Source organism: Notechis scutatus, chromosome 6 (assembly GCF_049901735.1).
Source record: "Notechis scutatus isolate UNSWTSFEM ecotype Mainland chromosome 6, rNotScu1.2, whole genome shotgun sequence".
Lineage (NCBI taxonomy): Eukaryota > Metazoa > Chordata > Lepidosauria > Squamata > Elapidae > Notechis > Notechis scutatus.
Genome location: NC_142014.1, coordinates 24,849,205 through 25,137,562, shown reverse-complemented (window position 1 = coordinate 25,137,562; position 288,358 = coordinate 24,849,205). Strand labels below are relative to the sequence as shown.

Here is a 288,358-nt window from a genome sequence, read left to right as displayed (position 1 = left end):
GCAACTCAACCCAGATATCTTGTGTGAGAGAAAGAGGGTGAAGACAGCTCCTTCTTAACAGTTCTCAGATATATGTGGTAGATGCAGATAGTAGACCAAATAAATACCAGATAACAGTCATGCTCAGTGTTCTCAAGACCAGAAAAATGTACACATATACTTCAAATAGGTTGGCCTTCCCCCCATGTTTTAAGATCTGTCTCAGCTGCTGCCTCATTTCAGGTGGTTTTAATTTTTATACCCTAAAATACTTAGCAACTGCCTACCTCAAAATCAGTTTGTCCCAAGCATTAAGCCACGGGTGTCAAACTCGCTCTGTCATGTGATCTACCACAACATTTTTCCCTTCTCAGAGCTGGGGTGGACGTGGCCTGCGAGTGACGCATCCGACCCACGGGCCCCAAGTTTGACACCCCTGCATTAAGCCATCCAAAGCAGAGGTCCCCAACCACCGGTCCACGGACCGGTACCGGTCCGTGGAACAAGTCCTACCGGGCCGCTGGCTTGCTGGCGCCGCCATCTTTTGATGAAAGCCCGTGAGCTTTTCAGATGGAAGCACGCCATCAAAAAGATGGCGGCGCGCGCTTCAGTGAGCTTTTCCGGTAGAAAGCTCACCGGAAGCACGTTTCATCAAAAAGATGGCGGCGCCCAGCTGATGCCGGTGCCGGGCCGCGGCGCCCAGCTGATGCCGGTACTGGGCCGCGGCGTAAAAAAGGTTGGGGATCACTGATCCAAAGCATTGGTGAAATGCTACTGGTTCAGCCCGGTTCACCCGATCCGGTAGCAAAAATTGCTCAGCTGAGGGGAAAAAGAAGATAAAAGTGCAGGATCGGCCCTCCCATCCACCCCTGCGCTTTTCTGTTCTTTATCCTCTCAGCTGATTGGTACGGCAGAGTGTTTGGTGGTGTTTGGAAACTTGCGCATGCGTGTTAGGTGCAAATGCGCAAAGTGTACAATCACCGAACCAGTAGGGAAACTGGTAGAATCCCACCACTGATCCAAAAGAATGTTAAAACATGCTCCTGATTTCCCAGATTTGTGGACAAGGTTTTCAGCTGCAACTTATTTTCCTGGGAATTTTTGATGGAATGTAGTAAGGAGGTGGGATTCCATGAGGGAGGAGTTGCATTCCCGAAGAATAAGAGGCAACTCAGTTCAAATACCATGTGTGAGAGAAAGAGGATTAAGGCAGCTCTTTCCTAATCATCCACAGAGCATATTGTAGATGCAGATAGCAGAGTCCTCAGTCTGGCAAGATTCTGTCTACAGGTATTACAGCTTGGAAGAAACATCACCTATCATTTTTGATTTTGGGCCTGAGGGAATTACTATCTGGCCCCCATCTGCTCCATCCTTATAATAAAGACTCAAGATCTGGCTTCAGCCTGGCCTTCTCCATATTACAGAATAACAGAAGGGAGCTTGGAGGTCTTCTAGTCAAACCGCCTTCTCAAGCAGGAAACTCTGTACCATTTCAGACAAATGGCGATTCTCTATCGGCGATCTCTGTTCCTAATGTGATTAGACAAACTGAATTTTCAATTTATCCTCTTATTTTGAATTTTAAGTTCCCCTGGGAGCCCTGACAGACAACGTGGCATGGTGAGGGGGAAGAATGTGGAAAGATTAAGCATAACTTGAATAAATACTTCGGTGTAACTTCGATATTTGAATGAAATAGTTCATTTGCAGATGTGAACATGGCAGCATTCCAACAGGATGTTTTCCAGATGTTTATATTTATCGTCATACTGGATGATTAGTTCTCTTAGCTGCTGTCTAATGTTTATTAACAAGCTACTATACTTAAACTAGGGATGCGGTGGCTAAGATGGTGAGCTTGTCGATCAGAAAGGTCGGCAGTTCGGTGGTTTGAATCCCTAGCGCTGCATAACGGGGTGAGCTCCCGTTACTTGTCCCAGCTTCTGCCAACCTAGCAGTTTGAAAGCAGGTAAAAATGCAAGTAGAAAAATAGGCATCACTTTGGTGGGAAGGTAACAGTGTTCCGTGCACCTTCGGCATTTAGTCATGCCGGCCACATGACCACGGAAACATCTTCGGACAGCGCTGGCTCTTTGGGTTTGTAACGGAGATGAGCACCGTCCCCTAGAGCCGGAAAAAAATGAGCATGTATGTACAAGGGGAACCTTTATCTTACTCTATACTTATCCTGCTCATAACTTTGTTTCATGGTAAGGCAAAAGAGCTGGGCTGCTGCTAAGTGAATCTAATCTTAATTAATCAGTGGAACAGCTTGCCTTCAAAAGTTGTGGGTGTTCCAACACTGGAGGTTTTTAAAAAGAGACGGGACAGCCACTTATCTGAAATGGTATAGGGTTTCCTGCATGAGTAGGGACCCTCCAAGGTCCTTTCCAACTCAGTTATTCTATTAATCTCAGTGCTATCATGCTTGCTCAGCGACCTTCAGTTCATAATGTATTTCCTTAAGTAATTCATAGGCAGAGATTCACAACTTCTGCTTTCCTATTTGAAATCTATTGTTGTGAGCCGTTGTTCTTTCTGGAACTTCCGTTGCTGCTTTCCCACGTTCCCTGATTCCGCAAACAATATTTTCTGTTCCCAGAAATTCTGAATCCATTTCTGAAAGTGGATGTTGTTTTTCCCTTTCAGCAGGCCTCTTGTCAAAGAAGCAACAGAAAAATTGTGGGTTGCGGGCTCTCCTTCCTTCCTGATTCTGTACATCAACACACATGCGAAACAGCTTTCCTCATGACTCCACCACTCCTACCAGATTTTGACACGTTGTCAGGTTTGCTGTCTTCGGCTTGGGGACTTGCTGGCATTCTGCCCTCAAAGGGGGACATGGGGGGACATGGGGGGGGGGAAATGAACAAATGGGCAATCAACCTGCATGTGTACGTGATTGGAAATTGGGGAGGGGGGAATGACAGCTTGACGAAGAGCAACCAGTGTGTGCCCACACCCAAGAAAGAATGAGAACTACCCTAAACATCTCAGCATTCTCAAAACACCTAGGTGGATTCTTACTGACTAAAGACAGAGTGATAATGGAGGGAGGTGTGATGACCCAGAGCATGGCACAAAAGCAACAAAGTCACAAAAGTAGGTATAAAGTCCCTTTAATTCCTCCAACTTGGCCCCCAATGTCCAGTTATCATCAGCTGGAGAGAAAACTCTCCCAAGAACGATTTTTAAAGGGAAGAAATTCAGTCCAACCCCAAAGTACATATAAATTATAAATAAAAACCAACACAAACCACATTGCAGCAATTAATGAGACAGGGCAGGATTAGGAATTGCAGAATTCAAAAGATAATGAAACACACACAGTTGGGAGGATGCCAGAACCCAGATAAGACTTGACAAGATAATGCATGCTTTGCTTCCAGCAAGGTGCTGTGCGCAAACACCCATTACATCCTGTTTTCCCTGCTGCAGATAATGAAGGGAATCAGGGCCCTTTTCTCCCCCGTAACCTACGTTGCTCCCTTATCCGTTCCTCCCTGCGTGCCCTAGGATGAAGAGGGGGTGGGCCTGAGTCTTCCTCTGAATGCCCAGCGGACTATGCCCTTCCCCAGTTTCCTCCACAGCCACCGGAGCCACACTCCCACTCCCTGCCAGCTTGTCAATCTCCCCCTTGGAATCAGATTCCAACAGGGGCATGACAGGAGGGCTAGGATATGGGGAAACTTTCTGTATCTTCTGAGTGTGGGAAATTTAGTTCTTGCCTGACTCTACTACAACCAACATCTTTTAGTGAAAGAACCTATCACTTCAACCAAATGGAGTCAAAGGGTCTTTCTTTCCTAAGAGATCAGACTGGAGCAGGTCTGACACACATGTTCCATGTTTACTACTGGATGAAAGCCACACTTAACCTTTGCATGAGACTAGGACACAAATGAAATGTGTTTTGATTTAAATTAAGCATACCTATAGCTTCCTTCAATACTCTTAAAATGAGGATCTCCAGATATTTAATAGTTTTGCTTCTTGCCTTAAACCTTACAATGAGCTGTAACTTTGGGAAGGATTTGTGGGTGGGAACAGGGGGGAGTGGAAGCATGATTGTGCACCTCTGAACTAACTTTTGTGGGAAGAGAGGATGGAGACCTATTCTGTGGGGTCCTTGGTACTCTCTGAGCTGGTTGTTTTCTTGCAGACATTTCATTACCGAGCTAGGTAACATCATCAGTGCCAACCCTGAGCTACAAATATTCTCTTCTATCAGAGACCCATTCCCTGGTACCCACATTTTTTTTTCCCACCACCACTTTCTCTTCCAATAAAGATGTTCTTACCTGGACTGTCTCAATGAAGACAGAAAAGGAGTTCCCTGCACAATCTCCAGCAAACAAGTAATGGCAGACTCCACTGAAGGTGAAATGTTTGTTGTCAAAGCTTTTGAAATGGGATTGGCCAGTAACAGAACATTCTCCTGGAAAAGGAAATGCAAAGGCTTACTTGCAAACAGCAATAACACTTAGACTTACATACCACTTCACAATGTTTACAGCCCCCTCTAACCAGTTTACAGAGTCAGCTGTCTTTTAGTGCTTAAGCAGGAGATCCTAGACTTATGTCTAAGGAGATTCTACAGGTCATGGTTGTCCCAAAGGTGCTTTTTTCAAGAGGCAACTAGACTTTGTTGTTTTTCTTTGAAGACATTTTGCTTCTCATCCAAGAAGCTTCTTCAGCTCCGACAGGATGGTGGGAGAATGGAAGGATTTACACTCCTTGCAGACTGCTGGTCATTTGCATCCTTTTAGAGAGGCGTTGAGGCCACTTGGAGATTCATCTGTGTCCTCAGGGTCACCTGAGTAGTGCAAATGGATGTGGAGCCTTCTTGGAACTGCTGAAAGGACTGTTGTATGGCAAATCCATTTGCACCATTCAGGTGACCCTGAGGACACAGATGAAGAATGCAAATGACCAGCAGTCTGCAAGGAGTGTAAATCCTTCCATTGCCCACCATCCAGTCAGAGCTTTTGGGCTGGAAGAAACGCCTTCAAAAAACAATGAAGTCCAGTTGTCTCTTGAAAAAAACTTTGTTCAACCATGACCTGGACAATCTCCATAGACATAAGTCCTGCTTGAGCAGAGGATTGACTAAAAGATGTCTGATGTGTTCCATGATTAAAGTCCACCTCTCTCCAGGCATATTTGGGTGGATAAATAAACAGAAAGAATTTTCAGGAACTTTGTAAACTCTTGCAAAGGGGTCACAAATGACTTAGTGATCATAGTTTCTTTCACCTTCATTTCCAATTCAGTAGAGCTTTTGGCTGCCTTCCAAGTAGGTTTGATTATTTGGGCTTGTTTTTAATTAGTGTACTTTCTTTGTTCAGCGGCCCTTCCCACTTAGAACCTCACTGCTATTGATAGATATGTTCAGCAAGGAATTAGAAAAACTAGCTAATGTTTAAATACTCACGGTGGGACTGTTCGTTCCAGTCATTATTTGGATTGTTTTAATTGTTGTAAATCTGTGGGCTGCCCAGAATCCACAGAGAGAGATAGTCGATAAATTGAACAAATAAATAAATATCACCTTTGCTTCATTTTTTAGCTTAAAGTTCCTCAAATTTTCACAGAAAGAAAGAGAGAAAGAAAGAAAGAAAGAAAGAAAGAAAGAAAGAAAGAAAGAAAGAAAGAAAGAAAGAAAGAAAGAAAGAAAAACAGTTAGATGAGAGACTTTGAAGATCTTCTAATCCAACCCCCTATACCATTCCAGTCAAGTGGCTGTGCAGCCTCTTCTTAAAAACTTCCAGTAAAATAAATAAATTAAGAAAGGAAGGAAGGAAGAGGGAGGAGGAGAGGGGAGGGGAAGGGAAGGGAAGGGAAGGGAAGGAAGGAAGGAAGGAAAGAAGGAAAGAAGGAAGGAAGGAAGGAAAGAAAGAAAGAAAGAAAGAAAGAAAGAAAGAAAGAAAGAAAGAAAGAAAGAAAGAAAGAAAGAAAGAAAGAAAGAAAGACACTATGCAGTTCATATGAATTGCTGATGAGTTAGATCCAACCCATTTGCTTCATGAATAAAATCACCCAAAGGCTGCCCCCCAAACACCCTGGTGATGCTAAACTGTTATCTCTTGAAGAGTTTTAACAGAACAACAGAAAAACAGAGTTGGAAGGGACCTTGGAGGTCATCTAGTCCAACCCCCTGCTGGAGCAGGAGAGTCTATTCCAAATATTAGCCTCTGCCTAGGATCTAACTCACAGCCTCCCGATTGTGAGGTGAGAGCTCCACCAATCCTTTCTGCTGTTGGCGTGTGTGTGTGTGTGTGTGTGTGTGTGTGTGTGCCTGTGGGTGTCTGTGGGTGTGTCTTTGCTTGTGCTCACTCTGCCACAATTCCTCTGGGATAGCAATTGCGTATCTCCTGCCAGATGGGTGTTGGAAGTTATGCGACTTCTGCAGCTGGGCCCCCTGAACCCCCAACAAAAATAGTTGAGAAATGAACTGGGACCAGTGCTGGACTGGAATTTGAAATAAACGCAGAGAGAAGAAAAAACTTAAGTGAAACCCAAAGAATTGAATAGCTAAGCTACCTTGGCTGTGAAAACAGGAAAAAAACAAATTCTGAATGCATAGTTCGAGAAAGAAGAAAGTCAGAATATAACCAAAACCTATAATGGAAATAAACATCAAATCACTCATGGAATATTCCAGAACCAACATACCTGGACACGGCTCATTGTTGCAGACCCACGCTCCATGCCTGCAAATGCTAGGAAATAAAACATTTCTCCATTAAGGACACAGTGAATCATGTTCCTTATTATAAACATTCATTGCGTTAACAGTTCTCCATTACAGGTGGTCCTCAACTTACAGGAGTTCATTTGAAGTTACAAGGGCACTGAAAAAAGTGTCTTATGACTGTTTTTCACATTTATGACCGTTTCAGCACACACACACACACACACACACACGGTCACGGGATTTACATTCAGATGTTTGGAGACTGGTTCATATTTATGATGGTCGCAATGTCCCAGGGGTCAGGTGATACACTTTTGAGATCTTCTGACCAGGAAAGTCAAGCGGGGAGCCAGATTCACTTAATGACCATGTTACTGATTTAACAACTGCATTGATTCAGTTTTTGGTGAGGCATGGAGTTAGAGAGTCGTTGGAATGTACTAACTCTTGCCATCCTAACTGCAGGGGTTTCTTCCCCAAAATTCAATAGGTAAATGAATATATAAATATATACCTATGTCTACAATGTGTGGCTGTGAAAGCTGGACCACAAGGAAGGATGAGCGCCAAAGAATGGAGGCCTTTGAATTCTGGTGCTGGAGGAGACGACTCCTGCGAGTCCCTTGGACTGCAAGACGATCCAACTGGTCAGTCCTAGAGGAGACCAACCCTGACTGCTCTTTAGAAGGCCAGATCCTGAAGATGAAACTCCAATACTTTGGCTACCTCATGAGAAGGAAGGACTCCCTGGAGAAGAACCTGTTCTGACCAAGCCTTCCTCAGACCATTATTAAGCACACGCTTAATCCAAACAACTCTTGTTTTATTTCAACGCTGGGAATTATTTTCATTCCCAGCCAGTAATGAGTCCCAAACAATCCCTTGAGATAAGCACCCACCTTTCTCTCCTTTGAATTGCTACCAACAACTAAAGTGCCAAATTAAAAAACCAACTGAAGTACAAAGTCCACACAGAGCTTCAAGGTTTAATTCGAACAGAGCGAACAAAGTTGCTTCCTGCAAAGGTTTCTCTATCTTTGCCTGTCCTTTATACCTTAGGGGAGGGGCAATCCAAGCCTTACTCTCGAGTTGCCCCTTTTGTCTTAGCTGCTGTTCCCTTCTAGCAGCTCTGTGCACACGCGTACTGGGAATAGGCTCCCCTTGGTCCTCTGCCTCGCTGCTGCCAGACTCCGAAGGCTCCGGAGTCAGCACACAACTCCCAGATGGTCCTGGCCCCATCTTCCCAGACTCCCGGACTGGTCCCTGTTCTTTCCCCCTGTCTGATTCCGCTGCCGTTTGCACAGGCTGAGGGTGAACTACAACAGAACCTAATGCTGGGAACGATTGAGGGCAAAAGAAAAACGGGATGACAGAGAAGGAGGTGGCTGGATGGAGTCACTGAAGCAGTCAGTGTGGGCTTAAATAGACTCCGGAGGATGGTAGAGGACAGGAAGGCCTGGAGGAATGTTGTCCATGGGGTCGCGATGGGTCGGACACAACTTTGCAACTAACAACATCTGCAAGAAAACTTATTAAGCTCAGAGAGCTCTAAGGACCCTGCAGGATTAGTCCCTTCTCCCCTCGCTCCGGCACAGATCTGGTTTGCTCTATTTTGTTTCTATGGGTGAAAAAAAAAACATTGAGAAGCCCAATCACTAAACCCCCACAAGATGTGGGAAAGTCCATTGTGACCCGCGGGTGTCAGAATATCATTATAAAATTAAAATATTGTTGGAAGAAATATCCATATGGTTCAGTTCCTAGCTGGGAGAAATGCCCTGGAGACAAAATGGAGGCTGGAGGCTGATTAGAAAGATGGTTTAATGATGAAGCAGAACCACTAAGCACGTGTGATTCTGGGTAGCTGACCACATGGAGTTTAGAGTGGGAGGGATATTTATACCTTTTCTTGGGCTTTGCACTTGAGCTTCCTGTTCCTGTGCAAGAACATGTCTTCTATTGTCTGTTGTCAGACTCCCATGGGGCCATGTAGAAATCTTAAGAGTTTGTCTGAGCTAAGTTTGGTTGAAGTTTCTGAGGGTGATGCAATGAAGGGGCATTGGGCAATTCCTATTATGGCTGAGGGCTAATCCTACCTTTGTTGGATCTTGGGTGAGGGTATTTGCTTATGAATACAGCTATCTATCTCTTTATCTTTTTAGTGCTGACGTCTGCTGAGTGCTATTAAGGAAGGTGGGGGCTGCTTTCTCCCTCCAGAGAAATATAATATTTTGCCTTTTTAATATTTCCTAAAATTTTTCATTCTTCTAGGAGATGGGTGGATGGTGCTAACTTTCTACAATACAATAAGTCTACTGTTGGTCTTTACATTTCAGTGCTTTAAGTTTCACAGATCAAAGGATGGTTTGGTTTTGGCCTTGTTCTCTTGCTCGAGAATATTGACATGCTTATGAAAGAGGCCCCTTTCTTGACCCCTGTAAACTGCTCGAAGTTTAGCACTGGCCCCAGTATCTGCTCCAGGGCTTGTACAAAATGGAGCAGCTGGGGAAGGTCCTCTCAAAAACCAGCAACCGAAATGAAATTAAAAGTTGAACATGTTTAATTAATAACTTCTACCTGTTGTTTATTTGCACTGTATTGCATTTCATTCAGCTGCATTGCATTCAATTACATTGTATTGCATTCATTAGATTAGATTAGAGTAGATTAGATTGGATTAGATTAGATTAGATTAACAGAGTTGGAAGGGACCTTATAGGTCATCTAATCCAACACCCACCCACCCTGCCAATCGCACTGTGTTGCATTGCATTGCATTCAGCTGCATTTCATTTCATTGTGTTGCATTGCATTTAATTGCATTGTGTTGCATTGCATTTAATTGCATTGTGTTGCATTTCATTTAATTGCTTGTGTTGCGTTGCATTGAATTGCATTGTGTTGCATTGCATTTAATTGCATTGCGTTTAATTGCATTGTGTTGCATTGCCTTAACCCTTGTATGTTTGGATCACCCTGATTTCAATTATCTGCATTTCATTACAGTACCAGTTAAACAATGGGGGGGATACCCCAGTATTTTAATCAGGAACTATTTAAAGAAGAAACCCCACCTCCCAACCAAGGCATTGAGACTATCAGAGCAAGCTACGGTGGATAAACAGGCCCCTCCTTTGCACGAATGGTGCCACCTAAACTGGTCATGAAACCCTGGCAAGAAAAACAACCAGGCTCAGAGAATGCCAAGATGCCAACAGACAAGAAATCCTGTCTTCCTAAATCATGGGCACTTCACATCACCAACTCAATGCCCTCCCCCTTATTCTCAATCCCTTGGCAACCCACAATCGTTGTGATTTCTGCCAACCTGAAAATGCAAGCGGACAAAGAGATATTCATATCGCCCCTCCTTTCCCTCCAGCTGACCAATCCACTAGCCCACCTCCTTTTCTCACATCTTCTCAGCTCTGCAATAGGAAGCAATTTCCCTCCCCTGCAGCTCACATCAAAGGGAAGTGGACTAGAAACAATGGTGTCAACAAGAGTCACGCAACGTGACATCGTAGGTGGCTCAGTCTCACTTGCTAAGGGGTATGAATGATGCAAATTGCATGATGACACCAGGGCACGGTGATGTCATTCCTGTTTGTGCAAGGCAGCTATGCGTGCTCTTGTTCTAGAAAGAAAAAAACGGTGAATGTCACTCATGTAGTTTGGAAACAGGGGGTGAAATAGATCCGTAAGTGACAGATAGTCCTTCTCTCTTTACTTCTGACATTGTGGCATTCTGGCTCCAAAGTGAGATACCTGAAGTTCCAGGTGGTTAAGAGCAAGTCGAGAATGTTGTCACTCTCCTGCCCCTGCAGGTGAGCTTTCTGGGTGCATTTTGGGGCACCATCTTGCCCAGAACACTGTCCCTGACTTGGTCTCGCCTTATGGTTTATATAGGATCCTCTTCGTATTCCATCCAAGGATCATGCTTACCACGAGTTGCAGTCCTGATAAACTGAAGAGCCAGGAGGGAATTTCTTGCCAGAATTTATGCAGGAGCAATTTTGGGCATCTACGCAAACATCACCATCTAGGAGCTTTCCCTCTGGAAAGGAAAGGGAAGGAAAGGGAAAGAGAAGGGGAGAGGGAAGGGGAAGGGGGGGAGGGGAGAGGAGAGGAGAGGAGAGGAGGAAGGAAGGAAGGGAAGGGAAGAGAAGAGAAGAGAAGAGAAGAGAAGAGAAGAGAAGAGAAGAGAAGAGAAGAGAAGAGAAGGGAAGGGAAGGGAAGGGAAGGGAAGGGAAGGGAAAGGAAGGAAGAGAAGAGAAAAGAAGAAAGAGAAGAGAAGAGAAGAGAAGAGAAGAGAAGAGAAGAGAAGAGAAGAGAAGAGAAGAGAAGAGAAGGAAAAGGAAAGAGGGCAGGAAAAGGAAGGAAGAAAATGAAAAGAGGGAGGGAGGGAAGAAATAAGGAAGGAAGGAAGGAAGGAAGGAAGGAAGGAAGGAAGGAAAGAGGGAAGGAAGGAAGAAAATGAAAAGAGGGAGGGAGGGAAGGAAGGAAGGAAAAGGAAAGAAGGCAGGAATGAAGAAAATGAAAAGAGGGAGGGAGGAAAGAAGGAAGGAAGAAAAGAAAGAAGGAAGGAAGGAAAGAGGGCAGGAAGGAAGAAAATGAAAAGAGGGAGGGAGGGGAAGGGAGGGAGGGAGGGAGGGAGACAAGAATGAAAAGAGGGAAGGAAGGAAAGAAGATTGGTTTCAATTTTAATTCTGCAGACAAACTATTTTGCAAAACCAACCCAAGACTATCTAAAAGACAAGCCCAGGAAAGCCACTAACTCCATTGGACACGCCTGGATCCTTCAAGGCACAAAAACTCACCACCCATCACCCCCATTTCCTCACTGTAGTTTAGGACATAAAGCCACAACATAGAAAACGATGGAAAGTCCTTTTTAGATTTTTGGTTTGTGTGGGTGTGAATTTTGTGAATTCAGTTCATCCAAGGTCGCGGGAAGCTTGGATGGTGCCAAAGTGCCTCAGGGCAAATACCTCGGTGCCCTGCTCTCATTGCCTGTAGCCACCAGGCCGCGATTTTTTTTTCTAATTCAGCAGAGGCGTCCATGTGGCACAGCATTCCCCCCCCATCAAACAATTGAAAGCCATCTCCCCCGCCAACCTCAGTTTCAACCCTCTCTAGAAAAAAAAAGGCGCTTTTTTTCAGGAGGCAACTGGACTTTCTTGCTTTTTCCTCCTTTGAAGACGTTTCGCTTCTCATCCAAGAAGCTTCTTCACCTCTGACTGGATGGTGGGGAAATGGAAGGATTTATTATTCCTTGCAGACAGCTGGTCATTTGCATCCTTTTAGAGGGTCGTTGAGGCCACTTGGAGGTTTATCTGTGTCCTCAGGGTCTCACCTGAGTGGTGTAAATGGTTCCTGTAGTCTGCAATTTTTTTTCCTCTGGAAATCCATTCCTACTCCCACACCATTCCAAGGGTGTCCATCCCAAATTGCATAGCTAAAAGTCTATAGAGCTTCTCAGTCATCCGGGTCATGGTTGTCTCAAAGGTGCTTTTTTCAGGAGACCACTGGATTTTCTGGGTTTTTTTTTCTTTTGAAGATGTTTCGCTTCTCCTCCAAGAAGCTTCTTCAACGTCTTCAAAGGGGAAAAAAACCAAGAAAGTCCAGTGGCCTCCTGAAAAAAAAAAAAAAAAAGCACCTTTGGGATAACCTTGACCTGGATGATTGAGAATCTTTACAGACATTTTAGAAAAAAACGCCTGCAGAACATCAGCCAGAGAAAAGGGCGACCAGACATTCCTTCTCCTGGCTCTTTATAGAGTGGCGTATTTTTCTCCATTCCTCCATTTGCAGTGAGATCCCTCAGAAATAATCCCGAATCCTATGCACAACCAGTTAATGCTGGAATGCGACTAATCCCTCCATCTACTTTAAAAAAAAAAAAAGTTAAAGAGTGGTCCTTCGAGAGAGACCGTGCATGCAGGGGGATAAATAAATACTTGTAAACATTCAAAAGGGACAGTGGTTTCCTTCTCTTAAATGAGGAAAATGGGAAACACTGAGGCCCAGAAGATTTCTGCTGTACACAGACGCTTGTAAAATAGATTTACCGGGGCAGCTGCAACCGTCAACGCACTGCTCCGGACACACTTCGTTGATATTCAGGCTCTGGCAGGTCTTGGCACAAGGGGACGTGCATTCGTGGTACTCCAAGCCACTTGGACATCTTGGTCCTGAAAAGGTGGAAGACGGAGAAATGAACCTCACATCCACCTGGAATTGAGGAGAAACTTCCTCACCGTAAGGACAATTAATCAACGGAACAGCTATGCCCCCAGAAGTTGTGGATGGCTTCATCCCTGGAGGTCTTTAAGAAGAGAATGGACAATCCCTGGTATGAAATGGGATAGGGCCATGATGGCGAACCTGTGGCACACTGCCAGAGGTGGCACATAGAGCCCTCTATACAGGCATGCAAGCCGTTGCCCCAGCTCAGCTCCGTTGTGCATGTGCATGAGCCTCCCGCCAGCCACCTGGTCTTCGGGGTCTCTGCCGTGCGTGCACAGGGGGCAGGGCGTATGCGGGGGAGTGCATGCACTGGGGTACGCAAGCACGGGAGAAATGCATGAATGTGCGAGGGGTGGGGCACATGCATGGGGGGGGGGCGCACGCATTGCATTTTGGGTGTTTGCACACGTGCGCTTTGGGGACTTGGCACCAAAAAAGTTAACCATCACTGGTATGAGGTCTCCTGCTTGAGAAAGGGGGCTGGACTAGAAGACCTCCAAGGTTCCTTCTAGTTCTATTCTGATTAAGAACTTACAATTAAGACATCTCGAATGAAATAGGAGGAGGAGAACCTATCACACCCAAATCCTCTGTCCTGTTTTGTTTTTTTTAATTTGCACATTGATGGCTTCTCAGAAGGGAAATTGAGTCCATGTGAATCAACCAGTTAGGAGTTGACAGATAACAGATAATCAGAGTTGGAAGGGACCTTGTAGGTCATCTAGTCCAACCTCCCACCCAAGCTGGAGACCCTACACCATTTCTGACAGATGGCATCCAATCTCTTCTTGAAAGTCTCAAGTGATGGCGCTCCCACAACTTCCAAGGGCAACTTCTGTTCCATGGGTTGATTGTTCTCATCGTCAGAAAGTTTCTCTTTATTTCTAGGTTGAATCTCTCCTTGTTCATTTTTCATCCATTATTCCTTGTCTGGCTTTTGTGTGCTTTAGAAAATAGCTTGACCCCTTCTTCCTCTCTGTGGCAGCCCCTCAAATATTGGAAGACTGCTATCATGTCTCCCTTGGTCCTTCTCTTTCCTAGACTAGCCAGGCCCAGTTCCTGCAACTGTTCTTCATTATGTTTTAGCATCCAGTCCCCTAATCATCCTGGTTGCTCTTCTCTGCACTTTTTCTAGAGTCTCAACACCTTTTTTTATAGTGTGGTGACCAGAATGCAGTACTCTAGCTGTGGTCTTACTAAGGCTTTATAGAGTGGTATTACTACCTGATCTTGATTGTATCCCTCTGTTAATGCAACTTAGGATTTCATTAGCTTTTTTGGCTGCTGCTGCACACTGCTGGCTCTTATTTAGCTGGTTATCCGCTAAGATTTAAGCAACTAAATCATGAGAAAAGGCCCAAAGTGAATTTGATGCAGGAGTTGACTGAGCCCTGAGCTGACGTACCAATTTGTGTGTCTTTTTTTTTTTTTTAAGATGGATTACCTCAACTTATGACCACCATTGGAGCCCAACATTTCTATGAGACCTTTCCTAAGTGAGCTTTTTCTTGCCACCATTGTGAAGTGAAGTGTTGCAAGTTATTAAATGAGTAACAAGGTTGGTTCAAGTGAATCTGGCTTCCCCACTGGCCTTTGCCTGTCGGAAGGTCACAAAAGGGATCACAGGAGGCTCTGAGACACTGCCATCATCGTAAATGTGAGTCAGTTGCCAAGCAGCTGAGTTTTGATCATGTGACCCTGGGGAATGCCTCATTGTCCATAAGGGTGAAAAACGGTCATAAGTCACTTTGGCTCAGTGCCATTCAGAGGTGGTCTTCAGCTGGTTCTGACCAGTTCTGGAGAACCGGTAGTGGAAATTTTGAGTAGTTCAGAGAACTGGCCAATATCACCTCTGACTGGCCCCGCCCCCATCTCTTCTCTGCCTCCCATTGAGTCCCAGCTGATTGGCTGGGTCTTCTTTGGTTGTCCTGCACAGGAGAATGGAGCTTGAAAGCAGGTTAGTGGGGTGGGGTGTTCTGACCCAACCAGGTTCCCAAAAAGCAAACAGACAAAGGCAGCAGCCCCCACATTTTAAGGGTTAATAACGAATTCTGTTCTGAAGGCTGCTTTCCACTAATTAGCTCCACAAGAAAGAGCCTTGCCAAGTTGTTTGTCAATGCTGCCCAAAACTCAGAGATAAGAACTAATTTACAAGATTCTCCAACACAACTAAGATGTCCACCAGTTGAGCTTAAGAGCTTCTTTGCTGTCTGCAAAGAACGCTTTTCCAAACCTGGCTTTTATCCTCTTGAGGGAGGGGCCGTTGCCTTGCAGCCTTACTCCTGAGTTGCCTTTGCTGCTGTAATTGTTCTTTCCTCTGAGTAATCCTTCATGCACATGCACTGGGCACAGGCTCCTCGGGAACCTCCTCATCACTGCTGCCAGCTCCCACAATCTCTGAAGGCAGCAGTCCACTCCCTAGTGGTCCTGGCCTTTCATCAGAGTCCTCGCTTTCCTCAGCCATCTGCACCTGCTGCTGGCTAACCACAACATGGGAAGGTGGGCGTGGCTTGGTGGGCATGGCAGGGGAAGGATACTGCAAAATCTCCATTCCCTCCCCATCCCACTAACCTGCTGTCCAGCTCCGGTCTCCTGTGCAGGGCAACCAAAGGAGACCTAGCTGATCAGCTGGGACTCAATGGGAGGCAGAGAATAGATAGAGACAGGGCCAGTCAGAGGTGGCATTTGCCGGTTCTCCGAACTGCTCAAAATTTCCGCTACCAGTTCTCCAGAACTGGTCAGAACCTGCTGAATCCCACCTCCGTCCTTCCCCCAAAAAAGCATAGCGAGAACTTTGCAATGTTGAATCTAGAACTAGGAAGCCCATCACACCAAGAACATTAATCCTGAAAACTTACTGCAGGCGCTGCTGGCTGGCCAACCTTTCAAGATCACACCTTGCTGGGCACAGTTTCGAGCATACTCCAGAAAAACTGGACAGTGGCAATTTCTATCCTGAGCACACCGGCACATGTCTTCTTCACAGAGGCCAATGAACTTTTCGGGATCCACCAGATGATGGCATTTAGAAAAGACCGAGGAAGTTCTTAGCAGCTGGCAGTTTTCGATGAAGTCCTGCAGAAAGAGAAGAACTGGAATGACCATACAATCCGTGATGTATTGAAACAAGGAGAGGAAGCGAGATGATCTATGGGTTTTTTTCTAGACTCAGAGTTATTAGATTTTTGTTCTTTCTGGTGTCTTTCTTAAAGACATCTACTTACAGTAGAGGCAAAACAAGAACCAGATTACGTGATTGTTTACTTTGATGTTTTATTATGCTGGCAGCAGCAAAAATACTTCACACACAGAAAGGGTACTTTGATTCCCACAATGGACGAATGGCTGCAAAAGTTGGTGGAGATTAAATGTACTGCTTTGATTAAAGAAAAAAAAATACAATTAATTTTGCTTCTATTTGGAAACCGCTTTTGGAGTTTGTGTTTGAGCAAGAAAAAAAAGAAACTTTGATTTTTGGGTTTGCCTGATTAGATAGGTTTGGGTTAGGGTTAGGATTAGAAATAGCCAGTACGTATTTATTTATTTTTTTTAAAAGTGGAGGTTGTATGTTATCATCTTATTGTACTGCACCAAAAGGAGTTAGTGTTTTTCTTCTCCTTTCCCCTACACTTTTTCCTCTGCCCCCTTTCCACCTCTATTTTCCCGTTATTTTCATTTTTCTTTGTATTTCTGTAATATATATATATATATATATATATATATATATATATATATTCATATTATGTATATATATATATATTCCTCACGTTTATAGTTGTGGTTTTAAAGTTGCAGAGCTTGGCAGAATCTCATCTGCCATCATCAGGCTTCTGTATTGTGTTCGTCTGTGAGTCAGACAGAAATGGCTGTGAAAGTCTGACTCACAGACGAACACAATACAGAAGCCTGATGATGGCAGATGAGATTCTGCTGAAATGTTGCTACAACTTTAAAACCACAACTATAATGACGTGAAAATACTCCAACAACGCTGAATACCATACATGTAAGTACCACGAAAACTTAAGAAAACAAATATATATAAAACTTAAAAAAAAAATTATATATATGTATATATATGTTAAAAAACTTTATTTTAAACAAACATTGGCAAACAAAACATAAAACCATCTTCCAGTTACATCCATCTAGCATATGTATGTATGTATGTATGTATGTATGTATGTATGTATGTATGTATGTATGTATATATATATGTATGTATGTATTACTATCATTGTTAATCATTTATTTGACTATAACTATTATTCCATCATTTTATGCGAGACATTCAACATTTTGGATTAATTTATATTATAACATTCAATACCCCATCATAAATCTATCCAATAATAATACATCCTTATGTTATATCCTCTATAATTCTATTATCCTAGTATTATAATCTAAGATATATCATTTCCATATTTTTTAATCTAACCATTCATAAAATGAATCCCATATCTTGTAATATTGTTTATCTTCTTGTTCTCTAATTTCAAATGTTAATTTACTCATTTCAGCATATTCCATTATTTTCTTAATAACTTCCTTCTGCTTTGGTATTTTCTCATTTTTCCAATGTTGATAAACAAATTAAAACATACTTGAATTACCAGAATCTGACTAGGTGATCCTTTAAAAACAATAACAAAATAATAAATAAGCAACAACAACAAAAAAGGCAATTGTTACTCCCAAAGAGTTAACTTGCCTCTATAAATACAAACCACAATTCATCTTACAAATACACAAGAGAAAAATGACAAGCTTGTTCTGGGAAAAGAGTAGTTCTTGTATTGTTGCTCTGAACTATTAAGACCAATGTTGTTTTATGCTTTTCTGTTGTTTTCCATTATTTTTTTAACCCTTAGTTTTTGCTATATGCCTCTCAAATGCAGATAGGCAAAATAAATGAATAATAAAGTCTATTGTTCTAAAAAGCTATGTCTGTCTCCAGTAACAGGGAGGAAGCAAATTTATATAGCTCATAATCCCTCCTTAAATAAATACTTGTTTAAACAGAAATAAAGAAACACAGTTCCTGCAGAATAAAATATCAAAGAATAAAAGGCTGGAATGAGATATATCTTTGATCCAAAACTAACAGTATATTTCATTTTGGAAATACTTCAGTTCTAACTATTTACAAAAAGCTCATTTTACCAGGTCAACAGTTGAAGTCCTGAAGACTAAAATGAGAAAGGGTGTTATAAAAAGATTTGCTATAGCTGCAAGCTTGAACATGATCAACCTTTTGGTTTCATTTGTATATTCAAAAAGAATGTAAATATTTGCGATTTATTTCTAAAAAATTAATCTTCTACATAGCAGGCTCTACTATAGAACAATGGAGAGTTACTGTACGGAAGATTGGTGCTATTGGCTTTGAGACAATAAGCATTATGGGGTGGTGATTTTTTTCTATGAATGTTCTCAAAGGATTAAACTAATATTGTCCTTGTTTTTAAAGAAATGCCTACCTCCAAGCTGTATGTATAGGTGAAAAGATTGTTGTAAAGGTAAAGGTTCCCCTCGCGCATACATGCTAACCATTTCCGGCTCTAGGGGGCAGCACTCATCTCCGTTACAAAGCCGAAGAGCCAGCGCTGTCCGAAGACGTCTCTGTGGTCATCTGGCCGGCATGACTAAACGCCGAAGGCACACAGAACACTGTTACCTTCTCACCAAAGGTGGTCCCTATTTTTCTACTTGCATTTTTACATGCTTTCGAACTGCTAGGTTGGCAGAAGCTGGGACAAGTAACGGGAGCTCACTCCGTTACGTGGCACTAGGATTCGAACCGCCGAACTGCCAACCTTTCTGATCGACAAGCTCAGCCCCTGAGCTACTGCTTCCCTTAACAAAGGTTATTATATCAAATGACAAAAATCCAATGAGCCAATGGAAAGGCAAATCTAAACAGCTATTTCCTTAACCCCACAATGTGGTTAAAAAAGGCATTCCAGTTACTTTGAAGGGCAGTTCATAAATGTTATAAATAAATAAATTACTGATGCAAGATCATAATCAGAAGTATTTCAGGCCTGCAACCATGGATCAAAATTGTCTCTTTGATAAAGACGTAGGCCAACCCACAAAATGTCCTGTGGCTGAATTCCTATCATCATTTCAGGAATCCTAATAAAAGGAGGCATTTAAAGAGACTAGCTTATCAAGGAAGAAGGTCTCACAAACCAACCCATCCACACAAACCAATTAAAGTTCTCCAAAACATCTTAGGTAAACTAAAAGACCCAGTACTCCAGGAAGTAAATCTGGAATTGTCTACAACTATGGCGTAACAGCCAGTAAGTAGGACAGACACGTAGAAGAGTAGCAGAGTGCACCCAATCAGAAAGCATGATGAAAACTCTGTAATCTCACAGCACATGGACAGATTCAATCCTCGTTTCAACTGGTCAACTATGAGCAGACTAAGCTCAATCCAAAAATGATAAGGAATTTGTGGAAACTTGGCCCTTCGACAATCAGCCATCAACAGGCATGCAGAGATAAACAACATGTACACAGCATTCAGAAGAGACAATAAAAAAGCTAGACAGAAAGACCAGAACATTTCCTCACGAGAAATCAACAATGAGATAAGCAGGGATTAAGACCAGACAAACCATCAAGCAGTAAACAATTCCCTAATCAAGAAACTACCAACTCAGAAAAACAATCGAGGAGTAAACAACAGTCTAATCAAGGAACTACCAAGGAGAAAACTACATCCCTACCAATACTGACAGGTCAAATTATTATATATAAACAAAGAACAAACCCCACTCCCTTTTAGTACTGAAGAAGTGTAAACAAGCCAACAACCAAACTCAGACAGCACCAAGGACTCCACAGTTTAACCCTGACTTAGATATTCTCTTCTATTGAAAGGACTCAGCTCCATTCTGTTCTTCAAGACCAGGTTTGAAACCATAGAATCTATAGGCTTAAGCCCATCACTGCTATAGAAAATTCATTCATTAAATTAAAATGGACCTTAATTAACATTTAACAAAATTCAAAATTAACACCTTAGCCTAGTTGAGTTGGTCATCTCCCTGTCTGGCAATTACTCTTTGGCTTGTTCAAGTCTCCAATCAGGGCATTTCTGACTTCCAAAGGGAGGCAAGCCATCCCTTGAAGGTATAGTATAGGACATGGGTCAGCAACCCATGGCTCTGTAGCCACAAGTGGCTCTTTCACCCCTCTGCTGTGGCTCCCTGTTGCCAGTCCGCACCATAATTTTGAGAGGAGCTTCCAGTTGAGGGGGAGCACAGAGTTCCAGGAGGAGACTCTATGAAGGGGTCTCCAAACTTGGCAACTTTAAGACTTGTGGACTTCAACTCCCAGAATTCTTCAGCCAGCACAGCCAGCACAGCTGGCTGAGGAATTCTGGGAGTTGAAGTCCACAAGTCATAAAGTTGCCAAGTTTGGAGACCCCTGCACTATGGCAAGGGGCGGGTTTCCGGTCAGTTCCACAATTGATAGGGCTTTCAGTTAGGACAGGTAGAGGAAAAAGGATGCTGTGCTAGGAGGAGACTCTATGGTGGGGGAACCGGACTTCCAGTTGGTTCCAGAATTGAACTGGAAGTTTCCAGTTAGGACCTTTGTGGCTCTTTGAGTGTTTAAGGTTGCTGACCCCTGGTATAGGTGGTACCTGGCTCAATAGTGGTAACTGTGAGAGAGAGCTTGCAGTCCTAGTGGACAATCACTTAAATATGAGCCAGCCGTGTGCTGCAGCTGCCAAAAAAGCCAACACAGTTCTAGGCTGCATAAATGGAGGGATAGAATCAGGATCACATGAAGTGTTAATACCACTTTATAATGCCTCGGTAAGGCCACACTTGGAATACTGCATCCAGTTTTGGTCACCACAATGTAAAAAAGATATTGAGACTCTAGAAAGAGTGCAGAGAAGAGCAACAAAGAGGATTAGGGGTCTGGAGGCTAAAACATGTAAAGAATGGTTGCTGGAACTGGATCTATCTAGTTTAATGAAAATAAGGACTAGGGGTGACATGATAGCAGTCTTCCAATATCTCAGGGGCTGCCCCAAAGAAGAGGGAGTCAAGCTATTCTCCAAAACACCTGAGGGCAGGACAAGAAGCAATGGGTGGAAACTGGTCAAGGAGAGAAACAATTTAGAACTAAGGATAAATTTCCTATCAGTGAGAACAATTCACCAGTGGAACAACTTGCCTCCAGAAGTTGTGAATGCTCCAACTCTTTGAAGAAGAGATTGGACAACTGTTTGTCTGAAATGGTGTAGAGTTTCCTGTGTGAGCAGGGGGTTGGACTAGAAGACCTCCAAGGTCCCTTCCAACTCTGTTGTTCTATCTTCTAAGTCACCGCAAGAGCACAGAAGGTCTTATGAAAGCCACCTTCTCTGCCTTGGGGCCTGCAGAGGCTGAGAAGAGAAATTCCTTGGCCTGAACCGGGGCTATTGTGCCCTGATCTCAGCAGCTGACTGTGGCACCCTGAAACAAGCAGAGGTAGGAGCAGCCCTGCATTGCAAGGCCGAAATTAGCCAACAAAGGAAACTTGTTTTCTCAGTGGAAAGCAAAATTCTTCAACAGGGTCTGGCATTGCCAGGGCACTATTAATAGAAGAACAATGTTCTGCTTTGACAGCCAATATATATTTCGGACAATGCCGTAATGTCTTCTGAATGTGCAGAATTAGAGATAGCTTCTCTTTTTCAGCTTCTTTTTTTCTTGCTAGGCTTTACTTTTGGAGGGATTCTTTAACATTTATGCTGCTTTTTCTGTGGGGGGGGGGAAAGGCAAGTTTTGAACTGAGAGCACCTCCCGCTGTTCTTTTAAGGTGGGTCTCTCGCATCCAGGCCGTCCTTGACATACGACCACCATGGAGGAGCCCAAGATTTCTGTTGCTAAGTGAGGCTTTCGTTAAATAAGTTTTGCCCCCCATTTTACCACCTCCCTTGCCACGGTTGTTAAACTGAATCGCTGCGGTTGTTCACTGAACCTGGCTTCCCCATCGAGTTTGTTCGACAGAAGGCAACCCTGAGATATGGCAACTGTCATAAAGTGGAGTCAGTTGCCAAGTGGCTGGATTTTGATCACGTGACCATGGAGGTGGTTGCAACGGTCGTAAGTGTGAAAAAAAGGTCACGAATCCCTTTTTCAGTACTGTTGTAATTTCAAACGGTCACTAAACGAAATGTTGTAAATCAAGGACTACCAGTACTTAGCAGAATGGAAGCCAGATAGATTTCCCAAGGATAGGGAGGTTCTTCAGTGCAACCCTCACTTGAGCCCAAGCAGACAAGGAAACTACAGTGACCTGTAGAGGAGAAGGAGAAATGTTTCTAGCTTTCCTAATGGTTATCTTTTTGACAGCCGAATGCAATGAAATTTCATTTTAATGTATGTTGATGAGTGTACATTTAAATCGACAATAAAGTTTTATTCTGTTCTGTTCTGTCCTACTCTAGCCTAATCCAGTCCAGTCCAGTCCAAATTTTCTATTTTATTCTGTTCTAATTCTATTTCTATTTCTATTTCTATTCTATTCTATTCTATGCTATGCTATGCTATGCTATGCTATGCTATGCTATGCTATGCTAGGCTAGGCTATGCTATGCTATGCTGTTCCTGTTCCTGTTCCTGTTCCTGTTCCTATTCTAGTCCAGTCCAGTCTGTATTTTCTATTCTATTCTAGTCCAGTGCAGTGCAGTGCCGTCCATCCATTCTATTCTATTCTATTCTATTCTATTCTATTCTATTCTATTCTATTCTATTCTATTCTATTCTATTCTGTGCAGTGCAGTGCAGTGCAGTCCAATCCATTCCATATTTTCTATTCTATTTTACTCCAGTCCACTCCAGTCCATATTTTCTATTCTATTCTAGTCTAGTCTAGTTCAGTTCATTCCATATTTTCTATTCTCAAGATAACAGAATAACAGAGTTGGAAGGATTCTATTCTATTCCAGTGCACTTCAGTGCAGTGCAGCCAATCCATTCCATTCCATATTTTCCAACCTATTCTATTCTATTCTATTCTATTCTATTCTATTCTATTCTATCATTATGCTTTTTCTTCAAAATAGGGAAAAAGTGGGGCCCCCTCCCGTATTACCTAGTTCAACCTAGCACCATATTTAACCACTACGTGGGCTTTTGGTATAAAACATAGTAGATGCATAGGCCTAGCCATCCAAATATTTGTATGCCACTCTGAAGCTTAACACAACTACTTGAAAGAACAGCCAACTGAGATCAGAAGCACAAATTGTTCTATTTCTTCCTGTATCTAATCTATAGATCGTGAGCGGAACTGCTAAGTTGATAGTGAAGGCCATGGAATTAAGATCTTGTTATGTCAAACAGACTGGGGCATCCTGTATTTATTTGTATGTTGATTCTTCACATTGACTGCATTTCTTTTTTATTACTGTATTTCCTTTTATCCGTTTTACCCTAGAATTAGATCCTGTATTTCATTCCTGTTTTATATTTTGGCTATGGTCATACTGACTGATCCAGGGGGTCTTCCAAACTTGACAGCTTGAAGACTTGTGGACTTCAACTCCCAGAATTCCTCCTCCAGTCATGTTAGCTCAGGAATTCTGGGAGTTGAAGTCCCCACAAGTCTCAAACTTGCCAAGCTTGAAGACCCTTGGTCTAGAAAGAGTGCAGAAAGAGCAACAAAGATGATTAGGAGACTGGAGGCTAACCATGAACAGGGGCAGAAATTATTGTGGGTATGTCTAGCCCAGGGGTCTTCACACTTGACAGCTTTAAGACTTGTGGACTTCAACTCCCAGAATTCCTCCTTCAGTCATGTTAGCTCAGGAATTCTGGGAGTTGAAGTCCCCACAAGTCTTAAACTTGCCAAGTTTGAAGATCCTTGGACTAATCAGTTATAGTTGGTCCTGGACTTGCAATCATTTGTTTGGCGTTCACTCAAAGTTACAACAACATTGAAAAAAAATGGCATGACTGGCTGATCGGTAACTGGCATGTATGTATTTTTGACAGCTGTGGTGTCCCGGGGGCATGTGATCAGTTTTTGTGACCTTCTGACAAGCAAAGTCAATATGCCAGGCTGAAGAATTCTGGGAGTTGAAGTCCACAAGTCTTAAAGTTGCCAAGTTTGGAGACCTCTGGTCTATATCAACTATATCTGTCTGTCTGTCTGTCTGTCTGTCTGTCTGTCTGTCTGTCTCTTTATCTAGCTCTAGCTCTATTTCTCCCTTCCCCCTCTCTCCGTATCTCTCTCTCCGTATCTATCTATCTATCTATCTATCTATCTATCTATCTATCTATCTATCTATCTATCTATCTATCTCTATATTTCTATCATCTATATTTATCTGTATGTCTGTCTCTTTGTCTATCTCTATTTCTCTCTCGCTGTCTGTCTATCATCTGTCTCTCTGTCTTTGTCTATCTATTTCTATTTCTATCTATCTATCCTCTTTATCTATCTGTCTGCCTATGTCTCTTTGTCTATCTCTATCTATCTCTATTTCTCTGTGTGTGTGTGTTTCATCAAAGAAATGTCTCTTTCTAGACATCATCTGTCTCTCTGTCTTTGTCTATCTATCTCTATTTCTATCTATCTATTTCTATCATCTATATCTGTCTCTGTCTCTTTGTCTATCTATCTCTCGTTCTCTCTCTCTATCATCTGTCTGTCCTTGTCTATCTCTATTTCTATCTACTGTCTGTCTATCTATCTATCTATCTATCTATCTATCTATCTATCTATCTATCTATCTATCTATCTATCTATCTATCTATCTCTATCATCTATTAAGTGCTTATCACAGCCTGAGAAAAAACATGGAACTAAGGTCAGGTGCAGAGATACTGAGGAGAAGGCATTTTATAGGCTAATTACTCATACATTTTTAATTGTTTGCTTGACACCCACAATTAATCAATGCTCAGTGTGTTGGGTATTAAAGCTTTAAATCCTGCCCGCTGGCACCAACATGCCATGGCAGAACATGGCATACTTACCCAGTGTCTATTCCCAGGAGCACTGCAGGTTTATTCCCATAAGTATTTACATTTAATAAAGTTTGTAACGATCACACGACTGCCTTTCAGCTCCTCTTTCTTGCAAATCTCTCCTGGTTATTGATCCCTGGAGCATGTTTACTTTGCATTTTCAAGTGGGGAAACACCCCACCCCCCAAAATATAGAATTGTCAATCTGACCTCAGAAAACTCAGAAGTACAGCCAGTCAAAATGGCCCTCAATCAAGGCACTAGCAATAGCAATAGCACTTAGACTTATATACTGCTTCATGGTGATTTACAGCCCTAGTTGGTTTACATCTTGCCCCCAAAAACCTGGGTCCTCATTTTACCCACCTCGGAAGGATGGAAGGCTGAGTCAACCTTGAACAGGTCAAGATCGAACTTGCAGTGGGCAGAGTTTGCCTGCAATACTGCATTTTAACCACTGTGCCACCAGGGCTCTTCCTCCTTTTTTTCTCTTCCTTCCTTTCTTCTTCCCTCCCTCCCTCTTTGTTTCCTTCCTTCTCCCTCCCTCCTCTCAGCCCCTCTTCCTATGTCTTCCTCCTTTTTTCCCTCCCTCTTTCTCCATTCCCTATCTTCCTTCTTTCCTTCCCTCCCTCCATCCCATTTCTCCTTCCCTCCTCTTTCTTCTCCTCTCTCCCTCCCTTCCTCCCCTTTCTTCTCATTCCTTCCTTCCTTCTTTCTTTCTTTCCTTCCTCTTTCTCCCTTCCTTTCTTAGCACTTAGCAATAGCACTTAGATTTATATGCCGCTTTACAGTGCTTTTCACCCACCTTGGAAGGATGGAAGGCAAGGCTGAGTCAACCTTGTGCCTGGTGAGATTCAAACTGCCAAATTGCAGGCAGCCAGCAGTCAGCAGAAGTGGCCTGCAGTACTACACTCTAACCACTGCGCCACCGAGGCTCTTCTATTTAGCAGAAGTCTTTTTTTTCAGTGCCACTGAAACTTTGACAGTCACTGAACAAACTGCTGTAAGTTGAGGACTACCTGTTTTGAAATCTTCTGGAGATTCTCCCACCACCACCACCACCAACACCCTGGTTGTTATTTCAAATAAGGGAGGACTCTGAGTCTTACACTGCTACACAAACCTTCTCTGCAGCCTTTGAGGAAATATTGCATGTGTAGCTTGGAGGCATGACTCTCTGGCACTTCTTCTGCTGGTTACTCATCCCCCAGGAGTTTGCAAAACTGTAGATGTTCTCTTCCAATATCCCTGAAACAGACAGGAGAGAAAATGCAACAGTAGGTGATAACCTGATTAGAATTTCCTTGTTAATACACACTTTTAATGGGTTACAGAGAGATCTGCATTGTAACCCAGCACCCAAAGCCTAATCAATCTCTTTAAAATATTAAATCCCAAAACTTCAAAGTTACAGAAACTATAAAGATCCATCCACTCGTTCAGCCAGTTATTCGGCTGACCCAGAACTGCACGCTCCCAGCCAATCAGCTGGGACTCAATGGGAGGCAGAGAATAGATGGGGTTGGCGGGGCCAGTCAGAGGTGGTATTTGCTGGTTCTCCAAACTACTCAAAGTTTCCACTATTGGTTCTCCAGAACTGGTCAGAACCTGGCTGAACACCACCTCTGGAAGGAAGGTCATACAATGGGCAAAATTCACCTAACAAATGTTTCTCTTAGCGACAGAAATGTCAGGCTCCATTGTGGTCGTACTACCTGGAGTGACCACCTCAGAAACATGAACCATTTCTTAGAAAAAAAGAAGAACTTATTTAAAAAAGAAGCAGCAACAAATTGTGAATTTAGTTCCTATCTTTCTGAAGCGGGGAAACCTATTGCTATCTGATCACAAATATGGAAAAATACTGCAATTACTTAAATTATCTTTTTTTTTTTAAAAAAAAAAAGAACAATTAAGCTTTAAATATGTTTTACACGGGCTACATTTTTTTCCCATGAGAAAGCAAGCTGGAAATTTCCTTTCTAAAAATAATACGAGTGTGTTTATTGCCGTTCATTCACTGACCTTCCTTTCAAGAAGAAAAACCAGAAAAGTGACTCAATTCTTGAAGGGGAGAAACATATGGAGTCACCACCTTTTAGCACCTGGGGGCAAATTCGGAGTTTTTAGAGCATTCACACAAACAGAGCTGCCGCCACTCTGATTATTCACACAATGGTTCTCACAATGAGTAGCAACCCTTTCCTAGAAGACTAAAGGGTGAGGGTTACTTTTGCAATCCTCTCCAGACCCAGACCCTGCCAACAAAAGTGCATAGAGTCAAGGCTATGGTTTTTCCCAGTTGCAATGTACGGCTGTGAAAGTTGGATCATAAGAAAAGTTGAATGCCAAAGAATGGAGGCCTTTGAACTCTGGTGCTGGAGAAGACTCCTGCGAGTCCCTTGGACTGCAAGGAGATCCAACCGGTCAGTCCTAGAGGAGACCAACCCTGACTGCTCTTTAGAAGGCCAGATCCTGAAGATGAAACTCAAAGACTTTGGCCACCTCATGAGAAGGAAGGACTACTACTGGGAATGATTGAGTGAAAAAGAAGAGGACAGCAGAGAATGAGGTGGCTGAATGGAGTCACTGAAGCAGTCGGCGTGAGATTAAATGGACTCCAGAGGAAGGTAGAGGACAGGAAGGCCTGGAGGAACGTTGTCCATGAGGTAGTGATGGGTCGGACACGACTTTGCAACTAACAACAACAACCAGACCCAGAATGTCCCTCTATTTTTGCTGAAACACTGGCAAACCTTTCAGACAAAACCCTGATCTGCCAACATCCTTTATTATTTGCCAAAGGTGCCTCCCAAAGCCTGTCGATTTGAATCCAGAAGCATGCTCAGAATCAAAGGTAATTCAGATGCTTTGGTGGCCACCGTTTGCATGTCCTCTTTTTAAAATCAAAAGAATAAAGACTAAAATTGAAGCCCCCAATGGAAGAGAATATTTGCAGATCAGGGCTGAGTTGCAGGATCCTTGGTGCTCTCTCAGATGGTCTGTTTCCTTGCAGATGTTTCATCACCCAAACCTATTTCAACCTGACTTCAGTTTTGGAATCCTTGGTGCTGTCTGAGCTTGTTGTTTTCTGGTAGATGCAGAGCAACCTAGTCGGGTGATGAAACGTCTGCAAGAAATCAACAAGCTCAGAGAGCACCAAGGATTCCAAAATTTATGTCAGATGGGATGGACCTTTTAAGGGCATTGAGGAAGGTCCCAAGAGACATCCAATGAGGGCTCCGTGTTTTCTTTGGAAACTGAGTCTCTGGAGTTCAGGACTCACGGGGGAGGGAAAAGTCAAATAGTTCCCGCCTTGCAAACATTGCTGGAGAATCCTGTCTTTGCATCTTTGACCATTGAAGCAAATGACAAGAAGTACCCTGTTTTCCCGAAAATACGACCTACCCTGAAAGTAAGTCCTAGCTTGATTTTTACACGTGCACCCAATATAAGCCCTACCTCCAAAAATAAGCCCTAATTAAGATCCCAGCCACTCCAGAGTGGATGGGTAAAAATTAAGCTAGGGTGGGGTTGGAGGGGGAGTGGAGCTGCCCTACTACTTACCTTTGGACAGTTGTAGCCAGCCCTCGCACATCCCGACACCTGCTTTGCTGGCCCATTTCTTCTGCAGCCAGCAAGGCTGGCAAGGCTGCCCTGAAGGCCTCTGTAGCTTGATAACAAAGCTCAGGATCGATCCAGAGCTCTGTTATCGGCTGCAGAAGCCTTCAAGGAAGCCTAGCTGGCAGCAGAAGAAGAAATTCCTGAAGGCCTCTGACAGCGAAAAGGAGGCCAGGGGTGATGCATGCAAGTGAGGTTAGTCAGTGGATGACATCCCCCCAAAATAAGACCTGGTGCTTTTTTGGGTGGCAAAAAAAAATATAAGAAAGGATCTTATTTTCAAGGAAACACAGTAGATGAGGGGAAGGGTCTCAACCAGCTTGCCCTGATTGTCACCTTTTGTGGCTTTCCAGGAGGGAGGGGCCGCATTCCAGAGGACCAAGAGACCGTCATAAATATGAACCAATTGCCAAGTCCCCAAATTTTTGATCACGTGACCAAGGGGATGCTGCAATGGTCATTAGGGTGAAAAGGAGTCCTAAGTCACTTTTTTTTTCAGTGCCGCTGTAACTTTGAACAGTCGTTAAATGAACTCTTGTAAGTTGAGGTCTACCTGTACTTTTGTCCTTCCTTCCTTGCTTTTCTTTTCTTTTGAGCTTGTTAGAAAAGTTCCTAATCCCGAATGCAGCACTCTTCAACTGAGTCAACATTCCATTTAAAAAAATAAATAAATAGAAATACACATTTCCCAGGTGTAATGAATCATCTGTGCTGAAATAAAATCAGTCAAAACAACCAGAAGTGCCGTTCCACATTTGGCTGTTAACGTACCGACCCTTTCCAAAAGTTTTCAAATTGCACAATGTTTTATTCCAGTACGTGTTTTTTTTTTTCTTTCTTTCTGTGCAGCTGCCCTGGAGCTTAAATCAGATATATTAAAATTCTTCAACTTTGTCCAGCCCTACCTCAAGTAGAGGTTACGAGATGTTTAAAGGCACATTTCAGTGGTGGGCTCAAACCCAACTCCTGCCCTGGCTGCACCCAGGACAAAAGCTTCCCTAAGAGGTGTTTCCCTCATCGCCTGCCATTTGCTTTCCAGCAGGCCGTTTGCAGTAAACACTCTTTTTGGCTTTTGCATTGCAGATTGCAATTTTTTCCCAGTTGGAAGAACAAAGCTGTGAACACGCAGCTCCAGATCTGCATCAGAGAGCCCTGTGTAGTTTCTCCCAAAAAGAAAGCGACTAGAAAAATAAAAACCCATCAACTTGGAGGGAAATGGGCTTGGGAGATTGCACACCCTATAAGAAAGTGTATTCAGAGAAAGGCAACGAACGAGCTGATCTGAAAACATCTCTACAGCCACATAGTGTTCAGCAGAAACCAGGCTAAGAAATCCATCCTGATCAAGCAATATCTTTAACAGATTAACAGTGTTGGAAGAGGATCTTGTAGGTCATCTAGACCAACCCCTCACCCAAGCAGGAAATCTCATATCACTTCTGACAGATGGCAGTTCAATCTCTTCTTGAAAGCCTCCAGTGATGAAGCTCCCACAACTTTCAAAGGCAACTTCTGTTCCATTAGTTGATTGTTCTCACTGTCAGAAAATTCCTCCTTATTTCCAGGTGGGATGTCTTCCTTGATCAGTTTCCATTCATTGTTCCTTGTCTGGCCTTCAGGTGCCTTGGAGAATAGCTTGACCCCTTCCTCTCTGTGGCAGCCCCTCAAATATTGGAAGACTGCTATCATGTCTCCCCTGGTCCTTCTCTTCACTAGACTAGCCAAGCCCAGTTCCTGTAAACGTTCATCATATGTATATCCAGTCCCTTAATCATCTTGGTTGCTCTTCTCTGCGGTCTTTCTAGAGTTTCAACATCTTTTTTGTAGTGTGGTGACCAAAACTGGATGCACTACTCTAGATAAGGTTTTAAAGAGTGGTATTAGTACCTCCCTTAATCTTGATTGTATCCTTCTGTTAATGCAACTTTAGATTGCATTGGCTTTTTTGGCTGCCGCTGCACACTGTTGGCTCATGTTTAATTAGTTGTCCACTAAGACTCCAAGATCCCTCTCACAGTTACTGCTATTAAGTCTACTTTCACCCAGTCTATATGTGTATTTTTGGTTTTTCTTGCCTAAGTGTAAGACTTTACTTTTCTCCACATTGAATTTCATTTTGTTAGAGTGGGCCCAGTGTTCAAGTCTGTCAAGATGCATCTGGATCTTGAGCCTATCATTTGTCATCTTTTTTATTCATGAGAGCTCACAACTGCCATTAAAGTTTAATAGTCATGAGGCGTACCCCAAGATTCTGTTTTAGGCCTGGTTCTCTTCAACGTCTTCATAAAAGATTTAAATGAATCTTAATGAAAGATTTAAATCTAAAAAAAGATTTAGAAGGGCAATTCATCAAATTTTCAGACAGCACTAAGCTAGGAGGAATAGCCAACACTTTAGAACAGGGGTCTCCAACCTTGGCAACTTTAAGACTTGTGGACTTCAACTCCCAGAATTCCTCAGCCAGCTTTGCTTTGCTGGCTGAGGAATTCTGGGAGTTGAAGTCCACAAGTCTTAAAGTTGCCAAGGTTGGAGACCCCTGCTTTAGAAGATAGAAGGATCTTGACAGACTTCAACACTCAGCCCTATCCAACAAAATGCAATTCAGTGGCAAGAAAAGTAAGTGGCCATACACTTCGGCAAGGAAAATCAAATACACAGGCATAGAATAGATGGCACTTGGCTCAACAGTAGTAGCTGTGACAAGGATTTAGGAGTCCTAGTGTACAACCACTTATATATGAGCCTCCTGTGTGATGCAGTTGCCAAAAAAGCCAATTTTATCCTAGGCTACATCAACAGAAGAATAGTATCAAGATCACATGAAGTATTAGTACTGCTATGTACAGCCTTGCTAAAACCACACTTGGGATAATGTGTCCAGTTTTCGTCACCGCGATACAAAAAATATGTTGAAGCTCTGGAAAGAGTGCAGAGAAGAGCAACAAAAATGATTAGGGGACTGGAAACTGAAACATATTTAGTTTAGTTTAGTTTATTGTCATTGCACCTCGTACAACTAAATCAAACACCATCTTCAGTGCACATTATGACCATGAAAATAAACACAAACACATATCCTTCACCCTCCACACATTGAAACAAAAACCTGCAACACTGCACCAATATTGCACTATACAGTAGAATTCAATAGAGTTATTGCCCTGGGATAGAAGCTGTTTTTCAGCCTATTTGTGCTTGTTTTTATTATCCTGTATCATCTGCCAGAGGGTAATAGTTCAAAAAAAGGGTGCCCAGGATGAGATGGATCTTTGAGAATGTTTGGAACTTTCTTAAGGCAGTGGGAGCTCTAAAGCTCTTCCAAAGTGGGGAGAGGGCACCAATGATCTTCTGGGCAATGACGTTAACCCTCTGGAGTGTTGTCCTATCTGCCACTGTGCAATTGGCAAACCATACAGAGGTGCAGTGAGTTAAGATACTCTCTATGGTGCAGCGGTAGAAGGTCACCAGCAGTTTTCCATTCAGTTGTTGTTTCCTGAGAAGTCTCATGTAGTATAATCTCTGCTGGGCTCTTTTGACCAGGGCTGCAATGTGAGCACCCCAGGTCAGGTCCTCTTTTAGGGTAACACCCAGAAACTTAAAACTGGCCACTTGTTCCACTCGGTCTCCATGAATAAGCAAGGGCTGGAGATCGGGTGAAAAGTGGCAGCCAAGGGAACCATCAGACAACAGACAGCCTAACCCAAAGCTGCAGAACAGGTGAGGAAGAGGCTCAAAGGAGACCCTCCCTAGTTTCTTAGGCTGTAAAGAAGACCTGGGGAGGGGTGAGTGTACTTCCTTACTTGCAAGATTATGCAAATGTAGCTTCGCAGTAAAGTGGAATGAGCTCATCTAGTTGTGTTTCTTATCTAGCTTACCCCACAAGGCTGACACAGATGTCCTGCAAAGTGATGAGCTCCAGACACAATGAAGAACCGAGTGAGGAATATTAGAAGCTTTCAAGTAAACATTACAGGAAAGAAGGCTGTGATGACTCGTGGCATGGCACAAAGGCAACACAGTCAGATACTCAATAAGAATCCCTTTATCATCTCAAACTTTGCCCCCAATGTCCAGGTTAGCTTCTGGCTGGAGAAAAACTCTCCCAGGAACAGCCTTTTACTGTAGATAATTAAGTCCAAAATATGGTAAACACAAACTAACTTAAAGTCCAAACAAGCCAAACTGAAGTAATTAGTTTGGCAGGGCAGGAGCAAGAATTTCAGACTTGAAGGCACGGCAAAACGCACACAGTTGGGAAGATGCCAGGATCACAGATAAGCCACAACGATACAAGATAAATTCACGTTCACTCCCAACAACCTGCTGCATGCAGCTTGCCTTTTTTTTTATACACTGTGTTCCCAGCTGCAGCTAATGAAGGGAATCAGGGCCCTTTCCTACCCCCGTAAGCCAGGTAATCCACGTTGCTCTCTTCTCCCTGCGTGCCCTAGGATAAAGAGGGGGTGGGCCTGGATCTTCCTCTGAATTCCCTCTCCCTTGTTCTAACTCTCCACTGCTCTACCCAGCTGGACTTTGCCCTTCCCCAGTTTCCTCCACAGCCAACGGAACCACATTCCCGCTCCCTGTCAGCTATTCGGCTTCCTCCTTGGAGTCAGACTCCAATAGCAGCATGACAAAGGCAATACCAAAATATATTATTCAGTACATACTGAATATTTACCTTCCTGGGTCATGAAGTCATCCTCGGCAAATCGGTTGAAATTCCCACAGAGTCCACATGTCCTATTATAGTGTTTTTCTGGCAGGCTTAGAAGGATATTCCCATTGGTGTCAATCTTCACCACGAAGCCGTGTTCCTCGCCGGACATCTTATAATACCCAGCTTCCCTTTCCAGAAAGACTCCGTTTGAGGCATAGGGTACCAAAATCCTTTTTTACAAGAGGAAGGAGAGATTCCCTTAGTATTCGGCTCAGAATAGAACACGGTACTTTTGATTCTGGAATACAGGTAGTCTTCGACTTAGGACCGCAACTGAGCCCAAAATTTCTGTTGCTAAATGAGACAGTTGTCAAGTAAATTTGGCCCTGTTTTATGACCTGTCTTGCCCCCATTGTTCTTCATGTATGACTTTTATTGGTTTTTTCAAAATATAAAATACAAAGTAAAATTAAAAAAAAAATAGTAGTGGAAACCTAAGAAGTGGGGGAAGGGAAGAGAAATAAAAGAAATATAGTGTAAAGGGAGATAAAGAAATGTCATGCCCCTGTTGGAATCTGATTCTGAGGGGGAGGTTGAGCAGCTGACAGGGAGGGGGAGTGTGGCTCCAGTGGCTGTGGAAGAAACTGGGGAAGGGCACAGTCTGGCTGGGCATTCAGAGGAAGACCCAGGCACACCCACTCTTCATCCTAGGGCACACAGGGAGGAACAGAGAAGGGAGCAATGTGAGTTACAAGGGTTATGGGTGAGAAAAGGGCCCTGGTTCCCTTCATTAGCTGCAGCTGGGAAAACAGGATTTAAAAAAGGTGTTTGCACACAGCACCTTGCTGGAAGCAAAGCATGAATTGTCTTTGTTTGTCAAGTCTTATCTAGGTTCTGGCATTCTCCCAACTGTGTGTGTTTCGTTATCTTTTGTTGTCTTTAATTCCTTATCCTGCCTTGTCTCATTAATTGCTGCAGCGTGGTTTGTGTTGGTTTTTCTTTATAATTTATATGTACTTTGGGTTCTGACTGAATTTCTTCCCTTTAAAGACTCTTGTTGGGAGAGTTTTTTCTCCAGCCGATGATAACTGGACATTGGGGGCCAAGTTGGAGGTATTAAAGGGACTTTACCTACTTTTGTGACTTTGCTGCTTTTGTGCCACACCCCGGGTCATCACAAGAAAGAAAAAGGCACCAATGTCTGACTCTCTTTAGCACAGTAGAAGATAACAACATTACAACCACAGCTTTTTGCTTTTACACAACAGTAAGTCCAAATCATTCCTATAACAATAAGCCTATCTAGCTAACAAAAAACAAAATCAAAGTTTCATGTATTTTTTTTCATTGCAAGCACAAAATCCAGAAGCAATTTCAGACTAGAAATAAGGTTAGGTATATTTTCTTCTTTGGATAAAAGAATCCATTGGACCATCTCTTTGCTTCTCTTTGCTGTGGGGAGTAATATAAGCTTCTGTTAACTCAATAGTCTTTATCATAATTTATATTGCCACAGTTGCTAAGTGAATTGTTGCAGTTGTTAAGTTAGGAACAGAGTTTTGAAATGGATTCTGATTGTCCGAAGGTTGCAAAAGGGGATTATATGACCCTGGGACACAGCAACGGTCATAAGTATGAAACAGTTGCCAAGCATCTGAATTTTGATCACTTGATCATGAGGCTGCTGTGCAAAGGTCATAAGTGTGAAAAATGTTCAAGTTCCTTTTTTCAGTGTCATTGTAACTTCAAATGGTCACTAAATTAATGTTCTAAGTTGAGGACTACCTGCATTGATGTCAACGTGACCAAAATGTTTACCTTTTTTCCCCTTGAGTCACAGTGCCATTTAAGAACACATGAATATCAAAATATTCTCCAAGGTACAGAGAAAGGCTGGTTCTTTTTCCATTGTGATAATCACCTGAAACGAAACAAACAAACAAAAAAAGGTTAGTGGCATTTTTGCTAATAATCATTGGCTTGCTCTCCTTTCTAACAATTATGGGTAAATTATGAGAAGCAATTGTTCTTATTGCTCATATTTAGTATAATGACAGCTCTTCAGGGTGCTAAGTTCCAAAAATCGTGCAAAATCTTCAAGGCCGTACTTTTTTCACATGGATAGCTGGAACAAATGAAAAATGCTTGCAGAAAAGTTCAAATTAAAAAAAAATATGCATCATTTTTAACAGAAGTACAAAATGGCTTTTTTTGTAATTTCGTGGAATCATGGGAAAAATCTGCAAAAGTCACATCCCCTGGTGCGCCGATAATACAAAAAAGAAATCTAGTGGCACACCATTCATGATAGACAGATGTCAAAAATCTGTCTGAAATCTCTAGTAAAGGAGGATCCAGTTGGACAGTATGATTTTTTTAAAAAAGATGTTGAGACAGATTTATGTTTCCATTTAGGATGGGAGGAAGGTAAGAAGACATGGGAAGGGTAGAACCCAGGATTGAGAGAGATGGTTGGCTATCTATGACAGGATTGGTGCAAGCCATTTATTGGGAGGTTTTGAGTTGGGTAGGATCAACGTAACACTAGTGGGACCCCAGAAAGAATACAGAGAAGAGCAACAATGGTAATAAGGGGTCTGGAGGCTAAAGCATACAATGAATGATTGAGGGAACTAGGTACTAATATCACTCTACAAAGCTTTAGTAAGACCACACCTAGAGTAGTGCATCCAGTTTTGGTCACCACATTATTAAAAAAAGATGTTGAGACTCTAGAAAAAATGCAGAGAAGAGCAACCAGGATGATTAGGGGACTGAAGGCTAAAACATATGAAGAATGGTTGCTGGAACTGGGCATGGCTAGTCTAGTGAAGAGAAGGACCAGGGGAAACATGATAGCAGTCTTTCAATATTTGAAGGGCTGCCCCAGAGAGGAAGGGATCAATCTATTTTCCAAGGCACCTGAGATCCAGACAAGGAATAATAGATGGAAACTGAACAAGGGGAGATTCAACCTGGAAATAAGGATAAATTTTCTGACAGTGAGAGCAATCAACCAATGGAACAGAAGTTGCCTTCGGGAGTAGTGGGAGCTTCATCATTTGAGACTTTCAAGAAGAGATTGGACTGCCATTTGTCAGAAATGGTGTAGGGTCTCCTGCTTGGGTGGGGGGTTGGACTAGATGACCTACAAGATCCCTTCCAATTCTGTTAATCTAAAAAGGTATGTCTAGTCTAATAAAGAGAAGGACTAGGGTGATCTGATAACAGCATTCCAGTATCTGAGGGACTATCAAAGAGAAGACAGGGTCACCCTATTCTCCAAAACACCTGAGGACAAGATAAGAAGAAAAGACTGAAAGATCTCAAGGAAAAATCCAACTTAGAACTAAAGATCAATTTCCTATCAGTGAGAACAATGAATCAGTGAGAACAGCTTACCTCCAGAAGCTGTGGAGGCTCCATCATTGGATGTTTTCAAGAAGAAACTTGACAGTCATTTGTCTGGGATAGTATAGGGCAACAACGGTCTTCAAACTTGGCAAGTTTACGATGTGTGCATTTCAACCCCCAGAATGCCTGAGCTAACATGACTGGAGGAGGAATTCTGGGAGTTGAAGTCCAGAAGCCCTAAAGCTCTCAAGTTCGAAGACCCCCTGGTATAGGGTCTTCTGCTTGAGCAGGGGTTGGACTAGAAGTCCTCCAAGGTCCCTTCCAACCCTATTATTCTACATTCCATATTTTGTTGAACGGCTTCCATTTCTAAGCAAGCTCCCTTACATTTAGCTGAAATGCTTGTTCTTCTAATTTCCAAAAACGTGGAGAACTTCAGACAATGTCCAAGAGGCATTCCACAGCATAATCAAAACGTAGTTTAAACTCACCAAGCAAGAGGAAAGATCTCTTTTCACAGTCTCCAGCCAGCAGGTAGCTGCAGTCGCCGGCGAAATCATACATCAGTTCATCAAAGGTTTGGATGTGATCGTCTCCAAAAAGGCTACAGCGTGCATATGGCGCAGAGAAGTCTTTTTGCCCTGTAAGATCATGATTAGTTAAAGTCAGTGGTGGGATTCAAAACTTTTTACTACCAGTTCTGTGAGTTTGGCTTGGTGGGCATGATGTGGCATGGTGGGCATGGCTTGGTGAGAATGGCAGGGTAAGGATACTGTAAAATCTCCATTCCCTCCCCACTCCTGGGGAAGGATACTGCAAAATCTCCATTCTCATCCCCACCTCACTAACCTGCTTTCCAGCTCCGTTCTCCTGTGCAGGGCAACCAAAGAAGACCCAGCCGATCAGCTGGGACTCAATGGGAGGCAGAGAAGAGATGGGGCTGGGGCCGGTCAGAGGTGGGATTTGCTGGTTCTCTGAACTACTCAAAATTTCCGCTAGCGGTTCTCCAGAACTGGTCAGAAGCTGCTGAATACCAACCTCTGGTTAACGTAGAACAGGGGTCTCCAAACATGGCAACTTTAAGACTTGTGGATTGCAATTCCAAGAATTCCTCAGCCATCAAATCTGGGAGTTGCAGTCCACAAGTCTTAAAGTTGCCAAGGTTGGAGACCCCTGTAGGATGTCCATGTGCATAAAACATTCGATGAACTTCTACCGTTTTCAAAAGCGGTGACACTCGGCATTCAAACTAGAAAATCGAAACTCAACACAGCCAGTCGTTTTTTTCCCTCTAAATGGCCTGCCCCACCTGCTCAACCCCTCAGTGAAATGAAGTCAAAATAAGAGATGGGCAGAGTTTTCTCACTGAACGCGACAACTATTTGCAGCAGAGAAAAAGGAGAAAAACCAAGGAGCAAGGTAGCTCTCCTTTCTGCCCCCAAATTTTCTTTTGGCAAAACCTAGAGAATTTGGGAATGAGACCAAGAAGGAAAAACAGCAGTGATCCTTTCCTCCTGTGGCTTGACAGTGGATCAAGTTAGGAAATCACCAATTTCATTCATATACTCTAAACTGGTACATGGTTTGCTAGGATTTGCCTGAAGAATCCCGAATTTGGTTAGGAAAGTCAATAGCCCAGGCTTGGATTCAAATTACTTGCAATCCTTTGTACCAGGTTACTGCAAGGGATAAACCTTAACTTTAGATCTCTGGTGGGGGGGGGGTATAAATTGTTAATACATGCTAATGACTTGACAGTCACCAACAGACAGCAATATTTTGCAATGTGACTACACACTGAGCAGAAAGCATGTGCTGTTCGTGCTGGTTGTTTGAACAAGAATGCCACGATAATAGCAAATGGTGGACTTCTTACCCAGCGTTGATACAGGCAGAGCTAAGAGCAGCAGGAGTAAAAATCTGGATCCAACCATCTATGGAAGAATTGTTAAAAATGAAAAAAAGAAGAAGAATTAGGAGAAAAATCCCAAGTTTTCAGCACAATCCTGTGGTTGTTGGATTACACTGGATTTGCTCCAAGGAAGGGTAGATGGAATGTTAGCCCAGCAAAATCCTATTCCATTGCTTTTTTTTTCTCCTCTTCTCATTCATACACATTTACATCTTGTCAGCTCAACTTCCCGTACAAAATCATATCCATTGTTTTTTTTTTCTCTTTCATTGATGTGCATTTACATCTAGTCAATTCAACTCCCCCTATGAGTTTGAGACAGTTTGAAACCTGTATAGAAATATTGCTGGTAGTCATCCCAACAGTTTCTAAATACAGCAGTCAAAAGAGTCCTAGAAATTAAGGCAAAGTCTCAGGGAGCATTTTTTTTTTTTTTTGAAATCACAAATCCGAACAAGTTCTAAACTACTTTTGAGATCAATGCAACCTCACAAAGATCCCATTGGAGGGCCAAGGAGGAGACTATCTGGTTGAACTTGACTGCCAAGTAGGAATCGAACACCCAATGCAAGACTAACAATTGGCTAGGCTTTAGAGGTTCATCCAAAATCCAAAATTCTAGTGATTCTGTTCCTATCCAAAACTCTACTGATTCTCCTCCTATCCAAAACTCAGGAATGATCCCTCCACCCAACACATTGTTCACTGAGATTGTATTTCATTAAAAGTACATAGCTGTTACCCAATCCTTATTCCAGGAAGAATTGTTTGCCTCGAATAAAACCAGAATGATAATGTTAAGCCAGTATTCATCTTGAAGATCTTCCCTCCTCACATAGATCCTGGAGTTAGACTTGACCTACTGGACAACACTCAATGCAAGGAGCGTTGGCCATGTGGTCTCTTTGAAGAACGGCGGCTTAGATACCTCTGCTTTATGCCAGAATCCGTTGTCCATCATCCATGAGCCTCTCTGTGGTCGGAGCTGACTCGGCTGCAGGAGGCTACATTGGACTGGCCTTGCCGACTATTTATTCCCAACTGTACAAGCCAGGCAGGAACTCTTGTTCGTTCAAAGGGAAGATAAAGGCAGGCTGTTGCTTCCGTCCAGTCCTTAACACAATGCTGTGATCAGGAAAATCAGCCTCTTTAATGGTGTGCAAGAAACAATGGAAGGAAGTCGTATTAAATACTTTTGTAGGACAGATCAACCTTTGAAATTAATAAAAAAAAATTATGCTTGGGTATGGCAAGTAAGATGTGAAAGTCAGTCAAGAGAAGTGGGAAATGCTGGATCAGCTCGTACCAGAGGGCAGGTTGAGAAGGCATGGTTGGAATCTTGTTAAACAGGGAGCCAACCTAGAAGTAGGGAGAAATTTCCTGACATTGAGAACAATTGACCAGTTGGAAAGGTTTATCTCCAGAAATTGTGGGTGCTCCATCACTGGAGGTTTTCAAGACATTTGTCGGGGGTAATATATAATCTCAGCTTGAGCAAGAAGTTGGACTAGAAGACCTCCGAAGTCTCATCCAGATGTATGATTCTATGTTCTAAAATCCTGACTTTGCATATATATATATATATATATATATAAACTTGAAATTTGGCACGTATGTTCCTCTTGGCCTCTGGGTGCTCATTAAGAAAGGATTTTTCAAGATGACCATCAGAGCAGTAGTATTTTGTATATTATTATTAACATTCTACTCCCCCTCCCCACCTGAAAAGAAATCTGTTCCAACTGCAGTTGAGCTAAGCCACATCCGGGTTCCTTGCTGTCTCCTTCTTGCTCACACAGCAAATACTGTTTCACTTTCCAAACAGCCCTCCACTCTCTCACACACTAGCCAGATGAATACCGATGGATGCTGGTAGGCAGAGGCAGAATTTTTTCCTCCTTATTTTCCTCCCCCAAAACTAAGTCCGATCACGTAGTTTTGTAGTGAAGCACGGGTATTGAGCTAGTGGATCATAAATTCAACATTTCTCGGTTTTTGTTCTATGCATTCATCTAGTTTAGGTAAATCAGAAAAATCTATGCACTAGGAGCAAAGTGCAAAGGATCTACTTGGTATGAATTTCTTCTCTAGATGAATTAGTAAACGAGACTCAAATAAATGTTATGGAATCTGAGAAATGAGTAATTAAGCAAATACATTTTAATATTTTCACAATCAATGCTTTCCACATAGCGAAAGTATAAGCCCTATTTCTGCAGACTGCTATCCGTCCTAGAGGATGAAAATTGAATGAACTAATACCACTTAATTCCTCCAGCTTGCTATACTCTTAATATTGACATAGGCAGATTGTTTGACAGTCTTTTACACATTCCACCCCCCCTCATTAAAGAGATATGGAAACAGGACTTAATGAAATATGTTAAAATTAATCCTTCTACTAATATTATTAATATTAATCCTTCTATTAAATTAATTTCTATCTATCTTTAAATGTATTAAAATTAAGCCTTCGGAAGATGTGGGTTCAACTGGGTTTCTAAGAAGGACAGCCATTTGTCAGGAATGGTATATAGCCGTGATGGGGGACTTATGGCACGCATGCCAGAGGTGGCTCGCAGAGCACAGCTGTGCTTCTGGTTTCTAGTCTTTGGGGTGCTGGAGCACTAGAAAACAGCCTGAAAAACAGCCATTTTGGGGCCATTTTCAGCCCCTTTTCAGGCCATTTTTGGGGCCAAAAATGCCCCCAAAATGCCCTGAAATGGCCTGGAAAACGGCCTGAAATGGCCCAGAAAACAGCCCAGAAAAAGCCTGAAAATGGCCCCCAAAATGGCCTGAAAACAGCTCTGTTATTCTGTCATTCCTGACATATTCCCTGTTTCCATGGAAGCTTTCAATGTTGTATAACTGTTTTTCCTACAGCAATATCGTTTTTTTAAAAACATTGGGCATGGACTGAGAACCTAACCACCACTGATAATGATACCTAGTAATGAATTATCTGCTAGAAAACAACCAAGCTCAGAGAGCACCAAGGTCCCCTCATGAAAATATAACTTATGGAGTTCTACCTTAGCTCTAAAAGTAATACTTGAGAGAGAAGTATTTTTGGACCCTGAAGTCCATCCCATTTCCCTCCATTCTAGCCACTTGTCACCCATTCACTTTTCCAGAGTATCTTTAACAGAACACCAAATTAACGCAGTTGGAAGGGACCTTGTTGCTGTTGTTGTAAGTTGCAAAGTCGTGTCCGACCCATCGTGACTCCATGGACAATGTTCCTCCAGACCTTCCTGTCCTCTACCATCTTCTGGAGTCCATTTAAGCTCACGCCGACTGCTTCAGTGACTCCATCCAGCCACCTCCTTCTCTGCTATCCTATCACTGGTACCCTATCACCTTAGTCCTTCTTTTCATTAAGCTAGATACACTCAATTCCCTGCAACTTTTCTCCATATGGTTTAGCCTTCAGTCCCATCATCATCTTTGTTGCTCTTCTCTGCACTCTTTCAAGAGACCCAAATATTTTCTATATCATGGGGACCAAAAACGTTTTATTGGTGAATGTGGACCTCTTGGTGAATGTGAGCCTCTCCAATGTATTGGTAATCCCTTTCCAATAAATACAGTATCTTCAATCTTGACAGCAGGAGGCACCAATTCCCTTGTCCCGGTGTCAACTCTCCTGCTTCCAAATCTGATTCTATTTAGGCAACTTGGCAGCACAATCCTACATTACTTTGTTCTATCGAGACAGATCTTAATGGCACTTTTCCCCAGAAAGCTTTGCAGTCTCGGAAATGGAAGTTGGCTCAGACTCTTCCTATATTTATTAATGCTACCAGTCTGAGCATGTCTGTTCTTTATTTTTATTACCTCAGTTTATAGGCTCATCTCAAATTCATGATTTTGACTGCTTACAACAATGAAAAAGCTATATAGTTTGTCCTTTATACTTGGTTTATAGAAAGGACAAAACAATACAAAATATATACCGTATATAAAAACCATACAAACTATATGGCAATGGACCACATATAACTCCTAGTTCAAGGGTCCCCAACCACTGGGCCATGGCCCACTATTGGACCGTGGCCTATTCAGAACTGGACTGTATGACCAGTGGGCTGGCAGGCATGCACATGTGCATCAACAGGTTCTGAATCCACTTCTGGAGGAGCGGTAGAAGAAATTTTGAGTAGTTCGGAGAACCGGCAAATACCACCTCTGACTGGCCCTGCCAACCCCATCTCTTCTCAGCCTCCCATTGAGTCCCAGCTGATGGGCTGGGTCTTCTTTGGTTGCCCTGCACAGGAGAATGGAGCTGGAAAGCAGGTGAGTGGGGTGGGGAGGGAATGGAGATTTTGCAGTATCCTTCCCCTGCCATGCCCACCAAGCCACACCACGCCCACCAAGCCAAGCCCACAGAATCGGTAGTAAAAAAAATTGAATCCCACCACTGTGCCAGTTCCCTATTCATCTTAGTTGCTCTTCTTTGCACTCTTTATAGTATAAATTGAACATCTTTTTTCTCTCATGGGGACCAAAACTGGACACAATATTCCAAGTGTGGTCTTACCAGTATAAAGTGATGCTAACACTTCATGGGATCTTGATACTATCCTTCAGTTGATGCAGCCTAGGATTGCATTGGCTTTTTTTTTTTGACAGCTGCAGCACACATCTGGCTCATATTTAAATGGTTGCCCACTAGGACGTCTCACAGTTACTACTGTTGAGTCAGACACCATCTTTTCCACACAGGTAGTCCTCGACTTACAATGGTTCATTTAGTGACCGTTCAAAATTATACCGGCACTGAGAAAACTTATACCATTTTTCACACTTACGACCATTGAAGCATCCCTGTGGTTGACAATTGAATCCCATTTATGATGGTTGCCATGTCATGTGATTCCCTTTTGCATCCTTCTGACAAGCAAAGTCAGTGTCAAGCCCGAAATTGACATAAGTGTAGCCATTTTAGTTAGGCTTAGTATATATTCTTTTTCTTACTCTCTCTGTGGCAGTCATGGGGGGAAGGGGTTCGGGTTTGCCACATCCCTAAGGGGGGAGGAGTGGAGATAAGGACAGTTGTTTAGGCTAGGTGATTCTTCTTCCTGTGGGAAAATGAGCTGTCCGTGCTTAGACCCCTTGAGGTGGAGGTTTATGACATCAAGCAACATTGAATTACTTCTATTGGAGAATGTGACTTTTGGGGGGTTGCTTCTAACTTTTAATATTGTGGGTTAATTCCGGATTGTGTCAGATCAGGAATTACCATGGATTTTTGCCAATTTGATGCTTTCCTAAATAAAAGAAGTCTTTTTTGAATATAGACTTTGGCTTTTTTTTTAATGGATTTCATCACTTGGAAACCTGACAGTCAGTGGAGAAACCAGATTCGCTGAACAACTGTGTTACTAATTTAAGAACTGAAGAGATTCACTTAACAACCGTGGCAAGAAAAGTCATAAAATGGGCCAAAGCTCACTTAACAAATGTCTCACTTAGCATCATAAATTTGGGGCTCAACTCTTGGTTGTAAGCTGAGGTCTCCCTGTGCTTGGGCATGTGGTTTTTCTTGCCTGCGTGTAAGACCTTACTTTTCTCACGGTTGAATTTCATTTTGCTGGATAGGCACCGATGCTCAGCTCTGCTGAGATCCTATTTTCTAAAGATCCTTGAGCCTATCTTCTAAAGAGATTCCTTTTGTCCTGTTGTTGCAGTGAGCTTCTCACTTCCTCAAAGACTCCAGCTTACTCACTGGAATCCTTTGAGCAACTCCACCGCTGAATCATTTATGCATGTTGTTGTCTTGGCGTCACTTTAAAAAAAAATCTTTTTCTTGCTACCTGTTCGGACAGAAACCATGCCTCATTACATGGTTACACTGCCCACCAGTGAGTAAGCGATGGTGCCTGTTGCAATGCTGCTTTCCATCACAAATAGAGCTGACACTTCCCTCTTACACAACCCTCCTGGGTCTCAGTTGCAGCAGAAGTATCAACCCAGTTTATTTCTCTCATTGTGACGGTGGCAGAAAAGATTATTGGCAGTTCACTCCTTTCTGTCTAGGCGCAGGGGCCTTCAAACTTGACAGTTTTAAGACTTGTGGACTTCAACTCCCAGAATTCCTCCTCCAGTCATGTTAGCTCAGGAATTCTGGGAGTTGAAGTCCACAAGTCTTAAAACTGTCAAGTTTGAAGACCCTTGGACTCTGGGACATAGCATATAAGTGTTGCTTGACCAGGGTTCAAAGAATGGTCTGGGATGCTACACATCCTCTTCGCAAACAGTTTTCCTTGCTACCTTCTGGAACAGGGCTTCGTGGTATCCAAAGCGGAACATCCAGATTCAGCCACAGTTTTGTTGCATACAGCATCCACCTACTATCCTCTTTCTGTTCTGTATTCAAAGTTTACTTGTGTTAGGGGATAGGTATGTGCATATGTATGTATATAGCATATCTGTAGTGGCCTGACAGCCACCAGCCCCTCCAGCAGCCGAATCAGATGAGGAGGTGTGGGAGTCAGGTCAGCATCAGGGCAACCTAAGAGTTCCAAGGGGGAAGAAGGAATGGAACTGGAAGAGAGAGAGACAGAGAGAGAGAGACAGAAGCAGAGCCTGGGCTGTCCATCAGCCCTCAGATGGAGAATCAACAGCCCCCAGGTCTGGAGGTGGCAGATGAGGAAGAGGAGGAACAGCTGGGTCCAGTGCCTGATGTGTGGATGTGCAGAAGGCAGAGGAGAGGAGAGAGCAGTGGAAATCTATGGGCCGGTCCTTGGGATGGAAGAGCCACCACTGCTAGCAAAGCCCCACTCTAGCTCTGAGGATAAAAGGCAGGGGTCGGAGATGAATAGATGTGGCAGACAACTATTCATCTCCCTGCCGGACAGACTGGTTAGCCAGTTAGTGAGAGAGAAACTTTTTGCTGGGGGCTATTGGTGCTCCTAATAAAGGAATCATTGCTTCAACTACAGAGGATTTGTCTTGTTTGGGGAGCTGGGTCGGAACAATATCTATATGTGTGTTATGCAGGGGTGGGCTGCTGGGAATTCTCAGGGGTTCGGGAAAGCCCCTAAGTAAGATTCTGTGCAGTTCAGAGAATCCCCAAATCCCACTCCTGGCTGGCCCCGCCCACCCTGCTCCCGCCCCTCCCAGGAGTCCCCACATGGCCCGTTTTGGATGCAGGTAAGTGCAGGGCGTGCACGGAGGCTCAGGGAGGGCAAAAAACAGGCCTCCCGGAAGTTCGGAAAGGCCAGAAATGGGCCCGTTTCTGGCTTCCAGAGAGACTCCGGAGCCCAGAGAGGCCATTTTCGCCCTCCCGAAGGCTTGAGGAAAGTCTCCGGAGTCCGGGGAGGGCAAAAACAACCCCCCCCTTGCCATGGTGCAGGAGGCCGACTAGGTCACGCCCACCATGGTCACGCCCACCCAGCAAGCAGGCAGAGGACCCATTGTTAAAATTTTTGTTGCCCACCGCTGGTGTCATGTATGTGTACCTTTTTGAGAGCAGGCAGCAGGATTTCGTTTTTAATGCGTGCCAGAGTCCCACGGGTGGAAAAAAATAACAAGAAAAGTTATCTGTCTATTATTTTCATTTTTGGCAGTCTCCCAGCCAGAGAGAACAGAGTCGCCAACCTGTTGTCATGGTATCTTCTTTCCAGGATGCTAAGGGGACGCTGAAACTCTTCACCGGTGGATTTTGGGAGTGACAAAAGCCATTTGCAAAGAGAGAAGACGCTCAGGAACCAAGTCCAGTAACATTGAGGCAGAAGAGGAAACAAATCAGCAGTCGGTTAGGAAATGGCGAAGATTAGGGAACCCCATTTGCTAAGCTGCTGCATTTTGGGGTGTTCCATTCCAGCAAATCTTGAATGGTGAATGGAAAAACAAATTAATTCTACTCCCTAACACCATTAGATCCAAGAGACAGAATCTGAATCAGAGGTGGTATCCAGCAGGTTCTGACCAGTTCTGGAGAACCGGTAGTGGAAATTTTGAGTAGCTTGGAGAACCGGCAAACACCACCTCTGACTGGAGATATTACAGTATCCTTCCCCTGCCACACCCACCAAGCCACACCCACAGAACTGGTAGTAAAAATTTTTGAATCCCACCACTGATCTGAATATTCAGCCAGTTTAGAGTATCACCTCGGATCTGATTAAGTGCAGTTCGCCCTGGACTTACAACCTTTCATTTAATAACCATTCATTGTAATTTTGAATGGTCACTAAACAGAACTGTTGTAAGTCAAAGACACCCTGCATCTTGCGTTTTATTCTGCACTGCACCATTTGGTGATCTAGATCTTAGATGGTAATATTTTATGTTGCAAGGCAGAATGACTGCAACCGACTAATCTATTTAAAGCTGCAGGAGAAGAGGTATTTAAAATGCTAACAGCGCTATGTCATCAGATATGAAAATGACTGTTTACCCTAGAGATCGGAAAAGGGAACTTAGAGATATACCAATGAAGATGTGATGAACTGCTAATTACTGGAGTATTGGATTAATTCCTCGTGCAAGCAAGCAAAGTTTTATTTAGCACATTACTGAGAAGAATATTCCATCATGAACAGGCAGGTCTTAAAAAGAGATCAGGTAGTTAACATAAGGTTGGTAACAGGGGTGGGATTCAATTTTTTTAACAACCGATTCTGTGGCCGTGGCTTAGTTGGTGGGTGTGGCTTGGTAGTCATGTTATTGGCTGGGCATGGCCAACTCAATATCACTCACATCGAGGCACGCATCTCCTCGCCTGGCCTCTCATTATTGTGGGGATGCTGCAACAGTCATAAGTGTGAAAAAGGGTCATAAGTCACTTTTTTCAGTGCCATTATAACTTTGAATGGTCACTCCACACAAGCAAAGTACCAGCAAAGGAGGGGGGGAAAACTCCAGAGACATTCCTGAGACAGGAGGTCTAGTCCTGCCAAGAATGTAATAAGGGTTAACGGAGAGGCAGTTTCTGTAAGCAACCCCAGAATGTTTCCTTCCTGCCTTCCTTACAGGATTAGGCCAGTAATTTCTTCTAACAACCAGTTCTCCGAACTGCTTAGAATGTTAACAACCGGTTCTAGCGAATAGGTGCAAACTGGTAGAATTCCACCCCTGGTTGGTAATAAAGAGACCAAGATAATGTAAGGAAGAAGCATATTTTTGCTTTATTGATGAGAGCAAGGTCAATCGTGCCAGAACATGGAGCATATTATGGTTAATGGGTTTTCAGAATATCTGTTTATTCCCCTGAGAAATGTTTGCAATATACAAGCAACCATTCTTGAGGGGAAAAAATTAGAATGATTCAGAGGAATGAAGGAAGGGTAAGAAAACCTATTCTCTAATTTTTAAAACAAAGTTAGAGTAGCAGCATCAGGAAAAAAAAAAGATAGCTGGGATCAAAACTAGAAAGCAAACCCTGAAATGTTTGAGACAAGCAAGCTATATCATTGGCTTAGCTAAAAATATTAGATTATGTTATTAGTTAGTTAGTTGACTTTATTGTCATTGCACCTTTTATAATGAAATTAAATGCCATCTTCAGTGTACATTGAAAGTATAAAAATAAAACACAAACACACCTCCTTCACATTTGATACAATTGAATTGAAAACCCCTGGTATTGCATTTGTATTGTACTATACAGTAGAATTCAATATAGTTACTGCTCTGGGATAGAAGCTGCTTTTCAGCCTATTTGTCCTTGTTTTTATTATCCTGTACTGGCTGCCAGATGATAACAGTTCAAAAAATGGTGCCTAGAATAATTTTATGAATATACTGTATTATATCATATTTGGAAGAACCCAACAGGGAAAAGGAAAATCTTAGTTAATTTTCAATATTGCAAAGGCGAATGTAATGTCAATCAGCATGCTTAACAAATGTACAATTGATGGCAAAGAAATGAAGACAGTAATTTAGGTTTTTTTTTCAGAATTTAAGGACAAGATAAAAACAGATAAAAGTAAAAGGAAATTAACCCTATGATAGAAAGCAGCGTCAGACCTGACAAAATCATGACGAATCAAGATACCTCTGTGGTAACAAAGAATAGGCTAGCTAAATCAATAGTTTTTCCAACAGTAATATATGACTGTGAAAGCTGGACACTGAGAAAGAGTGCTGTCATGACCCCGTTGGAGTCTGAATCTGAGGAGGAAGGCGAACAGCTGACAGGGAGTAGGAGTGTGGCTCCATTGGCTGTGGAGGAAACGGGGTGGAGCAAAGTCTGGCTGGGCAGAGGAGAGAAGAGGTAGAACAAGGGAGAGGGAGTTCAGAGGAAGACCCAGGCCCTCTTCATCCTAGGGCACGCAGGGAGGAATGGAGAAGAGAGCAATGTGGGTTGCATGGCTTACGGGGGAGGAAAGGGCCCTGATTCCCTTCATTAGCCACACCTGGGAATGAGAGTCTAAAAGAGATGCAAGCTGAGTGTGGCGTCTACTGGGAACAAACGTGAGTTTATCTTGGGTTGACTTTGTTATCTGGCATGCTCCCAACCGGGTTGAATTACTGCCATTCCTTCATGTCTGGAATTCCTTCTCCTGCCCTGTCAGACTAATTGCATCATTTTGCCTTGTTTGGACTTATAGTTACAGTTTTTGTTGACCATGTTTTGGATTTGATTCTCTGCAGCCAAAGGCTGTTCCTGGGAGAGTTTTTCTCCAGCCCAGAAGGTAACCAGGACATTGGGGGCAAAGTTGGTGCTAATAAAGGGACTCCTACTGATTATCTCACTGTGTTGCCTTTGTGCCACGCCCCGAGTCATCATAAGTGCAGAGAAAGAAGCTTTCATTTCCTTTAAGTTATGGATTTGAAGACCGTTAATAAAAGCACAGCGGTCTGCAAGAATATCCAATCAATCAGTCCTGAAGGAAATAAAGATTGGCAGCTTCCCCAAGTTAATGATGAGCAAGCAGGAACTGAAATACTGTTGTGATATATGTAGATGATGGATAAGAAAAGAAAATGTATGACTACGTTTGGCAAGGTCGAGAGAACAGGTGGATAGACGGGATTGAGAAGATTGCTAGAAGGTCCTTGGAAGAGCCAGATGTGATGACTGGTAGTCCTCGACTTACAACCACAATTGTGACCAAAATTTCTGTTATTGGGTGAAACATTTGTTAAGTGAATATTGCCCTATTTTACAACTTTTCATGCCACACTTGTTAAGTGAATCACTGTGGTTGTTAAGTTAGTAACACAGTTATGCGGGTCTGGCTTCCCCATTGACTTAGTGTCATGCCCCTGTTGGAATCTGATTCCGAGGTAGAGGTGAAACAGCTGACAGGGAGTGGGAGTGTGGCTCCCATGGCTGTGGAGGAAACTGGGGAAGGGGATAGGCCGGCTGGGCATTCAGAGGAAGACCCAGGCCCACTCCCTCTTCATCCTAAGGCATGCAGGGAGGAATGGATAAGGGAGCAATGTAAATTGCATGGCTTACGGGGGAGGAAAGGGCCCTGATCCCCTTCATGGGCTGCAGCTGGGAAGACTGTTTAAAAGGGAAAACTGCGCAGGCAAAGTTCCTGGAAGCAAAGCGTGAAATTATTCTGGTCTGTCAAGTCATATCTGAGTTCTGGCATCCTCCCAAGTGTGTGTATTTCATTATCCTTTGACGTCTTCAATCCCTTATCCTGCCCTGTCTTGCTAATTGCTGCAGTGTGGTTTGTGTTGGTTTTTCTTTATAATTTATATGTACTTTGAGTTTGGATGGAATTTCTTCCCTTTAAAAACTGTTCTTGGGAGAGTTTTTTCTCCAGCTGAAGGTAACTGGACATTGGAGGCCAAGTTGGAGGAATTAAAGGGACTTATTTTTGTGACTTTGTTGCTTTTGTGCATCACACTTGGTTTGTCAAAGGGTCACAAAAGGGAGTCATGTGAACTTTAGGACACAGCAAGAGTCACAAATATGAACCAGTGGCCAAACATTTGAAATTTGATTATGTGTCCGTGGGGATGCTGAAAAGGTCATAACTGTGAAAAATGGTCCTAAGTTAACTCACCTTTTTTAATGCAGTAGTCACTAAACAAACTGTTGTAAGTCAAGGACTACCTGTATTAGAGGCAGATCACGAGGGTGATCATTTGTCTAGGCAGCCATGAATAATGGAGAGGTCTCACTGAATGGCACCTAGTTCCTCAAACCCCTTGACTTTCTCTTAGGGGAAACAGTATCATATCCAAAACCTTGTTGACAAAGATCCATATTGTTGTGGTTTGCCAGCAGCAGGTGCAGACAGCTGAGGTCTCTGAGAGTGAGGACTCAGATGAGGGGCCTGCATGTAATGCAGGAATGGGGCCAGGACTATCGGAGAGTGGGGTGCTGCCTTCGGAGGTCGTGGAGTCTGGCAGCAGTGACGAAGAGGACCCAATCGGGGTGCCTGTGCCCAGAGTGTGTGGGCGCAGGGCTGCTCGAAGGAAAGAGCAGCTGAAGCAGCACAGGCGACTCAGGAGTAAGGCTGCAAGGTGATGGCTCTTCCCATAAGGGATAAAAACCAGCCTTCGGGGTTGGCTTCTCTGCAGGAAGCAAAGAAGTTCTTTCAACTCCAAGTTCTTGTGGAAGTCCTGTCTGTTCTGGTTCGTGTTTGGAGACTTGTGGTTTGGAATATTTCCCTGCAATTAATCTTGTAATCTTGGCAGCCTTTCATAACCTTGTAAGGGCTTGGTCTTATCTGGGACAATTTGTTTTAATGACTCTTGGCTGTGAATGAACGGAATTCACAGAGACACATTAAAAAGGTTTGCTTTTATATATACTTTGTGTTTCTTTGATTTGAACGAGGCTTGGGTCAGAACACATATCGTCAAAGCTATGGCTTCCCCAGTAGTGAGAGTTGGACCATAAGGAAGGTTGAGCACTGAAGAGTTGATGCTTTTGAGTTGTGGGGTTGGAGAAGGCTCTTGAGGGTCCCTTGGGCTGCCAGGAGATCCAATCAGTCGATCCTCAAGGAAATCAATTTCGACTGTTCTCTGGAAGGACAGATCCTGAAGCTGAAGCTCATAGACTTTGGCCATCTAATGAGAAGACTCCTTGGAGAAGATCCTAATTTGAGGAAAGATGGAGGGCAAAAGAAGAAGGGGAAGTCAGAGGACGAGGTGGTTAGCTGGTGTCCTCAAAGCGAAGAACATGAATTTGGGCAGACTCTGGGAGATAGTGGAGGACAGAGGTGTGTGGTGTGTCCATTGGGTCATGAAAAGTCTGACCCAACTTAGCAACTGAATAACAAGTCATATCCAAGAGATGGGAGCATATAAGAGTTGAGATTCAACATTCACAAGAAATTATATAGTTTGTGACAACTTGTAGAGAATTTTGGGCAGATATTCTAAAAATTCTTGCTTCTCAATCTTAGTGTTGCAGCAATTTAACAAAAAAAACAAACAAAACAAAACCAAGAGATTCCTTGTAATCTCCTGAAAAATAGGCACCGTTTCCAATTGCAGCCTGCCTTTGAAACGGAAAATGATGCAAACAGAAAGGCATAGGTATATTACTCAAGCAGTGTTGTAACGTGAATAAAAAGTTGGTCAATCTTCTGGGAAGCCTTTTGTGTAAATCTACCTGTCGACTTCCTGATTATACCGAGCTCGTCCAAGGTGAAAAACATCAATTCCTCAAGAGCCTGTCAGATGTCACAACTCTATTTATTCCATCGGTAACTGGCGAAACCTGCCTTCAGGCGAAACAGAATAATGAGTAGTATCTTCCTTTGCTCTTCGGCATGGATGAGATCAGCAAAGAGAACTTTCCTTGGTTCCTCCAGCCAAGTGGAAGCTATTAAAATCCACTCTGGGACACTTTCGTCAATATCTGTGGAAGAAAGGCAGCATTAGCGTCATTATTCTCATCTTCGCCTTGCCTTCTTATGACTATAACTTTGTGGTTTGCATCTTACAATTTATATTGTTTACTTAGCATCCTAGTATGATTTATGTGGATTACTGATTTAGTATCCATGACTACCACTAATGTATTTTTTACCATGACTACGATAATGATCTATCACTACTGTTGTATGTACACTGAGAGCTTATGCACTGGAGACAAATTCCTTGTGTGTCCAATCACACTTGGCCAATAAAGAATTCTATTCTATTCTATTCTATTCTATTCTATTCTATTCTATTCTATTCTATTCTATTCTCTCATTCTAATCTATTCTATTCTCCATTCCATATTTTCTATTCTATTCTATTCTATTCTATTCTATTCTATTCTATTATTCTATTCTATTCTATTCTATTCTATTCTATTCTATTCTATTATATTCTACATCTATATTCCATCCCATCTCATCCATTCCATTCTATTCTATTCCATTCTACTTCTATATTCTATTCCTCCCCTTCCCTTCCCTTCCCTTCCCTTCCATTCTATTCTACTTCTATATTCTATCTCATCCCTTCCCTTCCCATTCTATTCTATTCCATTCCATTCTACTTCTATATTATATCCTATCCTATCCCATCTCATCTCATCCTATCCCATTCCATTCTATTCTATTCCATTCTACTTCTATATTCTATCCCATCCCTTCCCATTCTATTCTATTCTATTCTATTCTATTCTATTCTATTCTATTCTATTCTGTTCTGTTCTGTTCTGTTCTGTTCTATTCTATTCTATTCTATTCTATTCTATTCTATTCTATTCTATTCCATTCCATTCCATTCCATTCTATTCTACTTCTATATTCTATCCTATCCCATCCCATTCTATTCTATATTCTATTCTGTTCTGTTCTGTTCTGTTCCGCTCTGTTCTGTTCCATTCTACTCCACTCCACTCCACTCCACTCCACTCCATTCCATTCCATTCCATTCCATTCCATTTCATTCCATTACATTACATTACATTACATTACAATACATATTTTCTATTCCATTCCATTCCATATATTCTATTCTATTCTGTTTGGTTCTGTTCTGTTCTGTTCAGTTCTGTTCTGTTCGGTTCGGTTCGGTTCTACTCTACTCTACTCTACTCTACTCTACTCTACTCTACTCTACTCTACTCTATTCAGACATCCACAATGGAAGTTCTTCCTCCTTCTCTGTTTTTTCTGGAAAGACATCGACTGGTGGGTCAAAATGTTCTCCCTTTTTTGGCACCATGACAGGTGCTGAAAAGAAGGATGGCACCCATTTCTAGGAGCGACTAGACATTTTTAAAAAATTTCAGGAGAATTCCATCATCTGCTTCAGGGAGTCCTCAACTTACAACAGCTTGGTTAGTGACCATTCAAAGTTACAAGGGCACTGAAAAATGTGACTTATGACCATTTTTCCACAGTTACGACTTTTGCATCATTCCTGTGGTCCTGTGACCAAAATTCATCCTCTTGGCAACTGACTCATATTTATGACAGTTGCTGCAGAGGTGGTATTCAGCAGGTTCTGACCAGTTCTGGAGAACCAGTAGTGGAAATTTTGAGTAGTTCGGAGAACCGGCCAATACCACCTCTGACTGGCCCCGCCCCCATCTCTTCTCTGCCTCCTATTGAGTCCCAGCTGATTGGCTGGGTCTTCTTTGGTTGACCTGCACAGGAGAACGGAGCTGGAAAGCAGGTTAGTGGGGTGGGGAGGGAATGTGGATTTTGCAGTACCCTTCCCCTGCCACGCCCACCAAGCCATGCCACACCCACCAAGCCATGCCACACCCACCAAGCCACGCCCACAGAACCGGTAGTAAAAAAAAATTGAATCCCACTACTGAGCAACGTACATTCTTATAGAAATGAGAAGTAAGAGTACGGTACATTTTTAAAGGAACTGCATTACAGCACTACAACCACCTTCAAACCATGAGGCCAAACTCATTTGGGAAACAGATTTTGGAATATCTGCTTAGTAGCAGCCCTGGTAATAACACTTAATACTCCAAGAAGGAACATGGAGATGGCAAATATTTGCCTAGCACCAGTTTCTGCTTTTATGTGGCATTCTGTTGACCTCCTGTTGGTATTCCATATAATTTATCTTTCAAAGGATAGTGACTGGCCTTTTCATGACCCAAGATAAGGAGGAAGCTGGCTGAGACTCCATAAGAGGCTGGCTTGGACTTCATGGCATCCTTCCAGCTGGGAGATTAGTCTTTTGCCAAAATAAAGTTTAAAAGGGTAAGGAGGAAATATCGGACCATTAGCCAAGGGCTGACTATTGACTTTCAGACAGTAACTTTCATTCTCACCTCAATCTGGAAGAACAGCTGTCGAAAATGGATTGTTGGTTTCATAGGTCAGATTAATAGTAAAGAGGAATAGCTTCCTAGCAGTGGTGGGGTTCAATTTTTTTTTACTACTGGTTCTGTGGGCGTGGCTTGGTGGGCGTGGCGTGGCTTGGTGGGCGTGGCTTGGCTTGGTGGGCGTGGCTTGGTGGGCATGGCAGGGGAAGGATACTGCAAAATCCCCATTCCTTCCCCACTCCTGGGGGAAGGTTACTGTAAAATCCCCATTCTCTCCCCACCCCACTAACCTGCTTTCCAGCTCCGTTCTCCTGTGCAGGGCAACTAAAGAAGACCCAACCAATCAGCTGGGATTCAGGAGGCAGAGAATAGATGGAGGCGGGGCCAGTCAGAGGTGGGATTTGCCGATTCTCTGAACTACTCAAAATTTCCGCTACCGGTTCTCCAGAACTGGTCAGAACCTGCTGAATACCACCTCTGAATGAAAGGGCTTTGGGATTCCTATTTATGGCTCTGCCTCAAGGAGGTAGATCTTTGTTACGTAGAATAGACTGGCCCAGGCCTTAATGGCCCATTAACAAAGGTGGAACTGAGTTTCTGCCTCTCTAAGTTTCTACTTCTCTTTTAGGGGAGATATTCTGCCTTTTTAATATATCCTAAAATATTTCACCTGCTGAATACCACCTCTGCTTTCTAGTATGTAACAGCCTGTTTTATCCTGGTTTAATTTCGGCTTGATCTCCTTCCCCAGGAACATCCATGGGTGTCACTTCCAAAGTGTAGGTGGCTTTCTTACAGCAGATCATCCTAATTTTCCTGCTGGGTCCCTTTCATCTGGCTTCAGTCAGTGTGCCTCAGGATTATGCAGTCACAATGCTCTATCGAAACATGTCCTCAGCAAACCATTGAGGGGGGTTGGTCGTAGGGCTTGGGCAAGGAGGTTGTATGGATGAGGCCTCAGTAACACACAATAACCCCGACTGCTCACAGAAATGATGGGTCTTCTTCTCAGCACACCATGACCAAAGGTCCAGGGACAGCATCTTATTAATTCTATGCAGGCACAATTGTCCTAATTCCACTGAGAATAAAGGGGACGCGAGCAGCCTTGGAGGGTGGCAAATTTATTTATTTATTTATTTATTTATTTATTTATTTATTTATTTATTTATTTGATTTGATTTGATTTGATTTGTCAATCATTTACAAAATAATAGGTATAAGTATAAACATGAGTAAGATTACAGAAAATAGGTACGAATAAATGGGGACAATAGGACAGGGACAGTAGGAATGATGGTGCGCTTATGCACGCCCCTTACAGACCTCTTAGGAATGGGGTGAGGTCAATAGAGGTTAGTTTGAGGTTAAAGGAGTGGGGGATTAGTTAGAGAATGTAACCATGGAGTCAGGTAGTGCATTGCAGGCATTGACCACTCTGTTGCTGAAATCGTAACTTCCTGCAATCAAGTTTGAAGTTTGTACATTGAGTTTGTATCTGTTGTGTGCTCTTGTATTGTTGCGGTTGAAGCTGAAGTAGTCATTGACTGGTAGGACACTGTAGCAGATAATTTTGTGTACTATGGTTAAGTCCAACCGTAGGCGGCGTAGTTCAAGATTGTCCAAGCCCAAAATTTCAAATCTGGTGATATAGGGTATTTTGTTGCGAGCAGAGGAGTGTAGTACTCTTCTCGTGAAATACTTCTGGACTCGCTCAATTGTATTAATGTCTGATATACAGTGCGGATTCCAGACAGATGAGCTGTACTCGAGTATAGGTCTAGCAAAGGTTTTGTATGCCCTAGTTAGCAATTCAATATTACCAGAGGAGAAACTTCGTAAGATTAGATTTACAACTTTTAATGGCCTTTTTTGGCTATGCCACGGGGAAAATGGGGAGAACTGGGCTTCACAAATTTTAGCAACGGGTTCTCTGCCTGGTTGCTTGGTGGGCGTGGCCATGGTGGGCGTGGCCTAGTCGGCCTCCTGCACTATGGTGGGATGGTGTTTTTGCCCTCCCTGGGCTCCAGAGACTTTCCTCAAGCCTCCAGGAGGACGAAAATGGCCTCCCCAGACTCCGGAGGCTCTCTGGAACCTAGAAATGGGCCCCTTTCCGGCCTTCCTGACTTCCGGCAGGCCTGTTTTTTGCCCTCCCCAAGCCTCCATGTGCGCCCTGCACTTACCTGCGTCCAAAATTGGCCACCTGGGGACTCCTGGGAGGGGAAGGGTGGGCTGGGCAGGGCCAGACAGGAGTGGGGGCTCTTAGTTAGGGGGTCTCCCGACCCCTGAGAACCCCCAGCTGCCCATCTCAGGATCCAGGCCTCCAGGAGTATCTCCAAGTGGCAGAAAGACTGGTCATGCCCAGATAAGAATGAGACATTTATGGGAAGACTCTAAAGCTCTCTGAATATTGTGGGTACCAGCCCTGATTCTTCAAGTTATGCTTATTTCAATTATTACGTTTTAAACTGTCAGTAACCTGTGTTCTCGCTCTCCTCATTTATTTATTTTTTTTAATAAAGGAGTGAATTTTGCAGGAAGAAGGAACCTGTTACGGGGAGTGTCTGAGGTCAATTTCAGACAGGCAGTTCAAAACCATTCTATGCAAAGAGGAGAGAGTAAGCCATAAAACCATCCACGTGAACTCCCTGACCTTCTCTATATTAAAAAAACAACAACCAGTCATTAACTCTGTCAGCTAATTAACAGAGCGGACAGAACATCAATCAATGTACTGCTGGAAGAAACATCCTTCTGGGTTCAGTTCCAAGTGGGGGAAAAGACACTGGAAACATGGTGGTTGTTTGGAAAGATGGTTTAATGGTGGACAGAACCACATGGCTTGGAGCTCCAAAGTGAAAAGGATGATCACGTGCTTCAAGATGTTGGGTGAAGGAAAAGAAGGGTGGGCCAAGATGCTGAGAGACCCTTATTTATTTATCCTCTGTTGGGTTCCACCTTAGTGTTTCCTGTTCCTGTGTAAGAAGTGTATCCCATTGGCTGTCAGACTCCCAGGGTCGGGGGTCTAAGCTAACTTAGCTAGCTTTGTCTGGAGTCTGGACCACATGGCTTCACCTGAGTGCTGGCTGATGCAATCTTCCCAGGCCAGGTGGTGAGATGGGTAGAGGGCTTTGTTATGTAGAATATTCTCGCCCGGGCCTTAATGGCCCTCCCATTAACAAAGGTGAGGGGCTGAGTTTCTGGTCCTGAAGCAAGTTTCTGTTTCTGAGTTTCTACTTCTCTTTTTAGGGAAGATATTCTGCCTTTTTAATATATCCTAAAGTATTTCATTTTTCTAGGAGCGGGGTGGGTGCTAACTTCCTACAATACTAAAGATCTTTGATGGGAAATAATAAGGAGAACAGACTGGAGCATGTAAATCTACATCTCCCTGTCATCCCAGGTCCTCCCTCTCTCAAACATGTGTCCTGAACTGATTTCTGGAGGTAGGGATGGATCAGCCATTCCTGAAAGAAGATTTCCCTCCTCTCTCCCACCGGGCATTTAATAAGTCAAAATAAATTTGGTTTCCTCCAAAATTCTTGTTTTTAGTCCTGGGCAAGTTAGCAAATCAAAGAGGCTTCTGAATTGAATGGAGTGAGCAGGGGCTACCCCTGGCCAGGACTTCCTCGAAGCACAACCATTATCAATGGATTCAAGAGGTGATAGTGGTTAGTTTGTAATATGGAAGATGACCCACATCTAGTCATTGAATCATCCAGGAGCCTCCCCTTGAAATAATTACTTCCTCCCAAGTCAACAAACTCCTGACTTTATGATTCTCCCTCTCCTTCTGCCTTCCTTCCATGGTTTCTGAAAACCATCTCTCTCTCTCTCTCTCTCTCTCTCTCTCTCTCTCTCTCTCTCTTGATGAAGATCCTCAGTCATCCAGATAGAATCATCTGGAAGTTGAGTCATGGCAACTGGATTTCCTATTGATATGAAACATTTTGCTCCTTAGCCAAGTGGCTTCTTCAGTCTGGGCAGGACATTTAAGTCCCCAGGAAGATCAAGAACACAGATTCAGCCATTTCAATTCAGAATAGAGCTGGAAGGGACTTTGGTCAAGCTGGAAACCCTATACCATTTCAGACAAGTGGCTGGCCAGCCTCTTCTTAAAAACCTCCAATGATGAAGCATCCAGAACTTCTGTAGGGCAAACTGTTCCACCGGTTGATTGTTCTCACTGATAGGAAATTTCTCCTTAGTTCTAGGTTGCTTCTCTCCATGATTAGTTTCCTTTCTTGCCTTCTGGTGCTTTGGAAAACAAGTTGACCCTCTCTTCTTTGGGGCAGCCCATCAAATACTGGAATACTGCTATCATGTCACCCCTTCTTTTCTCTAGACTAGCTAAACCCAAATCCTGCAACCATTCTTCGTATTGTTGGGAGTTAGCACCTACCCCTCTCCTAGAAATTTGAAATATCCTAGGAAATATTAAAAAGGCAGAATATTTCCTCTAAAAAGAGAAGTAGAAACTCAGAAGCAGAAACTCAGCCCTTCCCCACCTCTGCTAATGGGCCATTACTCTGGCCTAGGCCAGCCTATTTTACGTAACAAAGATCTTCAGGTAGAGCTCTAGGAATTGGGCGAAGCCCTTTTATTACATCATCATCCAGCAAGGCTCAACCAAGCCTGGAACTCAGGACAGCCTACAGAGTTGCCCCTGCATGGCCCCATTGGAGTCTGACAACCAATCAAAATACAAGCTCAAATTCAAATCCCAACTGAGGGCATAAAACCCAGGGACTCTCAGCATCTCCTTCCTTCTTTCTTCACCCAAGGCATGTGAACCTGTCCACCATTAAACCATCTTTCCAAGCAGTCACCGTGTTTCCAGTGTCTTTCTTCCCCACTTGGAACTGAACCCAGAAGGGTATTTCTTCCAACAGTATGTTTTAATCTCTAGGCCTTTAATCATCTGAGTTGCTCTTCTCTGCACTTTTTCCAAAGTCTCAACATATTTTTTGTATTGTGGTCACCAAAACTGGATGCAAAAACCAAAGAAAAAAACAAGAAAGTTCAGTTGCCTCTTGAAAATGCATCTTTGGGACCAGCTCAGGAAGGGCTGTTTTTCACAACCTAGACATGATGACATGATGGAGGATGTTTCACCACTTGTCACAAGAGGCTTCCGTCATGGAAGGGAAGACTCAGTAATCCCACGCAGCATCTAGAGGAAATTTCCTGGTAACCAAGAATGCATCACTCAGCTTCTTGCAGAGGAGGGTGAGATTTTTTTTCCCATTAGGCATCCAGAAATGTTGGAAATCAAGAAGTTGCTTGTTTGGGTTGTTCCTACTGCTATTTTGACAGCAGCACTCACCTTCTTAAAGTGGGTTTTCAAAACCTAATCATAAGGCAAGTGAACCCCTCTGCCCCCCACACCCTCCAAAAAAAAAAAAAATCTGGTTAGAAAGTTGCAACTCACATTTGTCAAATTCAGAATTCACACAGTACAGGTGAAACTCGAAAAATTAGAGTATCGTGCAAAAGTTCATTTATTTCAGTAATGCAACTTAAAAGGTGAAACTAATATATGAGATAGACTCATTACATGCAAAGCAAGATAGTTCAAGCCGTGAGTCTATCTCATATATTAGTTTATATATAGTCTATCTCAGGGGTGGGATTCAAATTTTTTAACAACCGGTTCTGTGGGCGGGGCTTATGTGGTGGGCATGGCTTGGTGGTCATGTGACTGGGTGGACATGGCTTCGTGGTCATGTTATTGGCTGGGCGTGGCCAACTCAATATCACTCACATCGAGGCACGCATCTCCTCGCCTGGCCTCTCATGACTGTGGGGATGCTGCAGCAGTCATAAGTGTGAAAAATGGTCATAAGTCACTTTTTTCAGTGCCATTGTAACTTTGAATGGTCACTCCACACAAACAAAGTACCAGCAAAGGAGGGGGAAAAAACTCCAGAGACGTTCCTGAGACAGGAAGTCTAGTCCTGCCAAGAATGTAATAAGGGTTAACGGAGAGGCAGTTTCTGTAAGCAACCCCAGAATATTTCCTTCCTGCCTTCCTTGCAGGATTAGGCCAGTAATTTCTTCTAACAACCGGTTCTCCGAACTGCTTAGAATGTTAACAACCGGTTCTAGTGAATAGGTGCGAACTGGTAGAATCCCACCCCTGGTCTATCTCATATGTTAGTTTTACCTTTTAAGTTGCATTACTGAAATAAATGAACTTTTGCACTATATTCTATTTTTTTGAGTTTCACCTGTAAAGTTCTTAGGGAACTGGAAGCTAAAACATATAAAGAACAGTTGCTGGAATTGGGCATGTCTAGTCTTATGAAAAGAAGGACATGATAGCAGTGTTCCAACATCTCAGGGACTGCCACAAAGAACATGGGGTCAAGCCCAGGGGTGAGCTGTTGGGTGCTTGCAGGGGCTCGGGAGAGCCCCCAGCTAAAACTGGCCAAGAGCATTTCACACCTCGTCAAAGTATTGCAAGCTAGATGAACAATCCACTCAGCGCTTGCGAGGGAGAGCCATTGAGAAAAATCAGATAACATAGCCCAGTGGTGGCTAACCTTTTTGGGCTCCCATGCTGAAAATTGCACGCGCTCTCGCTCTCATGCCAGCACCCAGAAGGCAATGAGTGTGCCCCCCACATTCCCTGCACATGCATACACGACCCCCCCCCCATACGCTCCGTGCACCTCTGTGCATGCACGCACGTCTCCCTCCTCTCCCGCTCCCTGTGTATGCAATCAACTGTTGGGCAGGTGTCGCATGTGCATGCGCAGTGGGGCTCTTCCGGGCAATCTCTCTGCATGCCACTTCTGGCACATGTGCCATAGGTTCACCATCACAGATCTATCATCTATCTCTGTTGGCGCAGTGGTTAGAAAGCGGTATTGCAGGCTAGTTCTGCTGACTGCCAGCAGTTCAATCCTGACCGGCTCAAGGTTGGCTCAGCCTTCCATCCTTCCAAGGTGGGTAAAATGAGGACCCAGATTGTTTGAAGGCAATATGGTGACTCTGTAAATGGCTTAGAGAGGGCTTTAAAGCACTGTGAAGCGGTATATAAGTCTTTTTTTAATAAACTTTATTAATCTTTTATAACTTTAAAAACAAACAAAAAGTGTACATATCTTGACATTAACAGTTTGTGGCATTCATCTTATACTACTATTTTGTGCATTATTTATTTACAATTTATGTGAATGTCAGAATTTAACATTAATTTATATATTGCTTATCGTTCATCTTCCCATCTTCCGTCTATCTTAGCTCAATCCAGTCATAGGATTTTTCCCAAATCCTATAATACTCAGACTCCTCATTCTCTTGTAACATCTGTGTATACAAGCTGTATGTAAGTCTAAGGACTATTGCTGTTACTACAGACAGTTACTAAACAAACTGTTGTAAATTGAGGACTACCTGCATTTACAAGTGTAGCAAATGTCCTGCAGAGAAACTCCCTGTATTTTTCTTCCCCCAATGGCTAAGTGTAGGGGAAAGAAACCTTCGTAGAGCCCAGGCTGACTCTCAGCACACCCTAGTCCCCAAGCTGGAAAATGACGTAGCTCTTTCGGGGTGGGGATTTTCCCCTTGTGCAAGACAGTGCATGTCACTCATTGTGAAGAACCAGCCTTGCGACAGCCACTTGTCACACAAACACACACACACACACACACACACAAATCCAAACAATCGTGGCCTTTTCCCAGGGTAATTTTAAACCAGCAATTAGATAACCTCCTTGGCTAAATTTAGACTCTTCCTCGGTCTTCCTTTGCCCATCTGTTCGACTTTTTATTTGCTCTTCCCTTTGCTGCTCTTCCTGAAAATTACGAGAGAGCTAATTTCAGGTAGTCCTTGACTCACAGACACAACTGAGCCCAGAATTTCGGTGGCTGAGGGAAACATTGGAGAAGTGAACTTTTAACAACTTCCCTTACCACACGTGTTAGGCAGGTGGCTGCAGCTGTTAAGCTTAATAACATGGCTAAGTGAATCTGGCTTCCCCATTGACTTTGCTTGCACCCGACATGACCGTGGGATACTGCCAAGGTTGCAAGAGAGAGGGAGGAAAGCAAGAAAGCAAGAAAGGAAGGAAGGAAGGAAGGAAGGAAGGAAAGGAAGGAAGGGAGGGAGGGAGGGAGGGAGGGAGGGAGGGAGGGAGGGAGGGAGGGAGGGAGGGAGGAAGGAAGGAAGGAAAGAGAGAGAGAGAGAGGAGGGAGGGAGGGAGGGAGGGAGGGAGGAAGGAAGGAAGGAAGGAAGGAAGGAAGGAAGGAAGGAAGGAAGGAAAGAAAGAAAGAAAGAAAGAAAGAAAGAAAGAAAGAAAGAAAGAAAGAAAGAAAGAAAGAAAGAAAGAAAGAGGGAGGGGGAAAGGAAGGAAGGAAGGAAGGAAGGAAGGAAGGAAGGAAGGAAGGAAGGAAGAAGGAAGGAAAGAAAGAAAGAAAGAAAGAAAGAAAGAAAGAAAGAAAGAAAGAAAGAAAGAAAGAAAGAAAGAAAGAAAGAAAGAAAAAGAAAAAAGAAAGGGAGGGATGAGGAAGGAAGGGAAAAAGAAGGAAAGAGGGAGGGAGGAGGGAGGAAGAATGGAAAGGAAGGAAGGAAGGAAGGGAGGAAGGAAGGAAGGAAGGAAGGAAGGAAGGAAGGAAGGAAGGAAAGAAAGAAAGAAAGAAAGAAAGAAAGAAAGAAAGAAAGAAAGAAAGAAAGAAAGAAAGAAAGAAAGAAAGAAAGAGGGAGGGTGGAGAAAGAAAGTGGGAAGGAGGGAGAAGGAAAGAAAGAAAGGGAGGGAGGGAGGAAAGTAGGAGAGGGAGGGAGGAAGAAAGAAAGGAAGGGGAAAGGAAGGAAAGAAAGAAGGGAGGGAGGGAGGGAGGAGGTTAATTGTTCCCACTGTCCAATGTAACATTGTTGATGCTACCTAGTTTGGATAACAAAACATCTGCAAGAAAACACCCACCTCAGAGAGCACCAAGGACCCCTCATGTCAACCCTGAGCTACAAATATTCTCCTTGATTAGAATAGTTGTAAATCGAGGACTACCGGTAATCTACTTGGAATCCAGCAGTCGTTCTGGATCTTATTGTTTCAGTTCAACACTGCATCATATTTTCATACCATAATTTGAGAAGCATCCTGGTTGGGAGTTCGTGGTTTGCAAATTAAACACAACAAACAAACCATAGGAACTTCTGGATGTTGAAGGCCAAGCAGGAGAAGCTATCAGGATACCTTATGGCAGGGGTCCCCAACCACCGGTCCGCGGACCGGTACCGGTCCGCAGAACAAGTCCTACCGGGCCGCTGGTTTGCTGAGTGCCGCCATCTTTTTTGATGAAAAAGTGCTTCCGGTGAGCTTTTCCGGTAGAAAGCTCACAGGAAGCACTTTTTATCAAAAAGATGGCGCCAGCGTTCGGTGAGCTTTTCCGGTAGAAAGCCATTTCTACCGGAAAAGCTCACCGAGCGCTAGCCGCTATCTTTTTGATGAAAAAGTGATTCCGGTGAGGTCATCGAAGCACTTTTTCATCAAAAAGATGGCGGCGCCCAGCTAATGCCGGTACCGGGCCGCGCCATAAAAAAGGTTGGGGATACCGGGCCGCGGCATAAGAAAGGTTGGGGATCACTGCCTTATGGACTCCCTGCCAACCTGGAATTTCATGAAGTCTAGCTCAAGAAAATGGTGTATAAAATACAGCTCGTCCTCGACTTATGACCACAATTGAGCCTCCCAATTTCTGTTGTTAAGTGAGACATTTATCAAGTGAGTTTTGCCCCCATCTTATGACCTTCCTTGCCTCGGCTGGTAAGCGAATTCGCTGCAGCCATTAAGTTAGTCACATAGTCATTAAGCAGATCTGGCTGAAGGAATCATGTGACCTTGGGTCATACGTATGAGTCAGTTGCCAAGCATCTGAATTTTCATCGTGTGATCGTGGGGAACGCTGTAAAGGTCTGTGAAAAACGGTCATAAGTCACATTTTTTGGTGCCGTTGTAACATCGAACGGTCACTAAATGAACTGTTGTAAGTTGAGGACTGGCTGTGACTCCTCCTTTCCACTGTTTGCTGGTGTAGATACTCCTAAGTGCCTTTCCCTTTGATTAAACACCAATAACTAGAATAATAGGATTCTTTTTTTTTTTAACAAATTTTTATTAATTTTTAAAAACATACAAAACATACAAAAATACAAGACATAAAAACATAAAAGATCTCTTTTCTGAAAGTTGCTTAATCCCGGGTCAAAACTCTTGGTACAGACACACATTCAAATTCATATTCATTTTACATACCATTCCATATCTTATTACATTTTCATTTTTCTATATAGCTTCTCCTTTCTTTTAAATTTTCTCAATTTTATTTTATTTATCTCCTCTCAATTCAAATCATAATATTTATTATTCTTTGTCTGTTCTATTTCCAACTATCCGTTTATCTTTCTTCTTAAAAGAAAAAAAAGAAAAACCTTCTCCTGTACACTGATTGGAGTATGACGCCTATGTCTCTTTCCCCTATATTTATAATACTTGATTTAAAGTACATAACTTACGTTGGGATTCTGTCTGGTACATTCTGACATTATACAATATCATCAAAACCAATACAAATCTATTCATTAATATTAATATTTATTCATATCTTAAACATCTAGCACATTTCTTATCAATTAGGTCACATATTTCTATGGGAGCACCTATTTGCCATATTAATTCCGCCCCCCCACATCACATATTATAAATCATTATTACATTACATGTTCCCCTCTCCTTCTTCAAACCTCTCGTTTCACGAATAGTTTCACTAGTATAACATGGCCTAATCATTGGTATTAACAATCATTTATATCTTTAGACATTTTACCCATTTCAATTAATTATCATACCTTTATGGGAACACTTCTTATACTTTCCAAAATTATCCCCCCCACATCACCGATCTTAAATCATTATTTCATTAAAGTACTCCCCTCTCTTAACAAAAATTTCACTGAATTATACTAAATATTTTATCACATTTTAAATTGCGTATTATTTCCAGTCTTCTATAATTATTTCTAAATACAAATATAAAAATGCAATCTTATGTACCCTTCTAGAATCCCTTTTCCAATAAAATCTATCCATTATCTCTAAAAAACTTTTGTTTTTTTGCATTTTGCTCCCCACCATTAAAGCTTCTCATCCCTTCCTTTCTCCCTTGCGTCTTCTTCTCCTTATCCTCTTTACCCCCTTGTCTCTCCACCTCCCTTTTATCCTGTTTTCCCCCTTTCTGTTGTTTCCTAACACGATATCCTCTTTTCACCTTATTCTTCTCTTTTTGGATTGTTTTCCCAGGTCTTAAAGTCTTCTTCTCCTTTTTCTCCTCCTTCTTTTCTTCCCCAACCAAAGTCACTTGTTCTTCAAAAATGGCTTCTTCTTTATCCTGCTCATACGATTTTACATAAGCACAGACCGCCATTTCTATAAACTGAAAAAGAGTGCCAAAGACATCTTTCCCTTCTTGCTTTTCTCTTTCATATTTTTGGTGTATAAGTTCTAGTTCATCCACAACTGATGCCATTGTACAGAGAATTTTTTTTTTCAAAACAACCACCCGAGTGCTTTTAGTCTGAGATAAATCTCATAAAATCCAAAGTCATCAAACAGTCCAATCAGCTGATTCTTTTTAATACTTTCTCTTTTTCCACTTTCTCTTTTTGGGATAAAGTTTGATCACAAAGTTCTCTTTAAAATATATCTTTAGGAAGTCTTATTGCTGTTTAATAACTCTTTAAAATTAGCTCTTTAAAGTTTTAGGCAGTCTTCTCCTTATTTTCAGGTTGCTCCAATTTTTTTTTTTTTCCTCTCCCTTCCCACTCACAGCCAAAAAAAAAATTCTTCTTTTTTTTTTCCCTTTGAATATTCAGAAATCCTTGCTCCTTCAATATTTATTTACCTCCAGAACAGATTCCCGGATTTCTCTTATGGTTCCACTGCTGTCACGTTAGGGAGGAGAGTGAAAGGCAAAACAAAAACAAAAACTTTCTCTTTTGAAATGTTTGCCGCTTGTATCTCTTTCTAGAAACAAAGTATCCTTAGCAGCCTTCGAGGTTACAGGAACTCTCTCTCTTAACTTTATCCCAGTCAGAAGCAACTTCCACAGCTCTTCCCTCTTCCTCCAGCACAAATCTTACCTGGCTGCAGGCTTCTTTGAGGCGGCCATTACTGACCGCCGCTCCACCACCTCAGGAAAAAGGGGTTATTCCGGCTGGAAAGGGGGTCTGCGTTACCCCCAAACCTCTGTCCGGATCCCCTCTCTCTTCGGCTGCCTCTACAAGGCAGCCATAGCCCCCAGACCTATTTAGATTGGGGGCACCTTGGCGGCGAGCGCGGCAGGGATCGCAGAGGCGCGAATTCCTGCCGCTACCGAAGCCGCGCAAAACCGGAACCAATAATAGGATTCTTTTATTGGCCAAGTGTGGTTGGACACACAAGGAATTTGTCTTTGGTGCAAATGCTCTCAGTGTACATAAAAGAAAAGATACATTTGTCAAGAGTCCAGAATCATCAGGTACAACACATAATAATAGTCACGGGGTACAATAAGCAATCAAATCATACTAGGAAACAGTCAATAAACAGGATAGGCCTTCTTGGTTTTTTCTCGTGTACGGTCATGTTGCCAAACCAGTCCAACTAGCATGGGGGGTGGAAAAAAAATATGACACATTCCACAGGGCCCCGTGAAATTGAACAGCCAGCAAAAGCTCCCAGATGGAGAGTTGGTGATCACATTATCTATTTACTCACTCCATTTATCGGCTGCTGTTTGCTGCTCAAAATGAAGACTGGATAACTGTCCCACTATTTACAAAGTCTTCACTACTATTACTGTTAATCTTCTCATCACTCCTTATCACCCATCCCCTCCCACTTGTGACTGTAGGACTGTAACTTTGTTGCTTGTATCCTTAGGATTTATATTGACTGTTTCCTAATATGATTTGATTGCTTATTTGTACCCTATGACAATTATTAAGTGTTGCACCTTATGATTCTTAACTCTTGACAAATGTATCTTTTCTTTTATGTACACTGAGAGTATTTTCACCAAGACAAATTCCTTGTGTGTCCAATCACACTTGGCCAATAAAAGAATTCTTATTCTATTCTATTCTATTCTATTCTATTCTATTCTATTCTATTCTATTCTATTCTATTCTATTCTATTCTACTCTACTCTACTCTACTCTACTCTACTCTATTCTTATTCTATTCTATTCTACTCCATTCCATTCCAACTCAGCACCCACCCACCAACCTTTGTTAATGGGCCATTAAGGCCTGAGCTAGTCTATTCTACGTAACAAAGATCTACCTCCAGAGCCATAATAGGAATCCCAAAGCCTTTTCATTCAGAGGTAATATCCAGCCAGTTCTGAGCAGTTCTGGAGAACCAGTAGCGGAGATTTTGTGTCGTTCGGAGAACAGGCAAATCCCACCTCTGACTGGCCCCACCTCCATCTATTCCCTGTCTCCCATGGAGTCCAAGCTGATTGGCTGGGTTTTCTTTGGTTGCCCTGCACAGGAAAACAGAGCTGGAAAGCAGGTTAGTGGAGTGGGAAGGGGGATTTTGCAGTATCCTTCCCCTGGAATGGGCTGGGAATAGAAGACCCAGCTGGGACTCAATGGGAGGCAGAGAATAGATGGGGGTGGGGCCAGTTAGAAGTGGGATTTGCCAGTTCTCCAAATGACTCAAAATTTCCACTACCGGTTCTCCAGAACTGGTCAGTACCCGCTGAATACCACCTCTGCTCTAAGCGATTGTAAAAAGAGGGCAATCTGAGGTAGCAATCAAGACCTATAGCTGTGCATTAAAATGGAGAATTCTACGCTGTTACAAAATTCACATTGATAAAGGAGAATATTTGTAGCTCAGGGTTGAAATGAGGGGTCCTTCACATTCTCTGCAATGGTGGGATTCAATTTTTTTGATTACCAGTTCTGTGGGCATAGCGTGGTAGACGTGGCAGGGGAAGGATACTGTAAAATCTCCAGTCAGAGGTGGTATTTGCCGGTTCTCTGAACTACTCAAAATTTCCGCTACCGGTTCTCCAGAACAGGTCAGAACCTGCTGAATACCAGCTCTGACTCTCTGAGTTTGGTTGTTTCCTTGCAGACATTTCTTTTTTCTTTTTAATAAATTTTATTAAGTTTTCAAATGTTAAAAACATAAAATAAAACTTGATACATTATTATCAACAACATCAAGACATCTTTTGCATCTCCTCACATTTTTCAGTATGTATATTTACTTATTCCTTTACCATTACATCTTACTCTTGCTATAAATCAATATCTTTTATCCTTACATATCAATCTTCTCCATGGTATATTTTACATATTTACATATACCCTCACTCTTTTCCTAATTGCTGTTTTATTTTCTTTTTATTTCTAAACCACTCATCCCAGGCCCTATAATAAATTGAATCTTCTCTGTCTTTTATTTTCATCATTAGCCTGGCCATCTCTATACAATCTTTTTTTTTTTTTTATAACCATGCCTTATAACCTAAAAGAGGACCTGACCTGGGGTGCCCACATTGCAGCCCTGGTCAAAAGGGCCCAGCAGAGATTATACCACTGAGGCTTCTCAGAAAACAACAACTGAATGAGAAACTGCTGGTGACCTTCTACCGCTGCACCATAGAGAGCATTTTTACATATTGCATCTCTGTATAGTTTGCCAATTGCACAGGGGCAGATAGGCCAGCACTCCAGAGGGTTAACGTCATTGCCCAGAGGATCATTGGTTGCTCTCTCCCCTCTTTGGAAGAGCTTTATAACTCCCACTGCCTTAAGAAAGTTCAAAACATTCTCAAAGATCCATCTCATCCTGGGCACCCTTTTTTTGAACTATTACCATCTGGCAGACGGTACAGGATAATAAAAACAAATAGGACAAATAGGCTGAAAAACAGCTTCTATCCCAGGGCAGTAGCTCTTTTGAATTCTACTGTATAGTGCAGTGTTGTTGTGTTGTTGGGGGTTTTCAATTCAATGTGTAGAAGGTGAAGGATGTGTGTTTGTTTTTATTTTCATGGTCATGGTCATGATGTGCACTGAAGATGGTGTTTGATTTCATTGTACAAGATGCAATGATAATAAACTAAACTAAACTAAACTAAACTTCCGGTGGAACCTTTTTTTCCTTCCAGAGTTGTGCGTACGAGACATTTCATGACCCAACTGGGTAACATCATCAGTGCCAATCCCTGATTGATGTTACCTAGCTTGGGGTCATGAAACATCTGCAAGGAAACAACCAAACTCGGAGAGCACCAAGGACGCCTCAAAATTGACATCATTGGAGCAAGCGATGACATTGTGATACATATGTTGTCGCTGATTCCTTGCCAAGCTCCACGCTGATTCCTTGCCAAGCTCCACGCCTATATTTTCAAATGACACCCACTGAAGTCACAATGGGAAGGGCTGGTTGGTATTGCTCAAACAGTTTCCCTTGACTACGATCAAGGCATGCTCTTCAAGAGTTCGCCACTAACGCTGGAAGGAGGAACCAAGGCCAGACACAACATTCCACTCTGGGCCCTCATGACATGGGTGAAGAAGTGGAAAGGAATAACCAAATCCGATTGCTCTAATACCCTGTGAGAGTAACATTCCCAACGATGTACATGACCACAGACGAAATTCGAGTCAGCAGGCATATATACCCTTGGCAAAGGAGGTTGATGATGCCTCCATGGGGGCATCAAGTAGGAGAACAGCAACTTCCAAATCAAGGGAAGTTACTAAGTGCAAAATTTGTTCAGTGAATTTAGTCCCACTTTACGACTTCACTTGCCAGATTTGTTAAGTGAATCACTGCAGTTGCTCAGTTGGTAAGACCAGGAGTGGCCTGCTGGGGGCTCTCAGGGGTTTGGGAGAGCCCCTAGCTAAGATTCTGTGCAGTTTGGAGAACCCCCAAATCCCACTCCTGGCTGGCCCCGCCCCGCCCACCTCTCCCCTCCCTTCCCCTCCCAGGAGTCCCCACCTGGCCCGGTTTGGATGCAGGTAAATGCAGGGCATGAAGGGGAGGGTGAAAAATGGGCCTCCTGGAAGTTCAGGAGGGCTGGAAATGGGCCCATTTCTGGCTTCCAGAGAGCCTCCGGAGTCTGGGGGAGGCCGTTTTCGCCCTCCCGGAGGCTCAAAGAAAACCTCCGGAGTCTGGGAAGGGCAAAACACCCCCCCTGCCATGGTACAGGAGGCCAACTAGGCTGCGCCCACCATGGCCACACCCACCCAGCAACAGGGCATTGCTAAAAATGTTGGCACCCACCCCTGAGTAACCCAGTTGTTAAGGGAATCTGGCTTTCCCCATTGACTTTGCTTGTCAGAAGGTCGCAAACAGGGATCACACAACCCAGGGACTCTGCAGCCATCATAAATGCGAGTCACTTGTCAAGCCTCCGAAGGTAAATCACCTGATTGCTGCAGCAGTGGTCATAAATGTGAAAAACTCTAATTTAAAAGGAAATGTTTGTATGGTGATTTATCGCTGATATTTAACACCAGATTAAGTTATGTAGAATACATAAAAGTATTTCCAATGCATGTTGGAAGTGTAAAAAGCAAAGAAGGGACTTTTTATCATTTATGGTGGACATGGGATAAAGCAAAGAAATTTTGGAGTAAGATTCATATTTTTTAAAAAATTCTTAAAACGAAGATTTAAGATGAAACCAGAAAGTTTTCTTTTAGGTTTAATGGAAAAAGACAGGGGGGGAATATATTGGAACTTTGATCTTAGATATGTTGACAACAGCAAAACAGTATGGACAAAAAAATGGAAGGATATTTTGATTCGCACCATGGACGGATGGCTGCAGAAGCTGATGGAGTTAGCCAAGATGGCTAAATTGACTGTTTTGATCAAAGAAAAGAATATAAGTACTTTTGTTTCTATTTGGAAATGCTTCTGGACTTTGGGCTAGAGGTGGGAAAACAATGAAACGTTGATTCTGGGTTTTATCAATTAAATCGACAGATGTTTATAGAAACTGATATATGTTTATAGAACATAGAAATGTGGTGAACAAAACTGGATGCAGGTGTGGTCTTACTAAGGCTTTATAGAGTGGTTATATGATACAAGGTGCGTCCAGTTTTGTTCACCACATTATAAAAAAGATGTTGAGATTCTAGAAAGAGTGCAGAGAAGAGCAACCAGGGTGAACAGGGGACTGGAGACTAAAACATAGAAGAACGGTTACAGGAACTGGGCTTGGCTAGTCTAGTGAAGAGAAGGATCAGGGGAGACAGGATAACAGTCTTCCAATATTTGAAGAGCTGCCACAGATAGGAGGGGGTCAAGCTATTTTCCAAGGCATCTGAAGGCCAGACAAGGAATAAAGGTTGGAAACTGAACAAGGAGAGATTTAACCTGGAAATAAAGAGAAACTTTCTGACAGTGAGAACAATCAACCAATGGAACAGAAGTTGCCTTTGGAAGTTGTCAGAGCATCATCACTTATTATTACCTTTATTGTCACAGTACAACATGTGTACGAGATTGGCTAAGCTTCCCTTCGTGCATCCCCCACCCCAACACAACTCACAGTGAGGACAGAAGTCCCTAATGACTTGAGACTTTCAAGAAGAGATTGGACCCCTATCTGTCAGAAATGGTGTAGGGTCTCCTGCTTAGGTGGGGGGTTGGACTAGATGACCTACAAGGCCCCTTCCAACTCTGATTATCTGTAAACCTGTAAATCCAGCAACATAATTATCAAATTGACTTGTTGGAAGTGCCAATAAAATACATAATGTGGGGACTTCCGGTTTGCTAGCCTTCGGCAGCGGCAGGGATTTGCAACCGCGCGATCCCTGCTGTGTTCACCGCCAAGGTTCCCCCGATCCATTTGGATCTGGGGGATATAGCTGCCCCGTAGAGGCAGCTGAAGACAGGGGGGATCCGGCAAGGGGTTTGGGGGGGTGCCGCAAACCCCCTCCCCAGCCGGCTAAACTCCCTTTTCCTGAGGCGGAGGAACGGCGGTCAGCAATGTCCGCCACGAAGAAAGCTGCAGCCGGGTAAGCAAGTGCAGGAGGGAGAAAGCTGGAGAAAGTGAAAGGTGCTTTTAACTGGGACAAGACGGGAGAAAGTGATTTGGAACCTTGAAAGCTGTTAAGGATATATTGTTCCTTGTGAGAGCCACAAGCTGCGAATACCCTAAAGGGGAAAGTTTTTTTTTTCTTTGTTCTACTCTCCTTCCTAAAGTGACAGCGGGGAAAAAAAAATATTTTTGGCTGTGAGTGGGAAGGGAGAGTGAAAAAAAAATCAGAGCAAAATTTGAAAATAAGGAGAAGATTGCCTAGAATTGCAAAGAGTTTAAAAACTTCCAAAAAATATATTTGAAAAGGATTTGTGATTACTTTAACCTCAGAAAGAAAAAGTGAAGAAGAAGGAGGTATCTAAAAGAAACAGCTTGTTTGGATTGTTTGGTGATTTTGGAACCTTTGGAAATTATTTCTGATTAAAAGCACTTGGGTGGTTGTTTGGAAAAACTTTTTCTCTACACAATGGCATCACCTGTGGATGGATTAGAACTTATATATCAAAAATATGAAAGAGAAAAACAAGGAGGGGAAGATGGACTTGGCACTATTTTTCAATACTTAGAAATGGCGGTTTATATTTATGCGAAGCAGAATGAGGATGATGGGGACAAAGAAGAAGAAGAAGCCATCTTTGATGAAAAAAGGACTTTGATTGGAGACGGGAAAAAGCAAGAGAAAAAGGAAAAGAGGTCTTTAAGATCTGAAAAAACAGCCCAAAAAGAGAAGAATAAGGTGAAAAAGGGACATTATGTTAAGAAACAACAGAAAGGGGGAAAGCAGAATAAAAGGGAGGTGGAGAGACAAGGGGTTAAAGAGGACAAGGAGAAGAAGAAGCAAGGGAGAAAGGAAGGGATGAGAAGCTCTAATGGTGGGGAGCAAGATATTAAGAAGCAAAAGTTTTTCAGAGATAATGGATAGATCTTATTGTTAATGGGATTCTAGAAAGGTACATAAGATTGCATTTTTATATCTGTATTTAGAAGTAATTATAGAAAATTAGAAATAATATGTAGCTTAAAATGTGATAAAATATCTAACATAAATAAGTGAAATTTTTGTTAAGAAAAAGAGAGTACTGTAATGAAATATGATTCAAGATTGTGATGTAGGGGGTAATAATCGTGGAAAGCATAAGTGTTCCCACAAAGGCATAATATTCAACTGAAATGGATAAAATATTTAAGATATAAATGATTGTTAAAATTAATGATTAGAACATGGTATACTAGCAAAAAATTTTGTGAAATGAGATTTGAAGTAGAAGAAGGAGGAACATTTCAATGAAATATTGAGCTATAATATGTGATGTGGGGGGGATAATTATGGGAATAGGGCTCTCATAAAAGTATGTGATTTAATTGAAAAGTAATGAGTTAAACGTCTAAGATATGAATGAATATCAATATTAATGAATAGATTTGTATTATTTTTGATAATATAGTATAATTTTAGAATGTGCCAGACAGAATCCCAATGTATGTTATGTATTTTATATTAGGTACTATAAATATAAGGGAAAAAGATAAAGGCATCATACTCCATATAGTGTACAGGAGAAGTATTTCTTCTTTTTTTTAAAGAAGAAAAATAAATGATTGGCTGGAATAGAACAGACAAAGAATAATAAATATTAGGATATGAATTGAGAGGAGGAAAAAATAATAAAATAAAATTGAGAAAATTTAAAGGAGAGGAGAAGTTATATAGAAAATTGAAAATGTTAATAAGATATGAAATGGTATGTAAAATGAATATGAAACTGAACTTGTGTCTGTACCAAGAGTTTTAACCTGAGACTAAGCAACTTTCAGAAAAGAGATTTTTTATGCTTTTATGTTTTGTGTTTATGTGTATTTATGTATTGTTTGTCTTGAAAATAAAACTTGTTTTAATAATAATAATAATACATAATGTGTTGAATCTGACCGACCATTTATATTTTTTATCCCTAGGAGTAGTTGTGGTAGCCCCCCCCCTACAACTGCTTTGCCCCGGGGCCCCCATAATGCTGTAAAGGCGGCATGGATGCTGCAGGGAAGACGGTTCGGAGCGGGCAGGCGGGCCGAGCGGGGAGGGGAGAGGAGAGGAGGGGGAAGGGGAGGGAGGGAGGATTGTGTGAGTAGGCTTCAGTAGGCAAGAAGCAATACATAACAGGAGGGGTGGGAATGCCGCTTAGGGAACCCATGCTTGGCCTCCTTCCCGGCCCGGCCCAAAGGTGTGGCTCTCCGGAGGAGGGAGGAGGAGGAGGGCCGGGCAGGACAGGAGCCCTCAGGGGGGAGGAAGGGAAAGAGGACAGGGCGAGGCAGAGCTGGGGCTGTCGGAGAAGCTGGGGCGAGGCTCGACTGGAAGAACCACCGCGAGTATCTGCTGGAAAGAAAGAGAGAGACAGAGAGACTGAAACAGAGATCGAGAGAGAGACAGAGATCGAGAGAGAAGCACCGGTTCAAACTCCGCGGAGCAGCAAAACCACCGCCGCCGCCGCCGCCGCCGCCGCCACTTTCCCCGGGGCCAGCGCCTCTTCCTCGCCTTCTCCACCACTTCATCCTCCGCCTCGCCCGGCGCGATGCCGCTCAAAGGAGGCACCAAGTGCATCAAATACCTGCTCTTCGGCTTCAATTTCATTTTCTGGGTAGGTGGGCAGACCTAGGCAGGTGTGGCTGGAGTGGGGTGAGGGTGGGGGAGTTTCTTCCCACCCACCCCCCAAAAACCAGGGGACTCGCGGGGAGAGGTCTCTGAGCAAGTGCAGAGAGCCTGGGGAGAGAGGGAGTGGGGATTTTGGGGGAGGGGGAGCAGCTTTCCAATCGGGAAGGGCCAGCCCGCCAGCATCACCTTTTGGGGGCTCCCGCACACCTGGGACGCCAGGTGAGAACGGCCCGGGCGCTTCCCTTTCGCCGCGGGGGCTGCTCCGTCAGTGGTGCTGGGGGGTTGGCGGGGGGACGGCTGGTTGAGTTGGGGTTTTCTGCGTCGCTTAGGAAAATTGAGGAGGGGGCGAGAGTCGTTGCAAGGCTGCGGCTGGGGTGCGGGAAGAAGCGGGCGCCGGGCTTAAGTCGTTCAGGAACAACCCCCCCGGAGGGGGAATAAATGCGGAGCTCTGCTTGATGGACTCGCTCGATCCCCGAGCCGTGAGGGAGGGGGAATCAAGGCGACGAGGGGTCGCCCAGAAAGTCCCCACCGAGCTTTCCCCTCCACCGCTGCAAAAATAGGTAGAAAAAAGGCTGTTTGGCGGAAGGTGGGTCGACCGAAGGAGCGGCTTCGAGGGTCGATCCCCCTGGGGTTGGGTTGGGTTGTTGCTGTTGGGTTTTGTTTGGACGGGGGATCTGGCATCTGGTTGACAGACTGCCCGCCTTTGCCACTCCTCCACCGCTGGGGGGGGGGGGGAGGAAGAAACGTACTAATTTGGAAAATAAATAAATAGTAAAACACCAGCTTCAAGCGTGATATGCATTTCCAGCCTTTGGCCACAGAGGCTTGATGAGAAAAAATGAAAAAAAGAAAAGAAAAGAAATGAGATTTGGGATGGTGGTGTATAAACCCCCAACTTCTTTGGGAAAAGGTTCTTTTCCCCAGGGAGTCAAAAAAGTCAAGATGGAGGCTGAAACCTCACAAATAAAGCCCTCCCCCCTCTCTCTCCCCCTCCCTCCCTCTCTCTCTCCTCCCTTTCAGTTTGGTGTAGTTGTGGCTGCCATATTGCCTTGTGTTGACACCTCTAGCCCCACCTGAGGAGACCATGGACCAAGATGTGGGCCTAGTCTTTTAAATTGCATAAGCAACGAAAATATGCCCATACATACGAAGTAATCCAAATCAATGTTTCTTATATGCTTCTGGGCTTAGAAGTTTTTTTTTTATTTTCTTCTTGGTTGTACGCTGGTTTCTGACCCCAATAAAGGATGGATTGGCTGGCTGGCTGGCTGGCTGGCTGGTTGGTTGGTTGAGGTGAGGTGAGGTGAGGTGAGGTGAGGTGAGGTGAGGAACTTCTCCAGGCCCCATCTATCCACACCTCCTTCTCCAGGATTGACCCTGCTGAATGGCTTGCTCATGGCCTTGAATCTATAAGTTACCCAGAGTAGGAAAGTACTCTAGATGGATCCAGATATTGGCTAGCTTATTCACTGTTGGGCCAATCCACAAATGTGGGTTTGTTCCTCAACTGGGTATTGTGGAAACCCCACCAGAGTCTATTGACTTTAGGGGTTCTGGGGTTACAGGGTTTGTGACCTCACTAAGGGTTGTTGGAGGCCTCTGGAATTCTTCTCAAGTTGTTAAATTGTTTGAAAACACCCTTAATGGTGAAGAGGCCTACTTGGAACAAGGACTTCCTGCTTCCTTTTCGAAGTGTGTAGACGGTACTTTGGGTTTGACCTTCTGTTTTGTACCATGGAATTGTGTATCTTGGTATTGTGTATTGGGTTTTGCCTCACCTTTGCTTTTGAGCCCCCAGGAAAAATTGGGGAATATTCTGTAATACACTTGACTTCATCTAGATGCATATTAACGTTCATTTGCTTTTCTGAAAGAGACATGAAAGGTTTTTGAGTCATGAGAAAATCGTCCTCAACTAAGTTCTCCTAGAATTTTCCACCCTCTCTGAAACTTTCTGCTTCTCCTTCCAGCATTAATCAGATGGGGAGATTACCTAACTTGTACACAAAGTGACTTTTCTGGTTGAGGGAATCTTCCCTCCAGGTAGAGACAGAAAACCATCGAGAAGGACGCAAGATTTTACTCTTGATACAGAACTTATTATACAGTTTATTGACGCTTTGATTCAATTCAACCAGGATAGAGCTGGAAGGGTCCTAGGAGGTCGTCTAGTCCAACCCCCTATACTATTTCATACAAAGGGCTGTCCAGTCTTTTCTTGAAAACCTCCATTGATGAAACATCCACAGCTTCTGAAGGCAATCTGTTCTAGTGAATTAATTACTCTCGGTATTAGGAAATGACTCCTTAGTTCTAGGTTGCTTCTCTCCTTCTCTTCTCTCCATTGTTTCTTGTCCTGCCTTCTGGTGCTTTGGAAAATAAGTTGATCCCCTTCTCTTTGTGGCAGCCCCTCAAATACTGAAATACTGTTGTCATGTCACGCCTAGTCCTTCTTTTCTCTAGGCTAGCCACACCCAAATACTGCAAGCATTCTTCATATATATTCATCTCCAGGCCTTCAATCATCTTAGTTGACTTGGAGAAGTGTGGGTGGTCCCAGATGGACTTGGATTCCTGCTGAATTGTGTTTTTCCCTTGCTGGGATAAACAGAAGCAAAATACCTTTCGCAGAAGACGCTGGTACTTGCAGATCTGGCTGGTGTTTGGGTTGCCCCGTTTTTTCTTTTCATGTTCCTTAAGTCCTCCTTTTCATAAGTTACCAAAAAACAAAAAAACAAACCAGGGATTGCCTGAGAGTGTGTGCCTCTCCGAAAACTTGTCTCTGCTTGCTCTCGGCTTCCTGGGTGGGGCTGTGCTGTTGCCATGCTTTCAGAAACTGACTTGACAGTCACAGATCGGAATGGACAACTGGGGCTTAAGTGAATGATGATAGGGAACTAAACCAGAGAGCTCACAACGAAACCCTTTCTGGCAGCTGGCTGCAGGAGTGGGAAGCCATTGATTTATGGGAAACAGAGGCGTAAGTGGAACAGGTGTCGTCATCGTGCATGAGCTTTTGAAAGCCTGAGTTGTGCGACTGCTCCACTTTGCCCAGTTCACTGTTTGAAGCCGTGTTGGAGGTGTTCTCCGGCCACCTTTAAAAGGGTCTCTTGCCTTGAAAAGGTATATTGCTGGGATGAAGACCCTCATCGGGACCTGCAATTTTGTTGAGCAAAAACACAAAATTACAATGGTTTAGTGCAAGGCTCTTCAAATTTGGCACGTTTAAGACTTGTGGACTTCAACTCCCAGAATTCCTGAGCTAACAGGACCAGAGGAGGAATTGTGGGAGTTGAAGTCCACAAGTCTTTAAGCTGCCAAGTTTGAAGACCCCTGGCTTAGTGGCTGGGAGCTACCATATCTCCAAAAGTTATTTCCACAATATGCTGCGACCCTCACAATACATGGATCATAATTCTCAAACATGGGGACATTTCACTTGACAGGCTTAAGTTCTCCAGGATGCTGTATTATTCTATAATTTAGAACTCTTAGGAGTGTCAAACTCACGTTGTCATGGAGGTGTCACGTGATGTATTGCGACTTTTTTCTCCACTTTGCTAAACCGGGCGTGGCCAGCACATGACGCATCTGGCCCGCGGGAGTTTGACAGCCCTGATTTAGAACATCATCAGAGTTGGAAGGGACCTTGGAGGTCTTCTAGTCCAACCCCTGCTTTAGCAAGAAACCCTATGCCACTTCAGACAAATGGCTGCCCATTCTCTTCAAAACCTCCAGTGTTGGAGCACTCACAGCTTCTGATGGCAAGCTGTTCCGTTGGTTAATTGTCTTCCCTGTTAGGAAATGTCTCCTTAGTTCTAGGTTGCTTCTCTCCTTAATTAGTTTCCATCCATTGCTTCTTGTCCTGCCTTCTGGTGCTTTGGAAAAATAGGTTGACCTCCTCTTCTTTGGCTTGCAACTTTCATGTGGTTTGATATAGGTGAAGGGAGAATACTGAGTGTTGCCTGTAGGTCTGGCTTTTCCATCATGAGCTTTGAGAATTGTGTGAAGAAGTCCTTGGCCAGCTATTATCCCATTCTCAGACAGCTTTCAAGTAAAATCCACAAAGGCATTCAGTACACAACATATTTTGTCTTGGGTAGAAAGGAAGAAGTTTAGCAGAAAGATTGAAAGGCACCTGGCTTGGCCAGTTGGTTTCAGCAAATGCCTCCAGGTAAGGTGAAGCTTAGCAGAAAATAGTTGCCCTTTGTTGATGGAGAAGATCCCAGGTTTTGCTCTACTTCTTCGTTTCATTTATTAAAGGCATCTATGGGCTCAGATTCAATACAGAAGTGAGCAAATTCAGAGGGATCAGTTAAACCTTGATTTTTGATCTGTGCTGTGGGAGGTAAGATTGCAAAGGGCCCTGGGATATCTTGGGGAAACTCCCCACCATTTTGAACCTAAAGATCCTCCCTTGCTCTTGATTGATTTCCCAGTAATTGACAGGTTTAGTAGGAGCTCTGGTGACACAGTGGTTAGAATGCCGAATTGCGGACTAACTCTGTCCCCAGCCAGGAGTTCAATCCTGACCGGTTCAAGGTTGACTCAACCTTCCCTCCTCCCGAGGTGGGTAAAATGAGGACCCAGATTGTTGAGAGGCGATACGCTGGCATTATAAACCGAGAGTCCTATAAAGCAATATGAAGCGGTATATAAGTCTTAAATGCTGTTGCTTGAAACTTTGGAACTTAGAAGCAAGCAGCATAACAAAACCATGGAAATTTCACTCAATAGAGGCCCAATAAGAGTTGACCTTTGACCCTATCCCCTGCTTTCTATTCAATCGGATGTATACTTTAAAATTCTGAATATTTTCAATTTTAACAAAATAATGCGCTTGTTTAATAAAGCAACAAGCTGTGGTGTGGATTTGGAGAGAAAAAACAGGGGATCTTAAATTAATTAGGATCATAAAACTACTCAACCTATACTTTAATCAGCGGAGTTTATTTTAAATTGTTGGTACCTGCTGGTGGTATGTGCAGCGTAAACATATCATTTTGTTCCTCTTCAAATTGGGACAAAATACTCAATTAGATGCAGTTTTTTGCTTTTCAGTCTTAACGGTTTTAAAAAATGATCCACTAAGCCGTAATGATCAATTATATCAGACATGATTGTCTGGGCAGAATATATTTTCTCATGCTTTTAAAAACTCTTCAGTGCCAACAAGCTGTTCGTTTGCTGCTGCCCCAAAGCTATTCTCCAAGGAAGGTTAATGGCAGCGAGAAAACTTCCTGGATTGCTTTCACGCCCTTTTATTATTTAATCCTGTGAAAGCATTCATTTTAAAAAGAGGTGGGGGTGAATTAATCCTCCAACTCTCATTACTGACCGCAACTCTTAAAACAGGCTGGACGGCAAGCTTGCACTTTTTAAAAGAAGTAGAAAAAACAGGAAGGAACCGTTTCTCGGCCTTATCAAAACATATAATATATCCCCCCACACACACACACACACTCACACACTTGTAAATTCTTCAGCTTTTATTAATTGCTTTTTACAGCAAGGCAAGTGGGCTCAAAAATGCCCTCTTGCCATCTTCCTTCCTTCACCCCAAGGTTTGAATGCTTTGGGTTATCTATGAGTGTCTTTCATAATCCCCTGCCTCCCATCTCTGTAGAGTTCATTATAGCTAGTCCTCAACGTACAACAGACTGTTTAGTGACTGAAGTTACAACGGCCCTGAAATAAGTGACTCGTTGTGACCATTTTTTCACGCTTACAACAGAGGTGGTATTCAGCAGGTTCTGACCAGTTCTGGAGAACTGGTAGCGGAAATTTTGTGTAGTTTGGAGAACCGGCAAATACCACCTCTGCTTGGCCCTTCCCCCATCTATTCTCTGCCTCCCATTGAGTCCCAGCTGATCGGCTGGGTCTTCTTTGGTTGCCCTGCACAGGAGAACGGAGCTGGAAAGCAGGTTAATGGGGTGGGGATTTTGCAGTATCCTTCCCCTGCCACGTCCAACAAGCTACACCCACGGAACCGGTAGTGAAACATTTTGAATCCCACCACTGGCTTACAACCTTGGCTGCATCGTCCCGAGGTTACGCAATCCCCTTTTGCGACCTTCTGGCAAGCAAAGACGATGGGGGAAGAAGCCAGATTCACTTAACAACCATGTTACAGAGCAGGTCGAATGAATTCTTTTATCCCAAGAAGAGGATATATTTAACCTTGTTCCTTTTTGGGAAATTGTGTCCGGATTTCGTGCTTGCCATGAAAACAAACAAAAATTGAAACTTTGATTTTGTTTTTGCTAATTAGACAGGTCCGTTGTTATCGAAATGGCTAGTGTGTACTGTTGTGTAAAAAAAAAAAAAAAATGAGGTTGTAATGTTATCTTCTATAGCTGTGATGGCGAACCAATTGAATGCGTGCCACAGGTGGCACACGGAGCCATTTGTGCCAGCATGCGAGCTGCAGGCAAACTTACCTCACTGCTCATGCACACGCCTCACAGCTAATTTTCGGTGGGTTTGAGACCTTTTTCGGCCTCCCAGAGGCTTGAGGAAGGCTTCTTGCAGGCTTTGCAGGCCGAAAACTACGCCCATTTCATCACTTCCTGTTTTTCTGGAAATACTGGAAGTGATGAAACGGGCCTAGTTTTCAGCCTGCAAAGTCTGCAGAAGCCTTCCTCAAGCCTCTGGGAGGCCAAAAGGCCTCAAACCAGCCGAAAATCAGCTGTGAGGTGCAGTGCAGGTAAGGGGGTGGTGGGGGTGGGGATTGCACGCACATGAATAGGGGGCGTGGTGGGGCGCATTGCCTTCTGGGTGCTGGTATGCGAGCGCGAGGCATGGAAGCGCGCGCACAATTTTTGGCACAGGAGCACCACCACTGTTCTATAGAGTTGGAAATGGGTGCCTTTTCCTTTCCTTTTCCCTCATTACACCATTTTTTTTCTTTTTATCTCCCCCTCCTGGTTTTCTATTATTATTATTATTTTTAAATCTTTTTGTATTTTATATTTTGATAAACCAATAAAAATGCAAACCCCGAACAACTGTGTTTCTAAGGATAACAACCGCAGTGGTTCGCTTAACAATGAAAGAAAGGTGGTAAAATGGGGCAAAACTCACTTAATAAATGTCTCACTTAGCAATGAAAATTTGGGGCTCCATTGTCATAAATTGAGGACTACCTTTATTTCATTTTCCGTAGTGCAGAATACACACACACACACACACACACACACACATTAGTTCACACAGACAAAACGGCACCTGTTGGGAAACAGGTTCTGCTACTAATCTGGGCTGGGATTTAATGTGTGTCTCTGTTAATTGGCTGATTAAAATCAGAATTTGGCTTCTCACAAGTTGGGAATTACAAAAGGGGATTTCACTCTGGGTGAACGAAACCAACCATTCCTTAAGTTGAGCTTCTCAACAAGAGATGTTTGTTTATAAGATGCTATAAATATGCAATGTTTGCCTTTCCGGGCAAGTATAAATATGTTGATAGGACTTTAACTTCTCTTTGTGTGGTTATATATTTATTAAGAAAAGGGGAAAGGAAAAAAAAGGAAAAAACACACCTAAAGGAAGCAGAGAGAGAAAAACAAAGTAGACAAAGAGGCAGTTTACAAACCTAGAATTAGGTTAAAGTTTTCAATATTTTATTCACTTGCCTGTTTACCTTTTTCTGTCACCCATCTCTCTGTTAGAGAGAGAGAGAGAGAGACTCTGGTTGGTTGGCTTACAATGTAATATTTGTTTAATTAGTTTAAATAACTGAATATGTTAGATTGTTTTAAAAGCTACCAGCCATTGTTAAACTTCAAGTAATATAGGGATGTCCGCAGCAATGCTCAAGACAGTACGAATCGTAAAAGAAGGTTCTTATAGTAATGTCTGTAATTTAAAATACAGAAATTGTACTTTATATACGACAGGCTTTCAAATGTGTGCTTTAAAATGTGTTCTGACCTAGGTTTCCCAAGGCAGACTCCTCGTCCCAATAAAACCCCTTTTATTTAGGTTAAAGTGAATTCCTCTCCAGCAAAGTCCCGGCAAACGGTTTTTCAAAGGTGAATTACAACCACAGACCTTATCAGGCTTGGAGAGTTGCCAGGCCGATATCTTCCAAACGCCACGCTGTAGCAGCAATTACTTGGCAAGAAGTCAGGAACAGATCTTCACCCTAATGAATTGAACTAATTGTCTCCTGCAAACCTCACTCCCTTTTTGCTCCTCTTTTATTCCCTCTGGGAAGGGCCATTCACTGCCCACCTGTGCCCTTACTCCCAAGTCGACCCTTGTTCCTTAGCTGTTCCCTTCTTCTGGCAGTTCTGCACATGCACACATTGAAAACAGGCTCCAGCTGTTCTTCTGCCCCACTGACCTCTGACTCCAAAGGCAGCTGATAATTGTCAGACGGCCCTGGCCCCATCTCTGCCTCCGACGCAGAGCCCTCGCCTGAGCGTTCCCCAGACTCTAGGACTGGCCTATGTTCCTCCCCAGCCTCCTCACTGGCCACTGGCAGGCCACAACAAAGATACAACAAAGTTTTTTATAGTACTGGCCATAATTTCAGTGAAATTGAAGTTATACAAGTGGTCTTTGACTTACAACAGTTCATTTTGTGAACGTTCAAACTTACAACGTCACAGGAAAAATGCAACTTATGGCTGTTTTTTACAGTTGCAGCATCCCCATGGTCTCGTGATCAAAATTCAAACGCTTGGCAACTGGTTCACGTTTATGACGGTTGCTGCATCCTGGGGTCATGGGATCCCCTTTTGCGACCTTCTGACCAGCAAAGTCAAAGGGGAAGCCAGATTCACTTAACAACCGGCTTATTCACTTATCAACTGCGGTGATCCACTTAGCAACTGTGGCGAGAAAAGTTGTAAAACTCACCAAACAAAAGTCTCACTTAACAACAGAAATTTTGAGCTCAATCGTGGCCGTAAGTCAAAGACAACCTGTAGTGTCTTTTCTCCCCCCAAAATTGAGAACAAAGTATATTACTTGACCGGCCTGAAACATTTTTGGTGGCCTGATTAAGGATTAGGGTTGAATTCGAGATACCAGAGAACCTGAAAGAATGAGTCAAACAGTTTCAAGCTTTAAGCTGTACATATATTATCAAAGTAGTTATTTAAGTGAGCCCACAGATTGAATAATGGTCTCCTGCGGCAGAAGTATTTCTGGATGCGCAATCTTTGCATCTTTGGCCTGATACAAGTAGTAAAAGACACTTTGGGACAGCTGGCTGAGGAACTCTGGGAGTTGAAGTCCACAAGTCCTAAAGTTGACAAGGTTGGAGAGCCCTGCTGTAGGAGGACATCGTGTAAAAATAATCATTAAAATCAGAGGTGGTCTTCAGCAGGCTCTGACCAGTTCTGGGGAACCGGTAGCGGAAATTTTGAGTAGTTTGGAGAACTGGCCAATCCCACCTGTGACTGGCCCTGCCCCCTTCTATTCTCCACCTCCCATTGAGTCCCAACTGATCGGCTGTGTCTCCTTTTGTTGCCCTGCACAGGAGAACGGAGCTGCAAAGCAGGTTAGTGGGGTGGGGAGGGAATGGGGATTTTGCAGTATATCCTTCCGTTAGGAGTGCAGAGGAAATGGAGATTTTGCAGTATCCTTCCCCTGCCACGCCCATCAAGCCACATCACGCCCACCAAGCCATACCCACAGAACAAGTAGTAAACATTTTTGAATCCCACCACTTATTAAAATGGATAAATACAGGAAGAGAATCGGGTTCAAATATCTTTTGCTCGGTTATTGGGTACAGGTCATCCTCAACTTACGACCCCCATTGAGACCAACATTTCTGTCGTTGAATGAGACATTTGGTAAGTGAGTTTGGCCTCATTTTACTACTGTTCTCGCTATGGTTGTTATGCGAATCACTGCAGTTCTTAAATTAGTCACCCAGTTGTTAAGTGAGCCTGGCTTCCCCATTGACTTTTCTCATCGGAAGGTCGCAGAGTCGCGTGACTCTGGGACACTGCAAGCATCACAAATCTGAGTCAGTTGTCAATCATCCATATGTAAATCACGGATGCTGCAAAGGTAAAGTGTGAAAAATTGTCATTCTTTTTGCGGTGTCATTGTAACTTGGAACAACCACTAAATGAAGTGTTGTAAGTCAAGGACAACCTGTATTTACTTCTATGCAGTGGGAAAGCACAACGAAATATTCACAGGGAAAAGTGGGAAGAAAGTCATATAGACAAAATCTCTCTCTCTCTCTCTCTTTTGGAGACAGTTGTTGTTTAACTGGGAGGAGCGTGGAGGCAGGGAATTTCTGGAACAATTCAAAATGTTTTGCATGGTTTTGAAGAGCAGTTAAAATAGCAACAGAGATTCCTTCCAGGTGTTGTAACCTTGAAAAAGGGAGTGTCAATTGCTGTTGTGGTGCAGGAACACAAGCTGGGGAAGAGAAAGCCAATGCCGTGTGTGTGTGTGTGTGTGTGTGTGTGTGTGTGTGTGTGTGTAAACAGGGTTTCTGGATCTTTTTGCTTCCTCCCCCACTTCCTGTCATTCCTGGTTTGTTGTAGGCTGGGAAGCTGGGCCTTTCTGCTTGGAGAATGGCCTGGTTTTCTTTCTGCATCCAAACTATTAGCAATAGCAATAGCACTTGGACTTATATACCACTTCGTAGTACTTTACAGCCCTCTCTAAGCAGTTTACAGAATCAGCCTATTGTCTCCAACAATTTTGTGTCCTCATTTTAGAATAGAATAGAATACTTTATTAGCCAAGTGTGATTGGACACACAACGAATTTGTCTTGGTGTAAATACTCTCAGTATACATAAAAGAAAAGATACATTTGTCAAGAATCATAAGGTGCAACACTTAATAATTGTCATAGGGTACAAATAAGCAATCAAATTATACTAGGAAACAGTCAATATAAATCCTAAGGATACAAGCGACAAAGTTACAGTCATCCAGTCACAAGTGGGAGGGGATGGGTGATAAGGAGTGATGAGAAGATTAACAGTAATAGTAGTGCAGACTTTGTAATAGTTGAACAGGGTTGAGGGAATTATTTGTTTAGCAGAGTGATGGCTTTCAGAGAAAAACTGTCCTTGTGTCTAGTTGTTCTGGTGTGCAGGGCTCTATAGCGTCATTTTGAGGGTAGGAGTTGAAACAGTTTATGTCCGGGATGTGAGGGGTCTGTAAATATTTTCACAGCCCTCTTTTTGACTCGTGCAGTATACAGGTCCTCGATTGAAGGCAGGTTGGTAGTAATTGTTTCTTCTGCAGTCCTAATTACTCTCTGAAGTCTGTGTCTGTCCTGTTGGGTTGCAGAACCAAACCAGGCAGTTATAGAGGTGCAGATGACAGACTCAATCATTCCTCTGTAGAACTGGATCAGCAGCTCCTTGGGCAGTTTGAGCTTCCTGAGTTGGCACAAAAAGAACATTCTTTGTTGTGCTTTTTTGATGACGTTTTTGATGTTAGGTGTCCATTTTAGGTCATGTGATATAATAGAACCTTTTACCCACCTTGGAAGGATGGAAGGCTGAGTCAACCTTGAGCCTGGTGGGATTCGAACTGCCAAATTGCAGGCAGCTGGCAGTCAGTACTTGCAGTAGCTTGCAGTACTGCACTCTAATCACTGTGCCACCGAGCTGTTCTTCCTTGCTCTGGTCTCCTTCCAGGAGCCTCTTCCACGCCTTTCCTGCCAGGGCATGGAGAAAGTAGACGTCTCCCCTTTCTATCAGCTGGCTTCCATCTCCAACCCTTCAAGGATTCTCCTTCTGAAATCCCACTTCAGTTCCAGTAAAACAGGCATGAACTGGGAAGTGGGTGAGAGAGGTGGAGATGTCCTTGGGTTTTCTGAGGGTGGTTACACAATGTGCTACATTCAGGAAGTTTTAACCTTGGCTTACTGAATGAACCCCATTGCATCACCACACACATTAAACCATGATGTCCCCATGTCTACGAAGATTCTCAATCATCCAGGTCGTGGTTTCTCCAAAAAGGCAACTGGACTTAACTTTTTTTTTTTCCCCTTTGAAAACCTTTTGCTTCTTTTTTTTTTTTTTTGAAAAAAGTTTTTTTTATTTTTTTCACATTTCAGAAACATCTTTTTTAGTGAACAGCATAATTCCAGGTTTTCACATTTCCATACAAACATGACCTTGTTTACATATCCATCTTTCACATTTAATTTCATATCATATCATTACATTTGATATTTTCTATAAATTTTCTCAAATACTTTTCTCAAACTTACTTTCTATTCATTTCTTAACTTATTTCTTTTTACTTTAAATAATTCTCATATCTTCATATTCATTATGCTTTATCCTTTCATCTGTTACATTTGCAATTTCATTGCATATTCTTATTTCATTATTCCAAAAACTTCCATCCTAATTCAAATAATTCAAAAAATTTCCCCTATAATTACTAATTTGAGTGTACCACCCCTTTACCTTATACATCATTTATTTAGCTCCTCTTTAAATCCTAATAATTAACACTTTTTAATTATTATCTTAAAAATTAATAACAATAATCTAACAACTATGTAACAAGTATACATTTAAGCCAGATTCTGCATGGTATTTTCCTCTTCAGTTACATTAAATCATGTATAATTTCAAATAAATTAATCTGTTCAATTGATCATAAAAACTGATGTTAATCACTTTGTAACAAACCTCATAATTCATTTTAATTATATTCTTGAATTTATCAAACAAAATTAATGTATTTATCATAGTTCTCTTTTTCACATTTATTCAGTGGTGGGATTCAGCCAGTTCATGAGAAACCAGTTGTTAACTTTCTGAGCAGTTTGGTGAACTGGTTGTTGGAAGAAATCATTAAGGCAGAGAACCAGTTGTTACATTATTTGAATCCCACCACTCATTTATTCCATTTATCTCTGTATAATTTAACAAAAACACAACAACAAATGTTCTAATGACAAGAAACAGTTCTGTAAGAACTGAAGAAGCTTCTTGGATGAGAAGCAAAACATTTTCAAAGGGGGGAGGGGAAACCGAAGAAATTGTCCTCAACGTACGACCTCAATGGAGCTCAACATTTCTACTGTTAAGCAAGACATTTGTTGAGTTGAGTTTTGCACCATTTTATGACCTTTCTTGCTATTGTTGTTAAGTGAATCACTGCAGTTGATGAGTTAATAATCCGGTTATTAAGTGAATCTGGCTTCCCCATGGACGTTTTGCTAGTCAGAAGGTCGCAGAAGAGGATCAATACGACCTTGGGACATTGCAATGGTCATAAATATGAGTCGGTTGCCAAGGGCCTGCATTTTGATCCCATGATCGTGGAGATGCTGCACAGACTGTGAAAAACGGTCTTAAGTCACTTTTTTCAGCCCCGTTGTAACTTGGAACGGTCGCTAAACAAACTGTTGTAAGTCAAGGACTACCTGTAAGTCCAGTTGCCGTTTGGGAAACCACCTTTGGGGCATGATGTCCATCCATGGCATCGTGTATGGATCTAGTCTGGTTGGGCATGGAACAATAGAGTGGGTGTGAATTTCCTTCATGGCATTGGAGGGTCTGGCTGCACACCAGTGTGGCACGATATGGAAAGGGCCTCCCTTTGGGCATGCATATAAGGTGACAATGCACACACTCTAAAGCAGGGGTCTCCAACCTTGGCAACTTTCAGCCTGGAGGACTTCAACTCCCAGAATTCCCCAGCCAGCAAAGCTGGCTGGGGAATTCTGGGAGTTGAAGTCCTCCAGGCTGAAAGTTGCCAAGATTGGAGACCCCTGCTCTAAAGGGACGGGGCCAGTTGTGGGCAGCATTCACATTAGCCATTTGAACCTCTCCAACTCACCTTCTAGACTTCCCCGATGAGTAGAACAGCTGAGGTGCAGTGTTCACATGTGTCACCTCTCCTGAGGGAGCTGCATTGGTTGCCAATTTGCTTCCAGGTGCAATTCAAGGTGCTGGTTGTCCCCTTTAAAGCCCTTCATGGCTTGGGACCGAGTTATCTGAGGAAACATCTCTTGCCGGTCACATCTACCTGACCCATCAGAGCAGGGAGGCAGGGAATGCTGCAGGTCCCACTCCTGAGGAAGATACACCTGGTGGGACCCAGAAGAAGGGCCTTCTCTGTGGTGGCTCCCTCTCTATGGAATATCGTTCCCCTCAAAGATTAGAATGGCCCCCGCTCTAGCACTTTTCTGGAAGGTGCTGAAGACCTGGTTCTGCCAGCGGGCCTGAGGAACCCAGAGCGGGATGGAGCCCATCAAATTGGCTAATGTGATCTGCTGTCATCCGGGCGATGGGGTGGGAGTTGGGGGTTGATTTTTTTTATTTTTTCCAGATTTTGTTCCATTGTGCTTTATTAACTTATTTGTTTCTTTTTGTTAGTTTTCATGGTTTTTTATTTTTATTTTTTGTTTTAAATATGGTTTTACATTGTGTAAGCTGCCTCGAGTCGCCATGGGTGAATAGGCAGCAATAACAAACAAACAAACAAACAAACAAACAAATAAATAAATTCACTTTGTCGCGTGAATCAGCCGAGCTGCAAAAGAAGGAAATGTAAGACAGGATAGGGTGGGTGGGCAGGGCCAGCTGATCATCGTTCGTACCGGTTCACTAGAACCAGTCCAAACCAGCAACAGCCCACCACTGGATGGGGCCTATTGCCACGTTGTGAGGCTGGATTTTTTTTTTCTCCAGATGGACTGGTTTTGACATCCATTGGGAGTGGAGGCTGAGTTGATGTAGATAAGAGGTGGGGAACTCTAAGCCACCTTTATGACTTGTGGACTTCAACTCCCAGAATTCCTGAGCCAGCATGGAGACATTCAAGACTTTAAAGTGCACTAACCCTGGATTACACACACTGTAATGTGGGCTGGGTTTGAGTGCGTCTGACAAAAAATGGGGTTTAACTGCAGATTATGGAATTTGTTGAACCTCAAATAGTTATAAGGTGAATCCTCATTGCTAACTTCCATGCTGCATTTGATGGAACCAATTTACATATGTCTAAAATTAACTATAGGGACGTGGCGGCTCAGTGGCTAAGACGCTGAGTTTGTTGATCAGAAAGATCAGCAGTTTGGCAGTTAACGCCACATAACGGAGTGAGCTCCTGTTACTTGTCCCAGCTTCTGCCAACCTAGCAGTTCGAAAGCATGTAAAAATGTAAGTAGAGAAATAGGGACCCCTTTGGTGGGAAGGGAACAGCGTTCCATGCGCCTTCTTTGGCGTTTAGTCATGCCGGCCACATGACCATGGAGACGTTTTCAGACAGCACTGGCTCTTCGGCTTTGAAACGGAGATGAGCACCGCCCCCTAGAGCCAGAAACGATTAGCATGTATGTGCGAGAGGAACCCTTTGCTTAAAAATTAACTATGATGGCTGGGAATTATCAGAGTCCCAACAATTATGGGAAAAAACACCCTGCATGGACAGTATGTCAGGTGGAGATTCTCAATAGACACCTAAATGTTGAGCCAACTTTGGTTTAGTAAAAGAACTACAGAACGACCGACTGGATTATGTTGGTTGATGGGTGAAAACTTCCATTGACCCTGGTTAGTCAGACCATGATGGTTTGCAATGGTGGGAACTGTGACCAAACATCCAGAGATTCCCCAAGTTCTGGGAAGTGTCTTTTGAGGAACGTATCACTTGTCTTGAATGTTCAGCTTCACACGGAGCTCCTTTGTAAGTGTGTATTGGTAAACCATGGTTGAATTTAAACTACAACTCCTCCCCATCTATCTATGCATAGGGAAGATGCATTCGCACGTGTGGGCATTATGTGTTGTTAGCGGACCTCTGAAATTGTGACAATGGGCACCCCTTCCCTCTTCCCACTGTCTCAGGCTGTTCTCTGTTGGTAGCAGAGGTCATAGAAAAATGTAATATATTTTTTTTGTTCCTCGGGGAGACGAGAGAACACTCTTCCACTGCTGTTGTTTTCCAAGTTTAAACTTCATTTTAATTATTGTTTAATTTTGGCCACTCCGGCCCCAGCTTACCGTTGCTCTACCAATGCAACGCAAAGCGAATGTCCTGAAAGCTCTTTTATGTTCCTCTGTGTTCTTCCTTATCATGACAACATATAAATCATTGACTTAATTGCCCTGCTTTGCAGTGCTTCCTTTTCCCCTCCTCCTCTACAAACTGTGGTTATTTTCTAACTGGCTTCTGGTCCCATCCTGGTTCTTAACTTCTCTTAATTGGGGTTCCCAGATTCCCTTGGATTTCAAAATGCGCTCCTTAGCTTTTGCTGAGCCGTGAAGTGGGGTGAAGAGACTCGGGTTCAAGGCCCCCCCGCCACCATTCAACCACCAATCTGTGATTTAACTATCGTTTCAGCCCACCTATCTCTCAATGTCTTTTGGGGCTTGTTTGTGGGGAGGAGTGGGTACAATTAAAGGGTGATACACCCCAGTGGTGGGATTCTACCAGTTTCCCTACCGATTGGATGATTGCGCCCTTCACGTGTGCATGTGTGCGCACACCTAACACACACACGCACAGCTTTCCAAGCACCAGCTGAGGCTCGGCTGCACTGATCAGTTGAGAGGATAAAGAAGAGAAAAGCGCAGGGGGCAGGTGGAAGGGCTGATCCTGCGCTTTTCTCTTCTTTCTTCTCTCAGCTGGTCGTCAGAGCTTTTTTGTGCTACCGGTTCGTCGGCCAACCGGTAGCATTTCACCACTGATCCACCTCCCCCAAACGGTGCTTCAAGGCAGGATAGAAATGCCAGCAACACATGAATAGTGCTAACTTGAAGTAGCAATAGCAACAACACGTAGATTGATATGCTGCTTTCCAGCCCTCTCTAAGCAGTTGACAGAGTCAGCCTGTTGCCCGTCCCAACAATCTGGGTCCTCATTTTACTGACCTCGGAAGGATGGGAGGCCCCATCAGAATTGAACCCCTGGCGGTGGGCAGAGTTAGCCTGCCATGCTGAATTTTAACCGTTCTGCATCACCAGGGGCCTTTCAAGCCTCACTGAACCCAATGAATTGTATTTCCCTAACCTGTTATTACTCGGACTTACTTCTGCGTTCCTCTTCTTTTGAAATCAGCGATGATGATGGCATGACCCATTGTTGTAATCGTCACATGCTTTCCCAACTGTTGTGACTATAGCTCCAGACTGCGGTGTGGAAATTGGCAGGGAAACAATGATGTTACTTCAACGATGGGCTGGTTAGGCAAGATTTGCAGGGGGTGTCCTTGCTTGCCTAGGCTGGGAAAAAATAAACTAGGAAGGTTGTGAAATTGACTTAAAACTGTCAAAAACTGCTGGAGGGGTTCAGAATTGGAGGGGCAGACGTTCTCAGTGATGCAATAGTCAGACTTTTGTCATCCACGTGGAACTGTAGTTGAGCTGGGTGCAAGCATTAAAACACCTCCAGGTGTCAGGGAGAGACTCCCAGGTAATTGCAAAAACTGTATAAATAGCCTGTTATCAAAAAAAAAAAAAGTGCTTCACTAGGTCCAACTTCCAGGTTTTCCCCCCCTTTGGTAACATTGACTCCCAAAGGCACAGCTCAGGAAGCACATAGTTGGCTCTGATCCCTCCGAAGGGCCTCACCATGTTCCTGAGAAACTGAAAAGAATCCCTGACGCCAAAACTGCCAAAGGCAGATACAACGCAGTTTGTCCACCAAGGTCGATGTAGATTCCTCGGCTGAGCCATCAGCTGTTGTGATTCCCCCTTCCCATCCTCCTGGTGAAAGACGGATCATGTGGGGTGAAACACTGGCTCATTTTGCAGATGCGACACAATCACGACACGTCCTTGCTTCCGTTGCTCCTCTTCGTTTGGCCTCCGTTGGGTCCGTTTTTAATGTCCCTCCACTTCTAACCATCTTTCTTCCTATCTGCTTCTGAACTGAGGGGGGAGGGGGTGATTCAGGGTTGCCAGAGGGAGAATGACGCTTAGGGTGTGACAGCTGGCGTGTTGTGGCCTGTTGGCCACCAGGTCCTCCAGCAGCCAAATCAGAGGAGGAGGAGGAGGAGGCGTGGAAGTCAGGGTCAACATCAAGGCAACCTGAGAGCTCCGAGGGGGAAGAGGGAATGGAGCTGGCAGAGGGAGAGAGGCAGAGGCAGAGCCTGCACTGCCTGTCAGCCCTTAGATGGAGAGTCAACAGCTCCCAGGTCTGGAGGTGGCTGATGAGGAAGAGGAGGAACAGCTGGGTCCAGTGCCTGATGTACAAATGCACTGAAGGCAGAGGAGAGGAGAGCAGTGGAAATCTGTGGGCCGGTCCTTGGGATGGAAGAGCCACCGGCTGCTAGCGAGGCCCCATCCTAGCTCTGGGGATAAAAGGCAGGGGGTGGAGATGAATAGGAGTGGCAGACAACTATTCATCTTCCGGCCAGACAGACTTGTTAGCCTGCGGTGAGAGAAACTATTTGCCGGGGCTGCCGGCGCTCCTAATAAAGGAATCTTTGGAGTTCACATCTGAGGGTTTGTTGTGTTTGAGGAGTTGGGTCAGAACATGGTGGACAAAGCTGGGGTTGTGTGCATCCTTTAGGATAGGACCTCCAAAGCCATTTTTGCCCTCAATTAGCAGGGGAAGGGCATGGTTTCCATCCCACGCATTTCCTTTAGCAGCTCCTAAAGACCTTTCCTGAAGAATTCCCTTCATGGAGGCTCATGCCCAGACACGCAGAACTGACGGTTGAGGGTGGGTTGAACCGGGTAGACCTGGTGGCTATCCTGAGTGGGGAATTCAAGCCACCTCAACCACGGAATCTCTCTGTCTTCACTTCTCCACAGCTTGCTGGCACAGCTGTCCTCGCAATTGGACTATGGCTTCGCTTTGATTCACAGAACAAAGAACTCTTCCAAACAGATGAAAGTACTTCGAAATTCTACACAGGTAAAAATCATCAAGATCCTCTCAGGTTCGTACAGAGATGCAGCCAGGGGGTGGGATTCAGCCCATTTGGACCAGTTTGGGCAAACTGGATGTTAAATTTATATCTGGTTCGCCGAACTGGTCGTTGAACCGGCCGGCTGGCCCCGCCTGTCCCACCTCCGCCCCTCCCGGGAGTCTCCATGCACTCCTTTTTGGATGCAAGTGCAAGGTCAGCACGAAGGCTATGGGAGGAGGGAAAATGGGTCTTCCAGAAGTCCGGAAATGGGCCTGTTTTCGGCTACTGGAAGGCCTCCGGACCCCGGGGGAGGCCATTTTCACCCTCCCAGAGGCCCGAGAGAAGCCTCCGGACCCTGGAGAAGGTGAAAAACAGCCCTCCTGGAAGTTCTGGTAGGCCACAGCCACCATGGCCACGCCCGCCCAGCAACCGGTTCGCTACCCGGTTGCTGGGATGTTTGAACCCCACCCATGGATGCAGCTGCTTCTTAAGGCTTATTGGGAGGATGGAGAGTATAATTTCATAAGAAGCTCCTGTTGTAGAGAGAGGGCAGAACATTAAATAATGTATCTTGAGAGTTCAGCTTGGGTTCCTGTTAAGTTATGCTAGATCAAAACAAATCAAGGCATGTAGACCAAGGATTAAACATGACCCTCTCCTTTTCAGAATACAGTAATTTTTCAACCTTGGTGTCAGGGTTCCAAGTAATATGCCCATAGCAAAACAGAATTCTGAGGTGGGTACGTTCCTCAAAGAATAGTTTATTGGATATATCATATTGGCTCAAGCTGGTGAAAACCGACTCTGAATGTTCCCGCGGTTTCATCTAATTAAAAGTGAAGTTTTTTCCCAAACACTCAGTCACGTGGTCCAATCAAGGTGCTGTCCGGTTGCCTGGTAACATCACTCCTCCCCTCTGTGACCATCTGTGGGAATGTCCTTGGTTCCCAGGAGAAAGTATTTTGCTTTCACTACAAACCCCCAGGTATTTCTATTCTCCCCTCCCTATCCCTCAACTCCAGTGTGACAAGACTGAAGCCTCAAAATGGCTTAGGTCGGGCCAGCTTCAGGGTTGACACTTGGGAAGTTTAAGATGGGTGGACTTGGTCCAGGTTTCTTAAACTTCCCAAGATTGAAAAACACTGCACTAGAGATTATTAAAAGATTATTAAAAGGGACGTGGTGGCTCTGTGGCTAAGATGCTGAGCTTGCCGATCAGAAAGGTCAGCAGTTCGGCGTGTTGAATCCCTAGTGCCGTATAACGGAGGGAGCTCCCGTCACTTATCCCAGCTTCTGCCAACCTAGCAGTTCAAAAGCATATAAAAATGCAAGTAGAAAAAAAAAAGGGACCACACCTTCGGCATTTAGTCATGCCAGCCACGTGACCATGGAGACGTCTTCAGATAGCACTGGCTCTTCGGCTTTATAACGGAGATGAGCACGCCCCCCCTAGAGCTGGAAGCGACTAGCATGTGTGAGGGGAACTTTTACCTTTAGGAATTAGGATTAGAATAGGATAGGATAGAATTAGAATAGGATAGAATACAATAGAATAAAATAGAATGGGATGGAATAGAGTAGAAAATGGAATGGGAATGGGAAGAGAAGAGAAGAGAAGAGAAGAGAAGAGAAGAGAAGAGAAGAGAAGAGAAGAACTTTCTCACTTTAAATGTACACTAAGCATACATTAAAATAAAATTTCATTGCATTCAGCTCTCAATAGATAACCATTCTGCCTATACTCACATACACACACATCTAGAACACAGAGAAACATCACAGGCTGCCAAATGATACAGAGATTTTTTTTTTCCTAGTTGGGTTTCTGCAGCTCTGGTCCAGCTATGAGCAGCCAAAATTTTGCTTTAGGCTGAGCTTTTTCAAAACTGGACATTTCAAATTCTTTGCATTCCAAGGCTAGCCACATTTTTTTCCCTCTGGAGAATCCAGATGTTTGGCTTTGGGGTTGTAGAATTCCTTTTCAGGTTTAAAACATTTCAGGATTGTTCTTCCATGGTGGTTTTTTTTTTTTTAAATCCCTGACAAATGCAGGCCTGGTAATTGGAATAAAAACCAGTTTTAATGCAAGACAATGTCTCACCAATTTCATTGATCCTTAACGCGGGTGGTGAAAGGGTTTCCCAGAAGTGCTGACCTGAAAAATTATCCTCTAAAACCATTGGTGCTTTTTGTTCAAGCTTCTGTGAAAACTTGGGGGGGGGGGGGGGGAGTGCCATGCACAAACATTAGTTGGATCTTCCAAACAGAGACAAAAAAAATTTTTTTTTCCAGCCACAGAGTTTGTGTGAGGTCTCCTGAAGCATTTTTTAAAGACATGCCCAGCCCAAAAAACACTCAGTTTTCCTTTGAGGTCAACCGGGCAGTGCTTTCATAAAGATAATAAAAGAATGTTTGCAAAACATCCATTAACTGATCAACGTTCTCCACCGCATTGCAAGCAATCGTCCTTGGCTTCCTTTATGGAAAATATATATATATGTGTGTGCAACTGGTATTTGTGGTATTTGTGGGTGGAAATGGGGGAGATGGAAGAGAATAATAGCTAAAGCTGCTATGGTAGTATTGCTTAAACTTGTAGCACCTGGCGATTCTGCAAAATAGATGCACGGCTACCCTTCAGAAAACAGCCATTTCCATCTTGAAATCGTTCAGGAAGAAATTTAAAATGGTCGGTCTGGTGAATGAATTTTGATAAGCAATTGCAGTTGTGACCCTTATTTGTTCATTTACTAGAATTTTAGCCTGCTTTTATTACTTACAAGGGTACTCAAACTAGGCAAGTTTAAGACTTCTGGACTTCCACTCCCAGAATTCCTGAGCTAACATGACTGGAGGAGGAATTCTGGGAGTTGAAGTCCACAAGTCTTCAGGCTGTCAAGTTTGAAGACCCCTGTTTTAGAAGTAACTCAAGCTGGCAAGCAGACATTATACTCCTTCCTCCTTCTGTTTTCCCCACAATAACAACCCACCTTGTGAAGTGGGTTGGGCTGAGAAAAGTCACCCAGCCAGCTTTCTTGCCTAAGGCAGTATTAGAACTCACAAATCTGGTAATTGACCCAAAGTCACTCACATGGCTTTCATACCTGAAGCGGGATTAGAACTCTCAGTCTCCTGGTGATTAGCTCAAAGAACTCTCAGTCACCCAGCTGGCTTTCCTGCCTAAGGCAGGACTAGAACTCATAGTCTCTTAGTGATTGGCTCACAGTCACCCAGCTGGCTTTTCTAGCTAAGGCAGGACTAGAACTCACAGCCTCCTTGTTTCTAGGCTACCACCCTAGAAGAGACAAAAAGGACCACCGAAGTGATTAGGTGATGCAAGGAAAGACGACAGCCATTGGTGTAAATGCAGTCGAGACATGGATGATGGCCGGGATCAGATCCACAAACACAAGGAACCCCAGTCAGAAAACCAGAGCTAGTCGTCCTTCCTTGCCAGGTTAATGCTGCCTTGGTTGAACTCATTAAGAGAAGGTGCCCGAAGGATTAAGGATCTTAGCAGTTTCCATGTCATATAACAATTCTTCTTCTTCTTCTTCTTCTTCTTCTTCTTCTTCTTCTTCTTCTTCTTCTTCTTCTTCTTCTTCTTCTTCTTCTTCTTCTTCTTCTTCTTCTTCTTCTTCTTCTTCTTCTTCTTCTTCTTCTTCTTCTTCTTCTTCTTCTTCTTCTTCTTCTCCTTCTCCTCCTCCTCTTCCTCCTCCTCCTCCTCCTCCTCCTCTCCTTTTCCTCCTCCTCCTCCTCCTCCTCCTCCTCCTCCTCCTCCTCTCTTTTCCTCCTCCTCCTTCTTCCTCTTCTCCTCCTCCTTTTCTCTTCCTCCTCCTCTCCTTTTCTCCTTTTCCTCCTCCTCCTTCCTCCTCCTCTTCTTCTCCTCCTTTTCTCCTTCTCCTTCCTCCTCCTCCTTTTCTCCTTCTTCCTCCTCCTCTCTTCCTCCTCCTCCCTTTTCCTTTTCCTCTCCTTCTTCCTTCTTGCTCCTCCTCCCTCCTCCTCCTTCCCCTTTTTCCTCCTGCTCCTCTTCCTCCTCCCTCTTCCTTTTCCTCTTCTCCCCTCTTCCTCCTCCTCCTCCTTTTCCTCCATAGGGATTTACATTCTCATCGCTGCTGGTGCCCTCATAATGCTGGTTGGCTTCTTGGGATGCTGTGGAGCAATACGGGAGTCCCAGTGTATGCTTGGCTTGGTAAGTCTTCACACAAACACACACATCAGGGCGAGATGCTGCCTTAAAGTTGGACCATTTCATTTCTGGAGCTTTCGCTCCACCCCCCCCAGTCTAAAAATAGAGCCAAGGAAACATGTTTAATTCATTACACATGGCCCAGAGAGACTCTAAACGCAGCGAGTGATGTGTGTTAGGATTTTGTTTGTGCCACAGAACTGGTTCCTATTTGCATACTGTATTTGCAGAAAGTTCTTTTGCAAAGACGATGGTCTAATCTTGGTCCAGATTATTTGAGAAAGAGAGGGAGGGAAGGAAGGAGGGAGGAGAGGAGAGAGAGAGAGAGAGAGAGAGAGAGAGAGAGAGAGAGAGAAGATCAATTTGGAAGCTCAGATCCAGGTTGAGACTTGGAAAAACCAAAGTAAGCTTTCCCCACCTGAGAAAAAAAAAAAAAGACAAAACTTGGGGAAAAAAAGATTAAGACAAAGTCCCGAAGGCACTTTTTCCAAGAGGCAACTGGACTTTCTGGTTTTTCTTTGGAGACGTTTTACTTCTCATCCAAGAAGCTTCTTCAGCTCTGACTGGATGGTGGGAAATGGAAGTATTTATATTCCTTGCAGGCAGCTGGTCATTTGCATTCTTTTTAGAGAGTCCTTGAGGCCACCTGGAGGTTTGTCTGTGTTCCCCAACAGCCTGCACCTGTGTTCAACAGTGAAGGGACACAGAGCAGAAAACATCCTACAGAAACACAGTCCTTTCAGCAGTTCCGAGAAGGCTCCACCACCACCCCCTTACACCACTCAGGACACAGACACTCCAAGTGGCCTCAACAACTCTCTAAAAGGATGCAAATGACCAGCTGTCTGCAAGGAATACAAATCCTTCCATTCCTCACCATCTAATCAGAGCTGATGAAGCTCCTTGGATGAGAAGCAAAATGTCTTTAAGAACAAACAAACCAGAAAGTCCAGTTACCTCGTGAAGAGAAAGCACCTTTGGGACAACCCTGACCAGGATGACTGAGAATCTCCATAGATAAAGATAAAGGTTTTCCATCTTTATTTTTGACCTGTGTGACCATTAAGAGGAGTTGCACTAACTTCCCCCCACTCTCAATCCTCCAAAGGATCACAGCAAACCAAGGATGTTGCGAGCTCCAGAGAGTTGTCTGTTGAGACCAAATTCCCCCAATGTCAAGAGAAAAAACAAACAGAAAACCCTTTCCTCCATTCAAGCTCATTAGCAAATTGACGTGAAAGCTTCAGTGTCAAAGACCACAAAATGAGGCTGTCCTAACAGTGTCCCCAAATAGTGGGGCACAGAATCATAGAGCTGGAAGGGATTTTGGAGGTCTTCTAGACCAGTAGTTGCCAACCAGTGGGCCAGGAACCACTAGTAATCCACGAGAAAATGTTGGTGGTCCGCAGAGAAATGTCACCCCCAAAGCACCCCCAAAGCAATTAATCCAGGCTCCACGGGAACACAAGGTTGCGCCACCCACATGGCCTGCGGGAACACAAGGCTTGCATCGCTTGCATTGCGAACAACACGAGGTAGTGAGGGGAGGGGGGAAAGGGCAGTGGGGGGGAACTTGCCCCACTCACCCCACGCGCCGGCCTGGCCACCGGGCTGCTTCTCTCTGCTTCTTTCTTCTTCTGCTTTTGGCTGCACACAAGGAAAGCAGCAAAAGTCTTTCTTTCTCTCCCCCAAACTCCACCAGAAATGAGTCTTTGGGACCCTGCAAGGCCTCCTGCTCCACGAGGCTGCACCGGGGCAACAAGTCTCACAAAGACTCATTTCTGGCGGAATTTGATGGAGAGAAAGAAAGACTTCTGCTGCTTTTCTTGCATGAAGCCAAAAGTCTCTCTCTTTCCCTCTGAGAACGGAGCTGGAGACAGTATCCTGCGATCCCAAATAAAGAATGATTGATCAGTAATAAAACAGGGTGGGGAATTTTCCTGCAGACCTTTTGGGGGATTTTCCCAGGGTCTCTGGTTTGTGGGATTTAAAATTGTGAGTTTGGTGGTCCCTGAGGTCCAAAAGGTTGGTGACCCCTGTTCTAGTCCAACCACCTGTCCAAGGCAGGAGTCCTTATTCCTTTCTACATGGCAGGACACTACTCCCTGTCCAGCTCTGTCCTCATCTTGGTGAATGGCTGCTATTTTACTGCCCTTTTAAGACTCTCATTGATTTGCTGAATTTAAAGGAGCTTGTTTGGACAATCGCTTTTATCAAACTGTTCTTAGAGTTGGTTGTTAGCCTTTTTTTGGGGGGGGGGGGGTTACTCTGCTCCAAATGTCTTCAGAAGGAAAGGCCATATAAACATGAAATGATGTTCTTCTCATCATTATATGCCAAAATATTTACTTTCAGCCCATCTGCCTACCCTAACAGTAACTTGACTCATCCATGAAAGCCTTTGCTTGTGCAGCCAAGACAAAACATCCAAAGTGCATTCAGTGTTAATGTATCACGGGAACTGTAAGACGGTTAAGTAAATTCTTCTGCATTGGTCCAAAGTGTTCAATCATTATGAATATCTCTTTGTCTTCCTTGTTCCTCCTTAGTTTTTCACCTTCCTTCTCGTCATTTTTGCTCTTGAAGTGGCTGCTGCCATCTGGGGATTTTCAAACAAAGAAAAGGTAGGAGAACTTATACTGTGTTTATCCTTTAGAAATTTTGCAGTGTGTCCTCAAGGTTTGGAGTGTGGGTGTGGGTGTGGGGAGCCACAGTTCAAACGGATGACAACAATCAACCAATGGAACAGAAGTTGCCCTCGGAAGTTGTGGGAGCACCATCAGTTGAGACTTTCAAAAAGAGATTGGACTCCCATCTGTCAGAAATGGTGCAGGGTCTCCCGCTTGGGCGAGGGGTTGGACTAGATGACCTACAAGGTCCCTTCCAACTCTGATTATCTGTATCTGTATCTAACAAAACTCTAAAGGCATCCAAAATTGACCGGATCAGTTGTGTTATTCTGTTTTACATTGTTTTTCTGACTCAAGGAAGCCAGAAACAAATATACCTCTCCTGATAACTTCAAGAATTTATTGTGTGTTGGATGATGAAGAAGGGAGAAGGTGTAAATGCTCCTTCACTAAACTAGACCTGAGAGATGCATATTATAGAGTATGGATATACTGGGCATTTGGGGGGAGGGGTTCCAGGCCATTTTTCGGGCCATTTTTGGGCCCTTTTCCAGGCCATTTCCAGGCTGTTTTTTGGGCCATTTCTGGGCCATTTTTGGAACATTTTCCAGGCCATTTTCAGGCTGTTTTTGGGCCATTTCTGGGCCGTTTTTTGGACTGTTTTCTGGGCCATTTCTAGGCTGTTTTCCAGCCATTTTCCAGCTGTTTTTGGGCCATTTCTCCAGCCATTTCCAGGCTGTTTTCAGACCATTTTCCAGGCCATTTCCAGGCTTTTTTCAGACCGCTTTTGGGGTGTTTTCAGGCTGTTTTCCAGGCTGTTTTCTGGTACTCTGGCACCTGCAAAGACCAGCTGGCTAGCGTGCATGTGTGCGCCAGCAGAAGAGCAGCTAGCAACGGCGCACATGCCCATAGAGAGGGCTCTGCATGCCACCTCTGGCACGCGTGCCATTGGTTCGCCCTATACCATTCTGGACACATGGCTGCCTGATCTCTTCTTAAAAACCTCCCGTAATGGAGTACCCACAACTTCTTATGGCAAGCTGTTAATTGTTCTCACTGTCCAATGTAACACTGAGGATGTTTCCTAGTATGGTAAGGAAATGTCTGCAAGAAAACGATCAAGGTCAGAGAGCAACCAAGGACCCCTTCGTTTTAACCCTCAGCTACAATTCTTCTCCTGTATCTTCTGTTTTGCCAGCTCCCTAAAGAAATGCAGAGTTTCTATGACACCTTATTTGAGAAAAGGAAAGACATAAAAGTAAAAAGCAGTCTGAAGACCTTCCATTACGCAGTAAGTTTATGTTTGATTTGCATCTTTAATCTTAATTCTGGGCAGGGTGTTTCTTAGAGAGCAGTTTCAAGGGAAGGCCAGATTAAAATTGTTCTCATTCCAACAACCCTGGTTCTTGGTTTCTACACACACACACACACACACACACACACACACACGGCTTCTAGGTGCTCACACTTGGCTTCTAGGTGCTCACTAAGAAAGAATTGTTCAAAATGACCATCAGAGCATTAGTATTTCGTTTATGATTATTAAAACGCTCTGATACTAAGGAGTTCTACTCCCCACCTGAAAAGAAATCTCTTCCAAATACAAAACACAAGCAGAGGAGTTTCAGTTTCAGTTTCACAGCACCAAGCAGCTTTAGTACAGAACAGTTGAGCTAAGCCACGCCCAGGCTCCTTGCTGTCTCCTCCTTGCTCACACAGCAAATACTGCTTCAGTTTCCAAACAGCCCTCAACTGTCTCACACACTGACAGGATGCTAGCCAGATGAATACTGATGGATGCTGGTAGGCAGAGGCAGAATTTTTTCTCTCCTTATTTTCCTCCCCCAAAACTAAGCCCGATCACATAGTTTCATAGCAAAACATGGGTACCCAGCTAGTAATAATAATAAATAGAGGCAGGGGAAGGGTGCCTCAGTCAGGTTTATATCGTCAGTGCATTATGGATGCCCAGTCACATTGGTGCAGAGTTGTTGGATGGGTGAGGACATGAAAAATGATGTTCTTGCACTTCGTTTCTGGACAAACAACAAGGGTCATGAACATCAGTTAGCAGTTAAACGGCATGTCCAAAAATCCCGTATCTCAAACCACATCGATAATAAACAATGCAATTGGGAAGGAACTAAAATCATTGGCCATACCACAAATGTGAATTTATTGAAGCCTGGTATAGTCTACCAAAGTAGCAATTAACATGCATATTGATCTCAATCCAGCATATGAATACGTAAGAAACTAGACCATCTAGAGAACCAATCGGCTGCTCAGAATTTAAATATAGCTCCAAACGAATCACACAATCAACTGACTACACTGACACACAAAACATTGTTAAGTTAAAGAGGAATGGGGCCAGAAAATCCTTGTTCTGTCCTCACTACACATTAGTCTGTGTGCAGCCCACCTATCCTCCAATAAAACAGATCATGTGCATAGATCTCGATGCTTTATTGGAAGAACAGGATATGGTGAAACTGGGGAAAATACGGATACATACAATGAGAACCAAATACAAGATAGGCAGTATTGGGTTACTGCTGAACATAACAATAAGTTATAAGCATCTCACCAGCGATGCTTTGTGTGCGGGATGTGGGTTTGTCCTTGGATGACCATGTTCCACAGATTAAGATGGATTCTTCTTTGTGCTTCTGCCTTCTCCAAATGCTAAAGGAAATGGAGTCTAGCTTCCCAGCATGCACTTGTTTTGAGAGTGCGGGCTGATGGGTAAAGGGGTTGAACAAATTTCAACCCCTTTACCCAGCTTCAAACAATATACTTGGTATTTGTCTCCCTGGCCACTAGATGGAGCTAGAGAGAAACAACAGTATATAAAGATTGTTTGTTAGGGCATATTTGTCCCTCTGGCCACTAGATGGGGCTAGGGAATAGCAACAGTATATAAAAGTTATATGCTGGGGCATGACAATCCTGCTGATCCATTACCTAGTCTGGTGATGAAATGTTCAGAAATTAAATTGAAAAAGGTTGGAGAGCAAACCCCTGCCAAAAAAACAACTCAAGTGTTTCTTTTTGCTGTAGTTGAATTGCTGTGGTCCGTCTGGTGTTCCCGATCCTGATTATCAGGATACCTGTCCTGAAAACCCCAAGGTACGTATCGGGGCAGAAAGTGTAAATTTGTATTTATTTTTGTTGGTTTGTTTAAAGAAGCAGATTGTATTTTGTGCTTATATTGGGTTAGAAGGTCCAAGGATCTGAGTGCTAATTCCACTTCCCAAAGCTATCAAGGTCTTTGTGCGTGCAGGAACAAAGGTGGTTGTGAATGAAAGTGTCCATTGCAATTTGTAAGAATTGTAAGCGAGTGTTCGCAAACAGAAGGGGGAAGGTTTAATTCCCATCTTCCTCAAAATAATCCATCTATTCCAAGGGCAACTCCCCCCCACCCCAGCAGGGATCAGCTACAAAAATTTTAGCAAAGGGTTCTCTGCCCGATTGCTGGGTGGGCGTGGCTATGATGGGCGTGGCCTAGTCAGCCTCCTGCACCATGGTGGGGGAGGCGATTTTGCCCTTCCCGGGCTCCGGAGGCTTTCCTCGGGCCTCTGGGATGGTGAAAATGGCCTCCTCGGGCTCCAAAGGCCCTCTGTAGGCTGGAAACGGGTCCCAAACTTCCGGTAGGCCCATTTTTTACCATCCCCTAGCCTCCGTGCACACCCTGCACTTACCTGCACCCAAAAAGGGCCGCGGGGGGATTCCTGGGAGGGGAGGGGAGAAGTGGGTGGGGCCAGCCAGAAGTGGGATTTGGGCGGTTGTCTGAACTGCACAGAATCTTAGCTAGGGGCTCTCCCGAACCCCTGAGAACCCCCAGCAGCCCCCCCCCCCGCCCCTGAGGTTTATTGTCACCTAGGATGAACATCTTCAGAGTGGAGACTGGGTGGGAAATGCCACTTCTTCAATCTTTGAATGGGAAGGTGGCAATTGGAAGTTTTGTTTCAAAGTCCAGTCTGGGAGAGCGAAAGAGAGATGAGAGATCAATGTTTTAGCGTTCCGCTTTGTTCTGGATGGGTCGAACCCCACCTTGGATGCGGTGCCTGCTTGGGCACTGGACTTCCAAAGGATTCAGGGGAATTGGGACAGGCCAGCCCAAGGAAGTCTTCCAAAGAGAGATTTGAATTAGCTGGAGTGTTTTGCCTGCAAAAGATGTTGGTAGGGCTGTATACAGTATAATACAGCACTCTTCACATGCTTGAAAGGATACCATGTACCTTCTCTTTCCTATCTTTCTCTCTCCCCCTCTTTCTCTACTCACTTCCTGTCTTCCTCTTTCTTTCTTTCTTTCTTTCTTTCTTTCTTTCTTTCTTTCTTTCTTTCTTTCTTTCTTTCTTTCTTTCTTTCTTTCTTTCTTTCTTTCTTTCTTTCTTTCTTTCTTTCTCTCTTTCTCTTTCTCTTTCTTGTTGTCTGTCTCTCTTTCTCTCCTTTTTTCCTATGTTTCTCTCTCTCTCTTTCTCTTACTTTCTGTCTTCCTCTTTCTTTCTCTCTCTTTTTCTTTCTAGCTGTGTCTGTCCCTGTTTCTCTCCTTCTCTTTCCTTTCTCTCTCCCTCTCTTTCTCTTACTCACTTTCTGTCTTCCTCTTTCTTTCTCTTTCTTTTTCTTTCTAGCTGTCTCTGTCCCTGTTTCTCTCCTTCTCTTTCCTTTCTCTCCCTCTCTTTCTCTTACTCACCTCCTGTGCTTCTCTTTCTTTTTGTCCTTCTTTCTTTCTCTCTCCCTCTGTCTCTCTCTCTCTCTTTCTCAATTCAGAAAGTAGGGCAGAAGAACCGATTTAAGTGCAGCCAGAACACGGAACTCTTAAGCAAGAGTATTACAAAAATGTCATCCAAAATATTTTGAGTGTGCAATTAAATCAAAGGATACAATTCTTTTTTCTTCCAGCCATGCCCTAAAGCTATTGAAGACTTCTTCAAAAACAAGTTGAATCTGATTGCAGCTGTTGGCATTGGAGTTGCTGTGGTGATGGTAAGTTGTGACTGTTGTATACCTTTTGGATCCTGACTTAATGACAAATAGGGCATCTGTTTTATAAAAAATACGTAAAGTGATCAAGTGGAACACTACAAGCAGTGGTGGGATTCCAAAATGTGTGCTATCAGTTTGTGGGCTTTGCGCACGCAGCACTCAAAGAACACCTGAGCTGTTTTTAGCTCAGCTGAGGTGTGACAATCCAGTCTGCCATGCAAATCAGTTGAGCTAAAAATCAATAGAATAAAGGACAGGAAAGAGCAGGGCGGACAAGCGGGGCCAGCCAGGGATGGTATTGGCTGGTTCTCCAAACTAGCTGAAATTTCCGCTACCAGTACACCAGAACCGGTCCACGCTGGCTGAATACCACCTCTGACTACAAGCATCAAAAGAAAGAAGGAAGGAAAGAAAGAGAAAGAGAGAGAGAGAGGAAGGTGAAGGAAGGAAGGAATATCATAAACAAATTAACACTAGCAAAAGCTACTATTATTTTATCTATTTTGCTATTATTTTACCTTTTTAATGTTGTAAGCCACCAAGAGTTACCCTGTAGTAAGATGAATGGCCAATAAATTTAATAAATAATAAATAAAAATAAAATAAGATTGCTATCATCCCCTCCCTTCCCAATCCTTCTCTTCTCTTCATTAGGCTTAGACATACCTAGTTCCTAAATTCCTATTTCCCTGAAAGAACTTGATTCTTCTCTCAGGTGTGGCTCAATTATGCTACAACTAAACATGAATGCAACCCTCTTCCAAATTTTGAGATTGTTGGTTTAATAGTTATGGTACCATTTATTTTTATGCAGTAGGCTCTGCCAAATAACTCTGTAAATATTTACTTTAAACTTTAAGGACCAAGTCTTGAAACGTTGAACTGGCTACTTAATGGTTGATAATATTTCAAGTTGTTTTAAAAACATGTATATAAATTCACTGGTTTGTCTTGCAATTCTGCAATATATATATATTATACATATACATATACATATACATATACATCATATACATATACATATACATATACCCTGTTTCTCCAACAATACGGCCTCCACCAATAGGAAGGCCCAGCATGATTTCTAGGCATGAGGTGAAATTAAACCCTACCCCCAAAATTTAGGCCTATTTAATCCATGCGTTTCCCCGCCATTTCTCACATCGTTCGTTAAAACTACACGAGGTGAAGAGAAATGGGGGGAACGGGGGGAGAAAACTTGCCTTTAGGAGTGCCCTGCACGTAGAATACCCCAATCTACTACCTATAGAACATCGGCCAATAGAAGCTCCACGAAGGCAGAGTCACCAGCCACTTCTATCGGCCGGTAGAAGCGGCCTTGGGGCGAACGCCCACACGCACTCCCCTCACCACAAAGCCGTTTCCATTGGCCGATGGAAGCTCCCCGAAGGCAGAGACACCAGCTGCTTCTATCGGCCAGTAGAAGCAGCCTCAGAGCAAATGCCCCACACACACTTCCTTTGCCACGAACCCGCTTCTACCAGCCGATAGAAGCAGCTGGTGACTCTGCCTTTGGGGAGCTTCCATTGGCTGATAGAAACAGCGTCATAGTGAGGGGAGTACGTGTGGGCGCTCACCCCGAGGCTGCTTCTACTGGCTGATAGATTTCCTCCCCCACGTGCACCCCCACCTAGAGCGGCCCATGCGCACTCAACTCTCCATGAGGCCGCTTCTACCAACTGATAGAAGCGGCTGGTGACTCTGCCTTCGGGGAGCTTCCATCAGCCGATAGAAGTGCCCTCGTGGAGAGGTGACTGCGCATGGGGCACTCTAGGTTGGGGTGGGTGTGGGGGAGGAAATTAAGTCACCCCCAAAAAGACATCCTAGCTGTTTTTTCGGGGCTCAAAAAAAAATAAGACCCGGCCTTATTTTATGAGAAACACGGTACATATACATATACATATACATATATGTATATGTATATGTATGTGTATATGTATATGTATATGTATATGTATATGTATGTATGGCATTCAGCTTTGTTCGGGTATTTTCACACGTCATTGTAGTTGTGCTTTTAAAGTTGTAGCAACGTTTCGGCAGAATCTCATCTGCCATCATGGATTCTGCTGAAACGTTGCTACAACTTTAAAAGCACAACTACAATGACGTGGCAAAATACCCGAACAAAGCTGAATGCCATACATGTAAGTACCCGTGAATACTTAAGAAAACACACACACACACACACACACACACACACACAGACATATATATATATATATATATATATATATATATATATATTTGTTTTCTTAAGTTTTGGGTACTTACATGTATGGTGTTGGCTTGTTCGGGTATTTTCCCACGTCATTGTAGTTCTTTTAAAGTTGTAGCAACGTTTCAGCAGAATCTCATCTGCCATCATCAGGCTTCTGTATTGTGTATATATGTGTATACTGTATTTTGTATTATATATATGTGTGTGTGTGTGTGTGTGTGTGTGTGTGTATATATATATATATATATATATATATATATATATATATATATATATATATATATATATATATATATATATATATATTTGTTTTCTGAGGTTCTCGCGGTATTTGTATGTGGATCTTTGGTTATTCGGGTTTTCTCCCGCGTAAGGTTGGAAGTATCTAGGCAACGTTTCGATGAAGTCTTATTCATCATCTTCAGGCTTCTGTCTTCAGCTCTGTGCTTCTGTCTTCAGCTCTGTGCTTCTTTATATATATATAAAAGCAAAATACCACTCACACGTCATCACAAAATCTCCAGAACCATAAAGCCTACAAACTTGAAATTTGGCACGTATGTTCCTCTTGGCTTCTAGGTGCTCACTAAGAAAGGATTTTTTTTAAATGATCACCAGAGCATTAGTATTTTCTATATTATTATTATTATTATTATTATTATTATTATTATTATTATTATTATTATTATTATTATTATTATTATTAACATACTCTGATGCTAAGGAGTTCTACTCCCCCTCCCCAGCTGAAAAGAAATCTGTTCCAAATGCAAAACATAAGCAGAGGAGAGGAGTTTCAGTTTCAGTTTTAGTTTCACAGCTCCAAACAGCTTTAATATAAAATAGTTGAGCTAAGCCATGCCCAGGTTCCTTACTGTCTCCTTCTTGCTCACAGAGGAAATACTCTTTCAGTGTCCAAACAGCCCCTCAACTCTCTCACTTACTGACAGGACGCTAACCAGATGAATCGATGCTGGTAGGCAGAGGCAAAAAAAAAAATTCCCTTATTTTCCTCCCCAAAAGCTAAGCCCAACCACATAGTTTCGTAGTGAAGCACAGGTATCGAGCTAGTATGTAATATAATAATATATTATATTATTTCTTTTTCAGATTTTTGGCATGATCTTCAGCATGGTTCTTTTTTGTGCTATCAGAAGAGACCGAGAGATGGTCTGAAGCCATTTTAGAAAGTCTCCTCCCTTCATACAAAGAATCTCCAGTTATTAACTTTGCATTTTGAATAGCATTTCTAAAAGTATATATTTCATTTTTAAATGCTTTATTTAGTTTGGATGTTCTTAATTTTTTTTTCCTCTGTAAGTTTTTAAATCTTATTAAAAGGAATCTACTCTTGGAAAGATACTATATTTGTAAAGCTAAAGCCCTACCCACTTGTATATAAAGTTTTTGTCTCTAAATTGACCGTCTTGCTTTAAGCTTAAAACTGGGATGTAATTTAAGTTGGAGAAATTTTCATACTTAATAAAGATTTAAGACGACGTTTTTGCAAAAGAAGTCTTTTTTTGGCATATGAATTTTAACCCGTTGGGTAGGTTTTTTTATGGAACATCGTACAAATTCTACTATTATAGTTATGAACGACTGCAAATTCTTGAATTTGGCCCTTATCCTCCTGTTCATTTTGGGGGGAAGGATACATTTAATGGGTGGAAATTTTAAGGGCTATTAAAGTGATTCTGTTGTGGCCCGCCAGCAGCCAGCAGAACTGGCCACAGACTCGGACAGTGAGGGTCTGGGGAAGGCTCTGACGAGGAGTCTGCGTCAGAGGCAAAGATGGGGCCAGGTTTGTCCGACAGTCATCAGCTGCTTTTGGAGTTGGAGATCAGTGGGGTAGAAGAACAGCTGGAGCCTGTTCCTGATGTGCACATGCACAGAGCTGCCAGGCAAAGGGAACAGCTAAGAAACAAGGGTCAACTCGGGAGTAAAGGCACAAGTGGATGGTGAATGACCCCTCCCATAGGGAATAAATAGGAGCTAAATAAATAGGGAGTGGTGTTTGCAGGAGACAAGTAGTTCATTTAATTAGTGTGAAGATTTGTACATGACTCACAGAGACTCTTTGCCAAGTATTTTCTTGTACAGTGTTGCGCTTAGAAGATATCGGCCTGGCAACCCTCCAAGCCTGATAAGGTCTGTGATTGTAATTCACCTTTGAAAAACTGTTTGCTGGAATTCACATTAGCCTAATAAAAAGGAGTTTTGTCGGGACAAGGAGTGTGCTTCGTGATTTTGTGAAGCCGAGGTCAGAACAGATTCTGTGATTTACCATTAATGCCTGATTAGGACGTAAGAGCAGCAATATTACAAGCCAAGGGGAAAACCTGGTGTTAGCCAAATGGAAGCAAGTCAACATAAGGTTGGTCGATCATTTTGTCAAGCTAAAAGAACACATAGCAGCAAAGTCTGTAGAGATCCTCGGTCATCTAGGTCAGGGGTCCCCAACCACCAGTCCGTGGACTGGTACCGGTCCGTGGAACAAGTCCTACCGGGCTGCTGGGCACCGCCATCTTTTTTTTGATGAAAAAGTGCTTCCGGTGAGCTTTTCCGGGTAGAAAGCTCACTGGAAGCACTTTTTCATCAAAAAAAGATGGCGGCGCCCAGCTAATGCCGGTACCGGGCTGCGCCATAAAAAAGGTTGGGGATACCGGGCCGCGGTGTAAAAAAGGTTGGGGATCACTGATCTAGGTCATGGTGCTTTTTCAGGAGGCAACTGGATTTTCTTGTTTTTTTCTTTTGCTTCTCATCCAAGAAGCTTTTTCAGCTATGACAGGATTGTGGCAGAGGTGATCTTAGGCAGGTTCTGACCAGTTCTGGAGAACCAGTAGCGGAAATTTTGAGTAATTTGGAGAACCGGCAAATCCCACCTCTGACTAGCTCCACCCCCATCTCTTCTCTGGGTGGGTCTCCTTTGGTTGCCCTGCACAGGAGAACGGAGCTGGAAAGCGGGTTAGTGGGGTGGGGAGGGAATGGGGATTTTGCAGTATCCTTCCCCTGCCACGGCCACCAAGTCACGCCACGCCCACAGAACCGGTAGTAAAAACAAAATTGAATCCCACAAGGATTTATATTCCTTGCAGGCAGCTGGTCATTTGCACCCTTTTAGAGGGTCGTTGAGGCCACCTGGAGGTTTATCGGGTGTCCTCACGATCACCTGAGTAGTACCCTTGGTTCTTGTTAACAAGAAAGTGCAGTTGCCTCTTGAAAAAGCACCTTTGGGACAACCATGAAACTGAGTGACTGAGAATCTCTACAGACTTTTAGCTATGCAATTTGGGATGAACACCCTTGGAATGGTGTGGGAGTAGGAATGGATTTCCAAGGGGAAAAATGCAGACTACAGGAACCAGGAGCACTACTCAGGTCAGGGGACCCCAAAGCGCATGCTGATAACCAGCGAACCCCTTGTCAACGAAAGTGCAGCCCCACCTCTGCTTGGACGTCTCGCTTAGCAACAGAAATGTTGGACTCGGTTGTAGTCGTAAGTTGAGGACTTCCTATATATACAAGCAGATGAGCATAAACACTGCACACAAACTTTCTCAGGACTTTTTATCGTGCCACAAAGACGGCTAATAGAAACCACAGTGGGTCAAGATGTCTGTCATACGATACAAATTAGTGTTTCTTAACCTCGGCAATTTTACGATGGGCGGGCTTCAACTTCAATGGGGAATTCTGGGAGTTGAAGTCCTCCCCTCATAAAGTTGGCAAGGTTGAGAAACAATGTAAATTAATGGCAGAATTGGCATCGGGACTACAATTGTTCCAATTGTCAATTGTTCCTTTTCCCTCTGCTAGGTGTGCCAGTCCACAAAGCTGAGGCGCACACACACACACACAGACCCAAAAAAAACATTTAGTGGATTTTGCCACCTGCTGCTGACAAACTACACAGGTTGTGGGTTTGCTTCCAGCCACCATCTCAGCAGTTTTAGAAAGCGAGGTTTAGAAACTAGGTTGAAGCTGTCATAATTAAGGTGAAGCAGGCCCGTGAGCAGATCAGACAAAGACAAAAGGAGTCTTGTCTAAAAGATCCCTCCAGGGAAATGGATGAAAGAAAAAAGTCATTAAGGAACAAAGTGGTGCGGGGGTGGGGGGGTGGGGGGGGGGAGGATCTCACCTGAACCAGACAAAGGATGTTGGGCCTGGGGGCGGGAAGCAATCCCAGCTAATCAACTAAGCAAGAACTTGTGTGTGTGTGTGTGTGTGAGAGAGAGAGAGAGAGAGAGAGAATGATAGATATAAATAGACAATGATATATAGCTAGACAGATTGATGATAGATAGATTAGATAGATAAATATAGATTATAGCTACAGTAGATGATAGAGAGAATTAGATATAAATAGACAGATAATGATAGACAGACGATAGATTAGAGAGACAAAGAGAGAGAGAATGATAGATATAAATAGACAATGATAGACAGACAATAGATTAGAGAGAAAGAGAGATAGAGAAAATGATAGATATAAATAGACAGATGATAGACAGACAATAGAATAGATTAGATAGAGAGAATGATAGATATAAATAGACAGATAATGATAGACAGACAGATAGGTGATAGATTAGATTAGCAGGGAGTGTGAGAGAGAGAGAGAGAAATGATAGAAATAAAATAGATAGACCTTACTATATATATATATATATATATATATATATATATATATATATATATATATATATATATATATATATATATATATATGGAGAGGGAGGGGGGAGAGGAGGAGGGAGAGGAGGAGGGAGTATATGAAGATTCTCTGTCATCCAGGTCATGGTTGTCCCTGAGGTGCTTTTCTGAAAGGCACCTGGACTTTCTTGTTTTTTTCCTTGAAAACGTTTTGCTTCTCATTCAAGAAGCTTCTTCAGTTCTCACTGAATGTTGGGGAATGGAAGGATTTATATCCTTCGCAGTTCTGGAAGATTACTAGCCTCTTATTCTTTTTTGTTTAGGCTAAACGCACACAGTTCCTGGGACAATCAATCTTCATGGGATTTAACCTTCAATTGCCTTGCCATCTTTGTCATTCTTCTCTGCATTCTTTCTCATTTGGAGCCCAGTGCTACAAACAACCATGGTTTATATGTAGTTTTCATGCTATCTGCCACATCCTAGAAACTAATGGGGGATAATCGAAGTCACTCTGCAAAAAAAAAAAAAAAAACCTCAGGTTTTTGAATTCTGTCCTATCTCCTATTTTAGCATGCATCTAGTTCATGGATTTCTCCAATGGTGGGACCAGAATCACTTAACAAGCAGTTATCTGATTGGGTAGGTGTGGCCGGTTGGTCTTGTGATTGGGTGGGTGATGTCACTCATCACACCCTGAAAACGGCCTGAAAACGGCCCCAAAAACAGCCCCAAAAACGGCCAGAAAATGGCTTGAAAACAGTCCAAAAAGGCAGCCTGAAAACAGCCTGAAAAATGGCCTGAAAACAGCCTGAAAATGCAGCCTGAAAACATGCCCCACAATGGCTGAAAATAGCCTGAAAAATGGGCCAAAATGGGCCAGAAAACAGGCCCAGAATACAGGCCAAAAAATGAGCGGGGGCAGAATCATCCAGTGGTGGGATTTCCTGGTTCACCAAGCTGCGCTGAATCTTAACTACCGGTCCACATGAACCGGTGTGAACCACCATCTCTGGATTTCTCTGTTAATGGCATGTCCCATTGGTCATCAGTTCCAACATGGAAGACAGAGTTCCAACAGAGTTGGAAGGGACCTTGGGAGGTTTTCTAATCCAACCCCTTGCTCAAGCAGGAGACCCATGCCATTTCAGACAAATGGTTATCCAATCTCTTCTTAAAAACCTCCAGTGACGGAGCATCCACAACTTCTGGAGGCAAGTTGTTCCACTGGTTAATGGTTCTCACCCTCAGGAAATGTCTCCTTAGTTCTCGGTTGCTTCTCTCCATGGTTAGTTTCTATCCATTGTTTCTTGTCCTGCCTTCAGGTGCTTTGGAGAACAGCTTGACTCCCTCTTCTTTGTGGTATTTTTGTAAGGGTTCCTTTTGGGGAAAGAGTTGGGATGAAGAATAGATATATGAAGTTGCAGTTATCAATCTCCAGTGGCTCGAGACTAAGAATCTGCTTTGTATTCTTACACAGTAATCAAATACCCAAAACAGGCCAAGATTTTTTTTTTTCCAGCGTGGGATCAGAATTGCAATGCTTGGATTCTTGACTTACTGAAAAATAAATCAACAAGAAAGCCATTCATTGGGCATGAATGCATGCCTTGACTAACCTTCTTCTTTGATGGTCAAGAGATCTGAACTAAACCATGGCTGGACTTTTAGGAGCGAGGGCCTATTCTGACATTTATCCCAAATTCCAAGCTGATCAGGTGATTACTGCAGAGTTTGCCTTTAAAATTCGTAGCCCTTGAATTCTTTCTGGAGGAGAATTTTGGGAAGAATCTGGCACCGATTCAGGCAGTCCTTGATTTACGACCACAAGTGAAGCCAACGTTTCTAAGTGAGTGGTGCTGTAGCCTAGCGATGGAGCTCTCACCTCACAATCAATCCTAGGTAGAGGCTGTCAGGGTAATGATTTAAGAGCTGATCAGCTGAGGCAATGACAGAGGCAGATATTTCATTCTCTGGGCACGATGAGAATATATCTGATGAATATAACTCCATATCGGCAACAGGAAAGGCACCTGGTGAGTAAACACTTAGCTCCATTTAGCTGCCTAGACTCCACCCCACAAGGGATTATGTGGTCATTAAAAGACGATGATGATTTGTTTCTAAGTGAGATGTCTGTTAAGTGAGTTTTGCTCCATTTTACTACCTTTCTTGCCACCCACCCTTGTTAAGTGAATCATTGCAGTTGATAAATTGGTAACCTGGTTGTTAAGTGAATCTGGATTCCCTATTGACTTTGCTCGTCACTGGAGACTTTTTTTAAAAAAAAGTCTGTAGAGCCATTTGTCCAGAATGGTATAAGTTCTCCTGCTTGAGCAGGGTGTTGGACTAGAAGACCTCAAAGGCCCCTTCCAACACTGTTATTCTGAAACCTTAAGTCAACCCGAGCTAACACTTCTACCTGGTGCAAAGTTAAACCTAACTCCTTTCTGCAAAATTTAGACACCTACTGAATCTCAGAGTTGCAGAGTTGCTTACTGACTCTTGCTGAAATATCCAATCTCTTTTCAGTCTCAGTTTCTCCACTGGCTCTGGGCCACGGGACTTTTGGCATATGTTGAGATATATATATCTATATATCTCTATCTCTATCTCTATCTCTATCTCTATCTCTATCTCTATCTCTCTATCTCTCTATCTATCTATCTATCTATCTATCTATCTATCTATCTATCTATCTATCTATCATCTATCTATGGTATTCAGCTTTGTTCGGTATTTTCCCACGTCATTATAGTTGTGCTTTTAAAGTTGTAGCACGTTTGGCAGAATCTCATCTGCCATCGCCAGGCTTCTGTATAGTGTTCGTCTGTGAGTCAGACTTTCACAGCCGTTTCTGTTCAGCTGTGAAAGTCTGACTCACAGACGAACACTATACAGAAGCCCGACGATGGCAGATGAGATTCTGCCGAAACGTTGCTACAACTTTAAAAGCACAACTATAATGACATGGGAAAATACCCGAACAAAGCTGAATACCTTACATATAAATACCTGCGAAAACTTAAGAAAACATATTTATATATATAGGTTCTTTTCTTCAAGGGCTTTGCCCTTTTAAAAAAATTATTGGCAAGTATCTTCTTGGATGGGGCCAAACTATTCAATTTTTGCTTCACTGACCTGAGGGGCTTTGTTCCAAAGTGTTTCAGGATTTATCAAGATTTTTGTTGCTTCATCTCAGACAATGACCTTTGTGAAGAAGTCAAAGAAATGGCCTCTTTCTGACAACTCTCCCACGCAAAGCATGGTCAGATAGGCCCAGAGTCAGCTCATTTTCCCAGTAAGCCTGTCATGGGGATCTGAACAGGATTGTTTTTAACTCGTCTGACCGGTTTGGAGCATTTTGAGCAGGGGTGGGCTTCAAAAATTGTAGCAAAAGGGTTCTCTGCCCAGTTGCTGGGTGGGTGTGGCCATGGTGGGTGTGGCCTAGTTGGCCTCCTGCACCACGGCAGAAGGGAGGGGCATTTTCACCCTCCCCGGGCTCCCAAGGCTTTCCTCGAGCCTCCAGGAGGGCAAAAATGGCCTCCCCTGGGCTCCAGAGGCTCTTTGGAAGCTGGAAACAGGCCCATTTCCGGCCTTCTCGAACTTCCAGGAGGCTCATATTTTGCTCTCCCTATTATACTATGTTTTACGTTTTACAATAGAATAGAATAACAGAGTTGGAAGGGGACCTTGGAGGCCTTCTAGTCCAACCCCCTGCCTAGGCAGGAAACCCTACATCATTTCAGACAAAAAATTCTTTAAAAATTCCGGTGTTGGAGCATTTACAACTTTTGGGGGCAAATTGTTCCACTGATTAATTGTTCTGACTTAAGAAATTTCTTCTTTAGTTCTAGGTTGCTTCTCTCCCTGATTTTGTTGAAAAGCTCCCATCTCTGGCAAGCTCCCTTATATTCAGCTGAATTGCTCATTCTTCTCATTTGCAGAAGAGACCGGATAGCCATTTGTCTGAAACAATGTAGGGTTTCCTGCTGGAGCCAGGGGTTGGACTAGAAGATCTCCAAGGTCCCTTCCAGCCCTTTCATTCTGCATTCTACTTTAACTTCTCCGCCTGATTGGCAAACAACAATGTAAGGATTCTTTTATTTATTTATTTTTATTTATTTTATTTATTTATCTGATTTGTCAATCGCTTACAAGATAATAGGTATACGTATAAACATGAGTAAGGATACAGGAAATAGGTACAAATAAATGGGGACAATAGGACAGGGACGGAGGCATGACGGTGCACTTATGCATGCCCCTTACAGACCTCTTAGGAATGGGGTGAGGTCAATAGTGGATAGTTTGAGGTTAAAGGAATGGGGGGTTAGAGGATGTAACAACAGAGTCAGGTAGTGAGTTCCAGGCATTGACCACTCTGTTGCTGAAGTCGTACTTTCTGCAATCAAGTTTGGAGCAGTTTACATTGAGTTTGTATCTGTTGTGTGCTCTTGTGTTGTTGTGGTTGAAGCTGAAGTAGTCACTGACTGGTAGGACATTGTAGCCGAAAATTTTGTGTACTACGCTTAAGTCCAACCGTAGGCGGCGTAGTTCAAGACTGTCCAAGACTTGTCTCTCCTTACCCTTAGATCTTTGTGCTTTCTGGATATTTTTTCTTTCAAAGCTTACATAAGGCTCACACATTCCTTCCTGCCTCAAATTCCAAACCTGGGAGCAAAAGCTGGATGTTTGCAGAGTGAATCAATTCTGCCACTATTATCTTCTTGCCAAGCCATTATAAGCTCAGTGAGTCATCTCAGCAAAAAAGCAAAATAAAAGGAAACTCCCAAGTCTTTCTGGAAGCTTTATTAAGGGAAATGTTTTGGAGACGTTTGTGTAAAAATAAAATAAAATCAGGGAGCTCATGAGGTGTAGGCCGAGAGACACCTAAAAATCCCAGTTTGTTTTTTTTCTCCTGCTGCACAAATCTCCAAGGTCTTTTTTTTTCTTGCAACTGAGCATTATGAGAAGCCTCTGTGGCGCAGTGGTCAGAGTGCAGTACTGCAAGCTACTTCTGCTGCCTACAATTTGGCAGTTCAAATCCCACCAGGCTTCAGGTTGACTCAGCCTTCCATCCTTCTGAGATGGGTAAAACGAGAACCCAGATTGTTGGGGGCAAGAGGCTGACTCTGAAAAACCGCTTTGGAGGGCTGTAAAAGCCCTATAAAGCGATATATAAGTCTAAGTGCTATTGCTATTATTTCTGTTCCACCTTTTGGAATTAAAAAACTCTAAAGAAATGCATTTCAAAGGCTCTGATGTGACAACAAAGCAAGAGAATAATAATAATAATAATAAAAAAACACCCTGCTTTTTTAAAAACAAACAAACCAACCTTGGAGCATAAAACACAAAGCAGGCAGTGGCAGGAAATACTGGTAGTCTTCAAAATTATGACCACAATGGAGCCTGACATTTCTCTCGTGAAACGAGATCTTTCTGAATTACTGAACATGTTAAATTGGTTATACGGGTGTTAAATAAATCTGGTTTTCCCATTGAGATTGCTGGTCAGAAGGTCACCAAAGGAGATTCACACAACCTTTGGACACTGCAGCCATCATAAATATGAATCAGTTGCCAAGCATCTGAATTTTCATCCGATGACCCTGGAGTTGCTGCAATGGTTGTAAGTGTGAATAGCTTTTTTTCAGTGTCGTAGTAACTTCGAACGGTCACTAAAGAAACTGTTGTAAGTCGAAGACTATCTATAAAACTGACTTTGCTAGGAGGGCGGAGAAGAGCAACAAAGATGATTAGGGGTCTGGAGGCTTAAAACCAGGGATGGGATTCAGCCGATTTGGAATGGTTCAAACGAACCGGATGTTAAGTTTACATCTGGTTCGCCGAACTGGTAGTTGAACCAACTGGGTGGCCCTGCCCACCCCACCCCGCCCCACCCAGGAGTCTCTGTGTGGCCTGTTTTGGATGCGGGTAAGTACAGGGTTCGTGCAGAGGCTCTGGGAGGGTGAAGAACAGCCCTCCCGGAAGTTCTGGAAGTCCAGAAACAGGCTTGTTTCTGGCTTTTGGAGAGCCTCCAGAGCCTGGGGGAGGCCGTTTTCACCCCTCAGAGGCCCGAGGGAAGCCTCCAGACTCTGGGAAAGGCAAAAAATGGCCAAACCAGAAGTTCTAGAAGTCTGGAAACAAGCCTGTTTCCGGCTTCTGAAGGGCCTCCAGTTTCAGCCTCAGCTGGGTACTGGAATAGTCTTGCAGAAAAACCACGCTACTCACAATCTGGTTGGTGATGTTTATGGCAGCACTTCCAGTCCTGATAGGGAAAAACGGAGATCCCGAGTAAAGTTAGTGCCGAGAGCATCTGCCTCTCAGCGCCTCTTATGCCATCTCCTGACCCCTTCCAGCTAGCATGATACCTGCTGATTAACTACACATTCCCCGTGGCCTATTTTCCAACGTCTAGCCTTTGTTTCCTATTTCCCTCATTTGCCATGCTATTGCCATGCCTGTCTGTCAGCTCCACACCGGTCCCCCTGTCACCCCCTTGTGTATCCACCCACACCTCCTGTCTCCCCATCCATCCGATGCCCCTATCCCTCTAATGCCCGACAAACCGCGTTTCCCCAATTGCAGCGTTTCCCTAATCGCAGCCCTCCCCTAATTGTAGCTCTGCATTGCGGAGGGTTGCGATGCATCATCCCGGGTGGGCGGAGGCTGCCAGGCGTTCGGCGGCTCATCTTCAGTGGACTAGGAGACCTGCAGATGCAGTGCCAGCTCCACACACCATCAACACAGTAAGGAGCGGCAGGAACACCCATCATTTCCGTGCCGTATTCTGCCCCATCAAAGTGTCACACTCCGGGAAGGTGCAGGCATGGGTAAACTCCTAGAGCCTGACATCCGGAGCCCAGAAGAGGCCATTTTTGGCCTTCCAGAGGCCCGAGGGAAGCCTCTGGACTCTGGGGAAGACTAAAAATGGCCAAACCGGAAGTTCCGGTAGGCCACTCCCACCATGGCCACACCCACCCAGCAACCAGGCAGAGAACCAGTTGTTGGGATTTTTGAATTCCACCCCTGCTTAAAACATATCAATAAAGGAGAATATTTGTAGCTCAGGGTTGAAATGAAGGGTCCTGTGATGACCTGGGGCATGACACAAAAATAACCAAGTCACCAAAATAGAAGAAAGTCCCTTTAATGCCTCCAGCTTGGCCCCAATTCCAATTATCCTCTGCTGGATATCAAACTCTTAAAGAAAACAGTTTACTGAGGGAGTAAATGCAGTCTGCACCCAAAGTAAAGTTAATTCGAAATAAAAAACCCAACACAAACCACACTGAAGGAAGTACTACGGCAGGCAAGGATGATTAATTGCAGACTTCTACCAGATAACGGCAGCAACCACAGTTGGGAGAAAGCCAAAACACAGATAAGCTCCAACAAGAATAATGCATGCTTTGCTACCAGCACTGGGCCATGTGCAGTTTGTCCTTTTAAACAGTCCTCACAGTTGCAATCCCAAAAAGGAGATCAGGGCCCCTTCCTCCCCCGTAGACCACACCACTCATGTTTCTCCCTTATCCGCTCCACCCTGCGTGCCCCAGGATGAAGAGGGATGGGCCTGGGTCTTCTTCTGAATGTCCATCTGGCCTGTGCGCTTCCCCAGTTTCCTCTACAACCACCGAAGCCACACTCCCACTCCCTGTCAGCTGTTCCTCCTCTCCCTTGGAGTCAGACTCCAACAGGGGCATGACAGGTCCTTTGTGTTCTCTGAGCTTGGTGGTTTTCCTACAGACATTTCATGACCCAAACTAGGTAATATCAGCAATATTAAAAGAATATATAGCTAGTCCTTGATTTACGACCACAATTGAACCCAAAATTTATGTTGCTAAGTGAGATATTTGAAGGACCTTTCTTGCCACTTCTGTTAAGCGAATCTTAACCATTGTTAACTATTGCCATTGTTAAATTAATAACATGGTTATTAAGTGAATCTGGCTTTTCCCTTGACTTTGCAAGGTCCCAAAAGGGGATCACGTGACACCTCCCCAGGGACACTATAATCATCATAAATAGGAGTCAGTTGCCAAACATCTGAATTTTGATCACGTGACCATGGGAAGGCTGCAACGGTCGCTTAGTGTGGAAAAACAATCACTTTTTCCCATGCTGTTGTAACTTCGACCGGTCACTAAGTGAATTGTTGTAAATTGAGCCCTACCTGTAATGAAAAGTTGCAGGAACTGGGGGTGTCTAGTCTAACGAAGAGAAAGACTAGGGGTGACATGATAGAAGTCTTCCAAAATTGCAGGGGCTGTGATGGAGAAGAGGGGGGTCAGCTTATTTTCCAAAGCACCTGAGGGCAGGACAAGAAGTAACAGGTAGACATATATCAAAGAAACATCCAACCTAGAATTAAGGTGAACATTCCTGACAGTGAAAACGATTAATCAATGGGATAACCTGCCTCCAGAAGTTGTGGGTGTTTTTTGAGAAGAGACTGGACAGCCATTTGTCTGGAATTGTATAGGCAGTGGTGGGATTCAGCCAGTTCACACCACTTCGGGAGAACCGGTTGTTAACTATCTGAGCAGTTTGGTGAACTGGTTCTTGGAAGAAACCATTAGGGCAGGGAACTGGTTGTTAAATTATTTGAATCCCACCACTGTGTAAAGGGTCTCCTGCTTGAGTGGGGGGTCAGTGGTAGGATTCAAAAATTTTTACCATCGGTTCAGAGGACGTGGCTTGATGTGTGTATTTTGCGTGCATGCACGCAACAAATGCACACTTTGCACAGACACAGAGGCATTTGCGCAGGCGCAGAGGTGTTCCAACTCGCCTCCTGCAAGCCTGCACTCTCCCGGTCGCTTCAGCAGCTGCCGCGCGTCGCTCTTCTGTGCCACGCAAAGCAGCTGTGCTTCAAATTCAGAAGATAAAGGTGAGTATGGAAGCCCAGACAGGTGGGTGGGCCCAACAGCAGACTGACAGAGAGAACCGGTTCTGTCTCTGCTGCTCATCGCCACTACCGGCTCGGCTGAACCGGGCCAAACCGATAGAATACCACCACTGTTCTAAGTCCTCCTGGCTCACAACATCCTAAATCTGAATGATCCCTGGATGAATAGTTGTTTAGCAAGGAGTATAATTACTCTTATGAGTCAGCTCTGTGATGTTAATTTGTATCATGGTCTGATTAATCCACGAGTGGGCTGCTACTGGTCCTCCCCAGTTTGGGCGAATTTTATCATTTTTTATGGCTGATTCGGTGAACTGGCAAATCCCACCCCTGGCTGGCCCTGCCCACCTCACCCTTCCCAGGAGTCTCCACGTGTCCCGTTTTGGATCCCAGGTAAGTACAGGGCCCGCCTGGAGGCTCGGGGAGGGTGACAAACGGGCCTCCTGGAGGCTCTGGAATTGGGTCCATTTTTGGCCTCCAGAGAGCCTCTGGAGCCCGGGGAGCAGAGGTGGTATTCAGCAGGTTCTGACCAGTTCTGGAGAACCAGTAGCAGAAATTTTGAGTAGTTCACAAAACTGGCAAAGATCACCTCTGACTGAAGATTTTACAGTGTCCTTCCCCTGCCATGCCCACAGAACTGGTAGTAAAAAATTTTGAATCCCACCACTGCCGAGGAGGCCATTTTTGTCCTCCTGGAGTCTTGAGGAAAACCTCTGGAGCCCTGGGAGGGCAAAAAATGGGCCTCCCGGAAGTTTCAGAAGGCCAGAAATGGGCCCATTTCCAGCTTCCAGGGAGCCTCCAGAGCCCAGGGAGGCCATTTTCACCCTCCCAGAGGCTCAAGAAAAGCCTCCGGAGCCCAGGGAGGGCGAAAACGGATCCCCCGCCATGGTGCAGGAGGCTGACTAGGCCACGCCCACCCAGCAACTGGCAGAGAACCAGTTACTAAAATTTTTGAAGCCACCCCTGGATTAATCCTACTTTAATATCTTTTCCTGGACATTATAAACAATGCCTTTTAAATATCCTTTCTGTGATAAAAATTTCTTTAGTACTGGGAAAGTTCCAATTCGGTATTTTTAGGAGAAGAACGGTTATCATTAAGAAAATTCTACTGTCTCGGGTTTAAAAATAATACTCGTTGTCGTGTGTAGATTGTTTATATAAAGTGAATGACTTTTATGAGGAAAATAAATATTTGGAAGCGTGGGAACATGGTTAGCAAGATAGAAACATAGAAGGAATGGGTGGTAATTGGGATAACCTTGAAGGGTTCAGTTCTCAGTGCTAAAATCAAAACTTCTATGGCAGTGGTGGCTAACCTTTTGGGGCTCCTGTGTCAAAAAGTGTGTGCATGCTTGCACGCTCGCATGCCAGCACCCATAAGGCAATGCGCACCCCCCCATGCCCTCTAGGCGTACGCACGCAATCCCCACCCACCCACCCTCACTTCCCTTCACCTGCACTGCACCTCACAGCTGATTTCCGGCTGGTTTGAGGCCTTTTTCGAACTCCCAAAGGCTTGAGGAAGGCTTCTGCAGGCTTTGCAGGCCGAAAACTAGCCCCGTTTAATCACTTCAGGTATTTTCGGAAAAACAGGACGTGATGAAACGGGGCTAGTTTTCGGCCTGTAAAGCCTGCAGAATCCTTCCTCAAGCTTCTGGGAGGCTGAAAAAGGCCTCAAACCGGCCAAAAATCAGCTGTGAGGCGTGTGCGTGCCCAGTGAGGTAAGTTTGCCTGCAGCTCGTGTGCCGACAAAATGGCTCTGCATGCCACTTGAGGCATGCGTGCCATAGGTTCGCCATCACGGTTCTATTATTAAGACAATAATTATTTCTTGATACTAGCAGAAGTACGGGAAAGTAATGAGGCTTGCTAAGTATGAATTATGTAAGCTAATCTATGACTGTGTCACCAAGTTAAGAACTGCAGGGATTCACTTAATGACGGTAGCAAGAAAAAAATTCATGAAACGGGGCCCAATTCAACAATTAACCAATGTTTCACTTAGCAACAGAAATGTTGTGCTCAATCATGGTCGTAAGTCAAGGATTACCTGTGTAATGTATCTTTTGGTCTGTAGGAGTCTCTCTTTTTTATTTTCTGGATGAAGTTCCTCCAGTCACCGTACACTTAATTAACAAATAAATGAATACAGGCAGTTCTCAACTAAGACCGATTCATTTAAGTGGCTCAAGTTACAACAAAGTATAGAAAAGAGACTTATGACCCATGTTCACACTTACAACCATTATAGCATTCCTACAGTCACGTGATCAAAATTCAGATGCTTGGCAACTGACTCGTATTTATGACTGTTGCAGCATCCTGGGGGCATGTCATCATTTGTGAACCTTCCTAGTTGGCTTATGACAAGCAAAGTCAATGGGGGAGGCCAGAGCCGTTTAACAATGACATGATTCGCTTAACAACGGCACAGTGATTCGCCTAATGGCCATGGCAAAAAGGGTCATAAAATTGGACACAACTCGCTCAGCAATTGTTTTGTGCTTAGCAACAAACAGTTCGGCCTCCATTGTGGTCGTAAGTAGAGGACTACATATACTCCAGTGGGTTTTGATTGTCGGTTCAGGTTCCTGAGTTCTATTCCACTTTTGTTTCAGCACATTTTGCATGTACACAATGTCTCCCTCCCTCCCTCCCTCCCTCAGGGCTAAAAAACCCAGGCAGCCAGTAGATGGCAGCAGAGATTCCCATGAAGGAGGATTTAGAAAGCCCCCTAACTCTGGAAGGGACATTGTAGGTCATCTAGTCCAACCCCCCGCCCAAGCAGGGGACCCTACGCCATTTCTGACAGATGGCAGCCCAGTCTCTCCTTGAAAGCCTCCAGTGATGAAGCTCCCACAACTTCTGTTCCATGGGTTGATTGTTCTCACTGTCAGAAAGTTTCTCCTTATTTCTAGGTTGAATCTCTCCTTGTTCAGTTTCCATTCATTCTTACTTGTCTGGCCTTCAGGTGCTTTGGAGAATAGCTTGACCCCTTCCTCCCTGTGGCAGCCCCTCAGATATTGGAAGATGCTATCCTGTCTCCCCTGGACCTTCTCTTCCCTAGACTAGCCATGCCCAGTTCCTGCAACCGTTCTTCATATGTTTTAACCTCCAGTCCCCTAATCATCTTGGTTGCTCTTCTCTGCACTTTTTCTAGAGTCTCAACATCTTTTTTATCGTGTGGTGACCAAAACTGGATGCAGTACTCTAGGTGTGGTCTTACTAAGGCTTTATAGAGTGGTATTAATACCTCATCTTGATTGTATCCCTCTGTTGATGCAATTTAGGATTGCATTAGCGTTTTTGGCTGCCACTGCACACTGCTGGCTCCTATTTAGCTGGTTGTCCACAAAGACTCCAAGTTCCCTCTCACAGTTACTGCTATTAAGCCTGATTTCAATCAGTCTATATGTGTACTTTTGGGTTTTTCTTGCCTAAGTGTAAGACTTTACTTTTCTCCACATTGAATTTCATTTTGTTAGATAGGGCCCAGGATTTTAACTTCTTTACTTTTGTGTATATCCTTTGCGCTTTCATAAAAGTTCACGTTTTGAACTCTGAACCTGAGGGAAAATTTGTTCCTGAAAAGGAAACTTTTAAAATAAAATGACGAGCAAAGAAACCCTGATGGGGATGAGTGATGAGATTTAGTTTCCATTTCACCACAGAGCTGTAAAATTGTCTTTCTTTTCTTTTCCTGCAGCAGCGGGCAAATATTGCCAAAACAGGAAGGCTGTTAGACAAGATTCCCTGGCCAATGCCTTTGTTATTGCCAAAATCCTTGCCTTGGCAGGGACATGTTAACAGTCTGTGCCTTCAGGGTAATTTTGGAGACAGAGACAGGCGTAGACTTGCCCATTTTGGTGGGCATTAGGAAGCTGGCCTTGCTTACTTTATGTTTTACACATGCCAGATCATTCTTTCATTCCTTCATATCAGAGCTGGCCAACAGAAAAAAAAAACACTACAGGGTTGGAGCATCTGGGTATCAAAAAAAAAAAAAAAAAAAACCACTGGAAAGAGTTAGGAGCCAACAGGGTGAGGCAACAGCCAATTGTTTTACACTCTGGCAAGAAAAACCAAGTGTATAAGTACAGGCTGGGTGAAACTTGGTTTAATGGCAGAAATTGTGAGAAGGGTCTTGGAGTCCTAGTGGACAACCCCTTAAATATGATCCAACAGTGTGAGGCAGCAGCCAAAAAAGACAATGAAATCCTAGGTTGCATTAAGAGAGGGATAGAATTAAGATCACATGGTTCTAGGACAGCTTTAAAAAGCTTAATAAGACCAAACTTGGAATACTACATCCAGTTCTGGTCACCATGATATAGAGAAGTTGTTGAGACTCTGGAAAGAGTGCAGAGAAGAGCAGCAAAGAGGATTAGAAATCTGGAGGCTAAAACATACAAAGAACAGTTACAGGAATTGGTGGTATGTCTAGTGTAATCAAACAGGGACACGGTGGCTCAGTGGCTAAGACGTTGAGCTTGTCGATCAGAAAGGTCTGCAGTTTGGCGCTTCGAATCTCTAGCGCTGCGTAACAGAGTGAGCTCCTGTTACTTGTCCCAGCTTCTGCCAACCTGGCAGTTCGAAAGCATGTAAAAATGCAAGTAGAAAAACAGGGACCCCTTTGTTGGGAAGGGAACAGCGTTCCGTGCACCTTCGGCATTTAGTCATGCCAGCCACATGACCACGGAGACGTCTTCGGACAGCGTTGGCTCTTCGGCTTTGTAACTGAGATGAGCACCGCCCCCTCAAGCCGGAAACGACTAGCACGTATGTGCAAGGGGAACCTTTACTTTTACCTTTAGAGTAATGAAAATAAGGAGTAGGGGTGACATGATAGCAGTCTGCCAATATTTCAGGGGCTCCTACAAAGATGAGGAGGTCAAACTATTTTCCAAAGCACCAAAAGGCAAGACAAGAAACAAGGTATGGAAACTAACCAAGGAGAAAAGCAACCTAGAATTAAAGAGAAATTTCCTGACAGTGGGAATAATCAACCAGTGGAACAGCTTGTCTTTAGAAGGTGGAGGCTTTCAAAATGAGATTGGACAACCATTTGTCTGAAATGATCTAGGGTCTCCTGCTCGAGCAGGGGGTTGGTCTAGAAGACCTCCAAAGTCCCTTTCAACTCTGTTATTCTGTTTTTAGGCCCTTCCATAGCTCTTTCCTGATGCCTTGTGGTGTGCTAGAGCCTTGCAGTCCAATCTGGGATCCTATCATGAAGAGTGAGATCCTAAGTTACAAGGGGAAATAGAAGACCGGTTTTTCAGTTCCACAAAACAGAATTTTCATACCTTCTTTTAGAATGTGGGTTATATTGAGGGCGTGAGACAATTCTTCCCCAAAGGGCGGTTGTGATAAAGAGCTTTTTCTTTTTTTAAAAATGAATGTTTTTGTCCCTCTATTAAAAAGATAAGGGGTAGCTGGGCTGAAAGCCTGTCTTTTGGTCTCAGAGTCTTTTGCCATGCCCTGGAAAAGAAAGGCTCCAGGGGTGGGATTCAAATTTCTTAACAACTGGTTCTGTGGGCATGGCCTAATTTGTGGGTGTGGCTTGGCGGTCATGTGACTGGCTGGGTGCGGCTTGTATGTAAATATTGTAAATTTTATGTAAATATTGAACTTTTTATTAAAAAAAGAGCAACTTTTACCCAAAATCAGGCAAAGCAGGCAGGCAGATTGAGTTGCTCACAGACTCACAGACTCACTCAGAGATCTATCTTTTTGCCATTGGCTACCTGAGTCTGTTACATAACATTTACTTGCAAGCAAACTCATAAAAATTGCTAGCAAGCAAACTCACAAAATTAACTCACAACACACCATGTATGTAAATATTGATTTTTTTATTAAAAAAGAGCAACTTTTACCCAAAATCAGGCAGGCAGGCAGGCAGATTGAGCTGCTCACAGAATCACAGACTCACTCAGAGATCTATCTTTCTGCCATTGGCTACCTGAGTCTGTCACATAAAATTTTCTTGCAAGCAAACTCATAAAAGTTGCTAGCAAGCAAACTCACAAAATTAACTCACAACATACCATGTATGTAAATATTGATTTTTATTAAAAAGAGCAACTTTTACCCAAAATCAGGCAGGCAGGCAGGCAGATTGAGTTGCTCACAGAATCACAGACTCACTCAGAGATCTATCTTTCTGCCATTGGCTACCTGAGTCTGTCACATACAATTTTCTTGCAAGCAAACTCATAAAAATTGCTTGCAAGCAAACTCACAAAATTAACTCACAACACACCATGTATGTAAATATTGATTTTTTTATTAAAAAAGAGCAACTTTTACCCAAAATCAGGCAAAGCAGGCAGGCAGATTAATGGCTCCCAGAATCACAGATTCACTCAGAGATCTACCATTCTGCAATCTGCTATCTGCGTCTGCACTGAAAAATAGAATCTAGGAAGGTTTGGCTCTGCTTTAAGATTAGCTAGAAAGCAAGAAATCCAACAATTTCCCTCTTTCTAGCTAATCTAAATCTCCCAGCACAGCTGAGAGTTGGAACAGTTGATGGTGGGGGGAAAAAAAAGGAAAAATAGCAATTTAGCAGGAAAGTTAGATGGTGCATATGCCAGGTAAGGAGTGACTGGGCAGGGAGGGGAGGGGCGAGGCCAGCCAATGATGACAATTTGCCAGTTCTCCAAACTGTGCAGAATTGTAACAACCGGTTCTATAGAACTGGTGCGACCAGGTAGAATCCCACCCCTGAATCCCATCCCTATTTAGTTGGACTCACAGGAGATAAGCTAGAGATCCCACATGGACCTACAGCCTGCATATCTTGTTCACATGCTCCATGCATGCCATATGCAAGGAAGGAGGGCTGCACCATTTGGATGAAGGCAGCACAAGAAGAATCAGAATAGAATAGAGCTGGAGGTCATCTAGTCCAGCCCCCTGCTCAAGCAGGAGACCCTCTACTATTTCAGACAAGTGGCTGTCCAATCTCTTCTTAAAAGGGTCCAGGGATGGAGCACCCACAACTTCTAAAGGCAAGTTGTTCCACTGGTAAATAGTTCTGTTTTGAAGTTTGTCCTTAGTTCTAGGCTGCTTCCTTCCTTGATTAATTTCTATCCGTTGGTTCCTGCCTTCAGGTGCTGTTGTCATTCACTGGCAGCAGGTGAGGATGGCTGAGGTCTCGGAGAGTGAGGACTCAGAGGAGGGGCCTGCATGTGAGACAGGGGTGGGGCCAGGACCACCAGGGAGTGGAGTGCTGCCTTCAGAGATTGTGGGGGCTGGCAGCAGTGATGAAGAGGTTCCCGAGAAGCCTGGGCCCAGTGCGCATGTGCACAGGGCTGCTCGAAGGAAAGAGTAGCTGCAGCAGCATGGGCGATTCAGGAGCAAGGCTGCAAGGTAATGGCCCCTCCCTGAGAAGATGACAGCCAGTTGAGAAACCGCAGTTCTTTGCAGAAGGCAAAGAAGTTTGATACTCGAGCCTGGTGGATGTTAGGAATATCTGAGTTGGTGTTTGGAGACTCTTTGATTTATTCTTTAGGAATTTTATCTGTTGTTCTTGGCAGCCTTGCCATTCTTGTTGGAGCTAATTAGTTGGAAGCAGCCTTTTATCTGTGAAGAAACAGGATTCGTAGATGAAACATTCAAAGGTTGTGCTGCTGCCTTTGTCTTGTGTTTGCTCTCTTGGAACCAGGTTTGGGTCAGAACAGGTGATTTGGAAAATTAGTTGACCCCCTCTTCTTTGTGGTAGCTCCTCAAATACTGGAACACGGCTATCATGTTATCCCAAGGCCTTCTTTTCTCTAAACATACCCAATTCCTGTAACCATTTTTCATATGTTTTCGTTTCCAGGCCCTTAGTAATCTCGGTTGCTCTTCTCTGAACTTTTTCCAAAGTCTCAACTTATTTTTTTCTAATGTGGTGACTGAAACTGGATGTAGTATTCCAGGTGTGGCCTTACTAAGGCTTAACACCCTGCTGCTTCCAAACTGCTAGGTGCAGATGCCCTAGCCTAGGAGAATCCACAATTGGACTAAGTTGATCCCAAGGCAAGGATGCTTACTAACAGGGACACATAAAAGAATGAGAATAGAGCTGGAAGAGATCTTGCTCAAGCAGGAGATCCTATACGATTTCAGACAAGTGTATTTTAGTGTTTTTTTTTTTAGTATTTTTAGTATTTATTTGATTTGTCAATCGCTTACAAGATACAGGTATAAGAATAAATATAGTTTTGAATACATGAGATAGATACTTATAAGAAAAATAAAAAACAATAGGGCAGGGACAGTAGGCACAATTGGTGGCTGTCCAGTCTCTTCTTAAAAACCTCCAGTGATGAAACACTCACAACGTCTGAAGGCAACCTGTTCCACTGGTTAATTGTCCTCATTGTTTGGAAGTTTTTCCTTAATTCCAGGTTGCTTCTCTCCTTGATTAGTTTCCATCGTTTTTTTTATCTTATCCTCTGGTGCTTTGGAAAATAATTCGACCCCCTCTTCTTTGTGGCAGCCTCTCAAACACTGGAACACTGCTGTCATGTCCCCCTAGTCCTTTTTTTTTCTAGACTAGCTAAACCCAAATCCTACAACCATTTTTCATATGTTTTAGTCTCCAGGCCTTTAATCATCTTAGTTGCTCTTCTTTGCAATTTTTTCCCCCAAAGTCTCAACTTCTGTTTTGTTAATGTGGTGACTGAAACTGGATGCAGTATTCCAGGTATGGCCTTACTAAGGCTTTATGAAGCAGTGCTAATACTTAATGATATTTTGATTCTATGCCTCTTGTTTATACAATCCAGGATTGTGTTAGCTTTTTTGGCTGGTGCCACACACTGCTGGCTCATGTTTAAATGATCGTCCACTAGGACTCCAAGGTCCCTCTCGCATTTACTGATTTTGAGCAAAGTTTCGCCTAATCTGTACTTGTATCTTTGGTTTTTCCTGCACAGGTGTAAAACTTTGCTTTTTTTTCAAGAAGATTGAAGAAAGAAGGAAAAGCTTCTTTCTTCAACCTTCTTGTGAAACAAGCAGTTTGAGGACAGTACCAGCATCATTACCCAGACAGAATTATTCATCATCATACATAGTAATAGAATTACCTCTGATGGCCACTGCCAAGAATAATCAGTTCACAAAACTGGCTATAAAAGAACATGATTGGTTCTTGCCTGCCTCACAAAAAGACCTGGAAGATAAACATGTTCTCTTCTGAAATGGCCACCATGACGCATTTCTAACTTGCTGTCTTTATATGTTGTTAAAGGCTAATTTACATCGTACAGGATACATCCGTCAAGAGAAACACATTAATTCCTCTCTCTGGATGATAACATTTGACTGAGGAAATGCTGGCCTTCCCTAAGATAAGAAATTTCCTGGCATTTTTAAAGAGGAAGTTCACTTGCTCCACCAAGCAAACTAATCTTTGTTGTGTTGGGCTGAATTGTATAGAGACCAACTGATCTTTTGGCCCTAAACACTGAAAGAAAGAGATTTCCTAGTGGGCTGGGCCCAAGAATCACATCTCAAGGTCTACCAAGATGAACCTTGAGCCCAGAACAATACTTCATCCATCTTTCGTTATGTTTTTTTCGGTACCCCTGGACATCAAAAGTCATCATTCACAAATAAGGTGCAGCTTTTGTTTGATGATCTATGGCCTTTGAAAAATTATTAGCTTTTATGGCAGCCAGGAATCAGCAGTTTTTCTCTCTGCTGTTTTTTTTTTTTTTTACAAATGAGAAAGCAAAAAACAAAACAAAACCCAAAACCAACCCACAGAGAATGTTATTTCTTCTGCTAAACAAACCCATTTCAAACAAAGGCGAGGTGTTGAAGCCAAAAGGAACTTCTCAAGATCTTTGAATTATGGCACATATTGTAGAGGTAGTCCTCAACTTACAACAGTTCATTTAGTGACCGTTCCAAGGTTACGACAGCACTGAAAAAAAGTGATTTATGGTCAGTTTTCACACCACCGTCGCCGCATCCACCATGGTAAAAATTTGGAACTGGCTCATAGTTATGATGGTTGCAGCAGGGGTGGGATGCAAATATTTTTACTACCGGTTCTGTGGGTGTGGCTAGGTGGGCGTGGCCATGTGACTGGGTGGGCGTGGCTTTTATTTTATTTTTTGCAGCACCTCCCCCTGTGCTCCATTTTTTTTGCCTCCTGGGCCTCAGGGAAGCCTCCTGGGCGAAGCAGTAAGACAGTGAGGGGGATCCTGGCACAACTGATCATCGGAACAGCTGATTGTTGGGAGAAAAAGAAAAGAAATATTGGTTCAGCTGAACGGTAACATTTTTTTACTACCGATTCGCGTGAACCGGGCCGAACCGGTAGAATGCCACTACTGGGTTGCAGTCTCCAGGGGTCATGTGATCCCTTTTTGCAACCTTCTCACAAGCAACGAGGAAGCCAGACTCACTTAAGAACCATGTTACTATCTTACAACGGCAGTGATCCATTTAACAACTGTGGCAAGAAGAGTCGTAAAATGGGGCAAACTCACTAAACAAATGTTTCACTTAGTAACAGAAATTTTGGGCTCAATTGTGGTCTTGTGCTAATGTTTTTCCTCACCAAGCATTTTCATCCCATTGCTTATAACTATTGTGGCAAAACATTGTGCCGGTGCATTAAAAATGTCAATGTAGTTATTTATTTTTTTAGCATGCAGTCCTTTGCACTGGCAGGTAAAGTCCACTAAGTTCAATGAGGTTTAATTCCATGTTAAGTAATGCAGCCTAACTGTATTAAAGATACTAAATCAGATCAAGTTATTCCCCTTCTGCAAATAGATAACCTGGATCCTGGCAGGCTGGAGGTTGATTGATTTGGAAAGAGTGCTTGTAAGCGTTTCCGAGAAGCTCAGTCCACTGGGGTGATTCCTCTGCCTGTGAAAAGCTGCCACTGAAATTTATTTCCTCCACATTCGGGCCTTTCTAAGTGGAAAGTAGTTTCTTCCCTTTTTTAAAAAAAAAAGAAAGAAAAGAGAGAGAGAGAGAAAAGAGACAGTGACAGAGAGAAAGAGAGAGAGAAAGAAAGAAAGAAAAAGAGAGGAGAGAGAAAGGGAAAGACAGAAAGAGAGAGAAAGAAAGAACAAGAGAGAAAGACAAAGAGAAAGAAAAAGAGAAAAGAGAGACAGAGAGAAAGAGAGTGAAGAGAAAGAAAAAGAAAGGCAGAGAGAAAGAGAGGAGAAAGAGAAAAAGGGAAAGACAAAGAAAGAAAAAGAGAGAAAGAACAAGAGAGAGACAGAAAGAGAAGAGAGAGAGAGAAAGAAAAAGAAAGACAGAGGAAAGAGAAAGACAGAGAGAAAAAGAGAAAGAGAGAGAGGAGAGAGGGAAAAAGAAGAGGAAAAAACAAGACAAAGAAAAAGAAGACAGAAAGAAAGAGAAACAAAGAGAGAAGAGAAAGAGAAGAAGAGAAAGAATTAAGAACTGGGAGAAACTCAACAAAAAAATATCCAAAAAAAACCCCAACCCCCCCCCCCCCCAAATCCCCCCCCCCCCCCCCCCCCCCCCCCGAGAGGACTACCTGAGAACAAGCCCAGAACGACCTTTGAGTTAAGAGAACGCCAAGTTGTAAAGAGACTCAGTGAGCGCTCCCATTGAAAGGTAAGACAGATGAGAAGAAAGCCGTCATAAGTATGAACCAGTGGCCAAAGGATCTGAATTTTGATCACAAGGAATTTTAGCGAGAGACACTGAGCTTTGCAAAATAAATGAGAAGTCAGAGATTTCAGTTAGATATTTCTGTTGCTATTCAGGAACAGGAAACTAGAGGCCAGAGTTAAGATTTGAATGAGAGCACAGTAGGGAGAGAAATCCCCTGCCTATTACGAGCAGAACCAGTTTTATACCTCTCTTTTCAGGCATAACCAGCAAGGGTGTTCACAAGGTCTGAACAAATAGATGGAGATGTTGTTGTTCGCTGGCAGCTGGTGCAGACGGCAGTGGAGTCAGACAGTGAGGAAGAAAGGGGACCAGCCAGGGAGTCTGGGGAGGACTTGGACAAGGGTCCTGCGTCCGATGCAGGGATAGGGCCAGGACCATCTGGGAGTGGGGTGCTGACTCCGGAGGTTCCGGAGTCTGGCAGCAGCGAGGCAGAGGAACTAGGGGAGCCTGTTCCCAGTGCACATGTGCACAGAGCTGCTAGAAGGCAAGAGCAGCTGAGACAAAAGGGGTGACTCGGGAGTAAGGCTGGGAGGTGATTGCCCCTCCCATAAGGGATAAAAGTCAGAACTCAATGACGAACTCTTTGCAGGAAGCAAAGTAGTCCAATAGATTCAGAGTCCTCCTTGAAGCTCTGTATAAACTGGTTGGTTTTTGTTATAATTAATTTGAATACTTCTGTTTTTGGCAGCATTCCACAGCACTGAAAGGCGTGGGCTTATCTTGGGGAACTGTTTAAGATTAGTTCTTGGCTGGGAATGAAAGTAATTTCCAGCATTGCAATAAAATAGGTTTTGCTTTTAAAACAGGTTTGCGTTTAATTGCGTTTGATGAAGCCTGGGTCAGAACAGGAGCTTTGATGGCCACCATCTTGATGGCCATCGTTTTACAGCAGGGGTCCCCAACCCCTATGTCTGTGGGCCGGCACCGGTCAGTGGCATGCCAGAAACCAGGCCATGCAAACAATCCCCATCCACGGGATGCAGGCAGGACATGAAACCACGTTCCCTCTGGTCCACAGGAAAACCTCTCTCTATGGAACTGGTCCCTGGTGCCCAAAAGTTGGAGGGCTGTTGTTTATGCCCTTTAAACCACCAGAAAGCATTTTCTCTCACACAGTGCCATGCACTTCCATCGGCCATCCTGTAAGGCAAGTATAAAAGGATACCATTGACAGAAAGACTCTGTTTCTGTGGCTCAGGAGAGGTGGAGACCATGGGTTCACGTCAGGGGTGGGATACGACAGGGTTAACTACCAGTTCGGGATTTACGAGCTTCCCTGCCTGCTGTGAGCCACGCGCCTGTAAATCGTCATTAGCACGTCATTAGCATGCTGGGTGCAGAGAAGCAGCCTTTGAAACAGCTCTCTTTTCTTGTTTTTTTAACTGCAGCTGTGCCTTGCACGGCAGCTGAAGTTGAAAAAAATCAGGAAATAAAGGTCAGGTAAGAGCCCGGGTGGGTGGGTAAAAACATCAGCAGACATAGAACTGGTTCTATGTCTGCTGCTCTTCAGAGCTACCGGTTCTACAGAAGTGGACAGAACCAGTAGAAACCCACCCCTGGATCACATACTCCTACGATGTTCCTTTGACACAGAGATTCGGAAAAAACACATTCTTCCAATAATTGCTAGGTATTCTGGCCATTCTGCTTATCTCCAGTGGCTGTTTAAGGATGAGCTGTCCGTAACTACAGGGCAGATGGCTAGATTCGGTGCAGCAGCACTAGGGATTCATCACAAATACATGTCTAATCCACCATAGTTATGTTATACAACAAATGTTTTGCACTGCTTATTCCTTTCCCTTCTAGTATTAAACTGACAACGGTTGTGGCCCACCAGCAGAACTGGGAGCAGAGTCGGAAAGTAAAGAGGTTGGGGAGGAATCTGGGGCAGTCCTGGAGTCTGGGGCAGGCTCTGGAGAGTGCTCTGCGTCGGAGGCAGAGATGGGGCCAGGGTTGTCTGACAGTCATCAGCTGCCTTCGGCGATCAGAAGGGCAGAAGAACAGCTGGAGCCTGTTCCTGATGTGCACATGTGCAGAGCTGCCAGGAGAATGGAACAGCTAAGGAACAAGGGTTGACTCAGGAGTAAAGGCACAGGTGGACGGTGAATGGCCCCTCCCATAGGGAATAAAGAGGAGTGAAAGGAGAGTGGTGTTTGCAGGAGACAATTAGTTCGTTTAATTAGTGAAGATTTGTTTGTGACTCACAAAGACTCCTTGCCAAGTATTTTCTTGTACAGCATTGCGCTTGGAAGCTATCGGCCTGGCAACTCTCCAAGCCTGATAAGGTCTGTGGTTGCAATTCACCCTTGAAAGACTGTTTGCCGGGACTTTGCTGGATGTGAATGAGAGGAATTCACATTAGCTTAAAGAAAAGGGGTTTTGTCGGGATAAGGAATCTGCTTCGTGATTTTGTGAAGCCTAAGTCAGAACAATGACAGGCCACGCAATTTATGGATTGTAATTTTGGTATAAGTTAGACCATGTATAACTGGCAGACTGGATCTGATCATAGATTTCATCTGTTATTTATTATTTTATTCTAGATTTTTTAATTGTTCATTTACTGAGTGTTTTTATTCTGTTCTGGTCCCTGGTCTCTGACTCTAATCAACTAAACTGAACCTGGTATGCCCTTTGGAAACCTCATCGGGGTCTAAAAGTCATTTAGAAGAACAAATTCTTGTGTGTAAAGGAAAGAATTAGATTTGCTTTATTACCGCTTCTTTATCTCAGCAGATAATAAGGGCAACCACAAGAATAAATAATAACCGTAGCAGCAACAATAAGAACACGTCCTGTAGTGACAATACTAGTATTTTTTCCTTCTTTTCGGTTTTCCAAGACGCTTACATTCAAAGCATATCGTGTTTCTGTTGATCTTGCCAAGAACGGCTTAACGGGAATCAGGCTGTTTTCTCATCTCTCGCCTGACAAGGAGAAAAGTTGAGTCCTATCTTGCTGCCTTCGGAGAAATCTGAAAAGATAAGGATCAGTGAGTCAGGTCAGTCTTGTGAAGGCATTGTCTGGGTTGAGGGAAGAGAGTCAAAAGCAACATGCAATCAAACTGTCAGCGCGCCAAACACAAAAGGTCATTTAGGAGCTAATCTGATGCTTGGGTTGTCCACAAAGCCCTCTTATGGGGTGTCCTCCTTGGGTTCATCATTGCAGAACACGTGCCCCGTGCTCTCTCGTTCTCCATCTTCTATTGCAGTAAAGCAGGGGTGAAGAATGATGGCCCTTTTATGACTTGTGGACTTCAACTCCCAGAATTCCTGAGACAGCATGGCTCCTAGTTAGCATGGCTGGCTCAGGAATTATGGGAGTTGAAGTCCACAAGTCATAATAGGGCCCTCGCTCCCCAACTTTGCAATAAAGGAACCAGCCCCAGGCAATGGGCAGGCAATCGAAATGGTGGTTTGGGATCATTGTGGGGTGGAGCCCTGAAAGACCAACCAAGGGACCAAAATAGCAAGATGATGGAGTAGGCATGGCCACCAAAGGAAGTCTTTGCTTATGTTATGAACGTTACATTACTAGCTCTATACCCGTAATTCGCTACAAAACGATGTGGTCGGGCTTAGTTTTTGCAGAGGAAAATAAGGGGGAAAAAATTCTGCCTCTGCCTACCAGCATCCATCAGTATTCATCTGACTGGCATCCTGTCAGTGTGAGAGAGAATTGAGGGCTGTTTGGAAACTGAAGCAGTATTTGCTGTGTGAAAAAAAAGGAGACAGCAAGGACCCTAGGCGTGGCTTCGCTCAACTGTTCTGTACTAAAGCTGTGAAACTGAAACTGAAACTCCTCTGCTTGTGTTTTGCATTTGGAACAGATTATTTTTCAGGTGGGGAGTAGAACTCCTTAGTATCAGAGCGTTTTAATAATAATGTACGAAATACTAATGCTCTGATGGTCATTTTGAAACATCCTTTCTTAATGAGCACCTAGAAGCCAAGAGGAAGATAAGTGCCAAATTTCAAGTTTGTGGGCTTTACGGTTCTGGAGATTTTGTGATGAAGCATGCGTGGTATTTCATAGATAGATGGATGACATATATATATGTGTGTTTCTCCAACAATATGGCCTCCACCAATAGGAAGGCCCAGCATGTTTTATTGGCATAAAATCAAATTAAGCCCCTCCCCCAAATTAAGGCCTATATTAAACATGTGAAATGGAGGGGAATAGCGGTGGGGGGCTTGCTGTTAGGAAGTACTTTTTTGCACACCCGGATGTGGTGCTGCCTGCGTTGGTGGGGCACTAAGTGCCCCACCAACCTTCTGCAACATCCAAGTTGCTTCCTTCTCCCTTGATGCAAGGGGGGCGTCACCCCAAAAAGACGCTGCGGCCGTTTTTCAGGGCTCAAAAAAATAAGACCCGGCCTTATTATATGGGCTCCTCGGTGCATGTATGTGTGTGTGTGTGTGTGTGTATGTATGTATGTATGTATGTATGTATGTATGTATGTATGGTATCTCAGCTTTGTTCGGTATTTTCCCCTGTCCCTTTGCCTTTTAAAGTTTTAGCAACGTTTTAAAAATGAATCTCATCTGCCATCATCAAAGCCTCCCTATTGTGTTGTCTGTGAGTCAGACTTTTTTATATATACTTTTATATATATATATATATATATATATATATATATATATATATATATATATATATATATATATACACACACACACACACATACACTTTTATATATATATATATATATATATATATATATATATATATATATATATATATATATATATATGTTTTCTTAAGTTTTCACGGATATGGTGCTTGCTTGCCTGCGTTGACCCGATATGAAGTGCCCCACCAACTTTGAGGTCAACATCCAAGCCGTCGCCCCCGCCCTAAGATGCAAGGGGGAATTAAGTCACCCCAAAAGACGGCCTAGCCGTTTTCAGGGCTCAAAAAAATATATAAAATAAGACCCGGCCTTATTATATAGAAATACGGTATATATATGTATGTATATATATATATATTCAGCTTTGTTCGGGTATTTTCCAACGTCATTATAGTTGTGCTTTAAAATGTTGTAGAAAATACTCGGCAGAATCTCATCTGCCATCATCAGGCTTCTGTATTGTGTTCGTCTGTATTGTGTTATATATATATATATGTATGTATGTATGTATGTATGTATGTATGTATGTATGTATATATATATTGCTACAACTTTAAAAGCACAACTATAATGATGTGGGAAAATATCTAGAACAAAGCTGAATCTCATTCATCATCTTCAGGTACCACGAAAACTTAAGTCTGAAACAAATATATATACATATATACATCTACATCTATACATCTATACATCTATATACATACACGCATGTATATATATACACACACACACACACACACACACACACATGGGGGGAGGGAGGGGAGGGAGGGCGAGAGACACACACACACAGAGAGAGAGAGATTAGATAGATAGATGATAGATAAACATATAAAGATAGGTTGCTGGAATTGGGTCTGTCTAGTCTAATGAAAAGAAGGACTAGGGGTGACATGATAGCAGTCTTCCGATATTTGAGGGGCTGCTACTAAGATGGGTGGAAGGTGTCAAACCATTTTCCAAAGGATCAAAAAGCAGAAACAAGGAAAGGAAACTAACCAAGGAGAGAAGCAACCTAGAAGGAAGGAGAAAATTCCTAATAATGAGAGCAATCAACCAACGGAACAGGTGACCTTCAGAAGTTGTGGGTGCTGCATCACTGGAGGCTTTTAAGAAGAGACTGGACAGTCAATTGTCTGAATTGGTATGAGGCCTCCTGCTCAAGCCTAGAAGAAGGTCCTTTCCAACTCTTATTATTCTATGTTCTGCCAGAGAAGCAGCTTTGGTTTCCTCCCAAATGCTCTGCTCTTTCTTAAGGCTTCTTTCCTGGAAACCCAAATCCTGACTGTCTTTATTTTGGATCAGACGCACTCACCTGGCAGCGACTCACTCTCCATCTCCTGAGGACCATTGTCAGCATCCGAGTCCTCTTCTGCCAGCGTCCTGGGCAGTGGCTGAGACAGGGGTTCCAGATTCATTGGCACCACTGGCTTGGTGGTAAACAGCAAGGTGGCACCAGGCCCGGGGCCCTTTGGCAGCTGGAGGAAGCAGGAGCTGGCAGGCAGGGACTGGTTCAGGGCAAAGGGTGCCTGCTGGGCAGAGCCCCCCGCGATTGTCGCCAAGCTGGAAAATGGTATTGGGGAGGAGAAGGAGTGGGTGAAGGATGGTCCTTGCATGGAAAACTCATTCCACGGGAAAGCCTGAAAAGCAGGGAGGTAGCCTGAAGAAAGGAAGAACCACCACTCGTTAATCTGCAACCCAGCGGGAAGGCACCAAAAACATCCCCCTAGCCCAGAAACAATTCTAACTAATGGTAAAGGTAGTCCTTGACTTACGACCAGCAGAGCCCAATATTTCCACCGCTAAGTGAGACATTTAAGTGGGTTTTGCCCAGTGGTGGGATTCAATTTTTTTTTTTACTACCGGTTCTGTGTACGTGGCGTGGCTTGGTGGGCATGGAAGGGGAAGGATATACTGCAAAATCCCCATTCCCTCCCCACCCCACCCCACTAACCTGCTTTCCAGCTCCGTTCTCCTGTGCAGGGCAACCAAAGGAAACCCAGCCGATCAGCTGGGACTCAATGGGAGGCAGAGAATAGATGGGGATGCGGCCAGTCAGAGGTGGGATTTGCCGGTTCTCCGAACTACTCAAAATTTCCACTACTGGTTCTCCAGAACTGGTCAGAACCGGCTGAATACCACCTCTGGTTTTGCCCCATTTTACGACTGTTCTTGCTAAGTGAATCACTACCGCTGTTAAGTCAGTTGGTAAGTGAATCTGGCTTCCCTATTATTGACTCTGCTTGTCCAAAGGTTGCAGAGGTCAGAACTGACCTGCTTAGATCAACTAAGTCAGGTGGCCCTCAGGAGGTACGGATAAAAGCTTCCCTGAAGTTTGGGCTTCTTGTAAGTTATCTTGTGCAAACAATACAGAAGTGATTTGTTGTTCTCTTCCTGACCTCCCAACTTTATGAACCAAGCCTGGACCTCTTGTTCTTCAGTTCTTCAGAACTGAAGAAGCTTCTTGGATGAGAAGTGAAACGTTTTCTTTTTTATTATTATTAAATTTATTTATTCAACATTTCAACATTTTAAAAAAAGACACTACGATTCCGTAACGGTGTTCACACTAATTAATAAAGTCTAAAACTAGATAAATTACTTCTCCATTCTTATTCACTTATATTCTTATTTTTCGATCTAACTTATAAAATTATTAATATATCTATATATCTATGTATGTATGTATGTATATACATATATATACATCATTAATTAACACTTTCTCAGTTTTGCTGTCGATGGATGCCTTTGCGTCTTCTTTCTAACCACTCGTACCAAACATTCCGTATCTTACAGTACTCTATCTCTTCTTTATTTTTTAATATCATTGTTAACCTGTCTATTTTAGCACATTCGAGGGTCTTTTTTATTATTGCTGTCTCGGAGGGGATAGTGTCCTGTTTCCAGTTTTGAGCAAATGAGCAGCAAAATGTTTTCAAAGGCGGTGTGTGGAACTCACAAGAAAGTCTAATTGCCTTTTGGGGGAAAAAAAGTACCTTGGGGACAACCACGTGGATGATTGACAATCTCCACAGATCAAAACCTCTTGTTATGGTCATGTGCTGACCCAGGGTGGGATACAAAATAAACACCGTCACAAAAAACAGGTTTTATTTCCCCTTTTATTTCTTCACTTTGCTTCCAAGCTCCAAATATCCTTGACTGGAGACAAAAAAACTCCCACACAAACAGTTACAAGAAGGAGGAAATGCTGTTTAAATTATAAAGAGTAAAAAAACAAACAAACCAAGCAAGATAAGGGCTGGAGGACATCCAGAGATAACAGAACACACACTGGGAAGGACGCCAAACTCAGAGAGGAACAATAAACTAGAGATATTTCCACGCTTTGTTTCCAGCACTCGCCAGTACGCAGGTCCATCCTCTTATCCAGTTGTCACAGCTGCAGCCCATGAAGAGTATCAAGGCCCTCTCCTCCTGAGTAGACCACATCTCTCCCTTATCCTCTCCTCCCTGTGTGCCCTCAGATGGAGAGGGGATGGGCCTGGGTCCTCCTCTGACTGCCCAGCCAGACTCTGCCCTTCCCCAGCCTCCTCCACAACCTCCGGAGCCACACTTCCACTCCCTGTCGGCTGTTCCTCCTCTCCCTCGGAGTCAGTCTCCACCAGGGGCATGACAGGTCAGCCAGGACTGGCTGCATGTTGCTGAAGGCCCTAATTATGGGATTCTCCACAGTATCTTTCTGGAAGACAACACAGGTAGTCCTCAACTTACAACTGTTCATTTACTGACCATTCAGTTACAACAGCCCTGGAAAAAGTGACTTATGACCATTTTTCACACTTACAAGGGTTGCAGCATCCCCATGATCACGTGATCAAAATTCAGATGTGTTAAAAGTGTTTGCAGCATAAATTCAAGTCCAGAAAACACACAGATGACTGATTCAGCAGGATTCATTAAACTTCATTTTTTTATATAAAATAAGTAAATGTACAATACCATTAGTTTCTTCCAACATGGAAAGGTAACAAGCAAACACAAACAAAATGTGATGACCCAAGGTGGGATACAAAAGGAACAAAGTCACAAAAGCAGGTGAAGTCCTTTTAATTCCTTCAACTTGGCTTCAAAGGTCCAATTATCATTGACTGGAGAAAACAACTCCCCCCACAAACAGTTGCGAAAAGGAAGAAATGCTGTTCAAACTCAAAATGCATATAAATTATACTGTAAATAGAAAAACAGGGCCCCTTCCGTCGCCCATAGACCGACGCCACTCATATTTCTCCACTTATCCGCCATTCCCCCTGCATGCCCTAGGATGAAGAGGGGATGAACTTGAGGTCTTCTTCCGGAATGCCCAGCCGGCCTGTTTCCTTCCCCAGTTTCCTCCACAACCTCTGGAGCCACACTCTCACTCCCTGTCAGCTGTTCCTCCTCTCCCTCAGAGTCAGATTCTAACAGGGGCATGACACAGAAGCAGACATGTTACAGCTCCAGTTCAGAGCAGAGCTCAGTTTCACTTTTGTTCAGCAAGCAAGCAAGCAAGCTAGTTCACTTTAGAGCTGAGCACAGAGAAAAACCATGCCCTGATTCTCTCTCTTAAGTTTCAGCCCCCAATTCAGCTCTCATTGGCTGACCTGGTTACTAAGCTCTATTCCACTATGAATATACTCTGTCAAGATGCTTAGTAACTGGTTCACATTTATGATGGCTGTAGTGTCCTGGGGTCATGTGTGACCTTCTGACAAGCAAAGCCAATGAGGAAATCCAGATTCACTTAACCGCCGTGTTACTAACTTAACAACTGCAGAGATTCACTTAACAACCGTGGCAAGAACAATCGTAAAACAGGGCAAAACACAACCAATGTTTCACTCAGCAACATAAATTTTGAGCTCACTTGCGGCTGTTAGCTTGAGGGGTGTCCGTAACACCAACGAAGGGTGTTTGCCTTTTCCCAACCCTTGAGAAAGAAATCCTGATAACGGATAGACCCGTGATGGTGAACCTGTGGCACGCATGCCACAGGTGGTACTCAGAGTCATTTGTGTGGGTATGCAAGCCAAACTTACCTCACTGCGTATGCACACGCCTCCCAGATGATTTTTGGACCATTTGAGGCCTTTTTTGGCCTCCTCGAGGCTTGAGGGATGCCTCTGCAACCTTTGTAGGCCGAAAAACAGGCCCGTTTTGTCACTTCCTGTATTTCCGGAAATACTGGAAGTGATGAAATGAGGCCTTTTTTCGGCCTGCAAAGGCTGCAGAGGCTTCCCTCGAGGCCGAAAAAGACCTCAAACGGGCCAAAAATCAGCTGGGAGGCATGCACATGCGCAGTGCAGGTAAGGGGGTGGTGTGGGGGGATCGCGCGTGCATACGCGGGGCCGTGGAGGGGCCACGTGCATTGCCTTCCGGGTGCTGGCACGCAAGTATGCGTGCAATTTTTGGCACAGGAGCCCAAAAAGGTTAGCCACCACTGGGATAGACCTTCTGTTAGGAAGTGCTGTACTCACCTGAGCTCCCCGCTGACGGCTGTAGTAGGAGGTGAGTTCCTACATGATTCTGTAGGAAACCTTGAGAACACTCAGCTGCTCCATAGGTCACAAGTCCATTGCTGCCAGGGAGCGAGAAAAATGTGGTGGACTTACTGGGTGTCGCTGTTGTGAGTCGGACACTAGGCAAGGCGTTGCCAGAAAGATGGATTGGGAAGTGAGACATCTCATGTTGGGGATACTGGTCGTGCTGATGCATACCAAGATGGCTGTTTGGGTAGAAACAGGGGGCTTCAAGGTTGATTGTAGACTCCAGTTGTTCAGGGTAATTGCAGTCCACAGGTGAACTGGTGCTCAGGTACAAGAAAGAAAGAAATTCACCGGTTGTTGTTTAGAAGCAGGACTACTGACGAGTCCTTATATCCGGGGTGTCAAACTTAAAAGGCCCGCAGAGCCACCCTGGAAACAGCAAAGGACTGGACCGTGGTGCCTCTGCCAGCGAAAATGGGGTCTGGAGGGGTCGTGTGCAGCCCCATAGGCTCCGTTTTCACAGGCAGAGGGCTAGCAAAACAAACTAAAAATAAAAGGAGAAATGTTTCCCCTTTTGCATTTGAACCTGCAAGAATGGACAGGAAAGGAGAAAGGGAAAGAGGAAAGACAGAAGAAGAAGGGAAGAGGGGAAGGGAGCAAGGAAGGAAAAATAAGGAAAGGAGAAGGAAGGAAGGAAGAACGAAGAAGGAAGGAAAAAGAAGAAAAGGGAAAGAGGAAAGATGAAAGATGAAGAAAAAGAAGGGAAGGGGGAAGGGAGCAAGAAAGGAAAAATAGGGAAAGAAGGGAAGGAAGGAAGGAAGGAGAATGAAGAAGGAGAGAAAAAGAAGAAAAGGAAGTAAGGAAAGAAGAAAGGGAAAGAGGAAAGACAGAAGAAGAAGGGAAGAGGGGAAGGGAGCAAAGAAGGTAAAAGAAGGAAAGTTGGGAAGGAAGAAGAAAGGAGAAGAGGGAAGGAAAAAGAAGAAAAGGAAGGAAGGAAGTCCTGCCTTAGCATTTGGCCACCACAGATTGAGCTGGCCAAACCCACCCTAGCCCCCTCAGGTCAAACACAATCCTGATATGGCCCTCAATGAAATCTAGTTTGACCCTCCGGCCTTGTATCATCATATAACACTACTGAGGTTATTCCAAAGAAACTCTCTTATGCAGGTAAGTTCTCAACTTACAACCATTGGTTGAGCGACTGTTCAAAGCTACAACAGACTGAAAAAGAGTGACGTAGGAGCCCCAAATTTATGTTGTTGACTGAGACATTCATTCAGTGAGCTTTGTTCCATTTTACGACCTTTCTTGCCACTGTTGTTAAGTGAATCTGGCTTCCCCATTGACTTTGCTTTTGTCACACTTATATGACCATCCCCAGGGTCACGTGATCAAAATTCGGACGCAGAGCAACTGTCATGCCTTTACGACGTTCGCCGTGTCCTGAGCTCATGTGACCATTTTGGGACTTTCGGATGGGCCAAGTCAACGGGGAAGCCAGATTCGCTTAATAACTGCATGACTAACTTAACAACTGCAATGATTCGCTTAACAACTGTGGCCAGAAAGGACATCCAATGGGGCAAAGTTCACTTCATCAGGCTGCTTGTTAAATGGGGTACCATGTGACCACATTTGATTTTATAACCCCTTTTTGCAGGGGTCATAAGTTGAGAACTATCTGTACTGCAGACTGCCTGATGCACCTTTTAGATGAGAAAAGTCCTGTGACCAGGGGTGGGCTTCAAATAATTTAGCAACTGGTTCTCTACCCAGTTGCTGGGTGGGTGTGGCCATGGTGGGCGTGGCGTAGTCGGCATCCTGTACCACAGTGTGGGGGGGTCATTTTTGCCCTCCCCGGACTCCAGAGGCTGAAAATGGGCCTCCCGGAAGCTCCGAAAGGCCGGAAACTTCCGGATCCTCCAGGAGGCCCATTTTGCCCCTCCCTAGGCTCCAGAGGCTTTCCTTGAGCCTCTGGAAGGCCCATTTCCCACCGTCCCGGAGGCTCTCTGGAGGCTGGAAATGGGCCTCCTGGAAGCTCCGAAACGCCAGAAATGGGACTCCTATAAGTTCCAGAAGGCTGAAAACAGGCCCATTTCCGGCCTTCTGGAGCCTCCGGGAGGCCCATTTCCCCCCGCCCCGTAGGCTCTCTGGAGGCCACAAACGGGACTCTTTCCAGCCTTCCGGAGCCTCTGGGAGGCCCCTATTTCGCCCTCCCCGAGCCTCCGCATGGACCCTGGAGTTATCTGGGATCCAAAATGGAGCCTCCTGGGAGGGGCGTGGTGGGCATGGCCAGCCAGTCATCGCAACTACCGGTTCGGCGAACGAGATGTGAAATTAACATCCGGTTCGATCAAACCGATACGAACCGGTAGCCTCTCACCCCTGCCTGTGACCCATTTGGGTCTGGAATCCCACAGACGAGAGCTGGAAGCAATGGGATGTAATTTTTCTTTCCAGGGGATGGATCATTGTTGCTCCCTGGGGACCCAGTGGCCAGGTAACCTTCCGTCCTTCCCCCCCCCCTGCTTCTGGGCCGCTTACTTACCTTTGACCCTGGACGCTGTAGGTGTGGGCGTCGCTGGAGCTGCTCTCCTGGCTGGAAGGGCTGCATTCGCTGGCCAGGCTATCCTCCAGCATCAACGGGATGATGTAGGGATTGGTGTTAAGGAGCAGGTTGAAGGGAAGGTTGGTCCGGCGAATGGGCGGAGGGCTTGGGATCGCAGGGAACAGCTCCTTCCGGAGGGATCCCAAGGAACTCTGGGAGGTGGGGGCCTTGGTCTGGATGGAGCCACCACAGCTCGTCTTGCTGGGAACCGAGGCGACTGCGAAGGGGGAAAAAAAAGAAGGGAGGGAGATGAAAGACAAACGGAAAGACCGAGAGTTCCCAGCAATTGTTGGCAGGTTGGAAGGAATACAGAAAGATATCTCGCACGGCAGCTCCCCAGATGCAAAACAGTCCGGTTACGGAAAACTTGTTTCTGAAGGATCGAGGAAAATACGAAGCGGCCCAAGTGTCAGAAGTCAACAGAGGACTCAGGGGGTCAACAGAAGCTCTCAAGCTTTCAACAAGAAGCTTTCAAGATCAAGAATGGCCCAAGACAAGTGGGCCTTTGGCTGGCTTTTCAGTTGCACCTCCATGACCCCTTCCCAATCTCTTTTGATGGGGGCATTATAGCCTCCATTGGAAATAGACCTCATCAATTTATTTATTTATTTCTATTGATCTTTTTTTTTCTACCTTGTTATGTTTCTTCCTCCTATTCTTAGCTACCTCACGTATCCCTTTCACAAAGTAGTCTTTTATTTTGTTTTGGACACTAAATAATTGTACTCTTCAAGGTTGGGGACTCTGGAGGATTTGAAAGGAGCTCTGGTTTTTTTTCCCCTTCCTTCCTTCCTTCCTTCCTTCCTTCCTTCCTTCCTTCCTTCCTTCCTTCCTTCCTTCCTTCCTTCCTTTCCTTCCTTCCTTCCTTCCTTCCTTCCTCCCTCCCTCCCTCCCTCCCTCCCTCCCTCCGTCTCTTTCATTCTTTTTTCTTTCTTTCCTTCTCTTTTTCTTCTCCTTTCTTTTCCTTTCTCCTTCTCCTTTCCTTCCTCCTTTCCTCCTCCACTCCTTTACTTTCTTTTCCATTCCTTCTCTCCTTCCCTTCCCTTCCTCCTCCTCTCCTCTCCTATTCCTTCCTCCTCCTCCCCTTTATTTTCTTTTCCTTCCCTTCCCTTTCTCCTTCTTCTCCCCTTCCTCCTTTCCTCCTCCACTCCTTTCCTTCCCTTCCCTTCCTCCTTCTTCTCCCCTTCCCTTCCTCCTCTCCTTTCCTTCTTTGTATTATTTATATTTCACACTTCTTAAGACCCATTTCCCTTTGCAGCCTTTGGAAAGAAAGGCCGGCTCTTTAAGAATTTTTTACAATTTGGAATATATGGTACAAATGGTTGTATAAAAAGGAAGTAAAGATGTCTAGTGAAACTGATTAAACAAACAACAAGGGAAAATGTAAATAAGGATAAATGTATATATGACTACGTGTGTATGTAAAGTAATATAATTAAATATTGTATTATAATTGTAATAATAACATAACAAAAAGTAAGGATTTAAGAAATAAGTTATAGGTTCACTTGTAACAAATGACTTTAATTGACACTAATAGAAATGTACACTACTATGAAAACGTTGCAAAAATGTGAGAACGTTTCTCTTTTTTTAAAATATATTCTTTTTTGTTTGAAACTTTCAATAAACATTATTTAAAAAAAGAATGAAAGGAATTTTTGCATATTTAAAGGCTATACATTGTTCCCTTTTTAGTGATATACTATATTTTCACATTGACTTTTATCCCCTGTAAACTTAAAACACTGTCCTCAAATAAGTACGATTAAATAAATTCAGCTAAGGGACAAAACGTAGATTAATCCAAAAAAGTCATGCCTTATCTTCAGCTGAAGGCAAAGGCATATTTGGAGAAACTCCAGCCCTAGAAGAAAGTTTTGAGATGCTCTGTATCTTTTCTTTAAATAGTGATTTTATTAAAGATTGTCATTACAACATCAAAAACTAATATAAACTGAAAGAGATAAAAGAATAAATGAAAGATTGGAAGTGGCCGGAAAAAAAAGTAAGAGAAATGGAAAGAAAAGCACACACACACACACATTTCCTAATTTCATCACAAATATAAACAATCTCAGTAGCTTATTACTTCTTAAATTACAGGAAATGACTTTTTCTTTTTCCCATATTTTTTATCTACAAACAAATCCCTAAAGACTTGTCATTTCAGTCCTGGTGCCCGCAAAAATCCATTGACGATGACTAGAAATCATCATATTTATTTTATTTAAAAGATTTATACAGACACTCATAACAAATCCTGGGCAGCTCTAATCAAAAATTAAAACAAATATATAAACCATATTAAAACTCTAACAACCCAACAATTTAAAAATGGAGCAAAAAAAACCAAACTGATGCCAAGTCAAACTTCTGATGTGTTGATGCCTCATCTTATCCCAGCACTGGAGGAAAAAAGTAAATGCTTTTAAGGAGTTGGACTTGAGTCAGATTAACAGTTGGAAGGGACCTTGTAGGTCATCTAGTCCAACCCCTCCCCCAAAGTAGGAGACCCTACGCCATTTCTGACTGATGGCAGGCCAGTCTCTTCTTGAAAGCCTCCAGTGATGAAGCTCCTACAACTTCCAAAGGCAACTTCTGTTCCATGGGTTGATTGTTCTCACTGTCAGAAAATTTCTCCTTATTTCCAGGTTGAATCTCTCCTTGACCAGTTATCAACCATTATTCCTTGTCTGGCCTTCAGGTGCTTTGGAGAATAGCTTGACCCCCTCCTCTCTGTGGCAGCCCCTCAAATATTGGAAGACCGCTATCATGTCTCCACTGGTCCTTCTCTTCACTGGACTAGCCAAGCCCATTTCCTGCAATCGTTCATCGTATGTTATAGTCTCCGGCTCCCTAATCATCCTGGTTGCTCTTCTCTGCACTCTTTCTAGAGCATTGACATTTTTTTTTATCGTGTGGTGACCAAAACTGGATTCAATATTCTAGGTGTGGTTTTACTAAGTCATAGCAACTGGACTTCTTTTCTTTTTTTGGTTTGAAACATTTCACTGCTTCCCTGTCCAAAAATGTAAACATTATGGTCCTTTTTCTTTTAAGGGAACATATAATGCCTGATTCTAGTCCTGTGGTGTTGCTTCTTCTGTCCTGGGCCATCCTCTTAGAGTAGAATAGAGCTGGAAGGAACCTTGAAGGTCTTCTAGTCCAGCCCCCTGCTCTGGCAGGAGACATTTCAGACAAGTGGCTGTCCAATCTCTTCTTAAAAGCCTCCAGTGATGGAGCCACCACAACTTCTGAAGGCAAAGCTGTTCCACTGGTTAATTGTCCTCCCTGTTAGGGAGCTTATCCTTAATTCCAGGTTGCTTCTCTCCTTAGTTAGTTTCCATCCGTGGTTTCTTATCTTGTCCTCTGGTGCTGTGGAGAATAATTTGACCCCCTCTTCTTTGTGGCAGCCCCTCAAATATTGGAATACTGCTATCAGGTCATCCCCTAATCCAAAGGTTTTCAAACTTGGCAAGTTAAAGACTTGTGAACTCCCAGAATTCCTGAGCTAACATGACTGGAGGAGAAAGTTGAAGTCCACAAGTCTAAAAGCTGTCAAGTTTTGAAGACCCCTGATCCTTCTTTTCTCCAGACTAGCCAAACCCAAATCCCGCAAAGGCTTCTTGGTTTCTCCAGTCTAGATTTCTGAACACTGTTCACTGCACTGGACTGCATACAATTACATTACTCTTCATACGTTTTGGTGCATGATTTTTAGGGCGGACAAGCCTTTGTCTCCGTGCATTGGTGGGTTTAAAGAACACCAGTTCATGGTGTTTTCCAAATACGGGTTCTTGGTGTTTTTCTGAGGCTGGCATTTTTCCTGCAATGGTTTCATTTCTTTCTTCTGTGACATTAGAGCCCTGGTCTCCAGGCCTGAACTGCAACTCAAAGGAGTTTTCTTTTTCTTTTTTAAATTATCACTTTGAATCTTGCATAATGGACAGCGAGGTCTCATCTTTGAGTGCATTTGCAGGGATGGTTAATTTTAATCTGATGATCAAGTGGTGGAGCTCTTGCCTCGCAATCAGGAGGCTGTGAGTTCGATCCTAGGTAGAGGCAGGTATTTCTCTCTCTGGGCACAATGAGAATATAACTCCTGAACAAAACTCCGCATTGGTGATAAGAAGGGCATCCAGCCAGTAAACACTCAGCTCCATTCAACTGCCCAGACTCCACCCCGCAAGGGATTATGGGGTCATTAAAAGGACATGATGATCAAGATGGGATGAAGAATGGACTATAACATGAGTTTACCATAACAAGCTAAAGCCTCCTTAGATAAGTAGGGTTTCTTTGGGCTTTTTTGGAACCTCTTCCTTTTGTTTCTTAATCTATTTTTCCCCCTTTCAGGCAAGGAAACTACTTAAAAAAAAGAGGTGAGTGGCAGCATACATTGCTTTTTTTTAATATAAGCCGAGTCTATAATGAGAAGAAAGAATGGTTGATGACTAACAGCTCCCACCTGGTTCTTTTTTTTAGTGGTCAAATGCAAATTGCATTGCCCAACTTGAGACCTTCTCAAGTTGAAATTCTCAAAGAGAATTTCTCTTTTTGCAACAGGTGTTCCCAACTCTTTTGGTCCATCAGGAACAAGCACAAAATGGCGTCCAGGAAGTCTGTGGTTTACTAACTGGTCGGGGGCCTTCTCCTATCTGTCTAAACCAGGGGGGGTCAAACTAAAGGCCTGGAGGGGGGCACTCTGGAAACAGCAAATGACTGGCCCGCAGAGTCTCTGCCAGCAAAAATGAAGCTTGGGAGGGCCGCATGTGGCATTCCTGAGCTCAGTTTTCACAGGCAGAGGGTTGCCGGAGGCTGTCGCAGTGGAAAATGGAGCTTGGGAGCCCGTTTTCGCTGGCAGAGTGCTCAAGCCACCACCGGTGCCCCCCACCCAAAATGAGTGACATCGAGCTGACCATGCCCACCCTGGACCCTCGAGGTCAAACACAACTCTGATGTGGCCCTCTATGAAATCAGGTTTGACACCCCTGGTCTAAACCAGGGGTCGCCAACCTTTTGGACCTCAGGGACCACCAAACTCATCATTTTAAATCCTGCGGACCAGAGACTCTGGAAAAATCCCCAAAAAAGTCTACAGGAAAATTCCCCACCCTGTTTTCCTACCGATCGATCATTCTTTATTTGGGATTGCAGGATATCATTTCCAGCTCCGTTCTCAGAGGGAAAGAGAAAGAGAGACTTCTGGCTTCATGCAAGGAAAGCAGCAGCAGAAGCAGCAGAAGTCTTTCTTCCTCTCCCCCAAACTCCACCAGAAATGAGTCTTTGTGAGACTTGACATGCCAGTGCAGCCTCTTGGAGCAGGATGCCTTGCAGGATCCCAAAGACTCATTTCTGGCAGAGTTTGGAATAGAGAAAGAAAGATTTTTGCTGCTTTCCTTGCGTGTAGCCAAAAGCAGAAGAAGAAAGAAGTGGAAAGAAGCATTGTTTTGGGGGCGACATTTCTCTGCAGAGCACTAAAATTTTCTCGCAGACCACCAGTGGTCCCCAGCCCACTGGTTGGCGACCACTGTTCTAAACCAAGGATGTGTTCTGACCAATGCTTCCTGAGGCCATAATTAAGCACACGCTTATTCCAAACAACTCTCTTTTTATTTCAATGGCTGGGAATTATGTTCATTCCCAGCCCATAATGAGTCCCAAACAGTCTCTCGAGATAAGCACCCACCTTTAGTTCCTTTGAGTTGCTGCCAAGAACTAAAGTGCCAAATTAACTGTAAAAAGTCAAACGGAGTACAAAGTCCACACAGAACTTCAAGATTTAATCCGAATAGAGCAAACAAAGTTGCTTCCTGTAAAGGTTCCTGTCCCTTTGCTCCTCCTTTATGCCTTATGGAGGGCCAATCACTTCCCAGCCTTAATCCCGAGTTGCCCCTTTTGTCTCAACTGTTCTTGCCTTCTGGCAGCTCTGTGCACATGCACACTGGGAACAGGCTCCCCTTGTTCCTCTGCCTTGCTGCTGTCAGATTCTGGAGGCTCTGGAGTCAGCACATAACTCCCAGATGGTCCTGGCCCCATCTCTGCATCGGATGCAGGACCCTCATCCAAGTCCTCCCCAGACTGGCCCATGTTCCTCCCCACTGTCCAATTCTGCTGCCGTCTCCATAGGTTCCAGCAGACCACAACAGGATGTCTCCCATTTCAGAACAGTCAAAGTAAGCTATGGTTTTCAACTTCCTATCTCTCGTTTCTATTTTGCAAGAAAACTCGAGAGACTCACAAGGGAAAACCTGCTGAAAAAAATGTTGCCCACCTGCCTGCCTTTTTTCCGTTTATTTACTTGTAAATTAAAGGCGAGGCAGGAATCCTGGCCATCCTTAAGCAAGAAGAGACCATTGTCTTATGGTGCCATCTCATGGCTCAGTATATTATTGCTGCAAGAATTGAGAGTCCTGATTTTCTCTTGACTTGGAGAAGTTGAAACACCTAATCTATACCAGTGGTTGCCAACCAGCGGGCCAGGAACCACTGGTGGCCCGTGAGAAAATTTTGGTGGTCCGCAGAGAAATATCACCCCCAAAGCAATGCTTCTTTCCACTTCTTTCTTCTTCTGCTTTTGGCTGCATGCAAGGAAAGCAGCAAAAGTCTTTCTTCCTCTCTCCTAAACTCTGCCAGAAATGAGTCTTTGGGACCCTGCAACTCATCCTGCTCCAAGAAGCTGTGCCGGCGTGACAAGTCTCACAAAGACTCATTTCTGGTAGAGTTTGGGGGAGAGAAAGAAAGCCTTCTGCTGCTTCTGCTGCTTTCCTTGCATGAAGCCAAAAGTCTCTCTTTTTCTTTCCCCGAGAACGGAGCTGGAGACGGTATCCTGTGATCCCAAATAAAGAATGATCGATCGGTAGGAAAACAGGGAGGGGAATTTTCCTGCAGACTTTTTTGGGGATCTTCCCAGGGTCTCTGGTCTGCAGGATTTAAAATTATGAGTTTGGGGGACCCTGAGGTCCAAAAGGTTGGCGACCCCTGATCTTTACAATGGATGAAGACATTTTCTACCTCCAGAGGGAGGGAGGTCTCCCACTGAAACAGGATTAGAATAATTGGCAACTACCTTTGGTAATAAGTCTTTTCATCTAAAGAACAGTGTTGAAGACCTGAGCAATTTCAACAATAAACCAGATCTGACATGGACTTAGCAAGTTGTTATATTTATTCTTCCACTGAATCCATGCTCCAGTGATCTATTTCCAAAAAAAAATAATTGATGTGAGGATAGATAATTCTTTTATGGACATGCCAAAGGTGTTCTGTAGGTTCACCTTAAATCAAGAGTCCCCAAACTTGGACAACTTTTAAGAATTGTGGGCTTCAACAGCCAAAATTCCTCTGCCAGACAGCCATCCATCCTAGCTGGGGGGATTCTGGGAGTTGAAGTACACAAGTCTTAAAAGTTTTGAAGCTGGAGACCTTTGTCTTAAATGATGAATATGCTACACATTTCATACCACGTAAATTTCAACTTCAATATGTGCGTGAAGTGGTTTTACAACGAAGAAAGAGGAGAAAATAAACAGCTTTGTGGAGAAAGAAGAATGTGACCGGCTCACTGTTAAGGTGTAACAGATCTCACCTGAGGAACCCGACAATGCGATGGATGATCCCGAATAGTTCATAGTTGCAGCACCCAGTGTGACTGTGTTAGGTTGATTGTTTGCAGTGTCGGACAGCTGAGTCACAGCCAACATAGTTGTGCTGTAAGAAAAGGAAAACATTATGACTAGAAAGCAACGGCATAAGTATTTTTTTCTGTTGCTTGATACATTGGACTTTCTTGTCTGCTGTGGAAAACAGAATTGTCTCTCTTCTTGTCAAGGGATAAGAAGATAATTTACTATAGCATTTTTTTGTTCCAAATGAGTGGTGCAGTATGCCTAGAGGTGGAGCTCTCGCTCCAGGAGGAGGCTGTGAGTTCGATCCTAGGTAGAGGCAGATAGAGAATATATCTCCAGGAAAAAAAAACTCCACATTGGTGACAGGAAGGGCATCTGGCCAGTAAACGCTCAGCTCCATTCAGTTGCCCAGATCACCCAGCAAGGGGATTATGGAGTCATGAAAAGAGGATGCTTTGATTTGTTCCAAACCAGAATTAAGTGAGTTGGTCATTCTGGAAGGTTTAAATGAATCCCCCTTGTGGTTCCTTTTAAAATCCAATTTAAAAATGTTTGTCCTGGTGATATTAACAGAACCACCTCAGAACAGACTATAGGTTTCAGAAACATGCCATCAGCCAGAGTTAGTTACTGATGACGTTACCTAGTTTGGTAATGAAAGGTCTGCAAGAAAACTACCAAGCACCAAGAATCCCAGAGTTAGTTACTGTGAGATTTACACTCCAGATTTGTAGCATGGATTATGCTCAAAGGGATTAATAAAACTTAAGCAGAATTGGGGCAGTGGGATAAGGAGGCAATATAAAGACAATAAAGACAGCAAAAGAGCTTCTTCAAAATAATGAACTGCTGGGCAGCTCTAGGACTAATAAAGAACAATATTTGTAGCTCAGGATTGAAATGAGGGACCCTTGGGGTAGTCTGAGCTTGGTGGCTTTCTTGCAAACGTTTCATAACCCAACTACATAACGTTATCAGTGCTGCTGTCTAGCACTGGTGGCGTTACCTAGTTTGGATAATGAAATGTCTGCAAGTAAACTATCAAGCACCAAGAACAGAGGTGGGATTCAGCTGGTTCTGACCAGTTCTGGAGAACGGTAGCGGAAATTTTGAGTAGTTTGGAGAACCGGCAATTACTAACTCTGACTGGCCCCGCCCCCATCTATTCTCCACCTCCCGAGTCTCCTTCCTCTAGTTATTAATCTGCACTTTTAAAAAATGTTATGATAGATGGATGGATGGATGGATGGATAGATACAGAGGTGGTATTCAGCCAGTTCTGGAGAATCGGTAGAGGAAATTTTGAGTAGTTCAGAGAACCAGCAAATCCCACCTCTGACTGGCCCCACCAACCCCACCTATTCTCTGCCTCCCATTGAGTCCCAGCTGATCAGCTAGGTCTTCTTTGGTTGCCCTGCACAGGAGAACGGAGCTGGAAAGCAGGTTAGGGGAGGGAAAGGGGATTTTGCAGTAATCTTCCCCCAGGAGTTGGGAGGGAATGGAGATTTTGCAATATCCTTCCCCTGCCATGCCCACCAAGCCACACCAAGCCCACCAAGCCACGCCCACAGAACCGGTAGTAAAAAAAAATTGAATCCCACCCCTGACCAAGAACCCCCAAGTTAGTTACTATGAGATTCGCACTCCAGCTTTGCAGCACAGGTTATGCTCACAGTGATTAATAAAGCAGAATTGGGCCAGTGGGATAAGGATATTGCCAATAAAAAGGGATACTGCCAATATAAAGATACTAAAGATAGCAAAAGGGTTTCTTCACCACTTTATCAAAATAATGAAGTGCTGGGCAGCTCTCGGATTAATAAATGAGAATATTTGAAGCTCAGGGTTGAAATGAGGAGTCCTTGGGGCTCTCCGAGCTTGGCTGTTTTCCTGCAGACGTTTCATCACCCAACTAGGTAACATCATCAGTACTTGTGACTAATGCTGGACTAGCACTGGTGATGTTACCTAGTTTGGATAAGGAAACGTCTGCAAGAAAGAAAGAAAAACCAAGTTCAGAAAGCATGGAGGATCCCTTCAGCTCTTTAGGTCTTCTAAGAAAGCGCCAACAGCTGTCCTGAAGAGAAAGAGGCAGGGTCTCCTCACCCTTGTGCCATTCTCTGAGGATCTACTGGCAATGCAGGGGCTGCGAGAGGGCATTTCTTAGTGTTTTTCACCATCAGTTTTTCCATTTTTCTCCACTTTGCTCGGCGATTCTGGAACCAGACCTAAGGGGGGAAAAAAAGGAAAGTCTTTAGTCAAAGAAACTTTTTGGACAGACAGGAGGATCCCTTAATCCAACCTTCTATGTTGGCTGGGAATTTGCACAGGTTGTCAACAGGTTGTCAGCTTCCACTTTGAATTTCAGTAAAAGAAAAACTTTGCTCAAATCTATGGAGTCTTGAGTATTTCTTTCTTGGATTTTGAATGGAGCACAGACTGACACAGGTGGTCCTCAACTTACAACAATTCATTTAGTGACCATTCAAAGTTACACTGGCACTGAAAAATGTGACTTATGACACGGCTGTTAAGTGAATCTGGCTTCCCCAATTTGACTTTGCTTGGGAGAAGGTTGCAAAAGGGGATCAGACGACCGTGGGATAGTACAACCGTCATAAATATGAGCCTGGTTGCCAAGCATCTGGATTTTGATCATGTGACTCAGTGGTGAGATTCAGATTTTTTTTACTACCGGTTCTGTGGGTGTGGCTTGGTGGGCGTGGCAGGGGAAAGATATTGTAAAATCTCCAGTCAGAGGTGGGATTTGCCGGTTCTCCCAACTACTCAAAATTTCTGCTACCGGTTCTCCAGAACTGGTCAGAACCTGCTGAATACCACCTGTGACGTGACTGTAGGGAAACCTCAATGGTTGTAAGTGGGGGAACAAAAGGGTCATAATGCACTTTTTCCGTGCCGTTGCAACTTTGAACGGTCCGTAAATGAATCGTTGTTAAGTTGTGCACTACCTCCTCTAACTTTGGGTATCTCTAAGAACGTGAGACAAGATCCTTGCTTCATGAATAGCAATAGCACTTAGACTTAAATACCACTTCACAGTGCTTTTACAGCCCTCTCTAAGCAGTTTACAGAATCAGCACATTGCCCCCAACAATCTGGGCCCTCATTTTACTAACTTCAGAAGGATGGAAGGCTGAATCAACCTTGAGCCTGGTGGGATTTGAACAGCCGATAGTCAGCAGAAGTGGCCTGCAGTACAGCACTCTAACCACTGCACCACAGAGGCTCTTAATTAATGAATTAAGTTAATTAATGATTAACTCTGGATTGTTATCCAGAAATATTGGATGCAACATTTCTGGATGACAATGTTTTATCTTTCTGCTGTTCAGTGGGACTCAACTCACCATAATGCGCTGGGGTGTCACACCAACTGAAGCCGCAATTTCTCGGCGCTTTTCGTTGTCAGGATAATGGTCATCTTGGAATGTTTTCTCCAGTTCCTGTAGTTGTTCTGGAAATGAGGTCAATCAATTAGCAACATAACGTGAGAAAGCAACCAGGAAGAGAAACATTAGGGAATGACCCTTGAGCTTCAAAAGGATGTGTGTTAATATTCATTGACTTTAACATACACACACACACATACACTTCACCATGGCTCAAGCACCTCACAATGAGGAATAGCTGAAGCTGGCAAGAGAGCAGCTCTTGGAAAGATAATCTTGATAAAGGAATAATGCAAGAGTTAAGATGCTGGATTTGTCAGTGGAAAGCCAGCAGCTCAGGTTTGAGACCCAAACGCCACATGAGCAGGGTGAGCTCCCATCCTCACCTCAATTCCTGCCAACCTCATAGTTCGAAAGCATGAAAATGTGAGTAGATAAATAGGTACCACTTCAGTGGGAAGTTAACAGCGCTCTGTGAGGTCATGTTGGCCTCATGACCACAGAAATGTCTTCGCGCAGCGCTGACACAATGGCCTTGTGTGGAGGTGAGCACCGCCCTTGTAGCTGGCAACGACTTATGGAGTAAAATCCGGAGGGAGTCCTTTTTATTAAAAGAATTATTAAGTGAAAGTAAACAACTCCTGGGAAAGAGGAAGGTGTGAGGGAAAAAAAAGAAACCACCTAAGGAATTCTGGGAGTTGAAGTCCACAAGTCTTAAAGTTGCCAAGTTTGGAGACTCCTGCCTAAAACAATAAAGTAACGTTTCTAAAATGCTAGAGGGGCCTGTTTCCTGACCTGCCTACTTTAAAGACCTGAGAGAAGAGAACTTTCCAGATTCTTTAAATAGAACCATTTTACTGGCCACCTGGGTGGAGATTTGGGTGGCCCGGAGTGATTGCTGGTTTCTCCAAGCTACAAGGTCAAGGCTGGGCTGGGAAGAAATCATTTTGCAGAGGAATCTGGGTAATGAATCAGTTTTACAACCAAAATAAATTCAAGCAGTTTGACAGGGTTGCTAATGGGATTGAGGAGACAAACACTACTTCCAATTCCAAGCTCTCATCTGCTCTCCAAACTCCGTGTGCACATCTGGAAATTAGAAGAAACCACAAAATGCCCCAGGAAACCGGGGACAGTGGCTTTGTTCCAAGATGTTCTGGTTAAATGGGAGACTAAAGGTCGCCCTCAACTTACAACAGTTCATTTAGTGACCAAAGTTAAAACAGCACTGGGAATAAAAGTGACTTATGACCGTTTTCCACACTTACGACCATTGCATGGTCACGTGATCAAAATTCACACGCTTGGCAACTGACTCGTATTTACAACCGTTGCTGCATCCTAGAGTCACGGGTGATCCCCTTTTTGCGACCTTCTGGCAAAGCAAGAGTCGATGGGGAAGCCAGGTTGACTTTGCAGCTTTGTTACTAATTTACCAACGGCAGGGATTCATTTAATAACGGTGGCAAGAAAAGTCATAAAACAGAGCAAAATGCAGCAAAGCAAGTGTCTCCCTTGGCAACAGAAATTTTGGGGCTCCACTGCGGTTGTAAGTCGAGGACCTGCCTGCCAAATCACCAAATTATACAATTCAGTCAGTGGTGGGATTCAAATTTTTTTACTACCGGTTCTGTGAGCATGGCTTGGTGGGTATGGCGTGGCATAGTGTGGCTTGGCTTGGTGGGCGTGGCAGGGGAAGGCTACTGCAAAATCCCCATTCCCTCCCCACCCCACTAACCTGCTTTCCAGCTCCGTTCTCCTGTGCAGGGCAACCAAAGAAGACCCAGCCGATCAGCTGGGACTCAATGGGAGGCAGAAAATAGATGGGGGCAGGGCCAGCCAGAGATTGGATTTGCCGGTTCTCTGAACTACTCAAAATTTCCACTACCGGTTCTCCAGAACCGGTCAGAACCAGCTGAATCCCACCTCTGAAACCAGTCATGATTAATGCCTCGTAACTTACTTTCGTTGTAGAAAGTTCGTGTTTTCTTTTGAGCAGGTGGAGCGGATTCTTTGGAGACTTTTAGCGAACTGGAACCTCGTTTCTTAATTCCATCTACGTTGCCTTTGGACAGCAGAACCGAATAGAACCTGAAAGACGGCTGGCCCACGTTATTGGCTGTCGCACCTCTGGCCGACCTGCGTGTGAGATGGCTCAAGTTGAGATTCTGGTTGATGTCTGGATTTTGTTCGTTGTCCAGCCCGACACAAGGAGCACCTCCCCTTTCAAGGGCCCTCTTGGCTTTCTTTTTGGCGATCTCCTTTTTCGTCACGTCCAAGCTGCCCAAGTCTACTTTCTCTTCTGATTTTGAAGGAAGGACAAGTTCTTGGTTGGGTTCACTTTCAAAAAATGGAGGGTCAACGTTCATGTCACCATAGCAGGCTGTTGGGTTGTGGGGTTGGTAGAAAATAAGCGAGTGAGCATCTAAAGATGTCAGCTGTGTGAGATGAGATTCTGGCCTGGGGTCTAGATAGTATTCTCCATCAACTTCCTCTTCCTCCTTGGAAACTTCAGGGTTCCCTTCTTTTGTCAGGATCTTTCCAGATGGATCGCCAAGGATCACAATATGATCCATGGAGCAAAGACTGCTCTGAGCACCAACCTCATTCATCAGGTTTTCATTTGGAACCAACTGTTCTGTGCACAGAAGGGATTCTCTTGCTCTGTTCTCTTCTGCCTCCTCAAATTCGGCCTTGTACACTAACAATAACAAAGAAAGGTGCCCACGTTATCATTAATACCAGAAAAACGAAACCCGCACCAACGTGCCTACCGTCCCTGTCCTATTGTTTCTCTTATTCTTTTATTTTTCTTATATGTAACCATTTCATGTATTCACAACTATGTATACATTTATACTTATTATCTTGTAAACAATTGGCAAATCAAATAAATAAATAAATAAATAAAATAAATAAAAAAGTTTTCGATTTTAAAATTCTAAAAGTGGAAAGTGGTAGCAGAAGAAGACAGAAGGCCAAGTGAATTAACCCAGTTGCATGGACTGAGATTGGGAGTTTGACTGGGCAGTGCGATTTATGGATTTCCACCACATGTCTCCCTCCCTGCTGTGAAAGGTCAAAATAATCTCAAGTGATTATATTCAAGGCATGTTGCAATTTGTCCTGAGATGCAGCCAAAATCACTTGTGCACTTTACATTCAAGCCATTTCCTTCTCAGAAATCCAAGCTCTGAGTGAAATATTCAATGGTGAAATTGCAAAAAGCATAATCTTTAAAAAAAAAACCTAACAAACAAACTTTAGAGTCAGAACAGAAATTGAATAGCAATAGCACTTAGACTTATATACCGTCCCATAGTGGTTTACAGCACTCTCTGGGAAGTTTACAATGTCAGCATATTGCTCCCAGCAATCTGGGTCCTCATATTACCAACCTCAGAAGGATGGAAGGCCGAGTCAACCTTGAGCTGGTCAAGATCAAACTCTTGGCTGTGGGCAGAGTTAACCTGCAATGCTGCATCCTAACCATTGAGCATAATAAATTAAACCTGGATTCCCAGGAGGGAGGGGCTGCATTCCAGAGGAATAAGAGACAGCAAAGTTTAAATAGTTTGGTTACGAGGAAGAGAGTCAAGACAGCTACTCCCTATGTCAGGGCTCCAGTAGTTACCCCCATTTAAATCACGGATCTCTAGCTGAATTTTCAAAATTTAAAGAAGATTTATTAGGAGTAAACATGCCGGCGCTGCCTGGGTGTAGCCGACTCTGAGACACATCATTCATTGTCCCCCTTGACCTTGTGTCAGGTGATGCTCCATTCAAAATTCAAGAAAGAAAACTTAGACTCTTTAGATTAGAGCAAAGATGTCTTTTACTGAAAATGAAGTGGTAACATCAGTAGAATTCTGAATCTGAGAAATAAGGCGCGCAAATCAGATATACAAAGTGATGGAATTGTTCCCACCCCCCATAGTTCAAAAGATTCTTCCAATCAAAAGTTCTGAATATGATCATGTGGACATCTTCAGGTGGTGATGAGGCCTCTGTCCATTGACCTTGGCATAATTTGATAAAGGTTTGCAGCTGTGCAGAGAAAAGAAAGCTAAGCGAGAAATAGAAACTTAAACAGGAATTTATACTCCCCCACTCCTCATTTACACAACACAAGAATGTAACACCTCCAGCTCTCTTCCCAGACATTATACCCTCCTCCCCCCCCGTTACTTATGGCAGCCAAAAGATGCAAAGCAGTAATAGAAGATCTTGAAGGCTGACACCTTGGTTTCCCCCCACCCCTGGGTGTATTATAATTCATATCCTCCAATGGGACACATCCATAGCCAAGAATCCTCAATCATGCTCTCCAGTTAGAATTTTGCACGGCAGAAACTTCGGTCACCTAGAAACTATCATTGAAAACATTTATGGAATGCAAGCTGTCCACTGCTCCCACCTCCCTTTCTGATGGCACCTCTAAAAAGACCATAGAAATATTTTGTGAGTTGACACCCTAGAAGTTCTCAGAGTTTTTCTTTGATGATGCAAATCATGGGTGGCCTGCTATGGGTTCGTATGGGTTTAGCTAAGATTCTGCATAGTTCGGCGAACCAGCAAATCCCACCCCTGGCTGGCCCCGCCCACCCCATCCTGCCCTCCCAGGAGTCTCCACTTGGCCCATTTTGGATGCCAGGTAAGTACAAGGCCCACATGGAGAGGCTCAGGGTTGACTCAGCCTTCCATCCTTCCAAGGTAGGTAAAAAATGAGGTCCCAGATTGCTGGGGGCAATAGGCTGACTCTATAAACTGCTTAAAGAGGGCTGTAAAGCACTGTGAAGCGGTATATAACTCTGCTACTGCCCTTCCTTCCTTCCTTCCTTCCTTCCTTCCTTCCCTTCCTTCCTTCCTTCCCTTCCCTTCCCTTCCCTTCCCTTTCTCATTCTCCTTCCTGGTGCTGCAGTGAGTATTGCAGGATACTCTGCCCACTGCCAGGATCCTGACCAGCTCAAGGTTGACTCAGCCTTCCATCCTTCCAAGGTGGGTAAAAAATGGGACCCAGATTGTTGGGGGCAATAGGCTGGCTCTGTAAAACCTCTTACAGAGGGGCTGTAAAGCACTATCAAGCAGTATATAAGTCTAAGGGCTATTGCTATTGCTTATAGGTGTCACCTGTAAAGCAGGAATGGGAGCTTGGGCTACCTGGATGCAGCTCTCCTGTTGACATTTTTTTTAAAAAAAATAATCGGGGTCAAATGCACATTGTCCACCAGCACATTCTTGGAGAGACACCCTTAAGCTTGAAACCGTGGTTTGCAGGACTCCAAATGTCAGAGGCCTATGCTTCCTTGAAAGAAGGGAAATTTGCAGAAGGACCGAAGCAACTCAAGGGGAAAAACTGAGAAAATGCAACTTTAGGGAACACAAGTCACAGAAAGCTTGATACAATGACTACATTTTTTTTTCCTGGCCAGCCAACTGGATGAGAACCCAGGTTGTTAGCAGTCTGCAAACCGCTTAAAAAGCACCGTAAAACACAGTGAAGCAGTATATATAAGTTTTAAGTGCTATTCAGCCTTTTCTATAACTTGCACCCCTTAGAATGCTTCTTCTTTTTCTTTTATTAATTCATGTTATATTTCCAGTTTTCCTTTCACAGCATACATATTTTGTGGACAGCGCATTGACTGGGTCAACGCCCTTTTTAAGCAATGCTAACAATGATAATACAAATAAGTATATATCATCCTAATCTTCCAACTCCGACAATACCATTCTCTCTTTATAATCCTTTCTTATTTTTTTTTTCCATTCATTCATTTAAACATAAATAACATTTCTTTTCACCCTATATTTATTACCCCCTATTACAGAGGTCTTCAAACTTGGCAACTTTAAGACTTGTGGACTTCTGGGAGTGTTAAAGTTGCCAAGTTTGGGGACCCCTGTCCTATTAAGTCACTTATATTTAATATTTTAAAAATTACTCATTTTCCCCCACCATACTTTCAATCTCCCAAATATAACAAAATTCAGTCAATCCAGGGATTATATCTCAAAATCCCCACAATTCCCTCCCCTAGAACACTTCTGATGTATTCTTGCACCCCTTTAAAAAAATAATTATATGCCCATTGTTGCACATTATCATTATATACATATACACTATCATTTTGAAACTTCTAAACCCAAGTTTTTGCACCCCCTGGAATATTGTCTCGCACTCCCCCAAGGGTTGGGATCCCCTGTTCTGGTTTATTCCCTTGAAAAGAAATGAAAAGCTTTGGTTCTTGCAACCTAGGATATCCAAGGCTCCTTTTCCCAGAACTGAGGCTTCCCGCATCACACTTAAACTGCGGCTGGGCTTAATCCCAAACAAGCCACGATGCATTTTGGTCCGGGAGTCCTTTCAGGTTATGCTTGCAATTTCATTCTTCACGAAGGAAGGCACAGGGAGGGGTTCCCACAAGGCAGGAAAACCCACCCCACCCCAAGGCAAGCCAACCCCACCCGGATCCTTGCTTCTCTCTCTCTCTCTCTCTCTCTGTGTGTGTGCTCTTCGTGGGGGGTACTGTACCCCACCCTTTTCCCAAGAGCCTTCCCGTTGCAAAGCAGAGACCTTTCCCACGCTATTGCTGTGGGGCGCACGGAGCGTTCTTCTTAGCCAAAGCAGGGGTTGTACTAGATGACCTCCAGGGTTCCTTCCAACTCTTTGTTATTCTATAAGTAAAAGCGTGTCGCGTCTCCTTTTCCTAACGGGACGGGCGCAGGGAGGGGGTGTTTCAAGGGCCCTTTGGGGAGAGGGAGAGAGAGAGAGAGAGGGACATAGGGGGCCCCGGGGCCCTCCGCGTTACCCGCATCTCGCTGAGGGAACTGATCCTGCGCGGCGCGCCCGTCCATCGCCATCCCGTCCCAGCGCAAGACCCGCGTGCGCGGAGCAGGCTCCGGGAAGTCCGCGAGATGCGACGGCCCCCCCGCAGCCAGGAGGCGCCCGAGGGACGGAATGGACCTCATTAAGGACACCTGGCCGGCCAGGTGTTCGGGCGGGGCGGGGGGTGAGGAAAGCCGGCTAGCGCGCAATGGGCCTTCCTCACAGCCCCCGTTTGGGAACGGGGCGCCGGCTTATGGCAGCGACGGTCAGGTCAAGGGTGCTCTTTGCTTGCGACCACTTGGGGAAGCCGGACGTAAGAGCGACCTTGCCGACTCGCCGCCCTTTGGCAAGCTGCCTTTCGCCCCTGTGGCACGTGCGCAGGCCAGGCGCTTCTGCGCGGTGCCAGCTCTGGATCGCGCAACGCTGAACCCCTCCCCCCAAAAAAAACCCGTTTCAGAAGTTTTTAGGTAGCGCGCTGGTGAGTGTGTGTGGGTCATTCGCGGCACTTCTGGATCGGTTTTCCACCCTCGGGGCCTGCAGAGACAGAGTTGGAAGGGATCTTGTAGGTCATCTAGTCCAACCCCTCCCCCCAAAAACGAGAGACTACACCATTTCTGACAAACGGCAGTCCAATCTCTTCTTGAAGATCTCAAGTAATGTCACCCCCACAACTTCTGAAGAGAACTTCTGTTCCATGGGTGGATTATTCTTTTCCAGGGATCTTCAAACTTGACAGCTTTAAGACTTATGGACTTCAACTCCCAGAATTCCTCCTCCAGTCAGGTTAGCTCAGGAATTTTGGGAGTTGAAGTCCGCAAGCCTTAAAACTTACCAAATTTGAAGACCCTTGTTCTATTCTGACAGAAAATTACTCCTTATTTCCAGGTTGAATCTCTTCCTTGATCAGTTTCCATCGATTATTCCTTGTCTGTCCTACAAGCGCTTTAGAAAATAGCTTGACCCCTCCCTCCCTCTGGCAGCCCCTTCAAATATTGGAGCACTGCTATCCTGTCTCCCCTGGTCCTTCTCTTCCCTAGACTTCTGTCACAATTTCTCTCCCCGGACTTAACGTTTAAATGGTTGGATCCCTGAGACAATGGAGATCCCACACAAATATTGATCGGTGGCATCCTCAGCACAAATGCGCAGACAGGATACTGCATTTCAAAACTGGAGGAAACCTAGTCAAATTCAGCAGGGTTGACTTCAGCGCACCTGTTAGGCTGCCCGGGATTTTTTATTTATTTATTTATTTTTATTTATTTTGGGAAATAAATACGGTGACTCAAGGCAGCTTTCGCAGATATAAAAAAACCCCATATAACATAGAAAATAACAAAAAGAAAAACAATAACAACCTCCCACCCCGGTGACATCACATAATGAAGGCGATCCTGGCGGATCTCCAGACCATGAAGCAACTTTGGGACATGTAGTCCTCGACTTACAACCATTCATTTAGTGACCAAAGTTCAGAAAAGGGAGTTCTGGCCGTTTTTTTCACACTAGTGACTGATGCAGCATCCCCATTGTCACCTGACCAAAATCAGCTTGGCCACTGGCATGTATTTATGACGATCGAGGGTTTGAGGGTTGTGTGATCATCTTTTACAACCTTCTAACCAGCAAAATCGATGGGGGAAGCCAAGGTTCACTTAACAACCACGCTACTTAACAAGCGTGGCAAGAGGAGTCATAAAATGGGGCAAAATTCAATTTAAAAATCTCTCCTGCATAGCAATGGAAATTACAGTGGGGGTTGTAACTGGAGGACTACGGGAGAGGCTGCAGGAAATCCCAGTTTGCTCATAGCCAGAATCTCTTAAGGGAATCTCTCTGCGTGATTGAACGTTGGTGCGCTTATGCACGCCCCCTACAGACCTCTTAGGAAAGGGGTGACATCAATAGTAGACAGTCTAAGGTTACAGTTTTGGGGGTTCGGGGAAGAAACCACAGAGTCAGGTAGAGTATTCCAGACACTCTGTTACTGAAGTCATATTTCCTGCAATCAACTTTGGTGCGGTTAACCTTGAGTTTGTATCTATTGTTTGCTCTTGTATCGTTATGGTTGAATCTGAAGTATTCATTGACAGGACATTGCAATGTATGATTTTATATACTTAGATCAGACTGAAGGCGGCGTAGTTCTAGGTTTTCTAGGTCTAGAATTTCAAGTCTGGTGGCATAAGGAATTCTGCAACGAGGAGAGGAGTGGAGAACTCTTCTTGTGAAATATTTCTGGACTTTCTCAACTGTATTAATATCAGATACGTAATGTGGGTTCCAGACTGATGAGCTGTATTCAAGTATTGGTCTAGCAAATGTTTTGTATGCTCTTGTTAGTAGTGTGATATTACCGGAGAAAAGACTACACAGGATTAGGCTCCCGTACAGGATCTGTGGATCTCTCCAGAATCTGCTGCTCTAGGAGCTCTTCCCCCCCGCAAATGTAAAGTGCTTTGGAACCGCATCCTGAAATAATTCCATGATTCCATAGTTGGGTGGGTTCTTATGCGCCTAACCCAACAATGAATTTTCTATGCTCGTTATGAGTCACACATGTTGTTTCTTGAAATTACATTTCAGTTATTGAACATATTAAAAAGCGAGTAAACTCCATGCACTTAAGCTAGAAGAGGGGTGCAAAGGCAGACAGGGTTTTAAGATGGGCAGCTATATGAATGTTTTCAATAAATACAGGGAGTCCTTGATTTACGACCACAAACGAGCCCAAAATTTCCACTGTTAAGTGAGACCGTTGTTGAGTGAATGCTGTCCCATTTTAAGAGCTTTCTTGCTATTAAGTGAATCACTGCAGCTGTTCAGTTGTTAACACAGTTGCTAAGCAAATCGGACTTCCCTATTGACTGCTTGTCAGAAGGTGGCAGTGTTGTGGATTGCTGGCAGCCTGTGCAGACAGCAGCGGAATTGGACAGTGGGGAAGAAAGGGGACCAGTCAGGGAATCTGGAGAGGACTCGAACGAGGGTCCTGCATCCGATGCAGAGATAGGGCCAGGGCCATCTGGGAGTGGGGTGCTGACTCCAGAGCCTCCAGAACTGACAGTAGCAAGGAAGAGGAATAAGGGGAACCTGTTCCCAGTGCGCGTGTGCGCAGAGCTGCCAGAAGGCGAGAGCAGCTGAAACAAAAAGGCAACTTGGGAGTAAGACTGGGAAGTGATTGCCCCTCCCATCAGGTATAAAGGACAGGCAAAGGTGAAGAAACCTTTGCAGGAGGCAAAGTCATTTGTTCAGTTCAGACTCATTCTTGAAGCTCTTTGTACTTCGGTTGGTTTTTTTTTTTCCTAGTTCATTGGACACTTCTGTTATTGGCAGCACTTCACAGAAAAGAAAGGTGGGTGCTTATCTCGGGGGACTGTTTGAGATTCATTACCGGCTGGAAATGAAAATAATTCCCAGCGTTGCAATAAAACAAGTCTTGTTTTTAAAATAAGCATGTGCGTAATTACAGTTTAGGAAGCCTTGGTCAGAACAGTGGCAAAAGGGGATCCCATGACCCCGGGACGCTGCAACCATCATAAGTACATGCCAGTTGCCAAGCGTCTGCATTTTGATCACACAGCCATGGGGCCATGCAACTGTTGTACGTGAAAAACAATCATCAGTTATTATTATTTTTTCAGTGCCATTCCACTGTCAAAATAGTCGCTAAACAAATACTGGCAAGTCTACCTGCGCATAGAATGACAAGCCCTACCATGGGTACCATTTTATGAGATCACCCCCCCAACATTTCCTGGGCCCATCAACCCCAAAAAAGATTACTTCCACATGCAAACCAGGTTGCTGGTGATTCCAGCCTTGCGTTCCTCGTGTCGGGGATCATCTGGGCTTGGTCATATAACCTCACCGGTTATGGAAAAACCATGGCTTGACTCCTATCCAACATAGGCTCCTTAACCAGGTCAATGGCTAACCGTGATGCCCGTTGTCCAATCCAGACCAACCACCTGTTCTTGTATATGCTGAGAGCAACCAGAATTTTCTATGCGGAAAGAAGACGCACTAATTTCCACAATGGAAGAGCGGATGGTAAAGGTGATGGAATGGGCAGAAATGGCAAAACGGACTGCTTTAATTAGAAGAATTGATCTCCTTTTGTTTCTAGAAACACAGGGCTGGAAGGGACCTTGGAGGTCTTCTAGTCCAACCCCCTGCCCTTATTTGATATGGAAACCACTTCGGTTTTGCTCAAAACTGAAAAAAAGAAAAAAGAAACGTCGATTTTAGGTTTCGGTGATGGGAATGATTTTGTTCTTACAGAAACGGATTTGGAATGTAGTCAAATGTAAAGCAAAACGCTGAGGTTGCATTCCTTTTTTCTTGTACACTTCTGCACTGAAAAAAGTGGGATGTTACGCTTTTTTTTCTTTGCACCTTTCTCCTTTCTTTCACCTTTCTAAGTCTTGTTTTCTTTCGTATTTTTATCTCGTAATAAAAATGATTTTTTAAAAAAATAACATTTTTTTTTAATAGAACAGAACATGGGTGTCAAACTCGCGATGTCACATTGTTGTCACGTGACTTCCCCCCCCTTGCTAAACCGGGGGTGGGCATGGCCAGTGTGTGACGCATTTGTCTTTGTGGGCTATGAGTTTGACACCCCTGGAATAGAACAACAGAGTGGGAAGGGACTTTGGAGGTCTTCTAGATCAACCCCCTACTTATACAGAAGACCCTATACCAGGGGTCTTCAAAACTTAGCTTTAAGACTTGTGGACTTCAACTGCCAGAATTCCTCCTCTGGTCCTGTTAGCTCAGGAATTCTGGGAGTTGAAGCCCACACGTCTTAAACTTGCCAAGTTTGAAGAGCCTTACCTTATACCATTCCAGAAAAGTGGCTGTCCATGAAGCACCCACAACTTCTAGTGGTAAGCCGTTCCAATGGTTGTTTTCACTGTAAGGAAGCTGCTCCTTCATTCTACTGTAGGTTGCTTCTCTTCTTGTTTAATTTCCATCCATTGTTCTTTGTCCTGCCTTCTGGTCCTTGGAAAATAGCTTGACTCCCTCTTCTTTGGGGCAGCCCCTGAGATATTGGAACACTGCTATCATATCACCCCATGTCCTTCTTTTCATTAGACTAGAATGACCCAATTCCTGCAACTATTCTTCCTTTTATTTCTAGTCTTAATCCTGTTCCTTTAATACCAGCCAACATGCAGCAATTAAACTAAAGCTTTCCCAGTGAACAAAATCAAGCGTTTCTCTAGAGAAATGTGTGTGTTTGTGTGCCTGCACACACGGGTTGGGTGACTGCAAAAGGGATCAGAGCAGAGGTGGTCTTCAGCAGGTTCTGACCAGTTCTGGAGAACCCGTAGCAGAAATTTTGAGTAGTCCAGAGAACCGGCAAATTCCACCTCTGACTGGTCATGCCCCCATCTGTTTTCCGCTTCTCATTGAGTCCCAGTTGCTGGGCTGGGTCTTCTTTGGTTGCCCTGCACAGGAGAACGGAGCTGGAAAGCAGGTTAGCGGGGTGGGGAGGGAATGGGGATTTTGCAGTAACTTCCTCTAGGAGTGGGGAGGGAATGGGGGTTTTAGTATCCTTCCCCTGCCACGCCCACCAAACCACGCCCGACACACCATGCCACACCAACCAAGCCATGCCCACAGAACCAGCAATACATTTTTTTGAATCCCACCACTGGATCAGAGCCACAGCAGAATGGCAACTTACAAACCCGGATCTCAATTTTTCCTGCCAGCAGTTGCTGTCAGGAGAAGGGATTTGACATGGACAACGCTATTTCTTTCTTGGCAGGAACCTGATTTGCACACACGCTAAAATGGAAAGGAAAAGCCATTTCATCCTAAGACCACAACATGTATTTTTTTTTTTCCTCTACCTGCATTCGGCTAGACAGTCCAAAGCACGTTCAAATATTAACATTTTAGCCTCACATCTTTCTGTGAGATGGGCTAAAGGCTTTTTTTCTTTTTTAATTTGCAGAGAGGTTTGTGCATTTAAATGTGACAGAGGGAAGATCATCAGGGTTCTCTGGAGCTCCCTGTCCATTTCCTTGGCTCTTCCTCTTCTCCACAATCCTCTCAAGAAAAAATCACGCAGCTCTTTCCTCTTGCTTTTTTCCAACACCTGGGGGGACAGAACCGGTACAACCGATGATGCCAACGACACCAGTTTGTGCTTTGCCCCTTCGGTCTCGCAATTCACACGGCAGTTGTTTTTTTTTTAAACACCTTGCAATGTCCTCCAGAGTTGGAGAGGCAGGGTGGGAATCTTTTATCTCCTGCGAAAGACCTGCTGTTTGGCGTTTTTCACCCGCTGCTCTTCCTTCAGGTTCATCTGTCGGACTTGTTTGCTGGAGATGGTCTCCACGTGATCCAAAGGAAACCAGCCTCTCTCTCCGTCTGAGAGCTTCACGCCTTCACGCCAGCCTGCAGAGAGATCGAAAGCAGGTGGTTGGGAGAACGCACATCGCGACGTTATCCTAAAAATTAAGTGCCTTGATGCGCACGTCCCCCTGATGTAAAGGATGGCTCTCTTTACCTGGTCAATACTCCTAATACACACAGGAATTTCATTGCCTTGTTGCACACCTGCCTAGCGGAATCCCCAATAACATCACTTACATGGCCAAACTTTTTGGGCTCCTGTGTCAAAAATTGCCCATGAGCCAGCGTGTACGCACTCGTGTGCCAGCACCCAGAATGCAATGCACAGCCCCCTCCCCATGCCCCCTGTGCATGGACGCGCAATTCCTCACCACCCCCTTACATGCACTGAGCCTTACAGCTGATTTTTTGGCTGGTTTGTGGCCTTTTTTGGCCTCCCAGCAGCTTGGAAAAAGCCTCTGCATGGCTTTTCAGGATGAATTATAGGCCCATTTCATCACTTCCGGTATTACAGGAAGTGACAAAACAGGCCTATTATTCGACCTGAAAAGCCTTGCAGAGGCTTTTTCCATGCCTCTGAGAAGCAGAAAAAGGCCTCAAACCAACCGGAAAAATAAATCAGTGTGAAGCGCGCTCATGCGCAGTGAGGTAAGTTTGCCTCTGGCTCGGGTGCCAGCATAAGTGCCTCTGCATGCCACTTGTGGCACGCATGCCATAGATTTGCCATCATGGACCTACGTCAATGATGCAAACTTTGGGAGTCTACCTGCAGACAAGCTTCAGATGGCCTGTTGTGACCCAGCTCTCCAAACACGACAAACCCTCTGATGTGAACTCAAAAGATTCCTTTATTAGGAATGCTGGCAGCCCTGGCAAAAAGTTTCCCTTGTAGGCTAACAAGTCCATCTGACAGGAAGATGAATAGTTGTCTGCCACACCTATTCATTTCCTCCCCTGCCTTTTATCCCCAGAGCTAGGGTGGGACTTTGCTAGCAATGGTGGCATTTCCACCCCAAGGACTGGCCCATAGATTTCCACTGCTCTCCTTTCCTCTGCCTTCTGTGCATCTGTGCATCAGGCACTGGACCCAGCTGTTCCTCCTCTTCCACATCAGCCACCTCCAAGACCTGGCTCTTCCGTCCCAAGGACCAGCCCATAGGTTTCCACTGCTCTCCTCTCCTCTGCCTTCTGTATATCTGCATGTCAGGTGCTGGACCCAGCTGTTCCTCCTCTTCCACATCAGCCACCTCCAGACCTGGGGAATGTTGACTCCCCATGTGAGGGCTGACAGGCAGCCCAGGCTCCGCCTCTGTCTCTCTCTCTCTCTCTCTGCCAGCTCCATTCCCTCTTCCCCCTCGGAGCTCCCAGACTGCCCTGATGCTTACCCTGAACTCCCACGCTGCCTCCTCCTCCTACTCTGATTTGGCCACTGGAGGGGCCGGCGGCCGACAGGCCACAACATGGCCCACTGCAGGATGAGTCTTGTTCCGCTCTTGCTGCTTTTTGTGCAGAGGAGTTTCCTGTTTCATCTGAACCCTGATGGTGAGTTGTTTTTTTTCTGGGATTAAACGTTAAGTGGACATGATGGCTTGTTCTTGGTTAAGCAGCTCCACCAGTGTCTACGTGAGCCGTGTGAGCTCAAATGCAGTGGTGCTCCAGACTCCTACTCCTTGCTGAGACTTCACAGAGAGGCATAAAGAGGACCCAAGTTTAATCAGCCAGAGACTTAGCTCTCAGGTTGACTGCCCATCTTCTCATGCCGTTCAGCTTACCCTAAGCAGATTCTATCCAGAACTGGACAATTTCTGTGGTCTTTCACTCAATATTTCCCTCAACGCTGTCCAACTACTTATTAAGTCTGCACTATTACTATTAATCTTCTCATCACTCCTATCACCCATCCCCTCCCACTTGTGACTGAGTATATGACTATAACTTGTTGCTTGTATCTTTACGATTTATATTGACTGTTTCCTAGCATGATTTGATTGCTTATTGTATCCTATGACTATCATTAAGTGATGTACCTGATGCTTCTTGATTCTTGACGAATGTATCTTTTCTTTTATGTACACTGAGAGCATTTACACCAAGACAAATTCCTTGTGTGTCCACACTTGGCCAATAAATCAATCAAGCATTCATTCATTCATTCATTCATTCACTCACCATCACTGCTTGACCGCAAGACCATGACGATGTCGGCTTTCTCCAGAGTCAGTTCATCATGCTCTCGGGCCTTGTAAGATTTCACACACTGCACCTGAGGGACATCTGGAAATGTGATGGGATATAGGGATGGTTATATTGGGAAAATTACACCAATTCAAAATGCTTTTTGGTTAATGCAAGCACATTATGAACTCTTTTTACATCACATAATAAAGATGTTTAGGAGTTGAAATGATTGATGCAGAGGAAAATATGTATAATAAGTAAAAGATTTCTGGGATTTCACACCTGGGATTCAATAGTGATGGGCCAGAGTTTTCTGGATTCTGTTTTTCACCAGCTTCAAATCTAAAATTGTGTATCTCTGTCCTTTTGTTTTAATGAAAGTTTCTTTTCAACACCAGTTCTGTCCATAGGAACACAATGGGACAAATTGCCACAGACAATACACTGCAGCCAATTCATCGTGGCCAAAACTCAACCTGGGACAACTTGCTGCAAGACAATTTAACAATTCTATTTCATTATTTAATTATAATTATAATTGCTTATGTAGTATGAATCAATTAATTATAATTACTATTTAATTGAAAAATACATTTTAAAAAATATTTTTATTTTCGTCATTGACATTAAAATTGTGTCCTTTTGCATCCTTTCTTTTAAGGATTCTATTCCACTGTTCCTTTGATATTAATGTCACTTTTCTCCTGAAACAAGTTGGCCATGGTCAATTGGGCGGGACGAGTTGGCTGTGGTTAGTTGGTACGTGGCAAGTTGGCTACGGTGAATTGGCTGCAGCAAGTTCTCATAGACTCCAGGAGGTAACATCATCAGTGCTTGAAGGGTTTGCAACGAGGCAGAGGATGTCTGTGGGGTCCTTGGTCCTCTCTGAGGTTGCTTGCTTTCTTGCAGACATTTCATTGCCCAAGCTAGAAGGGAGTAGGGTGTGTGGAATGGAGGAGGGTAGGGGAAGGGGAGAAGGGGGAGAGAAAGAGGGGGAGGAAGCCTGTGGGGTCAAGAGTGCTCTTTGAGCTTGGTTATTATCTTTCATTACCCAAACTAGGTACCATCATCAGTGCTACCGTGTTTCTCACATAATAAGGCTGGGCCTTATTTTTTTTTGACCCCCGAAAAAACGGCTAGGACGTCTTTTTGGGGGGTGACTTAATTCTCCCCTTGCATCCTCGGGTGGGTGGGCGGGCGGCGACAGCTTGGATATTCGGGAGACCTTCGGGTTCGGGCCACCGTTGCTTTCCCTTCTCCCTTGCTGCCGCAGCGTTTAGCGCAGCCACGTGCGGCCAGTCAGGGCTCCTCCCTGCAACCGGAGCCCTGAGGAGACACTTGCTTCAGGCGCTCCCGTCTTCCCTTTGCTTTCAAAGGTAAAGCGAATATTTTACAAAGCCTCCCCTGCCCGAGAGGGCAGCCCAACCCACGTGGGGAGGCTAATCTCCTGGGGCCTCTTCCGTTCCTCCCCGACCTCCCTACGCTGCGCGCCTCTGACGCGCCGCTCCCTTCAGCCCAGCGAGCTCTTCCACCTCAAAGAAAGGCCAGGCGGGTGGCTGCCGAGCAGCAGCAGCGGGTCTGAGCCGCTCGCAGCAGAAACAGCCACCACCCGTAGCCCGACGCGGGAGAACGAGCGAAGCTTGCGCCGCCAGCCCGGGCGAGATTTGGGAACGAGGGGCAGGAGGCACGCACACACCGCGGCTCACTTTCCCAGCTTTGCCCAGCCCTTACGGCTCTGGCGCGGCCCTGGTGGGCAGCGAGCGCCTCCCGCCGGACCCTCCGCTCATCCTGCCAGGGCCGCGCCAGAGCCGTAAGGGCTGGGCAAAGCTGGAAAGTGAGCCGCGGTGTGTGCGTGCCTCCTGCCCCTCTCGTTCCCAATCTCGCCCGGGCTGGCGGGCGCTAAGCTCGCTGCTCTTCCCCGCCGGGCTACGGGTGGTGGCTGTTTCTGCGAGCGGCTCAGACCCGCTGCTGCTGCTCGGCAGCCGCCCGCCTGGCCTTTCTTTGAGGTGGAAGAGCTCGCTGGCTGAAGGGAGCGGCGCGGCAGAGGCGCGCAGCGAGGGAGGTCGGGGAGGAACGGAAGAGGCCCCGGGAGATTAGCCTCCCAAGTGGCTGGGTGCCCTCTCGGGCAGGGAGGCTTTGTAAAATAATTCGCTTACCTTCAAAGCAAAGGGAAGACGGGATCGCCTGAAGCCAAGTGTCTCCTCAGGGCTCCGGTTGCAGGAGGAGCCTGACTGGCCGCACGTGGCTGCTCTAACGCCGCGGCAGCAAGGGAGAAGGGGCAGCAAGGGAGAAGGGAGAAGCAACGGTGGAAGGTCTCCGATATGAAGTGCCCCACCAACGCAGGCAGCACCATATCCGGGCATGCAACAAAAGTACTTACTAACGAAAAGCCCCCCGCTCTCCCCCATTTCGCATGTTTAATATGGGGCTTAATTTGGGGGAGGGGCTTAATTTGATTTTATGCCAATAAAACATGGTGGGGCTTCCTATTGGTGGAGGCCGTATTGTTGGAGAAACACGGTAGAAGGGAGTAGGGTGTGTGGAATGGAGGAGGGTGGGGGAAGGGAAGAAGAGGGGAGGGGAGGAAGACTGTGGGGTCAAGAGTGCCCTTTGAGCTTGGTTATTATCTTTCATTACCCAAACTAGGTACCATCATCAGTGCTAGAAGGGAGTAGGGTGTGTGGAATGGAGGAGGGTGGGGGAAGGGAAGAAGAGGGGGAGGGGGAGGAAGACTGTGGGGTCAAGAGTGCCCTTTGAGCTTGGTTATTATCTTTCATTACCCAAACTAGGTACCACCATCAGTGCTAGAAGGGAGTAGGGTGTGTAGAATAGAGGAGGGTGGGGGGAGGGAAGAAGCGGGGGAGGGGGAGGAAGACTGTGGGTTCAAGAGTGCTCTTTGAGCTTGGTTATTATCCTTAATTACCCAAACTAGGTACCATCATCAGTGCTAGAAGGGAGTAGGGTGTGTGTAATGGAGGAGCGTGGGGGAAGGGAAGAAGAGGGAGAGGGGGAGGAAGACTGTGGGGTCAAGAGTGCTCTTTGAGCTTGGTTATTATCTTTCATTACCCAAACTAGGTACCATCATCAGTGCTAGAAGGGAGTAGGGTGTGTGTAATGGAGGTGGGTGGGGAAGGGAAGAAGAGGGAGAGGGGAGGAAGACTGTGGGGTCAAGAGTGCTCTTTGAGCTTGGTTATTATCTTTCATTACCCAAACTAGGTACCATCATCAGTGCTAGAAGGGAGTAGGGTGTGTAATGGAGGAGCGTGGGGAAGGGAAGAAGAGGGAGAGGGGAGGAAGACTGTGGGGTCAAGAGTGCTCTTTGAGCTTGGTTATTATCCTAATTACCCAAACTAGGTACCATCATCAGTGCTAGAAGGGAGTAGGGTGTGTGTAATGGAGGTGGGTGGGGAAGGGAAGAAGAGGGAGAGGGGAGGAAGACTGTGGGGTCAAGAGTGCTCTTTGAGCTTGGTTATTATCTTTCATTACCCAAACTAGGTACCATCATCAGTGCTAGAAGGGAGTAGGGTGTGTGTAATGGAGGAGCGTGGGGGAAGGGAAGAAGAGGGAGAGGGGGAGGAAGACTGTGGGGTCAAGAGTGCTCTTTGAGCTTGGTTATTATCCTTAATTACCCAAACTAGGTACCATCATCAGTGCTAGAAGGGAGTAGGGTGTGTGGAATGGAGGAGGGTGGGGGAAGGAAGAAGAGGGAGAGGGGGAGAAAGACTGTGGGGTCAAGAGTGCTCTTTGAGCTTGGTTATTATCCTTAATTACCCAAACTAGGTACCATCATCAGTGCTAGAAGGGAGTAGGGTGTGTGGAATGGAGGAGGGTGGGGAAGGGAAGAAGAGGGGAGGGGAGGAAGACTGTGGGGTCAAGAGTGCCCTTGAGCTTGGTTATTATCTTTCATTACCCAAACTAGGTACCACCATCAGTGCTAGAAGGGAGTAGGGTGTGTAGAATAGAGGAGGGTGGGGGAGGGAAGAAGAGGGGGAGGGGAGGAAGACTGTGGGGTCAAGAGTGCTCTTTGAGCTTGGTTATTATCCTTAATTACCCAAACTAGGTACCATCATCAGTGCTAGAAGGGAGTAGGGTGTGTGTAATGGAGGAGCGTGGGGAAGGGAAGAAGAGGGGAGGGGGAGGAAGACTGTGGGGTCAAGAGTGCTCTTTGAGCTTGGTTATTATCCTTAATTACCCAAACTAGGTACCATCATCAGTGCTAGAAGGGAGTAGGGTGTGTGTAATGGAGGAGCGTGGGGGAAGGGAAGAAGAGGGGGAGGGGAGGAAGACTGTGGGGTCAAGAGTGCTCTTTGAGCTTGGTTATTATCTTTCATTACCCAAACTAGGTACCATCATCAGTGCTAGAAGGGAGTAGGGTGTGTGGAATGGAGGAGGGTGGGGAAGGGAAGAAGAGGGGAGGGGGAGGAAGACTGTGGGGTCAAGAGTGCCCTTTGAGCTTGGTTATTATCTTTCATTACCCAAACTAGGTACCACCATCAGTGCTAGAAGGGAGTAGGGTGTGTAGAATAGAGGAGGGTGGGGGAGGGAAGAAGCGGGGGAGGGGGAGGAAGACTGTGGGTTCAAGAGTGCTCTTTGAGCTTGGTTATTATCCTTAATTACCCAAACTAGGTACCATCATCAGTGCTAGAAGGGAGTAGGGTGTGTGTAATGGAGGAGCGTGGGGGAAGGGAAGAAGAGGGAGAGGGGAGGAAGACTGTGGGGTCAAGAGTGCTCTTTGAGCTTGGTTATTATCTTTCATTACCCAAACTAGGTACCATCATCAGTGCTAGAAGGGAGTAGGGTGTGTGTAATGGAGGTGGGTGGGGAAGGGAAGAAGAGGGAGAGGGGAGGAAGACTGTGGGGTCAAGAGTGCTCTTTGAGCTTGGTTATTATCTTTCATTACCCAAACTAGGTACCATCATCAGTGCTAGAAGGGAGTAGGGTGTGTGTAATGGAGGAGCGTGGGGAAGGGAAGAAGAGGGAGAGGGGAGGAAGACTGTGGGGTCAAGAGTGCTCTTTGAGCTTGGTTATTATCCTTAATTACCCAAACTAGGTACCATCATCAGTGCTAGAAGGGAGTAGGGTGTGTGTAATGGAGGTGGGTGGGGGAAGGAAGAAGAGGGAGAGGGGAGGAAGACTGTGGGGTCAAGAGTGCTCTTTGAGCTTGGTTATTATCTTTCATTACCCAAACTAGGTACCATCATCAGTGCTAGAAGGGAGTAGGGTGTGTGGAATGGAGGAGGGTGGGGGAAGGGAAGAAGAGGGAGAGGGGGAGAAAGACTGTGGGGTCAAGAGTGCTCTTTGAGCTTGGTTATTATCCTTAATTACCCAAACTAGGTACCATCATCAGTGCTAGAAGGGAGTAGGGTGTGTGGAATGGAGGAGGGTGGGGGAAGGGAAGAAGAGGGGAGGGGAGGAAGACTGTGGGGTCAAGAGTGCCCTTTGAGCTTGGTTATTATCTTTCATTACCCAAACTAGGTACCACCATCAGTGCTAGAAGGGAGTAGGGTGTGTGGAATAGAGGAGGGTGGGGGAGGGAAGAAGAGGGGAGGGGAGGAAGACTGTGGGGTCAAGAGTGCTCTTTGAGCTTGGTTATTATCCTTAATTACCCAAACTAGGTACCATCATCAGTGCTAGAAGGAGTAGGGTGTGTGTAATGGAGGAGCGTGGGGAAGGGAAGAAGAGGGGAGGGGGAGGAAGACTGTGGGGTCAAGAGTGCTCTTTGAGCTTGGTTATTATCTTTCATTACCCAAACTAGGTACCATCATCAGTGCTAGAAGGGAGTAGGGTGTGTGGAATGGAGGAGGGTGGGGGAAGGGAAGAAGAGGGGAGGGGGAGGAAGACTGTGGGGTCAAGAGTGCTCTTTGAGCTTGGTTATTATCCTTAATTACCCAAACTAGGTACCATCATCAGTGCTAGAAGAAGGAGTAGGGTGTGTGGAATGGAGGAGCGTGGGGAAGGGGAGAAGAGGGGAGGGGAGGAAGCCTGTGGGGTCAAGAGTGCTCTTTGAGCTTGGTTATTATCTTTCATTACCCAAACTAGGTACCATCATCAGTGCTATCATTAGCCTTAACCCAAACTAGGTACCATCATCAGTGCTAGAAGGGAGTAGGGTGTGTAATGGAGGAGGCGTGGGGGAAGGGAAGAAGAGGAGAGGGGGAGGAAGATCGAGGAGGGTCAAGAGTGCTCTTTGAGCTTAGGTTATTATCTTTCATTACCCAAACTAGGCACTATCATCAGTGCTAGAAGGGAGCACGGGTGTGGAATGGAGGAGGGTGGGGAAGGGAAGAAGAGGGAGAGGGGGAGAAAGACTGTGGGTTCAGAGTGCTCTTTTGAGCTTGGTTATTATCCTTAATTACCCAAAACTAGGAGTACCATCATCAGTGCTAGAAGGGAGTAGGGTGTGTGGAATGGAGGAGGGTGGGGAAAGGGAAGAAGAGGGGAGGGGAGAGAAGACCGTGGGTCAAGAGTGCTCTTTGAGCTTGGTTATTATCCTTAATTACCCAAACTAGGCCACCACTCATCAGTGTTAGAAGGGAGTAGGTGTGTGGAATGGAGGAGGATGGGGAAGGGAAGAAGAGGGGAGGGGGAGGAAGACTGTGGGTCAAGAGTGCCCTTTGAGCTTGGTTATTATCCTTAATTACCCAAACTCAGGTGCCATCATCAGTGCTAGAAGGTTGAGTAGGTGTGTAATGGAGGAGCGTGGGGGAAGGGAAGAAGAGGGGAGGGGGAGGAAGACTGTGGGGTCAAGAGTGCCTTGGCTTGGTTATCCTTAATTACCTAAACTAGGTACCATCAGTGCTAGAAGGGAGTAAGGGTGTGTGTAATGGAGGAGCGTGGGGGAAGGGAGGGGGGGAAGGGAGTGGAGAGAGGGGAGGAAGACTGTGGGGTCAAGAGTGCTCTTTGAGCTTGGTTATTATCTTTCATTACCCAAACTAGGTACCATCATCAGTGCTAGAAGGAGTAGGTGTGTGGAATGGGAGGAGGGTGGGAAGGGAAGAAGGAGGGGAGGGGAGGAAGACTGTGGGTTCTCAAGAGTGCTCTTTGAGCTTGGTTATTCATCCTTAATTACCCAAACTAGGTACCATCATCAGTGCTAGAAGGGGTAGGGTGTGTGTAATGGAGGAAGGGTGGGGAAGGGAAGAAAGAGGGGGAGGGGAGGAAGACTGTGGGGTCAAGAGTGCTCTTTGAGGAGCTTGGTTATTATCTTTCATTACCCAAACTAGGTACCATCATCAGTGCTAGAAGGGAGTAGGGTGTGTGGAATGGAGGAGGGTGGGGGAAGGGAAGAAGAGAGGAGGAGGAGGAAGACTGTGGGGTCAAGAGTGCTCTTTGAGCTTGGTTATTATCTCTTAATTACCCAAACTAGGTACCATCATCAGTGCTAGAAGGGAGTGGGTGTGTAGAATGGAGGAGGGTGGGGGAAGGGAAGAAGAGGGAGGGGAGGAAGACCGTGGGTTCAAGAGTGCTTTTGAGCTTGGTTATTATCCTTAATTACCCAAACCAGTACCATCATCAGTGCTAGAAGGGAGTAGGGTGTGTGAATGGAGGAGCGTGGGGGAAGGGAAGAAGAGGGGAGGGGGAGAGGAGGAGGAAGACTGTGGGGTCAGAGTGCTCTTTGAGCTTGGTTATTATCTTTAATTACCCAAACTAGGTACCATCATCAGTGCTAGAAGGAGTAGGGTGTGTGGAATGGAGGAGGGTGGGGGAAGGGGAGAAGAGGGAGGGAGGGGGAGGAAGACTGTGGGGTCAAGAGTGCTCTTTGAGCTTGGTTATTATCCTTTCATTACCCAAACTAGGTACCATCATCAGTGCTAGAAGGGAGTAGGGTGTGTGTGGAGAATGGGAGGAGGGTGGGGGAAGGGAAGAAGAGGGGAGGGGGAGGAAGACTGTGGGTTCAAGAGTGCTCTTTGAGCTTGGTTATTATCCTTAATTACCCAAACTAGGTACCATCATCAGTGCTAGAAGGGAGTAGGGTGTGTGAATGGAGGAGGGTGGGGGAAGGGAAGAAGAGGGGAGGGGGAGGAAGACTGTGGGTCAAGAGTGCTCTTTGAGCTTGGTTATTATCTTAATTACCCAAACTAGGTACCATCATCAGTGCTAGAAGGGAGTAGGGTGTGTGAATGGAGGAGGGTGGGGGAAGGGAAGAAGAGGGAGGGGGGAGGAAGACTGTGGGTCAAGAGTGCTCTTTGAGCTTGGTTATTATCCTTAATTACCCAAACTAGGTACCATCATCAGTGCTAGAAGGGAGTAGGGGTGTGTGTGAATGGAGGAGGGTGGGGAAGGGAAGAAGAGGGAGAGGGGAGGAAGACTGTGGGGTCAAGAGTGCTCTTTGAGCTTGGTTATTATCTTAATTACCCAAACTAGGTACCATCATCAGTGCTAGAAGGGAGTAGGGTGTGTGGAATGGAGGAGGGTGGGGGAAGGGAAGAAGAGGGAGAGGGGGAGGAAAGACTGTGGGGTCAAGAGTGCTCTTTGAGCTTGGTTATTATCCTTAATTACCCAAACTAGGTACCATCATCAGTGCTAGAAGGGAGTAGGGTGTGTGAATGGAGGAGGGGGGGAAGGGAAGAAGAGGGGGAGGGGGAGGAAGACTGTGGGGTCAAGAGTGCTCTTTGAGCTTGGTTATTATCCTTAATTACCCAAACTAGGTACCATCATCAGTGCTAGAAGGGAGTAGGGTGTGTGGAATGGAGGAGGGTGGGGAAGGGAAGAAGAGAGGGGAGGAGGAGGAAGACTGTGGGTCAAGAGTGCTCTTTGAGCTTGGTTATTATCTTTAATTACCCAAACTAGGTACCATCATCAGTGCTAGAAGGGAGTAGGGTGTGTGGAATGGAGGAGGGTGGGGAAGGGAAGAAGAGGGGAGGGGGGAGGAAGACTGTGGGTTCAAGAGTGCTCTTTGAGCTTGGTTATTATCCTTAATTACCCAAACTAGGTACCATCATCAGTGCTAGAAGGGAGTAGGGTGTGTGGAATGGAGGAGGGTGGGGGAAGGGAAGAAGAGGGGAGGGGGAGGAAGACTGTGGGGTCAAGAGTGCTCTTTGAGCTTGGTTATTATCTTTCATTACCCAAACTAGGTACCATCATCAGTGCTAGAAGGGAGTAGGGTGTGTGGAATGGAGGAGGGTGGGGGAAGGGGAGAAGAGGGAGAGGAGGAGGAAGACTGTGGGGTCAAGAGTGCTCTTTGAGCTTGGTTATTATCCTTAATTACCCAAACTAGGTACCATCATCAGTGCTAGAAGGGAGTAGGGTGTGTGGAATGGAGGAGGGTGGGGGAAGGGAAGAAGAGGGGGGAGGGGAGGAAGACTGTGGGGTCAAGAGTGCTCTTTGAGCTTGGTTATTATCCTTTAATTACCCAAACTAGGTACCATCATCAGTGCTAGAAGGGAGTAGGGTGTGTGGAATGGAGGAGGGTGGGGGAAGGGGAGAAGAGGGAGAGGAGGAGGAAGACTGTGGGTCAAGAGTGCTCTTTGAGCTTGGTTATTATCTTTAATTACCCAAACTAGGTACCATCATCAGTGCTAGAAGGGAGTAGGGTGTGTGGAATGGAGGAGGGTGGGGGAAGGGGAGAAGAGGGAGAGGAGGAGGAAGACTGTGGGGTCAAGAGTGCTCTTTGAGCTTGGTTATTATCCTTAATTACCCAAACTAGGTACCATCATCAGTGCTAGAAGGGAGTAGGGTGTGTGGAATGGAGGAGGGTGGGGAAGGGAGAAGAGGGGAGGGGAGGAAGACTGTGGGGTCAAGAGTGCTCTTTGAGCTTGGTTATTATCTTAATTACCCAAACTAGGTACCATCATCAGTGCTAGAAGGGAGTAGGGTGTGTGGAATGGAGGAGGGTGGGGAAGGAAGAAGAGGGGAGGGGGAGGAAGACGTGGGTTCAAGAGTGCTCTTTGAGCTTGGTTATTATCCTTAATTACCCAAACTAGGTACCATCATCAGTGCTAGAAGGGAGTAGGGTGTGTGGAATGGAGGAGGGTGGGGGAAGGGGAGAAGAGGGAGAGGAGGAGGAAGACTGTGTGGTCAAGAGTGCGATTTGAGCTTGGTTATTATCTTTAATTACCCAAACTAGGTACCATCATCAGTGCTAGAAGGGAGTAGGGTGTGTGGAATGGAGGAGGGTGGGGAAGGGGAGAAGAGGGAGAGGAGGAGGAAGACTGTGGGTGGTCAAGAGTGCTCTTTGAGCTTGGTTATTATCTTTAATTACCCAAACTAGGTACCATCATCAGTGCTAGAAGGGAGTAGGGTGTGGAATGGAGGAGGGTGGGGGAAGGGAAGAAGAGGGGAGGGGGAGGAAGACTGTGGGGTCAAGAGTGCTCTGAGCTTGGTTATTTTCTTTAATTACCCAAACTAGGTACCATCATCAGTGCTAGAAGGGAGTAGGGTGTGTGGAATGGAGGAGGGTGGGGGAAGGGAGAAGAGGGAGAGGAGGAGGAAGACTGTGGGGTCAAGAGTGCTCTTTGAGCTTGGTTATTATCTTTAATTACCCAAACTAGGTACCATCATCAGTGCTAGAAGGGAGTAGGGTGTGTGGAATGGAGGAGGGTGGGGGAAGGGAAGAAGAGGGGAAGGGGGAGAAAGACGGTGGGTTCAAGAGTGCTCTTTGAGCTTGGTTATTATCCTTAATTACCCAAACTAGGTACCATCATCAGTGCTAGAAGGGAGTAGGGGTGTGGAATGGAGGAGGGTGGGGGAAGGGAGAAGAGGGAGAGGAGGAGGAAGACTGTGGGGTCAAGAGTGCTCTTTGAGCTTGGTTATTATCCTTAATTACCCAAACTAGGTACCATCATCAGTGCTAGAAGGGAGTAGGGTGTGTGGAATGGAGGAGGGTGGGGAAGGGGAGAAGAGGGAGGGAGGGAGGAAGACTGTGGGTCAAGAGTGCTCTTTGAGCTTGGTTATTATCTTTAATTACCCAAACTAGGTACCATCATCAGTGCTAGAAGGGAGTAGGGTGTGTGGAATGGAGGAGGGTGGGGAAGGGAAGAAGAGGGAGGAGGAGGAGGAAGACTGTGGGGTCAAGAGTGCTCTTTGAGCTTGGTTATTATCTTTAATTACCCAAACTAGGTACCATCATCAGTGCTAGAAGGGAGTAGGGTGTGTGGAATGGAGGAGGGTGGGGGAAGGGAAGAAGAGGGAGAGGGGAGGAAGACTGTGGGGTCAAGAGTGCTCTTTGAGCTTGGTTATTATCCTTTAATTACCCAAACTAGGTACCATCATCAGTGCTAGAAGGGAGTAGGGTGTGTGGAATGGAGGAGGGTGGGGAAGGGGAGAAGAGGGGAGAGGAGGAGGAAGACTGTGGGGTCAAGAGTGCTCTTTGAGCTTGGTTATTATCTTAATTACCCAAACTAGGTACCATCATCAGTGCTAGAAGGGAGTAGGGTGTGTGGAATGGAGGAGGGTGGGGAAGGGAAGAAGAGGGGAGAGGGGAGGAAGACGGTGGGTTCAAGAGTGCTCTTTGAGCTTGGTTATTATCCTTAATTACCCAAACTAGGTACCATCATCAGTGCTAGAAGGGAGTAGGGTGTGTGGAATGGAGGAGGGTGGGGGAAGGGGAGAAGAGGGAGAGGAGGAGGAAGACTGTGGGGTCAAGAGTGCTCTTTGAGCTTGGTTATTATCTTTAATTACCCAAACTAGGTACCATCATCAGTGCTAGAAGGGAGTAGGGTGTGTGGAATGGAGGAGGGTGGGGGAAGGGAAGAAGAGGGAGAGGAGGAGGAAGACTGTGGGTCAAGAGTGCTCTTTGAGCTTGGTTATTATCTTAATTACCCAAACTAGGTACCATCATCAGTGCTAGAAGGGAGTAGGGTGTGTGGAATGGAGGAGGGTGGGGGAAGGGAAGAAGAGGGGAAGGGGGAGAAGACTGTGGGTTCAAGAGTGCTCTTTGAGCTTGGTTATTATCTTTAATTACCCAAACTAGGTACCATCATCAGTGCTAGAAGGGAGTAGGGTGTGTGGAATGGAGGAGGGTGGGGAAGGGGAGAAGAGGGGAGAGGAGGAGGAAGACTGTGGGGTCAAGAGTGCTCTTTGAGCTTGGTTATTATCTTTAATTACCCAAACTAGGTACCATCATCAGTGCTAGAAGGGAGTAGGGTGTGTGGAATGGAGGAGGGTGGGGGAAGGGAAGAAGAGGGAGAGGGGAGGAAGACTGTGGGTCAAGAGTGCTCTTTGAGCTTGGTTATTATCTTAATTACCCAAACTAGGTACCATCATCAGTGCTAGAAGGGAGTAGGGTGTGTGGAATGGAGGAGGGTGGGGGAAGGGAAGAAGAGGGAGAGGAGGGAGGAAGACTGTGGGGTCAAGAGTGCTCTTTGAGCTTGGTTATTATCTTTAATTACCCAAACTAGGTACCATCATCAGTGCTAGAAGGGAGTAGGGTGTGTGGAATGGAGGAGGGTGGGGGAAGGGGAGAAGAGGGGAGAGGAGGAGGAAGACTGTGGGGTCAAGAGTGCTCTTTGAGCTTGGTTATTATCTTTAATTACCCAAACTAGGTACCATCATCAGTGCTAGAAGGGAGTAGGGTGTGTGGAATGGAGGAGGGTGGGGGAAGGGAAGAAGAGGGAGAGGGGAGGAAGACTGTGGGTCAAGAGTGCTCTTTGAGCTTGGTTATTATCTTTAATTACCCAAACTAGGTACCATCATCAGTGCTAGAAGGGAGTAGGGTGTGTGGAATGGAGGAGGGTGGGGGAAGGGGAGAAGAGGGGAGGGGAGGAAGACTGTGGGGTCAAGAGTGCTCTTTGAGCTTGGTTATTATCCTTAATTACCCAAACTAGGTACCATCATCAGTGCTAGAAGGGAGTAGGGTGTGTGGAATGGAGGAGGGTGGGGGAAGGGAAGAAGAGGGAGAGGAGGAGGAAGACTGTGGGGTCAAGAGTGCTCTTTGAGCTTGGTTATTATCTTTAATTACCCAAACTAGGTACCATCATCAGTGCTAGAAGGGAGTAGGGTGTGTGGAATGGAGGAGGGTGGGGGAAGGGAAGAAGAAGAGGGGAGGGGAGGAAGACTGTGGGGTCAAGAGTGCTCTTTGAGCTTGGTTATTATCCTTAATTACCCAAACTAGGTACCATCATCAGTGCTAGAAGGGAGTAGGGTGTGTGGAATGGAGGAGGGTGGGGGAAGGGAAGAAGAGGGAGAGGGGGAGGAAGACTGTGGGTCAAGAGTGCTCTTTGAGCTTGGTTATTATCTTTAATTACCCAAACTAGGTACCATCATCAGTGCTAGAAGGGAGTAGGGTGTGTGGAATGGAGGAGGGTGGGGAAGGGAAGAAGAGGGAGAGGAGGAGGAAGACTGTGGGGTCAAGAGTGCTCTTTGAGCTTGGTTATTATCTTTAATTACCCAAACTAGGTACCATCATCAGTGCTAGAAGGGAGTAGGGTGTGTGGAATGGAGGAGGGTGGGGAAGGGAAGAAGAGGGGAAGGGGGAGGAAGACTGTGGGTTCAAGAGTGCTCTTTGAGCTTGGTTATTATCCTTAATTACCCAAACTAGGTACCATCATCAGTGCTAGAAGGGAGTAGGGTGTGTGGAATGGAGGAGGGTGGGGGAAGGGAAGAAGAGGGAGAGGGGAGGAAGACTGTGGGGTCAAGAGTGCTCTTTGAGCTTGGTTATTATCTTTAATTACCCAAACTAGGTACCATCATCAGTGCTAGAAGGAGTAGGGTGTGTGGAATGGAGGAGGGTGGGGGAAGGGGAGAAGAGGGAGAGGAGGAGGAAGACTGTGGGGTCAAGAGTGCTCTTTGAGCTTGGTTATTATCTTTAATTACCCAAACTAGGTACCATCATCAGTGCTAGAAGGGAGTAGGGTGTGTGAATGGAGGAGGGTGGGGAAGGGGAGAAGAGGGAGAGGAGGAGGAAGACTGTGGGGTCAAGAGTGCTCTTTGAGCTTGGTTATTATCTTAATTACCCAAACTAGGTACCATCATCAGTGCTAGAAGGGAGTAGGGTGTGTGGAATGGAGGAGGGTGGGGAAGGGAAGAAGAGGGGGGGGGAGGAAGACTGTGGGGTCAAGAGTGCTCTTTGAGCTTGGTTATTATCTTTAATTACCCAAACTAGGTACCATCATCAGTGCTAGAAGGGAGTAGGGTGTGTGGAATGGAGGAGGGTGGGGGAAGGGAAGAAGAGGGGAGGGGGAGGAAGACTGTGGGGTCAAGAGTGCTCTTTGAGCTTGGTTATTATCTTTAATTACCCAAACTAGGTACCATCATCAGTGCTAGAAGGGAGTAGGGTGTGTGGAATGGAGGAGGGTGGGGAAGGGGAGAAGAGGGGGGAGGAGGAAGACTGTGGGGTCAAGAGTGCTCTTTGAGCTTGGTTATTATCTTAATTACCCAAACTAGGTACCATCATCAGTGCTAGAAGGGAGTAGGGTGTGTGGAATGGAGGAGGGTGGGGAAGGGAAGAAGAGGGAGGAGGGGGAGGAAGACGGTGGGTTCAAGAGTGCTCTTTGAGCTTGGTTATTATCCTTAATTACCCAAACTAGGTACCATCATCAGTGCTAGAAGGAGTAGGGGTGTGGAATGGAGGAGGGTGGGGAAGGGGAGAAGAGGGGGAGGGGAGGAAGACTGTGGGGTCAAGAGTGCTCTTTGAGCTTGGTTATTATCCTTAATTACCCAAACTAGGTACCATCATCAGTGCTAGAAGGGAGTAGGGTGTGTGGAATGGAGGAGGGTGGGGGAAGGGAAGAAGAGGGAGGAGGGGAGGAAGACTGTGGGGTCAAGAGTGCTCTTTGAGCTTGGTTATTATCTTTAATTACCCAAACTAGGTACCATCATCAGTGCTAGAAGGGAGTAGGGTGTGTGGAATGGAGGAGGGTGGGGGAAGGGAAGAAGAGGGGAGGGGAGGAGGAAGACTGTGGGTTCAAGAGTGCTCTTTGAGCTTGGTTATTATCCTTAATTACCCAAACTAGGTACCATCATCAGTGCTAGAAGGGAGTAGGGTGTGTGGAATGGAGGAGGGTGGGGAAGGGGAAGAAGAGGGGAGAGGGGGAGGAAGACTGTGGGGTCAAGAGTGCTCTTGAGCTTGGTTATTATCTTTAATTACCCAAACTAGGTACCATCATCAGTGCTAGAAGGGAGTAGGGTGTGTGGAATGGAGGAGGGTGGGGAAGGGAAGAAGAGGGGAGGGGAGGAAGACTGTGGGGTCAAGAGTGCTCTTTGAGCTTGGTTATTATCTTTAATTACCCAAACTAGGTACCATCATCAGTGCTAGAAGGGAGTAGGGTGTGTGGAATGGAGGAGGGTGGGGAAGGGAAGAAGAGGGGAGGGGAGGAAGACTGTGGGGTCAAGAGTGCTCTTTGAGCTTGGTTATTATCTTTAATTACCCAAACTAGGTACCATCATCAGTGCTAGAAGGGAGTAGGGTGTGTGGAATGGAGGAGGGTGGGGAAGGGGAAGAAGAGGGGAGGGGAGGAAGACTGTGGGGTCAAGAGTGCTCTTTGAGCTTGGTTATTATCTTTAATTACCCAAACTAGGTACCATCATCAGTGCTAGAAGGGAGTAGGGTGTGTGAATGGAGGAGGGTGGGGGAAGGGAAGAAGAGAGGGGAGGGGAGGAAGACTGTGGGGTCAAGAGTGCTCTTTGAGCTTGGTTATTATCTTTAATTACCCAAACTAGGTACCATCATCAGTGCTAGAAGGAGTAGGGTGTGGAATGGAGGAGGGTGGGGAAGGGGAGAAGAGGGGAGAGGGGAGGAAGACTGTGGGGTCAAGAGTGCTCTTTGAGCTTGGTTATTATCTTTCATTACCCAAACTAGGTACCATCATCAGTGCTAGAAGGGAGTAGGGTGTGTGGAATGGAGGAGGGTGGGGGAAGGGAAGGAAGAGGGAAGGAGGGGAGGAAGACTGTGGGTCAAGAGTGCTCTTTGAGCTTGGTTATTATCTTTAATTACCCAAACTAGGTACCATCATCAGTGCTAGAAGGGAGTAGGGTGTGTGGAATGGAGGAGGGTGGGGGAAGGGAAGAAGAGGGGAGGGGGAGGAAGACTGTGGGTCAAGAGTGCTCTTTGAGCTTGGTTATTATCTTTAATTACCCAAACTAGGTACCATCATCAGTGCTAGAAGGGAGTAGGGTGTGTGGAATGGAGGAGGGTGGGGAAAGGGAAGAAGAGGGGGAGGGGAGGAAGACTGTGGGGTCAAGAGTGCTCTTTGAGCTTGGTTATTATCTTTAATTACCCAAACTAGGTACCATCATCAGTGCTAGAAGGGAGTAGGTGTGTGGAATGGAGGAGGGTGGGGGAAGGGGAGAAGAGGGGGAGGGGAGGAAGACTGTGGGGTCAAGAGTGCTCTTTGAGCTTGGTTATTATCTTTAATTACCCAAACTAGGTACCATCATCAGTGCTAGAAGGGAGTAGGGTGTGTGGAATGGAGGAGGGTGGGGGAAGGGGAGAAGAGGGGAGGGAGGAGGGAGACTGTGGGGTCAAGAGTGCTCTTTGAGCTTGGTTATTATCTTTAATTACCCAAACTAGGTACCATCATCAGTGCTAGAAGGGAGTAGGGTGTGTGGAATGGAGGAGGGTGGGGAAGGGAAGAAGAGGGAGAGGGGAGGAAGACTGTGGGGTCAAGAGTGCTCTTTGAGCTTGGTTATTATCTTTAATTACCCAAACTAGGTACCATCATCAGTGCTAGAAGGGAGTAGGGTGTGTGGAATGGAGGAGGGTGGGGAAGGGAAGAAGAGGGGAGGGGAGGAAGACTGTGGGTCAAGAGTGCTCTTTGAGCTTGGTTATTATCTTTAATTACCCAAACTAGGTACCATCATCAGTGCTAGAAGGGAGTAGGGTGTGTGGAATGGAGGAGGGTGGGGGAAGGGAAGAAGAGGGGAGGGGGAGGAAGACTGTGGGGTCAAGAGTGCTCTTTGAGCTTGGTTATTATCTTTAATTACCCAAACTAGGTACCATCATCAGTGCTAGAAGGGAGTAGGGTGTGTGGAATGGAGGAGGGTGGGGAAGGGGAGAAGAGGGGAGGAGGAGGAAGACTGTGGGGTCAAGAGTGCTCTTTGAGCTTGGTTATTATCCTTAATTACCCAAACTAGGTACCATCATCAGTGCTAGAAGGGAGTAGGGTGTGTGGAATGGAGGAGGGTGGGGGGAAAGGGAGAAGAGGGGAGAGGGGGAGGCTAGAAGACTAGGGTGGGTGGAGGAGGTCAAGAGTGCTCTTTGAGCTTGGTTATTATCTTTAATTACCCAAACTAGGTACCATCATCAGTGCTAGAAGGGAGTAGGGTGTGTGGAATGGAGGAGGGTGGGGGAAGGGGAGAAGAGGGGGAGGGGAGGAAGACTGTGGGGTCAAGAGTGCTCTTTGAGCTTGGTTATTTTCCTTAATTACCCAAACTAGGTACCATCATCAGTGCTAGAAGGGAGTAGGGTGTGTGGAATGGAGGAGGGTGGGGAAGGGAAGAAGAGGGGAGGAAAGACTGTGGGTTCAAGAGTGCTCTTTGAGCTTGGTTATTATCTTTAATTACCCAAACTAGGTACCATCATCAGTGCTAGAAGGAGTAGGGTGTGTGGAATGGAGGAGGGTGGGGGAAGGGAAGAAGAGGGGGGAGGAAGACTGTGGGGTTCAAGAGTGCTCTTTGAGAGCTTGGTTATTATCTTTAATTACCCAAACTAGGTACCATCATCAGTGCTAGAAGGGAGTAGGGTGTGTGGAATGGAGGAGGGTGGGGGAAGGGAGAAGAGGGGAGGAGGAAGACTGTGGGTTCAAGAGTGCTCTTTGAGCTTGGTTATTATCCTTAATTACCCAAACTAGGTACCATCATCAGTGCTAGAAGGGAGTAGGGTGTGTGGAATGGAGGAGGGTGGGGAAGGGAAGAAGAGGGGGGGAGGAAGACTGTGGGTTCAAGAGTGCTCTTTGAGCTTGGTTATTATCTTTAATTACCCAAACTAGGTACCATCATCAGTGCTAGAAGGGAGTAGGGTGTGTGGAATGGAGGAGGGTGGGGGAAGGGAGAAGAGGGGAGGGGAGGAAGACTGTGGGTTCAAGAGTGCTCTTTGAGCTTGGTTATTATCCTTAATTACCCAAACTAGGTACCATCATCAGTGCTAGAAGGAGTAGGGTGTGTGGAATGGAGGAGGGTGGGGAAGGGAAGAAGAGGGGGAGGGGGAGGAAGACTGTGGGTTCAAGAGTGCTCTTTGAGCTTGGTTATTATCTTTAATTACCCAAACTAGGTACCATCATCAGTGCTAGAAGGGAGTAGGGTGTGTGGAATGGAGGAGGGTGGGGAAGGGGAGAAGAGGGGAGGGGAGGAAGCCTGTGGGGTCAAGAGTGCTCTTTGAGCTTGGTTATTATCTTTAATTACCCAAACTAGGTGTACCATCATCAGTGCTAGAAGGGAGTAGGGTGTGTGGAATGGAGGAGGGTGGGGAAGGGGAGAAGAGGGAGAGGAGGAGGAAGACTGTGTGGTCAAGAGTGCTCTTTGAGCTTGGTTATTATCCTTAATTACCTAAACTAGGTACCATCATCAGTGCTAGAAGGGAGTAGGGTGTGTGGAATGGAGGAGGGTGGGGGAAGGGAAGAAGAGGGGGAGGGGGAGGAAGACTGTGGGTTCAAGAGTGCTCTTTGAGCTTGGTTATTATCTTTAATTACCCAAACTAGGTACCATCATCAGTGCTAGAAGGGAGTAGGGTGTGTGGAATGGAGGAGGGTGGGGAAGGGAAGAAGAGGGGGAGGGGGAGGAAGACTGTGGGTTCAAGAGTGCTCTTTGAGCTTGGTTATTATCTTTAATTACCCAAACTAGGTACCATCATCAGTGCTAGAAGGGAGTAGGGTGTGTGGAATGGAGGAGGGTGGGGGAAGGGGAGAAGAGGGAGAGGAGGAGGAAGACTGTGTGGTCAAGAGTGCTCTTTGAGCTTGGTTATTATCCTTAATTACCTAAACTAGGTACCATCATCAGTGCTAGAAGGGAGTAGGGTGTGGAATGGAGGAGGGTGGGGGAAGGGAAGAAGAGGGGAGGGGGAGGAAGACTGTGGGTTCAAGAGTGCTCTTTGAGCTTGGTTATTATCTTTAATTACCCAAACTAGGTACCATCATCAGTGCTAGAAGGGAGTAGGGTGTGTGGAATGGAGGAGGGTGGGGAAGGGGAGAAGAGGGGAGGGGAGGAAGACTGTGGGGTCAAGAGTGCTCTTTGAGCTTGGTTATTATCCTTAATTACCAAAACTAGGTACCATCATCAGTGCTAGAAGGGAGTAGGGTGTGTGGAATGGAGGAGGGTGGGGGAAGGGAAGAAGAGGGGAGGAAGACTGTGGGTTCAAGAGTGCTCTTTGAGCTTGGTTATTATCTTTAATTACCCAAACTAGGTACCATCATCAGTGCTAGAAGGGAGTAGGGTGTGGAATGGAGGAGGGTGGGGGAAGGGAAGAAGAGGGGAGGAAGACTGTGGGTTCAAAGTGCTCTTTGAGCTTGGTTATTATCCTTAATTACCCAAACTAGGTACCATCATCAGTGCTAGAAGGGAGTAGGGTGTGTGGAATGGAGGAGGGTGGGGAAGGGAAGAAGAGGGGGAGGAAGACTGTGGGTTCAAGAGTGCTCTTTGAGCTTGGTTATTATCCTTAATTACCCAAACTAGGTACCATCATCAGTGCTAGAAGGGAGTAGGGTGTGTGGAATGGAGGAGGGTGGGGAAGGGAAGAAGAGGGGAGGAAGACTGTGGGTTCAAGAGTGCTCTTTGAGCTTGGTTATTATCCTTAATTACCAAAACTAGGTACCATCATCAGTGCTAGAAGGGAGTAGGGTGTGTGGAATGGAGGAGGGTGGGGGAAGGGAAGAAGAGGGGGAGGAAGACTGTGGGTTCAAGAGTGCTCTTTGAGCTTGGTTATTATCCTTAATTACCCAAACTAGGTACCATCATCAGTGCTAGAAGGGAGTAGGGTGTGTGGAATGGAGGAGGGTGGGGGAAGGGAAGAAGAGGGGAGGGGAGGAAGACTGTGGGTTCAAGAGTGCTCTTTGAGCTTGGTTATTATCTTTAATTACCCAAACTAGGTACCATCATCAGTGCTAGAAGGGAGTAGGGTCTGTGGAATGGAGGAGGGTGGGGAAGGGGAGAAGAGGGGAGGGGAGGAAGCCTGTGGGGTCAAGAGTGCTCTTTGAGCTTGGTTATTATCTTTAATTACCCAAACTAGGTACCATCATCAGTGCTAGAAGGGAGTAGGGTGTGTGGAATGGAGGAGGGTGGGGAAGGGGAGAAGAGGGAGAGGAGGAGGAAGACTGTGTGGTCAAGAGTGCTCTTTGAGCTTGGTTATTATCCTTAATTACCCAAACTAGGTACCATCATCAGTGCTAGAAGGGAGTAGGGTGTGTGGAATGGAGGAGGGTGGGGGAAGGGAAGAAGAGGGGGGGGGAGGAAGACTGTGGGTTCAAGAGTGCTCTTTGAGCTTGGTTATTATCTTTAATTACCCAAACTAGGTACCATCATCAGTGCTAGAAGGGAGTAGGGTGTGTGGAATGGAGGAGGGTGGGGGAAGGGAAGAAGAGGGGAGGGGGAGGATGACTGTGGGTTCAAGAGTGCTCTTTGAGCTTGGTTATTATCTTTAATTACCCAAACTAGGTACCATCATCAGTACTAGAAGGGAGTAGGGTGTGTGAAATGGAGGAGGGTGGGGGAAGGGGAGAAGAGGGAGAGGGGAGGAAGACTGTGGGGTCAAGAGTGCTCTTTGAGCTTGGTTATTATCCTTAATTACCCAAACTAGGTACCATCATCAGTGCTAGAAGGGAGTAGGGTGTGTGGAATGGAGGAGGGTGGGGAAGGGGAGAAGAGGGAGAGGGGGAGGAAGACTGTGGGGTCAAGAGTGCTCTTTGAGCTTGGTTATTATCCTTAATTACCCAAACTAGGTACCATCATCAGTGCTAGAAGGGAGTAGGGTGTGTGGAATGGAGGAGGGTGGGGGAAGGGGAGAAGAGGGAGAGGGGAGGAAGACTGTGGGGTCAAGAGTGCTCTTTGAGCTTGGTTATTATCCTTAATTACCCAAACTAGGTACCATCATCAGTGCTAGAAGGGAGTAGGGTGTGTGGAATGGAGGAGGGTGGGGGATGGGGAGAAGAGGGGAGGGGGAGGAAGACTGTGGGGTCAAGAGTGCTCTTTGAGCTTGGTTATTATCCTTAATTACCCAAACTAGGTACCATCATCAGTGCTAGAAGGGAGTAGGGTGTGTGGAATGGAGGAGGGTGGGGGAAGGGGAGAAGAGGGAGAGGAGGAGGAAGACTGTGTGGTCAAGAGTGCTCTTTGAGCTTGGTTATTATCTTTAATTACCCAAACTAGGTACCATCATCAGTGCTAGAAGGGAGTAGGGTGTGTGGAATGGAGGAGGGTGGGGGAAGGGGAGAAGAGGGGAGGGGAGGAAGACTGTGGGGTCAAGAGTGCTCTTTGAGCTTGGTTATTATCCTTAATTACCCAAACTAGGTACCATCATCAGTGCTAGAAGGGAGTAGGGTGTGTGGAATGGAGGAGGGTGGGGGAAGGGGAGAAGAGGGAGAGGAGGAGGAAGACTGTGGGGTCAAGAGTGCTCTTTGAGCTTGGTTATTATCCTTAATTACCTAAACTAGGTACCATCATCAGTGCTAGAAGGGAGTAGGGTGTGTGGAATGGAGGAGGGTGGGGGATGGGGAGAAGAGGGGAGGGGGAGGAAGACTGTGGGGTCAAGAGTGCTCTTTGAGCTTGGTTATTATCTTTAATTACCCAAACTAGGTACCATCATCAGTGCTAGAAGGGAGTAGGGTGTGTGGAATGGAGGAGCGTGGGGAAGGGAAGAAGAGAGGGAGGGGAGGAAGACTGTGGGTTCAAGAGTGCTCTTTGAGCTTGGTTATTATCCTTAATTACCCAAACTATGTACCATCATCAGTGCTAGAAGGGAGTAGGGTGTGTGGAATGGAGGAGGGTGGGGGAAGGGAAGAAGAGGGGAAGGGGAGAAAAACTGTGGGGTCAAGAGTGCCCTTTGAGCTTGGTTATTTTCTTTCATTACCCAAACTATGTACCATAATCGGTGCTAGAAGGGAGTAGGGTGTGTGGATGGAGGAGGAGGAGGAGGACTGTGGGGTCTTTGGTGGTCTCTAATGTTGTTTGTTTTCTTGAAGACATTTCATTACCCAAAGTAGGTACCATCATCGTTGCTGATGATGTTACCTAGTTATTAGGGTGAAGAAACATCTGCAAGGAACCAAGCAAGCTCAGAGGGCACCAAGGATCGCCTCATGTCACCGCGGAGCTACCAATATTCTCCTTTATTGGCTTTACTTGTGTCCTGAGCTGCTTTCTTACCAGAATCATCCAACAGGTCAGGTTCAGGCTGTTGGGGCATAAGAGCAGAAATCCATCGCAGTTTCTCGCTCCTAGGAAAAACAAAGAATGCGATCAGGTGGCAAGACCTCAGACGCTCTGTCCCTTCACTGGAAACATACTACGACGTGGTTCCTTGTGCTGCACTAAAACATGCCTTGTTATATCAGCCACACTGCGATGCATTCACAGGTCATGCTACACTATAAGCCAGGGCTCTTCAAACTTGACAGCTTTAAGACTTGTGGACACCAGCTGTTCCCACTGACAGAATTCCTCCTCCAGTCAGGTTAGCTCAGGAATTCTGGGAGTTGAAGTCCACAAGTCTTAAACTTGCCAAGTTTGAAGACCCTTGATATAGATAGACAGACAGATAGATAGAGATAGATAAGATAGATCGATCGATCAGGGGCCTTCAAACTTGACAGCTTTAAGACATGTGGACTTCAACTCCCAGAATTCCTCTCCAGTCAGATTAGCTCAGGAATTCTGGGAGTTGAAGTCCACAAGTCTTAAAACTTGCCAAGTTTGAAGGCCCTTGCTATAAACCATCAGCCAAGGGATGTCAGACACAATTTTCTGAGTTGGCGGTGGCGAAAACCAGCTTCTTGGGAGTGGGCTGCTGGGGGTCCGCGGGAGATCCCCTAAGCTAAAATTCTGTGAAGTTCGGAGAACCCCCAAAGTCCATTCCTGGCTGGCCTTGCCCACTGCTCCCCTCCCCGGAGTCCCCACACGGCCCGTTTTGGATGCAGGTAAGTGCAGGGCCCACACAGAGGCTCAGGAAGAGTGAAAAATGGGCCTCCCGGAAGTTCGGGAAGGCCAGAAATGGGCCTGTTTCTGGCTTCCAGAGAGCCTCCGAAGCCAGGGGAGGCTTTTTTTTCGGCCTCCTGAAAAGCCTCCGGAGCCCAGAGAGGGCAAAAACGCCACCCCCCACACCGTGGTGCAGGAGGCCGACTAGACCACGCCCACCATGGCCACGCCCACCCAGCAACTGGGCAGAGAACCCATTGCTAAAATTGTAAAACTGTAAAACTGAGCTGGGCTGCCTAGAGTTTCTCCTGCCAGCCTTACTGAGTTTCTGTGCGGAAGAGGAATTCCACTTTCTTCCCTGATTGTTCTGCAGCAGGAAAAGGCGGAAAAGGTTCTTGTTGTCGCCGTGGAGTTTCATTTCACACTTTTCCCCACGCACATCTGAGGAGGCCGCATGATCGAACACAATGAAACGCCCATTCCTGCCAGGGAGAGAGAGAGGGGTGGGAACAACACAAAAGTCAATATTCACTGCTCTGGGCCAGGATTATTTCATTCGTCTTCTTCTTCTTGCAGGAGAATACAGAAAGAACTATACTGGTTTCCTCTAAAGAGAATAACACAATGGAATAACAGAGTTGGAAGGGACCTTGGAGGTCTTCTAGTCCAACCCCTTCATCAAGCAGGAAATCTGCACCAAAGGTGCTTTTTCAAGGAGGCAACTGGACTCTCTGGTTTTTCTTCTTTTGAAGACATTTCACTTCTCATCCAAGAAGCTTCTTCAGCTCTGACAGGATAATGGATAATGGAAGGATTTATATTCCTTGCAGACATCTGGTCATTTGCATCCTTTTAGAGGGTTGTTGAGGCCACTTGGAAGTTTATCTGTGTACTCAGGGACACCTGAGTAGCACAAATTGTTCCAATTTTTTTCCTCTAGAAAGCCATTTCAGTGGATCATCTTGACTTCAGAAGTTGTGGGTGCTCCATCGCTGAAGGGTGTCATGCCCCTGTTGGAGTCTGACTCTGAGGGAGAGGAGGAACAGCTGACAGGGAGTGGGAGTGTGGCTCCAGTGGTTGTGGATGAGGCTGGGGAAGGGCAGAGGCCGGCTGAGCAGTCAGAGGAAGACCCAGGCCCACCCCCTCTTCATTCTAGGGAACGCAGGGAGGAGCAGATAAGGGAGAAATGTGAGGGCACGGTCTATGGGGGAGGAAGGGGCCCTGATCCCCTTCATGGGCTGTAGCTGTGAGGACTGTTTAAAAGGACAAACTGCGCATGGCCCAGTGCTGGTAGCAAAGCGTGCATTATTCTTGTCGGAGCTTATCTGTGTTTTGGCTTCCTCCCAACTGGTGGCTGCTTATCTGGTAGAAGTCTGCAATTAATCATCCTTGCCTGCTGTACTAATTCCTTCAGTGTGGTTTGGGTTGGGTTTTTTATTTCACATTAACTTTACTTTGGTTGTGGACTGCATTTACTCCCTCCGTAAACTGTTTTCTTTAAGAGTTTGATATCCAGCCGAGGATAATTGGACATTGGGGCCGAGTTGGAGGCATTCAAGGGACTTTCGTCTATTTTTGTGACTTGGTTATTTTTGTTTCATGCCTCGGGTCATCACAGAGGCTTTCAAGAAGAGACTGGACAACCATCTGTCTGAAACAGTATAGGATCTCCTGCTTGAACAGGGGGTTGGACTAGAAGACCTCCAAGGCCCCTCCCAACTCTTGTCATTCTGTTCTATCCCATTCATCTGCTTTCAATCAGGGTCTTTCTTCCTAGGTCAGATGTGTAAGAAAAAAAGCAATGAGCCAAAGATCTTGCATGTCCTCATGAGGGCCGGTAAAAAGACTAACCACGTTTTTCTTTCAAGAGGCCACAGAGACATCTCTGCAGCCATCTATCTTATTGAGAAGAAGAACATCTGAAGGTGCAGTGAGACCCAAAACTAGAGGTGGTATTCAGCAGGTTCTGACCAGTTCTGGAGAACTGGTAGCAGACATTTTGAGTAGTTTGGAGAACTGGCAAATCCCACCTTTGACTGGCCCCGCCCCCATCTATTCTCCGCCTCCCATTGAGTCCCAGCTGATTGGCTGGCTCTTCTTTGGTTGCCCTGCACAGGAGAACAGAGCTGGAAAGCAGGTTATTGGGGTGGGGAGGGAATGGGGATTTTGCAGTATCTTTCCCCTGCCACGCCCACCAAGCCACGCCCACCAAGCCACGCCCACAAAACCAGCAGTAAAAAAAATTGAATCCCACCACTGCCCAGAACCTTTCTTCTTTGATCCTCTTCGATGAGTTCAAACGGCCCTGGATTCTTCAGAGACCCAGCCCCCCCAAACTTACTCCCTAGGTCGAGATAGGAGGAGGTAATCATTGAAGAGGTGGAGATAGATGGGCCGGGTGGTAAGTTTCCATTTCAAGCTGATATTGTATTCCAGAGCTGTAAGTTCTCCATGTTTCACTAGCCGCCGGGACTGGGAGATAAGTGGGAAGATCTGCAAAGGGAAGGATTCTCCTTTTAGCCATCTTTTTTAAAGATAGATGGATAGATAGATGATAGATAGATATAGGTATGGATAGATGATGGATGGATGGATGGATGGATGGATGGATGGATGGATGGATATAGATAGATAGATAGATAGATAGATAGATAGATAGATAGATAGATAGAGATGATAGATGAGAGATAGATGAGAGACAGATAGTTAGATGATAGATATAGGTATGGATAGATAGATAGATAGATAGATAGATAGATAGATAGATAGATAGATAGATAAATATATATGGATAGATATAGATGATAGATGATAGATAGCTAGTAGATAGATACAGATGAGAGATGAGAGATAGATGAGAGATAGATAGATAATAGATAGATGAGAGATGAGAGATAGATGAGATATAGATGATAGATATAGATGATAGACAGATCATAGATAGATGATAGATATAGATGATAGACAGATGAGAGATAGATGATAGATATAGATGATAGATAGATGATAGATGGATAGACAGATAGATAGACAGACAGACAGACAGACAGGTGGATGTTTGGTTGCTAAATGAGACATTTGTTAAGTGAGTTTTGCCCCATTTTACAAACTTCCTTGTTAAGTGAATCACTGCAGTTGTTAAGTTAGTTAACACGGTTGTTAAGTGAATCTGACTTCCCCATTTGACTTGGCTGGTCAGAAAGTCACAAAAAGTGATCACGTGACCCTCAGGACACTGCAACCACCGTAAATGGATGTCAGTGGTCAAGCCTCCGATTGTAAATCACGTGACCTTGGGGGATGCTGCAATGGTCAAAAGTTTGAAAAATGGTGCTAAGCCACTGTCTTCAGTGCCATCCTAACACTGAACGATGAATCAACGAACTGTTGTTAAGGTGTAAGTTGAGGACTACCTGTAGTAATTTTGATTTTCTTTTTTTAAAAAAAAGTTAAAATGCAAAATTTCCCTCCCACGCCAAAAAAGGGTTTTTTACAAAAACCATCAACCACAAAAAACAAACAAGACATTCAAAAGGTGAGTTAAAAAGGGGACACAAACATATATACACATATTATGCCTCCAGTTGAATACTGATAAGTACATTGCAACAATATTAGTTTCCCACCCCATGAAAAACAGGCCCATTTTTTTAAAAAAACTTCTAATTCTTTCTCCAAATTATGAACCTGTCATCTATCGATTATATTTATGACAAAATAGTTAGCAAGCAGAATGAAAAAAAAAGATTAAAATTTCAAACCATCTGTTAACAAACTATTATTATATTCAACCCCATAGAAAGTTTACCACTGTTTCTTCTCTGTCCCTTTTCAGTCACACTTAAATCATTGCCTCATAATAATTCCCAGCTAGGCTTCTCCTCCAACAAATAGCAGGGCATTCATTGTCCAGTGTTATACTGTATGCATATTATCCATAAGTACATCTAAGAGCCAATATGGCCTAGTGGCTAAGGCCCCAAGCTATGAAGCAGGAGGTTGTAAGTTCAAGTCCTACCTTAGCCATGAAAGCTGATTGGGTGACTTTGGGCCAGTCACTCAGATAAAGCAGCATGCTTGCAAGAGACACACACACACCCTTACAAATGCTCACTGGTGCAAATTCTTTCAAGCCAATATGTCGCACAAATATTCAGTATTAAACACAGACCAGAAGCATCCCAGCTACAGTATTGCTGTTGTTCTCCTGTTGGAGATTACAGCCCTGGGCGCTCACCCTGTCTTCTTTCTATATCTATATATATATGTATATAAGCGAAATATCACTCACACATCATCACAAAATCTCCAGAACTGTAAAGCCTACAAATTTGAAATTTGGCACGTATGTTCCTCTTGGTTTTGAGGTGCTTACTAAGAAAGGATTTTTCAAAATGACCATCAGAGCATTAGTATTTCCTATATTATTATTAACACACTCTGATGCTAAGGAGTTCTACTCCCCTTCCCCACCTGAAAAGAAATCTCTTCCAAATGCAAAACACAAGCAGAGGAGAGGAGTTTCAGTTTCACTTTGAGAGCTCCAAGCAGCTTTAGTACAGAACAGTTCAGCTAAGCCACATCCAGGCTCCTTGCTGTCTCCTCCTTGCCCATACAGCAAAGACTGTTTCAGTTTCCAAACAGCCCTTAACTCTCTCACACACTCACAGGACATTAGCCAGATGAATACCAATGGATGCTGGTAGGCAAAGGCAGAATTTCCCCCCCTTATTTTCCTCCCCATAAACTAAGCCCGACTATATAGCTTCGTAGTGAAGCACGGGTATCCCGCTAGTTATTGCATAAAACATGAGAAAGAAATGAGGCGTGAGATTAAAAGCAGCAGAACTTAATTGGGAATTGCCCAAATTTACACCAAAGGTGTAAATTCTTTTGAAAAAGACAACTGGACTTTCTTGTTGTTTTTTTTTTCTTGAAAACGTTTCGCTTCTGGTCCATTGATTGAGACATCTAGCCAAATCTAGTTTATTCCATGAACAGTGGCAATACGTTTTGAAACCTTCCTGTTTTTGCATCCACCCCTCTGATCTCCCCTCTCCCCTTTCCAGGATCTCCACAAAAAGCCATCCAACCAAAGCTTTCTCAATCTTCCTTTCCACCTCAATTTGTTTTTCTTATCACCAAGTCATCTCTATGTTTTTATATTCAGTCCGCACTGACTCAGCCTCCCTTTGTTCTGGAGTTTTACCTCTTCTGGTTTTACGGCACGCTCACTTCCACTGAATTCTGACTAACTCTGAACTTCGGACCTGACCTCCCCAGCCTCGTCGCCACATAACAAAATTAGGGGATCTTTTCAAAAGGCCCTGAGCTGTATATCCCCTTCCTAGGGACAATGGATGGAAGCTAACCAAGGAGAGAAGCAACCTGGAAAAACTTCCGAACACGGAGAGCAATGAACCAGCGGAAGGACTTGCCTTCACTGGAGGTTTTGAAGAAGTGGGTGCTCCATCACTGGAGGTTTTTGAAGAAGAAACTGGACAATCCCTTGTCTGAAATTGTATAGGGTCTCCTGCTCCAGCAGAGGGTACGACTGAAAGACCTCTGAGGTCCCTTCCAACTCTATGATTCTATATTCTACGTTCCTACAGTCGTTTCCAGGTCTTAGAACTTCTCCACCATTAGCAAACATCGTTAAGCAAAGGGCCCAAACTCACCTACCTTGCTTTAATGGGTGTGTACTGTATAACCTTTACCTTTATGTATGTATAAGATCTACTCGTTCTATCTGCTTACACGGTCAAACTCAAATGCAGGGGTGGGCCTCAAAAATTTCAGCAATGGGTTCTCTGCCCGTTTGCTGGGTGGGCATGGCCATCGTGGGCGTGGCCTAGTTGGCCTCCTGCACCATGGTGTGTGTGTGTGGGGGGTGTTTTCGCTCTCCCCAGATTCTGGAGGCTTTCCTTGAGCCTCAGGGAGGGTGAAATCGGCCTCTCCCGGGCTCTGGAGGCCGGAAACGGGCTCATTTCCGGACTTCCGGGAGGCCCGTTTTTCCCCCTCCCCAAGCCTCCACATGGATCCTGCACTTTCCTGCATCCAAAATGGGCCACGTGGGGACTCCTGGGAGGGGAGGGGCCAGCCAGGGGTGGGATTTGGCGGTTCGCTGAACTGGCCATAAAATTGAGCTACGGGTCCACCCAAACCTGGAGGAGGAGAACGGTGGGCTCCTTGGTGCTCTCTGAGCTTGCTTGTTTTCTTGTAGACGTTTTATTACCCTAACTAAGTAACATCATCAGTTCTAGCAAGGAGTGTGGTTTGCTGTCCGTTTATATTCCGGTGACTTGTCTGTCTAGATGGGTGGGGGAAGCAAGACACCGGAATATAAACGGATGGCAAACCTCACTCCTTGCTAGAACTTATGATATTACTTAGTTAGGGTAAGGAATCTTCCTCCCCCTCCTCTCAAACTGAGAGGTTAGCTAGTTAGGGTAATGAAACATCTACAAGGAAAGAAGCAAGTTCAGGGAGTACCAAGGACCCCAGAGCCGCCACTTTTCCCCCCTCCTCTTCCTCTCCTCCTCCTCCTCCTCCTCCTCCTCCTCCTCCTCCTCCTCCTCCTCCTCCTCCTCTTCCTCCTCCTCCTCCTCCTCCTCTATTACTCCATAACCCCCACTCCCTTCTAGCACTGATGTTACCTAGTTTGGGTAACAAAACATCTGCAAAAACAAACAAACAGGCTCAGAGAGCACCAAGGACCCTACAGTCCTCCTCCTCCTCCAACCATGCTGCCTTCTAGCACTGATAATGTTACCTAGCTTGGCAACAAAACGTCTGCAAGAAAACAACCAAGCTCCAAGAGCACCAAGGGTTCCTTCATTTCAACCCTGAGCTACAAATGTTCTCCTTTAAAAAATAAACGATGAACTGACGACATCCTAAAATATGATGTCCTGTCCGTGCTCTCTCTGACTCACACTCTGGATCTCATGTCACCTACTGGCAGAATTGGGAAAGGGGCTCTCCGACGAAGCTTACAGAGTAATATGGCTGTGTTTTGAAAACTGAAAGTGATTCCACCCAGACGGTTTGGATGACGTTTAGATGGCCCCATCTGCTCTCAGCATGTCTAAAGGCTCCTGCTGAAGGAAACAGCCTGCATGGATTTAGAGTGATTCATAGTTTCCTTGAGTGAGGAAGTTAACCTCTGAGACACAGTGATTTTTGCTGCCTCTCTTAAGAAATCCCAAAGCTTTGCAACAATTACTAGAATCGCCTTGCAAATTCAGTTCAACTTTTGCTGACTTCATGGGAAACTTCTAGTTAGTATCTTCAACAAATTCATCTTGTTCCCTGATGAGAAGCATGAACTTAAACCGGTGGTCCTTGACTCGTGACCGCAATCAATTCCCAAATTTTCTGCTGTTAAGGGAGACATGGGTTTTTAAGGGAGCTTTGCCCCCATTTTACGACCTTTCTGGCCAGGGTTGTTAAGTGAAGCACTCCCATTGGTCAGTTAGTAACCCGCTTGTTAAGTGAATCTGGCTTTTTCTCCTGGTCAGAAGGTCGCAAAAAGGGGGGGGGGAATCACGTGACCCCGGGGCACTGCAGCCGTCATAAATCTGAGTCAGTTGCCAAGCATCCAAATATAAATCAAGTAACCGTGAGGAGGCTGCAACGGTCATAAGTGTGAAAAATGGTCATAAGTCATTTTTTACAGTGCTGTTGTAACTTTGAATGGTCACTAAACGAATTGTTGTAAGACGAGGACTACCTGTATATTTGGAGGTAGCGATCTAGCCCGTATCTATCACTCTAGTCCTGAGTTGATGACTGTTTCAGAGATGTATGCAATGAAATCTCATGGTAATCAGTGGGGGTATTCAGCCGGTTTGCACTGGATCGGGCGAGCCGGTAGCAAGGATTTGGCGTGGGTTGCCGAACCGGTAGTAAATTGCCCTGGTTGCCCAGTTGCCACTGGCTCACTTGCCCTGCCTTCCCCTCCCGACAATCAGCTGTTCATACGATCAGCCGTGCCGGGATTCCCCTGGCTGAGGCCCAGAAAGGCAAAAAATGGAGGCAGCCCAGCCTCCCCTCCATTTTTTGCCTTCCTGAGCCCCCAGAGGAGCCTTCTGGGAGCAAAAATGCGCCCCCTAGAGGCTCCTCTGAGGCCTAGAAGGCCCAAAAAATGAGTGGGGGTGGATGCAAAAAAAGCCACGCCCACCCAGTCACATGCCTATTCCCACATAATCACGCCCACCAAGCCACACCCACAAAACCAGGAGTAAAAAAAATTTGAATCCCACCACTGATTATAATGTATGCTGATTAGTGTACCTTCAAAGTGACAATATTCTATTCTATTCTATTCTATTCTATTCTATTCTATTCTATTCTATTCTATTCTATTCCAATTCCAATTCCAATTCCAATTCCAATTCCAATTCCAATTCCAATTCCATTCCATTCCATTCCATTCCATTCTATTCTATTCTATTCCATTCCATTCCATTCCATTCCATTCCATTCCATTCCATTCCATTATTTCTATTCTATCCTATGCTATGCTATGCTATGCTATGCTATGCCATGCCATGCCATGCCATTAATTCTATTCTATTCTATTCTATTCTATTCTATTCTATTCTATTCTATTCTATTCTATTCTATTCTATTCTATTCTAATTCCATTCTATTCCATTCCATTCCATTCCATTCTTATTCCTATTCTAAATTCTAAATTCTGTTTGCACCATGAGCTGAAACAAAAGTTAAAAAGGTGTTAGTTCTGACAAAGGAGTGGTGCCGTGGCCTAGAGGTGGAGCTCTCAGGAGGGTGTGAGTTCGATCCTAGCTAGAGGCAGATATTTCTCTCTCTGGGCACACTGAGACTATATCTGCTGAACAAAACTCCGCATTGGCAACAGGAAGGGCATCCGACCATTAAAACACTCTGCTAGCTCCATTCAGTTGCCCAGACTCCACCCTGCAAGGGATTATGGGGTTGTTAAAAGATGATGAATGATGATGATGTTAGTTCTGACGAATTTGGCCATGGGTTTCTGAGTTCTGAAAACCTTTGGGAGGAGGTACGGAGGAAATTATATATATCTAGAAAACACGCGAATCCAAAGCAGATTCCTTGCAGGGTTTTTTGTTTTTTTTTACCTTGCATTCAAACTCCATATTTTGACTTAAGTGAATCAATTCTTCGGTGCTCTTCATACGCTGGACATTTGCATTGCAATCTTTGATGAGCTGCAGAGAGGAAAATGCCATCAGAGTAGAGAAAAGGGGGAAGGGGGAAAGATCATTTGAAAAACCACCATTTTTTTTTACTGTGAAAGAACTGGATTTAAAAGAGATTGCATCTTCCTTTAACGTGCAGAGGGAAATTCTGTGTTATTATTTTTAGGAGGTTCGTGTGAGCATGGATTATCCACGTCACAGAACAGCAGTCCCATGTACTCTTTAGAGGCGTTCTTGTATATATATATCATGTCATGTTAATTTTGGTTTCTGAAGGGTGAATTTTAACAGTCGGGGAAACTGTTCAAGTCTCTTGGATTTTGAGTCCCACAATTGTTGGGCCCTTCAAAGCAAGCAGTATCTAATTTCTTTTCTTTTTTTTCTGTTTGGCAATATCTTTTTAAGGATTACACTAAACAGATAAATAGATAGAATTTTCTCCTACTACATTTCTTTAAAAAAAAAAAAAGATTGAAAAATTTGCAGAGCTACCCAACTTTAAAAAATACCAAAGTTTCGTGTTCTGTGTTGGTTTATTCAAATAATAATTAAGTATATTTGCATTCAGGGGCAAACTAAATGCTTTCCTTTCCATTCCTACTCTACGAAAGGGTTGCTCAGGCTATTATCATGCCTCTGTATTCCAAAAACGGAAGTAAACTCCTTGGAATATTTCAGCTTCTGAAATGAAAGGAGATTTTTCTGTGAGGAGAGGAGAGACAATGGATGCCTGAAGAACAGATCTGGAGTGACTTCTACCTTCTCAAGAGCGTCGTATGCCTGTGTGGCCTGGACTTCTTCATCAGCCCCTGGTGGAATTCTTTTCAGGATGTTCTGCAGAAGGAAAGATTGATCGATTGATTGATTTCCTGACTTTATTATTTTTACAAATAAATCAAGGTGGCGAACATATCCAACATACCTTCCTCCTCTTACTTTCCCCAAAACAACAACCCTGTAACATGAGTTGGGCTGAGGCAGAAGGACTGGACCAAGATCACCCAACTGGCTTTCATGTCTGAGGTGGGACTAGAATTCACTGTCTCCTGGTAACTGGCCCAAAGTCACCCAGCTGGCATGAAAGCCTAAGGTGGGACTAGAACTCACAGTCTCCCACTCTCTACTCTCTGGCCTGGTGCCTTAACCACTAGGCCAAACTGGTTCTCTGTGAAAAGCTGGAAAGCGTCTATATTTTCTAATCCTTTTTTGGGGGGGCGGGGGGGGGACTAGTCATCAGTTTTGAACTCCAACTAATCTCACGGCAGCCACACCTTCTCGCCAGCATCTTGAGAACAGGAAATGGGCAACCCCATCATTTTTATCTAGAGATCTTTGCTAGAGAACATGGTAAACCATCTCTTCTCTTTTTTCTCCCTTGGAATTTATCCCGAGAATCGGAGTAAGAGGAAAACAGAACTGAGCCGGGGTTTTTATAGAACAAGGGCCTTCAAACTTGACAGCTTGAAGACTTGTGGACTTCCACTCCCAGAATTCCTGAGCTAACATGACTGGAGGAGGAATTCTGGGAGTTGAAGTCCACAAGTCTTCAAGCTGTCAAGTTTGAAGACCCCTGTTATAGACGAAATCAAGGAGCTTGTTCCTGTCAGTCCACCAAAAACAGCTGCAAAAGAGAAGAGCGGAGGCCAAACAACCCCATTCAATCCGTGTACAGGTAGTCCTCGACCTATGACAATTGAGCCCCAAATTTACATTGCTACGTGAGAAATTCGTTTTGCCCCATTTTGCAAATTTCCTCCCCGCATTTGTTAAGTGAATCACCGCTGTTGTTAAATGAGTAACCCAGTTGTTAAGTGAACCAGATGTCAGGATTCCGGTAGTTACTCCAATTAAATCATGAGCCTGGGCGTAGACAACTCTGAGATACGTAATTCACTGTCACTCTTGATCCTGCTTTCCCCCCCACCCTTCTAGGTGTATCATCCAATGAAAAACATCCATAGCCAAGAGTCATCAATCATGCTCTCCAATTAGATTCCTGCACGTGGCAGACGCTTCAGTCATCTAATCAGTGTTTGAAGAAAATATGAAAGGAATGTACTTTCGATTCCACACTGCCGCCTGCTCTTTGAAACTCCCCCTCCCCTTCTTTCTGTTGTCAACTATAAAACATGTATACAAAATGTTTTATGAGTTAACATCAGGCTTTCCCTGTTGACTAGCTGGTCAGAAGGTTGCAAAAGGGGATCAGGTGAACCCCGGGATACTGCAACCATCGTAAATGGGAGTCAGTGGTCAAGCATCCAAATATAAATCATGTGACCTTGGGGGATGCTGCAATGGTCAAAAGTTTGAAAAATGGTGCTAAGCCACTTTCTTCAGTGCCATCCTAACACTGAACGATGAATCAACGAACTGTTGTTAAGGTGTAAGTTGAGGACTATCTGTAGTAATTTTGATTTTCATTTTTTTAAAAAAAAGTTAAAATGCAAAATTTCCCTCCCACCCCTAAAAAGGGGTTTTTACAAAACCATCAACTACAAAAAACAAACTAGACATTCAAAAGGTGCGTTAAAAAGGGACACAAACATATATACACATATTATGCTCCCAGTTGAATATTGATAAATACATTGCAACAATATTAGTTTCCCAACCCATGAAAAACAGGCCCATTTTTTTAAAAAAACTTCTAATTCTTTCTCCAAATTATGAACTTGTCATGTATCGACTATATTAATGACAAAACAAGTAGAATGAAAAAAAAAAAGATTAAAATTGCTGCAACGGTCATACCTGTGAAAAATGGTCATAAGTCACTTTTTTCCGTGTCATTGTAACTTCAAACAGTTGTAAGTAAACTGTTGTAAGTTGAGGACTACCTGTACAGGTATTTCTAGACTTATGACCGGTTGCTTAGCTTTTGAAGTTACAATGCCCCCACAAAAGTACTTACAACCCAGTAATGAAGTCCCAGTAGCCACTCCCTCAGTCACATGACTTACACTTTGGTTGCTTGGCAACTGGCTCACATTTACGGCCCGTTGCAGCTTCCCAATATCGAGGGTCCACAATTTATGACGTTTTTGTCATTTATTTCTTGGTTTCAGCAAAAACGCCCCATTCTGAACAATGACTATTGTATAGGCCACTACCACAGAAAAGGTCACAAAATCAGGACCATCGTGTGTTGGCTCACTTTATGACCATCATGACTTAAGACAGTAATGGGCAGGGCCCATTACCGTTGTAAGTTGAAGATTACCTGTATATCAAGAGCAAATGAGATTTAAATCATAGAACACCGCTAGATACGGCCTGAGATGTGGTCAGATATGGCCGGTGGGGCTGCCGTAGAAATGTTGAGGAGCCAGCCCCTACTGTCTCAGCCAAGGCCCACTCCCAGGAAGCAGCTCCTTGGTCTTGCCCAGCCTCACCTTAAGCTACCTGGCCTCACCATGCCACACCTTCACCTCGCCCGGCATCTCCCCACCCCACCTGGCAGCAGCCTCAATGAGGAGGACCCCAGTCTCGTCTCGCCCTGCTATGCGTCTCCCGTCCTCGCAGCCTTGAGGCTCAAGAAACTGGACAAATATGCTCCCTGTATCGGATGCTACATTCAGGTCACTGGCTGAACTGTGGCCAGGTGAAATCTTCCTACCTGGAGAAGGAGCTTCAGTCGGGTGATACGCTGGAATGGGAGAATGAGGAAGGATTTGAGGGAGAGGCGCTGGCACACTGGATCGCTTTCCAGTTTCTCCAAGACCTGCTGGAAAGCAGGGACTCCGTTCCTAGGCGGGAGAAGAAAAAGGCAGACATGACACTTTGTGAAGTAAAGGTGGGAGACTGGGATCTAAAAGAAAAACATGATATCCAACGCTCAACAAGACACAACACATTTTCTAAGAACTGCTATACACGGTGCTTCCTGCCCTCTTGACTGACCCATTTAAGGCAAGGGTGTCAAACTCGATTTCAAGGAGAGCTGCATCAGGGTTGTGTTTGATCTCGGGGGATCGGGGTGTGTATGGCCAGGGTGGGCATGGCCAACTATCTGTCTTTGGCTGTGACGGCCTCCTGAAGCCCTCTGCCAGCGAAAACAGAGCTCAGGAGGGCCACGCGCTGTTCTGACCTAGGCTTCCTTAGAAAGCATCAAACACAATCTTAGTTCCGGCAAAACCTCTTTTATTCCCACAGCTGTGAATTATGTTCATTCTCAGCCTGCAAGGCTTTACAAACAGTCTTTCAGGGGAATGTTGATAAACACCCACCTTATCACACTTGGAATGCTGCCAGAGAACTAATTGCCAAATGCAGGGCAAGGCCAAACTTGACACAGAGTCAAACAGAACTTTTCAAAGCTTGAATCAACCAGACAAACGAATTGCTTCCTGCAAAAGCTCGTGTCCCGTTCGCTCCTCTTTTATGTCCTATGGGAGGGGCCAATCATCTCCAAGGTACGGCCTTACTCCTGAGTCGACCCTGCTTTCTCAATTGTTCTTGTCTTCTGTAGCCCTGCACATGTGCAGGCTGGGAACCAGTTCCAGAAGCTCCCCCGCCTCACTGCTGTCTGAACCCGAAGGCAGCTGATGACTGTCAACCTGCCCTGGCCCCATCTCTGCCTCTGATGCAGAGCCCTCGTCCAAGCCCTCCTCAGCCTCCAAGACTGGCCCAGGTTCCTCCCCAACCTCCTCTCTACTGTCCGACTCTGCTGCCAGGTCCGCCAGCCGCTGGCGGGCCACAACATGTGCGACACCCCCCCAGAGCTCCGTTTTCACTGGCAGAGAGCTGCAGGCCATTGCAGACAAAAATGAAGCTCGGGAGGGCTGCAGGCAGCCCTCCCGAGCTCAGTTTTCATTGTCAGAGGCACTGTGGGCTGGTAGAGAGAGAGAGAGGGAGGGAGAGAGAAATAGGTCAAGCATTCTGGAAGGCATCTTCAGGTCCTTACATGAGTCTCTGGAAGGTCTGGTCCTGGTAGGTCTGGTTGGTCACGTACGGCAAGTAAACCCTGCGAAATTCGGGGGCGTTTCTGAGTGCCACGTCACAGACGTTGAAGGTGAACATGTTCTCCTCAAGTTTCTCTTCCAGTTCAAAGAGGAAACTGCAGGCACCATGGAAGAAAAGCAGAACATCATTGTCACTCCTACCCAGGGGTGGGATTCAAATTTTTTAACAACCAGTTCTCTGGGCGTGGCTTAGGTGGTGGACATGGCTTGGTGGTCATGTTATTGGCTGGGCGTGGCCAACTCAACATCACTCACATCGAGGCACGCATCTCCTCGCCTGGCCTCTCATGACTGTGGGGATGCTGCAACAGTTGTAAGTGTTAAAAATGGTCATGTCACTTTTTTCAGTGCCATTGTAACTTTGAATGGTCACTCCACACAAGCAAAGTACCAGGAAAGGAGGGGGGAAAAAACTCCAGAGAAGTTCCTGAGACAGGAAGTCTAGTCCTGCCAAGAATGTAATAAAGGTTAACGGAGAGGCAGTTTCTGTAAGCAACACCAGAATGTTTCCTTCCTGCCTTCCTTACAGGATTAGGCCAGTAATTTCTTCTAACAACCGGTTCTCTGAACTGCTTAGAATGTTAACAACAAGTTCTAGCGAATAGGTGCACACCTGTATAATCCCACCCCTGCTCCTACCATTATTTACCGACTCCTAAAACAATTGACCAATTGTTGCATGGGGGGGAACAATGTTGTTAATTTAGGCATAGGTAGCGATGGTAGATTCTATTCTTTTTAATTCTAAGGGGGAAAAACACCCATCTGTCCCACAGCCTTATTTAAATGAATGATATGTATATTTCATATCAAAGGTTTGCAGCGTGTAAGACTATACTGTTAAGGTTTTCCTTCATGTTTGTGATGATGGGAAGGAGAGAAATCTAGGTTCTTATTAAATAAGTGGCTATATGCATCACTACTTAGAATAATAGGGTTGGAAGGGACCCTGGTGCTCTTCTACTCCAACCCCCTCCTCAAGCAAGAAGATCTATATCAGGGGTGTTAAACTCAAGGCCCACTGGCCAGATCCAGCCAACAGCGTGCTTAAATCTGAGCCGCAGGGGAAATAGCCCGCGGTGCCTCTGCTGGCCAAAACAGTATGGGGGGGGGGCACATGACACCCCCACCCCATTTTGGCTGAGGGGTGCTGCAGGAGGTGTCCATCTTGTCTCCCCACCCTCCAGTTTGATACCCTTGCCCTATATCATGTTAGAGCAGGCGTCTCCAAACTTGGCAACTTTTAAGACTTGTGGACTTCAACTCCCAGAATTGCCCAGCCAGCATGACTAGCTGAGGAATTCTGGGAGTTGAAGCCCACAAATTCTTAAAGTTGCTAAGATTGGAGTCCCCTGTTTTAGACAAATGGCTGTCCAGTCTCTTCTTTAAAAACCTCCAGTGATGGAGCACTCACAATTTCCAGAGCTGAACCAGTCTACTGATTCAGTGGTGCGTTTCAAATATTTTGACCACTGGTTTAGTGGGTGTGGCTTGGTGGGCGTGCTTTGCATGCGCGCGCACACTTTGCATACATGCGTGCCAAATGCACATTTTGCGCAGGCACAGAGGTGTTTTGAGCCACCTCCTGCAATCCTGCACTCTCCCTGTGTTGTGGTTCGCTGGCAGCAGGTGCAGACGGCTGAGGTCTCGGAGAGCGAGGACTCAGATGAGGGGCCTGCGTGTGATGCAGGGATGGGGCCAGGACCATCAGGGAATTGAGTGCTGCCTTCGGAGATTGTGGAGGCTGGCAGCAGTAATGAGGAGGTCCCCGAGGAGCCTGGGCCCAGTGCGCATGTGCGCAGGGCTGCTCGAAGGAAAGAGCAGCTGCAGCAGCACGGGCGACTCAGGGGTAAGGCTGCAAAGTAATGTCCCCTCCCTTAAGAGATAAAAGCCAGCTGAGAAACTGCAGTACTTTGCAGGAAGCAAAGAAGTTCTTGCACTCCAAGCCTTGTGGAAGTTCGGACTAGGATGTTTGGAATATTTCTTGGCAACTTAAATCTAGTGCTTTTGGCAGCCTTGCACAACCTGGGCAAGGCTCGTTCTTATCAGAGACAATTAGTTTTAATAGCCTTTTAACCGCGAGTTAATGGAATTCGCAGAGAAGCATTAAAAGGTTTTGCTTTTATCTCTGCTTTTATCTCTGTTTGTTTACTTGGAACAAGGTTTGGGTCAGAACAGTCTGATGCCTCAGCAGCTGCCGCACAGCAATTGCTGTGCCACGCAAAGCAGTTGCGCTTCAAAAGCAAGACATAAAGATTAGTATGGGAGCCCTGGTGGGCGGGTGGGCACAACAGCAGAGTGTTGGAGATAATCGGTTCAGTCTCCACTGCTCATCGCCGTCACTGGCTCGGCCGAACCAGGCCGAACCGGTAGAATACCACTACACTGAGAGGAAATTTCTCCTTAATTCTAGGTAGGATTGGTAATCTTCTTCTTGTCCTGCCCTCTCTATTCAGTGTTATCAGTGGTCGGCTTTTGAGAATGGAAGGAACGCAGGACTCACTTGGCACTAACGTCACGGACATCCTGAAGACGGGAAAAAAGCCACTGTTTGTCCTGCGTGGTTAAAACCCCCTGAAGTTCCTGGGAACGTTGGAAGTGATCCACGGCTACATTCAAGCTCCGCAAGTAAGAAGCTTCGGATGCAATCAGTTCAAACTTGGCCTGTTTGAAGAAGAGAAAAACGGGCATATCCCCAGGGCACAATTAGATTCCCTTCCAAACGAAACATCAGGAAACTGCCCAAATTTGCTGCCTCCTGACAGAGAAGAAACCAGCATTTCATTTCTGACCTCCAAGTTTGAAGACCCCTGCGTCTAAGCGCTACTGCTATTCATTGCTGCATCCCACCTGGTGCTCGTATAGCCCTCTAGGTCTGACGATGGCTCCTTGTCCTTTACCTCTTGCAGCTTCTGCTCCTCGCGGGTCATGCTCAGCAGCATGGTGCTCCCTCGAACCATGGGGATGTCCTGCCACAGGGAGGAGCCCGACGAGACGGATAGGCGGTGCAGGTAAGAGTCCTGAGAGATTGGCACTTTCCTGCGCAGCTTGGGAGATATCGGTTCCACCTCTTCGGACAAGGAATCCGCCTGTTTTTGGCTCTGGATTGCTTTGTTCAGGGCATCATCGCTGTATTCCTGGTAGAGCAATTTGGCTGCAGGAAACAACGGATTGCACGGGAGATTGTAAGTCTATTGCAATGACAGGTAGTCCTTGACTTACAACAGTTCGCTTAGTGACAATTTGAAGTGAAAATGGCACTGAAATAAGTGACCTCTGACCACTTTCAACACTGTCCAACTATTTACAAAGTCTGCACTACTATTACTATTAATCCTCTCATCATTCCTTATCACTCATCCCCTCCCATTTGTGACTATATGACTGTAACTTTGTTGCTTGTATCCTTATGATTTATATTGACTGTTTCCTAGTATGATTTGATTGCTTCTTGTACCCTATGACTATTACTAATGATGTACCTTATGATTCTTGACTCTTGACAAATGTATCTTTTCTTTTATGTACACCGAGAGCATTTGCACCAAGACAAATTCCTTGTGTGTCCAATCACACCTGGCCAATAAAGAATTCTATTCTATTCTATTCTATTCTATTCTATTCTATTCTATTCTATTCTATTCCTATTTCTATATTTATTTCTATTTCTATTTCTATTTCTATTCCATTCTATTCCATTCTATTCCATTCTATTCTATTCTATTCTATTCTATTCTATTCTATTCTATTCTATTCTATTCTATTCTATTCTATTCTATTCTATTCTATTCTATTCTATTTCTATTTCATTCCACTCCATATATTCTATTCTATTCTATTCTATTCTATTCTATTCTATTTCTATTTCTATTCCATTCCACTCCATATATTCTGTTCTGTTCTATTCTATTCTATTCTATTCTATTCTATTCTATTCTATTCTATTCTATTCTATTCCTATTCCTATTTCTATTTCTATTTCATTCCACTCCATATATTCTGTTCTGTTCTGTTCTGTTCTGTTCTCTTCCCTTCTCTTCCATTCCATTCCATCCCATCCCATTCCACTCTCCACTCCACCACTCCATATTTTCTATTCTATTCTATTCCATTCCACTCCACTCCACATATCCTATCCTATCCTATCCTATCCTATCCTATCCTATCCTATCCTATCCTATCCTATCCTATTCCTTTCTGTTCTATTCCATTCCATGGCTTTGTGGGTGTGGTGTGGCTTGGGGGGCGTGGCTTGGTGAGCATGGCAGGGGAAGGATACTGCAAAATCTCCATTCCCTCCCCACTCCTGGGGGAAGGTTACTGCAAAATCCCCATTCCCTCCCCATCCCACTAACCTGCTTTCCAGCTCTGTTCTCCTGTGCAGGGCAACCAAAGAAGACCCAGCCGATCAGCTGGGACTCAGGAGGCAGAGAATAGATGGGGTGGGCCCAGTCAGAGGCGATATTTGCTGGTTCTCCAAACTACTCAAAATTTCCACTACCAGTTCTCCAGAACTGGTCAGAACCTGCTGCATACCACCTCTGGTGCCGTAGTAACTTCAAACGGTCACTAAACCAACTTTCTTAAGTCAAGGACTACTTGTATCAAGCCCGAGCAAAGGAACATGTTTAACCCCTTTTAAGGGAGGTGTTGGGGAAGCCACAAAACTTACCAAGGGAAGCAATACTTACACGAATTAATCAGTTTGGAACATCGGCGTTTGATATTTTCTAGGGTTTCTGGTGTTTTCTTCTCTCTTTCAAGGAAGGGAAATTTATTTATTTAAAAAGGAAAATTAAGAAGCCCTTCAAAGGAATTGGTTTTCATCGATTACCCCTAAACACTGGGCAAAATTCACTTTTTCATATTGTTATATGTATGTACTCTAGTTGCATTCCTAAAGCACGTGGACAGGGGGGGAAATGCATTCCCCCCCACCGCAGAACACCGTAGGACAGCTTGCAAGCTGCAAACACATGCAGGAAAATGCATACGTTGGTGAAAGCAGATGAAAACGTACCGTGTTTCCCCCAAAATAAGACCCTATCTTATTTTTTTTCCCCACCAAAAAGGCACCAGTTCTTATTTTCGGGGGATGTCATCCATTGACTAATCTCATTTACGTGCATCGCCCCCGGCCTCCTTTTTGCTGTCAGAGACCTTCAAGAACTTTTTCTGTGGCCAGCAAGGCTTTCCTGAAGGCTTTCCTCTGGATCAATCCAGAGCTTTGTTATCAGCTACAGAGGCCTTCAGGAAAGCCTTGCCAGCTTTAGAAGAAATGGGCTGGCAAGGCAGGTGTTAAGGGTGTGCAAGGTCTGGTTACAACTGTCCAAAGGTAAGTAGTAGGGCAGCTCCACACACACCCCATTCCCACCTTGGCTTAATTTTTACTCATGCACTCTGGAGTGGGTGGGATCTTTATCACGGCTTATTTTGGGGGTAGGGCTTATATCGGGCACACATGTAAAAATCAAGGTAGGACTTACTTTCAGGCTAGGTCATATTTTGGGGGAAACAGGGTATTATATTACAAGACAATCTATAAAGCTATGCTAGGGAAGGGTGCACAATAATGAATTAAGAGAAACATGAACTCAAAGGCCCTCAATCTGGTCAATGAAGTTAAGTTTAGAAAAATGAGCAATTGGAATTTTAAGTTTAGAAAAATGAGCAATTGGAATTTTAAGTTTAGAAAAATGAGCAACAGTCTTTTTAAAGACTGGCTGATGAATTGATTTCACGTGCAAAGGACTGTCTGCAATTCAGAATTAAGTCATGCAAAAATCATCTCCATGGTATCTTCAGATGTCTCCATCCGTGGACTTTATTGTGAAATATTATTAATAACTGACACGCAACAACAGCTGGAGACACTCTGGGTGACGTTGTCTTTGCTGATGTTTTCCCCACTGCTTCTTCTGTATTTGTCTCCCAGCAGAGCAGATTTTTAAAGGCAGAAAACAGCTGTCCCTGTACTGGGAAGCAATCCTAAATTTGTCCTCCCCCCTCCATCCTCTTCTCCAGATCCGCAAATCCCAGTAACTCCATCAACACCCCCCCCAATCCTGTCAAATCTGGGCTTGCAAAATTCAGACGGCCCTTAAAAGGTAAAGGTCAAGGTTCCCCTCACTCATATGTGCTAGTTGTTTCCGGCTCTAGGGGGCAGTGCTCATCTCCATTACAAAGCCGAAGAGCCAGCGCTGTCCGAAGACGTCTCCGTGGTCATGTGGCTGGCATGACTAAATGCCGAAAGCGCACAGAATGCTGTTACCTTCCCACCAAAGGGGTCCCTATTTTTCTACTTGCATTTTTACATGCCTTCGAACTGCTAGATTGGCAGAAGCTGGGACAAGTAACGGGAGCTCACTCCATTATGCGGCTCTAGGGATTCGAACCGCTGAACTGCCGACCTTCCTGTCTTTCTTTCTTTCTTTCTTTCTTTCTTTCTTTCTTTCTTTCTTTCTTTCTTTCTTTCTTTCTTTCTTTCTTTCTTTCTTTCTTTTAATTTTATTTTTATAACAAAAACAACAAATAAAACCATCTTTCAATTATACAGTTTGTTGGTTGGGTATCTTGTGCATATAATAATACTGATGTACATTTCTTATTGAGTTTACATTCATATTATATTATAGTCAACTTTATATATCCTCTTATATCATTATTACATTGTCATTAAATTTTTATTTCAATTTCAAACTATCCTTAAAGGCAAATTCCAACTCTTACTAAATTATATTCATATTAAAGCTTGTTCAAAAACAATTAGTTTTAGTATATCATTATTAATATAATATTTAATTTCTTACTCTATTTTCTAGCCATCCATAGAATAATTCCCAAATCTTAAAGTACTCCTTTTCTTCTTCTTCTCCAATTTTTAATGTTAATCTACCAATTTCTGCACATTTCTGATCGACAAGCTTAAGACGGTCCTTAGACAGCAGCAAAAGGCTGGAGCAGGTTTTTGTTTTCTCAACCTAAGCAAATTTTAAGATGTGTAGATCTTAAAATGGGGAATTCTGGGAGTTGGAAGTCCACGTATCTTAAAGTTGCTAATGTTGCTTGACTGCTACCTTGTGGGTGACTGGATCAAAGTTTAGTAGCCTTTACTTGATGTCTACTTTGATCAAGATAGTACAGGGGGTCCTCGACTTACGGCCACAATGGAGCCCAAACGCTCCTGTTGTTAAGTGTGACACTCGTTAAGCAAATTTTGCCTCATTGTGCCACCTTTCGTGCCATGGTTGTTAAGTGGATCGCTGCAGGCGAATAGTTAGTAACCTGATTGTTAAGTGAATCTGATTTCCCCATTGACTGCCGGCCAGGTGGTTACAAAAGTTGATCACTTGTTTATCTGAACCTTGGGACACAGGAACGGTCATATAAATATGAACCAATTGCCAAGCCTCTGAATTTTGATCGTGTGATTAGGGGGGAGGCTGCGAAGGTCGTAACTGTGAAACACGGCCACTTTTTTCCAGTACTGTTGTAATGTTTTGAACGGTCACTAAATGAATTGTTCTTAAGTCAAGGACTACCGGTATATTGTCTGTCTTTTACAATTTGGCTCGAGACTTTCTTTTAACCAGAACTGGCCCCGTTTGTTTATAATAAAGTACTCACTGCTTCCTGCCAGAGAACTGCCTTTTGGAGCCTCGTGGCTTCCTTGTCAACTCTCTCAAGCTTTAGTTGTTCTGCCATAGATGGTCATACTTCCTTACTAAGAAATCCCTTCTAGAATGGTCCACTGGCAAGCTTTATCCTAGGACCTAAGAAGGATGAGCTTTGCTGAGTCATGTGATTTGGAAATTCAGCTCTCCTTCTTCCTGCATTTAGTCACCTAACTCTCAGCTTTGCCTGAGAGCCTTTTCGTGTTTTTTTTTTTAAAATTCATTTATTTATATCCTGCCTTTCTTCTTTTTAGAAAAAGCTCAGGGTCGAGAACATATCCAGAATTAGGATAGAGCTGGAAGGGACTTTGGAGGTCTTCTAGTCCAGCCCCCTATTCAAGCAGGAGAGATCCTATACCATTTGAGATAAGTGTCTGGTTTTGGGTGTTGAAATGGTTCTATATAAGAGCTGAGGGCTGTTTGGAAAGTGAAAGAGTGCTGTGTGAGAAAGAAGGAGACAGCAAGGAGTCTGGACATGACTTAGCTCAACTGTTCTGTACTAAAGCTGCTTGGTGCTGTGAAACTGAAACTGAAACTGAAACTCCTCTGCTTGTGTTTTGCATTTGGAAGAGATTTCTTTTCAGGTGGGGAGGGGGAGTAGAACTCCTTAGCATCAGAGCGTATTAATAATAATATACGAAATTCTAATGCTCTGATGGTCATTTGGAAAAATCCTTTCTTAGTAGGTACCTAGAAGCCAAGACGAATATACATGTCAAATTTCAAGTTTGTAGGCTCTATGGTTCTGGAGATTTTGTGATGATGCATGAATGGTATTTTGCTTATATATATATATAGATTTAAAGTGAATATTACGACGTTAAGAACAGATTTTGCAAAAGGAATGCTCTAAAATAATATCACTATTAGAAGGATGTAGCGAATATTAATAATTGAAAAGTGAAGGATTATGAGCTGATACAGATATGTATAATAACATTAGACCACTTATATTTGATTAATGCAGTAACTTTCACTTGTATCAATATTACTTTGGTACCAAAATGAATGACACTCAGATGCCATGCTCTCCATGCAATGATATTGATGTATGTTTAAAAAGAAAAAAAAATATATGAAAAAAGAAAGGAAGTTGCTCTGCAAATGTCTTGGGGTCAGCACAGGGGATTCAAAGAGGTTGTGGCAATGTATTCATCTCACTCACTGAGTTTGGTAGGCGAGCCAGCATTTTAACCCACTGAAATTCAAAATTCAGGTCGCCTCGTGGCAAAGACTTGGAAAGTGCTGGTAGCCCTCAACTCAGTTAGTGACCGTTCAAAGTTGTGATGGCCCTGAAAAATGCGACTTACAACCATTTTTCAAATTTACGAACTTTGCCGCGTCCCCTGTGATCACGCGATTGAAATTCAGATGCTTGGCAACCGGTTCATATTTATGACCGTTGTTGTGTCCCGTCCCCCCCCAAAGGCATGGGGGTCCCCTTTGGCAACCTTCGGACAAGGAAAATCAAAGGGCCAAGCCGGATTCATGTAAAAACTGGGTTGCTAACTTATCAACGGCAGCAATTTGCTTAACAACTGTGGTGGGAAAAGTCGTAAAACGGGGCAAAGCTCACTAAACAAGCGCCTCAACTTAACAACAGAAATTCTAGGCTCGATTGCGGTTGTAAGTCAAGGAATACCTGTGTTGGTAGCTGACTGGGGAAGCCCCAAAGCGTCGAAACAATGGTTTGCAGGCTTAATTTTGGCCTGCTTAGCTGGATGATTCAATCCATGGAGGGTCTGCTTCCTTCCAACCCTTTTCTGTTCTCCTTGCTGCTTCGCGTGGCTTGGACCTTCTCCCCTGAGGAGGAGATATGTCCTGGACTCAAGCTCTCCACCTTGCCCTGTTCTCCTTTTTTGGCTCAGGCCGGCATGTCTGGGAGAGAGGATTTTCACAGCAAAGGACTGACGAGAAGGGACTTACCCATATTTCCCAATGTCTAAGTGGTTGGCTCTGTCTTTAGGTCCGGCGGCTTCCTCCTTCGAATGGAGAGAAGCTACGGAGACTTCTGCCAAGGAAGAAAACAAGAGACATGGGTTAAAGGGTTGAATCTCTGTGATTCATTCAAGGCCTCTCAGATGAGGTCACTTTTGACCACATGATGAGGGCTGACCAAAGGCACAGCTGCCCTGAGATCCATAGAGATCAGAGAATTAGTCGCAGGCTTTTTCAAGAGAGCCATGTTGAACAAGGGGATCGGCACCTACGTTTGTATGCTAAGGATATTTTGGCGGTTCTTGGATGAGGATTCTATCTAACTAAAATTAGTCTAATTTTATAAGAGCTGTGATGGCGCAGTGGTTAGAGCAGGGGTGGGATTCAGCCGGTTCAGACCGGTTTGGGCGAACCAGATGTTAAATTTATATCTGGTTCGCTGAACCGGTAGTTGAACCGACCAGCTGGCCCTGCCGATCCCACCCAGGAGTCTCCACGGGGCCCATTCTGCATGCAGATAAATGCAGAATCTGTGCGAAAGCTCTGGGAGAGCGAAAAACGGGCCTTCCGGAAGTCAAATCCAGAAGTGGGCCTGTTTCCGGCTTCTGGAGGGCCTCCGGACCTCAGGGGAGGCCGTTTTCGCCCTCCCAGAGGTCCAAGAGAAGCCTCCGGACCCTGAGGAAGGTGAAAAACAGCCCTCCCGGAACTTCCGGTAGGCCACGCCCACCATGGCCACGCCCACCCAGCAACCGGGCAGCAAATCAGTTGCTGGGATTTTTGAATCCCACCCCTGGGTTAGAGTGCAGTATTGCAGGCTACTTCTGCTGACTGCCGGCTGCCTGCAATTTGGCAATTCGAATCTCACCAGGTTCAAGGTTGACTTAGCCTTTCATTCTTCCGAGGTTGGTAAAATGAGGACCCCGATTGTTTTAGGGTAATATGCCGACTCTGTGACCCACATAGAGAGGGCTGTAAAGCACTGTAAAGTGGTATATAAAGTGCTATTGCTATAAAGGTGGTACAGACTTTATAAACAGAAGAACACTGACACCCCCTAAACTCCGCTGAAGATGTTACCTAGCCTGGTAACAAAATGTTTGGAAACAAGCCCACAAGCTCGGAGAACGAACTTCCACCATCGCAGTACAGACTTTTAGAAAGTTCAGATAATCCTCGATTTACAACCATTTGTTTAGTGACTGTCCGAAATTACCACGGCACTGAAAAAGTGACTGATGACTGTTTTTCAAACTTATGACAGCATCCCCACGATCACATGATCAAAATTCAGATGTTTGGCAAGCGGTTCGTATTTATGACGGTTGCAGTCCTCCAGGGTCATGGGATCCTCTCTTGCATCCTTCTGACAAGGAAAGTCAATGAGGAAGTCAGATTCACTTAACGGGCGGTGTCATTCATTTAACAACTGCAGTGATTCACTTAACAATCGTGGCAGGTTTGACAACTGTCTCGCTTAGCAACAGAAGTTTTGGACGCAATTGTGCTCAATAAGTCAAGAATTATTCTGTATTCTGGTTATAAAAGAAATTGGAATAAATGATGTTGACTTCCCTTGAATCTTATATCAATACAGCTATGTAAAGAGCTGGGATTTGTAATTTCTGCTTAATTATATTAAATAATTGTGGGGCTTTATATCCCCAATATTTTTAAATGTGTATGCTGACACTTTTAGAAAAGGGCTGTGTTGGAAGTTAATAGCTTGGTTCAAAGTCCTTTAAACTTGCAGGGTGACATTGTGTAATGACCCAGAGTGTAACACAAACATAACCAAATCCAAAACTTAAATAAATGTCCTTTAATGCCTCCAATTTGTCCCCACTGTTCAATAATTCTCAGTTGGAGATAAAATGTATTCAAAAATAGTCTTCAAAAGAAAGCAATACAGTCTGAACTTAATGAGCAGATAGAGGTAAAATAAAAAACCAAAACAAACTACAATGAAGGAAATTCCACAACGGACCAAGATATGTAATTACCAACTGCAAAGAGATAACAAGGCACAGTCTGTTGGAAGGATGCCAACCAAGATAACTTCAGCCCAAAATAACACACGCTTTGCTTCTGGCAACGCTGTGTTTTAACACGTCTCTCTTATATACTATTCTCCCCAGCTGCAACCAATGAGGGGGATCATGGCCGCTTCCTCTCTCGTAAGCCAAGTTGTTTCCTTCTCCGTTCCTCCCTGCATGGCCTAGGATGAAGAGGGGATGGGCCTGGTTCTTCCTCTGACTGCCCAGCTGGCCTCTGCCCCTCCCCAGCCTCCTCCAAAACCTTAGGAGCTACAACTCCACTCCCTGTCAGCTGTTCCTCCTCTCCCACAGAGTCCGACTCTACCAAGGGCATGACAGAAATTGGAATAAATGATGTTTACTTCCCTTGAGTCTTATCATATCAATACAGCTATGTAAAGAGCTGGGATCTGTAATTTCTGCTTAATTATATTAAATAATTGTGGGGCTTTATATATCCTCAATATTTTTAAATGTGTGGAAATAAATATGCTGACACTTTTAGAAAAGGGCTGTGTTGGAAGTTAATAGCTTGGTTGAAAGTCCTTTAAACTCGCAGGATGACATTGTTGTTAAACTAAAAATCGTCTCTCATTGGATTTATGACCACAACTCAGCCCCCAAATTTCCGACAGTAAATGAGACAATTGTTAAGGGGAGTTTTGCCCCATTTTACGACCTTTCTTGCTACGGTTGCTAAGTGAATCACTGCTGTTAAGGTTGTTAAGTGAATCTGGCTTCCCCATTGACTTTGCTTGTCAGAAGGTCGTGAAAGGGGTTCACATGACCCTGAGACACTGCAACCGTCATAAATACGAGTCATTTGCCAAGGGCCTGAATTTTGATCATGTGACCATGGAAATGCTGCAATGATAATTCACTGTGAAAATCATCCTAAGTCACTTTTTTTCCCCAGTGCTGTTGTAACTTTGAATGGTACAGTGAGTCCTTGACTTATGACTGTAATTGAGCCCAATTTTTTTGTTGCTAAGCGAGACATTTTGTTAAGGCAGGGTTGCCCCATTTTACAACTTTTCTTGCCGCAGCTGTTAAGTGGATCATTGCGGTTGTTAAATTGATAAACTTAAATTGTTAAGCGAATCTGCTTTCCCCCACTGACTTCCCTTGGCAGAAGGTCACAAAAGTTGTTCACACGATATGGGGGCGCTGCCACCGTCGTAGATATGAGCCAGTTGCCAAAGCCTCCAGAACTTGGTTGTGTGACCATGGGCATGCTGCGATGGTCATAAGTGTGAAAAATAGTCATGATCAGGGATGGGATTCTACCAGTTTGGACCGGTTCAGGCGAACTGGTAGTTCCGGTGATGGTTTGGCCCCGTCCACCTTCCCCTGCCCTTTTCCTGTGCTTTTTGAGCACAGCTGATTCGCCCGGCAGAACAATTTGCCGCGCATCAGCTGTTTTACTCACTGGGGCTACAGCAGAAGGTAAGTACAGTATTAAGAGCTAAAAATGGTATTTTCTAAATGCTGTGTGCGTGCACTCACCGAACCGGTTGTTATGCCAGTAGAATCGCACCCCTAGCCATAATCCACTTTTTTCAATGATGTTGTAACTTCAAACCGTCACTAAATGAACGGTTGTAAGACAAGGGCTACCTGTAATTACTAAACTGAGTAGTTCTACTAGAAGAGTTATAGAAGGAAGTTTGGCCTCCTAGTTCCTCTATGGCAGGGGTGTCAAAACCCACTTTGTCACATCATTGTCATGTGACATTTTCCCCCTTCACTAGACCGGGTGTATGACGCACCTGGCCCGTGGACTGTGAGTTTGACACCCCTGCTCTATGGCACTTGCTTTTTTCCCCTGCAACTTTGGGAACAGGGATGGGAAAGAATGCTCACCTACGGCACCGTCGGTCGGTATCGAAATCTTTCTTAAGCCGTGTCGATGCCAATCTTTGCTTTTTGCTCGCTGCTTGGCTCCCGCCTCTTGTTTCTTTGTGCCAAAAGTGGATTCTTTGGTGCCCAACCCGATGGTGTTTTTGTCTGGACAGCTGGAGGACTTCTCCAGGCGCGGATGTCTGCCTTCCAGGCCTTTTCTATGGACTGCCAAGCAAATGGGTTCCCCCGCTGATTTTTCAAAGACTTTTCTCAACCTTCCTGGGCCTTCAGAAAGAGAGGCAACTGGGTCACCCGAATTCCTGGCCTGTTGCTCTGGCCATGGTGGTTCTTGATGCACCCCTGGGTATGGATCACTTGACGGCGAGGGAGGTCCGAGCTGGAGAAAGTGGATTGGGTTAGTGAACGCTAAAAGAGAAGGAGGCTGCCTTACATTTCTGGACTTGGTTTCACACAGATTCTCACGATCTCCCAAGGGATGGAACGTATAGTGAGAAGACCTCCCATCAGGCATATCTTCAAACTTGGATATCCTTTCAGGAACACTGAGAAAAGAATCTGCCCCCGTGGCACCATTTCCTAAAAATTCACCTTGCAAGTCCGACAAAGAAAGACCCAACTCAGGGCATGTGGCCAATGGAAGACCAGAGATCTCTTCCATTTTATTGTCCAGGACAAGGTCACCTCTTTTGCAAATAGAGGATGAGTCCCAACAGGCGTGACGGCCAACCGGTGGGCTAAGATGTGTCGGTTCTTCACTTCCTGTACGGAAGGCATGGGGGCTGTTTTCTGAAGCCTCGGTCCTATGCTGTGTAGAGGGGTTGCCCCTGACTAGGAGATGCTTCCTGGAATTGGAATCTGATCGGGAACTGTGAGAACCTCTGCTAACAGTGATGTATGGAGGTTGTGCCGGGAAGTTGTGGCCTGGTCCAGCAGCTACAGACTGTGTGATCTGTTTAGAGTTAGTCCGCTGGGAAGCTGCATTGCTAGCAAGTGAAGGAAACCCAGAACGCCTAGACACAATGGGTAAACTGGCACGGCGTGACACAAGTACAGGCTGCTTAAAGTTGTGTACGGAACGTGGAACTTGGCAACACTGATCCAAGTCGCTTTCAGAGGTGGAAAGCTGCTCAGATGATCTGGTTTCAGGGCCTAAGGGCGAATGCTCCAAAACAGTCTCATTGGCGGAAGATTTTGGGGCTAATGGATTAACCTGGCAGGAAGAAGCCCGTTGTTCTAGGAGTCGGTCAGGATTAAGGCCTGTGGGAGTTGGCTGGGCATTAAAATTTGCCTCGGGTGGAGGGATTACAAACTGGAGAGGCTGCATAGAGGATAAAAGAGAAGCAGATTCGAGGACCAAATTCAGCTCAGGGTCTCCCACTAGAACTGAGGCCAAAGGTTGGGTTAGCTGAGCTGCATCGGTGGTAATTGCAAAAAGAGTCCTGGAAGATGAGAGGCTGTCAGCATTATAGTCACATTCTGTTCCCTCTTTACCAAGTACTGAAAAACACGGTGACTCACTGGTTAAGATATCTTCTTCCGTGCAATGTGTGTCTGCTGCTGCTTCCTTCCCGGACAACACAGCATTCTGAATTGTTGGTTTCAGTTGTTGATGGGACTTCACGTTGTCTTCCCAGGAAGAGAGACTTAACTTTATCATCTCTTTGGCAATATTGGACAGGCCTTCTTCTAGAGATGGATTTGGGGGGGCTTTGGAGGTAGAACTCTGAGCGCCTTCGACAAAGTCCTCACTCAAAGCGGGAAGATGACCATCTCCATCACTGTCCGGTGCTGAAGCTTCGTCACCTATCTCTCTGTCCAGTTGGCTGGAGAAATATAAAACTGATCCCTCTCCTGCACAAGTGGCAGTCCCATCCGTGGCTCCCTTGCTAGGATCTTCTTGCAGGAGAGTGGTGATTATAGTCCTCAAAGATGGGACGGGATTGTTTTCAGCACCAGAAGAACAGCCCACAACTTGAGAGCCGTGGAGATCTTGGGAGTCGTTGCCTAATGCTACATCTGCAAACAACTGTGTTATTTGTTCACCATCAGCGCTGCTTACATTTTCCTCTTTTCCAACATCCTCTTTTGCAACATCTTCTTTTCCAACACGCACGGTGGGTTGTGCACTCTCTTGATCACAACAGGACGTTGTGTTTGCTTCGTCATAGATGCCGGAGTGTTCCACTTGTCCAGAGTTGTGATATAGGGCAGACTGTGTTCTTGGGCTTCCACTACCTGGCTGAAAACCTTCAGGGGTCATTCCAGGGAATGGAATAGGGAGTGTTTGGACACAAGGCTCAGGCCACACAGAACCCGACGTTGGAGAGTGATCTGGTGAGGACACCTCCTTCAAAGGGAAAGCAAATTCTTCAGAACTGTTATCGTTTAAACCAGAAAGAGCCAAACTGTTTTCCAAAGAATCAAATGTGCCCTGGCCCGATCTGATAGGCATGGAATCTATTGTTGCTTGCACAGCCCATTCTTGTTCTTCGTGGTCATTGTGTGGCAACTGCACTTCCTCCAGATTTGTCTTGGATTTGCTCTTTGCTGCTTTCTCATTCAAATCCTTCCTTCCCTCTTCCTCGCGGCCTGCCAACTCCAGAGGCCCCGATTCTGTAAATTCTGGCTTCCTTGTGGTTGACAGCTGTTTTTGGTCTGACTCTGATTCCTCACAATTCACGTTGCTTATATTATCATTGGTTTGGATGTTTTTCTTTAGTAAAAAAGGGTCGCTTACTCTGATATCATTCTCTTCCTCTTCCTGGAGCTGGAGAACAAGGCAGCTGAGAACATTTTCCTCCGAATCTCCTATTTCCTCCTCAACATCTGAATGTTCCTCCCCTTCTTTGGAAGATACCTGGAATAAAACGTTGCCTCCCTTTCTTCGAACCTCATCTAAATTGAACTCATCCTCTTCCGAAGAAGGATTGCTGAATCTTTTACTCGCTTGTTCTCTTTTAGAGGAGATTTCATTGATCCTTGTTGCAACGTCCGTTTCTTCATCAAGGCTCTGGTCCTCCGTGTGCCGTGTCTCTCGTTGCCACGAATGCTCTTCATCTGACCAGGATTTGGAAAAATCAGCACTTTCATGGCAATTTGAAATATCATGAATCACCAAAGGAGATTCATTGGTGGAGTCTTCTTGACAAGGAAGAGCGTTGGTCATTGCTGATTTCTCATGCCGTGTCTGAGAGTGTGTGTCACGCAAACTTGGAGGTTGGCCAAAGCTACCATCACGGACATGGCTCTCCATTTGCCCTGCACTGACCTTTCTGGGAGGGGAAAAAACAGGGCTGATTGTATCCAGAAAGACAGATTGGCAACTGGTTGAAGAATAACTTGCAAATTCCCCATCAAAGGAATTTAAGGAAGATGCCTGGCTTTCCTTCAAGCTGAGCTGTCCTCTGTTGAGATCCTGTTTTCCATCCGAAAATTCTTCCCAGTTCTCTACCTCTCTTGGCTTTCTTTCCAGATCTTGGGAAGCATCCTTCTCCTCCGCCGAGTTAAAAGTTCCATCCCACATGTGTTCTTTCATAACAAGGAGAAGTGCCAGATCATGGGAAAGAGACGGATCCTCCTTCTCTTCCACCTCCTCACTTCCAGGAACTTGGCTCATGACGAAAGCCTCTGTGACATCATGGTACTTTCTGGCTGAGGAAGGATTGCTGGCTTCATGTGTTCTATGGGTTGTCCGCGGGAAAGGATCTCTCTCTTGGATTGGCTCAGACTCCATCAGTGAAGCTTCCTAAAGAGAGAGAGAGAGAGAGAGAGAAGAAAAATAAAGCAGCGGTTACAATTACGACACGATTGAGCTGTACATGCATATTGCCTGCGGGTGTTATTGTGGGAAGGACGAAAACATAGCTAATCAATATGAATGAGAGAACAGCAAGAGGAGAAGGATGGGCAAAGATGATGAAGGTATACAGAATGCAACGCTCACGTACTTCTATTCAACATTCGCATGACCTGGAATCCCATGCTCAATTCCATAGATCTTTCCACCACCCCCTACACCAAACTTACACGAATTCAGAGGATACTTATGTCTCTTCCCTTAATCTTGTTTCAACAATCAAAGCTACGTTCATTTCACACATGCCCACACACAGAGATGAAACACGCACGTGGGAGATTAATTGCTGTGCTGGGAGGGACAAAGAAGCCCTGATGACATTAGGAACAGTGACAAGGGTGGCCCACTGAGAGCCAATATGACATAGTAGTTTAAGAGCAGACACACGACCAAAGCTGCATTCAGACATGGAAACCTGTGGCCGGTCCCTTAGCCCAATCTACTTCTCAAAATTGTGAGTTTTGGGAGAAGCCGAAGAAGGAATGGCTGTGTGTACCATTATCTATCTACCATCCACTCACCCATCCATTTACCTAGCTATCTATTGTCTGTCTGTCTACCTAATCTGTCTGTCATCTATCTATCTATCTATCTATCTATCTATCTATCTATCTATCTATCTATCTATCTATCTATCATCTATTTATATCTAATCTATCTATCTAATCTGTCAACTATTTTATCTGTCTGTCATCTATCTTATCTGTCTATCATCGATCTATCTATCTAACCTCTACCTACCTACCTACGGTGGGATACAATTTTTTTTACTACAGGTTCGGTGGGCGTGGCTTGGTGGGTGTGGCAGGGGAAGGATATTATAAAATCTCCAGTCAGAGGTGGTATTTGCTGGTTCTCCAAACTACTCAAAATTTCCGGTACTGGTTCTCCAGAACTGGTCAGAACCTGCTGAATACCACCTCTACTTGCTACCTACCTACCTACCTACCAACCTAATCTGTTTGTCAACTATCTTATCTATCTATCTATCTATCTATCTATCTATCTATCTATCTATCTATCTATCTATTATCTACCTACCTACCTACCTACCTACCCATCCATCCATCCATCCATCCATCCATCCATCCATCCATCCATCCATGTTTTTGATGGGGGAATGTTATTATTTGTTTCTTATACTTTCACTGCCCAGAACTTTGGGCCCTTATAAATCTTCAAAATTAAAAAGGTAAAATGTTGATGTTTTGAACACCCTTCTCCCACTTGCCCTAGCATATCCTGCCCTAATGCTTTAGCCATGACTGAAATGGGATTTCATCCTTAGTTAGAAGTAGGGCAGAGAAGCGAGGGGGGGGAGAGAGATATTTGCTCTTCTTCCTTATTTCCCTGCCATTCAGATCACTGTTGCATCACATTTTGATTGCATGGATTTAAAATTAAAAAAAAAAAAAGAATCAGAAAGATTCTTGGTGGGTGGAATCTTTTCTAACCAATCACGTTTGTTGAAACTCTTATTGCATCAGATTCACTGAGTGGCTACTTCTTTGCATGGAAATGCTCCCTTTCCTCTCTGTCTTTTTGTCCATCCCTTGGCTCCATGCATAGTTTTGTCCTCCACCCAGAAACTTTTTCAGGGGAAATCTATTTGGGCCTCACGCCGTGGTTGAGATGAGGCAAGAAAAAAAAAGCCCAAAGGAGTTTCTGGAGGTCTTGTATTGACACCTCCCTGCCCACCACATACTGTAGAAGGAAAAAAAAATGCAGCACTTTCACTTCTCCTGAGGCTTCTGAAGAAGGAAGCAACAGCAGGGCACAGATAAATGCCCACTGGAGATGGAAGTGGTAGTTATGATTGGCATGTAAAGGAAGTGCCTCCTAACCAGAAGGCGGCACCATTTCTGGTCCTCTCACTTCCTGGCTAAAATAGACCCTGGTTTTTTGTTGTTGTTGTTGTATTTTTTCCTCAGAAGTGTTAGCTTTCTTCTACTTCAGGGGCGTCAAACTTGATTTCACTGAGGGCCACATTAGGGTTGGGTTACTCATGTTACTCATGTTAGGGGAGCCTGTGGTGGCCAGTGAAAACGGGCTCCCGAGCTCTGTTTTAGGCTGCGACGGCCTCCTGCAACCCTCTGCTAGAGAGAATGGAGCTCCGTTTTTGCTGGCAGAGGCACCGTGGGCCGGTCCTTCGCTGTTTCCAGGCCAGCCCTGCAGGCCAGATCTATGCACCCCGTGGGCTGGATCCGGCCCTCGGGCCTTGAGTTTGACACCCCTGTTCTACTTAGATGTGCTGCTTTGGCTTTGAGAAGAAGTCACCTGAGGTACTGAGGATAGGCTATTTGACGTCCCATTGAGAGATTTAAATTTACTAAAGTGTTTTGGGGTGAAATAGAATCTCCTTCTATGGAGATTCTCAGTCATTCGGGTCATGGTTGTCCCAAAGGTGCTTTTTTACAAAGGCAACTGGACTTTCTTGTTTTTTCTTTGAAGACGTTTCCCTTCTCATCTAAGAAGCTCCTTCAGCTCTGACTGGATGGTGGGGAATGGAAGGATTTATACTCCTTGCAGATAGCTGGTCATTTGCATTCTTTTTAGAGAGTCCTTGAGGCCACTTGGAGTTTTATCTGTGTCCTCAGGGTCACCTGAGTGGTGCAAATGGGTGCAGAGCCTTCTTGGAAGTGTTAGGATCTTCTGCTTGAGCACGGGGTTGGACTAGAAGACCTCCAAGGTCCCTTCCATTACGCTGCTCTTCTGCTTCCTTCAGAAAGGAAGATCTTTCCTAAGGAATGAACAGCGTTCTGAACATTCGATTGAAGTCGGCTAAGTGTCAGCTGCTTCCAGATGGAAAACCACCTTATCTAATTTTGTATCATTTGCCTGAGGACATCATGACACCTGTGGCATCACTGCAGCACGAACCAGAATGCTTCCCTTCCCTTTAACCCAAGGGTGTCCAACCGTGGCAACTTTAAGACTTGTGGACTTCAACTCCCAGGATTCCCCAGCCATCCATGGGAGGCTGGAAGTTGAAGTCCAGTTTAAAAGCATGCTGGACAGATGGCTGTGCAGCCTCTGGATTGGGGTTCAATGTTTATTTTTTGTTTACTCTCCCTTATGGGGAAATTAAGTCTGTACAGAAACACACAAGACATATATATATGTTTTCTTAAGTTTTCGCGGTACTTACATGTATGGTATTCAGCTTTGTTGGGTATTTTCCCACGTCATTATAGTTGTGCTTTTAAAGTTGTAGCAGCGTTTGGCAGAATCTCATCTGCCATCATCAGGCTTCTGTATAGTGTTCGTCTGTGAGTCAGACTTTCACAGCCGTTTCTGTCTGACTCACAGACGAACACTATACAGAAGCCTGATGATGGCAGATGAGATTCTGCCAAACGCTGCTACAACTTTAAAAGCACAACTATAATGACGTGAAAAATACCCAACAAAGCTGAATACCATACATACATACATACATACATACATACATACATACACACACACACACACACACACACATACTCTCTCTCTCTCTCTCTCTCACACACACACACAAGGTATCAATGCCTTTTGAACAGCCTTCTACAGACTTTGCCTGTTGGATAAATGGACTTTGTGAAGTGATCTTTCATCTAAGAAGCAGCACTTCAAGCAGGGGTAACTACTGGTTCGGTGACTACGTTTTGCGTGCGCAGGTGTAAAAAAAATTAGTTGTGCCCAGGGGTGGGATTCAATTTTTTTAACAACCGGTTCTGTGGGTGTGGCTTAGTGGGTGGACATGGCTTGGTGGTCATGTTATTGGCTGGGTGTGGCCAACTCAATATCCCTCACATTGAGGCACGCATCTCCTCGCCTGGCCTCTCATGACTGGGGGGATGCTGCAACAGTCGTAAGTGTGAAAAACGGTCGTAAGTCACTTTTTCAGTGCCATTGTAACTTTGAATGGTCACTCCACACAAGCAAAGTACCAGCAAAGGAGGGGAAAATAACTCCAGAGACGTTCCAGAGACAGGAAGTCTAGTCCTGCCAAGAATGTGATAAGGGTTAACGGAGAGGCAGTTTCTGTAAGCAACACCAGAATGTTTCCTTCCTGCCTTCCTTACAGGATTAGGCCAGTAATTTCTTCCAACAACCGGTTCTCCGAACTGCTTAGAATGTTAACAACCGGTTCTAGTGAATAGGTGCGAACCGGTGGAATCCCACCCCTGACTGTGCTGCCCAGACAGCTGAAAAGCACTGTGTGCAGGTGCACAGCGTTTCAAACTCCTCTTCTTTCCTGCTTTTTCAACCTCAGTTGTGCCGCGCAAAGCAGCTGAGGTTGAAAAAGCAGGAAATAAGGACAAGTAAGAGCCTGGGCGGGTGGGCGGGTGGGCGGGTGGGCGGGCCAAACACCAGCAAACACAGAACTGGTTCGGTGTCTGCTGCTCTTCAGAGCTACCGGTTCTATAGAGCTGGGCAGAACCAGTAGCATCCCACCCCTGACTTCAAGTATGTCTGAATTGTTCTTCATGAATGTTCATGGGCATCTCAGAATCAAAGATACAACCTCCAGCTAGACTTGTGGAGAGACCAAAAAAAAGTGGTGGGGGGGGGACATCAGTGGTAAAGTCAGGCTGTGAAGCTCTCTTGGGCAAGATGCTCTCCTTAACAGAACAGCAGAATAAAAGAATATCAGAGTTGGAGGGGACCTGTGGTGGTCTTCTAGTCCAACCCCTGCTCAAGCATCCTATCTTTAGCCCTCCAGCCTCACGGGTCTATTCTTCCTGGTAGCTCTTACTGTTGATATTGGCCTGATGTTTTGGCCTGCATGTAATCCATGCAGCTTCCCAAAAGCAAGAAGGAAGATTTGAATGAATGAATGAATGAATGAATGAATTCTTCACTGGCCAAGTGTGATTAGACACACAAGGAATTCATCTTGGTGCATGTGCTCTCAGTGTACATAAAAAGAAAAGATACATTCATCGAGAACCATAAGGTACAATATTTAAACCCACCTCCATCTGTCCTTTGCATGAGAACTGGTAAGTGGTTAAAATGTGGTTAAAGTAATTAAAACCAGACACTCAGTTCACACTGAATTGAATCACCTTAGCTTTTTACTTGGTCTCATCTGTATATAATTCTTACAGGACATTTTTAGAAAAACCAGTCATTCTTTCCTTGATGCTGAGTAGCTTGGTAGGCGAAAGTGGACTATTACTCTTCCACAAATAGCTTTTCTAAAGTAAAATATGTACGGGTTTTGCCAAATTTGGGGAACTAAACCATAACAATTCAGATGAGACCCTACGTGAGTAATCTCAGATTGCTTCACAGCAAGAGTGCGTCGACTGGATGTTCCGTCATCGTAGCAATTGTCCACTATACAAGCCACAACAACACCCTTTGACTTACGGCCTTCATCTACTGTTCTACATGAAAAACAAGACCCTGAAGGAGCCAATGGAAGAGAATACTATGGATCTCAGGGTTCATCTATGGACTCCTTGGTGTTCTCTGAGCTTGCTTGCTTGCTTGGAGATGTTTCCAAGCGAGTGGCAAGATGCTACCCAGTTGGATAAGAGAAAGCTTTCATGCAAGCAACCAAGCTCAGAGAGGATTCCCCTGTAAGAGCATTTTGACACGTTCAACGTTTTCCCAGCGTTTCCTGAAGAGTTGACTCTGCAGATCTCTAGCTCTTTGCCATGTTGAGAATGCGCCTGCAACACTGAAAAACTACAATGCAGGAGAAAGACAAGAGATGGATGGGTGAACAGAATAACAGAGTTGGAAGGGATCTTGTAAGTCTTCTAATCCTCCCTCCTACTCAGAGGGTCCAGAACCTTCAGCAGGTTCTGACCAGTTCTGGAGAACCGGTAGAGGATGTTTTGAGTAGTTCAGAGAACCGGTAGCAGAAATTTTGAATAGTTTGGAATCCCACCTCTGACTGGCCCCACCCCCATCTATGCTCTGCCTCCTGAGCCCCAGCTGATCGGCTGGGTCTTCTTTGGTTGCCCTGCACAGGAGAACGGAGCTGGAAAGCAGGTTAGTGGGGTGGGGAGGGACTGGGGATTTTGCAGTATCCTTCCCCTGCCATGCCCACCAAGCCACGCCCACCAAGCCACGCCCACCAAACCACACCCACAGAACTGGTAGTAAAAAAATCTGAATCCCACCACTAGCTCCGCCCCCATCTCTTCTCTGCCTCCCAGCTGATGGGCTGGGTCTCCTTTGGTTGCCCTGCACAGGAGAACGGAGCTGGAAAGCAGGTAAGTGGGGTGGGGAGGGAATGGGGATTTTGAAGTATCCTTCCCCTGCCATGCCTATCAAGCCATGCCCACCAAGCCAAGCCACGCCCACCAAGCCACGCCCGCCAAGCCACACCACACCCACCAAGCCATGCCCACCAAGCCAAGCCACGCCCACCAAGCCACACCCACCAAGCCAAGCCACGCCCACCAAGCCACACCATGCCCACCAAGCCAAGCCAACCAAGCCACACTATGCCCACCAAGCCATGCCCACCAAACCAAGCCACGCCCACCAAGCCATACCACGCCCACCAAGCCATACCATGCCCATCAAGCCACGCCCACCAAGCCACACCATGCCCACCAAGCCACGCCCACAGAACCGGTAGTAAAAAAAAATTGAATCCCACCACTGCTCCTACTCAAGCAGGAAAATCTATATCGTTCCAGTCCAATCTTCTTCTTAAAAACCTCCAGTGACAGAGCAACCACAACTTCTGAAGGAAGCCTGATTTAATTGTTCTAACAGCCAGGAAATTTCTCCTTTGCTCTAATTTGCTTCTCTCCTTGATTTGTTTCCATCTGGTATATCACTGATGGCGAATCCTTTTGTTGTGGTGTGCCAAAAACGCGTGCATGCTGACACCCACAATGCAATGCCTCCCCCCACGCATGAGCGCTCAACACCCCCTAAACTGCCCCGTGCATGCTGGAAGTGACAAAACGGGCCCATTTTTCAGCCTCCAAAGGCTGCAAAGGCTTCCCTCGAGCCTCTGGGAGGCCGAAAAAGGCCTCAAACAGGCTGAAAGCAAATATAAACAATAGAACATAATCAAGCCAGTGTCTTAGATTTTTTAAAGGCTGATTTTTTAAAACAAACCTAGAGACAGCTTGGGAAAGATTTGATGGATGAAGATCTTAAAGAGTAAAACAACTCAAGAAGTTTGGGGAACTCTGAAAAATATGATTATAAAGCTCAGTCATCTCAACACCACGGAAGAAGAAAAACAAGAAATCCAAGAAGAAACCAGTATGGTTACACAAAGAGCTCTCTGATAACCTGACGAAACAAAAAAGCATAAGAAGAAAGAAAGAAAGAAAGAAAGAAAGAAAGAAAGAAAGAAAGAAAGAAAGAAAGAAAGAAAGAAAGAAAGAAAGAAAGAAAGAAAGAAAGAAAGAAAGAAAGAAAGAAAGAAAGAAAGAACTAAGGCAAAATACTAACAAATAGCCTGAACTTGCAAAGATGGAAGTCAGAAAAGTTAAGGCTCATAATGAAGTAAGATTTGCAACAAATGTCAAGAATACTAAAAAAAAAGTTGCTTTCAACATATAAAAACAAGAAAAAATTCAAGGAACCAATTGGTGCACTAATGAGAGAAGTTGGCAAGGAAGTAACAGGCAGTAGAGAGAAAGCAGAGTTGCTTAATTCATTCTTTGCATCTGTCTTCACCCAAAAAGATAACATAGCCCAGCTTACCAAAAACATAACTGTAAAAGACAGACTAGGAATACAAATTAAAAGAAACAAGGAAAAAGTAAGAGAACACCTGTCCCCTCTAGATGAATTCAAATCACTGGGACCTGATGGATGATATCCCAGAGTTCTGAAGGAGCTGGCAGATGCGATCTCAGAACCATTGAGCCCTATTTTTCAAAGATCCTGGAGCACCAATCTACACTGGTGGCCATCACCACATCTGGTGTCAATGAATTCCATACGTCCTTAAGGTCACATCTACAACACCAGCTCTCAACAGCACCATAACCACCAGGTCCATCTCCCAACAGACTGATATCAGTTTCTGCTGACCTCAACATGCTGAGAACAAGGTGTGGTGAAGAAACACCCAAGATGCTGCTAAAGCACTTCTTCCTTTTACTGGTTCCTGAACCTCCTTTGCAGGACATGTCAACAGGTAATTCCAGATCCAAATGACCTGACAGTGGAGAAAAATTCTCTAGGTGCACCTTTTCCATACTGTGCATTATTATTATTATTCAATCAGAATAGAGCTTGGAAGGGACCTTGGAGGTCTTCTAGTCCAGCACCCTGCTCAAGCAGGAGATACCTGGTTGCACCGGTTCTATAGAACTGGTTGTTACAATTCTGTGCCATTTGGAGAACCGGCAAATCTCATCATTGGCTGGCCCTGCCCCTCCGCTCCTTCCCAGTCACTCCTTACCTGGCATGCGCGCCACCCAACTTGTCTGCTAAGTTGCTATTTTACCTTCCCCACTACCACCATTAGCTGTTCCAAATATCAGCTGTGCTAGGAGATTTAGATTAGCTAGAAAGCAGGAAATCATTGGATTTCTTGCTTTCTAGCTAATCTAAAAGCAAAGCCAAACCTTCCCAGCTTCTATTTTTCAGTGCAGGCTCAGGTAGCAGTTTGCAGAATGGTAGATCTCTGAGTGAATCTGTGATTCTGGAAGCAATTAATCTGCCTGCCTGCTTTGCCTGATTTTGGGTAAAAGTTGCTCTTTTTCTAGTAAAAAATTCAATATTTATATAAATATTTACAATATTTACATACAAGCAATGCCCAGCCAGTCACGTGACCACCAAGCCACGCCCAGTCAACAAGCCATGCCCATTCAACCACATGACCACCAAGCCACACCCACAAATTAGGCCACGCCCACAGAACCGGTTAAGAAATTTGAATCCCACCCCTGAGGAGATCCTACATCAATCCAGACAGATGGTTGTCCAATCTCTTCTTAAAAACCTCCAGGGATGAAGCATCCACAACTTCTGAAGGCAAGCTATTCCACTGGTCAATGGTCCTCACTGTTAGGAAGTTTCTCCTTAGTTCTAAGTTGCTTCTCTCCTTGATTAGTTTATTTTATGCATTAATTCCTGGCTGGTCCTCGGTATCTGAATGCCAGTCAAGCCAATGGCTTCCATTTAGAGTGGAGCTCTTTAAAGGAGAGCTGAGGAAGGATGGGAGATGTATGGCCTCCTGAAGCCAAAATACAGAAATGTCAGCAGAAAAAAGCTGCGTATTAGGGAAAAGTTATGGAGGAAAGAGAGTTGAGGAAACCCGTGGTTAAAACATTTGTTTCCTGCCAAGGGAGGCTTTGTCATTCTCCTCCGTTCCTTAGTGGGCCTGCTATTTTTGCTAACCAGCCTTCTGCTTTTTCTGAAAAGGCAGGAATATCTGTGTGGGGTTCTACCAAGATCAAGATGGCCACGGTGGCCAACCGATCAAAATCTTGCTCCCTTTTTATGGGCACAGTTGCCTGGTTGTGCCCATTTGGAGGTGTTGTGTTGTTGTTGTTGTTTTGATACCCCTTGTAGACACCCAGGCAACTGGCTGGATTTGTGTGAAGGCTGATTACCCAGGATCCGAGTCCCTTGGGAAGAAGGCGTCTGCAAAAGTCAACCAGTTGTCAATTCTTTTTTTCAATTTATTTATTGATTATACTTATAATATGTATTGGCTGCCCATCTTACCTCAGGGTAACTAACTCTGGACAGCTTTCAATCATTAAAAAAAAAAAAATACTACAGAGATAAAAGCATAAATAAAGCCAAATCCAGTGGCCCAATTAAAAGATGGGTAGGATGGAAGCGGTGGCTCAGTGGCTAAGATGCTGAACTTGTCGATCAGAAAGGTCGACAGTTCGGCGGTTCAAATCCTTAGCGCCGCGTAATGGAGCGAGCTCCCGTTACTTGTCCCAGCTTCTGCCAACCTAGCAGTTCAAAAACATGTAAAAATGAAAGTAGAAAAATAGTGACCAATTTGGTGGGAAGGTAGTAGGGTTCCGTACGCTTTCGGGCATTTCGTCATGCCGGCCACATGACCATGGAGACATCTTTGGACAGCGCTGGCTCTTCGGCTTTGTAACCGCGATGAGCACCGCCCCCTAGAGCCAGAAATGACTAGCACGTATGTGCGAGGGGAACCTTTACCTTTACCTTAGGAGGGAAGCAGGATGGGGGGCGGGGCAGAGGTGGGATCTGTTGTTAATTGATCAACCACCTCCATTGTGATGCTCCCCTCTTGGAGCCTGAAGCTAACTGGCAGAGTCAGATCTTTAGGCTCTCACAAAAGGTCAGGAAGGTTGGGGCCAACCTCAATGGGGAGGGGGGTTGGCAAGATGTTCCAGACGGAAGGTGCAAGGCAGAGAAGGCTCTTCCCTGGACCCCGCCCACCAGAATACTCAAACTGATGGGGCCCTCGGCATGCTTCCTCTGCTCCACATGGGTGGGACAGGCCAATCCCAGTGGGATAAGGTGCTCCATCAAGTAGCCTGGACCCATGCCATGAAGGGCTTTAGAGGTGATTACCACCAACTTGAATTGTACCCGGAAGCAGACTGGCAGCCAATGTCTATGGAGATTCCCAGTCAACCAGGTCATGGCTGTCCCAAAAGTGCTTTTTCAAGAGGCAACTGGACATAGGAGAACAAACCCACCAGGACTAGATTCAGCTATCCATCTTCATTTAAAAGACAAAGGCCACTCTTTTGAAGATAGCAAAAGTCCACATTTTGGACAGAGAGGGCCTCTGGTTTGAAAGAGGGGTCAAAGAGGCCATTTAGGTCAAAGCTAAACAGCCCCCTCTCATCAGAGGGGGAGGGATACAACATCATATATCTCCAGTCTACAACACAGTCCTTTCCGCAGTTCCAAGAAGGCTCCGCACCCATTTGCACCACTCAGGTGAGACCCTGAGGACACAGATAAACCTCCAAGCGGCCCCAACGACTCTCTAAAAATAATGCAAATGACCAGCTGTCTGCAAGGAGTATAAATCCTTCCATTCCCCACCATCCAATCGGAGCTGAAGAAGCTTCTTGGATGAGAAGTGAAACGTCTTCAAAGAAAAACCAGAAAGCCCAGCTGCCTCTTGGGAAAAAAAAAGCACCTTTGGGATTGGCAACTCGTGGAACAGTGGCGCTGCATGGGCCATTCTTGGGCCCCCCCCAAGCACTACCTGTGCTGCCACACGCTGCACCAGCTGTAGTTTCTGAATGCTCTTCAAGGGTAGCCTTATGTACAAAGCATTGCAATAGTCCAGTCGTGAGATGACTAGGGCCTGGGTGACTCAGTCAAGTCTACAGTCAGAGAAATCACTTGGGCATGCAATAGATGAGAGGTCCAAAGGAAACTCCCTGCCAAAATCACAATGGGGAGACATGAGACCGAGAAGCGATCTGTTTCAGGGACCCTTGTCCTGATGCTTCTTGATCTCCATTCACCCAGCTGGAGATGGGTTTGGTCTGCAAAGACTCATCTGGCAGGTCTTATTTTGGACATATTGGTGGAATCTATCTGTCCTTCCTTCCTTCCTTCCTTCCTTCCTTCCTTCCTTTCCTTCCTTTCCTTCCTTCCTTCCTTCCTTCCTTCCTTCCTTCGCAATAATTCTTCAAGTTGGAACATAAGCATAATAATGCACCTCCGGTCAGGCTAGGCCAAGGCTCTTCAAACTTGGCATGTTTAAGACTTGTGGACTTCAACTCTCAGAATTCCTGAGCTAACATGACTGGAGGAGGAATTCTGGGAGTTGAAGTCAACAAGTCTTAAAGTTGCCAAGTTTGGAGACCTCTGCTATAGAACAAGGGTCCTCAAACTTGTGGACTTCAACTCCCAGAATCCCTGAGCTAACATGACCGGAGGAGGAATTCTGGGAGTTGAAGTCCACAAATCTTAAAGCTGTCAAGTTTGAAGACCCCTGAACTAGACATACCCACAATAATTCCTGCACCTGTTCATGGTTAGCCTCCAGTCTCCTAATCATCTTTGTTGCTCTTTCTACACTCTTTCTAGACCAAGCGTCTTCTAACTTGGCAAGTTTAAGACTTGTAGGGACTTCAACTCCCAGAATTCCTGAGCTAACGTGAGCGGAAAAGGAATTCTGGGAATTGAAGTCCACAAGTCTTAAACTTGCCAAGTTTGAAGACCCCTGGGCTAGACAACATGGATAGACTTATGCCAGGTTATTTCATCACCCCCTGAAGTGTTCAAAGGAAGAGAAGGCTCCCATTTGGGGCTGTGCTGAGTTCCGTGGAACTGTTTAGGGGGAGGCTGAGGGATGGGGCCACAATAACCCTGACAACTGTATCAGAGAAGAACGGAGAAGATTAGATCCGCAATCATGAAATTTACTTCTAAGAGAATTCCCACGGTTGGGGCCACAGAGACATGGAAGTTCAGACTCAGCCACAAACCACATTTAGAACCATCTCCTGATTTTTAAAAAAGGGGGGGGGCTTTAAAAAACTTTTCCCTGAACTGGAGTCCCCCAAGGGTCTCTTCCTGGCGCTCAAGGAGGAGATAGGTTCATTCAACGGCTGCAGAAAGATGAGATCTTATGAAAGCAAGCAGCCTTCTTGCCTAACTGACAGCTCCAATGGGTTCATGCTTTACACCCGTGGATGAGTGGGTGGGTGCGTTCTCTCACACGCCCACACACACACAGACACACACATCTTGACGGGAGTCTTGGGCAATGCCTGTAGATATTGTCAGATGGAGGACTGCTGGAGTACAAGTCCAAAAACAGAAGAGGGTCTACAGGGATTTGGGGGACTTTCTCCTTCTCCTTCACACAGGGCCACGTTCCATTTTGCTCTCTGCAAAGATGGTCCTTGGGCAACCTGGGGCTTAAGACTTGTGCAGCCTAAATGATTTCTTAAGGGACGGAGAAATAAAATCAGAGGGCTCCCTGGTATATCCACACAACGATCAGTGGAGGAGAAAGACACCAGGTTTGGACCGAGTCCTCTCAGTTTTGCCATAAGGATATGGCTATACTGAAATATTTTAAAGATACTGAAATAAATGAAATGATATAGGAGGAGATCTGAAATGGAATTAACATCAGGGTTTAGGATTAAATGAGTAGATTAATATGTCCTTTTTCTTAAATTGTAGATAAACCTTATGAAATTAGAAAGGGAAACCATGCAGAATCTGATTTATATATGTTATGTAGTTTTAAATGGGATTATTAATTTTAATGTTTTAGGTAATAAAATGTTAAACATTTAATGGGATTTAAAAGGGGAGATAATTAATGAATATGTAACTTAGAGGTGGCGCACTTAAACTGATATTTTAGGGGGGGAAACCAATTTATAGAAGGAGTGTTAGTAATCAGAATTTAAGAGGAATATACAAATGTGACAGTTAAAAGTACTAAAGTATAATAATTATGAAGTTAATATATGTGAATTAAATAATGAGAAAAGCATTTGGAATTATATAATAAAGTAGAGAATGTATAAAAGCATTGTTAAGTTAAAAAATTGAATACAAAAACTGAATATGTAATTGTGGTCATACTTGTATGTATATGTGAAACCTGTAATCATGTTGTTTACTAAAAAGAGATGTTAAAATGTGGAAAACAGAGGGGTGGACTAGAAGACCTCCCAGGTCCCTTCCAACTCTATTATTCTGTTAGTCCTTGTTCAGTGGTCTAAACAAGGTCCCTTCCAACTGTGTTATTCCATTATTTTTTAACTATAGCTTATCAATCATAGGGGATGCAGTGGCTCAGTGACTAAGATGCTGAGCTTGTTGATCGAAAGGTCGGCATGTCAGCGGTTTGAATCCCTAGCGCCGCATAACGGAGTGAGCTCCCGTTACTTGTCCCAGTTTCTGCCAGCCTAGCAGTTCAAAAAGCAGGTAAAGAAATGCAAGTAGAAAAATGGGGACCCCTTCGGTAGGAAGGTAACAGTGTTCTGTGCGTCTTCGACAAAATGACGGATGACCGTTTACCCACACATGTGAACTGTTGCAGCATCCCCATGGTCATGTAATCAGAATCCAGATGCTTGGCAACTGATTCAACTTCCTTAGAAGTTGAGGGAGCATCATCACTTGAGACTTTCAAGAAGAGATTGGACTGCTATCTGTCAGAAATGGTGTGGGGTCTCCTGCCTGGGCAGGGGGTTGGACTAGATGACCAACAAGGTCCCTTCCAACTCTGATTTTATCTGTTATCTCACATCTTTGATGGTTGCAATGTCCCGGGATCACACAATCAACTTTTGCGACCTTCTGACGAGCAGAGTCAACGGGGAAAGCCAGATTCAACTCATGACCCTGGTACTGACTTAACAGCTGCATGATTCACTTAACAACGGTGGCAAGAAAGGTCCTGAAAGGGGGCAAAACTCACCACTGTCTCCCTTAGCAGTGGAAATTTTGGATGCAACTGTGTTCTTAAGTCGGGGACTTCAGGTAGTCCCCTCCATCTGTCCCTCCCAAGAAGCAACATCACCAAAACTTTGCCAGATCCAGGGAAAAGATTAAAGCACTCTCACAAGTTTTCACCATTTTTGTCCCTCAAATGAAACAAATATATAATTATATACATTTCTGTATACAGTGGAGCCTCGGGTCCAGAGGTGGTATTCCGCAGGTTCGGACCAGTTCTGGACAACCGGCAGCGGAAATTTTGAGTAGTTCAGAGAATCGGCAAATACCACCTCTGACTGGCCCCGCCCCTATCTCTTCTCTGCCTCCCATTGAGTCCCAGCTGATTGGCTGGGTCTTCTTTGGTTGCCCTGCATAAGAGGAGAACAGAGCTGGAAAGCAGGTTAGTGGGGTGGGAAAGGAATGGGGATTTTGCACTTTCCTACCCCTGCCATGTCCACCAAGCCATGCCCACAGAACCAGTAGTAAAAAAAATTGAATACCACCACTGTCCAGATCACAACTGTAATCTGTTCCTGGACTCCGGTCGCAACTCGATTTGGTCGTGTCCGGAAGCACGACCGACTGCACATATGCACAATAAAAAAAAAATGGCGCCAAAGGGTAAATCTTTCCACATCAATTTTGTTTATCACCCGATTTTTGAATTGTGACCCGATTCAAAAATCGGGTGGATTTTTTGTTCGCCACCCGATTTGGCCGCAAACAGGAGCATTCGCGACCCAAGGTTCCACTGCATATACACCTCCAGGGGTGATGACAATTCACAAACAGAACATTGTTGTGGTCCCCAAAAGCTTTTGAAGGTAAAAGATGTGGTCCACTCCAAGGCAAAGGCTGGGACTTGCTTTCTGAACCAAAGAACCACTTCAGTGTTGTATGGTCTGGAAACCCACACACTTTTCTGTTACAGAATTAGTTCTCTCATCTAAGATTTAGACTATCTGAGATGGCCTTTCTACGCTTTCTTAAAAAAATAAAAAATAAAAATAGTATACCAACACTGATTTTGGGTTTGGCTCATTGGCATTCGTCTGAGGAGCAGGTCCCTAAACAAGCTGAAGCTGCATTTCTCTGTGAGCAAAATGGCCTTGTTCGTACTAGTGTAATGAAAAGAAGGACTTAGGGCTGACATGATGGGAGTGCTCGAATATCCGAGGGGTTGGTACAAAGAAGGGGGTGTCAATCTATTCTCTGAAGGCAGAAACAGCAGCAATGGATGGAAAGCAATCAAAGAGAGAACCAACCTAGAACCAAGGAGAAATTTCCTGACAGTGAAAACAATTAATTGGTGGGACAGAATTGTGGGGATGCTCCATCACTGGACATTTACAAGAAGGGATAAGGAAACCATTGGACCTGAATAGTATACAGTATCCTGCTTGAGAAGGGGGTTGGACTAGAAGACCTCCAAGGTCCCTTCCAACTTGGCTATTCCGTTAGTCATTGTTCAGTGGTGTAGACACATTATTTTCAATTGTGACTGGCTTTTGCTGGGCCGGCCAAAGATCCTTCCAGACAAGGCTTTGTGTCTGCACCAACAGCCAAATAGGAAAGCCATGAAGATCCTAGACTTCCTTTGTTATTGTTACCCATCCTTGGGGGATTACCCAGTTCGTGCTGCCCCTGACTGGGGAGGCTTCACCAGAAGGACAGCGACCTTCCACGGATGACCACGTGAGCAAGTTAAAAACTCCTGTAAAATACAAGTTTTTCGACCGAGTGAAGTCTCCATATTAAAAAAAAGGCACATTACCTTTCTCAGCTTTTTGAGATAGCGTCGCATTCTCTCCTTGTTTCCTCTGTATCCCATTTGTTCTGATCCAGGAACACGCATATGCCATGCACACAAAGAAGAAGAGGTCTACCCCACCCAGCCCCAGCCTCTTCTGGAAGCCCCTAAAAGCCCAGGTTAGGAAACCAGGCCTGCCTTGGTGGGATCTTCTTCCATCCTCTTCCTTGCTTGGGGAAAAGAAGAGAAGGCCGTAAGGAGCGACCAAGCTGCTTCTGGTTAATCAGAAAGCTCTATTCCGCAGGGAGAACAGCAGCAAACCTGCGTGTCAAGATCCAGCAGGATGTCCCAAAGCCATTGTTGCTGTAGGTTTTCTTCACGCACACACGCACGCACACACCCTGCTTCCTGGACCACAACAGGAGGATTGTGAAGTTAAAGGAATCCAAGCCTGTTTGCTGAGAGCTGCTAGAAGAACGACTTCTTCATTGTGCCTCGGCGGAAGTCGGTAAATTGAGCAATTCTGAAGGTTTAGTCTAAACACACACACACACACACTCACACACACCCCCCACCAATGACTAAGTGAAGCAAAAAAGCAAACGTCCTGTTTAATTAGAAGTTGTTCCCTACGCGGGTGCATACACACACACACACACACACACACACACACACACACAAAGCATTGTCAGGAAGTTTCATCATACTTAGTCCAACATTAGAAGCTGCAGAAAGCAAAAGACGGAGATGAACCAGAGAAAAGACAGCTGGTGATCCAAATAGGAGAGTTTTCTACGGGGCTAAATTCGGACGAAGATCTGAATGTCTATTTGGGGAGCTATCCCTTAAAAAGTAGAAGAGGATACCAGGCTGGTTAGGCCAAAGATTGAGAGCCCTTTACAAGCACAGGTAGTTCCTCGACTTATGACCATACTCGAGCCCCACTATTTCTCTTGTCACGGGAGACGTTTGTTAAGTGAATGTTGCCACGACCTTTCTCGCCGCCGTTGTTATTAAGTGACAGGTGGCACGCAGAGCCATTTGTGCAGGCACGCAAGCCCCAGTCACAGTTACCTGCACTGCACATGCACACACCTCCCAGCTGACTTTTGGCTTGTTTCAGGACGTTTTTGCCCTCCCGGGGCTCGAGGAAAGCCTCTGCAGCCTCGGGAGGCCGAAAAACAGATCTTCTGGAAATACCAGAAGTGCCGAAACGACCCATTTTTCGGCCTCCCGAGGCTGCAGAGGCTTCCCTCGAGCCTCCAGGAGGGCGAAAACGGCCTCAAACGGGCTGAAAATCAGCTGGGAGGCGCGCGCATGCATAGTGCAGGTAAAGGGGCGGGGTGGGGGTGTTGCGCGTGCATGTGGGGGGGGGCAGTGCATTGCATTGTGGGTGCCGGCATGCACGCGCTTTCGGCACACCACAACAAAAAGGTTTGCCATCACTGCCCTAGGACACTGCAACCGTCATAAATATGAGTCAGTTGCCAAACATCCGGATTTTGACCTGGATTTTGGGGGTGCTGCAATGGTTGTAAATGGGAAAAATGATCATACGTCAATTTTCAGAGCTGTTGCAACTTTGAACAGTCAGTAAACAAACTGTTGTAAATCAAGGACTATTTGTATGTGTGACTCAGGACAAGTAGAAACGACTGAACATCTTCTTTTGAGTGGCCAGTTTTACACACATCCCAAATCGCTTTATTTGCTCCACTCTTGGCTAGTCAAACAGGATATTATGATCAGCAGTACAGGCAATTCTTTCTTTCTGTTATTAATCCTGAACTAATCTAGAGTACATGATTGCTAAGTTTCGTGTGGTAGTATACAGCATTAGACAAAGGATGATTAGGATCAATTGGATTGAGGGAGATGGGCAGCTAAGAAATATGACATATAAATAATAAACTTGTTTGGGTAGGGAATGGCTTTGCCTCAGGATTTACACATTTCATTTTTTTAAAAAATGTCAGCTACTAGAGTTCATTTTTTCTCTCACACCCCTCGGGAGCTCTATAATCCTATATTTTAGGTTAGTTTTAACTAATAAGCATGAAACCACTTAGCATATTTTTCTACATAATGCTTCTCCCTATTTTTTTTTATGTTCTGGATATTTGAAAACTATTATTTTTCTTTTCTTTCTTTCTGCTGGTTATGTATATATAACCGCAAATTTATTTGACATTTGGTTTGAAATGGAAATGGTTTCCCATCAAACATATTCACAAATCCTTCCAGTAGCTACAACATCATCATCATCTCCCTAGCAAAATCTTGGAATAGCATCAGGGTGGGCTTCAAATATTTTAGCAAACGGTTCTCTGCAAGGGATTACTGGTTGGGCGTGGCCATGCTGGGCGTGGCCTAGTCGGCCTCCTGCACCACATCGGGGGTTGGGGGGGCGTTTTTGCCCTTCCCGGGCTCCGGAGGCTTTCTGGAAGCTGGAAACAGGCCCATTTCCGGCCTTTCTGAACTTCCGGGAGGCCTGTTTTTCATCTTCCCCAAGCTTCCACACATGCCCTGCACTAACCTGGGATCCAAAACGGGCCATGTGGGGACTCCTGGGAAGGGAGGGAGGGAGGGGTGGGCGGGGCCAGCCAGGAGTGGGATTTGGGGGTTCTCCAAACTGTGCAGCATCTCCTGAACCCCCGCAAACCTCCACCGAATATCCTCTTCATACCACCCAACCCTGGGCGACCCTCAGGTTTACCTATGAAGAAGAAGATGCCCAGAAAATCATGGTGTGTTTTTTCCCTTCTCAGCCCAGCCTTCTTCCTGGCTCTCCGCAGGGACATCTGAACCAGAGATGGAGGCCTGCAGGAAAATGTCACCATCTGCTTTGTTCCAAGATTCTTTAAGATCTTGCCTTTGTGTTAGAAAAGAAGGTTGAAGAGGCCATAGTTGCCCCATAATTCCAATCCTCCTACACAGCAGGGCATCCCAAAGATGCTTTCTGAAAGTCAACTGGACTCTCTTGGGGTTATTTACCTTAAAAAACGTTTTACTTCTCATCCAACAGGTTTCTCCAGTTCTTCTCTTCCAAGAAGAAGCTTCTTGAAGGAGAAACAAAACCTCTACAAGGGAAAAAAAACCCCAAGAAAGTCCAGTTGCCTCTTGAAAAGGATCTTTGGGGCAACCATGATCTGGATCGTTGAGAATCTCCATAGGCATTTACCCAGCAGGGCATGGAAGTGCCTGGGCTGAGCAGGGTGGAGCAGGATGGGCTTTGTGGCTTTTCTCCGGTCTCTCTTCCTGAATATGCTGATCTAAATCAAGGGCAGGTTTCTCCAGGCTGGAGGAGAGACCTCAACTCCAACAGCTGTAATGACATTCGGCCTTAGAATATTACAAGTAGAATTCTTCACGGTCCTAGTTGCTCACCATCTCAGTTATCTGCTATCAACCTTCAACAAAATTACATCATTCGTGGTTTTCATCCTAGCTTCCTCAAGCAACCACACTGTTGGAACATGCAAACCTGGACATATTGGTCCCAAAGGTGCTTTTAGAATAGAATAGACTGGAACACTTTATTGGCCAAGTGTGATTGGACACACACGGAATTTGTCTTGGTGCAAATACTCTCAGTATACATAAAAGAAAAGATGCATGCGTCAAGAGTCGAGACTCATCAGGTACGACACTTTTTTCAGAAGGCAACTGGACTTTCTTGGTTTTTATTTTGAAAATGTTTTGCTTCTCATCCATGAAGCTTCTTCAGTGAATCATTTTCAAGGTGAAAACCAAGAAAGTCCAGCTGCCTTTTGGAAAAAAAACATCTTTGGTACAATCATGACCTGAATGATTGAGAACCTCCATAGACATTTGGTAGATTGCTGGTTGACAGGGACTGCGCTATTTTTTCCCCTCCCCTTATGCTTTACTAACAAAAGGGTTTATAAGCCTGAATTTTCTTTTAATCTTTTTAAAGGAATATATACTGTAACAGTGTATAGTTTAGCTCTAGGTTAAACCATACCAGGTGGAAACACTAAGTTTGTGACATCAGATCTCAATAAGATGCCTGGGCTTGGATAGGAGCGGAAGTAGTCAACTTGGACAAGAATTTCTAGGGCTGGGATCAGGGGTGGGATTCAAATTTTTAAAGAACCGGTTCTGTGGGCTTGGCTAGGTGGGCATGGCCATGTGACTGGGTGGGCGTGGCTTCTTCTGCTTCTTTTTGCAGCACCCCCCCTCCCCGCTTTGGGGGCCTTCTGGGCCTCTGGGAAGCCTCCTGGGGGAAGTGTTTTTGCTCCCAGTAGGCTTCCCTGGGGCCCAGGAAGGAAATAATAATAATATTCTGCCTTTTTAATATTTCCTAAAATATTTCGTTCTTCTAGGAGAGGGGTGGGTGTTAACTTTCTACAACTGTTTACAGCCTTTGGCCATAAGGACAAATAATTCAACCAGCTATTTTTTCCTTGACCAAACAAATATTTTTTTCCAAAGGGCTCTAGACTAGAATTCTCCAAGTAGGTTGCTGAAAATGGCCTGATTAACTCAATGCCAGTGAAAGCTTCAGGCCATGATTCCTTTTTTCCATTCAACTATCTAGTGCATTTGTTCCTGAGAACTGGCCAACTTGTTTATACAGGCCGTGGCTAGAAAAAAAAAATGCCTGTGGAGTTATACGGAATTAATCAGCTGTAGAAGCTGCAAGAACTTCAGCCCTGACAGGCCTTCCCCCCTCATTCTTAGAAATTGCAGAGAGTTGATGCTATCCCTCTGGATGAGATCAACTTTTACTCACGGCATTGGAGGACAGCTTGAAGGCAAATTGGATGCGTCGACCGCTCTGCCCAAGTCTGTGCCCTGAGCTTTAAATGCCCTGATTCCCCCAAAGCAAGGATTTTTCTGCTTTGCTGTACTGAACGTACAACAATAAGGTTGGAAGGCTCCTTGGAGGTCTTCTAGCCCAACCCCTGCCAGAAGATCCTAGGCCATTTCAGACAAATGGATGTCTAATCTCTTCTTGGGGGAAAAAAAAAAAGCACCCACAATTTCTTGAGGAAAGCGGTTCCACTGATTAAGTGTTCTCACTGTCAGGGAATTTCTCCTTACTTCCAAGTTGGCTCTCTCTTTAATGACCTTCCATCTATTGCTTCTTGTTCAGATGATGAATAATATATTTTTTTTAAACAAAAAAGTATTTTTAATTAACGTGTATACATTGTCTTTTTAGACCTAATGCTATTGCACATACTTAATAACTATAATAGGGTGAAAACATAACTTTTATTTGCATTGGGAAATCAAAAAAGTTTTGTGATTCACTTTATTGCAAAATTCTTGTTATTGCGGTGGTCTGGAACTAAACCCACAATATCTCTAAGGTATGCCTGTATTCTTATCCAGATAAATCAGCATGCTTGCAAGACACACACACACACACACACACACACACACACACACCTTTACAAATGCTCACTGGTGCAAACTCGTTCAAGCCAATATGTCGCACAAATATTCAGTATTAAACACAGACCAGAAGCATCCCAGCTACTGTATTGCTGTTGTTCTCCTGTTGGAGATTACAGCCCTTGGCTCACCCTGTCTTCTTTCTATATCTATATAAATAAAAGCGAAATACCACTCATGCATCATCACAAAATCTCCAGAACCGTAAAGCCTACAAACTGGAAATTTGGCACGTATGTTCCTCTTGACTTCTAGGTGCTCACTAAGAAAGGATTTTTCGAAATGACTATCAGAGTATTAGCATTTCCTATATTATTATTAACACGCTCTGACACTAAGGAGTTCTACTCCCCCTCCCCACCTGAAAAGAAATCTCTTCCAAATGCCAAACACTAGCAAAGGAGAGGAGTTTCAGTTTCAGAGCACCAAGCAGCTTTAGTACAAAACAGTTGAGCTAAGCCACGCCCAGGCTCTTTGCTGTCTCCTTTTTGCTCACACAGCAAATACTGTTTCAGTTTTCAAACAGCCCTCAACTCTCTCACACCACTGACAGGATGCTAGCGAGATGAATACCGATGGATGCTGGTAGGCAGAGGCAGAGGTTTTTCCCCTTATTTTCCTCCCAATAGCTAAGCCCGACACATAGTTTCCTAGTGAAGCACGGGTATCGAGCTAGTTGCTACATACTGAAGATTATTGTTCAGTTGTTGATTAATATGAACTTATTGAGCCACCAAATATGGAGGGTTTGGGGGAAAAACAGCTGGCATTTGGCCATTCTGTGTTTTGGCAGCCAAGAAAGAATTAAGCTTTCTTTTTCTCTTTTGGTAGCATTTCCTGTCTGACCTTCCCAGTAAAGGCTGGCAGCATCAGAGGTAGAACATTCAACAGTCCAGAGAGAATTGTTATAGCCTTGTCAAAGTTCTCCGGTGTCCTTAAATTTCCCCATGTTTCTTTAAAGCTGATCCTCCTTTGTTGCACCCAAAAAGGCACTTCGACTTGGAAGCCTCTTGAGGACCGTGTGTCCCATCTCACAGGATGGGGAAGATGGTGGCAAGCTCAGCAGAGGGATAGGAAGGGACCAACTGCGGTCCCAGGGACAGAGAAGATGGGTACGCAACGGTGGTATAAGGAACGTAAAAAAACGATGGTGGGATTGACAGCGTGAGGCCGTGGAAGCAGCTGCTTCTCCCCCTCCAGCCATTTAGCAATTTACAGAACTAACCCAGATGACTCTTTTCCACACGAGGAGGAGACCAGGTCTCCCCTGAGCTGGGCCTTTTTTTCTAAAATACACGATTATGATGTTACTCTACATATTTTGGAATTCCAAAATCCTGAGCAATTCCAGAAAACCTAGGGAGAATCCCAACTCAGTTCTATCTTAGAGATCTGGTTGAATGGAGTCAACTGACTTGCCAAGTTGGGCTGCTGTTTCTTCTGGATCCCAGTCTGGATCCCAGCTAGGGGTGAGCTTCTACCCGTTCTATAGAACTGGTTGTTATGATTCTGTGCAGTTTGGAGAACCGGCAAATTGTGCCCCTGGCTGGCCCCGCCCCTCTCCACCAGCCCCGCCCTGTCCAGTCAGTCCTTATCGCACATGTGCAACATCGCAGGCATGCCTGACATCACTGACTGTGTTCTTCCCTGCCCAGTCACTCCTTAAGATATTTCTTTTTTTCCCCCTCCCAACGATCAGCTGTTCCGGGATTCCCCTGCTTCGCCCAGGAGGCTTCCCTGAAGGAGAAATAGAAATCTTAAGGGAGGCAGAAACTCAGAGCCTCAGCTCCCTGCGCCCATTAGATATTTGGTGCCCGTTGAGAAGGACTGGACCAGCCTATCTACAAAACAAAAAACCTTCAGCTCCAGGATGATGGGATTATCCTTCAAGGGCAAAGCCATTCAGCCACAATAGAAACTGCACATCAAAGCCCCTTCATCGCATCAGCCCAAGCTTCAACCAAGCTCGACTCAGATAACCTACAAAATCAGCTGTGACCCCTGCATAGTCCGATGGGAGTCCAACAGCAACCAATAAAATACATGCCTTTGCCACAGGAATGGGAAGCTCAAGGGCAAGGCCAAAGAGAGGGTATATAAATAACCCTCGCTCTCCACTCCATGTGTCAGCTACCCAGAATCACATATGCTTGATGGTTCTGCTCCATCAAACCATCTTTCCAATCGGCCTCCTTGCTCTGCAGTGTCTTTCTCTCCACTTGGAACTGAACCCAGATGAAGATTTCTTTCAACACAGTGTTTATAAAAAAATATGGTAAACTTCTCTTTTCTACCAGGGCAAGAAACAATCTGCACAAAAGGAAAACCACGTTGTGTGTGAAGATTAAAAAATGCTCAGCTTTAGTAAATTATGAAAAATATGAACCTATTTGCATATGTCTGAAGATTAGGCACGCTGTATTCCACATTTTTCAGTCCTGAGCCATATCAGCCACAGATAGGCTAAACAGGGTAGGAGACCAACAGGGCAGAGTGCCCACACTTGTGGTCAAAAAAATTGAAAAGCTCTGCTTGCTTTTTATGTGCACTTCATGCTGTGACTGCCCAATTGTGACTGCCCACTGATCTTTTCAGACCACACCTGCCACTGGGGAACCCAAACTGGCAAGAAAAATTGAATACAAAATTTAAAGAAGAGCCATTGAGATGATTGGGGGACTGGAGGCTAACACGTATGAAGAATGGTTGCAGGATTTGGGTTTGGCTAGTCTGGAGAAAAGAAAGTGTCATGCCCCTGTTGGAGACTGACTCTGAGGGAGAGGAGGAACAGCCGACAGGGAGTGGGAGTGTGGCTCTGGTGGTTGTGGAGGAGGCTGGGGAAGGGTACAGGCCAGATGGGCAGTCAGAGGAAGACCCAGGCCCATCCCCTCTCCATCCTACGCCATGCAGGGAGGAGAGGATAAGGGAGAAACATGAGTGGCGTGGTCTATGGGGGAGGAAGGGGCCTTGACCCCCTTCATGGGCTGCAGCTGTGAGGACTGTTTAAAAGGACAAACTGCACATGGCCCAATGCTGGAAGCAAAGCGTGAAATAATTCTAGTCTTTCAGTTCTTATCTGAGTTCTGGCGTCCTTCCCAGTGTGTGTATTTCGATATCTACGGATGTCTTCAAGCCCTTATCCTGCCTTGTCTCCTTAATTGCTTCGGTGTGGTTTGTGTTGTTTTTTTTCTATTTATAATTTATACGTATTTTGAGTTTGAAAGGCATTTCTTCCTTTTCGCAACTGTTTGTGGGGGAGTTGTTTCTCCAGTCAATGATAATTGGAGCTTTGAAGCCAAGTTGGAGGGATTAAAGGGACTTCACCTGTTTTTGGGACTTTGTTGCTTTTGTATCCCGCCCTGGGTCATCACAGACAGATTAGGTGTGATATGATAGCAGTGTCCCAATATTCATATGTCTGTCACAAAGATGGGGATAACCTATTCTTCAAAGCACTTGAGGGCAGGACAAGAAGTAATGGAAGATCATTAAAAGAGAGATCCAACCTAGAACTAAGGAGAAATTCCCTGAGAATGAAAACAATTCATCAGTGGAACAACCTCCAGAAGTTGTGGATGCTCCATCACTGGTGCTTTTTAAGACGAAATTGAAGAGCCATTTGTCTGGAATGCTACAGGATCTCCTTGCTTGAGAAGTGGAGGAGGGAGGAGGGGTTGGACTAGAAGACCTCCAAGTTCCCTTCCAACTCTGTTTTCAGAAGCAGCTCTAGCAAACAGACCCGAAATGTCCATTAAACCTTTAAGAATCAAGTTGGACTCTAAAGGGTCCCCTCATCACCGGGAGACAGAAATAATTCACAGCAAGTGTGCAGTTTGTATCTGGTGATTCTTTGGTGCAAAAGAAAGCGCCCTGGTTTAGTGAGCATTTCGTCTGCATGAATGCAAAACTGCAGATTGTATCGATTCCTTTTCCTGCAGCCTCGGAAGCTGAATGGCAGGAAGCCTTGCCTCCCTCCCTTTTTATTGTTATAAATAAAATAGCAGGGGAGGGAAGGGGGGAGGGAGAACGGGGTGAGCACGAGGGTGGGAGCCTTTGCTGTTCGTGAAGTCTGAATCAGAATAGAGCTGGAAGGGACCTTGGAGGTCTTCTAGTCCAGCCCCCTGCTCAAGCAGGAGACCCTATACAGGATTGTCCAGTCTCTTTTTAAAAACCTGCAATGATGGAGGGGCCACAATTTCTGAAGGCGGGTTGTTCTATTGGTTAATTGTCCTCACTTTTAGGAAGTTTCTTCTTAATTCCATATTGTTTCTCTCTTTGATTAGATTAGATTAGATTAGATTAGATTGAACTTTATTGTCATTGCCATGGATACAGGCAACAAAATGCAGTTAGCATCCAACCAGAAGTTCAAAACAACAGTAAAATATAAATATATGTATGCAAATATTTGCAAGGCATCTATGAATATGTCAATGGAAAACACAACAAAATGTATGTACATGAGCACACAAGGATAAGTGTGACTGCACATATATGAACATATACAACTGTATAAAATGTTTATGGACACATTGAATATAAATACAAATGCACAGAGAATTATACAAAATACATCATATATTATCAAGGGAAGCATCAGCATATGTGTGGGGACAAAGGAACTGCGGAGTTCGGCAAGGAAACCACTCTATGGTAAAAGCTGTTCCCTAGCCTGCTGGTCTTAGACTGCAGGCACCTGAACCTCCTCCCAGATGGAAGAAGAGCAAACAATTTGTAGGCTGGATTAGTTTCCATCTATTGTTTCTTGTCTTGCCCTTTGGTGCTTTGGAGAATAATTTGACCCCCTCTTCTTTGTGGCAGCTTCTCAAATACTGGAATACTGCTATCATGTCCTCCCTAGTCCTTCTTTTCTCTAAACTAGCCAAACCCAAATCCTCCTCCAACCATTTTTCATGTTTAAGCCTCCAGACCTTTTAATCATCTTAGTTGCCCTTCTTTGCACTTTTTTTTTCAAAGTCTCAACATCTTTTTCTTTTTGTAATGTGGTGACCAAAGCTGGATGCAGTACTCCAGGTGTGGTCTTACTAAGGCTTTATAGAGTGGTATTAGTACTTCCCTTGATCTTGATTGTATCCCTCTGTTAATGCAATTTAGGATTGCATTGGCTTTTTGGGCTGCTGCTGCACATTGTTGGCTCCTATTTAGCTGGTTGTCCACTTCAGATCCAAGATTTTGTGGCTGCTGTCGCACAGTGCCAACTCATGTTTAAGTGATTGTCTATGAAGACTCCAAGCTCTGAATATTCAACAATTTTCATATGTAGGATAGAATAGAATAACAGAGTTGGAAGGGAGGTCTTCTAGTCCAGCCCCCTGCCTAGGCAGGAAACCCTATACACATCAGACAAATGGTTATCCAACATCTTTTTAAAAACTTCCAGTGTTGGAGCATCCACAACTTCTGGAGACAAAATATTGAATTCGTTGATTGTTCTATCAGGAAATTCCTCCTTCATTCTAGGTTGCTTCTCTCCTTGATTAGTTTCCATCCATTGCTTCTTGCCTTGCCTTTAGAAGCTCTGGAGAATAGCTTGACTCCCTCTTCTTTGTGGCAGCCCCTGAGATACAGGAACACTGCTATCATGCCTTCTGATAGTTACTGTTTTGGAGTCAGATTTTGCCTAATCTGTATTTGTACCTTTGGGGTTTTTTTTTCCTGCCAGGCGTAAAACTTTGCTTTTCTCCACATTAAATTTCATTTTGTTGGATAGGTCCCATTGTTCAATCAGGGCAGGCCCACTGTCTGCCTGGGTGTAAGGAAATACTCTTCAAAAAAGCCAATGCAGTCCTTGGCTGACTCAACAGGGATGGCATATGGATCATGTGTAGGGATAACACGGCTTTATAGGCGCTATCTAACAAAATGAAATTCAGTGATGAAAAAAGTAAGGTTCTACATTTAGGCAAGAAAAACAAAATGCATCGTTGGCATTTCAAACTCCTGCAGGAGCCTATCAGGAACTTCTCCCATCACCAGAAAATGTGCTTTGGGCTATTCTATCCATAGCATTTATGCGGTGCCTGGTTGTGTTGTGGCATTTTAGTCGTTGACTGGGTTGTTGATGCCTTTCATTCGTGGAGGATTGGACAGTCCAATGGTTGCACGTGATGACCTGTAAATATTTTCCTCAGAAATTGCAAAGGTGGAATTAAGTGTTCAAGAGAACAGCAGAGGATAAAAATCTGGCTTTTGTGGAAAATCCAGCTGCATGAGTTGGTGAACTCCAGACTGAACAAGTCAGCAACTGACTTTTTGGTCAGTCCTTTTAGGTACACCAAATCAGTTTTTTTTTTAAAGTTGAAGCACTAATTGATTTTAAAATTATATATGAATCCATTGACGAACAGACAGCTTTTGGGGGGGGTTGTAAAAACATGTAACTACAGCCATCTGGTGACAGAATTGAGTAATTACAGGCCTTGAGAGGTAAATTTAAGAAACTGAGTATCTCGGAGAAAATAAAATCCATCCGATTTTACTTTCCCCCTGAAATATCTCACAAAAATGCATTGAGGAATGCATTTCAACAGAGCAGGCCCCACTTTTCATTCTACCAGACATAGTGATTAAACTGCTGACCAAAAATTCTTTCCGTGGGTCTCTTTTTCTGCCTTTTGAGTCAGTCTTCACTCCTGGCAACCGCTTGGACAAGTTCATGCAGATTTCTTGCCAAGGTTTTGGAAGTGATTTTTTTCTCTTACTTCCTTCTTCCTGGGGCAGGAGAGTAAATGAGTAGCTCAAGGTCACCCAGTTGGCTTTGCGCCAGTGGTGGGATTCAAAAATTTGTGGCTTGGTGGGTGTGGCTTGGTGGGTGTGGCATGGTGAGCGTGAAGGGGAAGGATACTGAAAAATCCCCATTCCCTCCCCACCCCACTAGACTGCTTTCCAGCTCTGTTCTCCTGTGCAGGGCAACCAAAGAAGACCCAGCCCATCAGCTGGGACTCAATGGGAGGCAGAGCATAGAGGGGGGACAGGGACAGTCAGAGGTGGTATTTGCCAATTCTCTGAACTACTCAAAATTTCCGCTACTGGTTCTCCAGAACTGGTCAGAACCTGCTGAATGCCACCTCTGCTTTGCGCCCAAGGTGGGATTAAAAGTCACAGTCTCCTGTTTTCCAGCCTGGGGCCTTAAGCATGACATCAAATTGTCATTAAATCTAGGAAACAGAAGGATTAAAGTTAGGAGGTTGTAGGAACACCTAGTAGGAAAAAAGCAGGATATCCCCAGAAGGAAAGACAGAGGAAATATCTCTCTGGGCTACTCCCTATTTGTCCTAAAATAAATACAGGAAGTCCTCACCTTACAACTGTTCTTACAACTTCATTCATTCATTGCTCGTCTTTAGAAGGTGTGGGTGCTTCATTACTGGAGGTTTTTAAGAAAAGACTGGACTGCCACCTCTCTGAATTGATATAGGGCCATGATGGCAAACCTACTGGCATGCGTGCCAATGGTGGCACACAGAGCCATTTGTGCCTGCACGCGAGCTGCAGGCAAACTTACCTCACTGCATATGCGTGCGCCTCACAGCTGATTTTCCGCTGGTTTGAGGCCTTTCTCAGCCTCCCAGAGGCTTGAGGAAGGCTTCTGCAGGCTTCTACAGGCTTTTCAGGTTGAAAACTAGGCCTGTTTCATCACTTCCTGTTTTTCAGAAAATACCGGAAGTGGCGAAACGGGCCTAGTTTTCTGCCTGCGAAGCCCGCAGAAGCCTTCCTCAAGCCTCTGGGAGGCCGAAAAAGGCCTCAAACTGACCAAAAATCAGCTGTGAGGCGCAGTGCAGGTAAGGTGGCACGGGGTGGGTGGGGATTGCGCATGCATGGGTAGGGGACGTGGGGAGGCGCATTGCCTTCTGGGTGCTGGCACGCGAGCGCAAGTGTGCAAGAGCACGCGCACAATTTTTGGCACAGGAGCCCAAAAAGGTTAGCCATCCCTGGTATAGGGTCTCTTGCTTGAGCAGGGGGGTTGGATTAGATGACCTCCATGGCCCCTTCCAGCTCTATTCTGATTGATTCACTGACCTCTTGAAAAAAGTGACTTATGTTGGTATTCACACTTACAACCACTGCAGCATCCCCGTGGTCAGGTGATCAAAATTTGGGCACCTGGCAACTGGAATATATTTATGACACTTGCTCTGTCCCCGGGGTCAAAAACGATAACCAATTGTAACTTTCCCAGCTGGCTTCCAACGAGCAAAATCCATGGGGGAAGCCGGATTCATTTAATCGCACCATTCTCTTTAAGAACTACAGTGATTCACTTAACAACTGTGGTAAGAAAGGTCATAAAATGGGGCAAAACTCACTTAACAACTGCCTTGCTTAGCAATGGAGATTTTGGATTCCCCTGGGGTTGTAAGTGAAGGACTACCCCTTGTGTAGCATTTTTAAAAACCAGAATTGCATAAGGTCCTCTTGTTTCTTTCCCGTGAAGTCATAGTTCTCAAATATTGTTGTTGGTTTTTTTTTTCATTCTGGGTTTGTTTCCTTTGTAGACAACAGCCCACGTTTTGTATAGGATCATTTGTATAACACCCATTTCAACAAGACTCCGGGAGGTTGAAAACATCAACCAGATAAAAGCAACAATGGACAAGCAGACACAATAAACCCAGACTTGCAGGATTTGGAACGGCATCAAAGGCAACCTGCTCTTCACCTCAGGAAGGGAGAGGAATGTTATATCACCAGCAAGAACAATGGCGACATTGCGACCACCATTTTGACTTTTTGTGGAGACCCCTAAAGACGAACCCCCACGGATCCCTGCCTAGGCAGGAAACCTTACACCACTTCAGACAAATGGTTATCCAACATTTTTTTTAAAAAAATTCCACTGTTGGAGCATCCACAACCTCTGGAGGCAAGTTGTTCCACTGATTAATTGTTCCAACTGTCAGGAAATTTCTTTTCTCCTTAGTTCTAGGTTGCTTCTCTCCTTAATTAGTTTCTACCCATTGCTTCTTGTCCTGCCCTCAGGGGCTTTGGAGAATAGCTTGACCCCCCTCTTATTTGTAGCAGCCCCAGAGATATTGGAACATTGCTTTCATGTCACCCCTAGTCCTTCTTCTCATTAAACTAGACATACCCACAATTCCTGCAACCGTTCTTCATATGTTTTAGCCTCCAGTCCCCTAATCATCTTGGTTGCTCTTCTCTGCACTCTTTCTAGAGTCTCAACGTCTTTTTTACATCGTGACCAAATGTGGTTGCAGTATTCCAAGCGTGGCCTTCCCAAGGCATTATAAAGTGGTATTAACACTTCACGTCATCTTGATTCTATCCCTCTGTTTATGCAGCCTAGAACTGTGTTGGCTTTCTTGGCAGCTGCTGCACAATGCTGGCTCCTATTTAAATGGTTGTCCATTTAGAGGCTGGGTGACTGGGAATTCCAGTTTTGCCTTAGGCCTGAAAGCCAGCTGGTTGACTTTTGGGCCAGTTCCTTTTTCGGCTACCAGCAAACCATTTCCAAAGGACTGCCAAGAAAACTGTCAACAAACATATACCTTCTCCGCAACAGCAAGGAGAAACTCCTATTCACTGCAGAGCTAAACCTGCTCTGTAACTATAATCTTGATAGATATATATATAAATTTATTACATTAGCCCAGCCTTCACCTCAAGCAAGGCTGAAGGTTTTCAAGGCTGCAGTAAATGCAAATGAGTTTTTTAAACTCTACCTGAACATTAATAGAGAAAAGGAAATGAGATTTAAAAGTAGTTTGTGTGCATTCGCTGTATAGAAACTTCCTGGAAAATTCTACTTTAAACAAAGATACAGACTTTCCAGTTTATACTTGCTGGCTAAAATTAGAATTAGAATTCTTTATTGGCCAAATGTGATTGGACACACAAGGAATTTGCCTTGGTGCAAATGCTCTCAGTGTACATAAAAGAAAAGATACATTCATCAAGAGTTAAGAATCATAAGGTACAATACTTAATAATAGTCATAGGGTACAATAAGCAATGAAGTCATACTAGGAAACAGTCAACATAAATCGTAAGGATAAAAGCGACAAAGTTACAGTCATATAGTCACAAGTGGGAGGGGATGGATGATAGGAGTGATGAGAAGATTAATAGTAATAGTAATGCAGACTTTGTAAATAGTTGGACAGTGTTGAGGGAATTATTTGTTTAGCAGAATGATGGCATTCGGGGAAAAACTGTCCTTGTTTCTAGTTGTGCTGGGCTCTATAGTGTCGTTTTGAGGGAAGGAGTTGAAACAGTTTATGTCCAGGATGTGAGGGGTCTGTAGATATTTTCACAGCCCTCTTTTTGACTCGTATACAGGTCCTTGATGGAAGGCAGGTTGGTCGCCTTTGTTTTTTCTGCAGTCCTAATTACCCTCTGAAGTCTGTGTCTGTCCTGTTGGGTTGCAGAACCAAACCAGACAGTTATAGAGGCGCAGATGAAAGACTCAATAATTCCTCTGTAGAACTGGATCAGCAACTCCTTGGGCAGTTTGAGCTTTCTCAATAAATTCATAAACAATTCCCCAGGCTGGCTTGGTTTGTGGCTGTTAGGAGGTGTAATTCAGCCATACTGGTAGGGCCACAAAAACTCCACCCTTGATTTTAGAGAACAAGGAAGCTGCATTTAACCCGTAAATTATTTCAGATCATGAAAAAGAAGAGATGGGAATTTTCCGTTAGAAGAGCTCAACGGGTACAACCATAACTGAGCCCAACATTTCTGTTGCTAAGGGAGACATTTGTTACGCGAGTTTTCCCCCCGTTTTATGACTTTTCTTGCCATAGTTGTCCAGTGAATCATTGCAGTTGTTAAGTTAGCAACACGGTTGTTAAGTGAAACTGTCTTCCCCATGGATTTTGCTGGCCAGAAGGTTTGCAAAAGGAGATCACGTGGCCCCAAGATACTACAATCATCATAAATATAAATCAATTGTAAGTGTGTGCGTGACACAAAAATAACCAAGTCACAAAATTAGAAGAAAGTCCCTTTAATGCCTTCAACATGGCCCCAATGTCCAATTATCCTTGGCTGGATATCAAACTATTAAAGAAAACAGTTTACAGAGGGAGTAAATGCAGTCCGCACCCAAAGTAAAGTTAATTCAAAATAAAAAAAACAACACAAACCACATTACACCAGGCAAGGATGATTAATTTCAGACTTCTACCAGATAACGCAGCAACCACAGTTGGGAGGAAGCCAAAACACAGATAAACTCTGACAAGAATGCACACTTTGCTTCCAACATCTTTGCAATGCAGAGTTTGTCCTTTTAAACAGTCCTCCCAGCTGCAGCCCATGAAGGGGATCAGGGCCCCATCCTCCCCCGTAGACCACGCCACTCATGTTTCTCCCTTATCCACTCCTCCCTGCGTGCCCTAGGATGAAGAGAGGATGGGCCTGGGTCTTCCTCTGAATGCCCATCTGGCCTGTGCCCTTCCCCAGTTTCCTCCACAACTTCCGGAGCCACACTGACACTCCCTGTCAGGTGTTCCATCTCAGATTCCAATAGGGGCATGACAAAGTGTCTGAATTTTGATCACATTACCATGTGGATGCTGCAACAGTCATGTGAAAAACTGTCTAAAGTTGCTTTTTTCAATGACGTTGCAACTTTTAACGGTCACTAAATGAACTGTTGTAAGTCAAGGACTACCTGTACAATAAAGTTCCCATGCAGTTCAATTAGCCAATGAAATCTCATTCCTGGGCTGGATTACCACTATCCATACCTATCTGGATCTTCCTTTGTTAAGATCCAGATGGATCTTGACAGATTTGAACCCTGGGCCCTGTCTAACAAAATGAAATTCAGTGTAGAGAAAAGTAAAGTTTTACACTTAGGCAAGAACCAAACCAAAAGTGCACATATAGACTGGGTGAAACCAAACTCAATAGCAGTAACTGTGAGAGGGATCTTGAAGTCTTTGTGGACAACCAGCTAAATAGGAGCCAGCAGTGTGCAGCAGCAGCCCAGAAAGCTAATGCAGTCCTAAGTTGCATTAACAAAAGGATACAATCAAGAACAAGTGAGGTACTAATACCACTTTATAAAGCCATAGTAAGATCACACCTAGAGTACTGCATTCAGTTTTGGTTACCACGTTATAAAAAAGATGTTGAGGCTCTAGAAAAAGTACAGAGAAGGGCAACCAGGATGATTAGGGATCGGAGGCTAAAACATACATACAATGAACGATTGCAGGAACTGGGCCTGGCTAGTCTAGGGAAGAGAAGGATCAGGGGAGACAGGATAGCAGTCTTCTAATATTTGAGGGGCTGCCCCAGAGAGGAAGGGGTCAAGCTATTCTCCAAAGCACCCGAAGGCCAGACAAGGAACAACGGATGGAAACTGAACAAGGAGAGACTCAACCTGGAAATAAGGAGAAACTTTCTGACAGTGAGAACAATCAAACCATGGAATAGAAGTTGCCCTCGGAAGTTGTGGGAGCTTCATCATTTGAGACTTTCAAGAAGAGACTGGGCTGCCATCTGTCAGAAATGGGGTAAGGGTCTCCTGCTTGGGCGGGGGGCTGGTCTAGATGATCTACAAGGTCCGTTCCAACCCTGTGAATCTGTAACCTGCTTTCTTGTGGTTTCCAGATCACTTCAGCATCAAAACATCTCAAGGAGAAAGATCGCATTGAGTTTCTTCACAAGATGACTCGGCACTTCTAATGGAGCCTCTCTACACTTGCTCCTCGACTCCATTCAAGCCAGTGGCAGTGTAGTTCAGAAAAAAAAATCTACACGGGGCAGGTCCATGATCCAAACCTCCTCTCTTTTAGGCATCTCACACATGATTGATATGCACCTAAAATGGGTGGTCGATGGTCACTGCAGCCATCTTGATTAAGTTGTATGATCAACGCTTGAGGGAGGTTTAGCGTAGGAAGAGGAGGTGTGGGAGTCACGACCAACTTCAAGGAAACCTGAGAGCTCCTAGTGGGAAGAGGGAATGGAGCTGGCAGAGAGAGAGAGATAGATAGAGGCGGAGACTGGGCCGTCTGTCAGGCCTCAGATGGAGAGTCAACAGCCCCCAGGTCTGGAGGTGGCTGATGAGGAAGAGGAGAAACAGCTGGGTCCAGTGCCTGACGTGCAGATCAGTGGTGGAATTCAATTTTTTTTTTTTTTTACTATCAGTTCTGTGGGTGTGGCTTTTTTGGGCATGGCTGGGGAAGGACACTGAAAATCTCCAGTCAGTGGTGGTATTTGCTGGTTCTCCGATCTACTCAAAATTTCCGCTACCAGTTCTCCAGAACTGGTCAGAACTAGCTGCGCAGAAGGCAGAGGAGAGGAGAGCAGTGGAAATCTATGGGCCGGTCCTTGGGACGGAACAGCTACCGCTGCTAGCAAAGCCCCACCCTAGCTCTGGGGATAAAAGGCAGAGGGTGGAGGTGAATAGATGTGGCAGACAACTATTCATCTCCCTGTTGGTCAGCCACTGATAGCCTGCACTTCCGAATCCTCTCTGGAAATTATCAGAATTCTTCTTGGAATCTGCAGCACCTTGTGTGTGTGTGTGTGCACGCACGCATGCGCGCTGTGGGAAAAAAGCAAGCGCACCTTCTGAAACTTCCTTTGTAAGTGTGGGAAAAGAGAGAGAGAGAGAGACTCCTGGTGTATTGGACCAGTTCAAGGGGAAAGGGAACGAGAGTCACTTTCCACACGATGTAGAGATTTGTAGCCTACTTTGAGAGAGTGGCTGCTGGCGCTCCTAATAAAGGGAAACGTTTCATTAACTACAAAGGGCTTGTCGTATTTGGGAGCCAGGTCAGAACAAAAATACCAGAAGGCAGGACAAACAGTGATGGGTGGAAGCTTCTTAAAGAGAGATGATCTAACCTAGAACTAAGGAGAAATTTTCTGACAGGGAGAACAATCAATCAGCAGAACGGCTTGTCTCCTGGAGTTGTGGTTTTCAAAAACAGACTGGACAACCATTTGACTGAAATGGTCTAAGCTTCCTACCTTGAGCAGGGGGTTGGACTAGAAGACCTTTGTGGTTCCTTCCAGCCCCACGAATCTATGATTTATTTATTTATTTATCCCGCAGGTGCCCCTGGGCCTCCAAAGTCTTCTATACCATTTCTTCCTCCAACAACCTAAATTAAAAATAAAGGGGTGGCATGAGGTTCATGTTTAGTGACTGTATGAGGTTCATGTTTAGTGACTGTATCCCAAATTTGTGTACCTCCCACGAATGTAGGACTAGTTTCAAACTAGCTTTGCTGGTTGGATTTATCCCCTCTAGCTATTTTCAGCAGCTCAGCAATACACTAGTCTGCTTCCGACTCCATTTATTTACATAAAGTCACACTTGGCAATTGTGGGACAATCTTTATTTATTTGGTTTTTTCATGGGCAACTGGAAGCCTCATGATTAGTAAAGCAGGAGGAAAGCTAAATGTACATTTAGCTTTAAATGTACAACTTTGTGCAAAAGTGTGCTTTGGTTTAGGAAAACAAAACCAAAAACACGGGGAAAATTTTGTTCTTGAACATTTAAAGGAAGTTTGTTTTTTTTTAATAAAAAAATTTTTTTTTTACCGACCTCGGAAGGATGGAAGGCTGAGTCAACCTTGAGTCAGCCAGAATCGAACTGCTGGCAATCGGCAGAGTTAGCCTCAATACTGCATTCTAACCACAGTGCACAAGGAAGGAGAATGAGAAAGAGAATAAGGGAGGGAGAGGGAAGGGAGGGAAGGAGGGAGGGAAGGAGGAAGGAACAGCAATAGCATTTAGACTTATATACCACTTCACAGTGCTTTACAGCACTCTCTAAGCTGTTTACAGAGTCAGCATATTGCCCACAACAATCTGGGTCCTCATTTTACCGACCTTGGAAGGCTGAGTCAACCTTGAGCAGGTCAGGATCAAACTGCTGACAGTCGGCGGAGTTAGCCTGCAATACCACATTCTAACCACTGCGCCACCATGGCCCTTTGATCACAAGGCCTTGGGACCCTGCAATTGTTGTGAAGACATGCTGGGTGCCAAGCACCCGGATCTCGATCTCATGACCATGAGGATGCTGCCATGGTTATAAGGACCAGTCATAAATCCCTAGAGTGCTGTTCTAATTTTGAACAGTCACTAAACAAATGGTTGTAAGTCGAGGAGGATCTCTAAAGTGGCTTTCCCCTGGGAGATTCTTTTCTTTTGCACCACAAATGTTTTGTCTTCAGCAGCTGCCTTCAGTCAATCCAACAAAGAAAGAAGCAAGCAAGCAAGCAAGCAGATGTGTGTGTGTTTGTAACCAGTCAGGGCATGCCTCTTTCCATTTCCTAATGCAAAGTCATCAAGTCATTCCTCGGGAAATCTAGGGCTTTCTTTAACCCTCTTCTTGCTCTCTCACTGCCTAAAAATTAGAGCATATTCTTCGGGCTGTAAAAACTGCAGAATAACAAACAGTTGGAAGTAGAGGTGGCATTCAGCAGGTTCTGACCAGTTCTGGAGAACCAGTAGCGGTAATTATGAGTAGTTCGGAGAACCGGCCAATACAACCTCTGCCTGGCCCTGCCCCCATCTCTTCTCAGCCTCCCATTGAATGGCTGGATCTTCTTTGGTTGCCCTGCACAGGAGAACGGAGCTGGAAAGCAGGTTAGTGGGGTGGGGAGGGAATTTTGCAGTAACTTTCCCCCAGGAGTGGGGATTTTATAGTATCCTTCCCCTGTCACGCCCACCAAGCCATGCAACGCCCACCAAGCCTCGCCCACAGAACAGGTAGTAAAAAAAATTTAAATCCCACCACTGGTTGGAAGGGACCTTGGTGGTCTTCTAGCCCAACCCTTTGCTTAGACAGGCAACCCTACGCCACTTCAGACAAATAGTTATCCAATCTCTTCTTAATAACCTCCAGTGTTGGAGCGTTCACAACTTCTGGAGGCAAATTGTTCCACTGATTAATTGTTCTCACTGTCTGGCAGTTTCTCCTTCTTTCTAAGTTGCTTCTCTCCTTAGTTAGTTTCCACCCATTGCTTCTTGCCCTGCCCTCTGGTGCTTTGGAGAATAGCTTGACTGCCTCTTCTTTGGGGCAGCCCCTGAGATATTGGAAGACTGCTATCATGTCACCCCTAGTTCTTATTTTCATTAAACTAGACCTACCCAGTTCCAGCAACCGTTCTTTATATGTTTTAGCCTCCAGTCCTCCCCTAATCCTCTTTGTTGCTCTTCTCTGCACTCCTTCTAAAGTCTCAGCCTCTGGCAACCAAAACTGCCCTGCCGTTCATTTTGTTCCTTAGTACTAGAAGTGATTTATTGTGTTCAACACCTTTCTCCCCAACACACGCCCACGCACCCTGCTTAGCAAGGAATCCTTCTGCTGACTTGGAACCCAGAAAAACCTGTTCACCCCAGAATAGCTCTAGTCAAAAACACAGGAAGTCCCTGACTTACGACCACACTGGGAACACAATTTGCATTGTTAAGCAATTTGGTTGTTGTTGTTGTTCAGTCGCTAAGTCGTGTTCAACTCTTCGCAACCCCATGGACCACAGCACGCCAAGCCTCCCCCATCCTCCACTGTCTCCTGGAGTTTGGCCAAATGCAAGTTCAGGTCATCAATGACACTATCTAACCATCTCATCTGCCGTCCTTCTCCTTTCGCCTTCAATAGTGTTAAGCAAAGAGGTTGTTAATTGAGCCAGGCCTGAATTTATGACTTTTTTTTGGTCCTGCTTAAGTGAATCACAGCCATTAAGTGAATCACATGACCATTAAGCAAATCCAACCTCCTCCATTGACTCTGGGAGCTGGCTGGGACTATTGCAAATGGCTACTTCTGCTGACTGCCTTCTGCCACCAAGGTCGGCCGTTCGATTTGGAGCGGCTCAAGGTTGACTCAGACTTCTATACTTCTGAGGTCAGTAAAATGAGGCCCCGGTGGTATATATTTGCTAATCCTATCCTATCCTATCCTATCCTATCCTATCCTATCCTTTCCTTTCCTTTCCTTTCCTTCCCTTCCCTTTTTCCTTCCCTTCCCTTTTTCCTTCCCTTCCCTTCCCTTTTCCCTTCCCTTCCCCTCCCCTCCCTTCCCTTCCCTTCCCTTCCCTTCCCTTCCCTTCTTTCCTTTCCTTTCCTTTCCTTTCCTTTCCTTTCCTTTCCTTTCCTTTCCTTTCCTTTCCTTTCCTTTCCTTTCCTTCTTTCCTTTCCTTTCCTTTCCTTTCCTTCCCTTTCCTTCCCTTCCCTTTTCCTTCCCTTCCCTTTCTTTTCCTCCCTTCCCTTCCCTTCCCTTCCCTGTCAAAAGGAGCAACACCTTTGCTCAAGTCAGAATTCATTGTTTGCAAAAAGAGCCATTTATAACCAGCCAGAGTCCATGTGCCTGTAAGACTAAGGGAAGGTTTGATTCCAGGGGTTTCGTTAAAGAGGTTGAGAGTCTAGAAAGAATGCAGGGAAGAGCAACAAAGTTGATGAGCGGGCTGGAGGCTAAAGCCTAGGATGAACAGTTGCAGTTCTCCAGTACCGGTCAGAACTGGCTGAACATACCACTTCTGGTTGTAAGTCACTTTGTTCTGTGCTGTTGTAACTTCAAATGGCCACTAATCGAGCTGTTATGAGTCGAGGAAGCCATTTATATACGCTCACAGCCTCCAGACACCAGGATAAGACGTCCATAGCATCGTTTAATTTGCCCAGCGCCAGAAATATACAATTAGATATCATCAGCATACCGATGATAATCACCCCCCATGGCCATGGATGAACTCGCCCAATGGCCTGCGGTAAATATTGAATAGGGGGGAGAGAGGACCGAACCCTGCAGCAAAATCACAGCTGCACTAGCATGATGTGGGTGGCCCAGATCTGATGTACGTGACTGGGTTACTCCAGAGCTATTAAACATATTTAATATATATATTTTAAGGGCAGGAACATACGTCTTCCTCTCCCTGCCTCCAGCCTGCTGGAAATGCAACCTCCACCTGACTTTGCTCACCTACACAAAAGGGGTGTTTCCCCACTCCTGTGGGGCCGGCCGGTCTGGTTCCTCTTCTGCCCTTCCTTCCATCACAAGTAAACCCTCCATCCACTGGGTTGTCCTGTGTGCTACGGCAGAGCACCTCCTTGGCATCTGCCACCCCTCCCACCAACGGCCATCATAGCTAGTAGGCCTGCTGGACAAGGGGAAAGCTGGGCTTTTTGTAAAACGACAACAGTAAAACCCAAAAAGGAATGGAATGGGAAACCTGATTTTTTCTTTTTCTTTTAGAAAAGGTGAAGTGGATATAGCCTCTCTGCCACCTTCTCATCCTGGACCAAATTACAAGTGTTCAGGTAGTCCTTGACTTAAGAACACAATTGGGACCAGAATTTCTGTTGCTAAGCATTGTTAAGTGATTAGTGCCTAATTTTATAACTTTTTTTTGCCATGGTTGGTAAGCAACTCGTTGCAGTTACTAACCTTTCCTTTCCTTCCCTTTCTTTTCCTTCCCTTTCTTTTCCTCCTTTCCTTTCCTTTCCTTCCCTTTCTTTTCCTCCTTTCCTTTCCTTCCCTTTCTTTTCCTCCTTTCCTTTCCTTCCCTTTCTTTTCCTCCTTTCCTTTTCTTTCCTTTCCTTTCCTTCCCTTTCCTTTCCTTCCCTTCCCTTCCCTTTCCTCCTTTCCTTTCCTTTCTTTTCCTCCTTTCCTTTTCTTTCCTTCCCTTCCCTTTCTTTTCCTCCTTTCCTTTCCTTCCCTTCCCTTCCCTTTCTTTTCCTCCTTTCCTTTCCTTTCCTTTCCTATCTTTTCCTTGCCTTGCCTTTCTCCCTTTTTCCTTTCCTTTCCTTTCCTTCCCTTCCCTTTTTCTTCCCTTCCCTTTCTTTTCCTCCTTTCCTTTCCTTTCCTTCTTTCCTTTACTCCTTTCCTTTCCTTTCCTTCCCTTCCCTTTCTTTTCCTCCTTTCTTTTCCTTTCCTTTCCCCTTCTCTTCTTTCTTCCTTCCCTTCCCTTTCCTCCCCTCCTTCCCTTTCCTTCTCTTCCTTCCCTTTCTTCCGTCCCTTGAATATCCTAAATAATGGAAGCGAGCTTCCTATAATCTTCTCCGTTGTCCTCACCACTCTCTGTAGGGACTTTCTATCTGAGGCCCTGCTGCCACCAAACCAAACAGGGATGCACTTTGTGAAAACACTCTCGATAGTGCCTCTGTAAAAAGGAGCCAGGACAAAAGGAGAGAGATGTGCTCACCTCACGATGTATCTGACAACATTGTGGCTTCTTTCAGATGTTTTAGCCCGAGGGTTTCCTGCAAAGTTGCTTTCCCCAGCCAAAAACTTGCATGCAGAAGCTGCTGAGCAGCTTGTACGGTAGTGGTGCCAGAATTATACAAATGAATAAGAGCATTCTCATAACTGGAGATGCTACTCAGCCTCAGATTATGTCTCAGATTATGTCTCAACCACAACAACCCCCAGATATACCTAGCCGTTGACTTACAACCTCAATTGAGCCCAAAATTTCTGTTTTTAAGCGAGACATCTGTTAAGTGAGTTTTTCCCTCATTTTACAACCTTTCTTGACACAGTTATTAAGTGGACTTGGCTTCCCCGTTGACTTGAAGGTCGCAAAAGGAGTATCACATGATCTCTGGCACAGTGCAACTGTCCTAAATTTGAGCCAATTGCCAAGCACCCGAATTTTGATCACACGACCAAGGGGATGCTGCAATGGTTGTAAGTGCAAAAAATGGCCGTGTCATGCCCTGGTGGAGACTGACTCTGAGAGAGAGGAGGAACAGCCGACAGGGAGTGGAAGTGTGGCTCCGGAGGTGGTGGAGGAGGCTGGGGAAGGGCAGAGGCCGGCTGGGCAGTCAGAGGAGGACCCAGGCCCATCCCCTCTCCATTTTAGGGCACACAAGGAGGAGAGGATAAGGGAGAGACATGGTCTACTCGGGAGGAGAGGGCCTTGATCCTCTTCATGAGCTGCAGCTGTGACAACTGAATAAGAGGTCGGACATACGTACTGCTGAACACTGGAAATAAAGCGTGTTTCATTTTGGTCTGAAGTTATCTTGGTTGGCATCCTTCCAACAGACTGTGCCTTGTTATCTCCTTAAATTTGATAAATACTTCTGTTCCATTATGGAAATTTCGCCATTGTAGTTTGGTTTTTTATTTCACCGCTATCTGCTCATTAAATTTGAACGGTATTGCTTTCTTTTGAAGACTATTTTTGAGTACTTTTTATCTCCAACTGAGTATTATTGAACAGCGGGACCAAGTTGGAGGCATTAAAGGACATTTATTTACGTTTTGGATTTTGTTACGTTTGTGTTACACTCTGGGTCATTGCAGGCCGGAAGTCACTTTTTTCAGCGCTGTCATATTGTTGGTCACTAAACAAACGGCTGTAAGTCAAGGACTACCTGTACATAGCCACCTATGTGGGCCAGGTCCCTGGCCATGAACTCCTGAGCTGTACCTGCCCTCCACAGTGAAGACAACCTGAAATTTCTCAAGACCCAAACCTTCCTTTAGCAATTCCATCATGAGGTCCAGCAGCTTAGGTGGAGATGAAGCTATATAGGAAGAAGACCAGTATGGCAGGAGTTAAGACTAGCACACCTTTCTTGACAAACTCATAAGCAGCACCACACATCCAGTGATAAACTGAAACTGAATCAGAACAGAGCTGGAAGGGACCTTGGAGGTCTTCTAGTCCAACCCCTTGCTTAAGCAAGAAATCCTATACCATTTCAGACAAATAACTGTCCAGTCTCTTGTAAAAAACCTCCAGTGATGAAGCACCCACAACTTCTGGTGGCAAGCTATTCCACTGGTTAATTGTCCCCACTCTTAGGAAGTTTCTCCTCAATTCCAGGTTGCTTCTCTCCTTGATTAGTTTCCATCCATTGTTTCTTGTCTTGTCCTCTGCTGCTTTGGAAAATAAGTTGACAAGTCCTCTTCTTTGTGGCAGCCCCTCAAATACTGCAATACTGCTATCATGTCATCCCTAATTCTCCTTTTCTTTAGACTGGCCAACCCCAAATCCTGCAACTGTTCTTCACATGTTTTAGCCTCCCAGCCTTTAATCATCTTAGTTGCTCTTCTCTGCACTTTTTCCAAAGTCTCAACATCTTTTTTGCAAAGTGTAGGAAGCTATCACCTACCCCTCTCCTAGAAAAATGAAGTATCCTAGGAAATATTAAAAAGGCAGAATATTTCCCCTAAAAAGAGAAGTAGAAACTCAGAAGCAGAAACTTACCTCAGAGGCAGAAACTCAGCACCCCACCCATCTTTGCTAATGGGCCATTACTCTGGCCTAGGCCAGTCTATTTTACATAACAAAGATCTACTCCAGGCAGCCCCATAATAGGAATTGCCCAAAGCCCTTTGATTACATCATCATTCACCAAGCCTGGGATTCAGGACAGCCTATAGAGTTGCCCCTGCATGGCCTCATGGGAGTCTGACAACCAATCAGAATACAAGCTCAAAATCAAATCCCAACAGAGGGTATAAAACCCAGGGACTCTCAGCATCTCCTTCCTTCTTTCTACACCCAAGGAATGTGATCCTGTCTACCATTAAACCATCTTTCCAAGCAGCCACCATGTTTCCAGTGTCTTTCTTCCCCACTTGGAACTGAACCCAGAAGGATAATTCTTCCAACAAATGTAATCTCTTTTTTTTTTAAAGAGAAGAACTGTGCCTCTGTGTCCACTGCCCCTTATTTTTTGGAATACAGGTAGTCCTCAACTTATGGCCACAAAATGAACTGTTGTAAGTCGAGGATTTACCTGTATCTGCCATGGATTCCCTACCATCTCCAAGGCCAACTTTTGGCTTGTCTTGGTAACAGCATGAGCCACCCACATCATTATGAAGTGTCAGAATTGGTTCAAGAGGTATAAAATACCAACCAGCAGCAAATATATAACACCCTTTTCCTATACAAAATGTATGCACTTCCCTCCTTCAAGAGTTGAAGTATGGCTTCTGGCAGCATGACGACCTCTTAATTAAAATATAGTTATCAACTCCTGCAACTCACAAATAGAATCAGCCTATCTATACATCGCTCTTTTATTATGGATAACACCCAAAGAATACATAAAAAGAAAAGAGGAGGAAAGAGTAAACAGAGGGATGATTGGAATAGAGCAGAGAAGAAAAATGTTCAGATATGGATTGTTAAAACTGCGTCTCTCAATCTTTCAGAATAAATTGATAAAGAGGTTACTTGGCACAAATTAAGCCAGAATGATGGTCGTGTTTAAGATTATTGCTAAAGATATCAAGTACCTAAAGCAGACTTTATTTTTTTAAAATTTTATGCATACATCTAGCTATAGATATAACAATTACCAGGTGATAGTTCCCCATGCTACTAGGCTGGAAATTCTCGGTTTGGATAACGTAGAACTGTGTCGCTTGTATTGCATAAAAAATTATACGTAGTAATGTTTTACTACGTATGGTTCAGATATCATGATGAACTTTAAATCCAGGTCAACCAATGCCTTTTTTTTGTTTTAATCGCAATAATAAGCGCACTAACAGCCACTTTAAACTCAATATAAATTATTCTAAACTTGTCTGTAAAAAAATACGCTTTCTGTCATCGAGTTGTCAGTCTGGAATGCCCTACCTGATTCAGTTGTTTCAGCTACAAATTTTCACAGTTTCAGTCACAAATTGACTTCCGTGGACCTTACATCATACTTAAGTGGTGAGTAGAGGGGGCGTGCATAAGTGCACTAAGGTGCCTCTTTTGTCCCTGTCATTGTATTTTTATTCTGTTATTCTTGTTCTTGTCTTTGTTTGACAAATTCTAATAAATAAAATAAAATAAATCAAATAATTTCCAGTTACCAACAAATACTAGAGGCATTTTTAAGTTTTATTCAAAAGATTTCTTGAATCTATAGAAGGTTTCAAACTTATCCTTACTTAAATTAACAGAAGGGATATCATTTAGACCCACTTATAGTCTTCCATGTTTTATTGTTTTCTCGATGCTTAGGTCAAATCAACTTTAATCTAAAATTTATCTGACTGCCTGAAACCAAATAGCTTACCGAAATTACACAACAAAATCAGAATAAAAATGAAAAGGATAATCAAAATAAAAGGTCATCATGATAGAACGACAGAAAATGGCAGTGACACAATTATATTGGATGCATTTGATACGTCTGCTTTAAAACTTGTAATGGAAAAGTCTTATCTGGAGCAAGAATACTCCAGTAACAGCCAAGTACAAATTATTTTACATTATTTTTTGGAGAAAGCAAACTATGACAAAATTAGGGAGAATTGCCAGAACTTCAATTAATTGTACACATGAAGTGCAAGTAAAAGAATCAGAGAAGAAACTTGGATGATTTAAAAACACATGGATGGGTTCAGATATCATGATGAACTTTAAATCCAGGTCAACCAAATTCCTATGTTCACTTGACTCATTGATGCCTTCAGAATGTGGTTTAAGTGCTGGGGGGGGGGGGGGGGGATGAGGTGGGAGAAACCATCAACCACCAAAGGGGTGAGAAAGCATCCACCGTTCACTTTCCTTTCAACCTTGACTCACAGGTTGGGCCAAGAAAATGGAACCAAGCACTGAAAATTAATTTCAAAGGAGCCTCTAGAGGAAATGGGAAAGGCAAATATCCCCTTTCTTGGGAGGCTGTGAGAGGCAGCCTTTCTCTCCCTCAGAGAAAAGCATTAATCACACCTTGGAATGATAGCCAGGCAGCTAAACAGCAGCCTGGAGAGTAAAAAGGTGTCTGGAATTCCAGCTGGGTTCATCGGCCTTGGGGACTGTCCTCAGTGGCCTCTTGGCCGATCTCACAATGATACCTCAGAACAAAGGTCTTCAAACGTGGCAAGTTTAAGACGTGTGGACTTTAACTCCCAGAATTCCTGAGCTAACCATGACTGGAGGGGGGATTCTGGGAGTTGAAGTCCACACGTCTTAAAATCTGCCAAGTTTGGAGACCTCTGCTATAGCACCTAAGATTTTCGGCCTAAGACAAGGGTCTTCAAACTTGGCCAGTTTGCTTGTGGACTTCAACTCCCAGAATTCCTGAGCTAACATGACAGGAGGAGGGATTCTGGGAGTTGAAGTCCACAAGTCTTTAAAACTGTCAAGTTTGAAGATCCCTGCCTCAGAACTTTAAAATAAAAATAAAAAGGAACTATTTTTTGGGGGAGAAGTCCCCCTTTTTGGGGTGGGAGCAAGAGATGGGCTGCTGGGGGTTTGGGAGAGCCCCTAGCTAAGAGTCTGTGCAGTTCAGAGAATCCTCCAAACCCCACTCATGGCCTGGCCCCGCCCACCCTGACCCTCCTCCCAAGAGTCCTCACGTGGCCTGTTTTGGATGGCCTTACGTTACCCACTTTCAGTGCAACGCCCACCCAGCAACCGGACAGAGAACCTGTTGCTAAAATTTTTGAAGCCCACTCCTGTGTGGGAGCAAGAGATGGGCAGCCTCAACTTTGGAGCTGACAACAACCTCCTCTTTCCGGGGATCCTTCACACAGACGTTAAGATGCTAACTTGATCCCACATTAGGGGATGGTGTGCCCCCTGCTCCCCCAAAAAATCTAGAGTCTGGAAGCACGCTTGCTGGCTGCAGGTAGTCCTTGACTTACGACCACAGTGGAGGCCAGAATGGATGTTGCTAAGTGGGCAATCCCTTGAGTTTTGCCCCATTTTTTTACAACTTTCCTGGCCACCTATTTGTTAAGCGAATCCCTGCGGCTAAGTTAGTAAATGGTTAAAGTGACAAAATGGTTGTTAAGCGAATCTGGTTGACTTTGCTTGTCGGTAGGTCGCAAAAGAAGATCCCACGATTTAACCCTCCAGACACACACACATACACACACACTGCAACCGTCAGAAATATGAAACAGTCGTCAAGCATCCGAATGTAAATCGCATAACCGCTGGGATGTTTCCCCCATGGTCATAAGTGTGAAATATGGTCCTAAGTCACTTTTTTTCAGGGCCGCTGCAACTTTAATCACGAAATGAACTGTTGTAAGTCGAGGACTACCTGAATTCAAATGTGTCTTCGTTTCAGGGGCTTCTGCCTTAGAAAACAGCTCCTTCCAATGAGGGAGGGCCACATTCCCGGACAATCCTCACCCAAATTTGGGAATTCCAGCCTCTCAAACTTCATGTTCAATCCCGAAAAGAGATCCAGCTCAGAATCTATCTATCTATCTATCTATCTATCTATCTATCTATCTATCTATCTATCTATCTATCTATCTATCTATCTATCTATCTATCTATCTATCCTATCTATCCAATCTATCATCTATATCTATCCTATCTATCCAATGTATCTAATCTATCTATTCTATCCATCCATCCATCCATCCATCCATCCATCCATCCATCCATCCATCTATGAGAAATACCACTCAGGCATCATCTCAAAATAACCAGAACCGTAAAACCAACAAACTTGAAATTTGGCACTTATGTTCCTCTTGGCTTCTAGTGCTCACTAAGAAAGGATTTTTCCAAATGACCATCAGAGCATTCGTATTTCGTATATTATTTTTATTAACACACTCTGATGCTACTCCCCCTCCTCACCTGAAAAGAAATCTGTTCCAAATGCAAAACACAAGCAGAGGAGTGGAGTTTCCGTTTCCATTTCACAGCACCAAGCAGCTTCACTACAGAACAATTGAGCTAAGCCACGCCCCAGGCTCCTTGCTGTCTCCTTCTTGCTCACACAGCAAATACCGTTTCACTTTCCAAACAGCCCTCAACTCTCTCACACACTGACAGGAACCCTCTATGGATGCTGATAGACAGAGGCAGAATTTCTCTCCCCCGCCCCACTTATTTTCCTCCCCCAAAACTTGCTCGATCACATAGTTTCATAGCGAAGCACGGGTACCCCTGCTAGTTGTTGATAATTCACAAACTGGAGGGAGGGGAAACCCAGAAGGAAACCAACAAACACAAACACACCTTATCACAATCCTTTACAAGAGGGAGGGGGAACGTCTCTGCAGCTGAAGGGAGGGGGGAATAGATAGAGAAAGAATGAACCTTTTTCATACTTCGTTCCCTTTCTTTACCTGTAAACTGCCACAAATTAGGTTCCGGGCTCGACCTGACGCAGCAGCTTACCTGGAATTCCTACGCGAGGCCCCGCGCGTCTCTTTGCTGTGATTCACCGTGGAACTTGGCAGCGGGACAAACTTGGCCGAAAGTTTTGTTTTGTTTTTTAAATCCAGAGCCAGGTATAAGCTTACCTGAAGCGCGTCCCCTTCCTGGGTCTTGAGGGCGAGGAGGCCGGTGTGTCCATGGGGTTCTCCGGGGGAGGCTTTCGGTGGCTCCCTGGCCCGCCTGCTCCTTCTTTGCTTCCCCCGGGGCGTCGGGCGCTCTTCGCTTTTTTTTTCTTTTTTTTTCCAGGTGAGCCAACGGAGGAACACACCTACGAGAGACAGGAAGCCAGGAAAGCTGCGGGCTGATTGGCTTCTCCGGCACAAAGTCGAGCAAGGAAATATAGTGTGTGACTCCCATTTCAGGTGTGTGAGTGTGTGGAGGGAGGGGAGACACACAAAGAAAGGCCGGGAAAGCTCCGTGCCTGATAAAAGAGCCCCGCGCGGGCGGACGCGGTTCTTCGTCGCGAGGGCCTCCACGCGAGTTTTCTTTTTAAAAAGGATTAGGAATCGTAGTTAGGGATTAAATGATGCGGGGTTTACAGTTTTTTCTCGCCACTGTACAATGTGTGCATCCGAACTTGTTTCTCTGCGTGGTATAATATATGTAGGTACAGTATATTCTCTCTCTCTCTCTCTCTCTTTCTTTCTTTCCTTCTTTCCTTCCTTCCTTCCTTCTCTTTCTTTCTTTTCCTTCCTTCCTTCTTTCTTTTCCTTCCTTCTCTTTCTTCCTTTGTTTCTTTCTTTCCTTCCTTCCTTCTTTCTTTTTCTTTCCTTTCTTTCCTTCTTCCTTCTTTCCTTCCTTCTTTCCTCCCATCTTTCCTTCCTTCTTTCTTTCCTTCTTTCCTTCCTTCCTTCTTTCCTTTCTTTCCTTCCTTCCTTCCTTCCTTCCTTCCTTCCTTCCTTCCTTCCTTCCTTCCTTCCTTCCTTTCTTTCTTTCTTTCTTTCTTTCTTTCTTTCTTTCTTTCTTTCTTTCTTTCTTTCTTTCTTTCTTTTCCTTCCTTTTCCTTCCTTCTTTCTTTCCTTCTTTCCTTCTTTCTTTATTTTCCTTCTTCCTTCCTTCCTTCCTTCCTTCCTTCTTTCTCTCTCTTTTCTCGCTCCCACCCTCCCTTCCTTTTTCTTTCTTTCTTTCATTGCTTTTATATTTTTGTCCTGTTTATGTAGCTTATATTGGAGGTGGTGACCCTTGGAGAGCTGTACGCGGTGAAATTTCATTTTAATGTATGTCGATTCATGTACATTCAAAGTGACAATAAAGTTATTCTAAGTTTTTAATGCTGAAGAAGGACGGGATTTTTGTTTGTTTCAATTTAAACACAAGCTGTGAAGGAGAGGCCATCAAACCAGGATAGAATTCAAAAGGACTGTGGGTTTATTTATGGTGGTGTAACAACTCCAAACTGATGCATTTGACCCCGCCCTTGGGCTCAGCCAGGTCATCTCCTACAGAATCAGTTGCAATGATATCAAACAGAGGAAGAAGAAAGAGCAAGGTAAAATTTGCAGAGCGACTAAATTTGTGCAAGTCTTTCTCTGCTCCAAAAATATAATTGCACTATCAATAGGAGGGGGAATCAAAAGTCACTTTTTTCAATGATATTGTAACTTCAAATGGCCATTAAACTAATGAGAGCAATTAATCAAGTCAAGGACTATTTGGAAAGAGACAAGGAAGACTTTCAAGCAACACAGAGATTTTGGAATTTGTTGTTTCTTACTGGATATGCCAACATTAATCCTGTTGTTTAGCACCATATAATTCATATAAAGCAAAAAAAAATTTTTTTTTAATGTGGTTGTGTTGATAGCTATATTAGTTATTCTGGACATTCTGTTTTTTTTCTCTATTCCTTTCAACTTGTGGGAAAATATATGCTGTAACTGCATAATTAAAATCCCACCCTCCTTTTAAAAATAGGGGCAGGGCTTTGGTTGTATTCCTTGTGGTCACCATCTTAGCAATCATAGAAAACATAGAATAACTAAGTTGGAAGGCACCTTGAAGGTCTTCTAGCCCAGGGGTCACCAACCTTTTGGACCTCAGAGACCACCAAACTCATAATTTTAAATCCCGTGGACCAAGAGACCCTGGGAAAATCCCAAAAAAGTCTGCAGGAAAATTTCCCACCTCATTTTCCTACCGATCGATCATTCTTTATATGGGATCGCAGGATGCCCTCTCCAGCTCCGTTTTCAGGGGGAGAGAGAGACTTTTGGTTTCATGCAAGGAAAGCAGCAGAAGTCTTTCTTTCTCTCCCTCAAACTCCACCAGAAATGAGTCTTTGTGAGGCTTGTCACGCTGACACAGCCTCTTGGAGCAGGAGGCCTTGCAGGGTCCCAAAGACTCATTTCTGGTGGACTTTGGGGGAGAGAAAGACTTTTGCTGCTTTCCTTGCATGCAGCCAAAAGCAGAAGAAAGTGGAAAGTGGAAAGAAGCAGCCTGGTGGCCAGGTCAGGCAAGTGGGGCAAGTTCCCCCCCCGACCTTTACCACCTCCCCTCACTACCTCATGTTGTTTGCAATGCAAGCGATGCAAGCCTTGTGTTCCTGCACAGCCTGGATTAATTGCTTTGGGGAGTGCTTTTGGGGTGACATTTCTCTGTGGACCACCAAAATTTTCTCATGGACCACCAATGGTCCCCAGCCCACTGGTTGGAGACCACTGTTCTAATCCAACTATCTGCTTGAGCAGAAAACCCTACACCATTTCAGACAAATGGCTGTGCAAATTCATTCTATAGGCATCTTGCCTATAAAATTGCCAAGAGGTGAACAAAACTAAATGGTTGAAACAACAACACCGCATTCCATGGTTTGGCCTTCAAAAGTTTAATGGCTTGGGCCAGTAGTATGTTTTTCTTTTAAATTTGCGAAAGACACATTACTGAATGGGATTGTTGACACTTTGGAAAGCCATGATAAAATCCAGAATGATTTTGAACTGATTAGAATGATGGACTGCAAACAACAGAATGAAATCTAATGCACATAACACAGGCATATATGGTAAATTTACCTCAGACCAAAGGGGAATCTTGTACTTGTCATGCTCTGATTATGAGTCAGCATGCAATGTGGCTGCAAAAATAAATTCTAGATTGCATGAATAGGATTATCTATTTTGAAACAGGAGAAAGAAGATGTCTTTATAATTCGCGCTGATTGCAACAGGAAACTTCAGGTAAAGGAATGTTTTCAGAGAAGAAATATGATATATTAGGGAAGTGATCTAGCAAAGTTTCATCTGTATAATAATGTTATTGAATTGTTTATTACATGAAATCTTACAAAAATTTTAAAACTATCAGGAAGAAAGAAGAAAAAGAGAGAGAAATAGAGGTGTAGAAATGTATAAAGAATACACACACACACACACACACACAAATTTCTGACTTCTAAGGATAAAAGAAATACATTCAATTCTTAATTCAAAACTATGATATAATGTCCATTTCCTACAAAAAATAATATTTTTAGAAAATGTTAATGATCATGAAATCCATATGTCATTATTTGTTTCTTTTTTTAATCTCCTGCAGAAAATCCACAAAAGGCTTGCAATTATAGATATTTCAGTGAATTATAGATTTTTCTCTCACAAGGAACATTCATGTAATCTGAGTGGCCAGTTCCATCACCTTCATTAACCATTCCTCTGTTGTAGGTTTCACGGGTTTTTTCTTTTTTCTTTTAATATACATTTTATTAATATGTTTATACATATATATACATATATACATCTACATCTATACATCTATACATCTATATACATACACGCATGTATGTATGTATGTATATATGTATGGTATTCGGCTTTGTTCGGGTATTTTCCCACGTCTTTATAGTTGTGCTTTTAAAGTTGTACCGACATTTTGGCAGAATCTCATCTGCCATCATCAGCTTGTGTATTGGGTTCGTCTTCGTTGTGTGTGAGCCTGATGATGGCAGATGAGATTCTGCCGAAATGTCGCTACAACTTTAAAAGCACAACTATACAGACATGGGAAAGTACCTGGACAAAGCCGAATACCATATATATAAATACCTGCGAAAACGTAAGAAAATTATTTATATATATAGACATTGACTTGTAATATCTACGAGCCAGAGCTAACAAAACTTGCTCCTTTCTGATCTTCAGCCACTTTGATAATTACGGACTGAGGATGGCTTCCTATTTTTACACTCTAACCATTCCCAAGTATAGAAGAGCTTTCTCCCTAGCTCGCTTTAATGTTCTGCCCTCAGCATTACTGGATGGGCGATTTAAGAGGCTCCCGATTAACGAGCGGCTATGCCCCTGTGACAGAGCTGAGGTTGAAACTGTGGAGCATGTCCTTTTGTATCGCCCTATGTATAACGCAGGCAGATCTAAGTTACTGTCTCTCCTTGAAACAGACCCTTCTAGACCCAATGTTAGTAATTTGTTCTTATATTGTCTAGGGGATGGCTCCTCATATATCACTTCTTTGGTTTCCAAATATTTTTAAGAGCTGTAACCATCAGAGGAGAACGTGTAATTCCCCTTAGTCAAGTTTTTGGTGACCAATTGTTCATGATTAATTTTCCCATGTTCTTCTTTTGTTGTACTTGTGTTTTGGTCTGTGACCACAAATAAAGTATTATTATTATTATTATTATTATTATTAAATTTGGTGCTAGCCTGCTGTGTTAGAATGTTTTTTTCTTCATCCTGATTGGTTGGGAGTCTTGGTCTGTGTTTATTGGTCTTGGAGTTTGCTGTGTTCTGCTTGATTGGTGTTTCTAATATCTTCTGTCTGTTTTGTAGCATTTTTTTTGTCTTGATTGGCTGGCAACATTGTGTTTCCTGTATTGGAGGCTTTTAGTGCGGCTGGGCTTCGGGTAAACGGACAGCTATCATTTATTAGGAAGCTAGCCTGATGATGGCAGATGAGATTCTGCCGAAACATCGCTACAACTTTAAAAGCACAACGATAATGATGTGGGAAAATACCCGAACAAAGCTGAAGGCCATACATGTAAGTACCCGCGAAAACTTAAGAAAACAAATATATATATATATATAATCTCCATATAAATCTGAACAACCGGTACAATTAGTTTTGAGTAGAGATACAAAAATCAGAATGGTAATCATATTATACATATCAATATTAATCATATACAGAGGTGGTCTTCACCAGGTTCTGACCAGTTCTGGAGAACCGGCAGCAGAAATTTTGAGTAGTTCGGAGAACTGGCAAATCCCACCTGTGACTGGCCCCGCCCCCATCTATTCTCCACCTCCCAAGTCCCAGCTGATTGGCTGGGTCTTCTTTGATTGCCCTGCACAGGAGAACGGAGCTGGAAAGCAGGTTGGTGGGGTGGGGAGGGAATGAGAATTTTGCCACGCCCACCAAGCCAAGCCACGCCCACAGGACTGCTAATAAAAATTGTTTGAATCCCACCACTGATCACATAGTACAATTAGCTTCTCCATCTTAAAACATTTTCAGTATATGATTATTATTTTAGTCTTTTTAATTTCTAACCTCTGTTTCTCTTAGTTAGCCATTGGTAAAACAAGTCCCATGTTAAAAAGTATTCTGTTTCTTCCTTTTCTTCTTTTCTTGTAAGTGTCGATCTATCCATCTCAGCACATTCTAATATTTTAGAATATTTTGCAGGGTTTTTCCAGCGCTGTTCATGTACAAGTTGTGCTGCTGTTACCTACAAATGCAGAAGGTAAAACGCACCAGGTTTCTCTTCTGAGCAGTTACAGATAGCCCTCGACTTACAACAGTTCATTCAGTGACCACTCGAAATTACAGCGTCCCTGAAAAAAAAAAACACCCCACGACTGTTTTTCCCACGATCCATTGCATGTGCCTCCCGATGATCACGTGATCAAAATTCGGATACTTGGTGTCAGGCTCCGGACACGCCACAACATGCGCCGGAGCGTGACAACGATGTCGGGCAGCAGGAGGAACTGTCACCGCCCCAGCCGCCTCTATGGAGAGACTAGGATGATGTCATCAGGAGGCGACAGGGAGATTGCAGCTGATGGTCGCGCTGACTATGGAGAGAGTAGGATTTATTTTATTTATTTATTACTTACTTATTGATTTGATTTGATTTGTCAATCGCTTACAAGATAATAATTTGTTCCTGTCTCAGGAACTTCTCTGGAGTTTTTCCCCCCTCCTTTGCTGGTACTTTGCTTGTGTGGAGTGACCATTCAAAGTTACAGTGGCACTGAAAAAAGTGACTTTTGACCATTTTTCACACTTACGACTGTTGCAGCATCCCCACAGTCATGAGAGGCCAGACGAGGAGATGCATGCCTTGATGTGAGTGATGTTGAGTTGGCCATGCCCAGCCAATAACATGACCACCAAGCCATGTCCACCCAGTCACATGACCACCAAACCACACCCACCAACTAAGCTACACCCACAGAACTGGTTGTTGAAAATTTTGAATCCCACCCCTGGAATAAATATATCTCACTCTCCACTCCATGTGGTCATCTACCCAGGACTTCAAACTCATGTGGTCCTGTCCACTGTTAAACCATCCTTCCAATCACCCTCCATGTTTTCAGTGTCTTTCTTCCCACTTGGAACTGAACCCAGAGGGACATTTCGTCCAACAATTGTGTCACTAATAACTGCAGTGATTCACTTAGCAACTAAGCAAGAAAGGTCATAAAACAGGGCAAAACCCACTTTTGACAACTGTCTTGTTAAGTAACAAAAGATTTGGGCTCAATTGTCATAAGTTGAGGACTATTTGTACTAATACACTCCTACACATACCCTACCATAACACTATTAAAGCCATATAATTGTGTAGACCCGTGTTTGTAAACCTGGGCTATTTAAGATGGGTAGACTTCAACTCCCAGAATTCCCCAGCCAACCATACCAGCTGGGGAATCCTGGGAGTTGAAATCCACACATCTTAAAGTTGCCAAGTTTCAGGAACACTGGTACAGGCATACAGTAGTGATATTCAACAAAATCTTCCTCAAAGTGAGCCTTGGGACTTAACCTAAAACCAGGTGTTCTCCTTTCCAAGTGCTGACCAGAAGTTCATTCTGCATTTTCTCACTCATGAGTACATTTGGCAAAAATGCACAAAAAACAAGTCAAGAATAAGCAAAATTAGCTGGTTCAGATCCAACGTTTCAAAGCACCTTCTTGGTTTCATCATCTTGGTTTAATCAGTGGAACAGTGAATTAATCAATGAGTTTCCTCCAGAAGTTGTGGGTGGTTTTTAAGAAGAGATTGGACTGCCATATGTCAAAAATGGGGTAGGGTCTCCTGACTGAGCAGAGGGTTGGACCACAACAGTGGTCTCCAACCGGTGGGCTGGGGACCACTGGTGGTCCACAAATTTTTTTTGGTGATCTGCAGAGAAATGTCCCCCCCCCAAAGCAATTAATCCAGGCTGCGTGGGAATATAAGGCTGCGCCGCCCAGATGGCCTGCCCACCCACTAGCCCCTACCCTTCGGCTGAGCACAAACCTTACCTTGAGTAGAGCCACGCGAGCTGGAATTGGAAGGCAAAACCAACGGTGGGGGAGGGATATCTGGCCCGGGGTGACTTACTGACGTTGGTGGGAACGTCGGTCCCATATTCCAGAGCTGCATTAGTCACAGGACTGGCCCTTTGGTCATCCTGGAGCTGCTCCTCCAGTCCATGGCAGGCTGGTGCACCCAAGTAGAGGAGCAGCTGCTCCGGGATGACCAAAGTCCTGTGACTATTGCGGCTCAGGAATATGGGACTGACTTTCCTACCAACGTCAGCAAGCCACCGTCAGTCAAAATTCATGTTAGTGGACCGCGGGATTTAAAATTATGAGTTGGGTGGTCCCTGAGGTCCAAAAGTTGGTGACCCCTGGACTAGAAGACCTTCCAACTCTGTTATTCTATTTCTGAAGTTGTAATTCTTCAAAGGCACAAGAGGTTGCAGGATTTAGCTAACCTTGGCTGAATTGAGACCAAATTGAAATTGGTAATTCTAAAGGAAACCAATATCCAGGAGCCAGGATGAGTCCCCAAACTGTTGTTAACTACTTCTGTGCATTTTTCTTCCAGCTGGACTCAGGACTTGATTGATAGGTCCTGAGAAAAAGACATCCTTTTAGAGAACAATAAATCAAACATCCCTACCGATGCAAGCTTGAACAGCATTTTCTTCTATGCCCTGGAGCAAAACAGCAAAGCTTTTCATTGGAGCCGAAGCTTCCTAATCCAACATAATCTCTTACACCTTTTATATGGGCAACTGCTCTTCTGCGTTGCACAAGTGCCGGGAACCAGTTTTTATCCCGATAAATCCAATTTAAAAACTGGTTGCTGGGTAAATTATAGGGTGCAAGCTTACCCTCCCTTTTCCATGTGAAATCTTAGATAAAACACGGAGGCTGCATATCCGGAACTGAGCAATGTTTACAAGATAGCATTGTTTTGCACGCATTGCTGTATAGATGCACTAAAACTGAATTTTCCTTAGCATGTTCAGGAACATGATCCGGTGGGGCTTTTTTTGACAGTCAGTTTCAAAATGCAGCTGTGTGTACGTATACAAGAGTGTATTATGCATGTGTACATGTGTGTGTGTGTGTGTGTGTGTGTGTGTGTGTGTGTGTGTATTCGTAGATTTTCACGGGTACAGGTATGTAGGTCTAGGTGTGTTCGGGTCTTTTCCTGTGTAAGATTAAGAGTATCTTGGTGACATTTCGGCGAGGTCCGACTCGCCATCCTCAGGCTGGTGCTTTCGGCTTTGTGCCACTGCTTGCACTGGCATGAAGCCGAAAGCACCAGCCTGAGGATGGCGAGTGGGACCTCGCCGAAACGCTCACCAAGATACTCTTAATCTTACACAGGAAAAGACCCGAACACACCTAGACCTACATACCTGTACCCGTGAAAATCTACGAAAACAATATACACACACACACACACACACACACTATATATATATATATATATACACACTATATACACACTATATATACACTATATACACACTATATATACACTATATATAAGACCCAGGATGTCACGACAATAGAACTCAGAAGGTCATCACACAGCCCATTACCCAGGTCATTACAACACAGGAGGCTGATAGACAAACAGCCAGTACCTCAGCCACATATGTTCTTACGAAAAAGCCAACCAATCTGCAAACATCAACCAATCAAGAAATAACAACACAGCCAGCCAGCCTGCTTACAACAGAGCCACACCTTCCCACCAGTATTTATAGAGAGACGGCAGCTCTGATCACACTTTGCTCACACAAACACGAAGCTGAAAGCACCAGCCTGAAGATAGCGAGTGGGACCTCATCGAAACGTTGCCAAGATACTCTCAAATCTTTCACGGGAAAAGACCCGAACACGCCAAAACCTGCAAACAGCTGTGAAAGTTTGACTCACAGACGAACACTATACAGAAGCCTGACGATGGCAGATGAGATTCTGCTGAAACGTTGCTACAACTTTAAAAGCACAACTATAATAACGTGGGAAAATACCTGAACAAAGCTGAATACCATACATATAAATAGCCACGAAAACTTAAGAAAACATACACATACACACACACACACACACACACACACACACACACACACACTTGTTTTCCCGAAAAGATGACCTACCCTGAAAGTAAGTCCTAGCTTGATTTTTACATGTGTGCCTAATATAAGCCCTACCCCCAAAATAAGCCCTAATGAAGATCCCGCCCACTCCAGAGTGCAGAGGTAAAAATTAAGCTAGGGAGGGGATGGGGGGTGAAGCTGCCATACTACTTACCTTTGGATAGTTGTAGCCAGGCCTCGCACACCCCAACCCCTGCCTCGCCAGCCCATTTCTTCTGCAAGGCTTTTCTGAAGGCCTCCGGAGCTGATAACAAAGCTCTGGATCAATCCTCTGTTATTGGCTGTAGAGGCCTTCAAGAAAGTCTTGCCAGCTGTAGAAGAAAAAGTTCCTGAAGTCCCCTGAAAGCGAAAAGGAGGCTGGGGGGTGACACGTGCAAGTGAGGCTAGTCAGTGGGCGACATCCCCTGAAAATAAGATCTGGTGCCTTTTGTGGTAGCAAATATATATACAGTATATAAGCCAGGGTTTTATTTTTGGGGAAACATGGTATATACACGTGTGTGTGTGTGTGTGTGTGTGTGTGTGTACACACACACACACACACTATTAGATTTTTTCAATGTAGCAAGTTCAAAGCATATAAAAAATAGAAAATATGAAATACAGAAATAAGAGTAATTTTTTAAGGAAGACAAAATATATAATAATGCTGTGTCCTCTTTCTATCATTTAACATCCTATGTTATTCCTCAACCTCTTTATCCTGAAAATAAGAACTGAATTCCTATGCTGCTTGCTTCCAAAGCAGACATGGAAATTATGAAGAATTACTGTTCAGATGTTTCTTTTAAGATGGGATTTTCCCATCAAGTTTTCTCAACCTTGGCTTAGCAACCTTAAATTTCAATGCTGAGCAGGCTACCAGCCATGTATGCTAGCAGCATGCTGGCGAGGGGATTCTGGGAGTTAAAGTCCACACCTCTTAAGGTTGCTTGCTTATCAATGGAGACCGAGTGGAGCAAGTGGCCAGTTTTAAGTTTCTGGGTGTTACCCTAAAAGAGGACCTGACCTGGGGTGTCCACATTGCAGCACTGATCAAAAGGGCCCAGCAGAGATTATACTACCTGAGACTTCTCAGAAAACAGCAACAATGAAAAAGTGCTAGTGACCTTCTATCGCTGCACCATAGAGAGTATCTTAACTTACTGCACCTCTGTATGGTTTGCCAATTGCACAGGGGCAGATAGGACAGCACTCCAGAGGGTTAACGCCATTGCCCAGAAGATCATTGGCTGCCCTCTCCCCTCTTTGGAAGAGCTTTAGAGCTCCTACTGCCTTAAGAAAGTTCAAAACATTCTCAAAGATCCATCTCATCCTGGGAACCCCCTTTTTTTTTTATCTATTACCAACTGGCAGATGGTACAGAATAATAAAACAAGCACAAATAGGCTGAAATACAGCTTCTATCCCAGGGTGGTAACTCTATTGAATTCTACTGTATAGTCCAGTGTTGGTGTGGTGTGGGGGTTTATTGGTTCAATGTGTGGAGTGTGAAGGATGTGTGTTTGTGTTTATTTTCCTGGTCATGATATGTACTAAAGATGGTGTTTGATTTCTTTTGTTGTACGAGGTGCAATGACAATAAAATAAAGTAAACTAAACTAAACAAGTTTGTGAAACCTATCCTAAGGCTAAGCCTTAAGCTTGGAGAAACTCTTAGCCTTGTTAGAGGGTGGTTGTTGTTGTTTTAAATCTCTCTAGTTAAAGATCTATTGCCACCCGCCCCATAGCCAAAGCTTATTTAAAGAGGCTCTTCTTTTGATTGGCAGCAATTGGAAAGACGTGGAAACAGCTATTCTTATAAAGAGCCCAAAGGAAGGTCTTACAAAACTTCTCATCAGGTGTGTTGGCCAGTTAGTAACCATGTTGGTGTCTCTCATTTCTTAACTTTGGGAAGAGAATTTAAAAGCTTGAGGTTTTGTGGGAATAACAGGTTGGGCTGTTATCAGCTCTTATTTTGTCTTGAAGTTTTTAATTTTACTCTTTGCAAGCCTACAAACTTGAAATTCTTTGAATGTTTGGTAAACCTTCTTGAGTCCATCGCTCATCCTCTTTTTGGGAAAACTGGAAGGTTCAACTATATATTAAGCCAAGTGTATCCTTTGAGCACCTTCACTGGCAAGAAGTGGGGAGCGGGAATTGTGTACTTTTGATTAGACAGCTGTGGCTGCACACAGCAAATCAAAGAACCACATTTTAAACCAAGTATGTTGGGCATGTCCTAACGGAGTGATTTGTGGGTCAGTCTCTTTAAGTACCCGCACATTTGACTTAAATGAATAAGCCATTGTTTTGATAAACATGGGTTTGTGAGTTTTCCAACAGAGCCAGATGTCTTTAGATGTTGCTTGGCTATTGGAGCAGGTCTGAACTCTCTTCTGATTATCTCTGTGTTCATTTAGCTGTTTGAGAAGTATGGCAAGAATTTTGTTCCATGTAAGAAATATATCTTGTGCAAAAACACCCCCCTATGCAAGAACCATGGTTTACTTCTTGCCTGATCGTTGCATTTTAAAAACCAAGATATATTGTTCACTCAGTGCACTAGGTTTCAGTTTACAAAATAAACTTTGATGGATGTGTTCCCACAGTGTTTTAATATTACTTCCCATTTTGCTGTGTTTTGATAAATTGTATTGCATCTTGCAATTACTTTGCAGCTGTTTTTGTAGTTTATTTGGTCTAATATAGCCTACTTTGTTTTTATATTTGTGAGCTGCCCAGAAGTGTGTGGCATCGAACTGAATAAATAAAAGGAATAATTTGGCTGTCATCCAGGAATGGGAGTGAGTGCATCAGCAACATTGTGTGTGCTCACAAGGGAGACAAGGTTCCTCAACCTTGGCTGCTTTAAGAAAGGGGGATTTCAACTCCCATGCTAGCTAGGGAAGTCGACCCCTCTTAAAGTGGCCAACTTTGAGAAACTGCTCTTTTGAAAAGGGGAAGTACCGTGTTTAAATTAGACCAGAGTTTGTAAAGGTTTTTGTTTTTGTTTGCAATGCAATGAGCTGAAAGAGCTTTCAGGTGTGAATTTCTCCAACTTAACCCTGAACATGCACTGTTTCTCCAGGCTTGGGTCAGTTCCACCTCTTGCGAAGGTTCCATCATTGAAGTGACTTCCAGGCAGCGCTTGAAACCAGGTAAACACAGTTAAAAGCTTGGCTCTGTTCTGCTTAGCTACTGCTTAGTTGAAGCAGAAACCTACCCCCCTTCCTTGAAAACCTACCAAATTCATCATCTTAATTTCATGACCCCCATAATCCTTTGCAGGGTGGAGTCTGGGCAACTGAATGGAGTTAGCTGAGTGTTTACTAGCCAGATGCCCTTCCTGTCGCCAATCTGGAGTTATATTCAGCAGATATATTCTCATTGTGCCCAGAGAGAGAAATGTCTGCCTCTACCTGGGATCAAACTCACAGCCTCCTGATAGTGAGGCAAGAACTTCACTTCTAGGCCATCACACCACTCCGTCCTGCATCCACAATCAGGACAGTTAATTGCAGTGGTTGCTCTTTAGGTGAAAAACAATTTATTTTCCCAGAAATCAAGCTGCAATGGAAAGTTTCCCCACCCTAGGTTAATTTTTACCCATGCACCCTGGAGTTGGGATCTTAATTAGGGCTTATTCTGTGGGTAGGGCTTATATTGGGCGCACATATAAAAACCAAGCTAGGACTTACTTTCTGAGTAGGTCGTATTTTTGGGGAAACAGGGCAGTTATGGAAAGTGACAGCAACGATAAAGGAGAAAATTTGTGGCTCAGGGTTAGAGCAGCATGGTGGTCTAATGGTGGAAATGCTCTCCTCCCACTCCGAAGCTTGAGAGTTCAATCCTAGGTAGCAGCAGATGTTTCTCTCCTAGGGCACAAAGAAAAAAAAACTTCTGCTGTGAACTCGATATAGGTGTCAGGAAGGGCAACTGGCTAGTAAATGCTCAGCTCCCTCCAGCTACCCTGAATTAAGGGATTA

At 44.5% G+C, this 288,358-nt stretch overlaps 4 protein-coding genes across 4 annotated transcripts in view; 1 reads left to right on the top strand and 3 right to left on the bottom strand.

Moving 5' to 3' along the window:
* VWF (von Willebrand factor) overlaps positions 1-39,585 on the bottom strand; it is a 176,714-nt gene extending 137,129 nt beyond the window's left edge. Inside the window, exons 1-11 of the mRNA XM_026679287.2 lie at positions 39,391-39,585; positions 38,427-38,484; positions 37,042-37,191; positions 35,015-35,117; positions 33,218-33,426; positions 26,039-26,163; positions 15,787-16,003; positions 12,751-12,873; positions 10,625-10,736; positions 6,658-6,704; positions 4,284-4,420 (exon numbers count right to left, since the gene is read on the bottom strand). Of these exons, the coding sequence (XP_026535072.2) occupies positions 4,284-4,420; positions 6,658-6,704; positions 10,625-10,736; positions 12,751-12,873; positions 15,787-16,003; positions 26,039-26,163; positions 33,218-33,426; positions 35,015-35,117; positions 37,042-37,191; positions 38,427-38,484; positions 39,391-39,423 (1,314 nt within the window). The 5' untranslated portion in view covers positions 39,424-39,585. The remainder of the gene's footprint in view (positions 1-4,283; positions 4,421-6,657; positions 6,705-10,624; positions 10,737-12,750; positions 12,874-15,786; positions 16,004-26,038; positions 26,164-33,217; positions 33,427-35,014; positions 35,118-37,041; positions 37,192-38,426; positions 38,485-39,390) is intronic.
* A 35,425-nt stretch (positions 39,586-75,010) lies between these two features.
* Positions 75,011-109,705, top strand: CD9 (CD9 molecule). The gene is made up of 8 exons (XM_026679285.2): positions 75,011-75,320; positions 94,056-94,158; positions 98,248-98,345; positions 100,892-100,966; positions 102,171-102,263; positions 104,036-104,104; positions 105,881-105,964; positions 109,317-109,705. Exons 1-8 carry the CDS (start codon positions 75,255-75,257, stop codon positions 109,380-109,382), a joined length of 654 nt encoding a protein of 217 aa, XP_026535070.1. The 5' UTR covers positions 75,011-75,254; the 3' UTR covers positions 109,383-109,705.
* A 26,524-nt stretch (positions 109,706-136,229) lies between these two features.
* Positions 136,230-164,084, bottom strand: NOBOX (NOBOX oogenesis homeobox). Its single transcript, XM_026679244.2, has 9 exons — positions 164,033-164,084; positions 159,184-159,921; positions 157,179-157,285; positions 155,917-156,038; positions 153,771-153,892; positions 146,120-146,396; positions 143,563-143,894; positions 139,398-139,742; positions 136,230-136,420 (listed from the first exon to the last, which is right to left on the bottom strand). Exons 1-9 carry the CDS (start codon positions 164,082-164,084, stop codon positions 136,350-136,352), a joined length of 2,166 nt encoding a protein of 721 aa, XP_026535029.2. The 3' UTR covers positions 136,230-136,349.
* Positions 164,085-170,173: 6,089 nt separating this feature from the next.
* Positions 170,174-274,992, bottom strand: LOC113419701 (uncharacterized). The gene is given in 16 exon segments (XM_087969546.1): positions 170,174-170,460; positions 172,588-172,692; positions 194,824-194,894; positions 195,913-195,952; positions 195,955-196,073; positions 197,933-198,084; positions 204,717-204,806; positions 205,557-205,631; positions 208,417-208,546; positions 209,704-209,856; positions 212,265-212,425; positions 212,662-212,915; positions 214,453-214,517; positions 219,361-219,445; positions 223,269-227,013; positions 274,842-274,992. Coding segments are annotated over 15 exon segments (5,388 nt in total). The 5' UTR covers positions 227,002-227,013; positions 274,842-274,992; the 3' UTR covers positions 170,174-170,305.
* Positions 274,993-288,358: the final 13,366 nt, after the last annotated feature.

What these genes read in the sequence shown, in the direction of transcription:
- NOBOX (XM_026679244.2), bottom strand. Translation starts at nt 164,084, where the DNA reads ATGGCGATGGACGGGCGCGCCGCGCAGGATCAGTTCCCTCAGCGAGAT. An exon ending in GTTCCCTCAGCGAGATGCGG is followed by an intron (nt 159,922 to 164,032) that starts GTAACGCGGAGG and finishes TGTTATTGTTAG; the next exon opens with TGTACAAGGCCGAATTTGAG. An exon ending in CGCATTGTCGGGTTCCTCAG is followed by an intron (nt 146,397 to 153,770) that starts GTGAGATCTGTT and finishes CCCCCTTCGCAG; the next exon opens with TCGCCTCGGTTCCCAGCAAG.
- CD9 (XM_026679285.2), top strand. Translation starts at nt 75,255, where the DNA reads ATGCCGCTCAAAGGAGGCACCAAGTGCATCAAATACCTGCTCTTCGGC. An exon ending in GCTTCAATTTCATTTTCTGG is followed by an intron (nt 75,321 to 94,055) that starts GTAGGTGGGCAG and finishes ACTTCTCCACAG; the next exon opens with CTTGCTGGCACAGCTGTCCT. An exon ending in TACTTCGAAATTCTACACAG is followed by an intron (nt 94,159 to 98,247) that starts GTAAAAATCATC and finishes TTTCCTCCATAG; the next exon opens with GGATTTACATTCTCATCGCT.